The sequence below is a fragment of the Mchenga conophoros genome, linkage group LG14, assembly GCF_057382185.1.
Source record: "Mchenga conophoros isolate Kocher_MC1m ecotype Shallow Benthic linkage group LG14, M_conophoros_male_GT1.1, whole genome shotgun sequence".
Taxonomy (NCBI): Eukaryota; Metazoa; Chordata; class Actinopteri; order Cichliformes; family Cichlidae; genus Mchenga; species Mchenga conophoros.
The window spans coordinates 12,054,519-12,341,123 of record NC_140539.1 but is presented as its reverse complement, the minus strand read 5'-3'; the positions used below and the strand labels follow the sequence as shown (position 1 = coordinate 12,341,123).

General features: G+C 41.0%; 12 protein-coding genes and 2 long non-coding RNA genes across 36 annotated transcripts in view; 9 read left to right on the top strand and 5 right to left on the bottom strand.

Moving 5' to 3' along the window:
- LOC146559389 (von Willebrand factor A domain-containing protein 5A-like) overlaps positions 1 to 20,580 on the bottom strand; it is a 24,343-nt gene extending 3,763 nt beyond the window's left edge. For 2 of the 3 annotated variants that reach the window (XM_085245304.1, XM_085245305.1), the window contains exons 1-19: positions 20,461 to 20,580; positions 18,570 to 18,617; positions 17,790 to 17,992; positions 17,478 to 17,700; positions 16,741 to 16,907; positions 16,543 to 16,657; positions 16,255 to 16,403; positions 16,068 to 16,156; positions 15,834 to 15,978; positions 15,368 to 15,447; positions 15,163 to 15,277; positions 11,857 to 12,015; positions 11,668 to 11,771; positions 5,379 to 5,596; positions 4,684 to 4,710; positions 4,361 to 4,387; positions 3,439 to 3,477; positions 992 to 1,033; positions 228 to 382 (exon numbers count right to left, since the gene is read on the bottom strand). In XM_085245304.1, the coding sequence (XP_085101430.1) occupies positions 228 to 382; positions 992 to 1,033; positions 3,439 to 3,477; positions 4,361 to 4,387; positions 4,684 to 4,710; positions 5,379 to 5,596; positions 11,668 to 11,771; positions 11,857 to 12,015; positions 15,163 to 15,277; positions 15,368 to 15,447; positions 15,834 to 15,978; positions 16,068 to 16,156; positions 16,255 to 16,403; positions 16,543 to 16,657; positions 16,741 to 16,907; positions 17,478 to 17,700; positions 17,790 to 17,992; positions 18,570 to 18,609 (2,097 nt within the window). In that variant the 5' untranslated portion in view covers positions 18,610 to 18,617; positions 20,461 to 20,580. Of the gene's footprint in view, positions 1 to 227; positions 383 to 991; positions 1,034 to 1,918; positions 3,478 to 4,360; positions 4,388 to 4,683; positions 4,711 to 5,378; positions 5,597 to 11,667; positions 11,772 to 11,856; positions 12,016 to 15,162; positions 15,278 to 15,367; positions 15,448 to 15,833; positions 15,979 to 16,067; positions 16,157 to 16,254; positions 16,404 to 16,542; positions 16,658 to 16,740; positions 16,908 to 17,477; positions 17,701 to 17,789; positions 17,993 to 18,569; positions 18,618 to 20,460 lie in introns of those variants that run through there. The other variant, XR_014888329.1, reaches the window with a different exon arrangement.
- A 3,867-nt stretch (positions 20,581 to 24,447) lies between these two features.
- On the top strand, positions 24,448 to 26,280 carry LOC146559388 (uncharacterized). The gene is made up of 2 exons (XM_085244673.1): positions 24,448 to 24,583; positions 25,185 to 26,280. The coding sequence occupies exons 1-2, from the start codon at positions 24,514 to 24,516 to the stop codon at positions 25,826 to 25,828; spliced, it is 714 nt and encodes a 237-aa protein (XP_085100799.1). The 5' UTR covers positions 24,448 to 24,513; the 3' UTR covers positions 25,829 to 26,280.
- Positions 26,281 to 30,255: 3,975 nt separating this feature from the next.
- On the top strand, positions 30,256 to 32,025 carry LOC146559387 (tripartite motif-containing protein 16-like protein). The gene is made up of 2 exons (XM_085245325.1): positions 30,256 to 30,570; positions 30,688 to 32,025. Exons 1-2 carry the CDS (start codon positions 30,256 to 30,258, stop codon positions 31,927 to 31,929), a joined length of 1,557 nt encoding a protein of 518 aa, XP_085101451.1. The 3' UTR covers positions 31,930 to 32,025.
- A 1,567-nt stretch (positions 32,026 to 33,592) lies between these two features.
- On the bottom strand, positions 33,593 to 50,779 carry LOC146559386 (uncharacterized). Its single transcript, XM_085245240.1, has 4 exons — positions 50,476 to 50,779; positions 34,516 to 34,670; positions 33,870 to 33,993; positions 33,593 to 33,763 (listed from the first exon to the last, which is right to left on the bottom strand). Exons 1-4 carry the CDS (start codon positions 50,777 to 50,779, stop codon positions 33,684 to 33,686), a joined length of 663 nt encoding a protein of 220 aa, XP_085101366.1. The 3' UTR covers positions 33,593 to 33,683.
- Positions 50,780 to 68,247: 17,468 nt separating this feature from the next.
- LOC146559385 (von Willebrand factor A domain-containing protein 5A-like) lies at positions 68,248 to 79,720 on the top strand. 6 transcript variants are annotated; one of them, XM_085245309.1, is made up of 22 exons: positions 68,248 to 68,515; positions 69,102 to 69,149; positions 69,275 to 69,477; positions 69,567 to 69,789; positions 70,975 to 71,141; positions 71,225 to 71,339; positions 71,469 to 71,644; positions 71,737 to 71,825; positions 72,490 to 72,634; positions 73,015 to 73,094; positions 73,170 to 73,284; positions 73,397 to 73,555; positions 73,655 to 73,758; positions 73,897 to 74,105; positions 74,226 to 74,279; positions 75,727 to 75,762; positions 76,008 to 76,064; positions 76,423 to 76,464; positions 76,679 to 76,738; positions 78,838 to 79,001; positions 79,172 to 79,295; positions 79,408 to 79,720. In XM_085245309.1, the coding sequence occupies exons 2-22, from the start codon at positions 69,110 to 69,112 to the stop codon at positions 79,485 to 79,487; spliced, it is 2,442 nt and encodes an 813-aa protein (XP_085101435.1). In that variant the 5' UTR covers positions 68,248 to 68,515; positions 69,102 to 69,109; the 3' UTR covers positions 79,488 to 79,720. The 6 variants fall into 6 exon arrangements, with proteins under 6 accessions (XP_085101435.1, XP_085101433.1, XP_085101436.1 ...); XM_085245307.1 differs by having other exon boundaries at positions 76,005 to 76,064; XM_085245310.1 differs by having other exon boundaries at positions 68,249 to 68,515; positions 76,682 to 76,738.
- Positions 79,721 to 88,228: 8,508 nt separating this feature from the next.
- Positions 88,229 to 99,692, top strand: LOC146559384 (von Willebrand factor A domain-containing protein 5A-like). Of its 2 annotated transcripts, none has more exons than XM_085245277.1 (22): positions 88,229 to 88,503; positions 89,087 to 89,134; positions 89,257 to 89,459; positions 89,549 to 89,771; positions 90,960 to 91,126; positions 91,210 to 91,324; positions 91,454 to 91,629; positions 91,722 to 91,810; positions 92,475 to 92,619; positions 92,972 to 93,051; positions 93,127 to 93,241; positions 93,354 to 93,512; positions 93,612 to 93,715; positions 93,854 to 94,062; positions 94,198 to 94,251; positions 95,699 to 95,734; positions 95,980 to 96,036; positions 96,395 to 96,436; positions 96,651 to 96,710; positions 98,810 to 98,973; positions 99,144 to 99,267; positions 99,380 to 99,692. In XM_085245277.1, exons 2-22 carry the CDS (start codon positions 89,095 to 89,097, stop codon positions 99,457 to 99,459), a joined length of 2,442 nt encoding a protein of 813 aa, XP_085101403.1. In that variant the 5' UTR covers positions 88,229 to 88,503; positions 89,087 to 89,094; the 3' UTR covers positions 99,460 to 99,692. The 2 variants fall into 2 exon arrangements, with proteins under 2 accessions (XP_085101403.1, XP_085101404.1); XM_085245278.1 differs by having other exon boundaries at positions 88,230 to 88,503; positions 96,654 to 96,710.
- Positions 99,693 to 103,583: 3,891 nt separating this feature from the next.
- On the top strand, positions 103,584 to 114,800 carry LOC146559383 (von Willebrand factor A domain-containing protein 5A-like). Its single transcript, XM_085245294.1, has 15 exons — positions 103,584 to 103,738; positions 103,822 to 103,998; positions 108,230 to 108,363; positions 108,761 to 108,818; positions 109,190 to 109,392; positions 109,482 to 109,704; positions 110,866 to 111,026; positions 111,099 to 111,213; positions 111,332 to 111,504; positions 111,594 to 111,682; positions 111,775 to 111,919; positions 112,164 to 112,243; positions 112,334 to 112,448; positions 112,574 to 112,732; positions 114,693 to 114,800. Exons 4-15 carry the CDS (start codon positions 108,779 to 108,781, stop codon positions 114,798 to 114,800), a joined length of 1,611 nt encoding a protein of 536 aa, XP_085101420.1. The 5' UTR covers positions 103,584 to 103,738; positions 103,822 to 103,998; positions 108,230 to 108,363; positions 108,761 to 108,778.
- A 786-nt stretch (positions 114,801 to 115,586) lies between these two features.
- Positions 115,587 to 133,392, top strand: LOC146559382 (uncharacterized). Its single transcript, XM_085245239.1, has 27 exons — positions 115,587 to 115,794; positions 117,127 to 117,177; positions 118,513 to 118,560; positions 118,796 to 118,998; positions 119,088 to 119,310; positions 120,472 to 120,632; positions 120,705 to 120,819; positions 120,938 to 121,110; positions 121,200 to 121,288; positions 121,381 to 121,525; positions 121,770 to 121,849; positions 121,940 to 122,054; positions 122,180 to 122,338; positions 124,299 to 124,402; positions 125,180 to 125,400; positions 126,733 to 126,783; positions 128,119 to 128,166; positions 128,402 to 128,604; positions 128,694 to 128,916; positions 130,078 to 130,244; positions 130,317 to 130,431; positions 130,579 to 130,607; positions 130,806 to 130,927; positions 131,014 to 131,158; positions 132,503 to 132,661; positions 132,775 to 132,878; positions 133,173 to 133,392. The coding sequence occupies exons 1-27, from the start codon at positions 115,587 to 115,589 to the stop codon at positions 133,390 to 133,392; spliced, it is 3,681 nt and encodes a 1,226-aa protein (XP_085101365.1).
- Positions 133,393 to 135,055: 1,663 nt separating this feature from the next.
- On the top strand, positions 135,056 to 240,254 carry rap1gap2a (RAP1 GTPase activating protein 2a). 13 transcript variants are annotated; one of them, XM_085245287.1, is made up of 26 exons: positions 135,056 to 135,730; positions 136,170 to 136,315; positions 136,522 to 136,645; positions 164,564 to 164,599; positions 213,896 to 213,980; positions 220,052 to 220,087; positions 224,205 to 224,237; positions 224,900 to 224,932; positions 225,059 to 225,280; positions 225,384 to 225,487; positions 226,808 to 226,886; positions 227,262 to 227,315; positions 228,122 to 228,205; positions 228,316 to 228,416; positions 228,934 to 229,063; positions 230,631 to 230,786; positions 230,882 to 230,953; positions 232,327 to 232,413; positions 232,547 to 232,687; positions 233,683 to 233,832; positions 233,985 to 234,097; positions 234,191 to 234,289; positions 234,393 to 234,513; positions 239,081 to 239,183; positions 239,327 to 239,400; positions 239,745 to 240,254. In XM_085245287.1, exons 3-26 carry the CDS (start codon positions 136,626 to 136,628, stop codon positions 239,751 to 239,753), a joined length of 2,142 nt encoding a protein of 713 aa, XP_085101413.1. In that variant the 5' UTR covers positions 135,056 to 135,730; positions 136,170 to 136,315; positions 136,522 to 136,625; the 3' UTR covers positions 239,754 to 240,254. The 13 variants fall into 13 exon arrangements, with proteins under 13 accessions (XP_085101413.1, XP_085101419.1, XP_085101406.1 ...); XM_085245293.1 differs by lacking the exons at positions 135,056 to 135,730; positions 136,170 to 136,315; positions 136,522 to 136,645 and adding an exon at positions 141,944 to 142,093; XM_085245285.1 differs by lacking the exons at positions 135,056 to 135,730; positions 136,170 to 136,315; positions 136,522 to 136,645 and adding an exon at positions 159,702 to 160,875.
- On the bottom strand, positions 143,895 to 144,287 carry LOC146559381 (uncharacterized). The gene is made up of 2 exons (XR_014888306.1): positions 144,174 to 144,287; positions 143,895 to 143,933 (listed from the first exon to the last, which is right to left on the bottom strand). It is a non-coding gene; the product is annotated as an uncharacterized LOC146559381 (long non-coding RNA).
- On the bottom strand, positions 150,337 to 150,729 carry LOC146559380 (uncharacterized). Its single transcript, XR_014888345.1, has 2 exons — positions 150,616 to 150,729; positions 150,337 to 150,375 (listed from the first exon to the last, which is right to left on the bottom strand). It is a non-coding gene; the product is annotated as an uncharacterized LOC146559380 (long non-coding RNA).
- Positions 240,255 to 243,571: 3,317 nt separating the features above from the next.
- Positions 243,572 to 245,899, bottom strand: LOC146559378 (uncharacterized). Of its 2 annotated transcripts, none has more exons than XM_085245296.1 (5): positions 245,156 to 245,899; positions 244,302 to 244,643; positions 243,961 to 244,206; positions 243,831 to 243,859; positions 243,572 to 243,722 (listed from the first exon to the last, which is right to left on the bottom strand). In XM_085245296.1, exons 1-5 carry the CDS (start codon positions 245,205 to 245,207, stop codon positions 243,615 to 243,617), a joined length of 777 nt encoding a protein of 258 aa, XP_085101422.1. In that variant the 5' UTR covers positions 245,208 to 245,899; the 3' UTR covers positions 243,572 to 243,614. The 2 variants fall into 2 exon arrangements, with proteins under 2 accessions (XP_085101422.1, XP_085101423.1); XM_085245297.1 differs by having other exon boundaries at positions 243,961 to 244,194; positions 245,156 to 245,889.
- Positions 245,900 to 246,908: 1,009 nt separating this feature from the next.
- On the top strand, positions 246,909 to 268,478 carry blmh (bleomycin hydrolase). Its single transcript, XM_085245295.1, has 12 exons — positions 246,909 to 247,073; positions 249,113 to 249,310; positions 252,700 to 252,809; positions 253,487 to 253,628; positions 253,880 to 253,968; positions 254,085 to 254,177; positions 260,844 to 260,999; positions 261,106 to 261,264; positions 261,359 to 261,426; positions 262,184 to 262,301; positions 262,588 to 262,654; positions 268,172 to 268,478. The coding sequence occupies exons 1-12, from the start codon at positions 247,064 to 247,066 to the stop codon at positions 268,318 to 268,320; spliced, it is 1,359 nt and encodes a 452-aa protein (XP_085101421.1). The 5' UTR covers positions 246,909 to 247,063; the 3' UTR covers positions 268,321 to 268,478.
- Positions 268,479 to 272,692: 4,214 nt separating this feature from the next.
- The window catches only part of slc6a4a (solute carrier family 6 member 4a), a 23,249-nt gene continuing 9,336 nt past the window's right edge, over positions 272,693 to 286,605 (top strand). The window contains exons 1-6 of one of the 2 annotated variants that reach the window (XM_085245272.1): positions 272,693 to 272,710; positions 275,072 to 275,158; positions 282,546 to 283,461; positions 284,623 to 284,757; positions 285,216 to 285,438; positions 286,564 to 286,605. The exon at positions 286,564 to 286,605 is cut by the window's right edge and continues 97 nt beyond it. In XM_085245272.1, the coding sequence (XP_085101398.1) occupies positions 282,990 to 283,461; positions 284,623 to 284,757; positions 285,216 to 285,438; positions 286,564 to 286,605 (872 nt within the window). In that variant the 5' untranslated portion in view covers positions 272,693 to 272,710; positions 275,072 to 275,158; positions 282,546 to 282,989. Of the gene's footprint in view, positions 272,711 to 275,071; positions 275,159 to 275,199; positions 280,678 to 282,545; positions 283,462 to 284,622; positions 284,758 to 285,215; positions 285,439 to 286,563 lie in introns of those variants that run through there. The other variant, XM_085245271.1, reaches the window with a different exon arrangement.

Sequence of the window (286,605 nt, the reverse complement as noted above, 5' to 3'; positions counted from 1 at the left end):
ATGTGTTTTCAAACGAAAACGCATTAGTGTGGACGTAGCCTTAGCTTCTGATATGCAGATGTTTATTCTCAGGCTGTGAGGCAGGCCTACATTTAGTTTGACTTCATCTTCTTTGTTTTATGGTGTATTTTTAATTATATCATGTGTTTTTGTTGAAATCATAGAATCAAATCTGTTTTATCTCACATCATCATTTTGTGTTAATATTTAAATTGACAGCAGTGCACCTTTTCAGGCTTTGACTTTTCCACCTCCTCGTTGGTCTGTCCCAGTGCAGCAGCCAGAGCTGGATCAAGCAGCCAGCAGCCAGACGCCTCCTGCAGGGAGACTAACTGCAGCAAAGGGTCTCTGGGTGGCTGCTCAGGCACAGCAGCTGGAAAATCTAAGATGCAATAAAAACAAAACCCGATTATGGTGCTAGATGACAAACAGAACTCTACATGATAACCATAAATTACATCTTAAAACTGTAATAATTACACAAGAGCTCCACAACAAAATCAAATGTTTACAACAGTTCGAACTTATTAAAGAAAACTAAAACTGGCAGCACCATACCATCAGTTACTGTGGTTTTAAAGAATACCATCTGAAGGCAATCAAGCTGATGAAATGAAAGCTTAATATGATGTAAAGTATGTGTTTCACATGTTTTACAGAGAAAATATATGGTTTTATATATTAAATTATTTTAATCTGATTTATTGGAATATAAGACTTAAAGATTATTCAACAGGAGAAAACTGGATCTCAATATCAAAGCAACTGAACTAAACATTGTTATACAGTCTCTTCCACTAAGCCTTAAACTTCCTTCATATCTACCAAGACAATGCATGCTTATTTTTTCTTATTTTATTCTAACCCAGCAAATTATAACTGATGGTGTTACAGACAATAAGAAAATAAGAATTTCCATCAGTTAACCTTTTGAAAAAACACTCCTGTTAATTAAAGCTAAATACATGCTCTCATTTTGTTTTTTACTTACATTTTCTTGACTGGTTTTCTTCTTCCATCATTGGGAATCCATCTGAATTGGTAAACACACACACAAAAAAACGTTTTTGAGTTCATTACAGAGAATTCCTCAGCAATAGTATCTGAATGCATGGATTTCTCAAAAACAGTCATATTCCAAGAAAAAAATCATAACCTTTTCATTTCTGATTTAATACTCATGACCATTGGAGCAAATATAGGTTTGGAGTCTAACTTATTAAAGAAAAATAAAACTGGCAACACCCCAGCATCAGTTAAAGTGGTTTTAATGAATACTATCTGAAGGCAATCAAGCTGATGAAATGAAAGCTTGATACGCTGTAAAGTATGTGTTTCGCATGTTTTACTGGGAAAATGTATGGCCAATAAATACATACATAAATACACATAATCAGATTAATTTAATATGATTTATTGGAATATAAGACTAAAAGATTATTCAACAGGAGAAAACTGGGTCTCAATATCAAAGGAACTGAACTAAACATTCTCCAAAAAGTTGATTCTGTTCATCTGGACGTAACGTTTTGTGGGAGAAACGTTTCGTCACTCATCCAAGTGACTTCTTCAGTCTCAGCTGAGTCACTTGGATGAGTGACGAAACGTTTCTCCCACAAAACGCTACGTCCAGATGAACAGAATCAACTTTTTAAAGATTTACTTCCCTGGATGATTGAGAATGCATCAAGATGAACTAAACATTGTTATACAGTTACTTCCACTAAGCATTAAATTTCCTTCATATCTACTAAGACAATGCATGCTAATTTCTTTTTTCTTACTTTATTCTAACCCAGCAAATTATAACTGATGGTGTCACACCCATTAAGAAAAAAAGAATTTCTTTCAGTTGACCTTTTGAAAAAACACACATGTTAAAACTAAAATACATGCTCTCATTTTTTTTTAAACTTACCTTCCATTACCTTTTGTTTCCTCCCGTTCATGAAGAATCCTTTTTAATTGGTAAACACACTGCAACATTTTTGAGGTAATTACACAGAATGCCTCAGCAATAGTATCTGAATGCATGAATTTCACAAAAACAGTCATATTCCAAGAAAAAAAAAATCATAACCTTTTCACTTCCCGATTTAATACAATGTAAGAAATGTGCACTATTGTGCCCCTCTGCCCTTAGCATACACACTCCATGATAATATTCTTTTGGCTGTCAGAGACACAAACATTCCCCTGACATACATGTTGCTATGGACCACATTACCAGCTCCTACATGTAATAGCTCACATCATTTCCTCTGTGTTTAACAGTCTGTGTATTTACAGAAACTGTACAAAATATCACATTGATGAAAACTGGTTTTGCTGTATTGCTCCATACATATGCATTGCTGTATGCATATGTATGGAGAAAAATGTGTTCAACAAAGGGTCGATCCACAAGCATAAACTGAGCTCCACAAGTGTGCACAATGACACATGAGGACTCACATGTGCATGTTCAGTCCACACACTGAACCACACCTAAAACTATTTTTTTCCAAATGCGTACATCCTAACCTGAATAAATACTGAGTTTAAGTTCAGTGAACAAATCAGATCACTTTGACTTTCAAAAACTGTCTCACTCATACATACACACAGGTATATATGCTCTGAGCATGTTCCTGTGCTGCCATGATTAGTGCCTCTGTGCTGTCTTTCAGATCAGGACATCTGGATGTCGGCCTCTTCCTCTATCTGCCGGTGGTACACACCGTTCAGGGGACTGTCCTTCTACAACAGCCTCTTCCTCCTCTTTCTTGGTTTTCTGCTGCCTGAGGTATTCACTGAGCGCGTGGTCGGTTGTATTGGTGGATATTTGTTGTCTCATTCTGGACTGTGGCACTGACACTCACCAGTCCCCGTCCTCCTTTCTTCCACTTAGCATACAGCCTCAGGGTGCTGATCTTAGGGTGAACCCTCCATGCATGGTCAGGAGTTTCCTTATCTTGATGTCAGTGGCTTCTATCTCTTATTATCCCAGCCGGGTACCTGATCATGGGCAGGGCGTAAGTGATGATAGCCTGGATCTGTTCTTACTGTTCAGCTGACTCCTCAGGACCTGTCTGACCCTCTGCAGGTACTTGGTGGTTTCAGCTTCCCTAGCAGCCTCTCCACAGCTCTTAGGGTCCTGTTGATCTTGTACAGTTCTAGGCATTCCAGGATCCGAGTGTGGGGCTTGGTCAGCCAAGTCTTGCAGTCTCTATCAGTAGCTGGTGTTTTGTGCCTCTGGTATTGATGCCAATTCCTTTTTGTGCCCCGCTTATGTATTGAGCCATGTGCTTATTCATCTTTGCCGCTATGATGCCTGAACAGAAGCTTCCATGTGGTACTGATGCAGGTTATGTCCAGTAGTTGTATGGGCCCGGTCCCTTCTACAAACAGCTACACATTTACATAGATGTACAGATGTGTCATTTAGGTTTTACTTACCTGCTTCAATTTCCTCAAACATCACTGCGGAGTCACACACTATAACGTAAAATAGAGTTAGTGTTCCTTAGCAAATTCTTAAGAAATGTACTAACTTACTGATTTGTTGATATACAAATACAAAACAATAGTATAAAAGTATGTAAATGTACATCACTGTCACCTTTCTAATCAGAATCTTGATTTCTTGTAACAAATATTTTAAAGTCAATGTCATTTATTGCTTTTGGATCGTCTGAACCTGACTCAGATATTCTGCTCTTAAATTTATCATCGTACTCTTTTTATTCACATTCATCTGTCTGACAAAAACAGATTAATATTTCATCTTAACATGTAATGTCTCCACATCATACTACGTTTCTGGCTTCCGAGAGTCTTACAGCAGGTTAGAATATTACTACAATATTTAAACTGTATTTAAATCTACATGTTGATAAACACCACCTATATTTAATCATTCAAGTTCAGACACATTGGATCATTTAAAGGGTCTTTTTCATTATTTTTACTCTTTTGTGCAGTAGAGAAGAAAATGGCTCTTTATGGAAGGAACTACATGATCACATATTTAATATATTACATTTCTAATTATTTAATAATTCAAAAAAGTTAGTTTCACAGGAAGGAATTGCAGCTTGATTATGACGCTAATATGGAAATGTTGGGAAAATTAGACATTTCATTTGCTGTTTAGATCAGTACGTTTATGGCTTCTGAGGTCATTATCATGACCTGCAACTTATCATAAATGGTAGTATAAATACAGCCAATTACAACAACTGGGAAAATAAATACTGCAGCAACTGTGCAGTGAATGTTTGACATTTAACATTTCAAATACAAATATGTTGGTTTCTTTGTTTTTATTTTAGAAATGCACATGTGTGTAGATGTGTGTTGTCACTCAGCTTCTACTTACTAATCGTGGATGAAGCAGCCATCATGACTATGAAAAAAAAAAAGTCAGGTTGAGGGTGAACATATAAGAGAGAAATAAAACCTGGCATTACCACACCGTTGATCTTTAAAATGTATAAATCAACCTTAAACAGGTTGAGGTTATCAGGTGAAGACTTCACTTTGGGACACAGCGCATTACAAAGGCTGTCACAGCAAATACTGCAGCTATTTGCATACAGTATTCAAATGAATTCAAATAAAAATGTGTGTTGGTCTTTTTATTTTTATTCGTCAGAAATGCATATTTGTGTAGATGCATGTTTTTGCTCAGCTTTTACTCACCACAACCAATTGGAGCCAATTCAAACACTACGCAAAAAAATAAAAGAAAAAAAAAAAATATCAGCCTGAATATTATTAGAGAAAAAGAAAAACAAAACACTGTCGATCTTTAAAATGTATAAATCAACCTTAAACAGACTGAGGTTATCAGGTAAGTCTTCACTTTGGGACACAGCCCATTACAAAGGTTATCAAAGCTATTTGCATACAGTATTGTATACTTACCATTTCAAAAAAAGTTAAAAACAGAAATTTTTATATATATATATATATATATATATATATATATATATATATATATATATATATATATATATATATATATATATATATTTTGAAATGCACAGATGTAAAATGATTTTTTTTTAAAGGTCCAGAGATTTAATGTCTTACTTTTTAACATTCATAGGCTGATATGCAAATATAACACAATACAAAAACACTGTTTAAAATATACTGTTTTTTTCTCCTGTCAATATCTTGAATAACTGTACCATATTTTTGCTACTGAATCTCATATTTTGCTTTAACCAACCTTTTTAAAAAAAAATTTGTACAACGTCTGGATCCTGTTAACTGACTCTGATAGTCTGCTCTTCTATTTATCATTGTACTCTTTTCATTCAAGTTCAGCTTTCTTCATCTTCAAACTGTGTTTGAGTATTTTAGTTTAAAAAAAAAAAACAACAACTCACGGGCTGTTGGAATATTTCTGCGCACAAGAGGTCCCTGAATCACTTCGCTGTTGTCTTTGTTGACAGCAATGAAGGCAGTGAACGAACTGCTCACTCCTGATTCGACACTGAGCTGCACCACCTTCTCCTTCACTCCATCTTGCTGTCCTCTGTGCTCTCTCTCCTCCATCTCCAGGGAGCGAATGAGAGTCTGAGCACCCAACCTGTGAACTGTTAGTCTGCAGGCAAGAAGGAAAACACACAGAATCATATGTCATATGTGATCAGAATCAGAATCACAATCAGAATACTTTATTAATCCCGAAGGAAATTAGGGTTACAGCAGGCAGCACGCTAATGGCGCATGCGCACTTACAAAGGAACCTTCTGACCAACTTTACACAAACATCACATTGGGGAGACATGTCAGAAAGGTAGGCTGATAGGAAAAAAACAACGAAAATACATAACATGAGGTAAGAGGAGGAGAAAAAAAACTCCACTCAGACTGAGCTCCTGAGAACAGTTTGATAACAGAAAAAACACCTCAGCACAAAAGCACATGACTATCAATACACCATAGAAACACAAGACAAGCAACAGGGGCGGGTAAAGGGTAAGAGAGAGCCGGTGTAGACAGCGCATCCGGTCCTGCAGCGTGTCTGCGCTGGTCCAGTCGACTGCCATCTTCCCCGGTAGGGCACAAGCATCGAAGGCGTTTGGAAAGGGAGGGGGGATCAGTGTGTGCATATCAGTGTATGTGTGTGTCCAGAGTTCAGCTGAGACAGTGTCCTTCGGCCCGCCAGGCTAAGTAAACAGTCTTCCAGCCAACCCAGGTGGCCTTGTATGGAATGGGGGGGAACAGTCTAAACACAGTCGTTATCAGGGAGTTTTATTCAGCTCCAGCCTTAAGGCCGCAGCTGGCGCCGAAGGGGTCTCCGCATGAAGTGATGGTGGTTTTTACATATATTGCAAATAGCTATGCTTAATACTGATCGAATATAATCAGGTATATTAAATGACTAATAAATTGTCTGTCTATGTATCAAAAGACCCCTCTGAGTGAAAAAAAATCAGGGAACAGTTAACCCTGCCTGGGCTAGGGTTACTGGGCCCCCACCTGTTCTAGCAGGAAGGGGTCATCCCTGACTGCAAACCAGTGCACAAAGCAAGATACATAAGCAAGTTTGATGAGGAAGAACTGGTCTGGCCGGCACAGAGTCCTCAACTCAACCTGATCAATGACCAACCTCACAAATGTCCATTTAAAAGAATGACCAAAATAACCCAAATTATCTGTGTATCTGAGCCTCAGTCTCAGTCTAACTTTGCTTTTTTTTTGTGGGAATGGAGTCTCTGCCTTTGATTCTGACAAGTAACTGCAGCTAAAAAGTCAACACTGTCACTTCATTTGATCATAACAAGTGTAGAAAAGCTCAGACTGCAGCGTAGAAGTTGCTGAAAGGGAGGAAAGCTACAATAAGCTGGAAGTGAGTCAAACATTGATTGGTAGATTGTTAACAATATTGTATGCAATTGTTCAGGACCACTGAGTCACAGGGTTAAAGTCTACTCATTGTGAAAGAATTTCTGCAAGAACACAAAACTTTGCACAGGTGTTATGAGAAGTTTACATACACTCATCAAGGGCATGAATTTGATGGTATTTCTGAGCTTTTAATGGTTTCTTTGGATTCTTGTTGTTCCAGGGTGGAATGATCCAAATTAGCTGGCTTATTCACATAGACTGTAATGTTTCTAATGTACAAAGAAATTATGTCATTCAGTTGTGTTGTGCATATGCATATTTTATATTATAGTTACACTGTGTACTGTGTGTTAGGCACTTTATTGATATAAGGGCAATGGAGTCCAGCACTCCTTCAAAGGCAGATATAGGTAAACAGCACTAAAGAGCTTTACTATTCAAAAGGTGATTAGTGCCAATTTCTGAATATTTATTTTTTAATTTCACAATATGACAAAATAAAGGATGCTTAATACTTTTTAACATGATATTCTTAATAACAAAATTGAAAAAAATTTGGATTTTGTTATTATTTTCCTTGAGTATTTCTTCTTCAGTCACCTTTCTCACTCACTATGTGTTAACAGACCTCTCTGGACAGAATCATACTTGTTATTATTCTCTGTCTCTCTTCCACAGCATGTCTTTATCCTGTCTTCCTCCTCTTACCCCAACCGGTCGCTGCAGATGGCCCCGCCCCTCCCTGAGCCTGGTTCTGCTGGAGGTTTCTTCCTGTTAAAAGGGAGTTTTTCTTTCCCACTGTGGCCAAAGTGCTTGCTCATAGGCGATCATATGAGTGTTAGGTTTTTTTCTGTATGTATTACTATAGAGTCTACCTTACAATATAAAGTGCCTTGAGGCAACGGTTGTTGTGATTTGGGGCTGTATCAACAAAACTGAATTGAATTGAAGAAAATGGTATTTCCTTTCAAATTTCATGTGGCATTGAGCAAACATGACAAGTCATGCCACAAAAATAATCAGTACGTTGTCTCTTCAAAATACAACAAATACTAGAGTGTCCAGAAGGTCAAATGGAATTTTTTTTTTTTTAATGTGTCAGTAAGTGCTGTGTGGCAGGAAGGAGTTGGACCCAAAATGCAGGCTCTCAGACTCAAGGGATGAACTCAAAATCACAGCTTTATTGGCTGGCAAGGAATTAAAAAAAAAAAAAAAAAAAAAACTACACTGGGAAATCTAAGTTCAAGGAAACACAGGGACAGAGTAACACACCGCAATGAGGGACGACGTAACACTGACACAGAGACACACAGGGCTTAAATACACTGGGGAATAACGAGGGAATGAGACACAGAAGAAGAGCAGAGCTGGGGGAAATCAGAACTGACGAGACAAGGAAACAAAGTAGGGCCGTATTCAGGGTCTGCAGCCTTAAAGGCCACATTTTAAGGCCGATTACGTCACAGTGGCGCGCCGAAGGCTGTCCCAATTCAAAGGCTGCTCGAAATGCGTCCTTCATTTCCCTGAATTTTAAGGCTGTGGCAGTGTAGACTTCGTGGCCCAACATATCCCACAATTCATAGTGTGGCAGTCGGTGTGGATAATTTTGCCGCAGACGGCAGAAGCGGAGCGGCCGAAGAGTAAACTGTGAAAAGTAAGTACGGAATATTATGTCACTTATTTATGTGCGAATGTTTAATAATGAGGAACATTAAAACATTACTGTTGGCCACATGTCGCCATTAGCGATGTTTGTACGTTCAGCTTTTACTTGCTTTTAAAGCCTTTAAAATATAATAATACAATAGTCGACCTTAATCTTACAGAGAATGTGATGATTTTATGGATAATTAAAGTCAGTCATATATCCACAATCACAACAAGCTGAAAGTCAGTGATGCTGCTCGGTTTGCAGTCCTGAATATCACGGCACAAGCAGGATTCACTGCAATGTTAATGTTAGCTATGTTATATTGCTGCCTCTGTTCGGTGGTGTCGAGCCAAACGGACTTTAACGTGTGTTTGAACGAGCTGACGGTTCACTCGTTAAGCTGAAAGAAAGATGCTTTAATCACAGGAGTCACACATGTGTCCACTGTACCATCTGGGAACTCTTCTTGTTTAGCACTCGTAATAACACAAACACTAAATCCTCCTTCTCTTGTGCTGTTTTGTAGCAGTGTATACACCTGAGACTGTCACCTGTCTGTCTGCCCTGCACTCTCTCTCTTTGTCTTTCTCTCTGATTGTGTAATAAAAGCATGAACATGTGTTTATAAGTTACACTTGTGTTTGAATCCTGCAGCTTATCACACATTTGATTCCCATGTGTGACAACTGCAAGTGTCCAGAGTGAGGACAGACTGAGGGATCCACTGCTGCACATCATCTGTGAGGCTTTGCAGCCCTGATGATCCACCAGGACAAACTCAGCAGTGTTTGAGGAAGTGAAAATATGTTCTCCTTCATTTCTGTCAACCACACGTTTCCAGCTATCATAGTTGCTAGGCAACCTGGGCAGCGCGACGGAGGCTAGACCGTCCCATTTCACAAGCCTCGCACTTCCGGCCTTAGCGGTCTTTGAGTACGCGGCCCTTGAGGACCGTTGAGGCTGCGTACTTTAAGGCTGCAGACCCTGAATTGGGATACAGCTTAGGATACACTCACATGAGACACAGACCTTCAAAGTAAAACAGGAAGTATAACACTGAGGCGCGAACTTGACATGGTGGAGACAGAACAACTAAGAAACCGAGACATAACCATAAGGCAGAGGACTCTAAGAACCAAAAGACTAGAGATGATAAATAATACACAGAGTGAAATCCTGGAACACAAGAAACTGACTCAAGGGAGCAACAAAATACCAACCATGAGAACATAATTCACAATACAGAGTGACAAAAAACAAAGGAAAATCAAAACATGCCAAGACACAGACCAAGAAACACGGACTTTACACAGAACAGAGGGGGCACAGAGAAACATGAGGGGCAAGGGATCAAAACTAGAAACCATAGAATAAATCACATGAGAACTCGACAAAATACTAAGAAAACTCACAAAGAACTAAAAACGCTGGGTCAGGAGACCCAGGACCCTGACAAAATGTTATTATTTGAAATGGAGTCACTTGGGTCTCACAAATTAAAAATATACATATATTCTATTTTGACAGGACAACCTACTGATATTTTTGTTTTAGCAGTACAGCGTAGTTCAAAAGAGCATTTTTTGTGTAGTATTTAATATTTGAAGTTAAAATTTCACAGTAGTCGTTATACGTGCCCAAAGTTTGTACCATAACATTTTTATGAAAATCATGGATGGTTGAGCAGAAGTCCTGTGTTGATTTCAAACAGAATGACCCATGAGCTGGGTTTGACTTTACTAACTTTTTGAAGTTACTTTTTAACAAGCAGGTAGTAGTTTGTGTAGTACAAGAAAAACTACCCATTAGCTTAAGAAATTCCCGAGCTGTCCTTAAAGTAACACCAAAGCTGGGTCCGCTCCCTAGACCTCAAAGAAAGGCAGAAATCCCACAGAAGGAAGCAGAGGCAGTCAGGACAAAGACAAGCTATGAAAGAGAGAAAGCAAGAGAAGTGCAGTTTGGTGTATAAACACATGGAGAGTGAAAATAAAATCCTCAGTGTATCATGGTAAGCCACCAACAACCCAGTTGCAGCATACCTAAGGGATGGTTTAGGGTCATCTGATACAGCTCCAACGGGAAAGTATTGACGAGTAATGTTAAAAATAGAGATAGTGCCTGAATTTAAATAGTGTTATGAATTAAAGAAAAAAAGAATGCTTGGACACTGCTATCATAATGGACAGGTTTTTGACAGGGCTCCCACAACTATGTCTCCAAACTAACTTCCTTCCAAGCCAAAGACTAGAAAATATGGTGAAGCATATCTTGCCTTTGGCCTCACCTGCACAAGTGCCAAGGTAGGTCTCCCCGGCAGAATTAGTTTCCCCTGCGTCGGGAGCACCCCTGGGCTCTCCAAATCACGGACAAACAGAATCCCACATTCTGGATTTTTAGTTCACAAAAACTTCTTATAATGACTTACTATCCCTGACATTTTGACACTTTATACAGTAAAGTTACAGTGGAATACAAATACTGACAGGCTGATCCTGCCACAATTTGTTCCCCCTGTCCAAATCATGGACAAGATTTTCTTGTAAAATAAAGAGGGGGCCTAGCAAAAGAAAGTTTGGGAACCACTGACGTAACCGCAGTAATCAGGCTGAAGGAGTCCTGACAGTATCTTGCACAGATTTCTTTCTGCTGCTGATGGATTTGCCTCTAAAAGTCAGACAGACTTTGTTTTCTTCTCTAAACAAACACTATGACAGTGTGCAATGTGCAGACAAGTCTGTCATTCTTTACAAAAGCAGGCTCTGAGAACACAAATTAGTTGTTGTTGGTGATGTTCCTGTGTGTGTCAATCTGTCTGTTCTTAGTGTATTTTAGAGTAAAAGTGTCAGATTATTGCACAATAGTGTTTGGACTTGAATTCAAACAATGTCTCCTTGATTTCACACAAACTGCAGACTGAGATTACTCTGTCATGTCTAATATGTTTGTGGTCAGTAATGATATACTATTAGATGTTATGATATCCCTAATCCAAGAAATAATGATTAGGAAAAAGTGAAACATGTTTAAAACTAGACACACAGCATTAGGTTTGGGTATTATTAACTGTTTTCCAGTAAGTAGAGTTAAGTTTCTGAAAATACTGTTTTAAATTCAACACGTGGAAACTCACAATTCAAAACAGAAGTGTTGTTTGTGTTAAACTGCTTTACCCAGCGTCCTCTGCAGGTCTGAGACTGAAGTGCAGCTGGTTCTCAGAGGGATGACCTGCCAGGCTGTACGTCAGCGTCACACAGCCCTCTGCTGCCTCTGAGCTCTGACACAGAATTACAGTGTTAGAAGTCACGTTAATTACTGTCATCAAATACCTAAACAACAACATGAGAGGCTGCTGCTCCTACCTGTCCAGTGAGCTGGGCATAAATCAGTGACCTCTGACCCTGGAAAAGTGTTGTGATTGGTGGAGAGAGGACAGTGACAGACACTTCCTTTGGTAAATCCCATGTGACTGAGATGTCGACCACAGCTGGCTGCAGAGCAAATCGCAGCGACTGCATCACCTGAAAAATAATGAAAACTTTCCAAATATACACAAACAGCTGGAACAGACATTTTACTCACTGCAGGTCTGATCTCCAATATGTATCTGCTGCTGCTGTAATGTTTAACTTGACTTATAATATTATTAATGTATATAACATGTTTGAACATACATACATGCACATAAACAGACACATAATCAACCATACATTCAGACATTTATTCCAACATGCAAACTATGGACCAAAATACAGGGGAAAAGATCAAGGGTAAGGTAACCAATGAATGCTTTCTCTCTTTCATAGCTTGTCTTTGTCCTGACTCCCTTTGTTTCCGATCCCAGTCCCAGTGTCGCCACCTCCAGCTGAAGAAAGGGAGAGATGCTTCCGTTGCAGAGAAATTTTCCAAATCACTTTATGGCGACCTGTCCAATTTGGCCAAAAGACTCCGCCCACTGGTAAATTCGGGCATACGGTTGGGCGAATCCCTCACTTCCACTGAATCTCTGCTTCTCCTTCTGGTCATCCTCATTCTCAACTAGATCACTAGGTCACTTCAAGCCTCAGGAGCTGAGCAGAACCTAATTGATATTAGGTTAGCTAACGAGTTACATCTCCCTTTGATCCTGTTAAATCCTCCCATCCCTGCTACAGCCCTTAATAACCAATTTTTCACTACCATTACCCACCAGACCAAAGCCATCAGTATTATTATCTGAGGCAATAACCAGACCCAGGAGAGGGTTCCTTTACTCTGGGGTGGAGACAAGGAGGCCGCTTCCAGTCCTGCAGCAGCAGGGAAGTTCTCCTGTTCTCCTGGCATCAGCAGTTTGTGACGACCCCATGCGTCACTCTGCCCATTCATATGTGGTGTTGATTCGTGCTGTTCAAAAGTAAATTTAAAACATGGGAGGGGCATGGTGCCAATGACCTGCCCCTGTTCACCTGCCAGACAAAAGCAAGTGTCAGCATGCCCCCCCCCCCCAAAGAACCCTCAATGTCTACGTGTATTTAAAATTGAGAGGTGGGCACCGGTACTAGAAGTGAGGCTGAACAAACACACTGCCTTCTTTGAATCGCCATTTCAAAATTAAAACACTTATTCACAACTGCTCCCATTCTCATCCACCCCGACCACTCAAAGTTGTGTATTGTAGAAGTGGAAGCATCAGACTCTGGTGTTGGAGCAGTCCTCTCACAGTACTCAGGTTCTCAAGGCAAACTACAAGCCTGTGCCTTCTTTTCTCGCAGTCTTTCCCCAGATATTATGATGTAGATGACCGTGAGTTGTTGGCTGTAAAATTGGGCCCAGAAGAATGGAGACACTTACAAGGGGGGCAGAGCATCCTTTTGTGATCTGGATAATCATAAGAACTTAATCTATTTAAGGACAGCCAAGAGACTGAGAGCCCATCAGGCTCGCTGGTCACTATTTTACGCATGTTTTAACGTCGCTGTTTCCTACAATCATATCCCTGCTTCCTCAGGCAAAACTGTAATAATCACCATATTTAACAGTTTTGTTTTTTTTTAAGTTAGCCCACCGTATAGCCTTGAAAAAAAAACTGTCTTCAGTTGCTGAGACAGCTAAATTGTTAACAGATCATGTTTTCCGACTCCATGGTATTCCGGTGGAGATCATGTCTGATCAAGGCCCTTGGTTTACTTCACAGGTGTGGAGGTCATTTTGTTCAGCATTAGGAGGCCGGGTCAGTCTCAGCTCTGGATATCATAGCCAGACCAGCAGCCAAACAGAGCAGATGAAACAGGAGCTGGAGGCTACACTTTGCTGTCTCACGTTCAACAACCCTTCAACCTGGTCATCATATCTCCTCTGAGTGGAGTATGCACACAACTCTCACACTTCATCCGTTACTGGTTTCTCTCTCTTTTGAAATCTCCTTAGGATACCAGCCACTTTGTTCCCAGAAACAGAGATAGAACTGGCAGTTCCCTCAGCGCAGCAGCAGCGATATCAACGTGTCTGGACACGGGCCAGAGAGACATTAGTCTGGAAAGATGAGCGCTAGCGCCGTTAAGCAGACCACCACAGACCACGCACTCCCAGGTAGCTACTTGGGCAGAAGGTATGGCTTGCTGCAAAAGATATTTCCCTAAAGTCACTGTTGCATTCACCCATACAAGGTGGGGCTCCATCATTAGCCCCAAGGTAGTTAAACTGAAGCCACCAGCATCTTGATGCATAATCAATCATCCAGGTAAGTAAATCCCCAAAAGTTGATTCTGTTCATCTGGATGTAGCGTTTTCAGTGGGAGAAATGTTTTGTCACTCAACTAAGTGACTTCTTCAGTCTCAGCTGACTGCAGGTTTCCCCAATCTTATAAACAGAACATTTGCATTATGACTGAAACCAGCCCAGTGAAGGAACATGGGGTGGGAGGTCAGTTCCTTGATCATTAATGCAAACACTCATGAACATTGATCAACAACCACTGATCAATGGCCATGAGCACCATTCACAGAGAGTTGGGGAATGGCTGCAATCACAGCATTGTAAGATGGCAAAAGATGTACCCTTAGGCAATGTTCCCTCTGTGCAATCGCGCACTGCTGGCACAGGCTCCGCACACAGAGAATCTGCGTTGGAGTGTGAGTCAGTAAGTGACCGGTGACTGGCTGCTCCAGCCAATGATGCGATTCACATTCGTATATACGCAGCTAATCAACATCGTTGACAGGCTATGACAACGTTCTTATGTGCCGACACCGGTGTTTTAGCTAGCAAAGCAGCGTGGCTGATGTGCAGGATCTTGGATGTCCGCCGGCCTGGTCGTGGCTGCCAGTCTTGGGTAGACTGGGAAGGGTACTGCACCTCCGAGTAAAAAGACTGCATGTGTGAAATAATGTCAAGGAGATCTGTCGAGAAAATTAGTTTAAACTCAGAGAAGAGAACTGATCAAGAGACTTGGTCCAGTTGAAGACGTGCAGACTTTTTAAGCAGTCACTAGAATACATGGCAGGGAAAACAGGTTGAGGTGGATTAAGGAATCTGCTGATGGTGTCAAACAAAAACCTTTGATTGGATTTATTACCATTAATCAAAACAGCAGAATAAGATTGTGTCTTTTATGAGTTGGTTAAGTATGTTTAGTAAGTCCTTCATATGGTGTCATTATCCTCCTTCATAACTGTGTTTAATGTCTTACTTTTGGTTGCATCCTGTCAGTCCCTGTGATGAACTGAGCATGACCTCCTCCTTCCTTGGCCATCCCATTGATGAGAGCAGAGCTGGCCCCTTCCCCAATCCCAAAAGAGAAACACCTGCAATAAAACAATTGTCTTTGAGCACACAGAGGACATGTTGGACATCCTAAAAACTGTGTAGATATAACTGTGGTTTTGTGGTTTCACCTGTGAGAACCTGAATTCTTCTTCACCTGATCGATCACTTCTTTGGTGTTCCCCACCTCTCCATCAGTAAAGACAAACAGCTAGAGAGGAGAGTTTACACATAAGGACATATCACCAGACCCACAAACACACAGCTTGTTCTGAGAGCTGAGTTAGTTTTCAGAAATAGTAACTGGGCTGTGTTTTATTAGTGCTTTTCTACTCTGCTTGAACACTCAAATCTCTTTATGCAACATGTCTCATTCACCTATTCAAATAAAATGGGTGAATACAGGCCCTTTTTTCTATGGGTTTCTATAAAGCAGTAACATGCACATACTCACTCTACATCATGCACATTGGGATCAAGAACACATTGCCATGCAGCCAGGAATCGAACCACCAATGTTCTTATGAGCAGATTATCTGCTGCACAACCTGACAGACAGGTTGTGCAGCTTTCCTAGTGTCCCACTTTATGTGTTACCTGTCTGGGCTGATTGGGAATGCAGGGCTGGCTGTAAATATGTTTGATGGGCTCCAGGATCTCTGTTCCTCCAAGATCAGCCTCCATCTGCTCAACTTTCTTCAGAGCCTCCTCCATGGTCTGCTGGCTGTACTCCACACTCTTACTGCCATCACATAAACACATGCACCAAAACATCCATTAAGATAGCTTAGCAAAGACAGCAGGGCCTTTGTTGTTGTTGTTGATACTCACAGGAAGATGTGTTCATATCTGGACCCAAAACTGTAAATGTTGAAATAGCAGCCAATTGGTAAGCTCTTCAACAGGAGCAGCAGAGTATCCTGAAGGGAAGAGGGAAAAGATGGTGAGGCCACTGTGTGAGAGGAACATTGTGAAAGAATATCTATCTAATATGAGTGTAAGAACAAATGATGGATACCTTGGCACTGCGGATGCGAGTATTACTCATACTTCCAGATCGATCCATTAAGAACACAAACTCTCCACATGAAGCCGTTGAAGACATCACAGACTGGGGGAACTCAGGGTACAGACTCACCATCACCACTGGATCACCCATCAGAGAGCCTGAGAAATCAGAGACAGAAAAAACTTAAAACAACATCGCCTTTAAGTGTTTATTCAAACATATTGAACTCCTGAGCTGATGAGTAAAGATAATTTGCTAATAAAAATGTATCTAACAACCTCTTCCATTTTCACTCACCCGGCTCAGCAGAGGCCTGTCCTGCCTCCACCACAGCAGTGGGCTGGTGGGCGTCTTTGTAATAAATCAGCAGTTCAACATCTCTGTCAAACTTGTGTCCTGCAGCCAGCTTGACCTGCACACCACAAACACATTCATATTTATTCATCAGTAATAAGCAACAACCACACACAGCAGACACATCAGCACTCTACCTACCGTGGCCTGGGTTTGATCGGTGTTGAGGTACTGCAGACGGTCCAGGGAACAGTTGGACTCTACTTTAGAGATTGGACGAGGAGAGGACACTCGGGCAGAAAAAGACAGACTGTAGGGCACCAGAGAGGCTGGAACAGAAGTCACCTGGACACCTGCACCTTCACTACCTGCACACAGTATCAGGTTAGAAATGCTGTAAACAATAAGGCTGCTCACAAGAAAAAACTTCAGCTGCTAAAAACCTCTGCTTCGAATAAGGATTTCAGTAAAATTAGGTATTTTTAAAAAACAGTTCTATTTCAGCTGTTCGGGAATAACTAGATTATCAGAGTACAAATGATAGAGAACCATGCATCTGTGTGAGCAGCTTTACAATTTAACAGCTGTACTCTGTGTGTTTTGCAAATGTTCCACATACTTGATCAATTCTAATAGCAAACTGTAACATACACAAATCCCCATAACAATTTTATATATTCAAATTTCACTTGCAACATATCAAGCTGACAAGAAAATCTGAAAAGTTACAGTCTGTGGTTACTCAACACATCTGCCTCTGGTTTCTTACAAAGTTTATAATATGAAAAATATCTATATCACTTTTTCTTCTAGAAAATGAAGTTGGATCTTGACTTAATTTTCTGCCATACATTGTATTCTGTCAGTGTTTTCAATGTTTGTTAAAGACCTAATATGGTTTAAACATTTCTGGTCCAAGTATTCTGAAGTTGTCCTACCCTGAGGTTGGTATCGAGGGTTGAGCACAGCAGGCAGACAGAACCTCAGACCATCATCAGCCTGCACAGCCAGCTCAGTGACGTACTCCAACCTGATGGAGGCACTCTCTCCTGGAGGCAGACTGCCCACACTCAGAGAGAATATATCTGGACTCTGATCACTCTCCTCCAATAGGAAGGCCTGCTGACCGGAGCTCAGAGCATCATCATACTCCTCACGAGCCTGAAGCACAGCTGACACATGTCAGTGACATTCACTGCGTTTATTTTGAAGCTCACTTATAATCAGGTTATATTTACTGTCCAGCTCACCTTCTGTTTCTCCTTCACCTCAGCTACAATCTGCGTCTGTCCAATCTGAGCACTGAAATGACAGACAGCAGCATCTCCAGGCAGAGGGAAGACAAAAACAGCCTCTAATAGTTTGTCCTCCTTGTTCTCATAGTTCAGAGTGGAGACCACTGTAGCCACATGGTCCCTCACCTCCAGCTCCACCTCAATGCTCTTCAGAGGAACTGACAGACAAACAGAATTAGAATAACTACATAAACCATACAGATGTTTTGCAAATGGTTGATTCACAGATTGTGTCTTGTGTTATATTTCAGCCACACAAAAGTCAACTATTAACAAGCTGATACTTAAACCTGACTGTTCGATAGTGTCGCAATGTGTATTTATTTTTATTCATATTGATTCATTTATTTATTTATTTTTTATCAATTAATTTTCCTCTTTACTTTTCTACTACAAGGATATACTCTGCATGACCCGTAGCCATATGTAGCAGCAGCCCACTGCCCAGGATGCATATGGTCAACTTTACCAACTTGTACAGAGTGAGCTTGCTGCCATCCTGAACTCTCCACCAGTAAGTGTGGGAGACCCAGACGTTTTTATTATGTATGCTTTGGCCAGTAGAAGATGAAAATGGCCACGAACCTCAATGCAATTCTCATGTTGATAGTTGAGTACAGCCTCAGTCAGGGTGAAACAATTATTATTTGTTACTACAACTGATTAAAGTCTTTACATTTGAATGCTACATGAATGAAAAGAGTCTGCAGAGAAAACTTTATTTCCTGTCAGTACCTGGTTCCCTCTGGAGAGTTAGCAGACCACAGCGGTTCATAATCGTTCCTGTGAAACAAAACATAGCGATATTAATATTAAACACAAGAAATATTTCTCATCTATGCAGCCTGGAACAATGCTCTACTTTATATATTTTATATACATATAAAATTCTGCATTTAAGAAAACGTTTCCTTAAAACAAAAACTTAATATGACATTTAAAGGGTTGTTTTTGTTGTTTTTAGTTTTTTAACAAATGAAACAAAAACATTGGAGTTCATTTTAAAAGCCCTGTATTGCTTTTCTTTTGATTTTTTTTTTGTTATTGCTCATTAATAAGACAAAAGTATTTCTTATCCGATTAATCAACGGTATATTCGATAGAATTATAATCTATAGCTGCAGCATTAGTTGAGTTTGAGCATAACTGTCCTTTAACCTCTCAGGAATTTTGCAGTTGACTGGGGTGAAACTGGGGACAAATGTAGTGTGGGTGCAGGTAACATTTAGGATTTTAATGAATCATGAACGAAGAAGCACATTACCAGCAAAAGTAAAAAGAAAAGTAAATAAAAACTTAACTGGTAAAAACAAGAACTCCAAGAGCTTTATTTCGCTTAATTTCCTATGTGTGTTGGGGGCAACAACAAAGGACACAAAGATGCGCTACCGTAAAGCTTACTGAAAAGGCGCAAGCAATTTAACCGTCGGATAAGAGGCGGCTGACTTCACAGTGGCACACGAACGACGGGGGAGGGGGGGCTCTACTGGTAACATGGCGCTTCTTATGAATACAGCGCAATCCATTCAAACACTTTATCAGGTGACAATGATAAAAGGGTGATTAGAAATAAATCTATAACAGAATATGCGCACACAGAGCGATGAAATAAAAATCTTAATTTAATTTAGCTACTATTATAACGCTGAGTGCACTCTCAGTGTTGCTGTTTATTTCTAATATGGCAGCTGCGCATTAGAGCTCCGAAACTTTAAATATTAAAACATCAAGGGTTACTTTCGCTTAGATGCTTCGGTTTGTCAGCAGATCATATCAAATTATCACCGAAAAATATGAAATTAATTATCAGTTGAGTCAATAACATCGACCAAATAGATTTTTATTTATTGAACTGAAATCCTTAAATGCGTTCTGTGTTTGTATCTGCAAATCCAACAGTGTGAAACAATTCATTCCAATCAATTTAAAACTGCAACTCTGAACATATCCTGCTCCTGACCAACGCAGTAGAGTGCGTTATATAGAGTGCATGCTTTATGGGAGCGGTTTTCTTAAGAGAAAACAAATTCCCCTTGACCCGTTAAATCGTCTAAACGTCAATGACTCGACACGCGTCTTACTAAGATTGCGTCTTCGCTTCTACAAAGATTCGCATTAATGTGAGGAATCTGTGACTAGAAAAATATGGATTATTTTTACACGGAGTGAAATGTTGAAAAACGCCACCAGAAAACCAGTTAAGATGGAAAACCGAGGACTTTTTCCATGCGTTGATAACTTCCAGTCAGAGGATTCACTGTGCAGACGAAAACTTGCATCTTTCTTCTTGTGACAGAGTGACTGTGCACCTGGGCAATAATAGAGAACTACTGCCTTAGGTTCTTAGGTTCTAAAAGTTAACTTAAGGCAGTAGTTCTTTTTCACAAAACACAAAACTATTTGAAATTGTTTTGAAACAGTTTTGAAACTTTTTTTTTACTTTGACCCGAAAGCATTTTTTTTTAAAGGCAATAATGAAAACTGAAACAGAAACCAATGATGTGACATTAGGAATGAACTGACGGACAAACTCATGAAGAACGGGATGGTTAAAATCCACCTGTCAAATATGAATAATATGGCACTCGAGACCCCAAATGAAGAATCATGCGCAATAGAAGCTTACCTGTGTGGACAGGTAGTTGTATCCGGGCAGGTTGACTACAGCTCTTTTTCCTTGTAGTAGTGTTTACACACCCCGTTGCAGAAACAAGTCACTTCTGTCGGATACGTCCCAGGTCCTTGTTCTTCTTCTTCTTCTTCCAGTTTAACGGCAGCTTGCATCCATCGAAGTTGCATTACTGCCACCCTCTGCTGTTACTTAGACTGCACTTAGTTCTTTAAATCCTCTTCAACAATCCCTTTCTTCTCAGAAACCGAAGAACCACTCCTTTCCTTTCATGACATCTTAGCCAGTCAACCACCTTTTCAAACCTGAGTTCCCCCCTAATTCCCAATTCTACCCTCATCATTCTCCTATGGTTATCATACCTTCTGCAGTTAATAAATACATGCTCAATTGTTTCCATAACACCACACCAATTACATTACACAGCCCCGTTAAATGTTTCCCCATCCTAAAAAGAGTGCCATTCAGGAAACAATGCCCTGTTCTTATTCTACACATAACAATCTCCCCCCGCCTATTCATTCCCTTATTTCTTTTAACTTCTACTGTATTTTGCATCCTATACAATTCCATTTCCTTGTTGTCTCAAAAAAACGGTATGTACTGGGTGGGCGGAGCTATAGCTTGTTTGTTTTCTTTTTGTTTACTTGAGAATACCTTCTGTGAGTTTCATTTTTACTTTGCAAAAGCTCTGAAGTGCTGAAAAATCTTACTCAAAATAATTGAGCTTACTCTTCCACGTTATTCTGTAATTTACTGTGCATACCTTTCATTAATCAGCACAAATAAGGTTGTATAGTTGGCTTACAGATCATAGAAATAGTTCAAAAGAAATTTAAAGAAATACTGATTAAACAGCATTTATAACACTCAGCACCGAACTGAAGGCAGTATGGTGTAAGTAGATCTGCTTCTGTTGAAGGTGAAGGCACATTAAGAAAATCCTCAGAGACCCAGAGCTTCTTTCTTCACTCTGCAGCCCAACAGGACATTTCCAGCTTCCACACACTCAGACACACATCTTGCTAAAATAGAAAAGTTATTATGAGAACAAATCAAATAAAAACATACTACAGCATCAAACAGTGTTTGAAAGAATATTTTATTTGTTGTTCTCATGGGTACGACCATTCTGAGCAAGGAGTGTCTGTGTCTAACAGACACTACATATGAGATCTTATATGTAAAAAAAATTTTGCAGCCAACATGAAAATGGTAAATAAAGTTTTGTCTATGGCTTTATTACTGATGCTCATCAGTAAAACTCCCAGGCAGACCCACTATTGTCATCATCAACACATTCCATTTGTTTTGCAGTTTTACAGCAGAACCGTGCTGGAAAACTAGCTGCACAGTTGATGAATGACCTCTTTTTAGTTTCAAAGAGACATGAGGGATACTTCCCAAAGTCTGACCTGCATCGATCCATCCGCTCAGTGTCCATGGTTACCATATTTGCTGCAGAAGTTGCTGTGAATTAAACAGCTGACACTGCGATAATTAACAGGAGATATGAGTGTTTTTGTTTTTAATGATAAAAGAATTTTGTGACTTGGTTAACTGAAGTTAACTTATAGTTAGGAGTATCACAGATAACTCTCATGTGATCTGTGTCCTTGGAAATCTGGACTCATGTGGACTGTTAAGAACTGCACACAATTATACTAAAATAAATAGGCTATTACTGAAATACACATGCTATATTATGAACTATGATATAAATATGGTGGTATTTACATTATTTACACTTCTTCCTTCAATTATTATTTAATAAAGCAGGCAAGGAGTGATTAAATATTATCATGCGCAACTTTTGTTCAGAACCAGTTTTCTTCAGTTAGTCTTCCCAAAAGAGTAACCCCCCGGCAGAGTTTTACAACCAGTTAAAACTGGTGGGGAGAAGCTGCTTGTTTTGCAGGCCCTGAGCTAAGAGGTGGCCATGATGGATATCAAGCACTGGTTATGGGCTTTGCAGCTGCCCCCGCACATTTTATACTGATATGTCTGCAGGTTCCTAAGTAATTAATCAATCAGTAAGACACTAAAGCTTCTATTAATCCCAAATAAAAATCAAACTCATCTCAGGGTGTAGGCCACAGCTGCACCTTATAACCAACCTCTCATTGGAGAGCTAGGGGAAAGTTGAATGTTCATGCTGCGTTCACAGACACCATGCAGAAACAGAACATTTACAAAATCTAACCCACTACACATGCACTGATAACATCATCCCCTAACTTCAGTATTATAACTTCCACAAATATCAGTTGGTTTACACTGAAAAATATCACTGTATGTTTATGTGTATTATTGTGTAGGGTATTGTGTAGGTGAATTGGGTGATGCACAAGCATTCACTGTGCTGGGTGATATGCAACTATAACAAAACATGCATATGCAAGAGAACAGTTTTTGAGTAGCTATCCTCTGTAGTTACCACTACTTTGCTTCTTCCTAGGAGCAAAGCACAGCTATTTAATGTTTTATTTAAATGTAACTTACAAAAGAAAAGGACATTATCATCTGTAAAATTTATAACAAACTGAGCTTATCACAAATATCCTTTCATGACACCAGTGTGTTATTTAACAACCACAACCTTAAAATTTTAATGCCACAGGGGAAAAGGATCCCAAACAAGTTATAAAGTCAGCTTAAACTGCTCTCTTCATTAGAATTACAAACCTCTGACAATCACTTCCTTTTCTCAGAAACGGAATCCAGTTTTGCTGGTACATGTATTTATTTCCTGGTTCCTGTTTAGGAGTATGTTGTAGTTTCAGTTACGAATGCAGATCTTTTGTCACGGAGCAGTCGCAGTGTGCTGTGGAGCAGGCAGGATGGAGGACCCACACACAGGACTCATAACCAAGAGGTTAACTTAAAGTGCAGTCTATTCACTGGGATGACTCATCAGAGAAATAAACATTACTGAAACACAACCAAAATCATAAACACAAAACTAGACTGGACACTGGAACCTAAAACTAAAGAACCCACGGGAACAGAACCAAGAACTAAGAATAATTTCCAAACACAGCACAGGGAGGCCGTGAACGTCAACAACTAGGGGTGGGTATTGATAAGATTTTCACGATTCCGATTCCATTTTCGATTCTGTTTAACGATTCGATTCTTTATCGATTCTCTTATCGATTCTTTTTAAAAAAGGAGAACACTAAGGTCGATTAGCTTAGAACTTTGTTTTATATCTTCTCTTTTAACAAGATAGAAATTTAGGAGTAACATGGCCTTACAAACCCAACAGTGAGATCTTAAGAGATCCAGCCTACGGCTCTTCAATGGGTGTCACAGGGTCCCCAGGGAAAAAAAATGTAAATGTAAAATAATAAAATAAATATTCTTCTGTAGCAATAACAAAGTATATAAATTATAAATTATTCAGTAGCAATTACACAAGAATATCCAGTAATGTCCCTGCCTACAATTAAACAAATTCACTTACCGAAAATCGGGGGCATCTGCTGTGGCAAATGGGTGCAAGCCTTTGACCACAAACTTAGTCACTGCTCGGTGACATTCGTCTATCCTGGCCTGAAAGGAGGCGCTACCGGTAGACTGCAGCGAGAACTGCCAGCATCTGAGCCAGACTCTGTCTGTCTCTCTCATCATGGTCACCTAAATGCACAGTAATGGCCGGTTTTGTAATAAGGCAGATTGCGCTAACATAATATGCACTGTTAGTTGATTATTTACCTGCCGCATTAATGGGAGAGGACGTGCAAACGTTACCGCTGCTGCTGGGTTGAGATTCACGAGTCCGGAGCGGAATTAAAAACATGACGTTAGCTTCATAGCATAAGTGCCTAAGTCATTTTTTGGTCAAATTGAGATTTTTGCCTAACTTTACTCCCCTACCACTGCTGCATCATCCTGTCCGTCTGCCTATGTCATTGGCCAATCACAACACTCATAAGAGTCAAAAAACATACTTGCCTAAGTCATTAATTTGACTTAGGCAGTTTTACCATTGGACTTAGGCAGTTTTGCTACAATCAATTTGACTTAGGCAGTTTTGATGTATGCAAAATGGCTGATAAGAAGAAGAGGTTGACCGCAAGTGAAGCCCTTGCTCTTCTTTTTGATTCATTTACATCTGGTAAAAGTTCATATTTTTTTAGTTTTTTGGTCACTAAATGTATTTTCATTCAATCAAAGAGGTTATGACCATGTTAAAAGAATACTTTTTTGTTGCAAACAAAGTATGATGGCTAGCTAACATTAGCGTTAGTAGTGTAGCATTAGCATAGTAATGTAGTACAAGCTAGCAGCTAGCTAACAGCAGCATGCTACCAGAGTAAATCTTTGGCAATTTCAAAGGCAATTTGAGCATTTTCAGCAAGTTTGCAAATTATATTATGTTTCAAACATTTGCTTTTTATTAGGAGGAGAGTCTAAGGACGGGGGACGCCCTGGGTTCATTGTTAATTGTTAAATTGGACTTTATATTGACTGTGTTCAAATGACTGATACTGGTTGAACTCTATTGCCAGTAATATTCATGTAGCCCTTTGAGGCGACTGTTGTTGTGATTTTGGGCTATACAAAAATAAATTGATTTGATTTGATATTAATAGTACAAATTGATTTTTTTTTTTTTACATAGCAGACATTTTGACTACACAAGTAGATTTAGATGTCATCTTGATTTACCATTTTAAGATACTCCAACAGCATTTTATTTTCTGTTGTATCATCAGGAAAGGAAGTTGATGTGAACTTAGAGGAGTTGGTGGATATAGATGAGGGAGAAGGAGGAAATTATGTTGATATGGGGCAACAGACTGATAAGCAGCCAGAGGAAGGAGAGGAAGATGAAGGAGAGGAAAAGAAAGGGGAAGGAGAGGAAGATGAAGGAGAAGAAAAGGAAGGGGAAGGAGAGGAAAAGGAAGGAGAAGGAGAGGAAGATGAAGGAGAGGAAAAGAAAGGGGAAGGAGACGAAGATGAAGGAGAAGAAAAGGAAGGGGAAGGAGAGGAAAAGGAAGGAGAAGGAGAGGAAGATGAAGGAGAGGAAAAGAAAGGGGAAGGAGACGAAGATGAAGGGGAGGAAGAGGAAGGAGGGGAGGTGGAAGCAGAGGAAGAGGAAGCCAGTCCAACCCCCAGCACTTCTGCTGTTCGTCACAAGCGTCCACTGCCCCATACGTGGAAGAAAAATGTCATCAAAGAAAAGCGTCTGAAGGGAGAGAATTACAAGAATACAATGGGACAGGAGAGACCACCAAAGGCCATGGGCCCACCATGCACATCACAGCACTGCTTCAAGTCAACGAAAAGAAGTTGTGAGCTACTGACTGAAGTTGAGAGAAGAGGAATCTTCAACAATTTCTGGTCCATGCCTTCCTAGGAGACACGCAAGGTGTATATCCAGACTGTTGTTGAAAATGTGCCCATAAAACAGAAGAAAGGTGGTGTTGATTCAAGGAGAACAACATCTCTGCTATACCACCTGCAACTCTCAGATAGATGCAAAATACCTGTGTGCAAAAATCTTTTCTGTTCCACACTTGGTATTGCCCTGAGAACCATTGGATCATGGTTAACTGCAGGCATGAAACCCAACACTCATACCCAGCCCAACCCCAAGATCAACAAGACTGGTCCTCATATGCCAATATCAGATGGAGACCAGGCCTTCCTGAAAGAGTGGCTCTCTGGAATACCTACAGTCCCATCCCATTACTGCCGCCAGGTTCCCTCTTATCAGAACAAGAAGTTCCTGGAGCCAGGAACAGTTTTGAGAGAGCTTCACAAGGAATACCAGAATGCTGCCAATGAGAATGGAAAGCGTGCTGTGAGTGAGACATACTTTCGGAAGGTTTTTGGAGAGCAGGATTACTCTGTGTTCATTCCAAAAAAAGGCCAATGTGACATCTGTGTAAGCGCCAAGGTAGGAAATACAGATGAGGATGCTCTTGCTACACACTTGAGATTGAAGAGTCAGGCTCAAGCTGAAAAGGCTGCAGACAAAAATGAATCCAGTGACACACTTTCAGTGTGGACAATGGACCTTCAACGCGTTCTTCTTTGCCCCCAGACAAAAGCAAGTACAATGTACTACAAAACTAAATTACAGATGCACAACTTTACCTGCTTCAACATGAACAACAGAGATGGGTACTGTTATGCTTGGGAAGAACATGAAGGCTCCCTCAGCAGTGAGGTTTTTGCACATCTGCAGTCCAACCACTTTGAGTCTGTCCTACAGGCCAACAGAAACATTGAGAAAGTCATTGTCTGGAGTGATGGCTGCGGGTATCAGAACCGGTGTGCTACCATCAGCAACGCCTACCTTTACCTGGCCATGAAGCATGGTGTCAGCATTGAGCAGAAATTTCTAGTTGCAGGCCACACACAGATGGAGTGTGACTCCATGCACAGTCTAATTGAACGGCGCATTGTGCAAGACGTTTACACTCCACGAGATTACGTTGTCATCTTTGAGGCTGCACGCATTAATCCATCCCCATACAGGGTGACTCAACTATACCACAATGACTTCATGAAGTTATCTGGCACCTATGTCACCAATATTCGACCCGGCAAAAAAGTTGGGGACCCCACAGTCCATGACCTCCGGGCTTTGCAGTACTTGACTGATGGACGGATCAGGTACAAGCTGGATTTTGAATCTGACTGGGAAGACCTGCCTCGGCGCATCAGCATACCCGACAACAAGCCATTCAAGTGGATCCCACTCTTTCCTGCTCAGTTGCCCATCACCCTGAGGAAATACAGTGACTTACAGTCAATGAAAAATGTACTACCAAAATGTACCACAAGTACTATGATGATCTTCCTCATCAGTAGTATACATAGCCTACCAAATAGTACACACACACACACGCACGCACACACACACACACACACACACACGCACACACACACACCCGCACACGAAGAGAAAGAGAGAGAAGAGAGAGACAAACACACACAGACAGATACAAACACACATAGACACACGCACACCTCTTTTATGAGCCTACAGGCCTCCTCTGCAAATTAATGGGTGGGTGAGGTGAAGTGAGTAAGTCTCCTTACTCTAGCTGCCATTTTGTGATTAAAATTGAAAAGTTACAGTGTGTTATGGTTACATTATAGTATGTCATGTTCATTTTATAGTTTGAAGAAAAACTGCCTAAGTCATAGGCATAATCTGCCTAAGTCACTTTTATTAGACAAAAGAAATGATGTTGGGTTTTGTTCTTTTTCCATACTTTTCCTCACATATACTTAAATGTTCTGTGAAAATATCAATTAAAAATATGCATGTGATATTTAGAAAATTAGTTTTTTCTTGTTTTCCGAAAACACAAAAAAATGACTTAGGCAATTATGCTATCAAGCTAACGATGACATTCATTTAAGGTCATCACGTGTTTTGTGAGCAAATGCTTTTGCATATTCGTAGTGTTTCCTCCCTTAAATGAAACTACTTTGCAAGTATTGCAAGTTGCCCTGTTGTCATCCGTTCTCGTAAAGTATAATCAAACTTTTGAGCGTTTGAGCCGCTTACGCGCCGTGTTTCCTGCCAGGTAAATGACGCTCCGCAACGTGGTGACGTCATTCGGGGCGACTGGAATCGATAAGGGAATCGTTTGCAAAAATGGCAAACAATTCCAAGGAATTGAAACAGTGTGAACCGGTTCTCGATACCCATCCCTATCCACAACCCAACACAGAACAAGGAAAACACAGGGCTTAAATACACACTGGGATAACGAGGGCATGAGACACAGAAGGGGAGCACAGCTGGGAGTAATCTGACATGACGAGAGCGAGGGAAGCAAAACTAAATACATTGAAAGTCTGTGTCTTATGTCAAAGTAAAACAGGAAACAAAACAGACGCCGACATCACTTAGGGATACAGCAGCCATAGAACACAGAACAGAAATCAAAAGACTAGAAAAGGAAAGTGATGACAAAAAATTCAATAATGATGCAAAACTGAAGACACTGGGTCACCAACCCAGTCCAAAACAAAGTCCAAAAGAAAATGTCCACAGAGGGCACAGGAGCACAGAACAGTCCCAAACAGGATAGGTGTCATGAGTTCAAACACATTGATCTGGGGGCCGACCTGCAGGCCTACGGCTCAATAGTTCATCACTGAGCACTTCAGGGGGCTGACCCCGAGGTTGACGGCACAAAAGTCTATGGCACAGCATTTCAGGAGGCCGACCGCAGAACCAGCGGTGGCGACGGAGCAGTTGAGGAGGCTGACCACGCCGGCGAAGAAGTCCAGTCAGCGGCCTGGAAGGTGGCTGCTGACACCGAACCAGATGTGGGCAAGGTCGAGCAGGCTGAGCCAGATGTGGACGAGCTGGTGGCATGGCAACTGCAGGACAAGACGCTGCAGGCGACAGTGTGGAAGTCACAGGAGGTGACACTGCAGGCGGTGGCTAAACGGACTCCCCAGAGCTGTCAGTGGTCACGAGGATGTGCTGGCTGGGTCCTCCAGGACCCCCAGCTAACGAGGCATGATGCTCCGACCGTGGCTCAGGGGTTTGGGAAGTGTATCCTGTAACCGGAAGGTCGCCGGTTCGATCCCCGGGCTCTCTGTCCTGGTCGTTGTGTCCTTGGGCAAGACACTTTACCCTACTGGTGTTGGCCAGAGGGGCCGATGGAGCGATATGGCAGCCTTGCTTCTGTCAGTCTGCCCCAGGGCAGCTGTGGCTACAACCGTAGCTTGCCTCCACCAGTGTGTGAATGTGAGAGTGAATGAATAGTGGCATTGTAAAGCGCTTTGGGTGCCTTGAAAAGCGCTATATAAATCCAATCCATTATTATTATCTCATGGAGTCATCAGTCTCATATCAGAGCAACTGTCAGCAGGAAGGGCTTCTGATATGAAACTGCCAAAATCACGCACGTGGAGCATTACACTGTGGTGGTGCCATGTTACAAGGGAGCAGCTGAAAGTAGTTAGTTCATAAATGGGAGAATTAGTGCCTTCTTCACTATTTTGTAGATGAAGAGTTCCTAAAATATTCAGATGAGCCCATCTGGCAATAACAACCACGCCAAATTCAAAGTCACTTCCCCTTTCTTACTTATTCTGAGCTAAACTATACTATTTCTTCATATTCAATATACCTTAAATGGACTGGTACTTATATATTTCACTTCTATACTCTGTTTTGAGTGCATCTCCTGAGCCACAAGCATTCAGGTTCATTTGTTGCTTAGTAGTGTAGCATTTCACTAATTATTGGAGGAGTTTCAGTTATTAGTCATGATTGAAGAAAGGCTTTACCCATATTCTACAGCCGTTTCTACTATCTGAAATGTGAAGACGGGATAAACTTTAAGTCACTGGATTCATCAATATGAATTTAATAAACACAGCTGTTGTAAAAAAGGAAGGAAATGCCATGCCTTGGAAAGCAAAGTCTTTTCTTTCCAAGCTCCTTAGACTACGATGACCTGGATGACTGAGAACCTTCACAGACTAATACTGGATCACATTTTTTTTGCTGTTTGGAATAGAAAAATTAACATAAACATGCACAGGTGAACACCAAAAATTTATATATTAAAAGGTTATTGCAGGTTAACATGCCAAAGGAGTTCTAAAGAAAGAAGGAAGTCGACTCAGACTGCTCCCTGTCCTGGAATCTTTGATAGTTTGGCAGCTTTTCTTAGAAACAGGTTTCAGTGTTGCTTTTGTGCTGGCTCCTCCCCTTCCACAGACTCAGCTCACAGAATGCTGTGAGTTGAGTTGAGCTGCTTTTGCCCAATATCTGGTGATTCACTGCTGTTGAGAGGAGAAATGGCACAGAGACTAAATCAGTTGGATTCAGAGAAATTCTCTTGTTCAATCTGTTTGGAGCTACTGCATATTCCAGTGACTATTCCCTGTGGACACAGCTACTGCTTGAACTGCATTAAAATCCACTTTGATGATGAGGACAGGAAGCAAATCCACACCTGCCCTCAGTGCAGGAAGACTTTCACACCAAGGCCTATCCTGGAGAAAAACATCTTGTTGGCAGAGCTGGTGGAAGACATGAAGAAAACTGGACCCCAGGCTATTCTGGCTGATCACTGCTATGCTGGACCTGAAGACGTGTCCTGTGATGTCTGTACTGGAATGAAGCTGAAAGCCAGCAAAACCTGTCTGGTCTGTTTAGTTTCTTACTGCAGGAAACACCTACAACCTCACCATGATGTTGCCCAACTAAGTAAGCATACACTTGCTGGGCCATTCAAGAAGCTCCAAGAGAACATCTGTTTTCGCCATAATGAGGTGATGAAGATTTTTTGTCGTACTGATCAGCAGACTGTCTGCTATCTCTGCTTGCTGGATGAACATAAAGGCCATGAAACGGTCCCGGCTGCAACAGAAAGGACAGAGAAACAGAAAGAGCTCGAGGTGAGACGACTAAAAATCCAGCAGAGTATCCAGAACAGAGAGAAAGATGTCAAGCTGCTTCAGCAACAGGTGGAGGCCATCATTAGCTCTGCTGATAAAACAGTGGTGGACAGTGAGAAGATGTTCACTGAACTGATTAGTCTCATTCAGAATAGAAGCTCTGATGTGAAGCAGCAGATCAGATCCAAGCAGGAAACTGAAGTGAATCGAGTCAAAGAGGTTCTGGAAAAACTGGAGAAAGAGATCGCTGAGCTAAAGAGGAAATATGCAGAACTGGAGCAGCTCTCACACACTGAGGATCACAACCAGTTTCTACACACCTACCCCTCACTGTCAACACTCACTGACTCTACACCCTCATCCAGTATAAGCATCTGTCCTCAGAGGTACTTTGAGGATGTGACAGCAGCTCTTTCAGAGGCCAGAGATAAACTACAGGAATTTCTGAGAGAGAAATGGACAAATTCCTCACTAAAAGTCACTGAAAAGGATGCTCTGCTCTCACCACCAGAGCCAAAGACCAGGGCTGGATTCTTAAAATACTCCAGTGAAATCACACTGGATCCAAACACTGTATTTCCACATGTGTTATTATCTGAGGGCAATAGAAAAGCAACAAGGGTGAAACAAAAACAGGCTTATTTTCATCATCCAGATAGATTCAGTGGATGGGAGCAGGTCCTGAGTAGAGAGAGTCTGACTGGGCGTTGCTACTGGGAGGTGGAATGGAGAGGGGGAGGAGTCGGTGTAGCAGTTGCATATAAGAATATCAGAAGAATAGGGAAGTCATATGAATGTTTATTTGGTTTCAATGACAAATCATGGGCATTATGCTGTGACACAAACAGTTATGTATTTTGGCACAACAATGTACAAACTAAGCTCTCAGGTCCTCGGTCCTTCAGAGTAGGGGTCTACCTGGATCACAGTGCAGGCATTATGTCATTCTACAGCATCTCTGAAACCATGACCCTCCTCCACAGAGTCCAGACCACATTCACTCAGCCTCTCTCGGTTGGACTTTGGCTTTGGGTAGATGGAGTCACTGCAGAGTTGATTCGAATCAAATAGAAGGACAAGTTCATTTTGATCCCTGATCATTATGTATACATCTAAATGAGGCTTTTTCTGAAGCATTCAGTGGGCGACAGATCTGAGAATAATTTTGCAGTGATTACAGCTGTACTTATATTTATATAAATATAAATCAGAATTTGTTATTATAGCTAACATGAGTTAATGTGAGTTTAAATTATGCTACTTTTTATATTCAGCATACTTTAAATCATTAATCTGTCTAGTTTAGTCTGGTTAGTGGTTTTATTCTGTGTAACTCTGTGGCTGTCCTAGGCTAAGTGCAAAACATGCATTGGAGCTGTAAAGATTCATCTGTTAGTGAATGATTAGGCATTTTATTGTTTTATCATTTTACTCACAAAAGTAAAATAATGAGTACTCTAAAATGTAAAAAATAATTTTCCTTTTCATATATGATTGTAAACCTAATGTGGCTTCAACTTTTAAAATGTAACCAAAATTTGGATCCTGGAGTTGTTTGAGATTATAATGACAATTATATGGATATACTTTTCTTGCATTTATAGTTACAAATATGTGTGTATGTCTAAATTAATATAATTTTTCACGTAAAAATGTGATGTCACTTCATGATTTAACAATGAAAATGAAATAATACCAAATGATCTAAAAGCTACTTTCAGCTGCCCCTTTATTCACAAACAGTGATCACAGCAGGTAGCTCCCCATGTATGGAGAAGGTCAGGTATATGCTATGATTTCAAAATAAAAAATGATTACAATTAATACAAAGATAACAAGAACAGCAACATTCAAAAGAAAATGAGAGTGTTATATATCGAGGAAAATAAAAGAGGGATGAAATTGCATCATAAGTTTATAAAAAGAACAACTAAAGTACTGACTTTGAAATTGTGATTTACAAATACAAAACTGGTAGTATTTAAAAACATATCTTTTGTCATTTCTTCAGTACTTTGCCATTCATACCTCCCTGAAAGTCCCTGAAGTCAATTAAACTATTGACAAGTCTTTATTAGACCTAACACAGCTTTTCAGTTGGCATTCTTTTTACATTTGACTACAGTTCAACTCCAGCTACAGTCATAAGTAAGCAAACATGAACGAAGACTATGTGCTGCCTTAAGACGTTCAAGGATCAATCAGTGTCGATTACCAGAATGAAAGTGTTTTATGGATAAAATTGTAACTCCTGTGGGAAAAACAGAATGACGTTCTGTATGTTTTCATTTCAATTTGGCCTTAAAATCGTTTTGTTTTTTTAAATAAACAAGATAGACTTTTTGTTTATAAGATGGTGTAAACACTGTAAATAGTTATTTTAAATGTTTAGCTCTATTCACTCCAATTCACTGAGGACCATCTTGAAAATGTCCTGAATTGAAGCCATTTTCAGAACTATAACAGGAAGGGAAAAGACTTCTTAGATTGGTTTTGGTGTTTCTGTGTGAAATCAGTAAAAACATGAACATAATCGCCATCTAGTGGCAGAGAAAGGGAATTAAAACACTTTGTGAATGAGCTGCCACAGCAGTGGTCCAATCTTCTACTGTGTTAGGAGTATTCAGATAATTGTGCACATAACCAAAATATGGTACAAATTTCAAGTACCAATTAAGAACAACAATATATAGCAATTTTCATTTCATAACAAATAAACATGTAAAAGGGGCTGATGATATAAAACAGCTCTGTATCAAAGGCAGTGTGGAGTAAGCAGACCTGCTTCTGTTCACTCTGAAGATGAAGCTACTTTAAGAAAACCCTCAGAGTCCCAGAGCTTCTTTCTTCACGCTGCAACCCAGCAGGACATTTCCAGCATCCACACACTCTGACACACACGGTGCTAAAAACACAAAACAGATATTAAAATAATGATTGTGGGAGGAAAGCTGTAGAATGAAACAGTTTTTTAAAGCTGTTATTTTATCTGTTACAATCATTGCTAGTACCATTGTGAGCACAGAGCCACGAGGCAGCCTTCATAGCCAGAAGCTCCCACTCGTCCTTTGCATCCATCTTGAAACCATGAAGCCAGATCAGAGCCAGAATGGTGGCCCACACTTCACTGCTGGTCTAATTCCCCAAATCAAAATCAATCAAATAAAACAGACAGAACACACATTTTACTTTCTACAACCAGTAATATTACATATGTTTGTGTACTTCTATGTCACACGGGGTCACCAAGGTGGGCAGCTCTGCATATTTGATTTGGCAGATTATTACACTGGATGCTCTTCCTGATGAAATCCCAAACTGTGATGTCATAAATGCTCTAAAATAATGTGCTGACATGTTTTTACAACAACTGATGAGGAAAATAATTTCTGCTGCCGTGTGGTTTCTGGATAATATCAGACGCTGGTGCAGCTCAGTGGGAGGTTAGGAGTGTGATTACCACCAGTGTTTTAGCTTCTGATATGCAGATGTTTATTCTCAGGCTGTGAGGCAGGCCTACGTTTAGTTTGACTTCATTTTATTTGTTTTATGGTGTGTTTTTAATTATATCATGTGTTTTTGTTCAAATTATAGAATCAAATCTGTTTTATCTCACATCATCATTTTGTGTTAATATTTAAATTGACAGCAGTGCACCTTTTCAGGCTTTGACTTTTCCACCTCCTCGTTGGTCTGTCCCAGTGCAGCAGCCAGAGCTGGATCAAGCAGCCAGCAGCCAGACGCCTCCTGCAGGGAGACTAACTGCAGCAAAGGGTCTCTGGGTGGCTGCTCAGGCACAGCAGCTGGAAAATCTAAGATGCAATAAAAACAAAACCCGATTATGGTGCTAGATGACAAACAGAACTCTACATGATAACTCAGTGCATAAAACACCACACTGTAAACTATGCAACAGATAAATATTATGTTTTTCACTTGAAAATTACATCTTAAAAATGTAATCATTACATAAGAGCTCCACATCAAACATCAAATGTTTACAACTGTCTGAACTCACTAATAAAGATAAAAACTGTCAACACCACACCATCAGCTACCGTGGTCTTAATGAATACCATCTGAAAGTAATCAAACTGATGAGATGAAAGCTTGATACGATGTAAACTATGCATTTCACATACTATACTGTGAAAATATATCAACAATATATTAAATTCAGGGGCTTAAAACAGTGTTTAAATCCTTGTTTTCATTTGATCTACTGGAATATAAGACTAATAGATTATTCTATAGGAGAAAACTGGAAAACTCATCATCTAAGCAACTGAACTAAACATTGTACAGTCACTTCCACTTAGCGTTAAATTCCCTTCATGTCTACCAATATAAGAAAAATAGAAATGAATAAGTTCTTAGTATTTTATTGTAACCCAGCAAATTGTAAATGATGGTTTGACAAATATTAAGAAAGTCCCTGAGCCCCCACTCTCGTGTGAGCGCTCTGTGACTGCCCTTGCTGCAAGTAAAACTGTGTGTTTCCACTCTCTGACTCTCTACTGAAGAAGTGTCTTTAGAATACATCTCTTGACAGACACATATTAAGAAAATAAAAATTTCCATCAGCTGACTTTAGACAAAAACTACATGTTAATTAAAATTAAATACATGATCTCAAGTTGTTACATTTCCTTCGTGCTTTTGCTGCCATCATTGTTCTTGGGTCTGCATCTGAAATTGTTAAACCATAAAAAAGTTTTTTGAGGTAATTACAGATAATTCCTTAAGATATAGTATCTAAATGCACAGATTTGTCAAAAATAGTCATATTAACCCTTGTATGGTGTTCGGGTCTGTGAGACCCGTGTTCAGTTTTTTTCTAAAGAAAAATTAAACAATTAATTATTTTTTCACGTGTAAATGTGTTGTGTCTTTCCACTCACTCCACTTGATTATAACTGATTTATTTATAACATTTTATATAAAAGAAAAACGAGAAGCACATTAATTCATAAATGTGATCTAACAAAGGTAAAGGGAAAAAATTAACCATGTTTGCTGTTCATATGTCTTGTAATTGGGATGAAGTAAACATCTGTTGAGTAATTTAACATAAAATTGTTTGATAGTGTTAATTTGGAAAGCCAAAACTCTAGCGGGTCCACCAGACCCATGAACACTGGCTGAGTAACAAAAATACGAACACCACACAAGGGTTAACTTACTCATGGCCATTGGAGCAAATATAGGTTTGGAGTCTAACTTATTAAAGAAAAATAAAACTGGCAACACCCCAGCATCAGTTAAAGTGGTTTTAATGAATACTATCTGAAGGCAATCAAGCTGATGAAATGAAAGCTTGATACGCTGTAAAGTATGTGTTTCGCATGTTTTACTGGGAAAATGTATGGCCAATAAATACATACATAAATACACATAATCAGATTAATTTAATATGATTTATTGGAATATAAGACTAAAAGATTATTCAACAGGAGAAAACTGGGTCTCAATATCAAAGGAACTGAACTAAACATTCTCCAAAAAGTTGATTCTGTTCATCTGGACGTAACGTTTTGTGGGAGAAACGTTTCGTCACTCATCCAAGTGACTTCTTCAGTCTCAGCTGAGTCACTTGGATGAGTGACGAAACGTTTCTCCCACAAAACGCTACGTCCAGATGAACAGAATCAACTTTTTAAAGATTTACTTCCCTGGATGATTGAGAATGCATCAAGATGAACTAAACATTGTTATACAGTTACTTCCACTAAGCATTAAATTTCCTTCATATCTACTAAGACAATGCATACTTATTTTTTTTTCTTACTTTATTCTAACCCAGCAAATTATAACTGATGGTGTCACACCCATTAAGAAAAAAAGAATTTCTTTCAGTTGACCTTTTGAAAAAACACACATGTTAAAACTAAAATACATGCTCTCATTTTTTTTTAAACTTACCTTCCATTACCTTTTGTTTCCTCCCGTTCATTAAGAATCCTTTTTAATTGGTAAACACAAAGCAACATTTTTGAGGTAATTACACAGAATGCCTCAGCAATAGTATCTGAATGCATGAATTTCACAAAAACAGTCATATTCTAAGAAAAAAATCATAACCTTTTCACTTCCTGATTTAATACAATGTAAGAAATGTGCACTATTGTGCCCCTCTGCCCTTAGCATACACACTCCATGATAATATTCTTTTGGCTGTCAGAGACACAAACATTCCCCTGACATACATGTTGCTATGGACCACACTACCAGCTCCTACATGTAATAGCTCACATCATTTCCTCTGTGTTTAACAGATCACAGAAATGGCCAAATTACAAGTACAAAATATGGATTCTCACATTCATGAAAGTTGATTTTTATTTTAGGGTAACCCTAACCCTTTCCCCCCCCCAAATGTACAGATACACACATCTACACATTAACATAGACTGTGCAGATGTGTTATTTAGGTTTTACTTACCCTTTAATTTACACTCTATAATGTAAAAAATAAAGAAAGAATTAAACAAACAAAAAATAGAGTCAGTACATTTATCAGAATTTGTTAAAGAACACTTAATTACTGATGTGTTAAAATACAAATAGAAAACAAATAGTATAAAAGTATTTAAATGTACATCACTGTCACCTTTCTAATCCAAATCTTGATTTCTTGTAACAAATACTTTAAAGTCAATGTCATTTTTTGCTTTTGGATCATCTGAACCACACTCAGATATTCTGCTCTTAAACGTATCATTGTACTTCACATTCATCTCTTTATCTTTAAGGAAAGCAAATAACCATGAAAAAAAAACATTAATCTTATGATGTAATTTCTTCACATCATACTAAGTTTCTGGAGTCTTACAGCAGGTTAGACTATTACTACAATATTTAAACTATATTTAAATCTACATGTTGATAAACACCACCTATATTTAATCATTCAAGTTTGGACACATTGACTCATTAAAGGGTCTTTTTCATTGTTTTTACTCTTTTGTGCAGTTAAGAAGAAAACAGCTCTTTATTGAAGGAGCTACATATAGATATACGACCTTCTATGAATTGTAATAGAATCACATATTTAATATATTACATTTCTAATTATTTAATAATTCAAAAAAATTCACAGGAAGGAATTGTTTGCATGCCTTTAGTGGCTGACTAAGGACACAGCCAGTTACAGCAACTATCAAACAGCAAACAAATACTGCAGCAAATGTGCAGTAAATGTTCGACATTTAACATTTCAAATCAGCTCAAATACTAATATGTTTGTTTCTTTGTTTTGATTATCAGAAATGCACATGTGTGTAGATGTGTGTTGTCACTCAGCTTCTACTTACCTGGATCACCACGTAATGCTATGTAAAAAAAAAAAAAAAAAATCCGGTTTAAAGTTTACAACAAGCTGAACAAATTAGAGAAAAATAACAACTGGCATTACCACAACCTCCATCTTTTAACTTTATAAATGAACCTTAAACAGGTTGAGGTTTTCAGGTAAAAAGCTCCACTTTGGGACACAGCCCATTACAAAGGCTATTAAAGCAAATACTGCAGCTATTTGCATTTAACATTTCAAATTAGTTCAAATACAAATGTGTTGGTTTCTTTATTTTTATTCTACAGAAATGCACGTGTGTGTGTGTGTGTGTGTGTGTAGATGCTTGTTGTTGCTCAGCTTTAACTTACCCCACCCAAGTGGAGCCAAACTTGGCACTATGCAAAAAAAAGAAAAAAAAAAAAACAAGAAAAAAACAAAACAGGCGGAACATATTAGAGAAAAATGAAAACGCCACATCCAGCTTTAAAATGTATTAATCAACCTCAAACAGGCTGAGGTTATCAGGTAAAAGTCTTCGCTTTGGGACAAAGCCCATTACAAAGGCTATCAAAGCTATATACAGTATTGAGCTCCTATGTAAACGATAAAAAAACAAAACGGCCCTGGATATGCAAATACAACACAAATAGTACAAACACCTATAAATATACACAATGTTTATCTGTTTAGTCTGATTGTTCCATTTTCATGTCATAACCAGAGATGGACAGTAACAAGTTACTGTAATCTGAATACTTTTTTCAAGTAACGAGTAAAGTAAGGGATTACTAATGCAAAAAAGGTAATTCGATTACTGATACTTTCCCGTAAGCACGCTGCTTTACTCAAACCGTGATTTTTTTTTTGTGAGTGTCTCATGACAATGACGTAAGCGAGTGTGACATTCGTGAGAACAGCTGTGTGCAGATCAACAAGGGATAATATATCAAGTGCGGGAGAGAGTATGAGCATGCAGTGCTTAAAATGTGAAAGTACTGACCTTACTTTGAGTTTGATTCCCATGCAGTGATTCCGTTCACTGCATGGGAAGAAACCTAATCTTCTTTTTACAGCGAAAAAACCCCTAAACTTCCAAGCAAGCAACGAGTATGCTACCACAGAATGGGAAATTCACAGAGAAAGTCTCCGATTCTTCAATTGACATGACCGCTGCGACACACCTGCACCAGGGCAAACTTCCGCCTGCCCCACTCCTGCTATACAGGTGAAAATAAGAGCAACAGGATCGCTAGTCCTTGATTTTACTCATTTTCTGCTGTGTTTTACTTGCATCTATTGAAAGAGTGAGTGTAAACACAAAAAACCTTATTTTATGTGCTGGAATGTGCAGAAAATAGGTTTAAATGTTAAACAAATTTCTTCCAGTCAGAGAATGTTGCATGTAATTTAACTTTTGCTTGATGCATAAAGTTAAAAGATTAAAACTCATAAAACAAGTTTTTTTTTGTTTTTGTTTTTTTTTAAAAGAGTTTTCCATTTGATTACATTTTATATGATGGATTATGCAGAAAAAGTAGAATTGGGCTGAAAGATCTATTGCTTTATCACCTATTCAGGTTGTAAATCATGTTTTTTTAAAAGTAACTAATTACTTTTGAAAATAGGTAATCAGTAAAGTAACAGGATTACTTTTTGGGGGAAGTAATGAGTAATTAGTTGCTGATTACCTTTTTCAAGTAACTTGACCAAAACTGGTCATAACTTTCCTGACATGTCTGCCAGTAAAATTTCCTCACCTGCATCCTGTTATCTGATTGGTCCCTGCTTTATGTATACATCATGCTTAAAACTCTAGTTTATGTAATTATCAATTTCTAATGTGTTCCCTAGTGTTTTTTCTTTCCACGTGGCCATTATGCATTAAGCACTGTCTGCCACAAAACCACTCAGCCTCGGATCATAATAAAAAAAAAAAATCTCCCCACAGGATCAGATAACAAAAATAAATAAACTGGTAAAAATAACTAAATAATTCTAATATTAATGCAGTGCCTCACATGTAGTATTATAAGTAGTATTTAAAGTGTAAAAGATGTTCACCAATATTCAGAAACTTAAACTCCCATGGAGTCCAGATGAAACATACAGGGAGTGCAGAATTATTAGGCAAATGAGTATTTTGTCCACATCATCCTCTTCATGCATGTTGTCTTACTCCAAGCTGTATAGGCTCCAAAGCCTACTACCAATTAAGCATATTAGGTGATGTGCATCTCTGTAATGAGAAGGGGTGTGGTCTAATGACATCAACACCCTATATCAGGTGTGCATAATTATTAGGCAACGTCCTTTCCTTTGGCAAAATGGGTCAAAAGAAGGACTTGACAGGCTCAGAAAACTCAAAAATAGTGAAATATCTTGCAGAGGGATGCAGCAGTCTCAAAATTGCAAAGCTTCTGAAGCGTGATCATCGAACAATCAAGCGTTTCATTCAAAATAGTCAACAGGGTCGCAAGAAGCGTGTGGAAAAACCAAGGCGCAAAATAACTGCCCATGAACTGAGAAAAGTCAAGCGTGCAGCTGCCAAGATGCCACTTGCCACCAGTTTGGCCATATTTCAGAGCTGCAACATCACTGGAGTGCCCAAAAGCAAAGCACAAGGTGTGCAATACTCAGAGACATGGCCAAGGTAAGAAAGGCTGAAAGACGACCACCACTGAACAAGACACACAAGCTGAAACGTCAAGACTGGGCCAAGAAATATCTCAAGAGTGATTTTTTTTTTTAAGGTTTTATGGACTGATGAAATGAGAATGAGTCTTGATGGGCCAGATGGATGGGCCCGTGGCTGGATTGGTAAAGGGCAGAGAGCTCCAGTCCGACTCAGACGCCAGCAAGGTGGAGGTGGAGTACTGGTTTGGGCTGGTATCATCAAAGATGAGCTTGTGGGGCCTTTTCGGGTTGAGGATGGAGTCAAGCTCAACTCCCAGTCCTACTGCCAGTTTCTGTAAGACACCTTCTTCAAGCAGTGGTACAGGAAGAAGTCTGCATCCTTCAAGAAAAACATGATTTTCATGCAGGACAATGCTCCATCACACGCGTCCAAGTACTCCACAGCGTGGCTGGCAAGAAAGGGTATAAAAGAAGAACAACTAATGACATGGCCTCCTTGTTCACCTGATCTGAACCCCATTGAGAACCTGTGGTCCATCATCAAATGTGAGATTTACAAGGAGGGAAAACAGTACACCTCTCTGAACAGTGTCTGGGAGGCTGTGGTTGCTGCTGCACGCAATGTTGATGGTGAACAGATCAAAACACTGACAGAATCCATGGATGGCAGGCTTTTGAGTGTCCTTGCAAAGAAAGGTGGCTATATTGGTCGCTGATTTGTTTTTGTTTTGTTTTTGAATGTCAGAAATGTATATTTGTGAATGTGGAGATGTTATATTGGTTTCACTGGTAAAAATAAATAATTGAAATGGGTATATACAGTGGGGCAAAAAAGTATTTAGTCAGCCACCGATTGTGCAAGTTCCCCCACCTAAAATGATGACAGAGGTCAGTAATTTGCACCAGAGGTACACTTCAACTGTGAGAGACAGAATGTGAAAAAAAAATCCATGAATCCACATGGTAGGATTTGTAAAGAATTTATTCGTAAATCAGGGTGGAAAATAAGTATTTGGTCAATAACAAAAATACAACTCAATACTTTGTAACATAACATTTGTTGGCAATAACAGAGGTCAAACGTTTACTATAGGTCTTTACCAGGTTTGCACACACAGTAGCTGGTATTTTGGCCCATTCCTCCATGCAGATCTTCTCGAGAGCAGTGATGTTTTGGGGCTGTCGCCGAGCAACACGGACTTTCAACTCCCGCCACAGATTTTCTATGGGGTTGAGGTCTGGAGACTGGCTAGGCCACTCCAGGACTTTCAAATGCTTCTTACGGAGCCACTCCTTTGTTGCCAGGGCGGTGTGTTTTGGATCATTGTCATGTTGGAAGACCCAGCCTCGTTTCATCTTCAAAGTTCTCACTGATGGAAGGAGGTTTTGGCTCAAAATCTCACGATACATGGCCCCATTCATTCTGTCCTTAACACGGATCAGTCGTCCTGTCCCCTTGGCAGAAAAACAGCCCCATAGCATGGATAGCGTAGTCTGTCCAACCTGAGCACTGAAATGACAGACAGCAGCATCTCCAGGCAGAGGGAAGACAAAAACAGCCTCTAATGGTTTGTCCTCCTTGTTCTCGTAGTTCAGAGTGGAGACCACTGTAGCCACATGGTCCCTCACCTCCAGCTCCACCTCAATGCTCTTCAGAGGAACTGACAGAGAAACAAAATCATCCAAGCTAGTAAATGCTAATTCAAGTCAAAATCTGCTCTTCCTCGTGTTCATTCATGTCTCCATGCATCTTTAAGGAACGTTTTGATGTGTATGAGCATAAATGTTTTGATGTTTATCTGACTCTTACCTGCTTCCTTCTGGGAATTTAGCAGACCACAGGATCTATTCATTGTATTCTATACAAAAGACAACCACCACAGAGATTTAATTTAAATAACTGTTAAAAATAAATCATTAAACTAATGTTTCTGTGATTTTGGTACCAGAATTCAAATATGATTAAGGTGGATGAATCTAATCTGGCCTTTCCCCAAATGTCCTTACATATAATTCGGATTAATGATGCACTTAGAGTTTAATAGTAAAAGTGAAAACAACAACAACAACAACACATGGATCATGGGAAAGCACATTTATCGGCTGAATGATTTTACAAGCTGAAAATTATTCTAATCAATTTTTAACCTGGGCAGCACGGTGGCACGGTGGTTAGCACTGTTGCCGCACAGCAAGAAGGTCCTGAGTTCAATTCCAACATCAGGCCGGGGTCTTTCTGTGTGGAGTTTGCATGTTCTCCCCGTGTTTGCGTGGGTTCTCTCCGGGTACTCCGGCTTCCTCCCACCGTCCAAAGACATGCAGCTTGAGGGGATAGGTTAATTGGAAACTCCAAATTGCCATTGTGTGAATTTTCGAATGGTTGTCTGTCCCTGTGTGTTGGCCCTGCGACAGACTGGCGACCTGTCCAGGGTGTACCCCGCCTCTCGCCCTATGACAGCTGGGATAGGCTCCAGCGTCCCCCGTGACCCTGAAAAGGATAAGCGGAAGCAGATGGATGGATGGAATTTTTAACCTACACCACAATTGTCAAGAAAGTAATGTACAACACAAAACAGGAAACTATGAGGGAGCATTTTTCATAAAACACTCACAGAATGCTTTACAGAATATAAAACAATAGATCAGAATCAGAAATAAAAAAGAAAAAAAATAAAACAAACAGAAATGGCAAAAGGTTTGAACAAACTAAATAAAATAGCAGGTAGGAAAGTTTGAGATCAATATCTAAATGGTACAGTGCCTTGTATAGAGGATGGGAGTAAAGCATTCTTGTCTCTTTCAGTGTTTTTGAGACCCAGAATTATAGGTCTCAAATGAACTGAGATGACAGAATGATGTCTTTTTCAAGGTCTGACCGCATAAATCTCTGTTTTCTTTTCTTGTTATTGTTTTAATATAACCAGCAAGTTGCATTACAAAGCCCAGAAAGTGACATTTCTACATATGTTTGTATGTATGCGTTTCAAGGTTGCACTGTGTGCAGGGTTCCTGCACTCATCTTGCAACCACAGACTGTGAAAGAACAAAGTTACTCTTCCAGCTCAAAGTGTTTGAAAGAAATTGGGTGGTGGCTTTCTTGTGTACCTCCTGTGGTTGGAAAGAAGCATCGACATTTGTTTCTCATGAACACTTTAAAATGTGTGAAACCGCACTTTGTTCTTTGCAGCCAAACCTGTTCTTGTTACTAATTTGGTATCACTGTGTTGAACTGGGTCACACTATGCACTTTATTGTGCATAGTGTGACCCAAATTGTGGTATTTGACAGCAACGTTCCTCGTGGCCAACTTCGTGATGCCTTTGGTTCCCTTACCAGCTCCCTTTCTGACATTGTTAGCAATCTGGGCGTGTTGTTTGACAGCTCGTTCAAACTCGATAAACAAGTGTCTGCTGTAGTTAGATCTAGTTTCTACCAACTCCGTCTCATCTCTAAGGCTAGGCAGTATGTTCCGCATAAGGACCTGGAAAAGCTCATGCACGCCTTTGTGACCTCAAGGCTGGATTACTGCAACTCACTTTATTTTGGTCTTCATTCAAAATTCTGCAGCACGCATTCTGACCAGAACTGGGAAGTTTGCCTGTATCACTCCTGTTCTAGCTGACCTGCATTGGCTACTCATAAAATACCACATCCAATTTAAAATACTACTGCTTACATTTAAAATTACCAACAACACAGCACCGAGCTACCTTAAGGAACTCCTTAAATCATATGTTCCTGCCAGAGCATTAAGATCATCTACTGGGTTACTCTTGGTGCAGCCTAGATCTCGGCTGAAGTCTAGAGGTGACCGGGCGTTTGCCCTGGCTGCACCAGAGTTGTGGAATAACCTTCCGATTGTGATGCGGCCGTCTGATTCCATCTAATCTTTTAAATCACGGTTAAAAACCTATTTGTTTAATCTCGCCTTTCCTGCTTGTTAATGCTCGCACCTGACTTTTAGACTTACTCTATTTTTTCTTATGTTTTTATTTTGATATGCATTTTATATTACCCCTGTGTATTAGTGGCATTGACCTGTGAGTATATTTGATACTTTGCTAAGGCCTTATAATACTCGTGTTACTTCTCTGTCTCTTATGTTAAGCACTTTGGTATACCGCTGGTTTTTAAATGTGCTCTATAAATAAAGATTGTTGTTGTTGTTGTTGTAGACAAGTCCTAAAACTAGGCCTTCATATTTTTTGATTTTTAACAGTGCACTGAGATTTTTTGTTCGGCAATTTTCTTTTTTTCAAGCAGGCCTGCAATATCTGGATTGAAAGCACTACACAACATGTTGAACAATCGCAAGTGAGCTTCTCCAAAATTTAAATGGGCTCAGGAGAAAGCCCCTTATTTGGGACAATCAGAAAACAAGTCCCTGTCAAAAAGGATTCAGTGAGGTAATCCAGTCTAAATTTTCTTTTCTCCTTTTTTGAAATGACGTCATTGCTGGCAGTAGAAACTTATTGCATCACAAGAGGTTCTACTGTCAGCAAATAAAAAATGGGGACTGACTGGACTGACAAAAGCTTAACTGACTTGACACCAGTATGCAAGATTGCACCTCCACCCAGACAGTGACAAAAGGGTGGATGTATGTATGTTTCTTTTTACAGGAGTAGAAAGGTGACAGCAACAGGTTGCATGGGCTTTTGGGCCGTGCTGACTTAACCTTTTAATTGCCACTTTCTGTGTCTTTGTGAATTTACCAGCAGTGTGTTATTCATGACCTTGTATTGTTTACAGTGCAGAGGTCACTGTGAGAAAGTGTGCATACAGATGCGCTGCGCTAACATCTACATCACTTTTTCAACAGCAGAGGGTTAATCGTGGGATCTAATCACATGATTTACAGCAGGACATACCACTTGCTAATGTTTTTTTCTTACAACAGGGCCTGGAGTGAAGCTACTCCAGGGGAGAAGCCCTGGAATTTTTAAGAGACAATGCACAACTTTATTGTGCATGTCACATGTCCCTGTGTATGAGCCCTTAGTGCGCAGGGTGCCACCAGCCACCCGCACAGTGCAGAGATGGTCAGAGGAGAGCGAGGAGGCTCTTAAGGACTGTTTTGAGTCGACTGTGTGGGAGGTGATCTGTGACGACCATGGAGAGGACATCGACAGCCTTACTACATGCATTACTGACTATATTAATTTCTGTGTGGATAACACCGTACCTACCAGGACTGTACAGTGTTTCTCCAACAACAAACCTTGGATTACCCCAGAAATTAAAGCTGTCCTCAAGCAGAAGAGGAGGGCCTTCAAATCCAAAGACAAAGAGGAGTTGAAAAGGGTGCAGAGAGAGTTGAGGGGACTGATAAGGAATGGGAAGGACAGCTACAGGCAGAAGATGGAGAACCAGCTTCAGCAAAACAACGTTGGTGAAGTCTGGAGAGGCCTCAGAACCATCTCGGGCCACAAACAGCAGAACTCTCTGCCTGGGAGGGATGTGAGATGGGCAAATGAACTGAATCATTTCTTCAACAGATTTGATTCAACCATGAGACAGTCTGCAACATCGGCTGCAGACTCACCCACCCCCACTGCGGCTGTTCCACCTCAGACACTTCACACCTCCTCTATTCACCCTGCTCACTCCTCCCCACCCCCAACAACAGCATCCAATACACACTCAACACAAGGCTCCAGCCTGTCTCTCTCAACCACCCAGGTTAGGAGGGAACTGAGGAGGATTAATGGCAAGAAGGCAGCGGGCCCAGATGGCATCAGCTCGAGGGTCGTCAGGTCCTGCGCGGACCAACTGTGTGGGGTGATGGAGCACCTCTTCAACCTGAGCCTGAGGTTGGGAAGAGTCCCACAGCTCTGGAAAACCTCCTGTGTTGTACCAGTGCCAAAGACTTCACGCCCCAAGGACCTCAACAGCTACAGGCCGGTGGCTCTGACATCCCACCTGATGAAGGCCCTGGAGCGGTTGGTCCTGGCTCAGCTTCGGCGCCTAACAAGCTCATCACTGGACCCACTTCAGTTTGCCTACCAGCCTGGCATTGGAGCGGATGATGCCGTCATTCACCTCCTACATCGTTCCCTCGCTCACCTGGAGACCGCTGGAAGCACTGTGAGAATCATGTTCTTTGATTTCTCCAGTGCCTTCAACACTATTCTTCCCTCGGTTCTGAAGGACAAGCTGGAGAACTCTGGAGTGGACCATCACCTCACTACCTGGATTTTGGACTACCTCACCGACCGACCACAGTATGTGAGGACTCAGGGCTGTGTGTCGGACAGGGTCGTCTGCAGTACGGGGGCCCCACAGGGAACGGTTCTGGCTCCGTTCCTCTTCACCATCTACACTGCAGACTTCTCCCACAATTCCACCCAGTGCTTCCTGCAGAAGTTCTCTGATGACTCTGCAATAGTCGGCCTCATCACTGATGGGGACGACAAGGAGTACAGAGGACTGACTCAAGACTTTGTGGACTGGTGCCAGCTGAACTACCTCCAGATCAATGCCAGTAAAACCAAGGAGCTGGTGGTAGACTTCCGCAGGCACAAGCATTCTCCACTGCAACCACTGAACATCCAGGGTATGGACATTGAGGCTGTGGACAGTTACAGGTACCTTGGTGTTCATCTAAACAACAGACTGGACTGGACTCATAACTCAGACGCCCTCTACAGGAAAGGGCAGAGCAGGCTGTACCTGCTGCGGAGACTCAGGTCGTTTGGGGTGGAGGGCCCACTCCTGAAGACCTTCTATGACTCTGTGGTGGCTTCTGCTATCTTTTATGGTGTGGTCTGCTGGGGCGGCAGCATCTCTGCTGGGGACAGGAAGAGACTGAACAGGGTGATCCGAAGGGCCAGCTCTGTTCTAGGATGCCCTCTGGACCCAGTGGAGGTGGTGAGTGACAGGAGAATGGCGGCTAAGCTGTCATCCCTGTTGGACAACGTCTCCCACCCCATGCAGCAGACTGTGACAGCACTGAGCAGCTCCTTCAGTGGGAGACTGCGGCACCCACGGTGTGGGACGGAGAGATTTCGCAGGTCTTTCCTCCCCACTGCTGTCAGACTCCACAACAAAGACTTTAACTGAACAAATACACACATCCACACATGTGCAATAACACTAAGTGCAATAATCTTTTCTGGCATCGTTGTATTTTTACTCAGTTGTATATAGCATTCGTATTCTATTTTTATAATATTGTATATTTTTATTCTATTTTATTCTACTGTATATAGTATATTATTTTATTCTATTCTGTACAGCTGTGTACTGTATTTATTCTTATTGTATTCTAATTTTTGCGTCATAACTTTTGCACTGTCCACTTCCTGCTGTGACAAAACAAATTTCCCACATGTGGGACTAATAAAGGTTATCTTATCTTATCTTATCTTAATTGTGCCAAGCTGACAGAAGGCAAAAGAGGGTTGTCCGGGGAAGTTTTCATTTTTAAATTGCAGAGACTGTGACCTGAGGGATATGGAAGGATTGACTGAGGTGCAGATGCAGACCATGACTGGGAGAGAAGTAGTGATGGTAAATTTGATTCTTTTTACTGAATCGAGTTTTAATGAGTCACTCACCAAAGTGAATCGGGTTTTTTGAGTCATTTGATTCACTGAGTCAGTTGACCAGAGAGTGCAAAAAATTTACATTTTCACTCAAACTTAATTTGTTTCTCTTTTCATGTAAATCCTACTGCTAAGATGAATGATTCTAAAAAAAACAACTATTTTATAAAGCAAAAACATTTCTAAAATTAAGCAATTTCCTATCAAAATTGCTTAATAAACATTTATTTTGTTTATTTTTATTTTATTAGTATTTTCCTTAAATGTGTTAAATATATATTTTCTCATCTAAATGTCCACTGAGCTGTGAGCCAGGGGGCGGTAATGCGGTTGCCAACCAAGAAGAAGAAGCTGTGAGCCAGGAGGGAGGGGGTGAGTGAGTGAGTGAGTGAGTGATTCGTTCGCTCGCCCTATGATTCAGCACAGGAGGGAGGGGGTGAGCGAGTCCTGAGTGATTCGCTTACGCTTAAGATTCAGCACAGGAGGGAGGGGGTTAGTGAGTGAGTGAGTGAGTGAGTGATTCGTTCGCTCTATGATTCAGCACAGGAGGGAGGGGGTGAGTAGCTCAAATGTGCTGTTAGCATGTTAGCAGAGTGATGCTACTGTGAACCGAGGAGCTATTTTCTTGATGTGAGCTTCTACTCAGGGTTTTTTCTTCCAGTTCAGAGCAGAAATGCTTTTGTTAAGAAACTGGCTGTTGTCCCCCCCCCCCACAATTTTAATTATAAGCTAGATATATTTCTACTAAGCGAATTAGTTTGCTAACAGAAACAGGGATGAGTCAGTGAGTCAGTTGGGCTTGTGAATCATGATTCACGAGTCAGTAAAGTGATTCTCGAGTATTGAACGATTTGTTCACGAATCGAACATCGCTAGAGAGAAGGCTTCAAGAGGACCATTGAGAAGCAGGAACCATCTCCAGGACAGCAGACAAACGACAGTGGGCTGCACCACTGGGCTTCCAAAGGATTGTCACGAGGAGATTTCGCACAGCAAAATCTTAAATAAAATGAAAGAGATTTCGACGTTGACGGTGAGGAAGACAACTAAAGTGTACGACTTGCTCTGCCTTAAATCTACAGCCGCGTTGGAACAGAAATTGAGGGATGAAGAGAGCGTGCTAAGCTCCAAAGGTGACAGCGCAGAGGGAGATCAGCGCTGGAATTATAACTCTGTAAATGGCACAGACACCAGGAGCCATGACCGTGACTGGGAATGACCACCTAATGCTGTTTCACTTTGCCATGCAAAGTACTTTGACACTCTGGAGAAGACCTTTCCTCTGTATCATTGTTGTTGCCATTTGCATGTGAGAGCTTAGATTGTGGGGAAGATTAAAGATGAACAAAGGGTGGTGGGAGAACAGTGAAGTGAGGATACACAGTGTGAAACTCCTTTAAGTGTACAATAATGTTGATGTGATATACACAATGTCAGGAAAGAAATTCTGGTATTAATGTGATTCTTGATTTAAGAATCAAAGGGGGGGATTGTATAGGAATTTATTTTAGTTATGTATTAATCACATTATCTTATTGTATAATGCCTTGGTGCCACTGGATTTAAACATGTCTGACACCCATACAGTAAGACAAATGGTGGGGGTGTAGTAAGGAAGTTGGGGGGAGCAGACACTCCACACGAAGAGTCTTTTGTCTCTTCGAGGACTCTGGAAGGTAGCAAGGGAGTGTGAACCTTAAGGTATGAAACAGCTGTGTACTGCCTTTTGTTCCTGGAGAAGGTATTTAACTGAGAGCCGGGCCTCGGGGGCTTGGGTCCTGGTTGGTGTGTTGCCGCGACAGAACACTCCCCGAAGGGCATGATCGGGCCAATTGGCCTCAGCGGCTGCGGTACGGAAGTCAATAATAAACTCTGCGACACTCTGGCTCCCCTGCTGTAACCCAAGCAACCTTTCATCAGAACTGCCCTCAGATTCTGGATGAGTAAAGGTCCTTTTAAACTCACACAGAAAATCATCATACAAGCAGGTTGGGAGCGAATGAGCCGACAGGTAAGCCTCAGCCCATAACAGTGCATTGCCCTGAAGCTTAGTCACCAGATATGCTACCCGAGCTGAATTGCTAGCAAAAGAATGGGGAGAATGCGTGAACGCGAGAGAACATTTTAGTAGAAAGGCAGTACAGCGACCCTGCTCCCCGGAGTACAGCTCTGGTTCTGGGAATGCAACATCGCGAAAAACGGAGCCTGAAGGGGTTGGAGCTGGGGAAGACTGGGGAGGTTCTGCCACGGGTGCAGGAGACGCAGAGGACGGGCATGGAGTAGAGGAAACAGCTGACTGAATTTCCTGCATGGAAGCTAAGATCTTAGCCTGAGTCTCGCCTATGGCTTGGCACCGGGTGTCGAGGGCCTGCAACGCTTGCTCATGAGCCCCTAAAATGGCTCCCTGCTTGGAGACTGCTGCACGTACTGGGTCTGCGGAGTCCATTTTCTGGCCAGTTGGTACTGTCACGGGGCCGAGTGGCCTGTACTGAACAAGACTCAGGTGCAGAAACCCAGAGCAGAGACAGCAGATGATGTAACAATTTATTAGGCTTAAGTGCAAAAAAGAAAACGTAGCAAAGACAAAAAAAAAAAAACAATAAGACGTGGAGTCAAAGGAGCTTGCAAAGAAAAGCGTCTGGACTTCTTTAAGTTGCTTGAAGACGTTTCACCTCTCATCCGAGAAGCTTCTTCAGTTCTAAGGTCAAATGGTGGAGAGTCCCAGATATAAACCTAGTGGGAGAAACCCCCCACAGAGGGACAAAGGACCCCCTGATGATCCTCTAATCGCCTGAGCCAAGGTGTGAAACTGGGCGTGGGTCCCAATCAGCCAGAGTTTCGGGTGAGCTCATTGTGAAACCTGGCCCCACCTTATCATGCGAACAGTCACACTGAAGAGAGAAGATAGAGGAGTTAGGGAGGTAGTGGAGGCAGCTCTGAAGTGGCCAGTTGTAAGAGTAGCAATTCTTACTTGCAGTAGGGGACATGGAGTGTTGAGAGGGGGGTGATGAGAACCCAGGGGGAGGCTGAGTGGAGTGGAAAGGCTGGCCTGAGATCCGGGGCTTCAGATGGAGTGTGATGGCAGGAGGGCAGGCAGGTGAGGCACAGAGAGATTTTCAGAATGATTGCTTGGTATCCTGAGCCCAGCGGTGGCGCGTGAGCCAAGGTGAATACAGCAAATGTGTTGATGATGAACTGGCAGTGACTGAACATCAACGTGTGGTTTAAATCCCTCTGGCTTGATTGCCTGCAATAGGCTCCAGGTGTGCAGGAGCTGGACTTGGCCCTGCCCAGGGGCGGATCCCAGGTCAGTTCAGGAGCCTTATGGAAATTCCAGCCACCCACCGCAGACCATGACAGTGTGTTTCTTTTGTCCTGCTCCCCTCTCCCTTAACCAATTGTGGCAAATGGCTGCCCCTTCCTGAGTCTTGATCTCCCAGAGGTTTCTTCCTGTTAAAAGGGAGTTTTTATTTCCCACTGTTGCCAGGTACTTGCTCAAAGAGGATCATTCAATTGTTGGGGTTTTTTTTCTGTATTACTTAGTGTATTTACCTTACAATATAAAGCACCTTGAGGTGACTGTTGTGTTGATTTGGCGCTATATAATTAAAACTGAATTACATCTCTGAAGAAATGTTACATGCATGTTTTGTTGCCTTTTTAAAGTGATGGGGGAATAATTGTAATGGGCTAATAAAAAGGGACAGACGTGCTCTGTGTAAAGATCAACCCTTTGACCACCATTCACTGCATCATTAATTGCTTTAACTTATAGTCCATAATGCTGTAAAAACAAAAGAAGGAAAAGCTGAGTCATTTTCACATTTTTATTGAGGTTTGAATTCAGAAAGTCTGTTGCTGATCTCAGTAAATGTAACAGGATGTTGTCATGATTCGAGTTTTGAGGAGAAGACAAACGACTGCATAGTCTCAGTAGATGTCAGAATAGTGATCTTTATTACACACTTCTAAGACAGAAGCATGGGAAGACAAGCGTACAGCCACAGATCTCCAAAGAGTGGACCGTTCCCCATCCTTATATAACCCATGATGACATCACACAGTTAGACCTTACTGGAAATGATAACAGTCTCCCCATAGTCCAAAGTTCTCCTTATACAAACATCAGATGATACTTTAGAGAAAAACAAGTGTGTGACATGTCATGTTGTGCAGTTCTGTGAGCCTGTGTGTCCAACTAGAGAATGTCCTGACATGACCTCCCTGTGTAAATAAGGGTGAACGTGCGTGTTTACATAACTCTCTATGTGCATGTTCTGATGTAGGCCTGCAAATGAATTAGAACAAGGTCCTGCTGGACCCTCCAGTTATGGACGGTGAATACAATGCTGTGGATACCATTTGAGACTTGATTACAATGATGATAACCTGCATACATTAATCTTTACTCAGATTACCATAGATATAAAACAAAGATTATACTGTCATCAGATTCCACAATGGTAAATGATTAATGATTGATATTTCTAATTATAACTGTGATCATAAGAATACAAAATAAAATATCTCCTGGTCACAATGTCTCCGAAAATTTACAGTTGTGGATAAAACAGGGTGATGTGTTATTGTCAGGTTTGAGTGAATAACAGGACCCAAATGCAGGACTTCCTGAGAAGCCACAGGCAGTTTATTTACTTCACTTACTATTTATATCAGTTTGGCCAGCAGTCACGTATAGGTTCAAACAAAATGGCACGAGGCTGCAAAAATATTTATCATCTAGTAATTAATTAGATTATATATTAATGAAAGCATGAGTGTACCCACCAAAACACACCAAAGAACCCAACCCCTGTAACAGCAACTGGCTTCTTTTTATTCTCTATCATTCAGGTGAGCATCTGGAATAGCCCAAGTCTGGGGGAAGCAAACCAAATGAGAAACAAAACATCCACATATGCAAACATCAAACCACAATATAACACATGGAAGACATTTATATTTTGTACAAAGTCCTATGAATAATTCAACATGTGTGTACTAGAAAATGCACAGATACATAAATAACAATCTTCTTGTGGGACATGTGTGTGTGAGAGAGACACAGAGAGAGTTGCGTGTAAGAGTGTACGTCACCCCCAAATTTCACAAACAAAACACAAGAAGCACACGTCCAAAATACATTAACGCTTCAAAACAAAACTAGACCGGATCTTAACAAGTCCATGAAAAGTTCAGGGGGTCGACCCGGAGGTCGACAGAACAAGAGCCAAAACAATTCAGGAGGCCGGCCACACGGAAGGCAGTTGCGGCAACAAAGCAGGTCCGGAGGCCGGCTGCGAGGCCAGCTGCAGTGACAGAGCAGGTCTGGAGGCCGGCCACGAGGTCAGCGGCGGCGACGACCTAGTTCAGGAGGCCGACCTCGACGCCCATGATGCCCAACTAGAGGCCTGGAAAGCAGGGGTTCTCCTGAACCCCCAGCTAACGTAGCTTGATGCTGGCCAGGCTCTCCAGAACCCCCAGCTGACAAAGCTTGATGCTGGCTGGGTTCTCCTGAACCCCCAGCTAAAACAGAAAATGCCTGGACGGGCCTCCTGGGCCCTCCAGCGGAGACAGGCAACTGAACGGGTCCCTCGGACCCTTCAGCAGAGATGGACGGCTGAAACAGTTCTCCAGAACTGCCAGCGGAGACTGACAGTGACGTGGGAGCCGCGACGTGCTGGATTGGCTCACTCGAGCTTCCAGCAGGGCGTGATTCAGGACCAGAAGTAATTGAGACCCCTGGCTGAGGGTGTAGATGAGTGGCTGACTGGATGAAAGCACTGGAGCCTGAACTGATGACAAAGCTAATGATTGCGCTACCAACTGAGCTACTGACTGAGCTATGGACTTTAACAAAGGTTGTAGAAAGTGTGGTTGTGGTAATGACTGAGCTACAGGTAGCGGGGCTGATTGTGGTGGAAGTGAAGACTGAGCTAAGGACTGCAATAAAGGTTGTAGTGATGGTGGTTTTGATGGTGACTGAGCTAATCCTCCTGAGCCTCCTGAACATGAGAAAAACTGCTGGACGGGCTCACCTGAGCCTCCAGTGGACACAGGAATGGGTGCCGGCACCAGCTGAACACCAGCCCCTCCCACCCGAGGAACTGAAACGGGTGGAGGGGAACGCTGGGCCCAAGCAGCCCTGGGAGCAGGAACAGGAGGAGAGAGAAGCTCAGGAACAGTCTCAAAATGCACAATATTGCCAACTGGGTCTGGGCATATAGTCTTTGGAAAGTGGGCAACCTCAGAAACATCCAACTGGGACACAGAACAGTCCCTAGAAGGAGCCACAATCTTAATAGATTGTAGCAAGGGGCAACTAGAGTCCTTAAGTGTCCTTGGGGAACAGACAGCCTCTTCCTTCAGAGAGCTTAAGTTACAGCCTGCAATATCCGTCCCTATCAACTGCCTGTGCCCCTGCTGAAAAGTACATGGCTGAAAGGCTGGCTTAGAAACATTAACTACCTCCCTTTCAGCTGACTTGGAAACAGAACTTGCAGTCTCCGGAAATTTCACAGCAGTCTGAATATTTCTTCCCTCAGATTTAAGGAGAGTAGTCTTGGTCATTTTAACACTGGGTTCAGATTGTACAGAATGAAAACAGGTTCTTAAATCCTCAGAGCAGGAGTTCACAGGGGTTGGATTTATTGTTTGTTACGTTCATGAGTTCAGGAGGAGCATGAGAAAAACAGTCTTTGTTGCTCACCACTGCTGATTGTCCAGACAGGGCTCTAGACTAACTTTTTGCCATGGGCGCACCGAGGCGCACCAGCACAAAAATTAGGCGCACTCAGATTTTTCAACCGCATCGCTTAACACCGCAGTTTTACATGTGCACTTTTTTGGGGGGGAATTGCAGTCCATACAGATAATATTCATTTCTAAATTATAAACTAACAATCTTGTGCTTAAAGTGCTTTGTCAATATTGTAGAAAATGTTAAACTTAATCATCATCTCGGCCTCCTCTGACAACCTATTTGCTGTTGCATGCTGCTGAAAGGCAGTGGGGAGAGGGGACACTTGGGCAGTGCATTTATTGCAGCATATAATGTGTTTTCTGGATACACTGTGCTTTTGCAGCATTCAAAGATTGATGGCACCGTGTCAGAGCACTGGCTATGAATTTCAGACGGATCAGGCTTTAACTTAACAAAAAAGTTATCAATAGTTATTTTCATCTTTTCTTATTACCCACGGCTACATCCACTTCTGTCGGGCCTAGGCTGCTCACTAGGGCTGGGTATCATCACTGATTTCTATAATCCATTCGATTCCAGTTCTCAAAGTCCTGATTCGATTCAATTTAGCCTCAGACAGTCAGAAATATTATAATTCTGATCATTTATCAGTACGGATACATGTCAGACTTCATCAGAATTGTGAACATCACAGCAGATGCCTTTGTGTCAAAGTAACTGAGAATAAAACACAGAAAAACATGAAGGAGATTTTTCTGGCCTGGCTTTTTATAGCAGATAATCTTAAAAATATTCTGCAATATTCTGCAATTTTGCATAATTTCAAAAAGTTTAAATTACTTCAGTATTGAACAACAGAAAAAAATTGCCTTTCTTGTCCAAGGTCATTTAAGTGAAAAAAAGAAAAGAAAAAGACAGCGGCCGACAGTGCTGTAAACAACTGTAGACTGGTGGGTAATAAGCAAATGAATAATGCAGAAAACAGAGATTTGAGACGGGAAACTGTTCTTGAAGTACAGAGAGAGATAGAGAGAGAGCAAGCTGTGCATTAGGTGTGATTTTTATTGTGGTGGAAGCAAAACAGCAAAACTCAGAGTGAATTCATGATGACAATGTGAAGCGCAGTTTGCTGCTTCTTTTGCTGCTGGCTCGGTGAATTTGGTTGGAGAGAGACAAAACCTGCAGCTCAGCTAGCACAAAAAGACGTAAATACAGAGCAGACCCGATGCATCAGAATCGCTGAGCTCCGACAGCGTGTCCGTCTACAGGCCATCGGGTGAGAAAGCCGAGAAAGACAAAGCTGATTCTGATGCGTCAGGTCCGCTCTGTGTTTACGTCTTTGTGTGGAATCCGTGTACCTGCTCTCATTTGCTGTTTGGTGGTTGTTGAAATAGTTTTGTGAGCTTTAATCTGAGAATCTGGCGTTTCTGGCAAAACACAGTTATATTTAAAAGTCAATTCAGGATTTATCTGCTGCAACCGGTTGGGGTGAGAGAAGGAAGACAGGATAAAGACATGCTGTGGGAGACAGAGATTAATAACAGATATGATTCAATGCAGAGAGGTCTATTAATACATAGTGAGTGAGAAAGGTGACTGAAGAAGAAATACTCAATGCATCATGGGAATCCCCGGCAGCCTACGTCTATTGCAGCATAAGGAGAATTCAGAGTCACCTGGTCCAGCCCTAACTTTATGCTTTAGCAAAAAGGAAAGTTTTAAGCCTAATCTTGAAAGTAGAGATAGTGTCTGTCTCCCTAATCCAAACTGGAAGCTGGTTCCACAGAAGAGGGGCCTGAAAACTGAAGGCTCTGCCTCCCATTCTACTTTTAAATACTCTAGGAACAACAAGTAGGCCTGCAGTGCAAGAGTGGAGTGCTCTAATAGGGTGATATGGTACTACAAGGTCATTAAGATAAGATGGGGCCTGATTATTTAAGACCTTGTATGTGAGGAGCAGGATTTTGAATTCAGTTCTGGATTTAACAGGAAGCCAATGAAGGGAAGCCAAAACAGGAGAAATCTGCTCTCTCTTTCTAGTCCCTGTCAGTACTCTTGCTGCAGCAGTTTGGATTAGCTGAAGGCTTTTCAGCGAGTTTTTTGGACATCCTGATAATAACTAATTGCAGTTGTCCAGCCTGGAAGTAATAAATGCATGAACTAGTTTTTCAGCGTCACTCTGAGACAGGATATTTCTAACTTTAGAGATATTGCGCAAATGCCGCTTTGCCGTAGCCACAGTCGCCCCGCAAATGAGACACACGCATGAATCTTTCACAGTGATAAAAAAGAACTCTTCCTCCCATTCACTGTGAAAATGATATATTTTCTTTCTTTTTTCCGCCATGTTTTCCTCATCTCTTCACCTTTGCTGGTGTTCACGGCAACTGTTTCCGTGGAGACCAGCTAGCGTTGATCTAATATTTAATAATAAACATTTTATATATATATATATATATATATATATTATCTCTAACAAATTGACCCCAATGCAATTGTGATTTTAAAAAAAATAGCAAGAAAAAATAAAAATAGATGCAGCTAACTGGTAAGTTGTTATGGTGAGCTATTTTTAGAACAGGCCCGCGGGCGACTCATGTAGTCCTTGCGGGCGACCTGGTGCCCGCGGGCACCGTGTTGGTGACCCCTGACCTACAGCATGCTCTAATCGCTCTAATAGGATGTTATGGTCAAAAGTATTGAACCACCAACGTTCTGCCCCCACTGCTTTCCAACATAAAATGACTATGGATTTCTATTCTTTTAAAGAAACTGAAAATAAATACATATATTAATGAAACATGTCCCATAACACGTGTTTTACACAGAATAATATTAATGTGGCCATTCCCACTCTGGGATCCCACAGTAACACCAGCATAGAAGAAATGGCTTTGATTTTGCCACCCTATTTGATTTCCATGCCACCCTCTTTCTGTAGACAGGATGTGTGAAACAGGAGTGTATGAACACCTTTACAAAGGTTCAAAGAGGGACACTCCCACTGTATCCCCCCAAAGAGGGACACTCCCACTGGGTTTAAATCTGGGACTCTCCGCCATTTGACCTTAGAACTGAAGAAGCTTCTCGGATGAGAGGTGAAACGTCTTCAAGCAACTTAAAGGAGTACAGACACTTTTCTTTGCAAGCTCCTTTGACTACAATGACCTGGATGACTAAGAACCTTCACAGACATAGGTCGTGTCCAAATTCATGGGCTGCATCCTCCTGAGGACCCGGCCTTCGCGGTCTACGTGGGCCGGGTCCTCAGAAGGTCGGGTAGGCCCGAAGTAAACGGCAGTGGAATTGGACGGTCTAGCCTTCTGATTAGCGTCACCGCTGTCTCTGTGAAGTTTAATAAACTCAGCCGTCTGCTCCTTGCTATCTAAAATATAACGACACTGGCGTAAATTCTCGACTGTCTCATACTTCTGTTTAATCAGTTTCCTGTTTGATGTTTAGTCAGCTGTGTAAAAACCAAGGAGGAACACACCCGGGGGATTGATAAAGTTTTATTTTATCTAATCTAATCTAATAACTTTAATCTCAGCCAAACCGATTTACTCACGAACAAACAAAACACTGAAAAAAGCCCAACAATAACATTTTTAGGTTGTCTAAGTGACTTATATATTACGTTTAACCCGAGCAGCGAAAGTCTGCGGTGATCTGAAAATGATGTGCCGGGAGTTGTGCCGTTCTCGGCCGCATCAGTAACACTCGAGCTCCCGGCTAGCTATCGAGCTGGTGGGTAGCAGACGTCTCCGAAAACGTCGAAGCACTTTTGCAAATATGCGATATCTTGATAAACCGAGCAGATATTTGATGTTTACACAGCTACTTTCTCGCCTGAAAATATGTTAAAAGTTTATTTTGTGACCCAGAAAGATTAGTATGAGTAATTTTAAAACTTAGTAGCGGCCGCCATTGTTGGAAACTGGAGTTTGGCTGGGCCGCGCTATGAATTCTGGGATATGGTAGGCCATGAAGGACACACCTGACCCATCCTTCAAATTCGGGGAAAAGGAGGAGGCATTTGTAGGCTGCATTCGGAGGAGTCTACGAATTTGGACAGCCTTCGGTGCGTCGCTGTGACGTAATCGGTCTACAAATGCGTCCTCAGGAGGATGCAGCCCATGAATTTGGACACGACAATATTCTCTCCTGTGCTATCCGGTTGTTCAGTCTGACGTCACTAGCCGTGTCTGGGTCTAAACTCCGCTGCAATAAAAGTGATTTGATTTGATTTGATTTGATTTGATATATCAAACGATCACTATGGCATTACTGAGAGTTGAAAAACTGTCTAAAGTCTTTCATCTTTAATAAAATGATCAGCGTTCTGCTCTACCAGGTGTAACAATTGAGTTTAACATCCAGGCATCCATGAAAACGGAATTTATGACATTTAACGGAGTTAGAAGTTAGCAGGGAGTTAGCTCGCTAGCTTCTATCTAAATACAATATAGCATGTCCTGACTGCGGGGTTTTGGAAACAAATTAAAACGTACAGCTCTGTTATCACTTCCAGCATAAATGAAGACAGAAAACTAAACAGCAGTGACGTTTGTAGGGTTACTGAAGTTGGGCTAGCTGGTATATAATGATGTGCTACGTGACCGCTAGCGACACAGCTATGTTAGCATAATATAAACAAGCTAACTTTTTTCCCACTCGATAAAAGTTACCGTGAGTGTTCTCGGTGGTCAGGAAAAAATGTAATTGCATGGCAGGATGCTGTAAAAGGACCAAACTTCAGCCAGGAGAACAACTGAGATAATCCATCCACAATACGAGGTTCGTCATTCATATACTGCTGCATGGGCTGGGCTGTAGTTACATCCTAAGGTTTTAAAAACTGAGCTTAAATAAATGATTAGTGGTAATTGTAGCTGCCCACTTGGAATTACCACTCGTGACGCAGAGAGCTTCGACTGATGCAACTTTATTCTCTCCTCTTTAAACCACCGACAATATGGCACCGTGAAAACTATAAAGATGCACAAACAAATACCATTAAACATTTACGTAAAAAGTGCAGAAATGTTCACATTTTACCATAGAAAATTATTTTGATTAACTCAAATAGTGACATTGACATAAATCAATAGTTTTTAAACTACTTATGTTACAGCATTTAATAAAATGAATTAACAACAACCATTCTGTCTCTTAAATACATAAACAATCATTTGCAATCATTAACCAACCTCTTTCTGCTTCCAAGGGTGCTAATCATGCTGAATCAGCTAGCCAACCTCCTCCATGCACATCTCTTAGCCAGTCTTTCCACACCACAAACAAATGACATGCATACACAATAAAAACGAATTCAACCACATTGAGTAAACTTTCAAAGTTATAGCATGTGACAGATAAATAAAACACATAGTTTTGCATGAGTACCCTCAAAAACAAACGCTTTTACTCACTCTGAAGCAACATGTTTGCGTTGCCTCACCGAGAACAGAACAGGAAGTCTGACACAATAAAAGAGGAAGTGCTAAGGTACTCTTCAAAATAAAAGTGCAAAGTAAAGTGGCTTTGCCGGCATTTACACTCCCACCAAATCCTGATACAATGAACGAACAAATTCACAAAGCAAGTGAATTGTACAGGATTTCTTATACTAATAAATGACTGAATTGAACTATCAGAGTTATACAGGTAAGTATACTTAATGGATTAAGGTAGTGTATAAACACAACTAGTATTGCCTTAACATATTTTGTTTTATTTAATTCTCAAGGAGTAGTACTAGTTTTTGGATTGGTCTCTCAATTACTGAAGGTTTAGAAGGGGCATCTTGCTTTCTTTGAGGCTTTCTCTCCCCAACTCGTACTTTGACTCAAGCCATCATGGTCTTGAAAGGTCTCCACAACTCGACCTAGCTGCCAATGGTTTCGTGGGAGGTTGTCGTCCTTGATAACAACGATATCATTGACCTTGAGGTTACGCCGAGGTAAGTGCCATTTTTGCCTTGTTGATATGTTGAGCAGATACTCTCTTTTCCAGCGGCCCCAGAACTGTTCAATAAGATATTGGACTCTTCTCCATCTTTTTGTAGCATACACATCTTCCTTCACGAACACTCCGGGGGTGGAAGAGCAACCTTTGTTTTCATCATGATGAGATGATTCGGCGTTAAAGGTTCCAGTGCATGAGGATCATTGATTCCATCAACTGATAATGGGCGACTGTTGACAATAGCCATGGCTTCATATAGCAGCGTTCTGAGGGAGGCATCATCAAGCCAACCTGGGCACTGTGCGAAGGTAGCATTCAACACATTCCTAACCGTTCTTATTTGCCTTTCCCAGACACCTCCTGCATGGCTGGCAGAAGGGGCGTTGAAGACAAATTCGCACTGTTTTTCAGATAAGAAGGTCTCCAATTGCTTGGCGTCGCATTGCTTAAGTGCTTCCTTGAATTCGTTCCTAGCACCAACAAAGTTGGAACCTTGGTCGCAAGGCTTGGTTGTAATTGTTGGACAGCTCCTCTAAGGCTGATGAAGCATCTCAATGCATTGATGAAAGAGTCTGTTGACAAATCTTCAAGCATCTCAATATGGACAGCTCTTGAATACAGACACGTGAAAATCAGACCATATCTTTTGTGCTCTTTGCGTGCTGTCTTCACAATGAACGGGCCAAAGCAGTCCATGCCGCTAAATGTGAAGGGTGCTGAGGCTTCAAGACGTTCTTTAGGGAGTTCAGCCATTCGTTGGCTCTCTGTAGGTCGTCGAAGTTTCCTGCAAAGCACACAGGTGTGTATCATTTTGGCCACCAGCTTGCTCCCACCAATGACCCAGAATCCATTTGCTCTAAGCTCCATTTGTGTCTGGCTTCGACCTTGATGGCATGTCTTAGCATGGTAGTGGGACACAATGAGCTTGGTTATATGACTGTTGCTTGGTAAGATGAGTGGGTGCTTCACTTTGTGGCAAAGAGACGACCACTTTAATCTCCCACCAACACGCAAGAGTCCATCAGACCAGATGGGGTCAAGACTGAAGAGAGAGCTTGAGTTTAGAAGGTCCCTTTTGGCTTGAAGCGTTTTTATTTCATGAGGGAAGGCGTGCTGCTGTAAGATCTTTATCACTGCTTCAGCAGCCTTCTCACGCTCCTCGATCGTTGCATGTTCAGTATGCCTTTGTTGAGACCTCAGTCTTTTGATTCTTGCAACCACCTTTATGAGTTTTGTCCAAGATGAAAACTGATTCAGGCGATCGAGAATATCATTGAAGGTACTGACGTCAGTTGCGAGCACCTGAATTGTCTTGACTTCGGGATCACCAACAAGTAACTCAGCTGGAGTGCTGGGTGTTAGACGTAACTCACGTTCCCAGGGAAACTTTGGTCCTTGCAGCCAGTTTGTAGAGTGGATGTCTGAAACATGAAGCCCTCTGGATGCATGATCTGCTGGGTTTTCTGAGGTGTCCACATAATACCATTGATTGGGATTGCTGTTGTCTCTAATGAGTTGAACACGGTTTGCAACAAATATGTGGAACCTGCGAGCGTCATTGTTGATGTAACCAAGGACCACTTGGGAATCGGTCCAGAAGAATTCATCATCAATTTTCATGTCAAGCTCAGCCTTTAAGCTCAGCGGTGGTTTACTTTTGCAGAAACCACCGCCGCTGCGAGTTCAAGCCTCGGGATTCTTGTGACCTTTGAGGGTGCCACCCTTGCTTTTCCCATCACAAGGCTGCAGTGAACCTCATCCTTGTCATTTTTATATCTCAGGTAAGAACATGCACCATATCCTACGCAGCTGGCGTCCGAAAAATGGTGTAGCTCTACTCTGACAATATTTTGGAAGTCGTGTGGGTGGTAACATCTTGGAATTGAGATCTCATTCAACTTGAAAAGACCATTTATCCATTTCTCCCACCGTGGCTTCACATCTTCTGGGAGTGGGTCGTCCCATCCAATGCCTCTGTGACAAAGCTCTTGTAGGATATGTTTTCCACTTAGGCTGAATGGAGCGATAAATCCAAGTGGATCGTAGAGTGAGGCAATGACAGACAAACAACCACGGCGGGTTGAAGACTGATCTTTCAGGCTGGTGTTGAAGCTGAAGGTGTCTTCCTTTATCGACCACTGAATGCCAAGAGCACGTTCTGAAGGGGATGGGTCAAACCCATGAGGTTCAATGGTTGCTGCTCTTTCAGAAGGGTCTAAGTTGGAGAGAGCAGCTTCTTCATTTGAGTTGAATTTGTGAAGGCGCAGGCCTCCTTTTCTGCACAACTCTTGTGACTGAATGATCAGTTCTTTGGCTTCCTCAACTGATGAAACGCTGGCTAATCCATCATCAACGTAGAAGTTTTTCTCCACAAAGGCTGATGCTAGAGGATAGTCGGTTTGATGTTGTCGTGCAAGATGCTTTAAACCGAAATTGGCGCATCCTGGAGATGATGCAGCTCCAAACAGATGAACTGCCATTCTGTACTCCTGAGGTTCTTTCTCCAAATCACCTTCTTTCCACCAGAGGAATTTCAGATAGTTTCTGGATTCAGGGGTGACAACGAATTGATAGAACATTCTTTCAATGTCGCAGATTACGGCCACGGCTTCTTTCCGAAATCTGCAAAGCACTCCAACCAGAGGGTTGATGAGATCAGGTCCAGTTAATAGGGTATCATTTAGAGAGACACCATGGGATTTGGCCAAACAATCAAAAACAACTCTTAGTTTGTCCGGCTTCCTGGGGTGATAGATTCCATGATGTGGCAGGTACCACTCGGTCTGCCCCTGAGATGCTATAGGAGCAGGCTCTGCATCACCCCTGTTGATGGTTTCTTCCATGAATGTTCGGTACTGATTGTAGTATTGTTTGTTGGCCTTTAGTTTTTTCTTGAGACACTGTAGACGTACTGTGGCTAACCTCTTGTTGTTTGGCAGGTTGGGTGGGCTGTTCCCTTTGAAAGGGAGAGGCATTTCGTAATGTCCGTCTTCCCTTTGTGTGATGTGATTACTGAGGAACTGTATGAAATGGACATCTTCTTGGGACACATATTTGTTCTCATAGGTTCTCTCAGCAAAATCTGATTCCAGGGCTTTTAGAACATCTGTCGCTGATGGAACAGGCAACTCTTTTACTGTGAGCCGATGCACAAAGCTCTGGTTTCCTTGTCTGTCTAGGTGGGGATTTGATGAGCCAATTATACTCCATCCTAGTTCTGACCTTTGTGCGAAGGGTTCATGCTTGTCACCTATGATGACTTCAAGAGGAGCCAGCGCAGATGGACAGTCATATCCAATCAGGAGCCCTACATCACAATCTTGGAGAGGCGGCAACTTATTTGCCAAGCTTCTGAGATGAGGCCACAGTAATGCTGTTTCCTTCGTTGGGATGTACGACTTATCAACTGGGATAAAGTCGCGGCTATAAGCCTGTTGTAGTTGGATACAACTCTCAGAGTGGAGTCCTCTAACTTGTAAACTATGAACACTCTTACTCGAGATGACTGTGTCAATAGCCGTCATTGTACTGAGTTTCAGTTTTACTGGTTGGACATCCACATTCAGCTTATCAAGTATGTCGTCCAAGACAAATGTTGAGTCACTTTGTGTGTCTAACAATGCATAGGTGAGTATTTCTCTGTGTGGCTCTTGTACAGAAGACACAAAGACTGGGACAATACTTGAGGTAGCCGAAATGCGTTGTGTTGATGTATGAGACATGACCTTGTGTGTTTCCTGGCTTGCAGGTTCTTCTGTGGGAGCGGAACTATTTGTTACTGCTTCTGCAGGGCTTTGCTTCCTGTTTTCGTGCAGGCAGGTTGGATGACGACGTTCACAAATGTTGCACGTGTGTCGCCTTTTGCAATCTTTGGTGATATGACCTTTTCTTAAACATCCAAAGCAGAGCTGGTTTTCATGGATGAATGCCTTTTTATCTTCAACACTCTTAGCTGCGAAGATGAGACACTTTGAGATTCCATGAGTTTCACTTTTACAAACAGAACAAGGTGATTTTGGTTTACTAATGTTTGTGTCTTGTTTCTCTTGAGCGGAACTCTTTGGTTGCCTGTTTGTGTTGAAGACTTTGGCTCTCTTTGGGATTCGATCATCTACAGGTCTGAAATTCATAAACAGTGGAGAAGCTATCGGTTTGCAAGCTATCCGTGCTTCTCTACTCAGGAAGTCTGTGAAGCATGCAAGATTTGGATAGGTGCCAGATTCGTCAAGTTCATCTACAACAATTCGACTCCACTTGCGCACGATCCATTCTGGCAGTTTTTTGAGCAATTTGTGATTTTCTTCACAATCGTTTAGGATAGCTAGTCCTTTGACATGTGGGATTGCTTCAGAGCATCCTTTGAGGAAATCGCCAAACTCTCATAGTGCTAGTGGGTCATTTGCGCTGATTTTTGGCCATCTCGTGAGTTTATCACGAAATGCTTTCTGTATAATGAATGGGTTCCCATATCTGTCCTCTAAGACTTTCCATGCTCCCTTGTATGCATTTTCTGAATCTTGGTAAAAGAAACCTACCGCTTTGCGTGCTTCTCCTGCGAGATAATTTTTCAGATAAAACATCTTCTCGCTTGCTGGAAGGGGTTTTCGGTCAATCAGATTAATGAATGACATTTTCCAATCGGTAAACTGCAAAGGGTGCCCACTGAATGTGGCAGGCTCAGGGACTGGCAAGCGATTCATACTTAATGAGCTAGCGATTGCTTGTGCTAAGCTGACAGACTCCTGGGTCATTGTCATTTCTGGAATTGCTTTGTGGGGTTGGAATGATGCGGCATTTGGATTCAGCTGAGGTTCAATTTGCCTTCTGTAGCAAGCAGAGCTAATTTTACTATCAATTTCCCCATTGTGGTTCTCAAACCCTTCAAGGCTGTTGTACGCTTTCACGCGAGCTATTGCTATAGCAACTTCTTTGTCTGCTTGTAACTGCTGTAGTTTTGCTCTTTCTTGTTCCAACTGTTGTTGCATTTCCACCTCTTTTAGTTTAATTTCTGACAACATTTTTGCCTCTTTGAGTTTCCATTCACTTTCTAACTTGTGAAGATGTGCTTGCTGTGCTTGAATTTCTTCCATAGCCTTTGATTGCTCCAGCTTGGCAGCAAGTTCTGCTTCTGCATCTACTCTACTGTTGCGGGTACAGGATGAGCCAGAGTGACGGCTCAATTGCTCTGACAACTCTATAGAGCTTGCAGTTTCCGTTATGCTGTCGCCAAAAACAGACCTATATTCGTTCTTGCTTAACACTTCTCTTACTCTTTCTTTCTCAAGATGGTTATTATATTCCTCATGAACAGTCTTTAGACGGTCACTTATGAGGTTACATACCTCCTTTGTTAGTGTAACACAGGCGTCCATTTTGTTGACAATGTCAGGTGTGGTGTTACTGTTACGCAGGATAGGTTCATACTGTGAACTTACAGCGTCGTGCTTTGCTTCAATATTTTGCTGCAGTTTATTGAGGTCTTCTGCTGAGCAGAGGGATTTTAGTTTTGTTCTAGTTTCCCTTGCTACGAGCTTCCAAGAGTTATAAGTCTTGTTGAATGATTTTTCACGCTTTCTGATATCATGCTTTTGGATCTCTAGGCCTTTCTCTGTTAATTTTCTCTCACGTGAGCTAGATTTGCATGGTGCGTTTGTAGGGTTGCCTGTTTCTTCTTCTGATGAGCTGGATTCGCATGGTGTCCTTGTGGGGTTGTCTGTTTGCTCTTCTGGTAGTGACATTTTGTTTCCGTAGCTGCCTTAAGTTGATTGTAGCTTTGATTGCCTTACTGCCTGACTATACTTTAAAGCTGTAGTTAATCTTTACCACAGAGTAACGCTGTGTCAAACATTTACTGATTATGGACATTCAAAGGTATGTTTAGCGTAAGACAGCAACAACAAATGTTCATAAATTAGCTAATGAGCTTCACCTTTTAAACCTTTTCATAAACAGACATCCTGTGAATTATTATTCCACAAAAAACACATTTCGCTCACCAAGAAACATTAACCAGATTCAGGAATATTATGTGTTGGCAGTCCATGAATTAATTTGGCCTCGTAACATTATATAAAGACTTTCTAGTTATGCGTTAAGCTTGTGCATGTGTGTAAGCAGTCCCATGTTTCTTCTTGGTAGTCAATGTCTCTTTTAGTATCTGGAGTCTTGAGCTTTAGTATGCTGTTCTTTCTAACCTTGCGAGTGGAATCAGCTGGCTGGTAACAGGTTGGTAGCTGGATCTCTGATGAAATGGTGTCAGGATCTCTGCAGGGATGGCAGGTCTCTTGCAGTCAAAGAGTTTTCACTGTAGCTGCCCACTTGGAATTACCACTCGTGACGCAGAGAGCTTCGACTGATGCAACTTTATTCTCTCCTCTTTAAATCACCGACAATATGGCACCGTGAAAACTATAAAGATGCACAAACAAATACCATTAAACATTTACGTAAAAAGTGCAGAAATGTTCACATTTTACCATAGAAAATTATTTTGATTAACTCAAATAGTGACATTGACATAAATCAATAGTTTTTAAACTACTTATGTTACAGCATTTAATAAAATGAATTAACAACAACCATTCTGTCTCTTAAATACATAAACAATCATTTGCAATCATTAACCAACCTCTTTCTGCTTCCAAGGGTGCTAATCATGCTGAATCAGCTAGCCAACCTCCTCCATGCACATCTCTTAGCCAGTCTTTCCACACCACAAACAAATGACATGCATACACAATAAAAATGAATTCAACCACATTGAGTAAACTTTCAAAGTTATAGCATGTGACAGATAAATAAAACACATAGTTTTGCATGAGTACCCTCAAAAACAAACGCTTTTACTCACTCTGAAGCAACATGTTTGCGTCGCCTCACCGAGAACAGAACAGGAAGTCTGACACAATAAAAGAGGAAGTGCTAAGGTACTCTTCAAAATAAAAGTGCAAAGTAAAGTGGCTTTGCCGGCATTTACAGTAATAAAAGCCGAGGGAGGTCAACAGTGATCACTGACTGTTTTAGGAGCTTTTTGAGATCAAATAGAAGAAAATACATAACATTAAACGTGTTAACAACACAAAAGCCATATTAAACGCAGACTACTTTAGACCCGGAAGTAGGATTCGTCACATCATCACTGAACAACCGGATTGCCGCCCCTCCCCCCTCTTCCCAGCGCAAAGCACAAGGGTCGCATGCGGAGGGAAGTGGAAATAAGTGCCATAGAGAGGGTGAGAGAAGGAAGAAAAAAAACAGGACTCCCAATAAGGACCCGGCTCGCGTCGTTCACTTCAAAGAATCGGCTCTTATAGCCGTTTCGTTCGCGACCGACACATCACTACGCCACTGGGTGCTCTCGTACAAGAAAATCGAGCATACCCGGTAGCAGTCTTGTTTCAGTTAGGTCAGTGTTGTTAGCGAAAACATTACGTGTTTTAACACCATTCTTCACGTATTTAGAGGAGGGGGCTGCAGTAAAACTGTACCGGAAACATCAGTACATTCTTTGAGGTAAGTCTGTCCGTTATTACAGCAGCTGGACTGACAGGAAAACCTGAAAGCTTATCGCTGTCATGTGGGTGCTGTCACACAGAATCATGCACGGTTTATGTGTGTCTACAGTCATGCAGTGGAGAAAGTCCACAGGATTATACAACAGACGGCATGTTTAATGTGAAAGTGAAAGTCACGGTCAGAGGGACGCTTGGCTGGTTATAATAATAAACAAGACTGCAACAAAACCCGAGGCCTCTACAAAAAAACTCTGATTAATGTGTCAGCGAGCTGTTCCCGACAGTGACTCTCCTTTTAGCTGCTTACATCACCAAAGCAACTTGTACTCAAAACATAAATCGGTCAGGAGCAATTTGTGTTACGAGTTTCGGTTAAAAATCGACCAGAAGCGCCATGTTTACAGTGATTCCTTTATTTGATGAAGGTTTATTTTAGGCACAGAGCCTAAAAAAGAAAGTAGTTAACGGAGAACGTTTATTCCCACGGTCGACATACCCGTTATCTCAGACTGCGGCTATATGTTTTGAATGTTCCGTATTTGTAAAGTGTAAAAGTTTCAGTATTAAGTGTTCTTGTTTTACAGGTAAGATAATGGATTGCTGTGGTCTGCTAACTCTTCAGAAGGAACCAGGTACTGATGGAAAAGAAGTTAATTAAAACAACTTCAAATGTAGATTTTGTTGTTGTTGTTGTAATGGCACATAATAATACCCTGATGTATGGTTTGTATTTATTTTAATATTATTTTTCTATCAGTTCCTCTGAAGAGCATTGAGGTGGAGCTGGAGGTGAGGGACCATGTGGCTACAGTGGTCTCCACTCTGAACTACGAGAACAAGGAGGACAAACCATTAGAGGCTGTTTTTGTCTTCCCTCTGCCTGGAGATGCTGCTGTCTGTCATTTCAGCGCTCAGATTGGACAGACGCAGATTGTAGCTGAGGTGAAGGAGAAACAGAAGGTGAGCTGGACAGTAAATATAACCTGATTATAAGTGAGCTTCAAAATAAACGCAGTGAATGTCACTGACATGTGTCACCTGTGCTTCAGGCTCGTGAGGAGTATGATGATGCTCTGAGCTCCGGTCAGCAGGCCTTCCTATTGGAGGAGAGTGATCAGAGTCCAGATATATTCTCTCTGCGTGTGGGCAGCCTGCCTCCAGGAGAGAGCGCCTCCATCAGGTTGGAGTACGTCACTGAGCTGGCTGTGCAGGCTGATGATAGTCTGAGGTTCTGTCTGCCTGGTGTGCTCAACCCTCGATACCAACCTCAGGGTAGGACAACTTCAGAATACTTGGACCAGAAATGCTTAAACTATATCAGTCAAAGTCTTGAACCACCTTCCAACCTTCACACCACTGACAGAACACACAAAAAAACCATCTTCCAACTTTGCCAGTCACTGTAAGGTGTGAACACAGAACCAGATATGAAACTGTTGCCACATACAGGAAAACACATACAGTGCGAAAAATCTGGAAGATAATTAGGTCAAGTTTCAACTTGATTTTCTGCAAGAAAAAGGATTCACTTCTCATCACATTGTGATTACCAAATATAAAAAGCTGTGAAAAAGAAATGTTCCAGTCCAGTGAAAAGCTTTAGTGCATCCTCAGAGAAATTACAAAAAGCCCAAAAGCTGTATCTCAGATTCTACAGGCCTCAGGTAGCATATCAAATGTTAGATTTCGAGGTATTAGAATAAGACTGAACAAGTGTGGCTTATTTTTTAGGGGTTGCAGGAGAAAACTTCTTTTCTCAAAAAGACATTGGCAGCATGTTTTCAAAGTTGCACCTGAACCAATCACAAGACTTCTTGAAAGATGACAAACAAACCCAAAACTGGAGATATTTGACTGATTGACCATCACAGTCAGAGAAAACCAAACCAATCAGCACAAACACCTCATAAAACCTTGTTGGAACTGGTGTGTTTAGTTTTGACAGGACTGCATTTGTCAGATTATAATTTTTTTTGGAAGTAGGTTGATGCAGTGTGCAAACACAGACTCTCCCTCTCGTCATGATTTTATATCAGTAAATGGTTTTAACTGAGTGTGTTTATATGGAGTTTCCCTTATTTTTTCCAAAAGTTAGATAGTAAACAGGTTTATATACTTAACACTATTTAATTCTCGCTGACATGAAATTTTATATCACCCTAACAGATTTTTTGTTTTTTCTGAAGAAGGAATAGGCAAAAAATGATGTTTGTGTTTTGTTACCGATATGGTTCATTATTCCATCCGTAGGTCATAAAAGTCAAGTTATTCCTTTTCTGTCACTTTTTCATTGTTTTGAATTAAAACAGCTGTAAAGTAGTTTTGTTTTTCCTGAGCAAAATGCTTTCCTCATTTTATCTGTACTACCATGTGAACCAGAGAGTCTTTACAGCCTAAATTATTTGATTGTATTATACCTCATTAATTACAGCATATTTTACCTGATGCTGTGTGCAGGTAGTGAAGGTGCAGGTGTCCAGGTGACTTCTGTTCCAGCCTCTCTGGTGCCCTACAGTCTGTCTTTTTCTGCCCGAGTGTCCTCTCCTCGTCCAGTCTCTAAAGTAGAGTCCAACTGCTCCCTGGACCCTCTGCAGTACCTCAACACTGATCAAACCCAGGCCACGGTAGGTAGAGTGCTGATGTGTCTGCTGTGTGTGGTTGTTACTTGTTACTGATGAATAAATATGAATGTGTTTGTGGTGTGCAGGTCAAGCTGGCTGCAGGACACAAGTTTGACAGAGATGTTGAACTGCTGATTTATTACAAAGACGCCCACCAGCCCACTGCTGTGGTGGAGGCAGGACAGGCCTCTGCTGAGCCGGGTGAGAGCAAATGAGAGAAGTCATTAGTTTGCAAATAAAAATTGTTCTTCTTCAACCTAAAAGTTAATTGTGTTGGAGCTATTATGAAATGTAAACTTGACATTTTTCTGTCCTTTTCATGTGTTTCAGGCTCTCTGATGGGTGATCCAGTGGTGATGGTGAGTCTGTACCCTGAGTTCCCCCAGTCTGTGATGTCTTCAAAGGCTTCATGTGGAGAGTTTGTGTTCTTAGTGGATCGATCTGGAAGTATGGACTGTGCTACAAATAACACTGAGCAGCAGGAAACTCGGATCAGCAGTGCCAAGGTATTTATGATGTGGTGTTAGTGTTACAAAATATTTCCTTAAATTGTTCCTCTCACACAGTGGCCTCACCATCTTTTCTCTCTTCCCTGAAGGACACTCTGCTGCTCCTGTTGAAGAGCTTACCAATGGGCTGCTATTTCAACATTTACAGTTTTGGGTCCAGTTATGAACACATCTTCCCGTCAGTTGTATTCATATGATCTCAGTGATATCACTTTTCTGTCACTTTTTACTGTAAATGTGTCATGCGTTGTAGTAGGACTCAGGCGCAGAGCAGAGTTCAGTGGAAACAACGTTTATTTAAGTCACCAGGTGCAGATATATACAGTGAGGTGATAGTGGGGGTCCTGGGTCCAAAAGGGAAGTCCGGGAAGGGAATCACATACACGCTAGCTCCTCTTCTTTACAAAGGTTCAAACAACGGGTTGGTCACAGGTCCGGGGAAACTGTGCACAGGAGAGAGTGAGGTTACGCAGAGATCACAGCAAGTTCACAGAGCTTAAAGATACAAGGCTGAGGTTCACTGACTTGTCTAGCACAATCATCCAGCGATAAGGCTGTCTGCGTCCTGGCCTTAAGAGTCCAACCCATAATTAGAGCCTGACGAGAAGCAGGTTTGTGTGCCAAGGGCGGGAGCCTGCAGTGAGCTCCTCCCTGACGGGAAGGAGAGAGGAGAATGTAAACAAAAACACATGTGGCCTTGTGGAGCCGGCCGGGCAGACATGGGGACCATGACAAAATGTGTGATAAGATATCTTCCCTGCTGTTAGTCAACATGTTGCCTTTGGATGATTCTGCAAAACTCCAGGTTATGTTTGATCTCACTTGTGTGTTTGTCATGGCAGTAAGAGTGTAGAGTATGGTGAGAAGACCATGGAGGAGGCTCTGAAGAAAGTTGAGCAGATGAAGGCTGATCTTGGAGGAACAGAAATCCTGGAGCCCCTCAAACATATTTACAGCCAGCCCTGCATTCCCACTCAGCCTAGACAGGTAACACACACACACACACACACACACACACACACACACACACACACACACACACACACACACACACACACACACACACACACACCTTGATGTCATCCTTTTGTCCTTCCTTTTTTCTCATTCATTACTCCAACATGTACGGTAAGTTGACCATGAACCAAGCCCTGTATCAGTCGTAACATATCTCATATAATCTGCTAATTATACATGAGTTGATCTGTTGAGTGGTTCCTACTGTTCCTCTCACTCTTGCTTAAAGCTTCTTCTTTTCTTTTTTTTACTGGTTAAAACAGTTTACTGACCGCATACTTGATTACATATCAGAGAGTTGTGTTTCAGGCCGTGTAGATGAAAAACTGTGTGTAAACTCTCCTCTCCAGCTGTTTGTCTTTACTGATGGAGAGGTGGGGAACACCAAAGAAGTGATCGATCTGGTGAAGAAGAATTCAGGCTCCCACAGGTAAAACAAGAAAAAGATGATGACATGTGCTGTGTACCAAACCTGTGTGTTTTAAAAACAGATGTTGTATTGCAGGTGTTTCTCTTTTGGGATTGGGGAAGGGGCCAGCTCTGCTCTCATCAATGGGATGGCCAAGGAAGGAGGAGGTCACGCTCAGTTCATCACAGGGACTGACAGGATGCAACCAAAAGTAAGACAATGACTCATAACAATTACAGTAAAAAAAAAAAATGTGTTTTTAGTTTGTTTTATTTGTTTTTAGTTTGGATGGAAGATATGATTTTGGTTTTTATACTCATCAGGTGATGCAGTCGCTGCGATTTGCTCTGCAGCCAGCTGTGGAAGATGTTTCTGTTACATGGGATTTACCAAAGGGATCAACTGTCACCGTCCTCTCTCCACCAATCACAACCATTTTCCAGGGTAAAAGGTCACTGATTTATGCACAGCTTACTGGACAGGTAGGAACAGCATCTTCTCACAGTGAACAATCTCTGTGTTTATGCTTGTCATGTTTTGAAATAAAATGAAATTGGTTTGACACTGTAATTCTGTGTCAGAGCTCAGAGGCAGCAGAGGGCTGTGTGACGGTGAAGTACAGCCTGGCAGGTCATCCCTCTGAGAACCAGCTGCACTTCAGTCTCAGACCTGCAGAGGACACTGGGTAAATGAGCTGTTAATCCACTGGTACAATTATATACTGTATTTACTTTACAAAAGCTTACTTTTTATGTCTGTATGATCTAAAAAATATTGGTCATTGTGACCATGTCACCATACCAATATTTTCTCTTGTCTGTAGCTTAATAGTCCACAGGTTAGCTGCTCGGACTCTTATTTGCTTGCTAGAGATGGAAGCAGAAAACAATGAGGAAAAAGAAGAAGTAAAGAAGAAGGTGGTGCAGCTGAGTGTCCAATCAGGAGTGAGCAGTTCTTTCACTGCTTTCATTGCTGTCAATAAAGACAACAACAAGGAGATTCAAGGACCTCTTCTGCACCGAGATATTCCAAGTAACAAGAATAATTAGCAATCCTATCTACTTCATATTGTTCTTGGGGCATTCTTATCTTATCTTATCTTATCTTATCTTATCTTATCTTATCTTATCTTATCTTATCTTATCTTATTAGTGGCTGGTCTAATGGGATTTGCTGCTACCCCTTGCTGTCTAAGATCTTCACTTGGTGAGTACAAGGTTTGTTACCTTTGCAAACACAGTGTGAGTACTTCTACAAACACAGGTGTGTGTTTGTGTGTGTGTGAAAAAGAATAATTAGTTATAAGAACAAATTGGAGACTATTAAATACATATGACTCAAACCACTTCAATGCACTTTTTTAAATACCTTTTGTATACAATAATACAAACAAAATGAGAGAACTTCGACAATCATACGACCCCTATGAGCAAGCGCTTTGGTGACTGGGAGGAAAAACTCCCTTTTAAAAGTAAAAGTGCGCACGCACACGCTGACACACAAAATATATAAAGAATTCACCTATTGCCCCTGCGGAGAGTCTGTCCTTCAAGCTCACATCCTCTTCCAGAGGCCTGGGAGCTTGAAAGTAACGTATTTTTCAGACCATTAGGCGAACTGGATTATAAGATGCATTAAGCACTGAAGTTTGGTCCGTTTTCAGCGTCCTGTCATTTGACTGCATTTGTCCCTAACCCTCACTTTAACTTTTATCAAGTAGACAAAAGTTAGTGTTCATCCTCCAGCTTCACTGTGTTTATGTTATGCTAACATAGCTGTGTCGCTAGCAATCACTTAGCACATCATTATCTACCAGCTAGCCCAACTTCAGTAACCGTACAAAAGTTATTGCTGTTTAGTTTTCTGTCTTCATTTATGTTGGAACTGATAGCAAAGCTGTACGTTTTAATTTTTTCAGAAATTTCATGAATTCTGTTTTCATGGATGCCTGGGTGTTAAACTTAATTGTTACACCTGGAAAAGCAGCAACGCTGATCATTTTATTAAGAATGAAAGCGTTCAGGCAGTTTTTAGCTCTCAGTGATGCTGCAATCTTCGTTTGACTTTGGGACCTGAAGCGGACAGAGTTTTGGACCCAGATTACTCCGCGAGGCTCCTGAGTAGGCAGCCGTAATACTCCGACAATCCATCAAGCAGTGCGGCTTTGTAGGTTACCAATGTCGCACGAAGACATTTTTGACTGATTTTTGAGCCGTGTACAATCAGTTCAAGGTCGGTAAGCACAACCAGAATTCATACATAAGGCACACTGCCGATTTTTGAGAGAAATTAAAAGATTTTAAGTGCGCGTTAGATTGCGGAAAATACGGTAAAGTTCACTGGATGAAGCGTTTTCAGTGGGAGTAATGTTTGATCACTCATCCAAGTGACTTCTTCAGTCTGGGGTGGGTTTTTGTTTTCTGGTAGTTAGTTTTGGGATTGCTGACACACACCGAGTTAGTCTGAGTTATATAACGTCAGATGATTTGCTCATGCTGACAAATTCTCGTCAGACAAGTAAAATGAGATCCCACATCAGTTAAGCGTTTACTAAATTTTGCATGCAATGAAAGAAAAATGTTTACTTGTGTTTTCATTGGGAGTAGAATTATAAGTGTGTGTGCTCACTGTTGCATTTCCTTTGAAAAAGCAGATCTCGATTACTATTGTGCAATGGATGACTCTGAAGGTATTTGTTTTGACTTCTTTGCTTTAAATGGACACACTTGAATATGTACTGATTCTTTTCCAAGTGTAATTTTGATTTTTCTACTATTAATTTTAACTTTCAAAATTTTAAAATACAGAGGTTTACATTTTGTTAAGTGTTGAGCATGCTACTACATTCAGTGTGCAATGAGGGGAAAAATGTATTGATTTTGATTACAACTTCAAGTGTGTGTGCTCAGTGTTGAATTTCCTTTGAAAAAGCAGATTGTGAGGAGTATTATGGAAACCCTCTAGAATTCGAAGACACGTCCTGTTACAGAGGTATCTGTTTTGACTTCTTTGCTTTAGATAGACACGTTTATCTTTAGTTGGACATCAAAAGTCATCTAGACCTTAATATCTTTAAGTCATTCCTGTAGTTTAATTAGTTTGTGTATTTTTTTGTGTGACTTCTTTGCTTTAAATGGACACACTTGAATATGTACTGATTCTTTTCCAAGTGTAATTTCGATTTTTCTACTATTAATTTTAACTTTCAAAATTTTAATAAAGAAGCATTTACATTTAGTTTTAATTAAATGTTAAGCATGCTACTGCATTTAGTCTGCAATGAAGGTAAATGTTTTAATTTTGATTACAACTTCAAGTGTGTGTGCTCAGTGTTGCATTTCCTTTGAAGAAGGAGGTGTCGAGCACTACTGTGCAATGGATGACTCTGAAGGTATTTGTTTTGACTTCTTTGCTTTAAATGGATAAGTATAATTTTGATTTTTCTACTATTAATTTTAACTTTCAAAATTTTAAAATACAGAGGTTTACATTTTGTTAAGTGTTGAACATGCTACTACATTCAGTGTGCAATGAGGGTAAAAATGTATTAATTTTGATTACAACTTCAAGTGTGTGTGCTCAGTGTTGAATTTCCTTTGAAAAAGCAGATTCTGATGTGGATTATGTAAACCTTCCAGAATTCGAAGACGAGTGCTATTACGGAGGTATCTGTTTTGACTTCTTTGTTTTAGATAGACACGTTTATCTTTAGTTGGACATCAAAAGTCATCTAGACCTTAATATCTTTAAGACATTCCTGTAGTTTAATTCGTTTTAATTCGTTTTGTATCATCTGGTTTCATGGGCTGAGAGTCATCTGCAAAGCAATGCAAAAGAGTTCAGTGTTTTCTAATAATACTGCCTAAACAGGTGTAACATAAGAAGTATTGGTCCTAGTACAGAACCTGGTGAAATTTATAAAATACCTTTTGTATACAGTAATACAAAAAAGAGAGAAATCCAACAATCATATGACCCCCTATGAGCAAGCGCTTTGGTGACTGTGGGAAGGAAAAACTCCCTCCTGGCTGTGACAGGTTGGGATGAGGGTAGGAAGACAGGACAAAGACACACTGTGGAAGAGAGCCAGAGAGGAAGAATAATGCAGAGAGGTGTATAAACACATAGGGAGTGAAGAAGGTGACTGAAGAAGAATTACTCAATGCACCATGGGAATCTCCCGGCAGTCTAGGCATAATGCAGCATAAATAAGGAAGGAATTAGGGTCACCTGATCCAGCCCTATCTATATGCTTTATCAAGAATAATAGGGCTGGGTATCGTCACTGATTTCTAGAATCGATTCAATTCCGATTCACAAGGTCCCGAATCGATACGATCCACAATTTGATTCGATTCAATTCAATTCGATTTGAATCTGGGAAATTTTGACAGTCAGAAATATTATAATTCAGATCAGTAGATTTACATATTTTTGTATCTATAAAAAGGAAGCTGACACACGCAAGACTTTATCAAAGGTGTGAGCGTCACAGCAGATGCCTTTGTGTCAAAGTAGCTGAACATAAAACACAGAAAAACATGATGGTGATTTTCCTGGCCTGGGATTTTATGAACATATTCTGCAGTACATCAAAAACAAAAGAAAACCATTAATCAACATATAAACGTTACCTCTGACGTTACAGCAGTTTTATTAGAGACACGGCTAAGCGTTTTGCATTTTGCACAATTTTAGAAAGTTTAAATTTGTTCAGTATTGAACGGCAGAAATTAGGTTTTCTCTTCGGAAGTATGTAAAAGGAAAAAAAACCAGCGACCCAGTGCGCTGTAAACAACAGTAGACTTGTGCGTAACAAGCAAGCGAATGATGCAGAAAACAGATTTTTAGACGGGAAACAGTTCTTGAAGAGAGAGAGAGAGAGAGAGAGAGCTGTGCATGAAGTGTGGTGGAAGCAAAACAGCAAAAGTCAGAGGAAATTCATGACGATGTTTTTGTGAAGCTTAGTTTGGATCTTCTTTTGCTGCTGGTTCGGTCAATATTGTTTGGAGAGAGATAAAACTAACAGCTTTAGAATCAGCACAAAAAGGGCGTAAACACAAAGCGCGGACCCGCCGAAACATCAGAATCAGCGAGCTGTCGGCTTTCAGCCCCGACCGTGTCCGTGCCGTCAGGTGAGAAAGGCGACATCTCACTGATTCTGATCCGCGGGTCCACGCTGTGTGTTTACGTCTTTGTGCAGAATCCGTGTTCCTGCTCTCATTTACTGTCTTAGCTGTTTGGTGGTTGTTGAAATTTTGAGGTTTCACCAGAGATTCTGGCATTTCGGGCAAAATAAATTTATATTAAAAAATCGATTCAGGATTTTAATGAATCGATTTCACGTTATCCAAGCCAGAATCAATTTTAATCGATAAATCGATTATAAAAACCCACCCCTAGTTTTTAACATAGTCTTAAAAGTACAGAGGGTGTCTGTCACCCAAATCCAAACTGGGAGCTGGTTCCACAGGAGTTAAACACAAGAACAGCTCAGTCAGAGAGCGGCTGATACGATACTATAAAGTCTTTAATATAAGGTGGAGCTCGATTATTCAACACCTTGTATGTGAGGAAAAAAAGATTGCAACATGTGGATGCTAACCGAATCAATGGAACTATTTTCTTAATTAACTAAACTCTTTTTCTAAAATATTGCTCTGTTAATTCCCCCCAATTAAGATGATTTTATTAACTAAATAGAAGGAGAGTGATCAGCATAAAAAACTTTATGAATGTACTTGTATTTAAATTTCCCCTTTAGCACTGCCGGATGAAGAATTTCCACCTGCTAAGAAGCCACCCAGAGACCCTTTGCTACAGTTAGTCTCCCTCCAGAAGGCGTCTGGCTGCTGGCTGCTTGATCCAGCTCTGGCTGCTGCACTGGGAAAGACCAACGAGGAGGTGGAAAAGTCAAAGCCTGAAAAGGTGGGCTATTAAATAAATAATAACACAGTAATAGTGGGTGTTTGTAACGTATTCATTAAAATGATTTCAAAATTGAATTTTCAAAATTACACACTCATGTTAACGAACATCTGCATGCTGCCTCACTTAATTTAATATTTAACTACATGACTTCTGATTCTATACGCTAGGCCAGCAGTGAAGTGTGGGCCACCATTCTGGCTCTGATCTGGCTTCATGGTTTCAAGATGGATGCAAAGGATGAGTGGGAGCTTCTGGCTGCAAAGGCTGTGTCATGGCTCAGTGCGCAAAAAGGTAGTAAACACAAAAATAAGCATTCAGTTTGTGATGGCTATACTGAGTTGCTACAGTCGTTAAGATTAATGCTAACTGGTTATTTTGTTTTGTGTGTTCCTTTTTTTTCCAGCACCGTCTGTGACAGAGTGTGTGGAAGCCGGAAATAAATTGTTGGGCTGCAGTGTGCAAAAAACTACCCTTGGCCTCTGAGTTTTTTATAAACTAACAACTTCTTTATGATTCATACACAGAAGCAGATTTACTTCATACTTCATCCACATTAATCTTTGCATCGTCCAACTTTATTATCTAATGTGCCTTATTTTATGCTGCATGTGTCCAAAGTCAGCTTTGTAAGAGTACCAGAGATTATTGCTTTTCTATTCTAACTTTAATGTTGCTGTTTGCTTGAAAGCATCAAATATTAAACAAATAACAACACACATGAGTTTGGACCCATCATTCCTTCTAATGAGTCACCATGAAAAAAATAAATAATTAAATTTTAAAATATTTAAAAAGACCAACACACCTGGCCAGTTCTGTCTTTCAACACATTTTTTAATCATGGTTGAGGAAAATATGCAGCTTAAATTCAAAGTCATAGTGAAGCAAAATTCTTCCTTATTCCAATGCATATCTTTCACTTTTTAATTCATGTCATGTAAGTAAACAGCTGGACATAATTTCCACTAACAAATGAGACCTCATCATCAGCCATGTCTCACAGCGAGTGAAATCAAGGCCAGCAGAGGGAATGCATAGCTAGATTTGTTCTGCAGTCATGAGCCATCCATCACATACTCTTAATACAACCACAAACAAACTATAACTTGTTCATCTGAGTAATGGCGGCTACAACAAAGCTATTTTCAAACCTCCATGTTTTACATTTTGAAACCAGGAACCTTTGCCCAGAAGGTAGAAACTGAAACTCACTATGCAACAGGTGTGAGCCATCAAGACAAATCAAACCAGCAAACTGCTGTAACGGTCTGGTGTACAGGGATGCTCGGCTCAGCTGAACACCAGCCCCTCCCACCCGAGGAACTGAAACGGGTGGAGGGGAACGCTGGGCCCGAGCAGCCCTGGGAGCAGGAACAGGAGGAGAGAGAAGCTCAGGAACAGTCTCAAAATGCACAATATTACCAACTGGGTCTGGGCATATAGTCTTTGGAAAGTGGGCAACCTCAGAAACATCCAACTGGGACACAGAACAGTCCCTAGAAGGAGCCACAATCTTAATAGATTGTAGCAAGGGGCAACTAGAGTCCTTAAGTGTCCTTGGGGAACAGACAGCCTCTTCCTTCAGAGAGCTTAAGTTACAGCCTGCAATATCCGTCCCTATCAACTGCCTGTGCCCCTGCTGAAAAGTACATGGCTGAAAGGCTGGCTTAGAAACATTAACCACCTCCCTTTGAGCTGACTTGGAAACAGAACTTGCAGTCTCCGGAAATTTCACAGCAGTCTGAATATTTCTTCCCTCAGATTTAAGGAGAGTAGTCTTGGTCATTTTAACACTGGGTTCAGATTGTACAGAATGAAAACAGGTTCTTAAATCCTCAGAGCAGGAGTTCACAGGGGTTGGATTTATTGTTTGTTACGTTCATGAGTTCAGGAGGAGCATGAGAAAAACAGTCTTTGTTGCTCACCACTGCTGATTGTCCAGACAGGGCTCTAGACTAACTTTTTGCCATGGGCGCACCGAGGCGCACCAGCACAAAAATTAGGCGCACTCAGATTTTTCAACCGCATCGCTTAACACCGCAGTTTTACATGTGCACTTTTTTGGGGGGGAATTGCAGTCCATACAGATAATATTCATTTCTAAATTATAAACTAACAATCTTGTGCTTAAAGTGCTTTGTCAATATTGTAGAAAATGTTAAACTTAATCATCATCTCGGCCTCCTCTGACGACCTATTTGCTGTTGCATGCTGCTGAAAGGCAGTGGGGAGAGGGGACACTTGGGCAGTGCATTTATTGCAGCATATAATGTGTTTTCTGGATACACTGTGCTTTTGCAGCATTCAAAGATTGATGGCACTGTGTCAGAGCACTGGCTATGAATTTCAGACGGATCAGGCTTTAACTTAACAAAAAAAGTTATCAATAGTTATTTTCATCTTTTCTTATTACCCACGGCTACATCCACTTCTGTCGGGCCTAGGCTGCTCACTAGGGCTGGGTATCATCACTGATTTCTATAATCCATTCGATTCCAGTTCTCAAAGTCCTGATTTGATTCAATTTAGCCTCAGACAGTCAGAAATATTATAATTCTGATCATTTATCAGTACGGATACATGTCAGACTTCATCAGAATTGTGAACATCACAGCAGATGCCTTTGTGTCAAAGTAACTGAGAATAAACACAGAAAAACATGAAGGAGATTTTTCTGGCCTTATAGCAGATAATCTTAAAAATATTCTGCAATATTCTGCAATTTTGCATAATTTCAAAAAGTTTAAATTACTTCAGTATTGAACAACAGAAAAAAATTGCCTTTCTTGTCCAAGGTCATTTAAGTGAAAAAAAGAAAAGAAAAAGACAGCGGCCGACAGCGCTGTAAACAACTGTAGACTGGTGGGTAATAAGCAAATGAATAATGCAGAAAACAGAGATTTGAGACGGGAAACTGTTCTTGAAGTACAGGGAGAGAGAGAGAGCAAGCTGTGCATTAGGTGTGATTTTTATCATGGTGGAAGCAAAACAGCAAAACTCAGAGTGAATTCATGATGACAATGTGAAGCGCAGTTTGCTGCTTCTTTTGCTGCTGGCTCGGTGAATTTGGTTGGAGAGAGACAAAACCTGCAGCTCAGCTAGCGCAAAAAGACGTAAACACAGAGCAGACCTGACGCATCAGAATCGCTGAGCTCCGACAGCGTGTCCGTCTACAGGCCGTCGGGTGAGAAAGCCGAGAAAGACAAAGCTGATTCTGATGCGTCGGGTCCGCTCTGTGTTTACGTCTTTGTGTGGAATCCGTGTACCTGCTCTCATTTGCTGTTTGGTGGTTGTTGAAATAGTTTTGTGAGCTTTAATCTGAGAATCTGGCGTTTCTGGCAAAACACAGTTATATTTAAAAGTCAATTCAGGATTTATCTGCTGCAACCGGTTGGGGTGAGAGAAGGAAGACAGGATAAAGACATGCTGTGGGAGACAGAGATTAATAACAGATATGATTCAATGCAGAGAGGTCTATTAACACATAGAGAGTGAGAAAGGTGACTGGAAAGGAAAAACTCCAATGCATCATGGGAATCCCCGGCAGCCTACGTCTATTGCAGCATAACTAAGGGAGAATTCAGAGTCACCTGGTCCAGCCCTAACTATATGCTTTAGCAAAAAGGAAAGTTTTAAGCCTAATCTTGAAAGTAGAGATAGTGTCTGTCTCCCTAATCCAAACTGGAAGCTGGTTCCACAGAAGAGGGGCCTGAAAACTGAAGGCTCTGCCTCCCATTCTACTTTTAAATACTCTAGGAACAACAAGTAGGCCTGCAGAGCGAGAGCGAAGTGCTCTAATAGGGTGATATGGTACTACAAGGTCATTATGATAAGATGGGGCCTGATTATTTAAGACCTTGTATGTGAGGAGCACATACAAGGTCAGTTCTGGATTTAACAGGAAGCCAATGAAGGGAAGCCAAAACAGGAGAAATCTGCTCTCTCTTTCTAGTCCCTGTCAGTACTCTTGCTGCAGCAGTTTGGATTAGCTGAAGGCTTTTCAGCGAGTTTTTTGGACATCCTGATAATAACGAATTGCAGTTGTCCAGCCTGGAAGTAATAAATGCATGAACTAGTTTTTCAGCGTCACTCTGAGACAGGATATTTCTAACTTTAGAGATGTTGCACAAATGCCGCTTTGCCGTAGCCACAGTCGCCCCGCAAATGAGACACACGCATGAATTTTTTCACAGTGGTAAAAAAGAACTCTTCCTCCCATTCACTGTGAAAATGATATATTTTCTTTCTTTTTTCCGCCATGTTTTCCTCATCTTTTCACCTTTGCTGGTCTTCACAACAACTGTTTCCGTGGAGACCAGCTAGCGTTGATCTAATATTTAATAATAAACATTTTATATATATATATATATATATATATATATATATATATATATAATCTCTGACAAATTGACCCCAATGCAATTTTGATTTTAAAAAAAATAGCAAGAAAAAATAAAAATAGATGCAGCTATCTGGCAAGTTGTTATGGTGAGCTATTTTTAGAACAGGCCCGCGGGCGACTCATGTAGTCCTTGCAGGCGACCTGGTGCCCGCAGGCACCGTGTTGGTGACCCCTGACCTACAGCATGTTCTAATCGCTCTAATAGGATTTATGGTCAACAGTATCGAACCACCAACGTTCTGCCCCCACTGCTTTCCAACATAAAATGACTATGGATTTCTATTCTTTTAAAGAAACTGAAAATAAATACATATATTAATGAAACAAGTCCCATAACACGTGTTTTACACAGAATATCCCACTCTGGGATCCCACAGTAACACCAGCATAGAAGAAATGGCTTTGATTTTGCCACCCTATTTGATTTCCATGCCACCCTCTTTCTGTAGACAGGATGTGTGAAACAGGAGTGTATGAACACACACACACAGTGTTGAAAGTGCTATGTTGGGTGGGTGTATCGGGGAGTGCGAGTGTACAGAATGAGTATGACTGTATGAAAACTAGAGTGCTGTTAAAATGTTTTGACTGTGGTGCACTTTTTTTCCTGCAACATTTTCTCCCTCTGCTGTTCACTAAAGCTGAGAACAACTCTAAAGGTAATTCGCTGTGGTGCTCCTTCAAACCAACAGATCAAACAACAGAACAAACTCTTATAACCTTCCCTGACCTCATATAGACAGATATTTATCAGGAAAGAAAATTTAAAGCAAGCCAATAGGTACCTGTCTTATCTGTTGAAATGTGCAAAAATATTACAGTTTCTTTTGTTATTTAAAAAAAAAAACTCCATCAGTTACACATATTGATGTTAACTATTCTCCCAGAGTCGGGGGTGGGGGGGGGGGGGGGTGGGGGTGGGGGGGTGTAATTTATGAAGGTAGTTCAAAAAGACTTTATCACCTCAACTGTATTGGTAAAATAATGCATACCAATAATCAATACTGTCAGTAGATTCTTTCCAGCTTTTGATCAGCACCATGGACAGCAACCACAGTCAGAGGTCAGGGGAATGGACACATTTACTCACACCATCGTCTTCCACTAGGATGCCACGAGCCCTAAACAGATTTAATCTTGGTAACATAACAGAAAGACAATTGTAATGTTGATAAGCATGAAAGAGAAGAGAGAAGCCCATTAGACGCAGGTCCTCACAGATAGAATGAAAGGGAGTGATAATACACACACACACACACACACACACACACACACACACACACACACACACTAGGAGTGAAGATTTCAACATACAAGTGGTAACAAAGTTTCGCTCCTTTACAAAAAAAAAACCACTCACTCTTTTGTTCAGCAAAACATTGGCAATCTTCCTCTTTTGAGCATCTGTTCTTTCTCCTTTGACTCACTAAACAAAATTTAAAATGCAGCTGTGCTAACTAGCTCCTAGCTGATAAACAAATTGCTTCATAGATGATACCAGCAGTCAAATATGTCAAGTACACTGTCAAGAGGACACATCCTCCAAAGTAAAGAAGTATTTGTACTTTGTTAATTCCCACCTCTGGTAACATGTTTCTCTCAATCACAACACTTACATTATCTAAAATTAAATAAATAAACAGATAATAGTAATAATAAGAAGAAGAAGATGAAGAAGAAGAATATTCAAACTCGTTTTTTCTGGGTTTTAATGATAAGATACTAATAATATACCCATCGTGGAAAAAAAAAGACTGATCGGATTAAAGGGGTGTGACTTGAATGAAAACTGTGATGATGGTTACAGATTGACAGAAACTGTAACATAAAGCTCCTCACACCTGTGCTCTCAGTAGCGGTCCTAGCTTGTTTGGTGCCCTGGGTGTACAATCCCTCTGCCTTTTTTCTAAACTGAGGACCTGATGGCTTTGACCTTTTCTTGTCCATCTTCTATCAGTAATTTTGGACTCCAGTATCAACACTGAACCCCACAACATAGACTAACAGACTAATAGACCCACACCTTGTATAGTTTTTTTCTTTCACACGACCCAGGAAAATAATTAATACATAATGGGCTTGGATTGACAATGTTATGAATGAAATGTTCACTATTTGGAAGCAGCCTCCCCTTTCCACAGGTTGTGTGTGAGACTTCAGCACAGAAGCAGCAGCAAGCATGCGCACCGAGGGCTCTCGCGCTCACTTTTCGAGTATAAGTGTGGGATAGAATTTAGAAAACACATCGGTGCAAATTACAAGTCTATATCATGATGTCTTCAGTTTTTGTGTTTGTTGTAGGCTGTCAACATTAACAGGCTAACGCTGTCATCACGATTAAATTTTTTTTTTAACGCAATCAACCCATCTGGAGCGCAGAATGGACAAATTTTGGACAAACTGCCCAAAATCCGTTGCCAGAGACATTTCAGGGATTTTGAGTCATTGTGTGCCAGTTGACAGCCCTAGTTTGTTGGGTTGTTTTTATTTTGTTTTATTTTGGGAGCTGGCTATTAGATGCCGCTCCAGTCAGCCAGAGAATGCCTCGCCGCCCCGCCCCCCTCCTCCCTGTGTGGCAAGCAGCAGGCACGAGTGTGCCAGCAACTTTTTTTGCCGATGCATGATGCCGCCCACTCTGGAAAACCGCCAATGTTGCGCATACCTAAAAACGCCTCTGTAGTGATGGAATTTCTGTCTCTTTTTAGAGAACCGGCTCTTTTGGCTCCCAACCGACTCTTCAGATTGTTTTGTTGCTTTAATTAATTTATTATTACAATATAAAATTATACACAAAAGGAATTACTAATGTAAAAAAAAAACAACGTGGTTTTATCTGTATATGTTTATATATAAATATGCCCCTAGAGACAAAGCACGTACAAACTCCAAAGCATGTACAAACTCCAAAACTCCATTTACTAGGTAACAAAAGCTCAACACTGCCCCTAACATCCTGTTGTGTTTTGGAGTTTGTACGTGCTTCGGAGCTTTTACGTGTTTTGGAGTTTGAACGTGCTTCGGCGTTTGTATGTGTTTTGGATTTTGTTTGATTTTGCTTTGTCTGTAGGGGCCAACGTAAATAAACTTTTATTTATTTATTTCACATAAAATGTAATAAATAAATCATATAATACAAAAACCAACTATTTACATTTCAACTTTTAACTATTTACATTTTCAGCTGTTTCCTTTTAAACAAATTTAAAATGAAACAACACAAAACACTGCAAACCACAACACAATTAAATATAAATTAAAATATGAAAACAAAAAGAAGATGCACATTATCTGTCATATAGGCCTGCATGAATAAACTTTTTGAATCCTTTATCATCTGCAACTGAAAATAGTTGTGGATGATCACTATACCTTTCTAATGTGACGTTGTTGTCCCTGGCTCTCTTTCTCTCCTGTGGTCAAAGGAGCTTGCAAAGAAACGCGTCTGAACTTCTTTAAGTTGCTTGAAGACGTCTCACCTCTCATCCGAGAAGCTTCTTCAGTTCTAAGGTCAAATGGTAGAGAGTCTCAGATTTAAACCCAGTGGAGTATCCCCCCAAAGAGGGACACTCCCACTGTATCCCCCCAAAGAGGGACACTCCCACTGGGTTTAAATCTGGGACTCTCCGCCATTTGACCTTAGAACTGAAGAAGCTTCTCGGATGAGAGGTGAAACGTCTTCAAGCAACATAAAGGAGTCCAGACGCTTTTCTTTGCAAGCTCCTTTGACTACAATGACCTGGATGACTGAGAACCTTCACAGACATAGGTCGTGTCCAAATTCATGGGCTGCATCCTCCTGAGGACCCGGCCTTCACGGTCTACGTGGGCCGGGTCCTCAGAAGGTCGGGTAGGCCGGAAGTAAATGGCAGTGGAATTGGACGGTCTAGCCTTCTGATTAGCGTCACCGCTGTCTCTGTGAAGTTTAATAAACTCAGCCGTCTGCTCCTTGCTATCTAAAATATAACAGGACACTGGCGTAAATTCTCGACTGTCTCATACTTCTGTTTAATCAGTTTTCTGTTTGACGTTTAGTCAGCTGTGTAAAAACCAAGGAGGAACCCACCCGGGGGATTGATAAAGTTTTATTTTATCTAATCTAATCTAATAACTTTAATCTCAGCCAAACCGATTTACTCACGAACAAACAAAACACTGAAAAAAGCCCAATAATAATATTTTTAGGTTGTCTAAGTGACTTATATATTACGTTTAACCCGAGCAGCGAAAGTCCGCGGTGATCTGAAAATGATGTGCCGGGAGTTGTGCCGTTCTCGGCCGCATCAGTAACACTCGAGCTCCCGGCTAGCTATCGAGCTGGTGGGTAGCAGACATCTCCGAAAACGTCGAAGCACTTTTGCAAATATGCGATATCTGATAAACCGAGCAGATATTTGATGTTTACAGAGCTACTTTCTCGCCTGAAAATATGTTAAAAGTTTATTTTGTGACCCAGAAAGATTAGTATGAGTAATTTTAAAACTTAGTAGCGGCCGCCATTGTTGGAAACTGGAGTTTGGCTGGGCCGCGCTATGAATTCTGGGATATGGTAGGCCACGAAGGACACACCCGACCCATCCTTCAAATTCAGGGAAAAGGAGGACGCATTTGTCGGCTGCATTCGGAGGAGTCTACGAATTTGGACAGCCTTTGGCGCGTCACTGTGACGGTATCGGTCTACAAATGCGTCCTCAGGAGGATGCAGCCCATAAATTTGGACAATATTCTCTCCTGTGCTATTGCCGCCCCTCCCCCCTCTTCCCAGCGCAAAGCACAAGGGTCGCATGCGGAGGGAAGTGGAAAAAAGTGCCAGAGAGCGGGTGAGAGAAGGAAGAAAAAAAACAGGACTCCCAATAAGGATCCGGCTCGCGTCGTTCACTTCAAAGAATCGGCTCTTATAGCCGTTTCGTTCGCGACCGACACATCACTACGCCACTGGGTGCTCTCGTACAAGAAAATCGAGCATACCCGGTGGCAGTCTTGTTTCAGTTAGGTCAGTGTTGTTAGCGAAAACATTACGTGTTTTAACACCATTCTTCACGTATTTAGAGGAGGGGGCTGCAGTAAAACTGTACCGGAAACATCAGTACATTCTTTGAGGTAAGTCTGTCCGTTATTTAAGCAGCTGGACTGACAGGAAAACCTGAAAGCTTATCGCTGTCATGTGGGTGCTGTCACACAGAATCATGCACGGTTTATGTGTGTCTACAGTCATGCAGTGGAGAAAGTCCACAGGATTATACAACAGACAACAGTTTAATGTGAAAGTGAAAGTCACAGTCAGAGGGACGCTTGGCTGGTTATAATAATAAACAAGACTGCAACAAAACCCGAGGCCTGTACAAAAACTCTGATTAATGCGTCAGCGAGCTGTTCCCGACAGTGACTCTCCTTTTAGCTGCTTACATCACCAAAGTAACTTGTACTCAAAACATAAATCGGTCAGGAGCAATTTGTGTTACGAGTTTCGGTTAAAAATCGACCAGAAGCGCCATGTTTACAGTGATTCCTTTATTTGATGAAGGTTTATTTTAGGCACAGAGCCTAAAAAAGAAAGTAGTTAACGGAGAACGTTTATTCCCACGGTCGACATACCCGTTCTCTCTGACTGCGGCTATATGTTTTGAATGTTCCGTATTTGTAAAGTGTAAAAGTTTCAGTATTAAGTGTTCTTGTTTTACAGGTAAGATAATGGATTGCTGTGGTCTGCTAACTCTTCAGAAGGAACCAGGTACTGATGGAAAAGAAGTTAATTAAAACAACTTCAAATGTAGATTTTGTTGTTGTTGTAATGGCACATAATAATACCCTGATGTATGGTTTGTATTTATTCTAATATTATTTTTCTATCAGTTCCTCTGAAGAGCATTGAGGTGGAGCTGGAGGTGAGGGACCATGTGGCTACAGTGGTCTCCACTCTGAACTACGAGAACAAGGAGGACAAACCATTAGAGGCTGTTTTTGTCTTCCCTCTGCCTGGAGATGCTGCTGTCTGTCATTTCAGCGCTCAGATTGGACAGACGCAGATTGTAGCTGAGGTGAAGGAGAAACAGAAGGTGAGCTGGACAGTAAATATAACCTGATTATAAGTGAGCTTCAAAATAAACACAGTGAATGTCACTGACATGTGTCACCTGTGCTTCAGGCTCGTGAGGAGTATGATGATGCTCTGAGCTCCGGTCAGCAGGCCTTCCTATTGGAGGAGAGTGATCAGAGTCCAGATATATTCTCTCTGCGTGTGGGCAGTCTGCCTCCAGGAGAGAGCGCCTCCATCAGGTTGGAGTACGTCACTGAGCTGGCTGTGCAGGCTGACGATGGTCTGAGGTTCTGTCTGCCTGGTGTGCTCAACCCTCGATACCAACCTCAGGGTAGGACAACTTCAGAATACTTGGACCAGAAATGCTTCAACTATATCAGTGAAAGTCTTGAACCACCTTCCAACCTTCACACCACTGACAGAACACAAAAAAAACCATCTTCCAACTTTGCCAGTTACTGTAAGGTGTGAACACAGAACCAGATATGAAACTGTTGCCACATACAGGAAAACACATACAGTGCGAAAAATCTGGAAGATAATTAGGTCAAGTTTCAACTTGATTTTCTGCAAGAAAAAGGATTCACTTCTCATCACATTGTGATTACCAAATATAAAAAGCTGTGAAAAAGAAATGTTCCAGTCCAGTGAAAAGCTTTAGTGCATCCTCAGAGAAATTACAAAAAGCCCAAAAGCTGTATCTCAGATTCTACAGGCCTCAGCTAGCATATCAAATGTTAGATTTCGAGGTATTAGAATAAGACTGAACAAGTGTGGCTTAGTTTTTAGGGGTTGCAGGAGAAAACTTCTTTTCTCAAAAAGACATTGGCAGCATGTTTTCAAAGTTGCACCTGAACCAATCACAAGACTTCTTGAAAGATGACAAACAAACCCAAAACTGGAGATATTTGACTGATTGACCATCACAGTCAGAGAAAACCAAACCAATCAGCACAAACACCTCATAAAACCTTGTTGGAACTGGTGTGTTTAGTTTTGACAGGACTGCATTTGTCAGATTATAATTTTTTTTGGAAGTAGGTTGATGCAGTGTGCAAACACAGACTCTCCCTCTCGTCATGATTTTATATCAGTAAATGGTTTTAACTGAGTGTGTTTATATGGAGTTTCCCTTATTTTTTCCAAAAGTTAGATAGTAAACAGGTTTATATACTTAACACTATTTAATTCTCGCTGACATTAAATTTTATATCACCCTAACAGATTTTTTGTTTTTTCTGAAGAAGGAATAGGCAAAAAATGATGTTTGTGTTTTGTTACCGATATGGTTCATTATTCCATCCGTAGGTCATAAAAGTCAAGTTATTCCTTTTCTGTCACTTTTTCATTGTTTTGAATTAAAACAGCTGTAAAGTAGTTTTGTTTATATTGAGCAAAATGCTTATTTTCCTCATTTTATCTGTACTACCATGTGAACCAGAGAGTCTTTACAGCCTAAATTATTTGATTGTATTATACCTCATTAATTACAGCATATTTTACCTGATGCTGTGTGCAGGTAGTGAAGGTGCAGGTGTCCAGGTGACTTCTGTTCCAGCCTCTCTGGTGCCCTACAGTCTGTCTTTTTCTGCCCGAGTGTCCTCTCCTCGTCCAGTCTCTAAAGTAGAGTCCAACTGCTCCCTGGACCCTCTGCAGTACCTCAACACTGATCAAACCCAGGCCACGGTAGGTAGAGTGCTGATGTGTCTGCTGTGTGTGGTTGTTACTTGTTACTGATGAATAAATATGAATGTGTTTGTGGTGTGCAGGTCAAGCTGGCTGCAGGACACAAGTTTGACAGAGATGTTGAACTGCTGATTTATTACAAAGACGCCCACCAGCCCACTGCTGTGGTGGAGGCAGGACAGGCCTCTGCTGAGCCGGGTGAGAGCAAATGAGAGAAGTCATTAGTTTGCAAATAAAAATTGTTCTTCTTCAACCTAAAAGTTAATTGTGTTGGAGCTATTATGAAATGTAAACTTGACATTTTTCTGTCCTTTTCATGTGTTTCAGGCTCTCTGATGGGTGATCCAGTGGTGATGGTGAGTCTGTACCCTGAGTTCCCCCAGTCTGTGATGTCTTCAAAGGCTTCATGTGGAGAGTTTGTGTTCTTAGTGGATCGATCTGGAAGTATGGACTGTGCTACGAATAACACTGAGCAGCAGGAAACTCGGATCAGCAGTGCCAAGGTATTTATGATGTGGTGTTAGTGTTACAAAATATTTCCTTAAATTGTTCCTCTCACACAGTGGCCTCACCATCTTTTCTCTCTTCCCTGAAGGACACTCTGCTGCTCCTGTTGAAGAGCTTACCAATGGGCTGCTATTTCAACATTTACAGTTTTGGGTCCAGTTATGAACACATCTTCCCGTCAGTTGTATTCATATGATCTCAGTGATATCACTTTTCTGTCACTTTTTACTGTAAATGTGTCATGCGTTGTAGTAGGACTCAGGCGCAGAGCAGAGTTCAGTGGAAACAACGTTTATTTAAGTCACCAGGTGCAGATATATACAGTGAGGTGATAGTGGGGGTCCTGGGTCCAAAAGGGAAGTCCGGGAAGGGAATCACATACACGCTAGCTCCTCTTCTTTACAAAGGTTCAAACAACGGGTTGGTCACAGGTCCGGGGAAACTGTGCACAGGAGAGAGTGAGGTTACGCAGAGATCACAGCAAGTTCACAGAGCTTAAAGATACAAGGCTGAGGTTCACTGACTTGTCTAGCACAATCATCCAGCGATAAGGCTGTCTGCGTCCTGGCCTTAAGAGTCCAACCCATAATTAGAGCCTGACGAGAAGCAGGTTTGTGTGCCAAGGGCGGGAGCCTGCAGTGAGCTCCTCCCTGACGGGAAGGAGAGAGGAGAATGTAAACAAAAACACATGTGGCCTTGTGGAGCCGGCCGGGCAGACATGGGGACCATGACAAAATGTGTGATAAGATATCTTCCCTGCTGTTAGTCAACATGTTGCCTTTGGATGATTCTGCAAAACTCCAGGTTATGTTTGATCTCACTTGTGTGTTTCTCATGGCAGTAAGAGTGTAGAGTATGGTGAGAAGACCATGGAGGAGGCTCTGAAGAAAGTTGAGCAGATGGAGGCTGATCTTGGAGGAACAGAAATCCTGGAGCCCCTCAAACATATTTACAGCCAGCCCTGCATTCCCACTCAGCCTAGACAGGTAACACACACACACACACACACACACACACACACACACACACACACACACACACACACACACACCTTGATGTCATCCTTTTGTCCTTCCTTTTTTCTCATTCATTACTCCAACATGTAAGTTGACCATGAACCAAGCCCTGTATCAGTCGTAACATATCTCATATAATCTGCTAATTATACATGAGTTGATCTGTTGAGTGGTTCCTACTGTTCCTCTCACTCTTGCTTAAAGCTTCTTCTCTTTTTTTTACTGGTTAAAACAGTTTACTGACCGCATACTTGATTACATATCAGAGAGTTGTGTTTCAGGCCGTGTAGATGAAAAACTGTGTGTAAACTCTCCTCTCCAGCTGTTTGTCTTTACTGATGGAGAGGTGGGGAACACCAAAGAAGTGATCGATCTGGTGAAGAAGAATTCAGGCTCCCACAGGTAAAACAAGAAAAAGATGATGACATGTGCTGTGTACCAAACCTGTATGTTTTAAAAACAGATGTTGTATTGCAGGTGTTTCTCTTTTGGGATTGGGGAAGGGGCCAGCTCTGCTCTCATCAATGGGATGGCCAAGGAAGGAGGAGGTCACGCTCAGTTCATCACAGGGACTGACAGGATGCAACCAAAAGTAAGACAATGACTCATAACAATTACAGTAAAAAAAAAAAATGTGTTTTTAGTTTGTTTTATTTGTTTTTAGTTTGGATGGAAGATATGATTTTGGTTTTTATACTCATCAGGTGATGCAGTCGCTGCGATTTGCTCTGCAGCCAGCTGTGGAAGATGTTTCTGTTACATGGGATTTACCAAAGGGATCAACTGTCACCGTCCTCTCTCCACCAATCACAACCATTTTCCAGGGTAAAAGGTCACTGATTTATGCACAGCTTACTGGACAGGTAGGAACAGCATCTTCTCACAGTGAACAATCTCTGTGTTTATGCTTGTCATGTTTTGAAATAAAATGAAATTGGTTTGACACTGTAATTCTGTGTCAGAGCTCAGAGGCAGCAGAGGGCTGTGTGACGGTGAAGTACAGCCTGGCAGGTCATCCCTCTGAGAACCAGCTGCACTTCAGTCTCAGACCTGCAGAGGACACTGGGTAAATGAGCTGTTAATCCACTGGTACAATTACATACTGTATTTACTTTACAAAAGCTTACTTTTTATGTCTGTATGATCTAAAAAATATTGGTCATTGTGACCATGTCACCATACCAATATTTTCTCTTGTCTGTAGCTTAATAGTCCACAGGTTAGCTGCTCGGACTCTTATTTGCTTGCTAGAGATGGAAGCAGAAAACAATGAGGAAAAAGAAGAAGTAAAGAAGAAGGTGGTGCAGCTGAGTGTCCAATCAGGAGTGAGCAGTTCTTTCACTGCTTTCATTGCTGTCAATAAAGACAACAACAAGGAGATTCAAGGACCTCTTCTGCACCGAGATATTCCAAGTAACAAGAATAATTAGCAATCCTATCTACTTCATATTGTTCTTGGGGCATTCTTATCTTATCTTATCTTATCTTATCTTATCTTATCTTATCTTATCTTATCTTATCTTATCTTATCTTATCTTATCTTATTAGTGGCTGGTCTAATGGGATTTGCTGCTACCCCTTGCTGTCTAAGATCTTCACTTGGTGAGTACAAGGTTTGTTACCTTTGCAAACACAGTGTGAGTACTTCTACAAACACAGGTGTGTGTTTGTGTGTGTGTGAAAAAGAATAATTAGTTATAAGAACAAATTGGAGACTATTAAATACATATGACTCAAACCACTTCAATGCACTTTTTTAAATACCTTTTGTATACAATAATACAAACAAAATGAGAGAACTTCGACAATCATACGACCCCTATGAGCAAGCGCTTTGGTGACTGGGAGGAAAAACTCCCTTTTAAAAGTAAAAGTGCGCACGCACACGCTGACACACAAAATATATAAAGAATTCACCTATTGCCCCTGCGGAGAGTCTGTCCTTCAAGCTCACATCCTCTTCCAGAGGCCTGGGAGCTTGAAAGTAACGTATTTTTCAGACCATTAGGCGAACTGGATTATAAGATGCATTAAGCACTGAAGTTTGGTCCGTTTTCAGCGTCCTGTCATTTGACTGCATTTGTCCCTAACCCTCACTTTAACTTTTATCAAGTAGACAAAAGTTAGTGTTCATCCTCCAGCTTCACTGTGTTTATGTTATGCTAACATAGCTGTGTCGCTAGCAATCACTTAGCACATCATTATCTACCAGCTAGCCCAACTTCAGTAACCGTACAAAAGTTATTGCTGTTTAGTTTTCTGTCTTCATTTATGTTAGAACTGATAGCAAAGCTGTACGTTTTAATTTTTTCAGAAATTTCATGAATTCTGTTTTCATGGATGCCTGGGTGTTAAACTTAATTGTTACACCTGGAAAAGCAGCAACGCTGATCATTTTATTAAGAATGAAAGCGTTCAGGCAGTTTTTAGCTCTCAGTGATGCTGCAATCTTCGTTTGACTTTGGGACCTGAAGCGGACAGAGTTTTGGACCCAGATTACTCCGCGAGGCTCCTGAGTAGGCAGCCGTAATACTCCGACAATCCATCAAGCAGTGCGGCTTTGTAGGTTACCAATGTCGCACGAAGACATTTTTGACTGATTTTTGAGCCGTGTACAATCAGTTCAAGGTCGGTAAGCACAACCAGAATTCATACATAAGGCACACTGCCGATTTTTGAGAGAAATTAAAAGATTTTAAGTGCGCGTTAGATTGCGGAAAATACGGTAAAGTTCACTGGATGAAGCGTTTTCAGTGGGAGTAATGTTTGATCACTCATCCAAGTGACTTCTTCAGTCTGGGGTGGGTTTTTGTTTTCTGGTAGTTAGTTTTGGGATTGCTGACACACACCGAGTTAGTCTGAGTTATATAACGTCAGATGATTTGCTCATGCTGACAAATTCTCGTCAGACAAGTAAAATGAGATCCCACATCAGTTAAGCGTTTACTAAATTTTGCATGCAATGAAAGAAAAATGTTTACTTGTGTTTTCATTGGGAGTAGAATTATAAGTGTGTGTGCTCACTGTTGCATTTCCTTTGAAAAAGCAGGTCTCGATTACTATTGTGCAATGGATGACTCTGAAGGTATTTGTTTTGACTTCTTTGCTTTAAATGGACACACTTGAATATGTACTGATTCTTTTCCAAGTGTAATTTTGATTTTTCTACTATTAATTTTAACTTTCAAAATTTTAAAATACAGAGGTTTACATTTTGTTAAGTGTTGAGCATGCTACTACATTCAGTGTGCAATGAGGGGAAAAATGTATTGATTTTGATTACAACTTCAAGTGTGTGTGCTCAGTGTTGAATTTCCTTTGAAAAAGCAGATTGTGAGGAGTATTATGGAAACCCTCTAGAATTCGAAGACACGTCCTGTTACAGAGGTATCTGTTTTGACTTCTTTGCTTTAGATAGACACGTTTATCTTTAGTTGGACATCAAAAGTCATCTAGACCTTAATATCTTTAAGTCATTCCTGTAGTTTAATTAGTTTGTGTATTTTTTTGTGTGACTTCTTTGCTTTAAATGGACACACTTGAATATGTACTGATTCTTTTCCAAGTGTAATTTCGATTTTTCTACTATTAATTTTAACTTTCAAAATTTTAATAAAGAAGCATTTACATTTAGTTTTAATTAAATGTTAAGCATGCTACTGCATTTAGTCTGCAATGAAGGTAAATGTTTTAATTTTGATTACAACTTCAAGTGTGTGTGCTCAGTGTTGCATTTCCTTTGAAGAAGGAGGTGTCGAGCACTACTGTGCAATGGATGACTCTGAAGGTATTTGTTTTGACTTCTTTGCTTTAAATGGATAAGTATAATTTTGATTTTTCTACTATTAATATTAACTTTCAAAATTTTAAAATACAGAGGTTTACATTTTGTTAAGTGTTGAACATGCTACTACATTCAGTGTGCAATGAGGGTAAAAATGTATTAATTTTGATTACAACTTCAAGTGTGTGTGCTCAGTGTTGAATTTCCTTTGAAAAAGCAGATTCTGATGTGGATTATGTAAACCTTCCAGAATTCGAAGACGAGTGCTATTACGGAGGTATCTGTTTTGACTTCTTTGTTTTAGATAGACACGTTTATCTTTAGTTGGACATCAAAAGTCATCTAGACCTTAATATCTTTAAGACATTCCTGTAGTTTAATTCGTTTTAATTCGTTTTGTATCATCTGGTTTCATGGGCTGAGAGTCATCTGCAAAGCAATGCAAAAGAGTTCAGTGTTTTCTAATAATACTGCCTAAACAGGTGTAACATAAGAAGTATTGGTCCTAGTACAGAACCTGGTGAAATTTATAAAATACCTTTTGTATACAGTAATACAAAAAAGAGAGAAATCCAACAATCATATGACCCCCTATGAGCAAGCGCTTTGGTGACTGTGGGAAGGAAAAACTCCCTCCTGGCTGTGACAGGTTGGGATGAGGGTAGGAAGACAGGACAAAGACACACTGTGGAAGAGAGCCAGAGAGGAAGAATAATGCAGAGAGGTGTATAAACACATAGGGAGTGAAGAAGGTGACTGAAGAAGAATTACTCAATGCACCATGGGAATCTCCCGGCAGTCTAGGCATAATGCAGCATAAATAAGGAAGGAATTAGGGTCACCTGATCCAGCCCTATCTATATGCTTTATCAAGAATAATAGGGCTGGGTATCGTCACTGATTTCTAGAATCGATTCAATTCCGATTCACAAGGTCCCGAATCGATACGATCCACAATTTGATTCGATTCAATTCAATTCGATTTGAATCTGGGAAATTTTGACAGTCAGAAATATTATAATTCAGATCAGTAGATTTACATATTTTTGTATCTATAAAAAGGAAGCTGACACACGCAAGACTTTATCAAAGGTGTGAGCGTCACAGCAGATGCCTTTGTGTCAAAGTAGCTGAACATAAAACACAGAAAAACATGATGGTGATTTTCCTGGCCTGGGATTTTATGAACATATTCTGCAGTACATCAAAAACAAAAGAAAACCATTAATCAACATATAAACGTTACCTCTGACGTTACAGCAGTTTTATTAGAGACACGGCTAAGCGTTTTGCATTTTGCACAATTTTAGAAAGTTTAAATTTGTTCAGTATTGAACGGCAGAAATTAGGTTTTCTCTTCGGAAGTATGTAAAAGGAAAAAAAACCAGCGACCCAGTGCGCTGTAAACAACAGTAGACTTGTGCGTAACAAGCAAGCGAATGATGCAGAAAACAGATTTTTAGACGGGAAACAGTTCTTGAAGAGAGAGAGAGAGAGAGAGAGAGCTGTGCATGAAGTGTGGTGGAAGCAAAACAGCAAAAGTCAGAGGAAATTCATGACGATGTTTTTGTGAAGCTTAGTTTGGATCTTCTTTTGCTGCTGGTTCGGTCAATATTGTTTGGAGAGAGATAAAACTAACAGCTTTAGAATCAGCACAAAAAGGGCGTAAACACAAAGCGCGGACCCGCCGAAACATCAGAATCAGCGAGCTGTCGGCTTTCAGCCCCGACCGTGTCCGTGCCGTCAGGTGAGAAAGGCGACATCTCACTGATTCTGATCCGCGGGTCCACGCTGTGTGTTTACGTCTTTGTGCAGAATCCGTGTTCCTGCTCTCATTTACTGTCTTAGCTGTTTGGTGGTTGTTGAAATTTTCAGGTTTCACCAGAGATTCTGGCATTTCGGGCAAAATAAATTTATATTAAAAAATCGATTCAGGATTTTAATGAATCGATTTCACGTTATCCAAGCCAGAATCAATTTTAATCGATAAATCGATTATAAAAACCCACCCCTAGTTTTTAACATAGTCTTAAAAGTACAGAGGGTGTCTGTCACCCAAATCCAAACTGGGAGCTGGTTCCACAGGAGTTAAACACAAGAACAGCTCAGTCAGAGAGCGGCTGATACGATACTATAAAGTCTTTAATATAAGGTGGAGCTCGATTATTCAACACCTTGTATGTGAGGAAAAAAAGATTGCAACATGTGGATGCTAACCGAATCAATGGAACTATTTTCTTAATTAACTAAACTCTTTTTCTAAAATATTGCTCTGTTAATTCCCCCCAATTAAGATGATTTTATTAACTAAATAGAAGGAGAGTGATCAGCATAAAAAACTTTATGAATGTACTTGTATTTAAATTTCCCCTTTAGCACTGCCGGATGAAGAATTTCCACCTGCTAAGAAGCCACCCAGAGACCCTTTGCTACAGTTAGTCTCCCTCCAGAAGGCGTCTGGCTGCTGGCTGCTTGATCCAGCTCTGGCTGCTGCACTGGGAAAGACCAACGAGGAGGTGGAAAAGTCAAAGCCTGAAAAGGTGGGCTATTAAATAAATAATAACACAGTAATAGTGGGTGTTTGTAACGTATTCATTAAAATGATTTCAAAAGTGAATTTTCAAAATTACACACTCATGTTAACGAACATCTGCATGCTGCCTCACTTAATTTAATATTTAACTACATGACTTCTGATTCTATACGCTAGGCCAGCAGTGAAGTGTGGGCCACCATTCTGGCTCTGATCTGGCTTCATGGTTTCAAGATGGATGCAAAGGACGAGTGGGAGCTTCTGGCTGCAAAGGCTGTGTCATGGCTCAGTGCGCAAAAAGGTAGTAAACACAAAAATAAGCATTCAGTTTGTGATGGCTATACTGAGTTGCTACAGTCGTTAAGATTAATGCTAACTGGTTATTTTGTTTTGTGTGTTCCTTTTTTTTCCAGCACCGTCTGTGACAGAGTGTGTGGAAGCCGGAAATATATTGTTGGGTTGCAGTGTGCAAAAAACTGCCCTTGGCCTCTGAGTTTTTTATAAACTAACAACTTCTTTATGATTCATACACAGAAGCAGATTTACTTCATACTTCATCCACATTGATCTTTGCATCGTCCAACTTTATTATCTAATGTGCCTTATTTTATGCTGCATGTGTCCAAAGTCAGCTTTGTAAGAGTACCAGAGATTATTGCTTTTCTATTCTAACTTTAATGTTACTGTTTGCTTGAAAGCATCAAATATTAAACAAATAACAACACACATGAGTTTGGACCCATCATTCCTTCTAATGAGTCACCATGAAAAAAATAAATAATTAAATTTTAAAATATTTAAAAAGACCAACACACCTGGCCAGTTCTGTCTTTCAACACATTTTTTAATCATGGTTGAGGAAAATATGCAGCTTAAATTCAAAGTCATAGTGAAGCAAAATTCTTCCTTATTCCAATGCATATCTTTCACTTTTTAATTCATGTCATGTAAGTAAACAGCTGGACATAATTTCCACTAACAAATGAGACCTCATCATCAGCCATGTCTCACAGCGAGTGAAATCAAGGCCAGCAGAGGGAATGCATAGCTAGATTTGTTCTGCAGTCATGAGCCATCCATCACATACTCTTAATACAACCACAAACAAACTATAACTTGTTCATCTGAGTAATGGCGGCTACAACAAAGCTATTTTCAAACCTCCATGTTTTACATTTTGAAACCAGGAACCTTTGCCCAGAAGGTAGAAACTGAAACTCACTATGCAACAGGTGTGAGCCATCAAGACAAATCAAACCAGCAAACTGCTGTAACGGTCTGGTGTACAGGGATGCTCTGCTCAGCTGTGGATCAGCCTGCTCAACCACTTAACAATTTGATCGAGTGAGTTTCTGTTTTTTACATTTAAGTATCCAACCAATGACCTTAAATAAAGATCAAACGGATTCAATGAAAGCGCACTAAAATAAACTCATCATGGTTGTATCAATGTGGAAATGAGATCAGAACATGGTTTCTTAACGGAGGGCTGCAGGCCTGGACTGGGACAAAAAAATCAGCCCTGATATTTTAGGTCCAGGCGTTACCATGTTCAGTCCAAAGTGAAAAAAACAAAAAACAGATGTGACACGTGTAATGTGATCATCAGAGAATATGATTTTTATAAAACATTTATTATTATTTTATAAAGTTTTTCTTACACTGTGCTTAGCTCCTTGATGAATGTGTAATCACATGTCTTTGATAAATAAAATATTTAATCTTGGATTTGTGTAATTTGTAGCTATTGAATAAAAGTTAGTCATGTATCCACTGATAAAAACAGATGGCTGAAAGAAATGTTTGATGTAAAAAGGAAACACAGTGTTGTGCTGTTGAACTGTGAGTTTCTAAATTACCAATGTTTAAATGCCGAGAGGAGACTAGCAGCCCTGAGTCTGCATGTAAAACATTAAACTCCATAGCAGTGATACCTGTTCTTACACAGGTATGCCTATTCTTTCTTATGGGACTTTACTGTCCCAATGAAACAAGAAGATCTTGTTTTAAAGTACATTTTTTGCCATCCCGTAATCTCAAGAATGTTTATGTTAGATTCTGTTTTTAATCAGGTTGTGATCTTAGAGTCAATCTCATAGCACTCGGCCTGTGCTTCAAGGATTCTGATAGTTAGTATGACTCCGGGGTTTTGACTCATTTAAGTCGGTGTTTTGCTGGGAGGAGAGAATAGAGGCATGTAAGACTGCAAGTCTGCTTCTTGATCCCAACTCTGGATAGTCATGTTTTTAATATGTGTTTAATAAATTTTATTTAGAAATAAATTTCTAGAAATGACAGCTGCTCCATCTAAGGAATGTTGTCTCTCCTAACAAGACCGGGTTTCCTCTGGAAAGTTTCCCAATTATCTATGAAGCCCACATCGTTTTTTGGACACCACTCAGACAGCCAGCAAGGAGAACATGCGGCTAAATATGTCACTCCTGGTCTGACTGGGGAGGGGACCGGTGAAAACTACAGACTCCAATATTGTTTCCAAAGTTACACACCGATTCAATATTCATTTTGGTGACCTCCAATTGACGTAACTGGGTATCATTACTGCCGATGTGAATTATAATTGTACTGAATTTATGTCACGATCCTGGGTCTTATGACCCAGTGTTTTGAGTTTAGTTTATTTGGATGTTTATATAATTAAGCTCATGAGTTTTTCTAGTTCTTTGTTATTAGATTCCCCTTGTGTCTTCCAACCCCTGTTAAGTCTCCCTTGCCCTTCAGTGTTTCTAGTTTTGCTTCCCTTTCCGTCCAACCTGATTACTTCCAGCTGTGCTCTCCTTCTGTCTCTCATTCCCTCGTTATCCCTCAGTGTATTTAAGCCCTGTGTTTCTCTTTGTCAGTGTCGTAGTCCCCCTCACGGCTGTGTTTCCTTGTGTGTCAGTTTATCCATGTCCCAGTTTAATTTAGTTTAGTTTACCATGCCATTCTGCAATAAAGCAGCTTTTTGAATTTAATTTTGTTGTTGTGAGTTTTGCGTTTGGGTCCTTCTCCTGCCTGTACACAGCTGAAACATGACAATTTACGTTTACCCTTAGCCAGCAGTTTTAAATTTTCCTCAATGTCACCTTCTCCGGCCCCTGGAAGATAATTGACCATGGTTGCTGGTGTCTCTAACTTCTAATGTCTCAGAACAGAATCGCCAATTAAAGAAGTATAAAAGTTACGTTTCCTCAGTTAGAATACACAATTTAATCAATTGGTAATGGAGTAATGCTTAGTTAAAAAGCTGAGTTAAATAAATGTGTGGTGAATAATTGTTTAAATTATGTATCTTCAGTTGCTGCAACTCTGTTATTAGTACATTCAAATGATGATGAATTACCATCACCAACTGGTAGAATATGGAGATGAAGCTCATCAGCTATTATTTGAAATAAAAACTCACAAAGTTTTGATTTTAAACAGAAAAAAAGAATCACTGCTTAACCTTCAATGTTTTTAGGTTTTTACTTCCCATCTCTGCTGATATCAGATATCTGATGTCCACAAAATAATAATATAAAAAGAACATCTGACATCAAGTCAGTATCTGATTGGTGCTCTTATAAAAACCTTTCCCTAAATATTAAAAAACCAAAAGTAGTCATTGCTTTCAGGCGACAGAGAGGGGCGCTCAGGCCACTGGAATCTGGAGGTGAGGAGGATGAGGGGGTGCTTGCTTTATATTTCTGGGAGTTGCCATCAATGAGGTCCTTAAATGGACAACGAATGGTGCTCCTATTATAAAACAGGCACAACAGGGACTTTATTTCCTCAGAATACTGAAGAAGCCCCACCTGTCTGCAAATCTATTAGAGCATTTCTACTCTCAATATAAAGCATCCTGCTCAGCAGCAGACAGCGAAACTCTCTAGAGGGTGATAAAAACTGCTCAGGACTTCACTGGCCAGCCTCTGCCGCCTCTGGAGGACATCCACTGGTCTCTTCCCTCTGCCCCCCTCTAGGCAAATGGCACAGGTTACTGAATTCACCCACTGTACCGACTTCCACAGTCGCTAGAGGCCGGGGATGAAGCCTGCCTATTTGCCTGACGCGCTGTCAACTTTACGCAATAATGCGAGAGGTGGAATTGTTTGTTTGTTTATTAAAGTGCTTTGAGAGTTTACAGAGTAATGTCATCGGCTCCTGATTCAGACTCTTACAACGTCACAGGCTCTAATGTAACAAGGCGAAACATGTTGTGCAGCGGTCAACAAAAAGTACGGCTACCCAGCCCTCCTCTCTGTCAAAATCAAAACCAGTGAATGACAGACTGACAACGCCCATTTATGTCACCGCTAGCACCCACGTGACTCCCATAACAACCAAACAAATAAAAACCCAGTGATCATCAAAATTACAGGCTGTAATCAGCTGATCTGTTGCTCTTTGTGGATGCACACAACTGAATTCAACAAGATGTAAGCAGATATTTCATAAGTTGTCCTAACTGTTTTTCATCTCTATACACTGACAGTACACTGTTTATGGTGTCTTTAGATTAGACAATATACAGTTGGAATTCAAGGAATGAACGTCAGCATCATCAGCTTAATGTCATGGTCGGACGGTCCTGCTTGTGTGTGTGTCTCCCTCTCCTCCCCTCCCCCCCTACTCCAGGTCTGGCCACGCCTCCGGGAGAGAATGGCCGACCCCTGACCGGGAAGCGTCTCCGCTCGGCTGCAAACACACCACCCAGCTGCTGCTAATCTTTCCTCGCTTGGGCTGAGGTATTTACCAGACGGCAGTCGACGCTGGATTGTACTTGAAGCTTGGTAGTTTAGTGTGCTCGCAATTCTGTGACTTAGCATAGTCAGGCTAGCCTTCTCATCAGATGTTGTTGTTGCTCGTCCATCAGGTGGAGAAGTACAGAGCGGAGAAAAGGGCTCGCTGGTTTTATCACTCGGGAGGAGAAACACACACGGAAGGAGCACACACGGATTTTCACTGAAGAGTAGTGATTAGTGGTGGGCAGATCGATCCAAATATTGATTATATCGATACCAAGTTGGCATCGGTATCGAATCAATACTAGGCTGGTGAGATCGATTCTTTACTTTTAAGTTCCGCTCTTGTTTGTAATGCTGTGCTTTTGGCAAAGGTCGCTGGACTTGCTGCTCCTGTGTCAGCGCAGAGCAGACGCACTTTGCTCCCTCTTGTGTTGACATGTTGCGCTGTCACTTGACGTGACTTAGACAAGTTGGGGGTTGTTAAGTTGTTTACATATTATTTATATTTTTATCAGCTGTTATTGTTGTTGAGAATTTTAATTGTAAATTTTGTATTATAGTTTCCCAGCAGTACTTGTTTTGATTTGTTTACTGGTTTGCACAATTTATTGTAAATTTTTTATTAAAAAAATAAAAATAAAATGAGTAAACCGCCACGGCAGACCTGATGGCTTTTTCATGCTTCACAGCATGATTTATTCTTACAATAATCACATGGCTGCTGTAACAGTACATTCTGCTCCAGCTCTCCTGCTGCCAGCTGTACACATCACAATCAACAACAACACAGAACACAGCACAGGTTTTAAGCCGGCGAGGCATGATTGTAGATGCCGTGCAAGTGAGTCCATCTCAGAACGTACCCCGCCATATACCCCCTTTGCCCCTGAGACAGAGCCTAACCTACTCGCCCCCTCCGCGAGCAGGCGAGGGAATCGGCCCGGACCATCGGCGCCCCAGGTAGCCACCCATGTGGCAAACAGCAGCGGGGCAGCAGGCATGGAAGTGAGCCGGGGCTCACAGGCAGCTGAGCAGGTGGTCGGCGCGCAGTACCACACAGCGTGCCGGCCTCTGTTGGAAGAGAGGCTGGACCGGACAGCACGCTGCCCTCGGATGTGGCAGGACCCCCCCCCCCCCCGCACCTCCGTCTCCAGCTTGGCAGGTCCCGCCAGCCTCCAGCTCACCCCGAACCGGTCCTTCCCGTGCGCTGTCCACCGTTACAATAATCACACGATTTCTCTAACAGTACATTAGTACAACGGCTGCAGCTCGCCAGCTGTACACATCACTAACAACAATACAAGCAGAGCACAGGTTTTAAGCCAGCCACACAGTGGAAAGAAACTATAACATTCGGATTGTCTACATTCAGAGGAACTACTTCCTCTTCCGCCTTTCATAGTCATGTGCAAAATATGGCTGTATAAATGTCTCGCAGCCCCTTGGCGTGCGCACTCACAACAATGGCTGAGCGTAATTGTGCGGACGTATTTTACCTCCACAAACAGCTGAGATGTGGTTTGCGATACATGTGGCAAAAAAAGTGCTCCAAGAGTGAGGTGTTGTGGCCATACTAGGGAGGCATTCAAAAGGGCTGTTGGGGGGTGATAAATACATTTTACAGGGTTTATTGATCGGATAAAATACGTTAAATGTCACCATTATTATTGGCCGGCCCGGAAACAGCGGGGGTGTCCAAATTCAGAGGCTGCTTCCACCTGAGGACCCGACCTTGGCGGTCTAAAGAAAGTAGTAGGGTAGTACGTCACAAGCTCCCTCGGTGGAGTGAAACTCTGCCGTCTGCTCCTGGCTATCTAATATATAACCGGGCACTGACGTAAACTCTTCTGTTTAATTATTGTTTGATGTTTATTCAGCTGTGTGAAAACCCTGAAGGAACCCTCCCGAGGGATTAATGAAGTTAAATTTAATTTAATCTAATCTAATAACTTTAATCTCAGCCAAACCGATTTAGTCACGAACAAATAAAACACTGAAAAAGCCAAACAATAACATTTTGAAGTTATCAAAGTGACTTATATATCATGTTTAACCCGAGTAGTGAAAGACCGTATCAGTATCATCGATACCACCCTGAATATTACTTGGTATCGGATCGGAAAGGAAATCAGTGGTATCGCACATCACTAACTCATGTGCACCACCTTCGGGAATTGGGAGAAAATCACCTTTGGACAATTGCCCTTCTTTGTTTAAGACTGTATTTGAGCACTGTAAATAAACGCACTGTCTGCTTTGTATCCAGAGTTCTGCGCTTGAGTCCATGCTTTCCATTAGCCGTGACACTTAAATTCAAATTCAGTTCTGCTACAGTTAATATAACCCTTTGACCACGAGGACCTTTTGAGGTCTAATCAGGACATTTTCACACGCATCTTAGTAAATAAGTTACCGTGTTCTGGAGTTGATATAGAAGCCCTCATAACAATTATTGTTATTAGATTGGACAAAATCCAAGATAAATTAAAGCTTATCCATGAAATTCTTGATGTCTGCTGTACAATCATTCGATCCTCGAAAAAGAAATGTGCAAACAAATCATAAAAGGTCGCAAATTATCATGACGTTCATGTCTGTGATAAGTGTATGCAGCTTTATGATGTTTTTGTGTTTTTTCTGTTTAATTTGATTTCCTTTAATTTGTTGATTTACGCTACCGGTGATGTGTGGGCCACTATTCTGGCTCTGATCCGGCTTCATGGCTTCAAGAGCTTCTGGCTGTGAAGGCTGCCTCATGGGTCCGTGCTCAGAATGGTAGAAACCATGATAATAGCTGATAAAGTGTGTTTATTTTAACAATATGCCATGGCTACGATCAGCTGTTTTTCCACATGCTTTCTTGTAATAACTGTGTTTTTAGCACTGTGTGTGACAGAGTGTGTTGAAGCTGGAAAAGTCCTGTTGGGTTACAGCATCAAAAGAGAAACTCTGGGGCTCTGAGGGTTTGGTTTACTGACTTCATACTAGGGCTGGGAGATATGGCATGAAATCCATATCGTGATATAATTTGAAGCACGTGTGGTAACGATATATATATCCCGATATATTATTTTCTTCTGTATAACGTATTTTCCACACTATAAGGCACACTTAAAATCCTTTAATTTTCTCAAAAATCGAGTGTGCCTTATGTATGAATTCTGGTTGTGCTTACTGACCTGGAACCGATTTGGGCGTGCAGAAATCTGTTCAAAAATGTTTTGATGGATTGTCAGAGCATTACGGCTGCCGTAGTGAGGAGCTTCGCGGAGTAATCTGGGTCCAAAACTCCGTCCCTTCAGGTCCCAAAGTCAAACGAACATTGAGAGTTAAAAATGGTCTAAATTCTTTCATCTTTAATAAAATCATCAGCGTTGTTGCTTTACTAGGTGTAACAATTAAGTTTAACAACCAGGCATCCATGAAAACAGAAGTTATTAAATTTAACGGAGTTAGAAGTTAACAGGAAGTTAGCTTGCTAGTTTCCACCTAAACATGACACACCATGTTCTGACTGAGAGATTTTTTAAACTAATTAAAACATATAGCTCTGCTACCACTTCTGACATAAATGAAGACAGAAAACTAAACATCAGTGGCGTTTGCAGGGTTACTGAAGTTGGACTACCTGGTATATAATGTTGTGCTACGTGATTGCTAGCGACACAGCTATGTTAGCATAACATTAGCACAGTGAAGCTGGATGATGAACGCCAACTTTTTTTCTACTCGATAAAAGTTAACGTGAGGGATTCTGGTGGTTAGGGACAAATACAATCACAAAGCAGGATGCTATACACGGGGCAAACGTCAGTCAGGAGAACAACTGAGATTATTCATCCACAATACAAGGTAGTTATTAATGTACTGCAACAATATGGGAATAGAACAGCTACGAGAGAATTCAACATTAATGAATCAATGTTACGGAGGTGAAGCAGAGTTTTTGGCTTTCCCAATATTTCAAAAATGCTTCATCTCTTTGCTATGACTGTCTCCCGGCTTAATTTGCAGATGATAATGGTTGTAGCCGCTGTGACGCTTTCGACCAAAACAGGCGCAGCTTGATGACATCATCAATATGCGCTATGGCGATACAGCGGTATAGTCAAAATCTCTACCGTTGGCCAAATTTATATCGTTTGTATCTTATATCGTTTATATCGCCCACCTCTACTTCATACTGCTTTAAATTTAGTGTTGTGCCATAAAATCCATCCTGATTTAATTACTTTTTAATTTCATGTTTTTGGTTTCTGATTTTTGTGTTTATTGTAAACTGGTATTTGGTAATTGTAACAAATTAGGGTTTTTCATGCAGTGCATAAAAAACTTCGTGGAAAACACAGTGACTTTTTCTAACACCGCACTGTGTTGCTGTTATGTGGCTGTTGCTTCCTCTCTGCTCACTGACGTTAATTGATATTAACTGCGCTGGTGAGCAGCAGCTGGTAGATGCACTTGATTGCTTCGGCTGGCTGCTGAAGCCTCGCCCACCTGACTGTCCCAGCCCTCAGAACTGTGTTTTTTCCACAGCTGTCTGCAGAGCACAAGTGGACATCTCTGTCTTCGGCTGGACCTTTTACTGCGACTGTTTTAGAAACGAGCGCGTTTACGTCACAAACAGCAGGAGGAAAGTATTTGCTGGACCAACGTCAGTGTTTTAAGAGGTAGGAATTTATTCCATGTGTTTTATGAAGGTTAAGATGACGCATCAGAATCTTTGATCGAAATTAGCCTTCTTCATAGATCGTAGTGTCTCCACATGGTGGGTCTTTTCCATTTTATTGCCCGTCAGAGTAATATCTGAAAAAAAAAAGAGAGATTTTATTTGCCCACACAACAACAAAAATATCTTTCAAAGTTTTTTTCAAGTTATAATATTTCCATTTATATCTTTAAGGATGATTGCTTTTCTTTGTTTTTATTCTGATATTTTGAAAATGACCTCAGGTTAAGTCTTTCAGATATATCTTAATCACTTTATGTTGTATTCAGGCTGGCTATATTTTAATGAAAGTTACGTGTCAGTATAACGATCATGTTCAAATTAAACCTCTGATTTAGCTGTGAATAGGTACAAAGATGGTGTTCTGTGGTCTACGCAGTGTCCAGATGGAACCAGGTAAAACATCACTTAATAAATACAATTTCATAGGAGATTTGGGGGGGGGACGGCTGTAGCTCAGGAGGTAGAGCAGGTTGCTTACCAATTTGGAGGTTCGACCCCCGTCTGTTGCAGTCTGCATGCCAAATATCCTTGGGCCATGTACCAACCCCAAGTTGCTTTCTGATGCATCTATTGGCGCATGATTGCCTGTGCACTTCCATAGAAAGAGTATAGAAAAAAGTGCTTGTGCAAATGGGTGAATGAGACAAGTTGTGTAAAGTGCTTTGAGATAGAGTAGAAAAGTGCTGTATAAGAACCAGTCCATTTAACTGGTTTGACCAAGTTAAGATGTGTTGTAAATTTGGATGTTTCTGTTTGACTGTCAGTTCCTCTGAAGAGCATTGAGGTGGAGCTGGAGGTGAGGGACCATGTGGCTACAGTGGTCTCCACTCTGAACTATGAGAACAAGGAGGACAAACCATTAGAGGCTGTTTTTGTCTTCCCTCTGCCTGGAGATGCTGCTGTCTGTCATTTCAGTGCTCAGATTGGACAGATGCAGATTGTAGCTGAGGTGAAGGAGAAACAGAAGGTGAGCTGGACAGTAAATATAACCTGATTATAAGTGAGCTTCAAAATAAACACAGTGAATGTCACTGACATGCATCACCTGTGCTTCAGGCTCGTGAATTGTATGATGATGCTCTGAGCTCCGGTCAGCAGGTCTGCCTATTGGCAGAGAGTGATGAGAGTCCAGATATATTCTCTCTGTGTGTGGGCAGCCTGCCTCCAGGAGAGAGCGCCTCCATCAGGTTGGAGTACGTCACTGAGCTGGCTGTGCAGGCTGATGATGGTCTGAGGTTCTGTCTGCCTGCTGTGCTCAACCCTCGATACCAACCTCAGGGTAGGACAACTGTAGCTTTTCTTTTGATCCTGCTTGCCTTTTGTGTTGTTCTCTGTCAAGATAACCTTTGTTGCCACTGATTTTCAGTCCACCTCTTGTGTAAATTTGTATGCCTCGAACCCTTTCTCCCTTTTATAAGAATGGCTTCTTGATAGCCACCCTCCTTTTGAGAGCGTTTCTGATGAAGCTTCAATGAACAGTAAATGGATCAACTAAAGACCCAGATCCATCCCTCGGGTCCTGTTAGCTGTTCGCTGGATCTTTTTCCTATTTCTTAAGGACATGACTTTCAAATCATTATGTGCTGTAGATAGTTTGTTAGGCCTGGCACTTCTTCACCTGTCTAGTTTCCACAATGTTTTAAGGACACACTGCACAGCTTACCCAGATATGTCAAGTTTTTATCTAATAGCACTTTGGCAATCATCTTATTGGTGCCAAAATATTATTTTATAAATGTCAAAGTGTTATTTTTTTACTTTTTCATGGTTTCAGCTAAAGAAATGGGAACAACTGATGTGTACTTGCAACAGGCTGCCTAAAGATACAGTTTAAAATTGTGTCCACTTTGCTAAGTTGTCTGTTATGTGTAGACACAACACTGGTTCCTCCCTTGAGTTAGGTGCCTTTTTCATGGGCACCCAACATAATATGTACACAAGCTTTTATTACTGCACCTTCTCATACCTGGGTTTACGTCCCCCTTATGTAAATGTGTATATGAGGGAGATTTACAGAGAACATTAAAAGTCAACATCCAAATATATGGCCCTGCAGATGATACTTAGCTTTATCTATTGTTGAAGCCAGATGGCAAACAACAATTGAACTAAATTATGCTGAAAAACTAGTTCATGCATTTATTACTGCAGCGAGAGTACTGACTGGGCCTAGAAAAAGAGAACATATTTATCCCATACTGGCTTCTCCTAATTGGTTCACTGTCAAATCCAGAATCAAATTTATAATTCTTTTACTCTCATGTGACTTTTGTTTCACTGTGATTTGGTACTATACAAATAAAACTGAAGTGAAATGTATTAAAATCAAATAACAATAGAAAGAAAACCAGAACATGAGGTTCAATTAATTTTTCTGTGAACCTTGAAGTTGATACTGTAACAAAAGATTTACTTCTAATCAGTCTGATACTGTGTGCAGGTGGTGCAGGTTTCCAGGTAACTTCTGTTCCAGCCTCTCTGGAGCCCTACAGTCTGTCTTTTTCTGCCCGAGTGTCCTCTCCTCGTCCAATCTCTAAAGTAGAGTCCAACTGTTCCCTGGACCCTCTGCAGTACCTCAACACCGATCAAACCCAGGCCACGGTAGGTAGAGTGCTGATGTGTCTGTGTTACTTCTTACTGATGAATAAATATGAATGTGTTTGTGGTGTGCAGGTCAAGCTGGCTGCAGGACACAAGTTTGACAGAGATGTTGAACTGCTGATTTATTACAAAAACGCCCACCAGCCCACTGCTGTGGTGGAGGCAGGACAGGCCTCTGCTGAGCCGGGTGAGTGAAAGTTTTTAGTTTGCAAATACACATTTCATTATCCTTACTTTTTAACAAACAGTTTGTGTTGGAATAAAAAGCATTTATGTAATTTTCTTTTTCTGTCTCTCATTTTCAGGCTCTCTGATGGGTGATCCAGTGGTGATGGTGAGTCTGTACCCTGAGTTCCCCCAGTCTGTGATGTCTTCAATGGCTCCATGTGGAGAGTTTGTGTTCTTAGTGGATCGATCTGGAAGTATGGGATTTAGGAACCACGGATTTCCTCGCCAGACTCGCATCCACGGTGCCAAGGTATTCATAATAAGTTTACTCTGAAATCTTTAATTTCATGATGTGCCTCTCACACAGTGGCCTCACCATCTTTTCCCTCTTCCCTTAAGGACACTCTACTGCTGCTGTTGAAGAGTTTACCAATTGGCTGCTATTTCAACATTTACAGTTTCGGGTCCAAATATGAACACATCTTCCCGTGAGTCTCTGCCTCACATCAGTCAGCCCAACAAAAGTCTGTTTTTGATACGAAGTACATGTACTTGTGTATTGGTGTTTGTGTAATGACAGTAAGAGTGTGGAGTACAGCCAGAAGACCATGGAGGAGGCTCTGAAGAAAATAAAGAAGATGAAGGCTAATCTTGGAGGAACAAAGATCCTGAAGCCCCTCAAATATATTTACAGCCAGGCCTGCATTCCCAATCAGCCCAGACAGGTAACACAGACATATACACTGACATTACACTGACTATTAATGCACTTTTTTTTAAAACGCCCAGCTTGAACAGTTATACAAAGTTAGTGTAGTGTCCAGGAAACAGTTCTGCTCTTTTGTTTGCTTGTTTATTGTGTATTACCATGAAAGTATTTTTGTTTTTGAAACTTAACTCAGCTCTCAGAACTAGTTGTGTGTTTCTGGGTCTGATGTTATGTCCTTATGTGCCAACTCTCCTCTCCAGCTGTTTGTCTTTACTGATGGACAGGTGGGAAACACCAAAGAAGTGATCGATCTGGTGAAGAAGAATTCAGATTCTCACAGGTGAAACTACAAAAAAACTGTTATATCTACACAATTACCAGAATGTCCAACATGTCCTCTGTGTACACAACAAAAGCTGGTGTATTGCAGGTGTTTCTCTTTTGGGATTGGGGAAGGGGCCAGCTCTGCTCTCATCAATGGGATGGCCAAGGAAGGAGGAGGTCACGCTCAGTTCATCACAGGGACTGACAGGATGCAACCAAAAGTAAGACAATAAGTCATAATAATTGTCATCATAAAAAGACAACATGATGTTATTATTAGGACAGAATGATTAAAAAAAAACCCCATAAATGTATTTTTTTTTTTTCTAATTCTTGTTGTTGTCAGGTGATGCAGTCGCTACGATTTGCTCTGCAGCCAGCTGTGGTCGACATCTCAGTCACATGGGATTTACCAAAGGAAGTGTCTGTCACTGTCCTCTCTCCACCAATCACAACACTTTTCCAGGGTCAGAGGTCACTGATTTATGCCCAGCTCACTGGACAGGTAGGAGCAGCAGCCTCTCATTAGGGGTGCAACGATACTCGTATCGATATTGAACCGTTCGATACAGTGCTTTCGGTTCGGTAAGCATATGTATCGAACAATACAAAATTTTTAATTTATTTTATCAACTTTCCTTCTGACGATGCTGTCTGTGTTGAGCGCTCAGTGAATCTGCACTCGACTGCTCCGCCTAGGCTGCACTGTCGAGTGCAGATTCACTGAGCGCAGGGCAAGCTAGCCAGACAGAGGTTAAGCTCTCGTTGCAACATGGCAAATTGAACCTCCCCCACCCTCATTCAGATCTGGCGTTTGGAACTATTTTGGTTTTCATGTGAAGTATGACCCTGAAGACAGTATGTTGGATGTGCCAGGCAATGCTCAATTACATGGGTGGGAACTACTGCGTTAGCGCAGTTAGCTCGTTAACGTGTTGGCCGTCCAGCCCCACACACGGGGCGATCCGCGGTAGCTCGTTAACGGAGATTTGCCGTGTTGTGGCGTTAACTTCATTTCAGATTAACACTGACAACACTAGTGTGAACACAATGAATATGACTGCACATTTCCTTCCGACATCATCCTAGTGCAAAGACAAGTGGAAGCAGACAAAAACAACAAGCACGCATGCTACAGACTTTACCCGAGTCATTTAGACAGCCGTTAGCACATGATTCTCCTTATGGGACCTGATATCTTTAATATGCTGCTGAGAATATAGCCCAGAAGAAGCATATAGTATAGCTTTTATTTTGGAAAGAGCCATTTCTCTGTAATAAACTCTCTTTTCCAAAGATGAGTGATTCCTCAATCAGATACAGGGCTTGCAATATCGCTAGCCCGACGTCCCGGAGCTAGCGATTTTTCCAGTCGGGCTACCAAAATCTATCTCTGCCCTGCCCGTCGGCCTATCGTAGGAAGGAAAAATATATGTCAATGCTTTTGCATTCTTTCGGAAATGTAGCTGGGTAATTATGTCATTGGCATCGGTGAGCCACTGTCAATATGTGACATATTGAAATCGCGTTTGAATTTGCGCTTGTTTTTTGCTTTCACTTTGCAATCGCGCGAACTGTGTATAGAGAGCGACAGTACTGATTGGTGAGTGATGATAATTTGCGCACCAATTCCTCTGACATCGTCTTATTAATTGTTAGCTTACTATGCAAACATGACAAGTGAAATCTCCCGCAGCAAGCTTAAACATGTGAGAGGTTGATCGCGCAGAGAATCGCTGACCGTTATGTGTGTGTGTGTAAAAGCAGCAGGATATATATTTTAGTTCTGCTGAGCCAAATAAGACAGGTCAGGGTGAAGAAGTGACAGCCAAAGAAAAGCTTACCACAAAACTGTAAAGTTATGACAAATCAGACTATAAGGCAAAAAGAAAGTGCAGCTTTATGGTTTCATGGACAAAAGAATTTCTGTGGCTGCAATATGACGAGCTAAATAACCAGGGCTGCACATAAGTGGTCTGCAGGTGCGCATTCGCTGTCAAAATAAAAAACGTGCACAAGATAAGAAGTTGCAATGCGTGTTTGCGTACATAAGATTTTCTGGAGGAGGACAGACGTTTGTTTAGAACTCTTAAAGATGTCGAAGAAGCTCCTTTAAGCAATTACTGTGATGTTCCTCCACCTCCAATGAAATGTCAGGAGTCCGAACTACAAAAGAAGCACATATTCTCGGAAAAGTAGTTGCAGGAGGTGAGCTGGCTTCAAACAAATGATGAACGCACAAAGAAGTGGTGCAGAATGTGCTGTGAAAATTTAATAAATGACAAATTAAAAAGGCATGAACATTTTTTTTTTTTTTGTATCGAAAAAAATATCGAACCGTGACACCAAAGTATCGAACCGAACCGTGAATTTTGTGTATCGTTGCACCCCTACCTCTCATGTTGTTGTTTAGGTATTTGATGACAGTAATTAACGTGACTTCTAACACTGTAATTCTGTGTCAGAGCTCAGAGGCAGCAGAGGGCTGTGTGACGCTGAAGTACAGCCTGGCAGGTCATCCCTCTGAGAACCAGCTGCACTTCAGTCTCAGACCTGCAGAGGACACTGGGTAAATGAGTTCATATCTAGTGTCAGAATTAGATATGAAAACAGAATAAAGCATTATGCATATGTCAACGTGACTGCATTTGCTTTTAACTCAGAACACAAGAGCACCTAACTACTACATGTATTTTTGTAGGATAAAGAAAAAAAGTTAATTTCATGTCAGATTTCTATGGAAGCCCGTTTCCGCCACTAAAAAAAAAAAAAAAAGGATCCATAACTCAAAATTTCGAGTTATTTTCTCGAAATTTCGAGTTATTTTCTCGAAATTTTGAGTTAGCGCTGCCAATCAGTAATCTACGTGAATGACGTCATTTCCATGTTACCCGGAAGCTGAAGCCCTCAGCTACAAATGCTGCAGCTAAGCTACCGGTATTACATCCAGTCGTGAATGCACAGATTGCTGAGTGTTTTCAGCCTGGCTTCACAAATGATGAAATCCCTGTGTTATTAGCTGAATCACATGGTGTTACTATCAGCAAACATACTTTAATTTGTTGGGATCCGTTTTTGAGTGCGCGGTCCTGCGCCATATGCTTCCGGGTAACAAGAAAGCGACCTCATTCACGTATATTTTTGATTGGCAGAGCTAACTCGAAATTTCGAGTTATGGATACTAGCTTTTTTTTTTTTTTTTTTTTTTTTTAGTGGCGGAAACGGGCTTCCATAGATTTCTGTTCATTAATAAGTTGCATTAAATATATCATTTTTGAATTTATTTTGGCAAGATGAAAGTGTAAGAAGAATCCCAGCTGTACTTCTTCTTTCTCCCTGTTTGCAGATTAACAGTCCACATGTTGGCTGCTCGAACTCTGATTCGCTCCCTCGAGATGGAAGCAAGAGACGACAAAGGAGAGCGTGATGAGGAAATGAAGAAGAAGGTGGAGGAGTTGAGTATCCAGTCAGGAGTGAGCAGTGCCTTTACTGCCTTTATTGCTGTTAGTAAAAGCAGTGGTGAGGCGATACAAGGACCCCTGATAAGCATAGAATGTCGAGCAAACCGTGAGTATTCACATTTATATTTTCTGTATTCTGAAACACTGAATGTTGTTTTGCTTGTCCTTTCAAGCCCTACTTTATTAACACAACATGAGCTCAGAAGGATGTACTGTGAAACATGATTATTAGCACCATATTTTGACCTCTGAGTTGGAGTTTTCATTGCCAGGAAGGTAGATTTCTTTTTACCTTGTTCATTCACAGTGGTAACTTATGCCGAACACTTAATTGGTCTTGAGCAAGTTATATTGAGAGTTTCAGTTCAAAATCACTCTTTAAAATATGCAAAATGTAGGCCTCTACTTACGAGATGAGTTTTACACATGTAGTCTGCAGAGCTGTATCTTACTAACACAGCTGAAGGAAGGTATGCATGAAGTCACAGCAGCACAAAATGTGCAGTGCATGCACATGGCCCCAGTAGTGCTCGCTGGAAGCAACAATAAGGTTGCCAAAGTCTTGTGAGAGCTCATTTGTTTTACCCATCACGAGATGTTTCTTGTGTGACACATTGGTAATGAGACACCTTTCCAGAGGCCATCAGTTGGGACTGAAGCAACTGATATTAATTTGCACTAAGTGTCAGAACTGCTTTTTAATTACTGATAGATATTCTTCTTTCCATGCCCTTTTGCTCTTCCCTTTCTTCATGCGTTTTTCCCCTGTGTCATTTCTCATTTTTACACAGAATTTATTGATAAGTTTGGCTTGATTTCTTAGTATTTTTGGATTGGATGAGTTGTTAATGATTTTTGGTTAGAGCTTCATATCAGTAGCACCTTTAAAAATACATTAACTTGGAAAATTGGTGACATGTTTAATACTTATTTTAGCCACTGTGTGTATGTGAGAGAAAAAGACTCTTCACCACCACCTGGTGGTTGCAGGAAATTATGAGCAATTATTTTGTGGAAAAGTAAAATAGAATCAAAGGCTTTACACTGCTGCGTCTCCATTTCAGACCCATTAGTTACATTTGTAAGTGTGAAAATATGACGATATACTATAGAAAGTTCAAATGGTTATTTTCGGTGACTTAGTGGAAAACGGATAAAACATCTGAGGTACTGCAGACATCAAATAAGGATATACTGAAATGAATACGTTTCATGATTTGGATAATGCAAAAAATGAAATTCAGGGATTTTTTTTACATTTTGAAACATATTATTTTGTATTTTGCATCTTTTTCCCGATTTTAACTCTCTTTTACAAAATTGTTATGGCTTTATGATTGAATTAAGATTTATTTTTTTTTGCTACAGCTTGTCTGTAAATACACTTCAAAGACACTGTTTTTAAATCATGATTATAACTTTGTCTTGTGTCACACAGTTTTATTCCTTCGCCAATACAGTTTTTCAGATTCCTGTGAGATCAGTAAAGGTAAGTAGTTTTACTGGAGCATGTGCAAACATAAACTGAAAAATAGTGTATAAGACAAAACAGAGTTCGTGCCACCTTTATTCTTCAGCGGAGCCTGAACTCCCTTAGAAGCTTTCTTGTAATTTCTTTATTTATTTAAAATTCAGGAATAGTTCTCCGCCTGGCTTGACTAACCAACAAGCAAATAGCATTCCTGGGAAAATGGTCGGGTACTAGGATTTATTTCTACAAGCATTCTGGAAAACTATTGCTTAATGCCACAAAGTCAGTCTTCTTTAAAGCCAATTTTTCAATTAGTCATTTTTTTAACCAATAAATTGGCACTTTTGAAGTTCCTCCACGGGTATAGCGGTTAAAACATATTCTCGGCGAGAAAGTGGTTGCTTGTTTAATTCCAGACAGACATAAATTCTACATTTGGGTTTCATCAGGAAGGACATTTGCAGAATAAGCCCTTAAGGAAAGGTAGTAGCTGGAATAAGATTTTAGTTAGCACTGTTTTTGGATTGTGTGTTTCTTTGAGTTTCTGTCTTAGTTTTTGCTATTTTCCATAGATTTTATTAATGACAGGTAGTATTTTGTTACTTCCCTGTCTTCTCTGCATTTAGTCTAACTTTAAAAAAAAATTGATCATCTTTAAGTTTCAACACTTTCTTGTCACTTGTCAGTAATTTTGATCATTTTTATGAATTATGGGATAGTATTACTACCTTTCATTTAATTGATTGTAGTCCAATGTTTCCTCCAATATACCAGCTTCTGTCTTCCATACGGAAGGCAGTATAGTATGGAATTCCCTGTTTATCCAGCCTCATAAACCCCACCCTTGAGATTTTGTTGCTTTTTTTATTCTAAAACCTGACCTTTTAAAACCTACTGAGAATATTTTGACCAGTCATTGAATTTAACCAAAATTCTGATACTAAGTAAAATTGAAAATAATAATAATTTTGATATATTTTCCAACCATAAAATGGAAGAAATTGTGCTACTCTTTGAACTAGATAAATACAAGTTTTTATTTATTTATAGACTGTGACTCAGAGGGGACTGTGCAGGGACTGTCTACAAAGTGCAAGGTTGAAAAGAGAGAGAGATATTTTAATCTAACTAATACAATAGGTTTTTTTTTTTTTTTTTAAATAACTTCCTGCTCTTCTGTAGGTTATATCACAAACTTTAGTTCAGGTGTTTTGTAAAAAGACCTGAGATTGCATCCTTTAGCCGTGTCATATTCACTTTCTGTATTCATTCTCTCAGTTTGCCTTTGTATGACATTAATGTGTAAATGTATCAGTTCCAGTAAACTAAAATCTATGATTTGTCTGTATATAGGTACAAATACAGGATCCTGTGGTCTGATAACTGCCCAGAAGGACCCAGGTAAAAAAAAAAAAAAAAACATCCGCTCCTGCATCTCTGATGGCATGAAGGTGGATTCAGTTGCATCAGAAAACAAAAAATACTATAAAGGCCCAGAATTGTTGAAACACTAAAGAAGTTAGAAAAGTAGGGAAAAAAAGTGGAAGAAGTATTGACTTAGACCCTACCTCTTTCATAATTCATTCATAATGTACCATCTGTAAGTTTGGATGTTTTGATTCTGTTTGTCTGTCAGTTCCTCCGAAGAGCATTGAGGTGGAGCTGGAGGTGAGGGACCATGTGGCTACAGTGGTCTCCACTCTGAACTATGAGAACAAGGAGGACAAACCATTAGAGGCTGTTTTTGTCTTCCCTCTGCCTGGAGATGCTGCTGTCTGTCATTTCAGTGCTCAGATTGGACAGACGCAGATTGTAGCTGAGGTGAAGGAGAAACAGAAGGTGAGCTGGACAGTAAATATAACCTGATTATAAGTGAGCTTCAAAATAAACGCAGTGAATGTCACTGACATGTGTCACCTGTGCTTCAGGCTCGTGAGGAGTATGATGATGCTCTGAGCTCCGGTCAGCAGGCCTTCCTATTGGAGGAGAGTGATGAGAGTCCAGATATATTCTCTCTGCGTGTGGGCAGTCTGCCTCCAGGAGAGAGCGCCTCCATCAGGTTGGAGTACGTCACTGAGCTGGCTGTGCAGGCTGATGATGGTCTGAGGTTCTGTCTGCCTGCTGTGCTCAACCCTCGATACCAACCTCAGGGTAGGACAACTGTAGCTTTTCTTTTGATCCTGCTTGCCTTTTGTGTTGTTCTCTGTCAAGATAACCTTTGTTGCCACTGATTTTCAGTCCACCTCTTGTGTAAATTCGTATGCCTCGAACCCTTTTTCCCTTTTATAAGAATGGCTTCTTGATAGCCACCCTCCTTTTGAGAGCGTTTCTGATGAAGCTTCAATGAACAGTAAATGGATCAACTAAAGACCCAGATCCATCCCTCGGGTCCTGTTAGCTGTTCGCTGGATCTTTTTCCTATTTCTTAAGGACATGACTTTCAAATCATTATGTGCTGTAGATGGTTTGTTAGGCCTGGCACTTCTTCACCTGTCTAGTTTCCACAATGTTTTAAGGACACACTGCACAGCTTACCCAGATATGTCAAGTTTTTATCTAATAGCACTTTGGCAATCATCTTATTGGTGCCAAAATATTATTTTATAAATGTCAAAGTGTTATTTTTTTACTTTTTCATGGTTTCAGCTAAAGAAATGGGAACAACTGATGTGTACTTGCAACAGGCTGCCTAAAGATACAGTTTAAAATTGTGTCCACTTTGCTAAGTTGTCTGTTATGTGTAGACACAACACTGGTTCCTCCCTTGAGTTGGGTGCCCATGAAAAAGGCACCTAACATAATATGTACACAAGCTTTTATTACTGCACCTTCTCATACCTGGGTTTACGTCCCCCTTATGTAAATGTGTATATGAGGGAGATTTACAGAGAACATTAAAAGTCAACATCCAAATATATGGCCCTGCAGATGATACTTAGCTTTATCTATTGTTGAAGCCAGATGGCAAACAACAATTGAACTAAATTATGCTGAAAAACTAGTTCATGCATTTATTACTGCAGCGAGAGTACTGACTGGGCCTAGAAAAAGAGAACATATTTATCCCATACTGGCTTCTCCTAATTGGTTCACTGTCAAATCCAGAATCAAATTTATAATTCTTTTACTCTCATGTGACTTTTGTTTCACTGTGATTTGGTACTATACAAATAAAACTGAAGTGAAATGTATTAAAATCAAATAACAATAGAAAGAAAACCAGAACATGAGGTTCAATTAATTTTTCTGTGAACCTTGAAGTTGATACTGTAACAAAAGATTTACTTCTAATCAGTCTGATACTGTGTGCAGGTGGTGCAGGTTTCCAGGTAACTTCTGTTCCAGCCTCTCTGGAGCCCTACAGTCTGTCTTTTTCTGCCCGAGTGTCCTCTCCTCGTCCAATCTCTAAAGTAGAGTCCAACTGTTCCCTGGACCCTCTGCAGTACCTCAACACCGATCAAACCCAGGCCACGGTAGGTAGAGTGCTGATGTGTCTGTGTTACTTCTTACTGATGAATAAATATGAATGTGTTTGTGGTGTGCAGGTCAAGCTGGCTGCAGGACACAAGTTTGACAGAGATGTTGAACTGCTGATTTATTACAAAAACGCCCACCAGCCCACTGCTGTGGTGGAGGCAGGACAGGCCTCTGCTGAGCCGGGTGAGTGAAAGTTTTTAGTTTGCAAATACACATTTCATTATCCTTACTTTTTAACAAACAGTTTGTGTTGGAATAAAAAGCATTTATGTAATTTTCTTTTTCTGTCTCTCATTTTCAGGCTCTCTGATGGGTGATCCAGTGGTGATGGTGAGTCTGTACCCTGAGTTCCCCCAGTCTGTGATGTCTTCAATGGCTCCATGTGGAGAGTTTGTGTTCTTAGTGGATCGATCTGGAAGTATGGGATTTAGGAACCACGGATTTCCTCGCCAGACTCGCATCCACGGTGCCAAGGTATTCATAATAAGTTTACTCTGAAATCTTTAATTTCATGATGTGCCTCTCACACAGTGGCCTCACCATCTTTTCCCTCTTCCCTTAAGGACACTCTACTGCTGCTGTTGAAGAGTTTACCAATTGGCTGCTATTTCAACATTTACAGTTTCGGGTCCAAATATGAACACATCTTCCCGTGAGTCTCTGCCTCACATCAGTCAGCCCAACAAAAGTCTGTTTTTGATACGAAGTACATGTACTTGTGTATTGGTGTTTGTGTAATGACAGTAAGAGTGTGGAGTACAGCCAGAAGACCATGGAGGAGGCTCTGAAGAAAATAAAGAAGATGAAGGCTAATCTTGGAGGAACAAAGATCCTGAAGCCCCTCAAATATATTTACAGCCAGGCCTGCATTCCCAATCAGCCCAGACAGGTAACACAGACATATACACTGACATTACACTGACTATTAATGCACTTTTTTTTAAAACGCCCAGCTTGAACAGTTATACAAAGTTAGTGTAGTGTCCAGGAAACAGTTCTGCTCTTTTGTTTGCTTGTTTATTGTGTATTACCATGAAAGTATTTTTGTTTTTGAAACTTAACTCAGCTCTCAGAACTAGTTGTGTGTTTCTGGGTCTGATGTTATGTCCTTATGTGCCAACTCTCCTCTCCAGCTGTTTGTCTTTACTGATGGACAGGTGGGAAACACCAAAGAAGTGATCGATCTGGTGAAGAAGAATTCAGATTCTCACAGGTGAAACTACAAAAAAACTGTTATATCTACACAATTACCAGAATGTCCAACATGTCCTCTGTGTACACAACAAAAGCTGGTGTATTGCAGGTGTTTCTCTTTTGGGATTGGGGAAGGGGCCAGCTCTGCTCTCATCAATGGGATGGCCAAGGAAGGAGGAGGTCACGCTCAGTTCATCACAGGGACTGACAGGATGCAACCAAAAGTAAGACAATAAGTCATAATAATTGTCATCATAAAAAGACAACATGATGTTATTATTAGGACAGAATGATTAAAAAAAAACCCCATAAATGTATTTTTTTTTTTTCTAATTCTTGTTGTTGTCAGGTGATGCAGTCGCTACGATTTGCTCTGCAGCCAGCTGTGGTCGACATCTCAGTCACATGGGATTTACCAAAGGAAGTGTCTGTCACTGTCCTCTCTCCACCAATCACAACACTTTTCCAGGGTCAGAGGTCACTGATTTATGCCCAGCTCACTGGACAGGTAGGAGCAGCAGCCTCTCATTAGGGGTGCAACGATACTCGTATCGATATTGAACCGTTCGATACAGTGCTTTCGGTTCGGTAAGCATATGTATCGAACAATACAAAATTTTTAATTTATTTTATCAACTTTCCTTCTGACGATGCTGTCTGTGTTGAGCGCTCAGTGAATCTGCACTCGACTGCTCCGCCTAGGCTGCACTGTCGAGTGCAGATTCACTGAGCGCAGGGCAAGCTAGCCAGACAGAGGTTAAGCTCTCGTTGCAACATGGCAAATTGAACCTCCCCCACCCTCATTCAGATCTGGCGTTTGGAACTATTTTGGTTTTCATGTGAAGTATGACCCTGAAGACAGTATGTTGGATGTGCCAGGCAATGCTCAATTACATGGGTGGGAACTACTGCGTTAGCGCAGTTAGCTCGTTAACGTGTTGGCCGTCCAGCCCCACACACGGGGCGATCCGCGGTAGCTCGTTAACGGAGATTTGCCGTGTTGTGGCGTTAACTTCATTTCAGATTAACACTGACAACACTAGTGTGAACACAATGAATATGACTGCACATTTCCTTCCGACATCATCCTAGTGCAAAGACAAGTGGAAGCAGACAAAAACAACAAGCACGCATGCTACAGACTTTACCCGAGTCATTTAGACAGCCGTTAGCACATGATTCTCCTTATGGGACCTGATATCTTTAATATGCTGCTGAGAATATAGCCCAGAAGAAGCATATAGTATAGCTTTTATTTTGGAAAGAGCCATTTCTCTGTAATAAACTCTCTTTTCCAAAGATGAGTGATTCCTCAATCAGATACAGGGCTTGCAATATCGCTAGCCCGACGTCCCGGAGCTAGCGATTTTTCCAGTCGGGCTACCAAAATCTATCTCTGCCCTGCCCGTCGGCCTATCGTAGGAAGGAAAAATATATGTCAATGCTTTTGCATTCTTTCGGAAATGTAGCTGGGTAATTATGTCATTGGCATCGGTGAGCCACTGTCAATATGTGACATATTGAAATCGCGTTTGAATTTGCGCTTGTTTTTTGCTTTCACTTTGCAATCGCGCGAACTGTGTATAGAGAGCGACAGTACTGATTGGTGAGTGATGATAATTTGCGCACCAATTCCTCTGACATCGTCTTATTAATTGTTAGCTTACTATGCAAACATGACAAGTGAAATCTCCCGCAGCAAGCTTAAACATGTGAGAGGTTGATCGCGCAGAGAATCGCTGACCGTTATGTGTGTGTGTGTAAAAGCAGCAGGATATATATTTTAGTTCTGCTGAGCCAAATAAGACAGGTCAGGGTGAAGAAGTGACAGCCAAAGAAAAGCTTACCACAAAACTGTAAAGTTATGACAAATCAGACTATAAGGCAAAAAGAAAGTGCAGCTTTATGGTTTCATGGACAAAAGAATTTCTGTGGCTGCAATATGACGAGCTAAATAACCAGGGCTGCACATAAGTGGTCTGCAGGTGCGCATTCGCTGTCAAAATAAAAAACGTGCACAAGATAAGAAGTTGCAATGCGTGTTTGCGTACATAAGATTTTCTGGAGGAGGACAGACGTTTGTTTAGAACTCTTAAAGATGTCGAAGAAGCTCCTTTAAGCAATTACTGTGATGTTCCTCCACCTCCAATGAAATGTCAGGAGTCCGAACTACAAAAGAAGCACATATTCTCGGAAAAGTAGTTGCAGGAGGTGAGCTGGCTTCAAACAAATGATGAACGCACAAAGAAGTGGTGCAGAATGTGCTGTGAAAATTTAATAAATGACAAATTAAAAAGGCATGAACATTTTTTTTTTTTTTGTATCGAAAAAAATATCGAACCGTGACACCAAAGTATCGAACCGAACCGTGAATTTTGTGTATCGTTGCACCCCTACCTCTCATGTTGTTGTTTAGGTATTTGATGACAGTAATTAACGTGACTTCTAACACTGTAATTCTGTGTCAGAGCTCAGAGGCAGCAGAGGGCTGTGTGACGCTGAAGTACAGCCTGGCAGGTCATCCCTCTGAGAACCAGCTGCACTTCAGTCTCAGACCTGCAGAGGACACTGGGTAAATGAGTTCATATCTAGTGTCAGAATTAGATATGAAAACAGAATAAAGCATTATGCATATGTCAACGTGACTGCATTTGCTTTTAACTCAGAACACAAGAGCACCTAACTACTACATGTATTTTTGTAGGATAAAGAAAAAAAGTTAATTTCATGTCAGATTTCTATGGAAGCCCGTTTCCGCCACTAAAAAAAAAAAAAAAAGGATCCATAACTCAAAATTTCGAGTTATTTTCTCGAAATTTCGAGTTATTTTCTCGAAATTTTGAGTTAGCGCTGCCAATCAGTAATCTACGTGAATGACGTCATTTCCATGTTACCCGGAAGCTGAAGCCCTCAGCTACAAATGCTGCAGCTAAGCTACCGGTATTACATCCAGTCGTGAATGCACAGATTGCTGAGTGTTTTCAGCCTGGCTTCACAAATGATGAAATCCCTGTGTTATTAGCTGAATCACATGGTGTTACTATCAGCAAACATACTTTAATTTGTTGGGATCCGTTTTTGAGTGCGCGGTCCTGCGCCATATGCTTCCGGGTAACAAGAAAGCGACCTCATTCACGTATATTTTTGATTGGCAGAGCTAACTCGAAATTTCGAGTTATGGATACTAGCTTTTTTTTTTTTTTTTTTTTTTTTTAGTGGCGGAAACGGGCTTCCATAGATTTCTGTTCATTAATAAGTTGCATTAAATATATCATTTTTGAATTTATTTTGGCAAGATGAAAGTGTAAGAAGAATCCCAGCTGTACTTCTTCTTTCTCCCTGTTTGCAGATTAACAGTCCACATGTTGGCTGCTCGAACTCTGATTCGCTCCCTCGAGATGGAAGCAAGAGACGACAAAGGAGAGCGTGATGAGGAAATGAAGAAGAAGGTGGAGGAGTTGAGTATCCAGTCAGGAGTGAGCAGTGCCTTTACTGCCTTTATTGCTGTTAGTAAAAGCAGTGGTGAGGCGATACAAGGACCCCTGATAAGCATAGAATGTCGAGCAAACCGTGAGTATTCACATTTATATTTTCTGTATTCTGAAACACTGAATGTTGTTTTGCTTGTCCTTTCAAGCCCTACTTTATTAACACAACATGAGCTCAGAAGGATGTACTGTGAAACATGATTATTAGCACCATATTTTGACCTCTGAGTTGGAGTTTTCATTGCCAGGAAGGTAGATTTCTTTTTACCTTGTTCATTCACAGTGGTAACTTATGCCGAACACTTAATTGGTCTTGAGCAAGTTATATTGAGAGTTTCAGTTCAAAATCACTCTTTAAAATATGCAAAATGTAGGCCTCTACTTACGAGATGAGTTTTACACATGTAGTCTGCAGAGCTGTATCTTACTAACACAGCTGAAGGAAGGTATGCATGAAGTCACAGCAGCACAAAATGTGCAGTGCATGCACATGGCCCCAGTAGTGCTCGCTGGAAGCAACAATAAGGTTGCCAAAGTCTTGTGAGAGCTCATTTGTTTTACCCATCACGAGATGTTTCTTGTGTGACACATTGGTAATGAGACACCTTTCCAGAGGCCATCAGTTGGGACTGAAGCAACTGATATTAATTTGCACTAAGTGTCAGAACTGCTTTTTAATTACTGATAGATATTCTTCTTTCCATGCCCTTTTGCTCTTCCCTTTCTTCATGCGTTTTTCCCCTGTGTCATTTCTCATTTTTACACAGAATTTATTGATAAGTTTGGCTTGATTTCTTAGTATTTTTGGATTGGATGAGTTGTTAATGATTTTTGGTTAGAGCTTCATATCAGTAGCACCTTTAAAAATACATTAACTTGGAAAATTGGTGACATGTTTAATACTTATTTTAGCCACTGTGTGTATGTGAGAGAAAAAGACTCTTCACCACCACCTGGTGGTTGCAGGAAATTATGAGCAATTATTTTGTGGAAAAGTAAAATAGAATCAAAGGCTTTACACTGCTGCGTCTCCATTTCAGACCCATTAGTTACATTTGTAAGTGTGAAAATATGACGATATACTATAGAAAGTTCAAATGGTTATTTTCGGTGACTTAGTGGAAAACGGATAAAACATCTGAGGTACTGCAGACATCAAATAAGGATATACTGAAATGAATACGTTTCATGATTTGGATAATGCAAAAAATGAAATTCAGGGATTTTTTTTACATTTTGAAACATATTATTTTGTATTTTGCATCTTTTTCCCGATTTTAACTCTCTTTTACAAAATTGTTATGGCTTTATGATTGAATTAAGATTTATTTTTTTTTGCTACAGCTTGTCTGTAAATACACTTCAAAGACACTGTTTTTAAATCATGATTATAACTTTGTCTTGTGTCACACAGTTTTATTCCTTCGCCAATACAGTTTTTCAGATTCCTGTGAGATCAGTAAAGGTAAGTAGTTTTACTGGAGCATGTGCAAACATAAACTGAAAAATAGTGTATAAGACAAAACAGAGTTCGTGCCACCTTTATTCTTCAGCGGAGCCTGAACTCCCTTAGAAGCTTTCTTGTAATTTCTTTATTTATTTAAAATTCAGGAATAGTTCTCCGCCTGGCTTGACTAACCAACAAGCAAATAGCATTCCTGGGAAAATGGTCGGGTACTAGGATTTATTTCTACAAGCATTCTGGAAAACTATTGCTTAATGCCACAAAGTCAGTCTTCTTTAAAGCCAATTTTTCAATTAGTCATTTTTTTAACCAATAAATTGGCACTTTTGAAGTTCCTCCACGGGTATAGCGGTTAAAACATATTCTCGGCGAGAAAGTGGTTGCTTGTTTAATTCCAGACAGACATAAATTCTACATTTGGGTTTCATCAGGAAGGACATTTGCAGAATAAGCCCTTAAGGAAAGGTAGTAGCTGGAATAAGATTTTAGTTAGCACTGTTTTTGGATTGTGTGTTTCTTTGAGTTTCTGTCTTAGTTTTTGCTATTTTCCATAGATTTTATTAATGACAGGTAGTATTTTGTTACTTCCCTGTCTTCTCTGCATTTAGTCTAACTTTAAAAAAAAATTGATCATCTTTAAGTTTCAACACTTTCTTGTCACTTGTCAGTAATTTTGATCATTTTTATGAATTATGGGATAGTATTACTACCTTTCATTTAATTGATTGTAGTCCAATGTTTCCTCCAATATACCAGCTTCTGTCTTCCATACGGAAGGCAGTATAGTATGGAATTCCCTGTTTATCCAGCCTCATAAACCCCACCCTTGAGATTTTGTTGCTTTTTTTATTCTAAAACCTGACCTTTTAAAACCTACTGAGAATATTTTGACCAGTCATTGAATTTAACCAAAATTCTGATACTAAGTAAAATTGAAAATAATAATAATTTTGATATATTTTCCAACCATAAAATGGAAGAAATTGTGCTACTCTTTGAACTAGATAAATACAAGTTTTTATTTATTTATAGACTGTGACTCAGAGGGGACTGTGCAGGGACTGTCTACAAAGTGCAAGGTTGAAAAGAGAGAGAGATATTTTAATCTAACTAATACAATAGGTTTTTTTTTTTTTTTTTAAATAACTTCCTGCTCTTCTGTAGGTTATATCACAAACTTTAGTTCAGGTGTTTTGTAAAAAGACCTGAGATTGCATCCTTTAGCCGTGTCATATTCACTTTCTGTATTCATTCTCTCAGTTTGCCTTTGTATGACATTAATGTGTAAATGTATCAGTTCCAGTAAACTAAAATCTATGATTTGTCTGTATATAGGTACAAATACAGGATCCTGTGGTCTGATAACTGCCCAGAAGGACCCAGGTAAAAAAAAAAAAAAAAACATCCGCTCCTGCATCTCTGATGGCATGAAGGTGGATTCAGTTGCATCAGAAAACAAAAAATACTATAAAGGCCCAGAATTGTTGAAACACTAAAGAAGTTAGAAAAGTAGGGAAAAAAAGTGGAAGAAGTATTGACTTAGACCCTACCTCTTTCATAATTCATTCATAATGTACCATCTGTAAGTTTGGATGTTTTGATTCTGTTTGTCTGTCAGTTCCTCCGAAGAGCATTGAGGTGGAGCTGGAGGTGAGGGACCATGTGGCTACAGTGGTCTCCACTCTGAACTATGAGAACAAGGAGGACAAACCATTAGAGGCTGTTTTTGTCTTCCCTCTGCCTGGAGATGCTGCTGTCTGTCATTTCAGTGCTCAGATTGGACAGACGCAGATTGTAGCTGAGGTGAAGGAGAAACAGAAGGTGAGCTGGACAGTAAATATAACCTGATTATAAGTGAGCTTCAAAATAAACGCAGTGAATGTCACTGACATGTGTCACCTGTGCTTCAGGCTCGTGAGGAGTATGATGATGCTCTGAGCTCCGGTCAGCAGGCCTTCCTATTGGAGGAGAGTGATGAGAGTCCAGATATATTCTCTCTGCGTGTGGGCAGTCTGCCTCCAGGAGAGAGCGCCTCCATCAGGTTGGAGTACGTCACTGAGCTGGCTGTGCAGGCTGATGATGGTCTGAGGTTCTGTCTGCCTGCTGTGCTCAACCCTCGATACCAACCTCAGGGTAGGACAACTGTAGCTTTTCTTTTGATCCTGCTTGCCTTTTGTGTTGTTCTCTGTCAAGATAACCTTTGTTGCCACTGATTTTCAGTCCACCTCTTGTGTAAATTCGTATGCCTCGAACCCTTTTTCCCTTTTATAAGAATGGCTTCTTGATAGCCACCCTCCTTTTGAGAGCGTTTCTGATGAAGCTTCAATGAACAGTAAATGGATCAACTAAAGACCCAGATCCATCCCTCGGGTCCTGTTAGCTGTTCGCTGGATCTTTTTCCTATTTCTTAAGGACATGACTTTCAAATCATTATGTGCTGTAGATGGTTTGTTAGGCCTGGCACTTCTTCACCTGTCTAGTTTCCACAATGTTTTAAGGACACACTGCACAGCTTACCCAGATATGTCAAGTTTTTATCTAATAGCACTTTGGCAATCATCTTATTGGTGCCAAAATATTATTTTATAAATGTCAAAGTGTTATTTTTTTACTTTTTCATGGTTTCAGCTAAAGAAATGGGAACAACTGATGTGTACTTGCAACAGGCTGCCTAAAGATACAGTTTAAAATTGTGTCCACTTTGCTAAGTTGTCTGTTATGTGTAGACACAACACTGGTTCCTCCCTTGAGTTGGGTGCCCATGAAAAAGGCACCTAACATAATATGTACACAAGCTTTTATTACTGCACCTTCTCATACCTGGGTTTACGTCCCCCTTATGTAAATGTGTATATGAGGGAGATTTACAGAGAACATTAAAAGTCAACATCCAAATATATGGCCCTGCAGATGATACTTAGCTTTATCTATTGTTGAAGCCAGATGGCAAACAACAATTGAACTAAATTATGCTGAAAAACTAGTTCATGCATTTATTACTGCAGCGAGAGTACTGACTGGGCCTAGAAAAAGAGAACATATTTATCCCATACTGGCTTCTCCTAATTGGTTCACTGTCAAATCCAGAATCAAATTTATAATTCTTTTACTCTCATGTGACTTTTGTTTCACTGTGATTTGGTACTATACAAATAAAACTGAAGTGAAATGTATTAAAATCAAATAACAATAGAAAGAAAACCAGAACATGAGGTTCAATTAATTTTTCTGTGAACCTTGAAGTTGATACTGTAACAAAAGATTTACTTCTAATCAGTCTGATACTGTGTGCAGGTAGTGAAGGTGCAGGTTTCCAGGTAACTTCTGTTCCAGCCTCTCTGGAGCCCTACAGTCTGTCTTTTTCTGCCCGAGTGTCCTCTCCTCGTCCAATCTCTAAAGTAGAGTCCAACTGCTCCCTGGACCCTCTGCAGTACCTCAACACTGATCAAACCCAGGCCACGGTAGGTAGAGTGCTGATGTGTCTGTGTTACTTGTTACTGATGAATAAATATGAATGTGTTTGTGGTGTGCAGGTCAAGCTGGCTGCAGGACACAAGTTTGACAGAGATGTTGAACTGCTGATTTATTACAAAGACGCCCACCAGCCCACTGCTGTGGTGGAGGCAGGACAGGCCTCTGCTGAGCCGGGTGAGTTGTTGGTTTGCACATTTTTATTTGCAAACTAACAACTGATGATTAAAAACGTGTCCTCTTTCTTCCGGTGGGAGATAACAGTGTTTAAATATATTGTAAAATATAAAGTTTACATTCTTTTCCCCTTTTCATGTGTTTCAGGCTCTCTGATGGGTGATCCAATGGTGATGGTGAGTCTGTACCCTGAGTTCCCCCAGTCTGTGATGTCTTCAACGGCTTCATGTGGAGAGTTTGTGTTCTTAATGGATCGATCTGGAAGTATGGGATTTAGGATCAAAAGAAGGAGTCTTCAGACTTGCATCCACAGTGCAAAGGTAGTCATAATGTGTGACTCATGAAGTCTTTAATCTCTAGTGTCCCTCTCACAGTGGCTTTCTCCATCTTTTTCGTCTTCTCTGAAGGACACTCTGCTCCTCCTGTTGAAGAGTTTACCAATGGGCTGCTATTTCAACATTTACAGTTTTGGGTCCAGATATGAACACATCTTCCCGTGAGTAACTCCTTCACCCAACAGAAGTCTTCTTGTTTTTGCTAAGAAATACACGTGCTTGTGTATTGGTGTTTGTGTAATGACAGTAAGAGTGTGGAGTACAGCCGGCAGACCATGGAGGAGGCTCTGAAGAAAGTAAAGAAGATGAAGGCTGATCTTGGAGAAACAGAGATCCTGGAGCCCCTCAAACATATTTACAGCCAGCCCTGCATTCTCAATCAGCCTAGACAGGTAACACACACACACGCACACACGCACACACGAGATTTAGGAGCTCACCCCAATCTTAATTACAACTAATAGTTGCATAAAGGTACTCTTGGAACATATATTTACCTAAAAATCTAAAGAGATAAGCTATGGTGACTTACTTCCTTTCCCTGTATTGGGCCTGTACAACTTCACATGACTGTTTTACCTTACCAACAAATACAGAAACAGATGGATGGGTGTTTTTGTTCTTTTTGAACTATTTTCACATTTGGCTGAATAAGGTACACAAATTTAGTGTAGTGGCCCAACAAACTGGAGAGTATAAGGACATCTGCATAGAGCCGCACATTTACTTTCTGATAAGAAAATATATGTCACACCATCCTAAATGGATCGCCATTGTTACACAAGCAGTATGTAATTTGGATTGACACACAATTTGCAGTAATACCGTATTACCACGTAATTCTAGATACTGTTTTTAAAAGCTTGTCAGGACCATTATTGTTCAGGTAACTGGTCTTCATACTAACTGTGCATTGTTTGTTACTCCTAAACCATTTGTGTTTCTAAAACAAAGAACCAAAAATGGCTCTAAACACAAACTGTTTTACTGTTTTACATCTGTTTTATGGTGAAACTCTTCTTTCTAGCTGTTTGTCTTAACTCGCGGATGGGTGAAGAACGACAAAGAAGTGATAGATCTGGTGAAGAAGAATTCAAGTTCTCACAGGTGAAAACACAAAACATAACTACAAAATTGTGCAAAAGTCTTGATCCATCCCTCTTTTCTTAGTATTTTGCTTTTAAGGAGGCAGATTTTCTTTTCTTTTCTTTTTTTTTTTTTTGTTGTTTTTTTTTTGCCATATTTAAGGTGGTCTTGGGGAATAGTCTTTCTAAAGGTCTTTAATTTGAACATGGTTGTGGCTGTTTTTGTTTAAGCCACATGACATTGACTTATGAGTCATTCAAGCATAAAAAGGCACTTGACTTAATATTTTATGAAATATAACAAAATGAGGGACGGCTTAAGGCTTTTGCGTGGTACCAGATATCTGCAGAATTCCCAGAATGTGCTAAAAGTTGTCTCTGTATCTAATGGAAACTGTTGTATTGCAGGTGTTTCTCTTTTGGGACAGGAGAAAACACCAGCTATATTTTCATTAATAAGATATCCAAGGAAGGAGGAGGTCACGCTCAGTTCATCACTGCGACTGACAAGATACAACCAAAAGTAAGACATTAAACACAATCAAAGTCAAATTAAACAAAACCACAGCAAATACTTATTTAATCAGAGAGTGTGATTCCAGTCATTTAAAAAAAACAGCTCCTAACTCTTTGTTTTGAATTATTATTCAGGTGATGCAATCACTGCAATTTGCTCTGCAGCCATCTGTGATTGACATCTCAGTCACATGGGATTTACCAAAGGAAGTGTCTGTCACTGTCCTCACTCCACCAATCACATCCATTCTCCAGGGTCAGAGGTCACTGATTTATGCCCAGCTCACTGGACAGGTAGGAGCAGCATCTTCTCACAGTGAAAGATGTCTGTTGTGTTTTGAAATCTGATTAACAGTGATGTTCATGTGAAGATGTAGTTGGTTTCTAACACTGTAATTCTGTGTCAGAGCTCAGAGGCAGCAGAGGGCTGTGTGACGGTGAAGTACAGCCTGGCAGGTCATCCCTCTGAGAACCAGCTGCACTTCAGTCTCAGACCTGCAGAGGACACTGGGTAAATGAGCTGTTAGTCTGGTGGTACAATTAGTAGTATTAGCTTATACATTTGGTCAGGAGCAGTTATAAATTTTTTATTAGAGTAGAAATAAGTTCAGATTCAAAACTAATGATTCAATAGATTTGTGCATTCAATTTTAGCATGCACAGATTATACTAAGATTTGTTTGTATGCATTGTTTGTGGATGGAGCTAGCTGTGAGTATGTCATTGTTGTCATGTTATTAAACATTATTAGGATGATAGTGTAAGAAGAATCCCAACTGTACTTCTTCCTTCGCCCTGTTTGCAGATTAACAGTCCACATGTTGGCTGCTCGAACTCTGATTCGCTCCCTCGAGATGGAAGCAAGAGACAACAAAGGAGAGCGTGATGAGGAAATGAAGAAGAAGGTGGAGGAGTTGAGTATTCAGTCAGGAGTGAGCAGTGCCTTTACTGCCTTTATTGCTGTTAGTAAAAGCAGTGGTGAGGCGATACAAGGACCCCTGATACCACCACCCAGTGAGTGTTAGCACTGATATTTGATTTATTCTGAAATAGTGAATGTTCAAAGTTCTGCTGAGGTTTTTTTCTTTCAAGTCCTACTTTGTGAGCACAGGGCTGTACTAAGAAGTGTCATTAATGGCTCAGCAAAATATGTTGACATTTGAGTTTTCAGTGTCATGAAGATGGCTCGCTTTTTATCTGATTACATCACCAACTTGTGCTTAACACCTGCCCTGTCTAGAGCGAGTTACATCGTCTTAAAGCACAGAATTTTTGCCTGATTCTTTCACAACCCCGAAGTTGGGACGCTCTTTAAATTGTAAATAAACACAGAGACCAATTATATACAATTTAGAAAACATATCAAATGTTAATAAGAAAGAGGTAACTAAATAAAACAATAATAATAATTAAGTATTTTGGAATTTGATATCAGCTACACATCACAAAAAATTGAGACGGGGGAAACAAAACGCTGCAAAAATACATTTAAAAAGAAACAGCTGCAGGAATATTTTGCAACGACTTAGGTTAACTAGCAACAGGCCAGTAACATGTTTTAAACATTTATGTTCAGCACATCTAGTCTAATGTCCTATATAAATAAAATTGCCATTATCATTAGTGTCTAGAAATTGCTAGAAGACAAAGAATTTTTATTAAATTATCGGTATTATTTTTTTTGTTATATTTTAGTGGTATTATTGCTTTTGTTGCCCTTTTGCATCTTTCTCCCTTTATTGTGACTTTATTTTATCTCGTTCTGTCCTCTTCTGGTGTTTGCGCTTCTGTTTGAAGCACTTTTTTAAAATGATGATGATAAAGATGATGATTGTTTTGTGTGACACAGCTTTAAAACAGTGTAATTTGGTGGATTCCTGTGAGAGTCAGCCAAGCATCAGTAAGGGTAAGTACTGTTACTTTTTGACACACACACACACACACACACACACTTGCAACGACCTTGAGATTTTCCACAAATTTCACTCGATAGATTTTTTTTATTTTATTTTTTTTTACCTTTTCTGAGAAGTGCCACAAATTTCCAGCTACACCCACATTGTAAGAGTCTCAAACGGTAAAGGCAAACATTCTGTGTACATGTTCAGTTTCTTAAAGCAGGATTGATGGTCCTGCAAATGTGTCTATTCCTGTACATATTAGTGTTTGAGAGGGCGAGGGGTTTCTCTCCAGACCCTTCTCACACTGTCCACCAATATCTTGACGGCACATTGCTGGAAGAAAATGATGTAATCTTGTACTGAATACTGATTGGTTGATAAGTGGGCTGGAATAAAGATGGGAGAGACAGTTGAGTTTGCTGGAAACAGGAGAACTGTGAAAAAACTAATTTTAAAGTTAAAAAATTACGGCTGGCTGATGGACAAAAACAGAACAAGCAAGAGTGGCACACAGACCGGTTGTACCGCACACTTTGTGCGTTGCCTCCATTTGGAAACAGAGCTTACTGCAGGCAGATGGGCAGTCCCTGATGTGGAGCAGACAGTGCATACGTTACCTCTGCTGGACATAAATCCCACTTAACATATAACTGATCCTTAGCCAAGCTCCATCAATGTAATGTTAAGGATGTAAAGTAACAGAAATTTTATGGTTTTTATCTCTGCAGGGATCTCTGTAACGGAGAAACTGAGATCAGGTAAAGGATTTACTCTTCCGAGATATTGAATCTCTGTGTACACACACACACACTTTCCAAGCTGAGTTCTGTGTATCCGGGTCTGAATTGGAATTTGTTATTCATGCCTTTTATTTAATTAAGGTTATTATAATTGTTCACTTCTCCTAAGTTCCTCTCTGGAACATCAGCAGATCGTTCAGGATGCCGCTGTGAGGCTTCTTACTAAGTATTCACACTTTATTGCATCAACTTCAGATTGCACTTTAAGATTCTGGTTTTGACTTTTAGAGCTTTTTAGAGCTCTGCATTGACAAGCACCAGCATAAATCAATGAAATTTCCCAAAAGATGGAAAATAAGCCAAAAGCTAACCCAAACAAACCACACATATGCATACTGGGAATAGGAGAGGTCTAATTTTAACATCAACCCAACAAGTGTGCGTCCTCTGAGGATCTGTCTCTCACATCCTGCCCACTCATCACACTTACATTCTTGTCATTAAAGCTACCCTACCTTCCAAAAAAGAAAATTATTGTTATTACCAAAATTATTCACACATGTAAACTTCCAAAAGGTTATTTTAGACTTTTTTCTTTTGACTGAACTAAAAGTGAATCACACATTTTTCACATAGAAGTAAAAATACATCTTCATGGTTTGCCTGAAATTTTTCCCCATCAACAGCCTTCGGCTGCATTAACTGCTCACCTCAGAGGAAGGGTAAGTCAACAAGTGACACGTTTACTTTTTTTTTTCTCTTATTTTTGCTAGTACACATGTCAAAAACTCTATGAAATACAAGACACATACATGTGTCTGTCTGTAACAATAACCTACAGTATGTGCACTTATTTTGTGCTTTTAATGTTTTCTTGAACTGTTCTTTTTCTGGAGTTGCATGATTTTGTACAGAATACATCTTTAGTGCCTTAAAAACTAAGACATGGGTCCACAGGTTTTTAATCTAATCCACGCAGGGTCAAAATTATGCATGCGGGTCCATATTTATACACATCTGCCACTAATATTTAATGTGCATGTTGCACCTTGACTACACACTCTTTGTAGCCATCAACAAGCTTCTGGCATATTTCTGCTGCTCTTCTTGGCCAGGCCCAAAATTACCATGATATTCATGTATGTAACTTTCTTATCACAGCCACAGAGTCTGAGCTGTCAGTCAAAGACCCTTTGCTGCAGCTGGTTTCCCTGCTGGAAGCCTCTGGATGCTGGTTATTGAAGCCAGCTTTGGCCTCTGTGCTGGGGAAGACCAGCAAGGAGGTGGCAAACCTGAAATCTGCATCGGTGGGTAATCCTCACGTATTCAGTCATAGATGTTTAAGCAGCAGTGCATTAGTAGTATTACACAGCAGCAAAAGTCTGGCAGACAAAAATAATGTATTTATTAATTTATTTAATTTTTACTCCTTTACTCCAGCTAATCATATCTAAGTGTAAGGGCAATAGCCTGCAATCTCAACATATGCACTGCTTTTAATTTGTGGAGTTAGGCCAGCAGTGAAGTGTGGGCCACCATTCTGGCTCTGATCTGGCTTCATGGTTTCAAGATGGATGCAAAGGACGAGTGGGAGCTTCTGGCTATGAAGGCTGCCTCATGGCTCCGTGCTCAGAATGGTAATAAGACTAATAAATATTGAACTGCTGTTTTCTTTTTTGTGTTTTTGTTTTACAGTGTGTTCTGTTTGTGCTTAATCACTTTATTTTCAGCGACGTGTGTGACAGAGTGTGTGGAGGCCGGTAATGCGCTGCTGGGTTGCAGAGTAACGAAAGATGCTTTGGGGCTCTGAAGTTGCTCCTCCTTCAGAATTCAACTTTATGTATTGCATATTATCAGTGTTCACTAGAACCACAGACGGTAACATTTCAATGAGCAGCAGGGGGTGACTCCTCTGGTTGCCGAAAGAAGTCTTTGTATGCCTACGGGTAAACATCTTTGTTGTTTGCGGTATAAGTTTACACTTTCATAGAGGGGTTTGTCTTTCTGAATGCGGCATGATGTTCATTCACTAAATTCTGTTCCTGATTAGAATCAAAAAGGAGAAAATCACCTTGTGATGTGCCGTGTTTCTGCCAGTGGTGGAAACACTCAGCTCGATGCTTCACAACAGAACAACTAATCCCTAATGTAATGGTTGCTACAGTTTATGCATACAAACCAAAACATTCTGCACAATTGGTTTTTATTTTATTTTCTCCAATTGTCCCTGAGAGGCATGTGAATGAGTGATCAGCTATATCTCATCTATTCAGTTCAGTTTTATTTCTATAGCGCCAAATCACAACAGCAGTCATCTCAAAGCACTTTACATTGTGGGGTAAACGCCCTACAATAATACAGAGAAAACAGTCTTTGAGATGCTTTGTGCTTTCTGTGACACTCGCCTGCGATGCTTAGCTGAACCAATTATCAGTTCATGCACTTAAATATAAGGGCAACACTAATTGTTAGAGCATGTTAGCTTTTCCTGTGTTGATATAGTAATAAAGATAAATGTCTGATCTCTAATTGATGGCTTCTCTGGACGTGTTGATGTCTGTTGTATTTATCTTATCTTTCATTATTCTGTGGTTGTTCATCAGTGTGCGCATGTGAATTTGTAACTGAGTTTACTGTGCATTTGATAAAGATCCTCAACCTAAATGTAGTCTTTTTTTTTTCTCTCATTGATAAACCTGTAACCTGTATGCCAATCAAGGAACCACATCTGCATTTTAGCGAGGCTAGAACATGTTTTAAGTGCTGTGTGGATTCACAGCTGGTGGAAGCTATTTTGCATATGCAGGTTAAGGCATACCTGACTACTATTACACTTTTAATCACCATTTTATCATCATCATGATCAATCAATCACATCTCTGACTGGAGTAGGCGACGCTCACAGGGATCGTTTTGTGTAGCACAAGATTTTTATATAGGCGCAAACCAAGGCTGAAGCAGAAAAGCTTAACAGAGCTAGTTGATAAGCACTGTCGTGACACCTGTTATCTACAGGTGGGATTTTAGGTTTTGTTAAGCCAGCTACCACAAACAAAGCCTGGATGGTGCAACATATTTATAAATTTCCCCAATAGTATATCCTCAGGGTTAAATCACAACTCTTGCTCAGTGTTCTCTGGGATGGGCTCCAGCGTCCTCACAAGAAAACCGATGGGCGGATATAGCCAATTAAATACATCTACAACATCTTTAATACTCAAATATTGGCAAATATTGTTTTCTATTTTTATTTTTCCTACTATAGAGGCTTGTTTTTTCTGATGTCTGTTCTTTGTCCTAATATGTGTGGCTGGGAAGGGACTGTATGTTATCCCCCTGTCATTTATAATGAGTATTATCCACATTACTCCAGTCACTGAACTGAGATGATACTCCATGTTGTTTTACGTTATCATCTAGACAACCTGGTTTTACCTGAAAAGCTTAACATTTTAATGACTTAAACCCTATTTTAAATGTGTCTTTGAAAACTGTGCCTGCTTCTTTAGTTATTATACTGAATACTGAATATAATGTACAAAGATATAATACTACAATACAAATAATACTTGTATTCTGGTTCTTAATTTGAATACCATGAAGACAAAAGAGCAGGAGCTTATCTTCTTCTTACACATCTTGTTTCTGTCCCACTTCACTCTTCCTCTCTTTGCATGTAACCTAATTTATGGCTGTATGACCTTTAGGATTAACATGCTCTTTTAATGCACTAGACCTTTGTGCTGCTTGTGATGACAGGTGCTCCTGTCTCCTATTTACAGGACTCAAACCCAGGCATTAATCTGGTATTACACATTACAAGGTCTTAAAGAGATCACTTTCAGTGACAAGATGATATTATCTGGCTTTGTCCAGAAACCCCCCAAAATCTGACATGGAATAGTTTCTGCATATCCTCAAGCAAGTGTATTGTGAGCTGTAGTAGAAAAAGATTTGTCCAAGTGAAAAGAATAAGAAAATTATAGAGCGAATATGATTGGGTTAGCTTTGTTTTGTAAAAAAAAAATACATTTTAAAAATACGAGGCTTTCAAATGAAAGTGTTCCTATGCTGTCATTTCCCAAATTGCTGTAAATGTATTCATTCATTCTCAGCCATTTGCTTAACATGTTTCAATGGATTAAAATAAAATATAAATGCACCATATTGGATGGGCTATGGAAAAATGTGTGCTGATGGGGTAAACCAGAGGTAAAGAACCCGCTGCACCAAAAATCTATTGTGATTGTTTTGATTGCAAGAGGATCATCACAGTTTCCTCTAGTTTCTTGCACAAATTGTCCCAAAATAGTAGCTCAGTGGTCATACAGCTTCAGAAAGTGTGACGGTTTCAAAAACAAGTTATACCTCAGCCCTGCAGCCAACATGTTTAACAAGGTGCAACTCTTACTTTGAAGGCCAAAGATCTCAACTTCAGTTTGTGTTGCTCCTTTTACATTTGCACTACAGCTTGGAGAGCAGCTAGCCAGTGTTTGCAGACGAGTTTTCCACTTTAATTTAAACTACTCGCCCCAATATGCTAGCGGTAAATAAGCAATCACAAAGGGCGGTGGTTAGTCACAGGTCTCTGGACCTTTGTGACTGGGGCTTTAGCAATCATTTTCTGTTTTTGTTATAAAGGACGTATTAATTTAAATCAAGTGGTTACATTGAGCAAGAGCTTTCAGCTTCCACTTGCAACCTGTGAGGTAAGCTGTAAAAGCTTTGGCCACTGTTGTAGTATTATTGCACTATTGCCTGCTGTCAGGTAATACTAATTTTTACTTCTAACAAGTGGCTGATGGTCATTGACTGTGTGACTGTAATCTTATTCACTTGTTCCATGATTGTCACATGTTCAAACTGGCACGGACAGGCAAGTTAAAGTCACGTGGTTGGCGGTCACGTGTCTCAGAGAGACAAAGACAGAGAGAGTGTCAGCAGCATATATATGTCTGACTATATAATTGGACAAGAAGCTCCTGGCATGTGCCATAAGCTCACCCTGACAAGACTCAGACATTTTGCTTGTTAGCAAAGCTCACAAAGACAGATTTAGGCCTTTGGGGGTGGGGGGACTTGTTACTGTGGCAGACAGCATGCAACACTGATACCCGCTGTCATATACCAACAGCAGCCAAAGCTCTTCCATCTTCCATCACAGAACATTTTCCCTCATGCATGTATGTAATGGCAGTAAAGTGAACCATGCAGTAACGCCATGTTCCATGTTAAACTTAAGAGAGCTGAAATTAGTTTGTTTATATTTCCCACCATTTAAAAAAAAAAAAAAAAAGAGGAACAAACAGCATCACTGCAACTACTTTCTGTTTGCATAATGCGCACAGTGTTGGTTACAGTGGGCCATAACAGCTAATCTTATCACAACCTTTGGCAGACCTCCAGCCAACACTTTCTAAACTGGTTTCCAAGGCAACCCCAACGAGCAGGACCAATTAGAACTGACAAAGGATCCGCAAGCATTAAACTGCCTGGAGATTAAAGGGAGAGACGGCAAACTCAACAAATGATAGGTGGGGTATGTCTTTATGATGTGTGTGGTGGGTAATAGGGGAGCACAGTGACTTCAGAAGCACCTGTAGGCTCACTTGTGTCTGCTTCAGTCTTTCCATTGGGGGGAGCTGTGGGGGTGAATTTAATTAAACCAATTTCAATCCTTCCTTCTCCCTATTTGGTTTCTTTCTCTGTAGGACTGCTGGGTGTTCATGTGTCAGTAGGGCTGCAGGCAGGAAACCAGATCAATAAGAAATACTTTAGAGAGATCAGTGTGTGGTTATTTTTTTTTGCTTTTTTTGCTTTTTTGTTTAGGGCCATCAGTCGAACACTGTGGCCTCTGAGCTGCACATCAATCACAAACCATGCTGTTTGTGCAGGGAGGTTTGTGTGTGTTTGAGATTGATTTGACAGCCTTTGTACTTCAGCAGGGGATCAACTTTACTGAATAACTGACACCCATGGTCGCCTGGTGTTGGTAGGTTGTTGGATTTCTGTGTCTATTGGGGTTCAAATGCGTGTCACACTTCTAAATCGATGACCTTTCCTTTAAACCCTTTTAGTGCGCGCCTGTTTAAGAGTTTTATTCACGGAAACAGTAACCATGTGTTCGAAATCGAAAGTAAGTGTTTAATGTAAAAATGTCAGCTCAGTGCACTCACAGACCGTGTGAGAATCATTGACATCAGCCCGACACTCCCTGGTTTGTGATGTCCCTTTAAAATAAATTGAAATCTTATCTTAGCATTTTTTCTATTGCCACATTGGTTTGTAAAACCAAAGTAAGGGATGGATGTGACTGACCACACGCACAATGTGTCCACTAGTCAATCATGTTATCACAGTCTGGCGGAGGACTGTATGTATTGTGTAGCGTGGACCCAAAACGCAGACACGAAGGAACTTGGACCAAAACTTGACTATCAACAAAAAGCGAGCCGTTTAATATGGCTGATAAGAAAGTACAAAAACAAAAGGCAGATGCACACAAGAAAGATCCTAACTAGAACTAAACTGGGAAAACTAAATGCTAAACACAAAAGGTAAAGAACAAAACCTTGAACATTGCAAAAAAAAACCCTAAACATGGAAAATCCTGGAAACAATTCATATCCTTTTCCAACAATTATTTCTTTGATCCTGTGGTCCATCCTTTCTGCCTTTGCCAAAACAAACATTTGCCTTAATTTTATTTTCAGCTCGAGTTTCTCTTCCGCTTTTTTGTTTATTTATATATTTTTGTACCTTTTCTTAATAAGATTGGAGGAGATTGGGTGTAGTCCTCTCCATGGTAACGCTGTTTCCCATTCTTGCACTTACTGTCGCTGTCTCTCATCACATAATTCTGCCCTACCCTGTGCTTTATCGCTGCGCCCTCTCCCTATATGCGCTCTCCCCTTACCCTCCCCTTCTCTCTCTCTCTCGCTCCTTGTCTCCCTTTCTCTCTCACATATGCACACACACATACACTCAACCTCTCCTCTGGTCCACTGGTCTCCTGCTAATGCTGCACCGTCCACTGACTGCGAGATGTTCAGTCCAGCTTGTAAAGGCTCTGCAGGGGAGCCGAGGTAAGGCTTTCACCCTCGTCTCTTCTGGAGCTGAGATGTTACTGCTGCTGTTGTTGGCTGCTGACAACTGCTGAGAGCCAAATGCCTGATGGGAAGAGCATTAGTGTGTGCGTGTTTGTGTGTGTGCTGATTTGTGTGAGAACTCACCAGCTGGAGTAACGGGCTTTTTGTTTGTTTTTAGGTTAGGTCTGGCACTTGTGATCTGCATACACGCACACAGCAAAGGGAAGTGATCTTACTTCCTTTGATATTCATTTATTTGTGGTCTTTTTTATGTCTTCTTAAACTTAGGAGTATGTTGTTGTCTGCATGCATGCAGGGAGTCCGCTGAGAAAGAGCCTTTGGAAATCTGATGGCACGCAGATATTCTTCCCTCCAATGCAGCAACAGTGCTGCAATGTCTTTTTATGGTGGTGCACTCTCTGGCGGTTTATGACACCATGTTGTGTTTATGTGTGTGTGTGTGTGTGTTTGGGGGATGGTGAGTGGGGTATGAAGTTCTGCATATGTGAGTGGGTGGACAAGAACAGTGCTTCTTAATATTTTCATAAATTCATCTCACTAACATTCATGCCACAGGAGGAAATCCAAGGCAAGCGATAGACGCTCAGTCATTCAAACACTCTTTTATGAGTAGAAGAAGAGGAAATAGGAGCACCTGAATCATTTCTGAGATGTTACTTTCTGACCTGTGTGTCAGCCAACAGGTACGAGTCTTAATGTACTCATGAATTTTCCAACAATGTGCTGGTGGGAACTCATTTGTGCTCATGTGTGTATACACATGAGCACAAATGAGTCCGAGTGTAATATGGAAATGTGATACCTGCTGAATGCAGTGCTAAAGGAGAAATGCAATAATAATATTAAAACCATTACTCTTTGTCCCTAAGAAGCACTGCTTGTTTATAACATTAGGCTCTCAAAACCTTTCAAGACATCTCACAAGCATTGTGCTGTAATAGTAAGGAAGGAGTAGATATGCAAGCGTCATCTGATGAAGAAATGTGACGCATTTCTGTTGTTCCTGCAGGATACTTTGTGAGGTTCAAGATATTATGTGCCTTTTGCGTGCTGCTCAGATGGAGGGGGTGGGGGGGTCCTCTGGTGAGATGCTCTGTCCTGCTAGATTTCACTATCACCATGATGGCACTCTGGGAAAAAAGTTATGGCAGTTAAATGTGTCAGATGTGGACTTACAGTAGATGAGGGTTTTTTTCCATGATGTTTTGCTGCTGAAGGGTATGTCTTTAAAAAAAATTTTTTTTTTTAAATTTCACATCCCTGAGTGAAAGCAGAGACACCAGTGCCCAACACACAAAAGCTCCTTGGTTCGAGAGGGCACAAATCCCTGCCATGGTTTTGTCGGGAAAGGCGTCTGGTGTAAAAAAAAAAAAAAATCTGCCAAAACTAATGTGTGGATCCATCTGCTGTGGGGACCCCTTGTGAATAAGGGAACAGCTGAAAGACGCTTTGGCAGCAGTGACACCGTCACAGTGTTGCTTTGGCCAAACAGTAATCCAAACCTTATTTTTTTTAAAAAACACAGAAGAGAAAAGCAGCAAATATTTTATTTCTTCACGTTTTTGTTTATTTAATGATTACAGTTCTACTTCTGTGTACACTTTAATCTGTACTCATTTAGTGTACTACCTTCTGATCCAAGTTGGGTGGCCAAGATTCATACCCCCAGCTCCTCTGACTGGATAAACAGTTAAGACGATTGTAAATGGCCTCGCTAGAAGTCTGACTAGCTATCCACACAGCTAAACATGAACCCAGGAACTCCAGACAATAGATGAGATCTTGAGAAGTTTACTGGTTCTTTCATTTTGTGAAACTGTAACAATAAAACATATGTGGAAATGTACATTAATAATCTGTACTGTTAACAACAACATGTGCCAATGATCTAACAATGCATTCGAAGAGCTAACATGACGATTAGCACCGTTAATTAGCATATGAACTGGCGATCTCATTTACATATGAATAGCACATAGAAAACTTGCTAACTGTGGTCCATCACACATAAAGACAGCACTTTGAATGCCTCGTTGCTTTACCATTGAGTACTTACAGACAATGCTTTAACAAACACCCAAAGAAGGACACGAATGTGGAGCAGCCATCTTGAAGCAGCATCGCAAGCAAACATGAACTTCCTGTCTAACTCTTCTTCTACTGTCACAAAATATCGACTTAAAGGGACCGCAGGGCGGCGCACTTAATTTCATGTTTTAAATGTTAGTAACTAAGCAGTAACATAACACTCCCCGCCTGGGATTATAACAATCCTACATTAAACTGTCAGTCACTAAACTTTTCGGGGGACAGCAGCAAAACCACTTCTGTTACAGGACGACAGAAAGTCTTCTTATCGCCTGAGTGCGAAGTAGTTACTTCGACTTTCCGGACAAGTCCATCGTTCCCTGGGAAAGTCTTGGTTATGATACACATGGGCCAATCGCCCCTCTTCACCTGAATGTCTTTGAGCAGAACGATGTCTCCTTCCTTGAGACTTTGTTTCTTGTCCTGCCATTTGTGTCGCAACTGAAGAGTATGAAGGTATTCCCGTCTCCATTTGGACCAGAACATGTCAGCAAGACCTTGTACTCTTCTCCATTGTTCTTTCAGAAATATCCCCTTTCCAAAGTCACCAGGGGGTGGCGCTGCTGAGTCTGGTTTCATCGTGAGCAGCATCGACGGCGTGAGGATGAGGGGTGACTCAGGATCGGTGGACACAGGAATCAGGGGGCGAGCATTCATGATGGCACAGACTTCTGCCATGAATGTTGACAACAGTTCATGTGTTAGTAGTGTTCTTTTGCAGTCCTGTAACATAGAGTCGAGGATACGCCTCGCAATCCCAATCATCCGCTCCCAGGCACCGCCCATATGGGATGCATGAGGTGGGTTGAAGATCCATGAACAGTTTTGTTTGCTTAAGTAGCCTTCGACATCCTTGACTGACATGTTCGATCCGTCCATTTTCAGTTCCCGAGAGGCGCCGATAAAGTTCGTACCGCAATCCGATCTTAGTTGTCTTGCTGGGCCTCTGATTGCAAAAAGTCGCCTTAAAGCATTTATAAAGCTGTCTGTGCTCATTGATTCGATCAACTCGATATGGACTGCTCTTGTTGACAGACATGAGAACATCACGGCCCACCTTTTAGAGCTAGCTTGTCCTCCTCTCGTGCGCCGGGTTACAATGTCCCATGGCCCGAACACGTCTACACCCACATATGTGAAGGGGGGTGCAACTTGCATTCGTTCAGATGGTAAGTTTCCCATTTGCTGACATTCCGCTTTTCCTCTCAATTTCTTGCATGTGACACACTTAAAAAGCACTGTGCTGATAGCCCTTTTGGCTCCTACCATCCAGAATCCTGCAGCTCTAATGGCACCTTCCGTGAAATGTCTTCCTTGGTGTTTCACAGTCTCGTGATAGTGCCGTATTAAGAGCGTTCCCAAGTGGTGTCGGGCAGGGATGATGAGAGGGTGAGTGGTGTCGATAACCAGTTCAGATTGTATGATTCGGCCTCCAACTCTTAAGAGTCCATTGCTATCTAGAATAGGATGCAGTTTCCAAAGACTGCTTGAGGGGGGAATAGGGATCCCTTCCTGAATACACTTAATTTCCTTTTCGTAGCACTCACTCTGAACGCTCTTTATGATACAGACCTTCGCATTTTCCAATTCTTCCACTGTGGGTTGACAGAGATGCCAACCACGACAGCTGGATGCTTGGTTGGATCGACCAAAGGAACGAGCAATGTGGGTCAAGCGGGCAACTGCTCTGAGGAGAGGACTGTAGTTGGAAAACCTCTCAAGATGGGATGAACTTACTGTTGACCTTGCGATTTGTGTCAGATTTGTTGTCACCAGCGGACGTATTTCTGTATCAAGAGTGGGATCCACAAGGTCAAACGTGACTGGAGATTGCGACTGTGCGGACGGTTTGAGGAGAAAGGCTGGCCCTTTAAACCATGTTGTGCTGCTCAGTTGCGCTGCTGCAACGGAGCGGGACCCATGATCTGCTGGGTTGAGTTTGGATGGAACGTGCCTCCACTGGTTGGAGCATGTTGATTGGAGGATGCGTTGGACCCTGTTATGCACGTACACATAAAACCTTCGTGACTGATTGTGGATGTAGCCTAGCACGACTTTACTGTCAGTGTAGTACTCAATGTCGTCAAACATGATGTCTATTTCTGCTACTATCAGCTCCGCAACTTCAACTGCAAGCACTGCAGCACATAACTCTAGTCTTGGAATTGTGAGGCCGGCTTGAGGAGCTAGCTTTGTTTTTCCAAACACAAAGCCGATTTCTGTTTTGTTCGAAGTAGACAGTTTGATGTAAGCGACAGCTGCAATGGCTTTCACGGATGCATCAGCGAATACACAAAGTGTTTTGGTTTGGGCACCAGATGTAGAGAGAGAAGTGTAGGGGCGTGGTATTTGGAGATCTTCTAAATCTTGAAGTGAGTCCTTCCAATTGCTCCACTCTGCCTTCATGTTGTCTGGGAGTGCTGCATCCCAGTCGTCCGTCAAGCTGGTAAGTTCTCTAAGAATCAGTCTGCCTTGAATTGTGATTGGAGCGAGAAACCCCAGAGGGTCGTAGAGACTGTTGACAGTAGAGAGGACACCTCTACGTGTGAAGGCCTTTTGCTCATTGTCAACTTTGAATGTGAAGGTGTCTGTGTCAACATTCCACAGCAGCCCCAAACTGCGTTGCACTGGCGAGTCTTGAGCACACAGGTCTAAGTTTCCAATGTTTTTTGCCCTGTCCTCTGGTGGGAAAGCTTCTAGGACTGTAGGGCGGTTGGAGATTACTTTGTGTAGTCTGAGGTTTGAAGAAGCAAGAGCCCGTTGAGCTTGTTGGAGAACTTGTATGGCCTTTTCTTCAGTAGGAAATGACTTGAGAGCGTCATCGACATAGAAATCTCGCTCAATGAATGTCCGCACCTCAATCCCAAAATCTAGCTCACCAGTCGCTGCTGCTTTCTTCAACCCATATATGGCGACAGAGGGGGAGGGACTGTTCCCAAAAATGTGCACTCGCATGCGATACTCTATAACTTCAGATGACATGTCGTTATCTTTGTACCACAAGAAGCGGAGAAAGTCTCTGTGGCTCTCTTTGACAACAAAACAGTGGAACATATGTTCAATGTCCGCCGTTATGGCCACCTGCTCCTTTTTGAATCTTATGAGCACCCCAACAAGACTGTTGTTGAGGTCGGGGCCTGTTAGCAACACGTCGTTGAGAGAGACTCCTTCATGTGGGGAGCTTGAGTCGAACACGACCCTAATTTTGGCGGGTTTCTTTGGATGGTAAACCCCAAACAAAGGGAGGTACCAGCATTCCTGGTTCTGACTGAGAGCTGGTGCCACTTCAGCATGTCCTCTGGTAAGCATGTTCTCCATAAACTCCAGAAAGTGTGTTTTCATTTCAGGTCGTTTTTCAAGAGTGCGCCGGAGTGACATAAGGCGATCGTAGGCTAGTTGTCTGTTGTTCGGGAGCCGTTGTCGAGGCGATCGAAAAGGCAGAGGACCAACCCAGCTATTGTCGCTGCCCTGATAGAACTCTGAGTCCATTATTTGGAGAAACTGCATATCCTCAACTGATGGTGCAAGTTTGTGATCATCCGCTGTTCGTGTGAAGACCTGCTGACCAATGCTGTCCACATTACATCCTGACACAGGAAGGCTTGGGAGGCTGTGACTGCGCTCAGGAGCTTTGGTAAATGTCTCTTTAACAGTTATTTGACCGTTGCATGGCTGAAAATGGCTTGCACGGCCATTCTCCAGTATGAAAGTCTTATAGCTGTTCACGTGTGGGGGTCTGTGCACTCCATCGAGACAGATGTCACCTACCACGACCCAACCCATGTCGAGTCTCTGAGCAAATGGGGCGTCGTCTGGGCCGTTTATCTGCTCCCGGACTTTGTGGACTCGAAGCATGTCTCGTCCCAGCAGTAGTAGTATGTCAGCATTTGGGTCTAATGGCGGGATCAAGTTGGCAATCTGTCGTAGATGGGCGTGGTGTTGGGCAGCTTCTGGAGTTGGTATCTCAGAGCGGTTATCTGGAATTTCGTTACATTCGAGGAGTGTTGGCAGAGGAAGACTTGCCTTTCCATTCACTGACTCTACTATAAAGCCAGAAGCACTTCTCCCTGATACTCCTGTGAGTCCAGCACACGTCTTTAACATGTACGGGCGACTCTCTCCTTGGACCTGAAAAACATCAAAGAACTGGGAACGTGCCAGCGATCGATTGCTCTGATCGTCCAAGATTGCATACATTTTCTTTGTTTGATCTCTGTGTCCAGCAGGGTATACATTCACTAGTGTGATTTTTGAACATTCTCTGGCGCTCACTCCTTCCCCACACACCTCAGTACACCGAGACGTGACTTCTTGGGTGTCTGCTTTGTCTCTCTCCCCGCCTTGCTGTGGGGAAGGGGGCGATTTAGACTCCCATGGTGCTGGACCTGGGTGGAGGGCAGAAATGTGATTTTTGCTGTCACACTCAGTGCACGTGGTTTCTGATTCACAGTTCTTGGCTAAATGGTCAGTAGATGAGCAGCAGCGAAAGCAGACGTTTAATTTTTTGAGGATCTGTTTGCGCTCTTCCAAGGGTTTCTCTCTGAACCCTCTGCACCTTTTCAGAGGATGAGGCTTGCTGTGAATTGGGCACTGTTTATTTGGATTCACAGCATACTTAGACTTTTCTGCATCTGCCTTGTCCTGTACTTGAGTTTTGTGAACAGATATGGGTCCTTTGGAGAACCTTTCGTGTATGTGTCTTCGTTCTGATGTTATGGGTTGGTTAGGGCTGTGGACGCTGAAGCTAGGGTCAGTTCGTGTTCTGGCTTCAGTGCGAATGAAGTTGACAAACACAGTAAAGGGGGGAAAGCTGACGCCATAATCGTGCTTGTACCTTGAACCAATATTCATCCACCTTTCTTGTAGATTGTACGGCAATTTTTCGACTATCGCTTGGATCCCTCTTGATGTGTCTAAGTAGGTCAAGCCAGGTAAGTAACCGTCCAACTTGGCTGTCTCTAGCTCTAACATTAGGTCGGCAAGATCACGGAGTCTATAAGGCTCTTTAAGTGTGATTTTAGGGAAGCTGTCGACCTTTTGAAAGAGAGCTTGCTCTACAGCTTCTGGGGAGCCATATATTTCTTCAAGTCTGTCCCAAGCCATAGCTAAACCAACTTCAGGGCATCTGATATTGACAGCTCTCATTTGTTTGGCTTGTTTAGCTGAATCTTTACCAAGGTAGCGCACCAGCAAATCCAGCTCTTCTCCTGGTGAAAGGTCTAACCCTGCTATTGCGGTTTTGAAAGATGATTTCCATGCCCAGTAACTCATGGGTTGGTCATCAAAGCTGGTAAGGCCTGTAGTAATGAGCTGGCTGTGGGCTAGATATTTGGCGAGGTCGTAAGTGTGTTGGCTCGGGGCATGTTCATTGCCGTGAGTATAACTGGATTTATATGGTGTCTGAACAAGAGGTGTAAACTCTTTGTAGTTGGTGGATGGGGGCTTGTACAGTTCGTTATGAGTAGCAGCACAGTTTGCTTTGTTTCCTTCTTTTATAGCAATTTCTTGAAAGGCGGGTGTAGGGTCTTTGTATTCAGTTTTTACTGGGGCTGTTGATTCTGCTGCATTGATAGCTGTTTGTTCCAAAACATACTGCGCAGTGCGTTTTTCTTTGCTCTCAGATAGGGGTGGCCCATAAGCTACACTGCGTGTTTCGAAGCCTAATTCAAGTAGACCAGCTTCTAAAGAATTAGCTTCTGCTATGGCAGCTTCCTTCTCTTGTTCCGCTCTCAGCGCGTCAAGAGTAGCTTGTAAGCATGCTTGCTCGACTTTAATTTCTATTTCTTTCTTTGTATATGAGGCTCTTGTTTGGGCAGCTTCAGCCTTTGCTCTTGCTCTGAGCAGTTCAATGCTAGCTGACGAACCTGCTCTTGATGGTGGTTTGTGGGAACGGACTGACCCTGTCTCGGCTTTGGAGGATTTACTTTCAGACATTTTGGATTTGTTGTATTTTGATTGTGTCCGCCCGTATACTTTACTTAGCTTATAGGATGGTTGTAGCTCCACGCGGTGGCTTCTGTAGCTATGATGTTTGCTGTGGTGCTGTCTTTTCACTGTAAATGGCCTCGCTAGAAGTCTGACTAGCTATCCACACAGCTAAACATGAACCCAGGAACTCCAGACAATAGATGAGATCTTGAGAAGTTTACTGGTTCTTTCATTTTGTGAAACTGTAACAATAAAACATATGTGGAAATGTACATTAATAATCTGTACTGTTAACAACAACATGTGCCAATGATCTAACAATGCATTCGAAGAGCTAACATGACGATTAGCACCGTTAATTAGCATATGAACTGGCGATCTCATTTACATATGAATAGCACATAGAAAACTTGCTAACTGTGGTCCATCACACATAAAGACAGCACTTTGAATGCCTCGTTGCTTTACCATTGAGTACTTACAGACAATGCTTTAACAAACACCCAAAGAAGGACACGAATGTGGAGCAGCCATCTTGAAGCAGCATCGCAAGCAAACATGAACTTCCTGTCTAACTCTTCTTCTACTGTCACAAAATATCGACTTAAAGGGACCGCAGGGCGGCGCACTTACTAACATTTAAAACATGAAATTAACTAAGCAGTAACATAACAACGATGGATGGATGGATGGATGGATGGATGGATGGCCCAAATCTACAGTTACTGTATGAAGATTTGGGCCATGAAGAATTATAGGACCACTGGGTAATGCATTTTTGTCATGTGCCTTCAGCTGAACCCCTCCACCCCCAGCCCACTCCAGTTATGAATGGTCAGTGATGGCAGACTTTGGGATATTAATAGCTCTGGAGCTTCAGAATCGTCACATCAACCAAAAAGAGACTCTTGACACAGCAGTCCCAGACTAAAGCGCTTTACAAATCACAGTTCTGCTGTGTCAAGTGGACGACTGGTCCTGCTGGCAGCATTTCACGCAATCTGCTGATGATTCAGTTCAAAATGCATGATGGCTAATCTGTACCTCTCAGGTGGAGTGAATCCAGGATTTGTCCCATTTTCTTAGAGCAAACACACCCTGCACACGGTGCATGCAGACGAGCTTACAGTGAGTCAGTGTCAGTCCTTTGCATTTAGGAGTTTTTTTTAACCTTCTTTTAAAACAGTGTTCAGTGTGAATAGTTACTGCGTTTTGTTCATCTGTTTTAATCCCACTGGATTTAAAAGGGTTTATTTATCATGTTGCCTGTCTCATATCTTTTGTCCCCGTATTATCTTGAGCAGTCCACTTGACGGCTGTTAAAAATCAACCAACACCACTCAGAGACTTTCTTCTATCCTCACATAACTCCTGTCCTATTGTCTCTCATCTCCTCCTTCCTCTGCCCGTCATCATCACATCTATGAATCCCTCAATCTATCAACATTTCACATTCCTCTCTCCCTTTCTCCCTTCTCTCTTTTTTCCCAAAAGCTTTGGAAATACCAAGATTTCTGCACTGATTACTCACCATGTGTACGGATCTTCACCCGGGTCACAGCCATCGATAGTCTCACTAAACCAGGGGTGGGCAACTCCAGGCCTCGAGTGCCAGTGTCCTGCAGGTTTTAGATGTCCTTGATCCAACACAGCTGATTTAAATGGCTAAATTACCTCTTCAACATGTCTTGAAGTTCTCCAGAGGCCTGGTAATGACCTTATCATTTGATTCAGGTGTGTTGACCCAGTGTGAGATCTAAAACCTGCAGGATACCGGCACTCGAGGCCTGGAGTTGCCTACCCCTGCACTAAACTAACACATATTCATCCCCATTTTTTTTTATTAGAACACTTGAGTAATAACCCTCATTGCAACCTGTAAGAAGTCAACTTGAATTCTTGAACTGAATAATTGATAGACCCTTGTTTAGCAGCACAGTATATAGTTTCCTGTGGCGGTTTTTTGAGATTTGCCAATTTTTTCACCCTTTCTTCCAAGATGTTCCTAAGTTTCATTTACTTTTTTGGTTTTTTTATATCTCTTTTAACCATTTGGTGGTGTCCTCTTTGTGTGTTTAGGGGAATTTTTCCTTACTGACCACAATACATTTAACCCCCAACCATGATGATCCCTCCACCACGCTTCACATTGTTCACATTGCCCTTTCCCCTCAAACGTGGTGCATACATTCTCACCAAAAAGATCACATTTTGGCTCATCAGCATTTTCCAGAGAGGTCTTTAGCACACATCTGATATTCTCTATGTTTTGTTTTGTTTTGTTTTCCACTGAAGAGTAGTTTTTGCTTAGTTGTCTTTCCATTAGCACTATTTTTATCGAGCGTTTTAAACGAGTTACATTGATAAGAGTTTTCACCTTCTGTAATATTTGTAGGATGTGTTCCTCAGCAGAGTAACAACAGTCCAGGGTTCCTTCCATTTGTACACATTTTGTTCACTTTTTGTTCTTTTTTTGTTCTAGAAATCCTTTTGTAGCTTTTTCCAACTTTGTGCATTGTTGTAATGCATCATCTACCCAGACTCAGACATTAACCAGACTTTGTGTGCATTTATTTATAGCGAGGGGCGATCTCATCTCCCTAGCTTTTAGAGAAGTTGTTAGCACAAAGATTCCCTTTTATTAGCATGAGTTCAAATTCAAGTCCAGCTATGTTATTTTTTTTAATAGAAAATGGTTTTATAAAATTGAGGCTTAGATGAAGATCAGACCGAAGTTGATCAAAAAACTTGTGATTCCAAAAAGTGTTTCGAGACTGAATTTTGCACCTTCGCTCCACTCGAACTCAGTTGTATTTTACTATTTTTCCATCGTGCTTTGGTTACAGTTGAGAATTATTTAGCCCTCAGTAAAGAACGATTACATTCTTCCTGTTTATTCCCTTACCTTCTTTGCTGATGAGATCAGCGCACACTTTAATACAGAAACACATGAGTCATCAGCTGCAGATGGGATTTGCGTTAAACTTCCTCAGCCTGTGTTTGTATTTGTGTGTTCCCATTTAGTGGAAAATGAAATGCTGTGAGGAAATTGCCATGTTCTCACAGCACACCTGATTAAATTGCTTTTTTGTAGGCTGAGCAATTGCACTTGCCCCTGGTTGGTGTCTGGTTGCGTTTGCAGAGCCTTGTGTGTTTGGCATCAGGGACAGAAACGGGAAGTATGTGAATAAGTGGATTTTCTTTTTTCTGGTCAATGTTGCCGAATAATGGGATTAAAGAAAGGAATGATAGCACTGTGTCACCCGTGGGTGGAGGAGGCGCAGCACGTGCGCACATGTCACAGCTTATTAATTTGAGCGCATGAATGTGTGCATGTGTCGAAATTTATGAATGCATGAATGTGCGCCTGTGTGCACATGCGATGCCTGCTGTTTATGGATGTGCGCTCTCATCTCTCAGTGTGGGTGAATTGGAAGAGTGGGTGGATGGGTGGGCTCGCTGTCATTTTTACTAAAATCCACTAACAAAGCGATGAACCATGGGGGGCAAAAATGGGAAAATAAAAATAGAATAGAAGAAAAAAGGAAGGTTTATTGCGCAGAGACCGACTCAAGAAGGAAATGAAAAATATATCTACCTTCTGCATATTTCTTCAATAACAGTTCATATTGAGGGGGTTCCTAATGATCAAATAAAGTTTGTTAGATTTTTATCATATATTCAATAAAGTATGTTATCTTGGGTTCTAAATAAATTCTGTTAGGTAATAAAGTGCATTGAGTTCTATTACTCACCTCATCTGTTTTAGGCAAACACACATCTCCACAGAGGATCCAAAATGTGGAATAATGTTTCAGTCCCATCAAACAATATTTAGTACCTCAGTCACTAGTGCTATTCATTTCACAGTGCTTAGTTCAAAATAAAATAGCATAAGAATAATTTTAATAAGACTTTTATGTACACTGAGTTGGACCCCATTTCACCTTCAGAAATCCCTTAATTCTTTATAGATTTAAGAAGTTGCTGGAAAATTCTCTAGAGGTTTTGGTTCATATTGACGTAATAGCATCATATAGTTTCTGCCCATTTCTGCAGATCTGTCAGCTGAATATTCATAATCCAAACCTGTTTCACCATATCCCAAAGATCCTCTGTTGAATTGAGCCCTGGTGTCTGTATTGGCCCATTTAAGTACAGTGAGCTCATTATCATGTTCCAGAAACCAGTTTGAAGTGGTTTGAGCTTTGGGGCTACACTGTGACTGTAAAGGGACAAACATGGTCAGCAGCAATACTAAAGTGTGCCAAGAAACTATCCCCCACCATTAAAAGCCTAGTTATAGTTGTAGAAGAAAATCCCAGTAGATCAACACTTCCTGAAATACTGAGACCAGCTTGTCTGTCACAAACAGCGATTCAGCATTCAGAGTGACTTAAAATCATCTTTCTTAATGACAGTTTGAACATAAGCCTTGATCATGGCAACATGCATATATTCACTGAGTTTCCACCATGTGTTTGGCTGATTAGATGTTTGCATCAATGAGCAGTTGAACAGGTATACCTACAGTAATAAAGTGGCCGGTGAGTTTAAATGTGTTTTTAAAGCTCGCTAAAACCTTTAAAGGACATCAGCCGAATACAGAAACTCATCACTAGAAAACAGCTGTGCAGTACCAGCTGTGTGCATGTGATATTCAAAGACCAATATCCTATGAAAGAAATCCTATGACACATTCATATATTCTCTGGTAGTCGATCAATAGGCAGCTTTGGTTCTTCTGTGCTCTGTGTGCGTTCTAACAGATGGTGATTAATGTGAATGAGGCAGGAGCCATTAAGCAGAGCATCAGCTCTGTTACTAAATCAGCAACCCTCTGGTAAAACCTCATAAGACTAAGTAACCTATTAGTGGCACAGAATGGGAGGCCGGTTGGGAGGAGGAAGAGAGAGGTAGACGAAGAAAAGCGAAAGGTCTCTCGTGTCTGTCTGTGTATCTCCCCCTTGGGAATCTATCTAATGACTAAATACCTCATTACATGGCTGTGAGAGAGATGAAAGAGAGGAGAAGCGACACAGAAGGAATAAAGATGGAAATGTTGCGTCTCTTGTGCTGTCCCGCTGCCACCAGCTGCCGGGAAGAATTGCTACTGAGAAAGACACGAGGTACTAAAGTGAAATAAACAAAACTCAATTGATGGAAGAGAGAGAGAAAAAACAGAAATTGAATTTATAAAGTCTGAGATAAAAAAATTATGAGACATAAATATGCATTACTTTCACACATACAACACAAACATACTCAGTGACCACTGTGCTGTTTATGTTACAGTTTTTCTGACTGCTACAAATCCAAATGCCGTTTTCTGAATCCAGTGCTGGGTCGTTAATTAATTTATCGCCCTTTTGGCAATTTACACAATTACAATCACTGCTAACACAAAACAAAACAACATTGTTCACACTTGTATACATTTTTTTGAGAATAACAGCATAAGCATAGGTGACACCATAGACTGTATATAAAAGATGGTTGTACCTGCTGAAATGTTACCCATCGGTTTTGCAGCCTCAGCATTAGTGTTTTGGTCAGTACCATGTTATTTGTCATTTATTTATTAATTTGGGAGCCAGATGTGACAACAATTAGGTGATGGGGAAGTACTGTCAGCTAACGCTAGCAACTTTGGTTAGCAAACTATATAAATAAACTGTACAGCTTCAAAGCAAAGACACAAAAATCTGCTACTTAATAAAAGGCTAGAAATTTGCTAACTGAACATGACTAAGAAGTCTAGTTCGATGACTCGAATTGGTAGATGAAGCCTGTAAATCAAAGTAACCACATCACTATCCAGACTGATTGATGAGTTATTTAAAAGTCACCGCCTGTTGCTGGTGTTATGAAGAGTGAAGTTACAATGCTGTGAAAAAACACTTACCTCTTTCATGATTTCTTAGATTTTTGCATATTTTTTGTATTTGAGTAAATACAAAATGATGATACATGATTTCATTTTCTTAAGGAAGCAATGAGTAGCTTCCCCCTTAAGCCTGATAACTGGTTGTACCACCCTTGGCAGCATGAACTACAAATTAAGTGTTTGTGGAGAAATGTTGGTGCTAATTCAGCCACACTGCAGGGTTTTCAAGCATGAACAGCCTGTTTAAGGTCATGCCAAAGCATCCCAATCAGATCTAAGCCCAGACTTTGACCAGGCCACTCCAAAACCTTCATTTTGTTTATTTTGAGTCATTCAAAGGTGGACTTGTTGGTGTGTTTCAAATCATTGCATAGAACATATGCCTATAGATCATTATAATTTCATGTACCAGGTTGTAAATATAAAGGTTTTTTTAGTACTATAAAGTTAGACGTTTTGAAGTCTTGTGGTCTACGGGATTGATGCATTAGTACCATGTTTTTAACTGGCTACAAACATCTGAGAGGCAGAGAAAACTCGTTACAGTGAAAGGAGAGATTTTTTTCTTCTTATTCCTTTCAAAATCCAAAATGTCCCACACACATTTTTACTGACTGGTGTTTGTAATGAATACTTATACTTAAGTCTTATATATACAGAAAAGGGATGTTTTGATGGGATTATTTTGGTTTTGCCAGCAAAGGGGTTTTATATTGTCTTGTATTGAAACAGTCCTATGAGAAGAAAATATTGTATGAAAATTTTTTTTTTGCAAACAGTTATGAGATAATGGATGCTTTCAAGAAATGGGTGCTTGAAACTGTGAAAACCAAAAAACATGTATGAAGTAAAGACGGTCTTCCTTTCCCCAAAATACATTTTATTGCAGCAGTAAAGTTCAGTTTTAAAATATGTCAATTTACAGGATTGCCGTAGCTTTAAAGGATTAATCATATTGATGCTAGGTTCAGCATCAAGTGTTCTTTCTTTATTATTTCTCACCTTGCTATCGACAACTAACACACAACATTGTAAATGCAAAAAAACAAAACAAAACACACACCCTCTTATTTGTCATGCAAAAAGCTCTGCTTTTTAGGTTGTTTCATCAGCATCATGTTAACAGAAGAGTGTTAGGAAGATGCTGTGAACAGCAAACCTGTGCTGGAATAGTGTTGTGACATTAGACACTGATAAAGGATATTTATAAGATTGCAAATGATTCATGGCCTGTTACACAGATGGCCCACTGGTCTAGCTACACAGTCAGATCAGGCTTTACAGTTTCATGAGCAACAAAGAAAATGCAGGATGTGTTATACCTATGTATATTAAGCTAGTCTTTTATATGGCACAAAGTCCTGCTAGAAACAAGTCTTGCAACTTGGCAGCTATCTTGGAAAAAATCCCGAACATTTGAAGATTTGAGAGCTGAAGTCCTTGCTATAGAAATGAATGGAGATGGTAGGAGTCATCTCTTCAATGTCAGGGTCATAAATTGCATTTATATTAAACTGCCAACAAAATCTAAGTTTAAAAAAACGTACACAAAAAACAAAACAATAAATCTCTCCTTTTTCCAAAGGTTTAAATCACTTTTTACCACTGAACCATATTTCTACTGTGCATATCCAAAGTTTTACAACAATACATTACATTACAATCCATTTAAAGTGGTGTAGTTTATCATAATCTGATTTATATTTTCCAAACATTATATACACTTGATGTGTGTGTATGTGCTTCCTAGGAGGCAAAAGGAGTTCTCCAGGCCTTAGCTAAGTTTTAATTAATACATTGATAATTTATATATTTCTGAGCAAAATATAAAAACGAGGGATGGCTCAAGACTTCAGTACAGTGCTGTACATACAAATTTTGTACATAATCATTTCATGTAGCAACCACTAACATTAATTTCAAATATTTTTTATATGTTTTTATATTTTCATCATGGGAGCATTGAGCAAATGCCATGCTAGTTCATGTTTCTCTACCTGATTATTGCAGCAACAAGGAGATATGCCGCCATACAGCTGATACAGTCGTGAACCTTCACTCTGCAGTCATCAGTGCATAAGTGTGATTGGCTAATGTTTCCCATTTTAGCTACCGATGTCACACAGGGATGGGACAATCGCCATCCTTAGCATGCCTCATGTCTCAGGTAGACCACAATTGTCTGAGTGCTATGTCTTCTCTATATAGGAAAATGTCTCTGGCACAACACAGTGCCATCGTCAGTCTTTATTGCTCACACACTGCGTACAATAAAAGAGTTTGAACAAATTAATGGAGTTTAACAGTTACCATGCACTTGGTGTTGTTTGTCAGTTGCGAACACTGTGGCGACCTGATGACATCAGCCAACTGGTTACTGTCGGGTGATGTCACCCAGCCCACTTACAAACATCTGTGGTGTTGTGAATGCACATTTCAGATCTCAAGGATAAAATGAGTGTGTTGCAGAGGAAATATGAGTGTCATAAATATCAGAATTCCACAGTTTTTATAAAACTGAACTTGCAGTTTGCTCTTTCTCAGGCTAACGTTAAACTGGGCACGGTGAAATACCTACAGAATAGACAGATATTGAGTCATCGGGTATTAGATTTAACAAATGAAGCTGTGCGACACTAAACAAAGAGAAGATGATCCTCTGACTTAAATCTGCCAGCAAGTAGTCATACATGCAGCACACATGCAGTTACTTTAGCTCCAGATGACGCTTTATTAAAGCTATTTTTACCAAGAGAAACATGCTTATATTTTTGTGATCCTGTTTGCAGGGTGTGTACTTCACACAACCGCAAAATTGTGTCATCACTATAGTGACAGCTTTTCATGTTCATGTTGTAGTTTTGGCCAAGCAGTTAAGACCTGCAGCAAAGGTCTTGTCACTGGCTTGTACTTTATTTTTTACTTGTCCCTATTTTATCTTTTGTTCTTTAGGTTTTCCGATCATTCAGTAATCTTATTTTCTAACCTGCTATGGCATCATTCTTTTATTTACATATTTTAGGACTATCAATAGAAATGGGGGGAAATTTTAAATTGGTGTTAAAAGTTGTTAGTTTGCATTTGTTCAGGAGGGTTGATTTATCCTGTTTCATCCACAAAAATGTTTTGAAAGTAACATCTGGCTCCTCGGCTGCTGCGTCACCAGCTGCTGTCTAACTGCTCCCCTGTGCTGTTAGGTGCCCACTCATTTATACAGAACATGGATTCCTGATGTGTCATAAAACTTTGTGTGTGTGTGTGTAGCATAAAGACATGCCTCTGTTTTTTGTGCGACACAGTAATTTGCAGCATTTATTGAGCTTGATCTTTCATGATACTGGATACAAAAGACCAAAATTTTCAGAACCTTTAAGGTTTGAGAATCAAAGTATTTTTTCTTTGTCAGTCTGATATTTGCATTTTCTTCTTGCTGCTGTTGTGTTCATGGTTTCTTACATCTCTAAACCACTAGAGGGAGAGTGACTGACAATCTTAAAAGAGACTGAAAGCATGCTGATAATTGAGAATTTAATTGTGAAAGCATTAAGCCATCACATTCAACAGACTTCTAAAGTGCTTGTTTGGTTTCTTGTTCTCACTGGATATGTTATGAAGTGACTGGAAATGAAAGTAGCTCTCGTGGTCTGCATAACAGAGTTCACTCATCAGAATTAGAATGGCCATATTCTAGTCTATTACTACTATTATATTATAATATTAAAATGGCCCAAGGTTAACTTTCCTTAAAAATAGCTGGTAAAAATGTTGTTTAAGTAGCTGCTTTTGATTTTACACTGCTAGTATATTTAACAGCCTGGACCTCTGCAGATCACAAACACACTGCACATTGAAATTGAACTGTTGAAAAACTGAGGGCTTGTAAATTCTGAGAGTGTCAACTCTGGAGTGAGAAGAAAGGGCGTCAGGAAGGACACTCCCTTTGGCCACAACATGAGAGGTTTCGCTGCAGTCTTTCTGCACAACTGTTGGGCTCTTTTTTTCTTTCCTTCAGAGAAGTGTCAATGCTATGTAGTGCAACAAAAATAATCCAGTTTGACTCCTCTGTTGAGCAACTGGCATATTTTCCATTCAACACAGATTCCTCTGATACACTTCTAATAGATTAGAAATAGGAATGACGCAATAGAAATATAGCTTTTTGCAGCGTTAACCTGAAGTTTCCACAATCCACATCAAAATGCTCGATCAACTTATCAACTTTGCTTATTCAGGGACATTTTTGCATGTGTGAGGGTAAACAAAAAAAGGGGGCAGTGCAGGCAGTTATTGCATTTCCTGTTGGACAGCATGTAAGCAAGAATACAACGTACATGTGTTTTGGTTGTGGTTACTGAGATAGAGCTCGATGCATGTGTAGCCCTTTACACGTGTGTTTGTGTGGGAAACAAACCAGTGGTTGTGGCCCCTCCTCATTTGGCTCCTCCCCTACCCTGCTGAAATATGTGTACCTGTATCTCTCAGTGTGTCAGATTTGAGCGCGGGTTTGACAGACTGTGAACCGATGTTTCAGGAAAGTTGTTGACGGGTCAAGTGGCAAATTGGACAACAGCAGCTGTGGAGAGGCAGGTGAAAAAGAGCAGGGAGAGAGAAGGGAAGGCAAACAGAGGGGGAGAGGGTGAGAGAGGGAGTGAGACAGAGAGCCTGGGTCAGACAGAGACAGACAAAGTGCAAGTATACAGAGAGTGTGTGTGTATATATATATACACACTCCCATAGAGGAAGACTGTCAGCAGAGCACACAGTTCCCAGAGGAGAGAGGCAAAAGAGACTGCTGAGAAGGTCAGACTGACAAAATGCTGAGGAGGAGAAGTGTGTCATTTGGTGGATTTGGATGGTATGTATGCGTTTTCATTCAATGCTCACGTGTGTTTAGGAAAGTTTGCATTGTGCATGTCCATGCTCATATTTGTGCCCATTTACATGCAGTTCTACACTGTGTTTGAATCATTCCCATTGTGCTTTATAATCAGCTGTAGAGTGTGCCAGTTGTTGTTACTGTACAGTGTGCGAATGGGTGGAGTAGAAATGTAAACTTTTTTTATGAAAAGGAAGGATGGGTGGAGGGCTTAGCCTGCTCCTCTGTGTCACACCTCTAACACTTTGTCCTCTGTTTGTCTGTGTTTGTGCGTGTGTGTGTGTGTGTGTGTGTGTGTGTGTGTGTGTGTGTGTGTGTATGATCATTTACAGTTTCACTCTGTGTTGTCTCTGTTGAGGGAGGGATTATATTCAACAGCCGACTTTGTTTCTGCCTGCTGGCAGTTGTGGTTGTTGTTGCTGCTGTGCTGGTAAAGGGACGCAGCTTGTTCTGGTAATGCTCTCCTACTGTATTGGCAGAGGGAAGTTCCCATGATGCAGCGTTAAAGAAGCTGCCAGCAAGCCCATTTAGCACTGAATGCTGTGACACACTCGGATGGAGTGTTTTTGTGCGTTTGGCTCCCTTGCTGCTAGTCATTCTGACACTGAAGCACATCTTCAGAGCACTTAACCTTCCCAGCTGGGCTGATGCAGCATAGGCCAGACAGGCTGCGATAACCTCGAACAGACAGAGCTGAGGAGCAGCAGCAGCAGCAGCTTTGCGTGCAATATGTTGTGTTTTGCAGAAAAAAAAAGCTGGACAAAAAAAAAAAAAAGATTTCAGGTACACTAATTTTTAAAAAGAATGTCACAAGTCAATGGTGATTGCGAGAAAATAGAATTAAGTGGTCAGAAGGTTTAGATAAACCACAACTGCTTTAGTTTTGACTGATAATTGGTTACGGGTCCAAGTGCAATTCAAGTACAGTGCAGTCTCATGTACACTATGATAATTCCTCTGCTAGTTAAAATATCCTCTAATGTCTCTCTGTGATACTTCTCTGTTAGAGATCCAGTCTTTTTAATCCTTGGGAAAAAAAATATTTCCCTAAAAGAAAAGTTGTATCAGCATTTTCTTAAATTCTTAAACCAAACAATAATTCCACGTGTTAAAGCTCATGGAATAATGTCTCTAATTTTCTTCTTTTGAATGCTCAGTGTGAGATGAAAGGATATGTTAAGGGGGATTATTTTTCTTTTCTTTTGGATTGCTGTTAGAAATGTACAAGATTGTGTTTTGTATGCTGCTAAGATTAGGCAGGTGTGACGGGAAAATACACTTCTCACAGGTCTGATGATAATGAACTTGCAGCATCCGGTGAAATTCTTGTACATTGTCAGCTGTAAACAAAGAACATCAGCATATAAGTATTTAGATATTGTACAAATTGATTCTTCCGAGAAGTTGAACCCTCTTCATTTTGGGTGTGAGCTTAAATGTAACCGCATCCAGATGCAAACTGACAACATACTACTGTAAAGTTCCTTAAAATGCTGTTTACAGTGTTTTGCTTTTGAGCAGTTTCAAAATCTTAGTCACATTAGGTTTACCTTCTATCTGTAGTATTTAATTATCAGTTCATCTAGTCACAAATTTGAACATTTTTTGGTTCATCACAGACGCAGATATAGATAAATGGAAGCTGTTTGAACATCTGCTAATCAGCACATTAGTAAATGTAAAATCAAATGTAGAGGTGAGGAGGACGCTGAGCTTACTGTTACCAAACAATGGTGACCATCTGTGACTTTCTTTGGATAAGAAAAATGTACTCACTGGCCACTTTGTTAGGTACACATATTCAACTGCTTGTTAGCATAAATAGCTAAGCAGCCAATCCCATGGCAGTAACTAAGTGCGTTTAGACATGTATACGTGGACATGATGATTGAGCATCAGAATGAGGAAGGTGAGGTGATTTAAGTCAGTTCTATGGGCCTTGCTAATGTAAAGTTCACAGGAGATTGGTCAAATTGCTTTAAGCTAATAGGAATGCAACAATCACTCAAATAACTACTATTAACAAACATAGTATGCAGAAGAGCATACTTCGCTCAGGCTCACTAAAACGGGATGATGTAAGATTGAAAAAAAAAACAACCAATCGATCTAATGATTATTTTTTGTGGATGCAGGGTCTGAATTTTTCCTAAACAACATGAAAGCATGGATCACTCCTCCCTTGTATCAGCATATACGCCTGGTAGTGGCGCTGTAACAGTGTGGGGGATATATTCTTGCCACACTTTGATCCTCTTAGTACCATCTGTGCATGCAACAGCCTACCTGAGTAGCCTGAGCAGCCTACCTGCTGACCTTTATGACCACAGTGTACCCACTGTATCTTCTGTTGGCTATTTCCAGCAGAATAACACACTATGTCACAAAACTCAAACTGTATCAAACCGGTTTCTTGAACATGAGAATACTCACTGTACTCAAATGACCTCCACAGTCACCAGATCTCAATCCGAGCTCAATGGAGCATTTTTGGAATGTGGTGCAACAGGAGATTCACATCATGGATATGTAGCTAGCAAATCTGCAGCAACTGTGTGATGATGTCATGTCTGTATGGACCAAAAATTGTGACGGGTGTTTCAAGCACCTTGTTAAATATGTACCACAAAAAGAAATTCTGGAGGCCAGAGGAGGTCTAAACCCAACGCTAGCAAGCTACACCTAATAAAGTGGCTGGTGAGCATATATAGTGGTCTGGTGATGAGATTTTGCTCTCATAATATGTTTTAACAAACATATATTATCATTTCCCCTTACCTGTAATAAATTGTATGATTTGGTGGATTATTGAGCCATAATATAGATGGTGTGTATTTTCAGCTGCTGCTCTGTTACAGTATGACTGAGGGTAATTCATCTGTCACAGCACAGTCATAAAGTCCAATAGTTGTTTTAGGAACATGATGAACTAACTGCAGCTAAATAAGAAGCTTTCTGTTCTGACATTTGAATATCAGCTTTTTTGTTGCATGACGGTGAAACATCACAAGAGCTTACAGTATTTATCTCTGATCTGATGCTGCTGTAATGCTGCACTGTTATTGATATCAAATAAGTGGTAAAACATTCAAATGATATTTAAAATGTCTCTGCTAGGCACTGCGTAGATTGCGGTAAGGCATGCATTTGCTGATAAGAACACACAAAATAAACCTTAAGTTAAGACTCTTGACATATTTATAGTTTCCTTTATGGAAAAGCCTCAAATGACTCGCACGAGAACAGCAGCACCAAAAATGAAATGTTGTGAATTGTTTGTAGTGTGGCCAGTGTGCAGTGAAGCACTGAGACGTCGATCAGTTTGCAGAGAGGTAACTTCGTTAAACGAGGCTGTCTGTCATAGGCTCTGGTCTATGCCAGTTGCTTACACTCACACTGCCGCAGCTATTAAGGCAAATAGAAGCAACCACAATTTTAATGACCCTTTCTTTTTTTAAAGCCACAGAAGCACAGGGGCCCCGTGGAGACATAAATCTCACTCCTAACCGTCTTTATCTGCCTGCCTTCCTGTGCTTATGTCCTTAGTAAATTAGGAGCAATTAGACTAAAGAATTGAATTGCTGCTTGGAGCAATTTGTATCAGAGACATGATCAATAATAATTTCCTCTTTATGTGTGTGTCTGCCTTCTCTTGCTTCTTTTCCAGGATTGACAAGTCCACTCTGTCTGCACTGAAAGCACGGTAAGTGTTTTTTTGTTGTTGTTCTTGTTATTTTTAGAGGTTTTAGAGGGAGGATGACATAAAGCAAAGGGCCTGGGCCGCCCTGGTGTGGTCTATTCCTTTGACAGCCTACATGAGCACTCTGGGTCATTTTGGAAATCTTATTCTCTCTTCTGAACCCAATCGCCCAATCACCACAACTTCCAGATAATATTCAGAAATGTGTCCGTCAAGCACAAAGCCATGTTTTCTGCAAACACGCTGAGACTGAGCTGAAGACCTTTAAAACATTGGATAAACATATTGTCCATCACACTGATGGACTTTAAAGTCTCAGCAGAGCTATGAATCTTTTTTTTAGACACATAAAAATTCAGTATACACCTCTTTACACAAATCTCCAACTCCCGGTCCGAGTGACAGATTTTCTATATTGATTCCTGTCATTCACTCTCATTTACTTTCTCTTCACTGCCAGCTTGCACCTGTTGGCAGGTCATACCCGTACAAGGAGGAAGTTTCTCATGCAGATACCTGTACTGCCAAGTACTCGAGTGAGTTCTAGGTAAATTCTGTGGTTGCACTGTGGCTCCCAGGTGTGACTGCAGTTTTTGAATACTATGTACTGGCATAAGCAGCGTTCTCTGGGTTTTTCCATAAGGGTTTGTTTGGGCTGTACGATCTAAAAATAAGTAATTAAATCCAGCTTATAGCTCATTGCACAACGAATACAGACATTTGAGACACATGCTAGAATTATTAAAGGCATTATATTAACCTTTATTAAAGCCTTTAAGATAAATTTAAGATGTATTAAGGTTTTTTGAGATTCTTCAAGCACACTGGTGAAGGATGATACTAGGAAGAACCACTGCCTTTAAGAGGCATGGTAATTAATTGGCTGCCACCATCGTCCATCTACTGAGGGACTGAGATGTTCTCTGTGTGGATTTGGATTGCTGAATGTGGGTTGTAGCATTTAAATGTGGTCTAAATCTCACCAGGTGCATGAAATTTCTTTGCATGTACTGTAACAGACCTTTATTTTTCTCTAACAAGGACCTATCATGCAGCTCTCTGACCATTTGCTTTGTTTTTGTGTGGCTGAGTTGAGCTAAGATGGTGTTGTTAACTCTTAGATTGGATGTCTTAATTTTATTAATAAGAACTGACAGCATTCAACAAACAGTTATTAATTCCGGTTCATGTTTCACACCTCTGCAAGGAGAAGACAGAAGCTGTCTCCTGTGGATTTAAATGTGGGCAGTGACTTTGCAAATTTAGAGGAACAATGTTGTGAAAATTACACAGTGCTGTGAACTTTTGAGGTGTAGAATTACTGCTTCTGCTTTTACCTTTTTTCATTCGGGGCATGGGCAGAGAATGTGATGATGTGAATGCCATTTGCACAGTTGTGTACTTTATTCATGTGGCAATCTTTGAGGGTATGTGAAGCTTCTCTGTGTTGAAACAAACCACCAGCAAGCCTTGCTACAGGAAGTTGCCTTAGTGAGGACAGATGATGGGTTTTTGTGTGTGTCAACTCTATCTTTATCTATACCCCAAAGCCATCATATTTAAGCACATACACCATTTCTCTTTACCAAAGGAACCACACACTCTACTTTTCTTACCAACGTCTCTCTCTTTTCTCCATAGGTGCCGTGATGGCACCATCTGTTTAATCATGCCAGATGGATAGCCTTAGAGAACTGAGCATATTTTAGATATCTAAGCATGACTTTTGTTATTCTTGGTGGTGGCCAGACCTTGTCTGCATAGTCAGACATGACAAAATAAAACCCCTCCATGTCATGCTAATGATTCTGCATCTTCAAAGAAAAACGAACAAAGCATGTTGGAATCGCAGAATCGAGGATTAGAAGTTTGGATTTAACAAAATATCTGCAACACGCTGATTTGAACTGGAAACAAGTAGCCTGATAGCAGTGGCACATAGATATTTTTTCTATTCATGTTTTTCTCTGTTTTACAAACCCGAGTTCTGGGTTTATATGAACTTATGTGAAAAAAATTATTATTAGGATGCATTATAAGAATGTAAAAGGTTTGCATGAACAGTACTTGAAATGGTGGAATAGGGCTCCAGATGCTGCTATGGTAAAACCTTAATCATTTTGTTGTTCTAAACAGGAAAGTGAAAGCAGGTTAGCGCGTAACATGTAAAGTAGGGCTCCTCTTTTATCTGTTCTCTCACATACAAACAGCTGTGCACACTTTCAGTGTCTCCTGCATGGCCAGGTGTCATTAGATCATCTACTCTGTAGTGGGTCTGAATATCAATGAGTGAGTCGTGACTTCTGCTGGAGCTCCTGGTCTGCCCGAATGATGAATAAAACCAACCTGTGTGCGTGTGTGTTTGATCCAGGCGTTAGATGTAAGAAAACAGTGCAGAAGCAGGAACTGTAGGACTGGAAATAAAGGAGAAGACAGTCTGTACAAAAGACATTATGCAGTATCTCGATGATTTGTTGATGGGGACGGAGGTGTAGATGAATTGATGCAAGTGAGTTCATTACTCATGTGATCCTGGTGAATCATATCATTACAGGTCACAAGAAATGTGAGAGTTACTAGCATCCATCTACCTATTATCTTCCACTTATTCAATGCAGGTTGCCGGGCAGGGCTGGACATTATCCCAGCTGTCATAGGGCAAACGATGGGGTGCTGCCTCGACAGGTCACCAGGTCTGATCCACTGTTGCTGTTTTAATGCAAACAGCATCTTCCTGAAATTCCCCTTTAATTTATACTTTGAGGACGTGGACATTATTCATACATTGAATTCCTAATTCATGACTTTCAGGATATTCCTGAAAGTTGGTTTGCAAAACTTCTGTAATTAAAAAAATGAAAATGAAAAACCAAACCACATGCAGCGATATACAGTACAGGAGAGTAAAGCCACAAGGGGGGAGGAGAGAAAACAAGAGAATGGAGGCCAAAGGAGCAAAAACATCAGTTGGATTGCACACTTCAAAGTTTGCAGCAGGTGTGAGGGCTTTATTTTGTTCTCCTCTCCCCTTTCCGTCCCATCTGCCCTTGGTTCAGAGTGTGCTATTTATTCCTCTGTTGCTCAAGCTCTTTCTCCCCATGTCTCATCTCTCCTCTGTCATTAATCCCGGTCTCCCTCTGCCTCTTCTTTGCTCACGGATGCTACAAAGGATCTCTCCTCCTTCACCGTACAGCCGTCACCTCATTAATACCTGTATAATCAAGCCAGTGTTTGTGTGTGCGTGTGTGTGCACGCATGTGTGTGTGTGTGTGTGTGTGTGTGTGAGGGAGAGCAAACACATGCATCTGTTTTGTCTTCAAGTGGTGCTGAGGGTGAGTGAATATCACAAGTGGACAAACAGGGATAATAGAGGAGAGAGAGGACGAAAAGGGGGCAAGGTTGCACCTGATCGGCTTCTTAATACTGTGTGACGATGCCGCGCAAGCTGTGGTGAGTAAGCAGTCTTTTTCTCTCGTGGGTCTATTTTTCCTTATTACATTCTTAAATCAGATTTTTTTTCTTATATTAGCTCGCACTTTGTTGCGTAACACCTGAGATCTTATGAAACCAGTGGAGTAGTTTCTCCTCCTTCCGAGAAGTTATTAAAGTCTGAAAAGCAGATTTCTGATTCGATTGCTATGAATAAGTTCATATTGCTTTTTTTGTCCGCTTAAGGTGCTCTGAGGTATCTGTTGGCCTAGTGAGAGCATCTCTCTTGTGTTGTCAGAGTATCTAATGGGGATCTAAACAGGAAATAGTGCACACACGGTGAAAACAAGCAGCTCTTGCCGTGTCTGCGAGTCTACTCAACTTCACATGGGTTGAAGTAAAGTAGCGTGGACTGCACTGAATCTAGTTTAAAGGGGAAGTTGATAAAAGCAGCACAGATCAGAGTGTATTGGAGCAGACTGTAATAAAACAGTGTCACTTCAGGATATTTGACGCAGCAGTCATAGAGCTGTTCATCGCATGATACGGATCAGATGATTGCTTTGGTCTGCATGAGGTGGATACCCAGGATGTGAAATCAGTCTAAAGGATTGATCTTTCTGTGTCTATTAGTGAAGCTCTGTGTCACAGTCATGGCTCCCGGCTTTCTCCTGTAAGACGCTTCAGCAACAGACGCTTCCACAGTGCAGTAAACCAAAACAAATGACTTGGATATCTTGTTTAACGTGGTTAACCACAGATTGTTTTATTGGCTTGTTTTGTTTTTTTCCTTAACAGCCGGCTGTCTGCTCGGCTTCTACTGTTGTTAGCATGCATGCGTGTGTTTGCGCAGAGGTCACAGCCACTTGCTGCTAATTATACATTGTTATATGTTATTTCCATTCATTCTCTGCTCCGTCTAAGTGGAGCAGCTGCTTGAATCCGAAAGCGCCTCCCAGCTCAGATGGATGGCTTATAGTGGATGGGATATGGATAAAGCTGTGATGTTCTCCAAGACTGTAACTAAACTGCACTTGTACATTTTTTAATATAATGTAGTTATTTTGCAAATATGAAAAAAGTTTACTTTATTGTCCACCCGGATTATTGTCCAGACTGAGAGGCAGTTTTAGTGGCACAATGAAGGCCGACGGGCTCAAGAGAGAAGAGGAAATATGAAAGAGGTCTTTTCAAAAGAGGGGACACGATAAAATGAAAAAAGCCCCTTCCCTTGTCGTTGTCTAACCTAGTTTTTTGGGGCCAGGTGTAAATGTTATCTGGTGGCCAGCATCATGGAAAAGAGCAAATGGGCTGCTGCTGCCGCTGCTGCTATTTCTGGAGCCTGGCATTTAATCTATCTCTCGGTGTACCTTCTATATTGCGGGGAACGACGGTGAGTTGTGGCTACCGAACAAACAGGAGACTGAATGTCCGCTGGTATTATATTTACTTTAGGTGACGGCTTATTAAAGCTCGAGGCTTTGCTCGGCAGCACGAAGAGAAGAAGCAGTGATTAGTCACAGGGAGGCTGTATACAGCCTTAATGAGCTGTCAACTTTATTGTGTTTTTCCTTATTGGAAGTCCTTGTTGATGCAGTGTACACAGATACAGTCTGCTACATAATTTAATATAAGCCTGCAATCACTGGCAGGGGGGGAAAAAGCAAAGAGCACGAATGAAGGACAGAAGTTCACTCAGTTAATATCTAATGCACAGCTGCCCACAGTGACTGTGACCTTCAGCTGGGGTTAATCTGGGAACCAGAGTTCAATATACGCAAGCTGACTGAGGTCAGGTGGTTCAGTTTCAGTTCGCTTCTTTTGGCAGCGCAGCTTCGGGCCTTGCCTGTGTGTTTTGTTTCCCTCTGCCTCAGACCGTGTGAAAAAAGGTTAGAGAAAGCAACCACACAGTTGCGGATGCATTAGCAGCAGTATGATGTGGGAAGTGGTCGGACTCCACCCGTTCTCGTGCACTCAACAAAGGATGTCGCACTTCCTCTCATATCACACCTCCGGTTTCAGTGAAGCTACGCCATACGAAACCATTTACACGCTTTTTATGTGTGCCATCTAATTTTTCTAATGAAAATAACTGACAGCATCCACTTCTATTAAAAATCATTTAGATTTGATTGTTAAAAGTTTTGCTTGGCGTCCTACTCTTTTATATACTTACCCACCTATTTAGAGATCTTGATATCTTTGTGCAGAAATGTGGACCAAGATTCATTCTCTCCTGTGGCCACAAGAGGGAGCCGAGTCCATGTGTTTGTCACAAACTGACTCCTACAGCAGTGAGCAAAAATCTGTGCACTGCAATGAAAGCAGCTGAAGTGAAGTAAAAGATCCACTGGGTGGAACAGTTTCTCTATTAGATCAGTGCCGATGGCCGTCCCACCTGTTAACGTGTACCTGTTGAAAGTACTACTCGAAATGATATAAGAATAAATTATGTAGGTAAACCAATAAAGGCAATGCAAGCTAACCCACTAAAGTCATACTTAACAAATTGGTGTTTTTATTTTGCTTCTGCTTAAATATTTAGACGTATAAATTTATGTAACACATTATCAACATTAAAAAGGCACAATTCTGCATGATGGTCTCATCAGTTAAATTTCTCCTGATATAAACATGAAGTCCAGCAGGCTCATATCTGTACCACTGCAAGACAAAACCACAGCCATATTGTCTTCAACAGCCTATAGGGAGCCGTGGCTGTTGCCATGGCAGCAAGAACTGATGATCAGCTGATGGTCCAGCATGGCTCATTACCATGGTGACGAGCCTGGGTTGTCTCACCTTGCGACCGGACTTCATCGGCAACACATAAGAATACAACCTGCAGAAAGATGCCGTGACTTGTAATACGAGCGATCACCTACACTCGAAGTTTTGTTTTATTCATGAATTTGCTTATTGTTATTAAAAGTTAATAAAATGCTGGAGGTTTATGTATATTTCCAGTCCCATGGCATATTGTATTTGAGTCACCTCAATACATGTTTTTTTTTTGTTACAATAGACACTTTTTGATTTTTAAATGATGTAAAAAAGTACAAGTAATCGGTATATGAAACATCTTGTGTTTTACTGACCCAATGTCCTATTTTAGTTTTTTCTTCCCAAGCTCTAGTTTCCTTATATTTACACTTAATCTGCATTTGCTAAAATAAGCGCTTCATCACATTCGCCTGCTGTCTTACACATGGTTTAAGGCGGTATCAGTGAGAAACGATACACACAGTGAACATATGGAAACAGGACGTGTTAGCTGCTCTTAGCTACAGCAGCAGCAGGGAGGGGAGTAGTGTGGGTTCCCTGAAACACAATCACACCCCTGTGTAGTAGTACTGAGTTACTCTCAAAGTGGTCAACACTAGACTGCACCTCTGAGACGATCATTAAATCACCAGAGCGGCATTCATCAGATGTTGCGTTTCTGGTTACTGGGGCAATCTAAGTCAAGCACTTAGTCCCCTTTAAGTTCTTTATTAAGTCACCAGCAACAGAAATCTCTCTCTCTCTCTCTCTCTGACTCTGTTACATCACCCTTCACTATATTTACCAGCTGATTGCTGGATGTTTTTTTCTCCTTCCTGCTGTTAAGTGCCAGGTTTTAAGTATTCTAAGAACAGTGAGAGGGAACTATTAAGAAATCAGCAAAAAATGAAGAAACCAAAGCTGAAATATTTGTAAATTGTGGGGATATGTACAGTACATATAGCCATGTGAGCTATTCTTAATCCCAATGAGCTGGTCATGTTATAGCATATTTACATACACTAATCATAACTACACAAAAAACATAGCCAACTTCTTTCTGTTTGTTCTTCGTGTGCTCTTGTTTTACTTTCTATAATGGCTGACAGCAAATGAAACTCTAGCCTGAAGGCTTTACTGACACAGGTTTTCTTTTGATTATTAACAAGCAAGGAGTAAAAACAAATTGCTGTCTGCTTGTTTTCCTCTGTCCTCTCTCGCTGTCTCTTAAATGTTTTGTCACCGCATGTGCTCTGCTGCTTGTTAAAGCGACAGTTTTGTTACTCTAAAGTCCCCCAGACAGCCAGCTGCCTCTTTGCTTTTGACAAATATTTACTTCTTGCCTTCTCCCTGATAGTACACGCGCGCGCACACACACACACACGCACACACACACACACACACACACACACACACACACACACACACACACACACACACACACACACACAAAGTAGCTGATAGCGCACCATCTGGCCTGAGTGCGGGCTGTTAAGGGCTCATAAAAGTAGACCCTCACCTATTTAGAGCCATAAGGGCTCCCCGGGCAGGTACACAGCACACACACAGACGCACACATACACACACACATTTCTTCTGCATACATGTGCCCACGCACATTCACATTCAATATTCACATCCACTGGGGATGTAGGAGGTGAGACAGGTAGGAGGTGAGAGCATCAAAGGATGTACCTGGTCCTGTTCTGAGAATGTCTTCATAACTACTGGCCTCGCTGACTTGCTTTGAGGATAAACAGAGATTGATTCAGCAAACTTCCAAACTGACCTTACAGTTACATCTGAGTCAGTCCTGATACAGATGCACAGCTGCTAGCTTTGTGCGTGCTTGTTTTTTTCATCACATGAAAGTGACTTAAAATTATCACTAATTATGTAATGTGAGGCTCATACCTCATTTTTACCTCACAACCAGTGGTTGTCAGATGACTTTAGAGCGGTCTCTAGGCCTGTGTATCTTAATCTTACAAGATTTTACCAACAAGTTTGCGTTATGTTGTTAGCAGTGACATTAAGAGATGTTTCTTCATTCAGAGTAAAATGAGATCTTTGAGCAATATTGAGAGATTTGTTACACAACAAGAATTAATGTTTAGAGAAAAACTAACACATATGTGACTTTGGTAGTTTTTCGCAACCAAAAATTGCTAGCCAAAAAACTCAGACTGCTCTAAACGAACAGTTTCAGACAGTTTTTCCTATTCTTTGTTATAATATAGTAGTTATTTGCTTTTTTGCAAATGACAACCCCTCCCTTATTTAGGTCTCTTCCTGTTAGTTGGGAGTTCTTCCTTCCCACTGTTGCCAAGTGTTGCTCATCGTAAGAAAGTCGATTAAAAGGCGGTTTCCTTAAACCAGCGTTTCCCAACCTTTTGAACCACGGCACATTATTCATATAAGAACAATCACACGACACACCACCAAACAAAAATGTCACAAAAACCATATTGATAATTTTTCCCCGCACACCAGCTATAGCAGAATTGGCTCGGTTTGTCCCCAGTATACCCTTTTTCCTTTCTTCTGACCACTGCTCATGCTAGGGCCTTCATCTGGGTCGGAATTTTCTCCAGGACCCAGGTCAGATTGATTACATTTTCTTTTCAAATATCTATCTATTGCTGTTACGCACTGCATCGTCTCAGAGCATGAGTATTGTGTATTTTATTCTTCATCTTCTCTTTTACTGGCAGTTGGCAACCCATTTAATTAGAGCAGGTAGTTCTACTCCCCTCTAGTGGAAGAGAATGTAATTGTTCTTGCCGTTACTCACTCACTCGCTCAGAGTACTAATCAGGTGGAACCAGCTAATCTTCCACGGCACACCTGATCATTTCTCACAGCACACCTATGTGCCTTAAACAGAGAAAGTTAGATACAGCAAGGGGCTTCACCAAGACCCAGTGCAAGCTAAATATACAATATACTCCATGTAAGTACTGTAAGTACTACTTTAAGTATGTTAGGAAAAAGTGACCTGCTGTAAATCAAATAATTTGAATAGTCGTTAATAACATACATTTTTGAGGAAACCAATAAAAACTTACAAGAATATGTCCACATTTTTAAGTGATAGGTGTTGGTATGTGTTATGTACTCTCTCGCTCTGTCTTGTTTCTCCAGGAGTCATTGGCTGGCACCGTTGCCATTAGAAACAAACTCAGAATAATTTTTTTTCTTTTTTAGGATTTTGTCTGTTGTCGATTTTTGTACACAAACACTTAAGACCTACATACTGGCAAATTACAGTCCATCTCCTCAGTCTTTCAAAGCAAGCAGAGTGATGCTGTGGAAAGCGTAGAAAATGAAAAAGGGAATAAGCGAAAGGATGGAGATGGACTTTGGGTTGTCTGGAGGAGTGAAAGATGGATCAAGGGCGATAAAGAGAGCAAGGAGACAATAATAGAGCAGGGGAGACAGATCCTTTCTGAGACCGAACAAATAGAAAAGAGAGGAGAAAGTTCGACCTTCCTTCCTTCCTTCCTTCCTTCCTTCCTTCCTTCCTGGCACAGCTGTCCACCCTGCATAGAGGAGATGCTCTTAACATCTGAACGAGTAAAGACTGAAGAGAAAAGTAATAAGAACTGAAGGATGGAGGGACTGAAAAACAAGATAGCTTCTCTCTCGGGAACAATGAGCTGTGAACAGTGAAAAAGGAAAGCGCAGAAATAACAAAGAGGAAAAAATGAAGGAGCAGTGGGGCTGTGAAAGATCCAGTTTTTTCCCCTCTCTGTCTCCTAAAGTTCGACCTCTGTTAGTAAAAGTCTGTGTGCGAGAAGCTGCACGTGTCAGTTGCTTCTCTCTGCCCCTGTGAGGTCATCCGCGAGCGTCCATATGAAAGCTCTTGACAGATGGTTCAGCGCTTGGGCGCTGATGTTCATGTGATTCAGAAGCTTATTTAGAGGATTTAGTGAAACTGTTAACTTTTTATTTTTCAGTGTAAGACCATCTCTTAATCTTCCATGAGTATCAGTGACTCATCATGGTGGCTCAGCGTGAGGTTTGCATATTCTCTCTTTCCTTCTGCGGGTTTCCTCTGGGAGCTCAGGTTTTTAGCACCAAATAGGGGAGGTTATGTTCTCCTTTCAAATGCCCTTCACCAAGCCACTGGCTTTTATTCAGCTCTACGTTTTATATGCAGACGCATAAAAAACGAGCACACCCAACTTCCCTCCAACCGTGTCCATTTTGTACATACATCAGAGGCAGGGAACACGACCCTGTCAGAGCCGAGCTCAAATGCAATTGTCTTTCAAAGGAATAATTCATCTCCATATGAGCAACCTGCTGATACCCTCAGCTTAGCCTTGCTTGTTCGGCCCACACATTGTTAGGTAATGGCTTGTGTTGATAGATCTTTGCAATTTACCTCAGGTCACTACAAAATCACATCACGTGCACCAAGTGACAGCTATTTGTGCAACATGACTGGGAGAAAACATTTAAAGCAAGCAGATGGTGAAACCATTAAAACGGTTTATCAAGTCTTACCCTCTTTTGGTACTGTGCTATATCGATCCCGTTTTCTATTCTCACATGGTAATAATAATAATCCTATTTTTGAAATAATAGATTCTTGTAGCTGTTGTAGCTGCAGCAAAATGTCAGTAGACTATGCCTCTATTGACAAATGCTATTAATAGTGAGGTATAAAGCAGTTCTTTTCAGGATGGAAAAGCTAGAATCAGTGCAATAAACACGCACAGAATCATTATTTTTCTTCTGCCTTGCCACTTCAGGAACATTGTGGAGTTTATCCCAGTTATAATAGCTATCATAAGGTAAAAGGTGGGATACACCTTGGACAGGTTGCCAGTCTCTCATATGGCTAGCACAGAGAGCCAGACAATCATATCAGTAGTTTTGGACCAAGTATCTTTTGGCTGTGAGCAGCCGTTCTAACCCCTGCACCAGTGCACCAATATGCCTAAATATGTTTTTGTAGAGAAAATGAAAAAAAAAAAGCCTCGAAAAATGGGGATCGTGTATAAAAATGGCTGTAATTTCCAAACAGTTAACAGAAAATTCTGTAAAACCCTTTGAATTAATGCTGAAAGTCTTCAACTCGATTGCTTGAGTTAAAATCCGCAAAGTGTTGTTGTACAGATGCAAAATTTGTGTCTTTGTCCAATAACTTATGCACTCACTAAATGTTTATTGTAAAAAGGCTTCAATAATGGATGATAAATGGTGACCACTTTAACTGACAGGCTGATGGCGACACAGACGGCTATAGCCGGCAGCAGCTTGTCGGGCTTCATCTCAGCTAATTGGAGTCACTGACCTCGATCTCGCAAAGGTGTTTGTGGTCTTGGCGCCTTTGGAGCAATTATATTGGAATTATATGGTTCCTATGCAGTTAATTATATTAAAGGCTATCAAAGAAGTCTGTGCTGCTGTTTTGATGATAGAATTTCTGGTATCTTATTAGTATGTTACTTAGCACTAATTAGCATGTGTGTGTGAGGCAGCCGGTGTTTGAAATACATGCTTTTATTGGGCTTAAAGCTTTCCTTTTTGATAACACTTACAGTTAGGCCTGGATCAGGCATCTCTTAGTGATCCTGCTATAGTTGGGAGATATCCCATGATGCAATTTGTCTCTATTTCACCCCTTTTTATTGTCATTGCATTTATAAGCCTTTTGCCATAGTTTGTGTTTCAGTTTATATTTCTCTCAGGCTGGTTTTGCTAGACGGTTCTTCCTGTTAAAAGGGAGTTCTTCCTTCCCACAGTTGCCAAGTGCTGCCCGTAGGGTGTTGCCTGATTGTTTAAGTTCACTCTTCAGTACTGTAAGATGCTGAGTGGTGCTGGTGGCACCACAGTGGGTTTGTCCATCTTTTATACACAATCTGCACCCTCATAGTGAGGGAGAAGGAGCATAGGTTACAGACAGTGAGATTATAACAGAGGAAGAGCGAACAAAAGTTTCTGAAGCTTCAGATAATAAAAGGAAAGCCTGTGTTCAGAAGAAAGATGACAGTCATAAAATGGAAGGTGGGAACAAACAGATTACCTTTGGTGTGGCTTTTTCCTTTTAGAGGGATACATTATGCGTTATCATCTCCTGCGTTGGTGCAATTACTCTTACTGCTAGAAGGGGAAAGACAGACAAGATCTGCACTGCGGGTTTCACATATAGTGCAAGTGCAGAATACAGTGACAAACTGTATTACACATTGTTTGTGACTGCATTTGTTTCTCTCTCACTTTTCTTCCTTGATGAGTTCTTCCTCTCGTGCCCCTTCAATGTCTATTTCCCAAGGTGCATATCTAAACGCATGCATGTGTATTTCTGTGTATTTCGCGTGGGGCAACCAGCTGTCAGCCGAAATCCCATTCAACCAAGCAAACTGAGAAAGCAGGAAATTGATTTACCTCTCTGATGTTACGCATGACATTATGGTCCCAGGGGACATGGAGAGAAACAAAGGGATAAAAGAGTTCCACAAACCTCGACTGAGCAGTGCTTTATAGAGGAGATGAACAGAGGAAAGAGAGGGCGTAATTAAACTAAAGATGCTCGTTTTTTTCCTGTTGTGTCACATGATGCAGCATCTTCGAAATTCTTGCATTTGCCCACCTATGTTTTCACACCTATCAGAAATCCATTTGCTGTCATCCCAGCGATTACGTTTCAAAAATGCACGTAGTTTATGCGTATGCAAGAGAGAAGAAAACATCACCCGAAGCCAAATTACAGACACATCGCAAGCAGAGATAAACAATCAAGCTTCAAATAGCCCAGAGTGTGTGAAAATAATTGTCTGATGACATTTCTGTTTTGGTGAAATGACAGCACAGAGCAGAGAGCTAGTCAAGGCCAGTGTGCTTGGTGATTAACAAAGGACTGTCTGTGATTTGAGACTGTAATCAGCGCTCACAAAGGGACAGATATATCTCTTATTCAGCACGGCCCTGCATCACTCATCCTATTTCTCTCCTCCGACTCTGTTCTCTCACTTGCATTTTCTCTCTGCCCTCTGCTCATTTATCTTCTTGTTTGCAGTCTGTCTTTGATTTCCTTCCTCAATCTTGTTTCCTCATGTGTTTTTAGGCCTTTTTTCACGCATTCTTCTCAGTGTTGGATTTTCTTTTACTCTTCCTGCCACAGTTTATTTTGTATTTGTTTCTCTAGGTTTTGTCTGCAGCATCTGTGTCTCAGTGATGATTTGAATGAGTCTTTTGTCATTTTTTGGAGCGAGAAACAGAAGCAGAAGCAGCCTGGCGGCTATAACATACTCCAGTATGTTACAGCTGGAGTAGGGAGGACATGTAGGCATGCACTTTGTCCTGGCCAAACAAGTTGTAATCCACAACTGGCATGAGGTGCTGACAATTTCTAATAATCTGGAGAGAGTCGTCCCCTCGGCCCTGTGCGGGGTGTTCTCTGCCTGTCTCTCTTGATGCACGCTCTTTGGCTCTAGCACCCGTGACCCTAAAATGGATAAGTGGTTTAGAAAATGAATAGATAGGAGGATAGATGCAATCACATCCTCTCCATCCTCCCTAACCTCCAAATTTTTATAAGACTGTGCAGATGCAGGGTGGTGTTTCTCTACACAGCTGTTACTGATTCACTTATGTCGAATCAGTGATTTTCCATGAAGAGATGTGTGACTGCATGATAAAGTCTGAGGTCCAGGGTCAATTTGGCATGAAATTGTTTTTTCTTCTTCTTTTTTTAAAATTTCCCCTCAAACAAAAGCTTTTCCAGTTTTTCTTGGTGTCCTTAAAAACTTGACTTGAGTCCTAAATAATCTCTGTAACTTTGAAAATCCATTACTAGGCAGCAAGTACTTCTTAAATCTATTTGTTAGGAGGCATTCACTCCAAAAAATTAAAATTAAAAATATCCCATCCATCCATCCATCCATCCATCCTCTTCCACTTATCCTTGTTAGAGTCACAGCCCACATAGCAAAATTGGTATGGCCCAGATCTGGCCCACACAATGTGCTTACACATGGCCCACATACCGCAAAGAATGATGGCCCTTTGGTGGCCCAGACACACTGGTGGTCCTGTGCTGGCCCATGTGTGGATTACCTCTGGCAAACTTGATCTGGCCACCAAAGGGCCGTCATTTTTTGCAGTATGTGGGCCATGTGTAAGTTGTGTGCAGCCATAGGCCAGTTGTAGACACACTGCTGGCCCTGTGTTGGCCCAGAACAGTTTCAGCTCTGACCCCAGACGTCAGCCTAATGGGTACCTTAGTCAAGCCATCTAATAACAACATGTGCCGAAACATAATAGTGCAAAAATAACATGGCGAAACTCTGTTCAGACAGTGAATGGACTGATTCTTAAATAACACTTTACTACTCTTCCAGATTACTCAGAGTGCTCTATACAACATGCCGCATTCACACTTTCTCTAAACTGAGTGCTCCCTAACTACATTCATACACATTCACACTCTTGACATGCAGACTGGAGGAGCCAGGGATCGAACCACTAACCTTCCGATCAGTAGGTGACCTGCTCCACCTCCTGAGCTACAGCCACCCGCTGGCAAAGATGAGTAAACCATCACTAGGTTTAGGATAAAGTGTACACTCACAAACCTGTCAAACCTGTATTTGAAACATTGGCTACCATAGCAGTATAGTATTGCAACATGGCATTTGGGTCTTCTAACTAAAATAGGAAAATATGAACATAAATGATGCCATCATTGCCAGACCTGGCCCATACACCCTGCCATGACACTGGTCAGTCAGAAGGGCCAGCTTGATGCCGGATCTGGGCCAGACCTGTTTTCTGTGGACCTGGGTCAAATATATCAAACTACCATCGAGCCAGATATGGCATGCCATCACATAGACAGTGCCATCTATGCCAGGCTTGGCCCATATCTGGATGGCATATGTCTTATCATGCCAGAAGTCAGCCAGCAGTGCCAGCTTGATCCGGGCCAGACCTGCTCGCTATGTGGGAGGGGGGCTGGAGCCTATCCCAGCTACCATAGGGCGAGAGGTGGGCTACACCCTGGACATGTTGCCAGTCTATCGCAAGGCTAACACATAGAGACAGACAGCCATTTGCACTCACATTCACACCTATGGGCAATTTAGAATGACCAATTAACCTAACATAAATATCCCAGTATAAATTTTAATTGAAAGCGGACGTTACTGCCATGATCTTTTTTTCTGGATAACCCTCAATCCTCAGTATGCTTCTTCACTTTTATCCATTAATAATGTGCCAGGTTTGGATTCTGCTCTGCTCGGAGTGTAACAGTGACATTTTTCTTGTCTCTGTATGATCACCTTCACTTTGGGGATGACAGTAATCGAGAGTGGAGCCCAGGTTTGCTGCTTCATCCCGTATAAATTCTCCTCTCCTGCCTGGTGCTGACAGAATCCAGCCATGATGCTGTCCATGCTCTGGCTAGGTTATCCGTGTCACAGCCTATCTGCAGACCAGACCAATAGTCCTCATGATGGATCATCCATCAGCCGCCACTTTGGACGCTGTGGGGACAAGAGGGCAGTTTGAAATAGCTGTCTGGGCTGTTGTCCTGCAGTATGAATGATTGTATATGTGTCTAAGTGTGTTTGTGTGTGTGTGTGTGTGTGTGTGTGTGTAGGGGGACCTTGAAAATGTCTTCTCTTCTTTATTCTGCTCTGAATCGCACAGAACTATTCACAGGTTCTGCTGCTACTTTTTCACACAAGACACACACGCACGCGCTCATGCACACACACACATACGCACACTCAAAGACAGCTTTATCGCTATTTCCTCTTTAGTTTATTACCCTTATTTCCCACAGGTAGGTGCCAGGGGAAGTATACCGCTGTTTGTGTGTGTCGACAATCACCCTCTGACAAAGTTGCGCAGTGCAAACAATCCTGTCATTATCAGCAATGTAGAAACACTCTTTACAACAGTGCTGGATATCTGTGTGTCACCAGTCTTGTCGACATGTCTGCTGCACATATTAATGTTCAGTTTGAGATGAAATTACAATCAGGATGGGACCAAAACACGATTGAGTCATCCCATTCGAATTCAGCAAAACTAACAAGTCAGTACACTGAGAGCAGTCAAGCTTAAATTAAAGCAATAACACAACAATTTCTTGCAAATTGCCTTTGCTTCAGTCTATTTCCCACTGAAATAGGGCAACTGTAATGTTTTCCAGTTACTTGATGAAAGCTTCGACAGTTATTGCTTTAAACACCTTACGGTTAATGAGTGTTGTTTTGTTTTAGCAGAATATGCCACAAGTAAGACCTTTGCATTGTGCTTTGTTTGCAGACACTTTAAAATAGAGCCTACAGCAATTTATTATGTACACTTTTGTGGTACTGCTGTACTGTACTGTACTATTACAGATTGTAACAACACTAATGATATCAGCATGGGAACATTATGGGAACAGTGTATAATGTAGGAATATTGTATATAACCTTCTGCTCAGCAATCTCGTAATCCAAAGATTTACATGTTGATTGCTGATCGGAAAATTCTTTCTTTATGTGTAAAGCATACAGACTTTCTTTCTCTGAAATGTTATATATATATGTGTAATTAACATTATTTGCATGCCATTATCAGCTCATATTAGCCATTTGCCAATCTACAGTTATTGTAATTTATAACTGCCATTAAATTACATTACAAAAAATCACCCTTCAACTATGTCATGATGTTGCATAGTGTCCAACTGCTGACGACACACATATTTAACACACCAAAAAATGTAACCAGGTAAATAATTGGCTTTCATACAGCAAATGTTAAGGAATCTGCCTCTGTTTAGTCCAGCGATGTCAAACGTATCATTAGTCACATACAGCTGATTATGGTCTTAAGTGGTCTGGAGCAGTGAATCTCCTCTGCCGGTGAGTGTAAAGAAGTTTAACTACACATTAATCCCTGATATATTTTAATATAAGGAAAAATTGCCATTTCAACAGTAGATCTAGCTTTTCCACATGATAAAAAAAAGTTCTTTTTTACTGTGAACCCACTGTAAAACTCATACACTTCATTTTTAAAGTAGATGGTAAAAAAACAGGAACTTTCTGCTATTTATTTGTTTATCTAGTACTTATTTTACTTTAGTGTTGTATGATTTGCCATGGGAGAGATCTTTATCAGTAGGAAAAGGTGTAAAACCTATCAAACTAAAGTTAAAAGTCTCAAATTTATGTCCTCTTTTGCTTGCTCCGAAAATGTCCAGTGAGTCAGATCTGAATGTTTAGCGGGCCGATTTTGTATGTTTACAGTACATTGGCGTAACATGTTTTTACTTCACCAAATATTCCCATTGGTGTTAAAGATCAGTTGGGCTTTAATAAAATAGTGACTTGGGTATCAATCACCAATGCTGAATTTCAAACCATTGGTAAACTAGTCTTCATGCATTTCCCTTTGAACTTCTTTCTGCAGTGATGAGTCAAAATATTACAGGCCAGACATTATATGATAATGGCCTTTCCACAGTAAAAGGTTCATAACAGGCTACAAATAAAAGCAACATTTAAACACAGAAAGACATAGTTATTTCTTGCACATTGCCTCCCTGATCACTCACCTAAAACACGAGATGGCTACACCAACTCCAGTTGGGATAAAATGCAGTTCTTCCACAGTTAGACAGGATGCAAAGCACTTGATTGAAGCATAAAATGTAATGCTCCAAGGTTTTACATTTTTTAAAGTAATATAATTAGATATTTGCATCATTTTGCGGCTATGGGTGTTTGACTCGCCTCGGTCTGGTACAGACATATAAAGCAACAACTTGTACAGTGTAAAAACAGCTAACAGCAATGATCTCATATTCTCTCTGCCGTTTTTAGAGGTTTGTGTGTGTGTGTGTGTGTGTGTGTGTGTGTGTGTGTGTGTGTGTGTGTGTGTTTGCACGCGCTGACCATCATACAGTAGACTTTCTATCTCCACCTTCTCTCTCCCTCTTTTCTCCTCCTTCTCCATCTGTCGCCCCGTGACAAACACATGGTGTCTTATTTGGTCAACTCAGCAAGGCCCCCAGCTCTGTGGGCTAGTTGCAAATACACGTGCACACACACACACAAAGAAGCACACACGTGCTGGCTCTCCACCATCTCTCATGCATTGTTGTGCATGAGAGATGGCATAGAGGCATAGAGCCTGCCTCACAAAAATGAGGCAGGCTCTATGAAGAGGTTTATGCGTCACTGGGGCACATCATTTCTAAGCGTGGAGGTCAAAGGAAAAAAAAAAGACAAAACAGAATGATAACCCTTAGTAATGGTATTTTAGGGAGCAGACTGTGGTTCATTCAGTTGAAGCTGTCAGCAGGTTCATACTGTGCGCCCTGAAATTGTGCCAGAGTATTAATATAGCCCACTGAGACGTGAAGAAACGAGACAACAGAGCAAAGGAAGAGAAGACTGGAAGAGAAGAAGGCATAAATACTGTTAATTGTGGGCAGAGAAGGTGAAATAGACCTACAAGGATAAAACTTGGCCCTGGCTTTTTATGAACATCATATTTTGGTTCCAGTCTATCACCTTCCACTGCTGCGCAGACATCTGTGTGGGATGTAAAACACCTTTGTGAACAACAGAAGTTCTTGTCTTTGAAGAGATTCAAAGGCAAGGAGACTGCTTAAAAGGCATGGGAGTCAAAGCTTTTCCTTGAGATCTTCACAAAGCGATAATCAAATCACTTCCTCTCTGAATAGAACTTGCAGCATTTTAACACTTTTTTGATAAGTTAATTTTTAAATTCTTCTGGTGAAGCTTCCAAGCCCCTATAATTCATTCTAAATATCTGAACTTAAATTGGGAATTAAAAACAAAAACAAAAACGCAAAAATAAAAAAATCATCAGTTGACATTAGCAGTTATAGATTTAGTAACATAAACAGATTGTGCGTGCTGGAACTCTTGGTGAGTGTTAAGCCGATAATGGCATGTACAGTGATAGCAGCGTGTAAGAGTTGCACATGCCTGAGTCAGCTAGGGGCAGGGTAATCACAGTAGCGACTGTACAGTGTGGTTGTGTGACATGATGATGTGCTTGTGGAGCGATACAGTCATCATGCTGCCATGCGTGCTCCCGTCAGTCGGCTTGTGTTCTACTGTTTCATCCAAACAGCTTTTAATGCATGCGTTAAGTGCACTTTGAACAGCACTTGAAATGCAGAGTGCGTGTATGCACCTGGGCACCAAAGGTCTGCTGAAGAGCTATCCAGATGTTAGGACAAATAACTCTTCATTACTGAGAGAAACAAAGAATAAATCAAAGTGACGGGCAATGCGTCACTGCTGGCGTATGAAAACTCCACGAACACAACAACCAACTGATCTGATCAGGGTTGGACAGAACATAAACGAAGACGGTCTGAAACCCCTGTGTTATTTGGGCCCTAATAAAAAAGGGAAAAAGTGTGTTCGTGATCGGCAGTGGCGGCACAGAGGACCACGCCCATCTTATGCAGCCTATTTCATTAACCTGCATATATAATTTTCTGTTATATATACATATTACAAAGTTTGAAAACATGATAAGTGCTCAGTTCACTTATAATAGTCTAGTTAAAATTCTCATTTCTTCTTGTAGTGTCGTAAACACCAGCACCGAGTTGGAGTTTATTGCCTCTTTCATACATTTTCTGTTTTGTGTCCCATTATAAAAGACACTTGTTTTCCTTTGTCTTTCCATTTGCCAGTTTAAGTCGCATTAACCACTCGAGCTTTCTGCATTGCTTAACGCCATGTATAGCACTGTATGCGGGTGCACGTTTGGTTGCGTCTGTCTGTGTCTGTGCGTGACACTGTTAATTTATGTGTTTGATAACAGCATTTTCCCTCCCTGTGTGAAGTAATAACTCATCTCTGCTCCGTTGTCTGCGAAGTACAGACAGCAGGCTGTAGTAAACTTATCTTAAAGTAATAATCCAACACGTTCTGTGGTTTATTTCGCTGCTGTGTAGCTGATATGACACAACAGTGATTCATGAAGCTTTCACGTTTAGAAACAGCTGTCAAACTGGTCTGGGAAAATCCTTTATCAGCAGTTGATGATTCATTTTATGTTGCCTGCAGAGGAAATGGGTAGTTTGCATGAGAGGCTACAGCTGCCAGACAAATACGAAAGCCACCCAGAGACACTTAGATTTTATTAACAGAAACCCAAGACAAAAGGAGCAAATTAACCGGACAGAGCAAGGCAAGTGTGCTGAGAGAAACACAACGTCTCTGTCAGCTTGCTGTCTCCTTTTTTTTTTTTCCTGTTCTGTGGCTTGAAGGCTCCCCAGATTTAAGTTTCTCAACATTTTGTGTGGCAATATTTTATCCATACAAGCCCATATGGAAAAAAAATAGAAAAAACGTATAAAACACTTGCATCAGATTTGGCCTACTTCATATAGTGAATCATATAAGGCTTATATGATTTACTCATGAAAGTGGTCACTTTCATATATTGTTTTAATAAGTATCCAAAACATATAAGTTTAATTTATATAATTTTTCAAGGGATCTTATATCTGTTTTCACTCTTGTATGCTTTTCATACAAGTTTCACACAAGACAGATACAAACTTTATAAGATTTATATATCTTTTCCATATGGGAGGACACCAAATATTGCTATTTTATTAGATACATTAAAATAATTGGGGAATATTGCAAACAAGAAGGCTCGTCTCATGCATCCTGAGATATTGTTAGCCAAGCAAGGGTGAGGGTGTTGCACATTCATGACCACTCGATTGCAAACCGACTGCACAGGTCATGAGCAGTTATGCATGGTGTTCTTTTAAGTAAACTTTAATCAAATAGAATAAAAAGTGTTTTCATTAAGGACTATGTTTAGTGCAGTACTAATGCATATTTAAGCTTTAGTAAATCTTTACAGCAGCAGCACAGTGTGTGTGTTTATCATAATAATGGAACATAGCTGTGGTGTGCTTCATTCATGTATAACGGATTATGACAACAATGGAGCTGAAGAATGGGATAAAAATAGGCTTGACTGAATGGGCACTTTTGTTACTAAGATTTAGTCATTGTTAGATTTTGTCATTTAAAGAGATTTGTTGACAGTTTGAATGTCAGGATATTGCAATACTAAGAATTTCATTCCAGTGAGTTCACACTGAGAGTCCACACTAGAGCTTCTAATTTTAGCTGTTTAGTAAATACAAGAGGATGACAATGACCTGACGGCAAGCACCCCGGTGTCAGTGAGAAATGATATGTGAGCAGAACAGAATGAGGAATCTAATTCTATAAATCAGTTGACTGTTTTGTGAGCACGTTTATTGGAAACACCTTCACAAATCAAGTGGACCTATTGAGGTCAGCTAAAAATAATCTTCATTTATTGTTAGGGATGGGTATCGAAAACCGGTTCTTGTTGAGAACCGGTTCCCAGTGTTTCAATTTCTTGGAATTGTTTGCCATTTTTGCAAACATTCCGTTGCGGAGCGTCATTTACCTGGTAGGAAACACGGTGGCTCAGACGCTCAAAAGTTTGATTATACTTTACGAGAACGGATGACAACAGGGCAACTTGCAATACTTGCAAAGTAGATATTTCATTTAAGGGAGGAAACACTACGAATATGCAAAAGCATTTGCTCACAAAACACGTGATAACCTTAAATGAATGTCGTGTTTTTAATTCCGCTCCGGACTCGTGAATCTCAACCCAGCAGCAGCGGTAACGTTTGCACGTCCTCTCCCGTTAATGCGGCAGGTAAATAATCAACTAACAGTGCATATTATGTTAGCGCGATCTGCCTTATTACAAAACCTGCCATTACTGTGCATTTAGGTGACCATGATGAGAGAGACAGACAGAGTCTGGCTCAGATGCTGGCAGTTCTCGCTGCAGTCTACCGGTAGCGCCTCCTTTCAGGCCAGGATAGACGAATGTCACCGAGCAGTGACTAAGTTTGTGGTCAAAGGCTTGCACCTATTTGCCACAGCAGATGCCCCCAATTTTCGGTAAGTGAATGTGTTTAATTGTAGGCAGGGACATTACTGGATATTCTTGTGTAATTGCTACTGAATAATTTATAATTTATATACTTTGTTATTGCTACAGAAGAATATTTATTTTATTATTTTACATTTACAATTTTTTTTCCTGGGGACCCTGTGACACCCCATTGAAGAGCCGTAGGCTGGATCTCTTAAGATCTCACTGTTGGGTTTGTAAGGCCATGTTACTCCTAAATTTCTATCTTGTTCAAAGAGAAGATATAAAACAAAGTTCTAAGCTAATCGACCTTAGTGTTCTCCTTTTTTAAAAGAATCAAGAAGGGAATCAATAAAGAATCGAATCGTTAAACAGAATCGAAAATGGAATCGGAATTGTGAAAATCTTATCAATACCCACCCCTATTTATTGTATACTGGGTGTTGTTTCAGTCCCTTTAAAACTATTTTAGCTTCTCTTCGCCAGACCAACAGTGGGGTCGGGCACTGTTGGTTGGTATAGAGTGAAAGCAGGTGGTGTTTGGAAGACAAGAACGAAAAGAATATTGAGTCCCAATAAGCATTTTGATGTTAAATAACCACCAGCTGGTGGTCTTTTCTCCATGTCTAGCCATAGTTGAAAACTGTTACATCTCAAATGCCCTCATTACACTTTCTCACAAGATAATGTATTGTTTTCTACTTTCTCATTATTCATTAAAGTCATATTTTTAAGTTTTTTGCTAAAAATAATGAAAAGATGAAAAAAAAAACCTCACACACATCAGTGGTGCTTCAAACTTGTGACCTCATATGTCTGGGTCAAATACTTTATCCTACTGACGTACCTGCTTTTACATTGAGTGATGGCATTCTTGAGTTTGTTGAAGGGCTGACATTGTGGCCAGAAAGGGAACTTGTAACAGTCCAATGCATTAAGTTGCACGTGGAACAGAAGTAGATGTTTTAAATCATAAACAACTTAAAAAAAACAGGCTCTGTAATGCTGGTCTGTGGAGAAGACGTCACTGTGGATGTCTGTTCACAGCCGTGTGCTAACAATATTAGTTTTTGTTATTTAAAAGAACAAATATAAATTAATTTAATTCCTCTCTTGTAATAATCTTGATACAATGTTAACAGTTGTCACCAGTGAAATGACACCAGGGATTCAGCCATGTTTCACGCAGCGAAGCTAAGTGGAATGATTTTGTCCTCCATCCTTTTTATTAATTTATTATTCAATAAGGTGCACGGGCAGCTGGAGTACAATGGGCGTTCAAATACACTGCAATTAGAAAAAGCTTCCAAGAGCACACAACAAAACACACATTACCTAGCATCTTTTTCTCTCTCACAACATTGAAGAATCCTCTGATTATTTTAATTGGGGGTTGTTGTGTTTTTTCTTTTTCATTTTGCTTGTGTTTTGTGTGCTTTTGCAGTTTTTTTGTTGCTGGTATTTTCTTAAGTTGTAGTGCATTAGACCTCTCTGGAGCATACCCTAGATGTCACTGAGTCAGAGATGGGCTACACCCTGAACCTGTTGCCAGTCTATTGCAGGGCTAAAACAGAGAAACAACCAATCACACTCAAATTCACACCTAAAGCCAGTTTAAAGTCAGCAATTAAGCTAAAATGCATGCTGGATGGAACCCATTCAAGCAAAGGAAAAATATGAAAACTGCACACAGAGAGGGCCCCAGCTGCCCAGTGCTTTCAGATCTTCACTTCTTCTTGCTGTGAGGCAACAGTTTACCCTTATGCTGCCCTCAGTACAATTTCTCCAGGGGGGAATGAACAAACAAAATATTTTGCTGATGCTGTCCTGTCGTCTAATAAGAAAAAAGCCCGCTTTAAGATTTGTGTTCATCTATTTGTATTCAAATGTTATGTCATGTCCGTAACTTGTGTGCACAGTTCTGTTTCCATCGGCATATGTCACCATAATAATAGTGCACTCTAGTTCTTTGATATAAAAAAAAAAATCTTTGGTCCAAATACTGAATTGTGGAAAGCATTATCATGAGGGAGCGCACACACGCAGAGAGGAGATAAAAGGAAGGTGTGATATGAAGTGAGACTAAATGGCAGTGACTAAAAGCCATGAATGAGAGGCTTAGATTCTGAGATGATGCAGGAAATCGGTTACAGATTACTGATTATCTAAAGTGAACATCACCAGTGATCATTTATCCTGCTGCAATGACCACATTTTAATTATTTACTGTAAAATTGAATGTGCTTTTTAAGAAGTGTGTGTGTGTGCGTGTGTGTGTGCGTATGTGTGCAGTGTTATCAGTTTAAAGGTTTAAATAGATTTCAATTCTTGAATTCTCCAAATATTTCTTTATTAGAGTTGGTAACTGTAATATTATAATCGATTAAAGTTTACTGTGCAGGATAGTTCAGTAAAAGAAATGGGAGTGAGGGAAGGGGGAGGGGAAAGAGGGATTTGTGTGGAAGGAAAAAAAGGAAGAAAAAAAAGGGTTAATGGAAAATAACACCAACAAGAGGGAAAGTGAGAGAGAGAGTGATAGTGTGATAGATACTGAAGAGATGAGAGCTACAGGAAGAGAAGCGGTGCTGTTGCTAAGGCGAGAAGTCCCCTAAACAGTGACAAAAATGGGGGGAGCAGGCTTCAGACCACCAGCACCTCCTGCATGAAAACGGACTCAGTGAAAATTTGGGGGCACTAAAATAAAATTTAAAAATTAAAAAAAAGAGGAAATTGTAGGACAGAAAAATTAGATCAAGCAGTTGATAAATGAAACCAGACAATACATGCAGAGCAGATGCATCCATTAGCTGTGCCCACTTACCCTAATAGGGGGCTGGAGCCAGTCCCAGCTGACACAGGTCAGAAAGCAGGGATCACATTTTGGACAGGTCATTAGTATGTGTATATATAGAGAGTCACCAATTAACCTGTCTTTGGGCTGTGGAAAGAAACCAGGGCACATGGAAGAAACCCAAGCAGGCACGGGCTCAGACTGAAAAAAATCTTTGTTTAATTTCATTACAGCGAATCTGAGCGTCAGTAAAACGACACCACCACATTAAAAGAAGAGTTCCTTTCAGCAAGGCCAACCCTTTATTTTGTCTCCGCGCTTTGCCTTTCCGCCAAGTTTCACAAAAGTTTGATTGGGAAACGGACAGAAGTGAAAACATGCCTCAGCTCTCGGCTTTTGTGGGAATTATGGTGATGCTTGGCAATACAAAGACACATTCAATAGCAATCAAAGCAGCTTAAAAAGCCTTAACTACTATATATAAATGCTCAACACCCTGCTTTGTTTTGTGAAAGGGTTTGACAGTCGTTGCAGAACCTGGATCTATCCGCTTATCTCTGAAATACGCAGCATAATCAGAGCTGGCATCTTTTTTTAAAATCCCATCAAATAAATTCTCCATATTTTCTCTACATGAGGTTGTGGATGACCTTAAAGATAGTGAGTCACGGCGTTTCTCTGGATTTACTCATTTCACTTATATGACAACGTGACAGACATCCCAGAGTTAAGCTCTTATTTATGGCACGTTTGGCATTTCCATTTCAGCTCCGGCGTTTCTTCATAAACAGCAGACACCTCTGCCTGGCCCAGACAGGCAGGAGTCACTACATGGTGGAGATGAATCTGCCAAGATACTATTTCATGCATGACATGCATGATATGGACAGCAAAAAGTGATATACCAATATGGTGTGGAACAGAGCGTGTTGGAACAGGGGATTTAACTGAAAAGGAAAGTAGAGGGAGAAAACAACATCTGTGTGTGTGTGTGTGTGTGTGTGTGTGTGTGTGTGTGTGTGTGTGTGTGTGTGTGTGTGTGTGTGTGTGTGGATAAACTAGTTACTCAGCAGCTGTGAAGGTCATTTTCTGCAGTAACCTTCTAGTTGGGTCAAGCATTTTGTTTTAAGTGTGTGTACGTGTGTGTTTGGCCTTGTGGGTGCAGCCTATTAGACGAGCTGCCACGGTATAGTTTTGTTTATTACAAAAGGCATTTTAGAGTTGAGTGTGTGTTTGTATGTGTGTGTGTCCTGCAATAGAATGAGCAGCAAAGTGAGATGACGTTGCTGGACTGGCATCTGTTTGTCTGTGGGACACTTGAGGAGCTGTGAAGTGACAGGAAAGGCTGCCTGGCACCATTAAGAGACGCACGCAAGCATGTGTGCAAGTTTCTGGGTGTGTAGTAAGCAAACACCCAGAGCAAGGGTTTGTAACTTTACATGTAGATGTTTACATTGATTTTCTTGTGCTGTTTCAAAACCATCATGTTGTTTCATTGCAGAGCCCCAACAAGGCTTCTGTTTTACATCCAAAATTAAAATTTGTTGATTTTATGACAATTTTCTTGTGCCCCTAAAAGGGAATAAGAATTTCATTTATTGTGGGGAGAAGGAGCAAAACACATTAGGTTTGATACAGAAACGGTTAACTGAATGAACTGCCCATGAAAGATATGTAAACTGTATATACTGTCAGTGTATACAGATAATGTAAGTATAAAAGATAGGCTACTGTGACAAGAAGAGCATTTCTCCCATCTCGTTTGCCAAGAACTGAATGTGGAATGGAGGGGCGGGTCTGACTGAAACCGCATACTCATTGGCTAATGACTTATGATTGACAACATTGTGCCACAGATAATCCTCTGTTTTTGAACATGGTATGACAACGATTTACAAAACAGACTTAATATTTTTTTTTATTCAGTGTGACTCACAGTCAGTGACTGAGTCCATGAAGCCATAAGGCAGAGGTTCCCAAAGTGTGGGGCCCGCCCCATAGGGGGGGTGCAAAGCCATTGCAGGGGGGGGGGCGCGGTATGAAAAGAAAAAAAAGAACGCTGCTAGCATAATGGCCAGGTTATTGACAGGGCTGCCACACAAACGCAAAGCAGGAGATGAAGCATTGCCAAATATGTTTCCAAACCAACTTCCTTCCAAGCCAAATACTAGAAAATATGGTGAAGCATCTTCCCTTTGACTTCACCTGCACAAGTGCCAAGGTAGGTCTCCCCTGCATAATTGGTTTTCCCTGCATCAAGAGCACGTGCTGGGCTCTCCAAGTCACTGACAAACAGTATCCCACATTCTTGATTTTGAACATTTTGGAGACGTTAGCTCTTTATACAGTAAAGTTACAGTAATAATAATGGATTAGATTTATATAGCGCTTTTCAAGGCACCCAAAGCGCTTCCACTATTTTAAATATAATTCCACTATTCATTCACACACTGGTGGAGGCAAGCTACAGTTGTAGCCACAGCTGCTCTGGGGCGGACTGACAGAAGCGAGGTTGCCATATTGCGCCATCGGCCCCTCTGGCCAACACCAGTAGGCGGTAGGGTAAAGTGTCTTGCCGAAGGACACAACGACCAGGACAGAGAGGCCGGGGATCGAACCGGTGACCTTCCCGTTACAGATGCGCTTCCCAACCCCCTGTTCCATGGTCGCCCACAGTGGGATGCAAATAATATCAGGCTGATCCTGCCACAATTTGTTCACTCGGTTCAAATCACGGACAAACAGTATCCCACAGTTGTTTATGTCTTTGAACCCATTTTGTACAGAGAAGCATTTTTTTTAAATGTATTGACAGCAATGTTGAATATTATTACATGAAAAAAACAACTACACGTAAAATAATCACACCGTGACGCCTCTGCCTTTGTAAATGGAGGGACAGTAGCTGCGTCCGTGTATGTAAGCATGTAAAACCTGAAGATAGTCAGATTAACAGTATTTTGTCTCTATCTGCCATTCTGCAATTCATCTCATGTAAACAATAACGTGGCGCACAGTGTGACATAAAAAAGGCACAAACCTTTGATGAACTCTGTATTCTTTGTCCACACGTAAATGCAAAAAAGGAGTTTCCGGTGATTCAAAACTCCGTTTACATGTGGACAAAAGGCCCAAACGCATAGAAACAGCTGCGTTTTCAAAAATACCCATGTAGGTGTGCACGTAGCGTAAAAGAGTTAGTAGTGTATTTTATTACTACCTGTAATTTATTGCAATGTACTTGTATCTGCTTAATTGTTTACTAAATGATTGAGGTGTGAAATAAACTGGGGGGCTGTTTAGGTGGTGGGGGGCGAAACAAAGGGGGGCCTAGCAAAAAAAGTTAGGGAACCACTGTAATAAGGTATGTGTGAGAGAGATCAAGATCAAGACTTCTTTTGAACGGCAACTCTTTTTGCCGCCATAGCTATCGCCACCTGGTGGCATTCAGATAGAGTGCAAGTTTTAAGTCACGTTTACGTATATATATTTATATATACATTTTTAAAAAGGGTGTAACCATCTTTATCTCTGCTGTAAAAAGGAGCATTCTAGCATTGGAGCTAGTGGGGAGGCACTTGATTTTAATGCAAGTCTCAAATGGCCATTCAGGAAGTTGTACAGTAGCTATTGGCTTTCAGCAACGGCTGGTTGCCTCTTTAAACAAAACAAAACAAACAAACAAAAAAAGATACTCAACAAAATTATTTTCCAAACTGTGATGATCGTGGTTATTGCCTTGCAAGAAACACATACCATTCGGAATAGTAAAAGGAAAATCAAAAACAATTAACGTCATAATGAGTTGCTGCTGGAAACACAGAGTTAAAACACAAACTATCCACCCTCACGCTCAGAGAATGGCAGTTATACCTCAGCGTATGGCTCGGGAACAATGTCGCACCTGTGGATGAGGGCGTGTGTGCTCGACAAAAGGAAGAAAATGGGGCTGAAAGGGTGCGATAGCGGGTGTGTGTGTTTGTAAGTGAATAGATACAGGTGTCTCATTTCCTCTTCTTGATGACGCACAATAGGGAAAAGGCCGAGCGCCTACATGTATGTGCGCATGTACCGCATGTGTTTTTAACAGTGTGTCTCTCGGGGATGTTTGACAGTCCGGTTGAGGTGTGGGCTTGTTTGTGCGGCACCACATGGGAGCTGGGAAAATCCTCAGGTGTCTTTGTGCATTGGAGTCATGATCGCAGATTGTGTCAATCAAAAGCGCTGAACTACGGTTTTTGGCAGCAAATTTCTGAAATGACCTTAACTCAAATCAAATCAAATCTACCCGGTCTTTCCTCGGATGGGTGTGAAGGGGTGGGGAGGCTGCGGCCTCAGGGGTCCTCGGGCAGGTCCTCTGGCAGCTGTCTGGTTGCTATGGCACTGATCTCACTCTCACAAACACACACACACACAGGAAAAGCAATGTATGAAGAGAAAAGGGGCTGAGGGGAGGGCTTCAGTTTAACTGCCGTGTTTATTGCTGCTATTCCCTGGCTGATGTCAAACAATTACTGAAGCATCTTATCTGCTCAAACCTCTTTGCTTTTTTCTTCTTTGTTTCTTGCATTTCTCTAATTGCCTTTGTGTAAGAGGAGCCTGGGACAGTCTATTTCAGCTACACAACAACATTCATCTTTTTAATATTATCGCCACTCTGACCCAGACATGCTGCAGCAGATGTGCAGTATGAATTGTTTTTCTGCTGCATCAGGCTGCGGCTTGTGTGCCTACGTCCTTGTCTGTCTACAAAGTTTTATCTACGCTGCTGTGTGAACACGTGACTGTGCCATTAAGCCCACAGTATTTGTTTTGAGGAATGAAAACAGAAAACGTAATTACCTCATTATTTCCTTATATTTGTTGTTTCACTTCAACTTAAAATACTCCTGCTTTCACGTCTCTGCTTTTAGATTTGTGTCTAAACACAGTCATGAATGATGGAACTAAAGGGAGAGCGATTAACCGGCAAAGTTCATGGAAGTAAAACAGGTAAAAACGTCCTTTTGAAAAGGAATTAATAAGCTACTGAAAGTGATACAGCTACTCAAACATTCACTCACTCGCTGTCAGTCAGCTGGTTAGTTCATAGAGGAAGAAGAACAGGTGGCCAAAGATGGAAAGGGAACATTTTGGATCGATATATTCTGGGAAGATGACTGATTTGGTGGTGTTTACTGAAGTGAGACAACTGAGAGGGAACTGGCTCTGGCTAAAGCCGGGGAGAACAGCGGAGTAAGTGTTCACTGGAAGGATGGCAGGCGAGCGTGCAGTTTTTTAGTTCTCCAAGAGGTGTATTGGAGAAAATAGATAGCAGAAAAGCTTAACTGGAGGCAAAGAACAAGAAATGCAGTGTGAAAAATATGTGTTATGTATTTCCACATGAGTGCAAGGGGAAAAAAGCATGTAGAATTTCTTAAAATTGCCCTTTTTTTCTTTCATGAGGTCTCAATGAATCTCCCCTTCATTTTCTTGAGACTACATTTCAATTTGGATGCCCTTGGCAACAGCACAGCAGGCAATAGGGTGATAAGGCTGTTTGAATTGAGATTTCACACTGAGACAAAGAGTTAGTGACTGAGTGTGTACTCAGGGGTGGGTGGGTGGCTGTGGGAGTACATGCCTGTGTCTAGAAAGGAAATCATAAAATCAAGCACAAAATAGGACAAGGTCAGGAAGATTGATATAAAATTATTAACAAGGTAGAAACAAGGACAGGGAGCGATAGAGAGAGGAATACAGTGGAGGAGGAGGAGGAAAAGGAGGAGAGAAGGCGGTACCTTGTGTTCCCCAGCCTATCAGATTGTGGAAGGTGGGGCCTGGATGACAGGAAGGAGGGAGCAGAGGAGCAGCAGACAGAGAAGGAGAAGAAGAAGAGCACGTTAGAGAAAGAAGGGAGAGGTGGGAAGGTAGAGGTAGGCAGACGGGGAGATGCGGTGCTACAGTGAGCGTGTCCGTGAGCCTGCAAGTCTTCATCCTATCACCAGCGACCACAGTCTGCTATGGAGCTGTGATGTACAGATTCACTGCAGGAGCAGGGAATGCAGATAGGAGTTCACCTTGAGCTGGAGTCCGGCAGTGCCACTCTGGACCTTTGGGATTACAAAAAAACATTTGCTGAAGAAGAACAGCTGAGGTTTCATCAGACTTGACAGGCTGCCAGATTCTTTAACTTTGGGATTACTGGTCCAGACTCCCAGCAGAAGGTCTCACTGCAGAGACAGAGGCCAGAATTCAAACAGGTTCTCATTTTGGAGACTCACCTTCTGTCCGCAAGCCGGACATCATACAGAAGAGGCTGTCGCATCCATTGATCAAACTGGATCCCCGCAAAGCCACCACCAAGCAGGTCCTGCACGCCAGGAAGCCTGAAGGCAGCCTGACCTTGGACCAGCTATCACCCGAACCCCTGCTGGCACCACCAGAAACGTCCGGCATGTCTCAGACCGGAGGACGGCTTCACAACAAAAAAGCTGGCATCCGGGCCGCCGTGATCCTCATCGGACTTCTTCACAAGTCTCGCAAAGTCAAGGAGAAGGAGCGGGAGAGAGAGGAAAGCGAAGGGTGGGTGAAGTTTGTACATTAAGCAAGGGTGGCGTGCTGGGTAGGTAATTCTGTGGACAGGCGGGCAGTCCGCAGTGCAGTGTCAAGCTGGGTTTGTGTGGGAAAACTTTATTAAGTCTGTAATGTCTTTGTTATTCCAGAGCCACAGGGCACTTTGAGCTCTGTATGGTTGAGTGCAGTTTTATTATAGGTTCATTTTGTCAAGTGTGTCCTTGTGTGTGAGTGTGTTTTTAGCGTCTTGTTGACTGTGCTCACGCTTGTATCTGGGTCAGTTTGAATGACGGGAAGGAGAGAGAAAGGTTGTGAGGAGTTTAGGTGAACGGAGGTGTGCTTGGAGTGCTTTTCAAGAGGGGCTCCGAGAATAAAAGCTTCCCTGCAAAGGGAGAGGAACATGGACAAAAGGAGGTTGAGGTCTGGATATAGAAAGACTCTCTATATCCAGACCTTAGGAGTTACTGCTGTACACACACAAGCATTAGTGGGCACTTGTTGATGTCTGTTATATATCTGTCTCAATGCTTTAGCATGGGGGCAGCATAAGCACACATTTTTAGGCTGACAGGCTGAGGAGTTCAGTAGGTAAGCTGCACCACAATTTCATGCTTTCCTTTAAGAAAGGCTTTTGAAACCCTGCTTCCTTAAAAAAACGCCCATCCAAAAGCATCCCCATGTGTGTGGAGGGGGTTTCCCCACATGCTGTGTTGAAGACTGATCATCTTACTGCTAACACTACCTCGGTTGAGTGCAGTCAGTAAGACCCCTGAGAATGTTCCACCTGCTAACAAAAAGTGTTTGAGGTTGTCTGGGTCGAGACCGCCCCCACCCCGGCAGAGGGGAGCTAACATCAGCAGCCGTGCTCCCGCAGTTTAACTGGAATCTGAAGAGATGGCTGGAGATTGGAGTTCGCCTGTTCAATATTGTCTTGGTGCAAGGTGTGTGTGTGTGTGTGTGTGTGTGTGTGTGTGTGTGTGTGTGTGTGTGTGTGTGTGTGTGTGTGTGTGTGTGTGTGTGTAAAGATCAGATATGCAGCACAAGATGCACTTTGCTATTTTGTTGTAATGGTCTGGCCCAAAATAGGCTGTATTAAAATAGACTGTACTCTGCAAATGCTTCAAAAGTTTATGTGACCTCTCTCTCCCGCTCTCTCTCACTCACTGTAATTTAGTTTAACATTAAGTATAAAATTAACTCTGAGCAGCAAGACTGGATTAGCAAAAATGCAAATCTGGCCTCAGAAATCCTGGACACAGAAATTGTAATGTTATCTAGACTATTATCTAATAATGATATGATAAGTGGTGGGGTTCCTATACACAATGACTCCAACAGTTATATTTTTGCCCCAAGGGATCTTTCATTGATCAGTCCAGCCATGCCTGGAGTAATGATTGCCTGCACTGTTACACAGATATACACAGGCAAGCGCACAAATACACTTTTGTTTTCATTTGTTTTTGCACATTTCTCATGTGCTTCCAAAATGATTTATGATTTTGATTCTGTGTTGGGTTTTTCTTTTGCCCTTTAGCCAAATGAAAACAGTAAAACCATATCTGGACAGTGGAAATAGCCGCAAGCCACAACACAGTCCCACTGCTAGTACTTCCATTACTGTGACTGTGTCACATAATGATCTAGGCACAATTGCCAACAATTTTTAAGGTGTCTTATTCCAAGTGTTGGTTATTACGTGCATGATTGCATCCATTCAGACTTCTCATACTACTATTTCTCTCAGCTGTACTTGAGCCATTGTAATTTCAGTGGCCTTAAAGCAAGGATGTTCTAACTATTAATACAAGGAAAAGTGAAAATATAAAAAAGGTGACTGATTACTGTTATTAGAGCTGAACATTTCTAACTACATAATAATAGGTGAGATTGCTTAGGCTGCTGGAAAAGAGTAACTTATTGGGGATTTTTTTACATTTACACTGCTTCACTCTTCAGCAAAGAATTAAAAGTACATATATATATTTGATCCAGTTTTCTAATTTTCATTAATACAACACATATGAAAAGAGCTTGTGCTCTATGCCTGTCTCCAAAGCATTTCTTTATTTCTGCTCTTATAGAGTCATTCTCTGTACTTGGTCCCCATTAAGCTGAACAGCATGAGTTCTGCTGCTTGTATTTGAATATTTATTTTACTGGCGATACATTAATGTCCTTTACAGCTCATTTATCGCTAGCTGCACACCTGCTTTGTATTTGTGTGTACATGTTTGTGTACGCACTGTCCGTCCCAGTGAACCCTCATATGCATCATCATTCAAGCTATTGAAAACACTTATAATACAAACTGATGTGCAGTTCTGGTGAAATTTCCCCAGTGCTCCAGTCTGTTCGTATGTGTCTGTGTGTCTGTGTTAGTATGAGCAACAGCATCATGCGTGATGCTAGAGTGCTTATTTAGGCCTAATCCATAATCACAGTATGCGGCTTCCTGTTCAAACTGTGTTGCCCCCTCTAACACAATTGAAAATATATACACTGTGCCTGTCTATATGTTGATATATTTACTCAAAATGCTTTTTCTGATGATTAAAAATGCATGCAGAGGTTCACTGTGTATAACTTATTCACTGATAATCAATAATTACTACTGTCTATAACTACAAGTATGTCTTTCCTGCAGATATTTTTCTCTTGGGGTTTTCTAAAGGTGCAAAGGAAAACTTTATTTTGCATCTACTATTCAAATCTTTCAAGGATGTTAAAAATTCTCTTGCATATTTCAGTTTACAAGGTTAGCCTGACTCATCACAGTAACCTTAGCATCTTCCTGTCATTTGTGCTTCTTTATTAGCACTTTATCTGGCAAATCTGTTTTATTTTCATCTGTAAGTAAATTAAAGCAAGTCTCTTAAAAGTTGTTACCTGTAAAATCATTATTACTGTGGGAAAAATCTTCATGTATGGTCAAATGTATTGGGCCACACCTCTTAATCTTTCAATTCAAGCGTTTGTAGTCCCACTGCCACAGGTGTGTAAAATCACACTCTTAGCTATGTGGCCTGCTTTTACAAATAAGTATTTTCATGAAATGTCTTTCCTCCTACTCTACATATTCCACAATCAACTGGAAGTGATTAAAAGTGGTTTTCAGAAATATACTTAAATATGCTTACATACATATCTAATAATACTCTTAGTATTATTACAAAGGTGACGTCTGGGAACAACAGCAACTCTGTCATGAAATGCCAGAACATGTAAAGTTACACTGCAGGTTCACCGAGTGCCTAAAAGTCTGCAACGCTCTGCTGATTGACTAACTGCAGAGCTCCAAACTTTCTCTGGCATTAACATCAGCAGAAGAACTGTGTACCAGGAGCTTCATGTATGGATTTGCATGGCCAAGCAGTTCCTATAGGAGTAATGTGTAATGTGTTGTTTATATAGTGTACAGGTATCATTGATTTTGACATACTGTACTACACTAACAGTAACAGCAAATTAACACTGTCAGATTTGATTTCAACACTATTAAAGTGTCTACATGGGTCCACACCAGAGCGTGTTAATTTAACTCTTTTTGGAGTGTTAACTCTGATTTAGTGTTAAATACTAAATCTGTCTAAAGCTGACAATGTAACACTTATTAACACTAAGTGTTAAGAGTTTATATATCAACTCTGATAGAGTATTTTATTTTAACTATATATGAGTTATTTTCTAATCATTCTAAAAATTGTAATTTTTACTTTTCTGAACTTTTAGAAATTCCTTGGGAAACAAACATTTATTAAAAAGAGGCAATGTTTTTCTGAAAAACATTTATTTTTGAACTGTGCACCACAATTTCAAAACATTTTCTAAAACATGTAACAATATGGAACAATGTACATGCTCTCGCTTTCATTAGAATATTGTTTATCAAAGGGTCTGACGTAGGTAAGCTGGTCAAAGCAAATAACGGCAATACAATATGCACGTCCTCCATTCATCACTTTGTTTAACTTTAACGTACTCCTGCACTCCCCCATATTCCACCTCTGCAAGCAGGTGGAAATTCAAAAATTAAATGAGTTATGCAGTAATTAATTGCACAAATAGTCTGGTAAACAATTGCAACACTGTAAAAAAAAGAATAATTTTGAGCCTAACTTGTGTAAAGTATTTTCCCAAAATACAATCCTAGATACGAATCCATTGCCCATATTTAAACACAGTATTCTACCCAGAACACGTTTGTTAAAATGGTGCTCTCTTAAACAACTGAAGAACACAGACAATAGTTAATGCCGAAATAAATTTAAAACCTGTCTTTTTAATTTTTACCTAAATCATATGCTCAAAACTCTGAAGGGATCTAAATGTTAGCCTAGAACCCAGTCAGCACATCTACTACTGCCGTTTGCTAGATAGTTTTCAGGCTTCATGTAGCGCCATAATTTTATGCCAACAGTTCACAGACTAAAAATTGTTTTAGGTGTATTTGAGTTAGCAAAAAATTGGACTGAATATTCATATGCAAGCTTTTTTTTAAGGCTATAGTATTTGCCCGCAAACAATAAATTCCAGCGAGCTAAAACAGATGCTATCTCCGAGCAACGTGGCTAATGCCTTACACACTTTTGTCTCAACTCAAAGGAGCCACAGAAGTAAAAAGCTAATAATAATGACTAAAACAATCTCAGAAAAAAATGACTTACCAAGTGTGGCAAACAACTCTGGAGAGCAACATGCTCTGAAATGGCTTTGCTTCAGCTTTGGTTGGAACCTGTGATGCTGGGGGCGGAGCCTGTGAATTTACACTATAAGTGTCATAACCCCTTTAGGGGGTCAAGAGTTAACATTTCCATTGTAACACCTCCAGAGTTGATATTGAAACACTAATTTTTAACACTTGATTTTAACTAATATTATTTTCAGAGTTACATTAAAATAGTCTGACTCTACTTTGAGTAAAATTAACTCTACTTTTGCGTGAAGTCTGCTAACACCAAAACATTTAACACTTTTGAATTTGCTGTGAATTCGCTGAGAACGTCAAGTCTAGTGAGGTGATCGAGAGCACCTTCCGAGCCCTCAGCGCTGAAAACAAACCCTACGTCACTAAAGAGGAGCTCTACCAGAACCTGACTAAAGAGCAGGCAGACTACTGTCTGTCACACATGAAGCCCTACCTCGACAGCAAGGGCCGCGAGCTGCCGTCAGCTTTCGACTTTGTCGAATTCACTCGCTCGCTCTTTGTCAACTGATCCTTTCCCTTAAAATCCAGAGAAGTTAGAGGGTTGCCTTTGATTTTATGTACATTAGTAATATACAGTTTTTAATATGTGAGAATTAATGTTGTTTTTGGTAGATTTTGATGCCAAGCTCGTGGTTTCCTGTTTGTTTCCACCTCCCTTGGAAAGTTATGCCAAAAAGCTGCAGTTTCCTGTTTAGTCTTCTGCACAAAGTTATATTGTACTATTAATATTTTCATCTGATTCTAAACAAGAAAGCAAATACGCATACTTCTCAAAATGTCAGGCTACTCCTTTGTCTACGAAAAGGGTAATACATGCACATTGATTCCAACACAATTATTAAAAATGACAATTCAGCCCCAGTTGGATCGTTCTCATGTCAAAATGTCAGGCTGGTAAGCTCCTTAAACAACAGGTATGGATAACCATCTAATCTGCACAGGGTCTTAAACAACTGAGAGAAATTCAACAATAAAAGCCTAGTCAATCATTACTCTAGTCTTATCATTCCTCATAAACCTTCATCTGCATCTCAGATTCCTTCTAGTTTAAACTGTTGATTCAGCCAGCATATCAGAGTGGCTGGAAACACTCTCCCTCAAAAATCCAGTCTCTTTACAGATCCTCACAAGGTTTTTCTCACCTTACATATATTATTTATAATAACAACTGTCACAGGAATGATGAGGACAGACACACAACAAAATGTGCTGATGAGTCGGTTATTAGTCAGCCCACAAGGACTGGGTGGAATAAGATTGCCGGCCTGTGGAGGAGGATTTTGTGTCGTGGCGCAACAAGTTCTACATTCTGTCCAATCTTGCAGAAAGTAAGGACACGAGTACTGATTCCACTCAGCTGTCTTCTGCGAAGCAGCTGAAACAGTCACTATACTTAGGCCTTGGTGTTGGAAGGAATTGTTTTAAGATCACCAAGGTTTCTCAAACAGCAACCCTTCATTCTTTTATCCTTCAACGGTTTGACGTGTACTTCTTTACAGGGACAGCCAAGACCAGACTGTTTTTTAGCATAATAAAAGGCAGTAGGTAGGGTCAGTCAAGGACACTTAGAACAAGTAGGTCCATAAATTAACTATGAAAGTCTTTCCTTCAGATTCATTCTCGAGAGAAGCTGGGAGGGGGTAGGGGTGTCATTTTCAGGATGAGCACGAACATTTTAAACATTTTCATATACATTTACCTCCTGACCTCTAAGTCTAGGAGGTTTCACATGTGCCAGATTTGTGTTTTAAAATGGTTTTATTGCCGTTGCTTCTGTTGCCATCGCCACTGTTTTTAATAATTTGTTATGGTCTTGCAGTTTTCTGTGATTATCCCAGATGTACGACTTGTTTCGGTGTATTAAACCCTTGTATTTCCCTTTGGACTCAGAAGGTTTAATTTGATTTGAAGTATCTCAACACTTGTTGTCCCTTAAGAGAAAATCTCATCAAACACTGCTGAGTGGCCGGGATCCTTCTGTTTGAGGGTCCTTGATATGGACAGCAAAAACTAACTTAAGAGCTGTGTCTCTTTGAAGAGCATGATACACTTTAAAATGGCTATGTTGCTGTTTAACAAGCATCCTGTATTGTCTCATCAAGTCTAGCTGTGTCCTGCAGGGCCATGTGGTGGTTGAAGATTTTTATGATAGAGCAAAATAAATCATGCTATCAGTTGGTAACAGATTACAAACATCATGAAAAACCTTCCTGGTTTCCCAGTGAAAACCCAGTTTGCAAACCAGTAAGCCAGAAGAAAAAAATTAGAGATACCCCTACACAAAACACAAGACATCTCAAAAACCAGATGACGCAGAAGGATTTTTTACACCTAAAGGTCACATTAAATGTTTCCAAAACTCCTGTATTTCCTGTTGCTCCACCTGGCAAGCTTCCTCTTTTTGTGCAACACTTATAAAGTATACAATAATAAAGTAGGATTACTCCCTTAAAAAAACAAAAAATGTAGTTTTTGAAAAAACAAAAACATTTTCAGAGAAGGATACACAAGAGCAGGTAGCCAGTTACCAATTTTGCTCACTGAAATCTCTACATGGCAGCTACTATTAGCCCTTACACTCCCTGACTACTTTTCTAGATAAACCCATACCTGATCAGCCAATCACGGGGCAGCAACTCAGTCTATTTAAGTATATAGACGTGTTCAGAGGAGAATGGCCCGCTCCATACTCATAGGGGGGAAACAGCAATTGAGATAACCACTCATTACAACTAAGGTATGCAGAAGAGCATATTTTCTGAATCTCTGCATAATAACATGCTGAACCTCGAAGCAGACGAGCTACAGCAGCAGAAGACCACAGTGGATGGGACTCCTGTCAGCTAAGAACAGGAAATTGAGGTTACAGTTACTGTAGGAGCTCAACAAAGTTGGACGAAAGCAAATTTGAAAAATATTACCTGGTCTGATAATTGCAAATTTATGCTGCAAGATTTGGACAGTAAGGTCAGAATTTGGCAATCACAACATTCAGGTGCCTGCATGTTGTGATTGCCTACAGTGTAGGCCCTACACTGTAGGCAGATCTTAATCCAGTGGAGCACCATTGGTTGTGTAGGAACCTGAGATTTACATAATGTATTTGCAGCCATAAAATCTGCAATAACTGCCTGATGCTGTCATATCAGTATGGATCCCACTCTGTGAGGAATGTTTCCAGCAGCTTGTTGAATCTGTGTCATGAAAACGTAGCACAGTTCTAAAGCCAAAATGTGGTCCAGTAGGGTCCTAACACGTGTAACAGATGGTGAGGGTAGCTAACTAGTCAAGCTAACTCTCAGTATTAACCGTCTTTTTTTCTACAACTTGATGAATTTATTGTTCTATGAAAATAGACTTGAAACAAAAGTAAAAGCCCCTTAGAATTAATGGAAACATTTGCTCTTTTAGTGCACTGAAGAACAAGGAAATTAGGGCTAACAATCTGACCTTATATTTTCTGTCTTTTTCAACCTAACATTACTTCATTTTATTCTGTGCACATACACAAAAGACTCTTGTTACACAGGTTTAAAGTATATGTTCTGCAAATTTAGTTAGGCTTTAAAATATTCATTTGCTCCAGGTTTCTAGCTCCAGGTGTTTAGCTCAATTCCATTTTTCAATTTAATTCCATTTCATTTATATAGCCCCAAATAACCACAGTCACCTCAAGGTCCTTTGTATTGTAAACTAATGTAAGGTTCTCCTTCCAGTGAGACCTACTGGAACCATTAAAATTCATTCCTTGCAGTTCTGCTCATAGGGTTTTGTAAAAGTAAATGAAAACAAATGGCCATGCAGTTTGTTTAAATGTTCAGTTTTGCTCCTATAATGAGAAACCTTATTTTCCTAGCTAAAGTTGTTCGAATGATGTCATGCATTTAAAATGTTCAGTGAGATTTCTTTGTTTTCTTTTTTTTTTATTATGACTTTGCAGAAAAGAAAATCTGAGACTTCTTATAGGTGTTCAGCGTAGCCAGTGGGAGATTTTAAACATTTTTGCTAACAGAAAGAAATCCTCATTAAGAGATTAAGTGCAGTTACTGTTTAAAACTACAGTCTCTCATGCTGCTTTTCTTGACAACCTTACAAAGTTTTTCCTTCTGCCTCAGCTCCTTCCCTCTGCTCGCTGTCAAACTCTCCTCCTCCCGCTGTTTAACATTTCCGCTTTTATTCACTGACTCACTCGTGTTTCCATTCGTCCTTCTCGCAGTGTTTTTCTTCGCTATCCGCAAATTAATCCCCTTTTTAAACAGCGTTTAACTCTTCTTTGTGAATACCAGCTGAGTGGCTTTCTGTTTTTTTGGGAGGGGTTGCATTCAACAAGCTGATTTTTGTTAAAAATAATGTTTAGGACCATTGTGCTCAACTAATGACACTACACAAAGACTAATTAGCTCTAAGGAGGTATACCTAAACTTTGCCATTATTATACATTAGTGTGAGATTTTTTGGGGTGAATGAAAAAAGCAATATGCTTCATATTGCTTGAACAAATTGTGTGAACATATACTGTGTGTGTATGACAGACAACCTTGTCTTTGAGTGTAATGGATGAGACGCTATTGTCTCTAACAAGTACCCAGGGACCCACCCAAGACAGCCCTATTTACCCAGCTCTGCACAGGGGATTGAGAGAGCTATTTTTAGTCTGCAGATTCATTTATTCTCGCTCTCCATACCTCGCTCTTTGGCCTTCTCTCTTTCAGCGATCTGTCTGGTATTCATTCATTCTGCGTCTCTGCCTCTCTGTCTTCATATCTTTCCATTTTTCTCCAGGACCTTTCTTCTCTGGTGTGGTTATCAACTACTCTGACGTGGTGGTGTTAGCGGAGAAGAGACATATTCAATGTCATCCGACAGATGCTTAACTCAGGTTTTTTTTTTTACTCAAGTCAGTGACACTGGGTGAGATTGGGCAATGATAAAGAGGAAGTGCCCCCCCACATCACAAAATAAATAGGATAAGGCAGGATTTGAGGCATTTCGATTGATATGACATTGATAGCGATTGATACCAGGTACCTGTGTTTTTCACTGCAATGCAGTGCTGTGCAAGAGAACAAATAATCATAATATTAATTTTAAAAAAACTCTTGCTTCCTTAAATCAAAAGTTTTGATAACAAACCTCATGCAGATCATCTGAATAATAAAAAGAAAAGAAGTCTCATTAATGCACTTCCTGTGCCTCAGATGAATGCACTGATACATGTATGTGACAGAAGTGTGATTAAAATGACAAAAATTAAAAAGAATAAAAGACAGACAGGTGAATCTTTCTAGGGATGCATCGTTAGATAACACCAGGGGATGTACCAGTGCTGCAAAAATAAAAGCAATTACAAAGAGCACTGACAGGACACCTTCTCTGAACCCATGTGGAATGACATTTCATTCAGCGAGGGAGTTTGCATTACATATTCTTACTGAAATTGTGCTGATATTCAGGTGTTTGCTGGATCGAATGGCCACAGGCTAATGAACTCACAAAATACGTCATCACCTCACAGACCGGTGACTATGAGCATTGCTGGGATATCCAAACAAAGTGTAATTAACTGCACGAAGCACGGCCGAAGAAAAAGAAGCAAACGCGTTTCAGCCCGTGGCCTTTATCAGTGTCACTCTGCTGCTGGGAGGTAAATACACATAAATGTCTAACGGTGCAGTGAGCCAGAGAACAACACTGACATTTCAGAGGCTAAAGCTACAATATGTAACCTTTTTACTGGCGTGTAGTGTTTTCTTTTGGTGTTAAGATGGTTAATTCCGTGTCGAGCAACAAAGCGTGCTTGTGTGTCTGACACACTGGTTTATTGCACATCTTTTATCTTAGAAGTCAGAGTTCTCGTCACTACCTCTGGCTTCAGCATATTAAATGGCACAGTTACAGTCAGTCAGAAGACGTTTTGGTTGTTTTTTTTTTCCAGGGTAGCAGACTTATGGCGGCATATTAAACACAATTTTCCTTGACAGGACGATCATAATTTCCCAGGGTGAGAGTCAGCAGCCTTCGAGAGGGCAAGACCTTCACTGGCATGTGTTTAATCTGATGCTTGGGTTAAATGCAGAAATAATTAGGAGAGAGAACCAAAGAGTCAAGTTAAAAAGGAGAAAGATGAGCAGAAGCCAAGGAGAGTCTTGGAGAATGAAGACCATAGCTTGATAAAAGCTTTGAAAGAGTATCTCTGAAAGCATAGGTGGTATAAATGGAAGATGGCTGAAAGCTCTTACAGATTAATTTCACTTCAAGGTTGACATTTTTTCTCTATCATCCACTTCATATATACCCTGTTCTTTAATGTGTGAAAACTACAACAAAATATTTGCTTAAAAAAGTTGTATATTATAGTTACCAACCACTTTGTTAGATAAACCTGTTCAACTGCACATTAATGTATGTACGGTCGGCAAGGTCTGTCATCTCGGTTGTGGGCAAAAGACCTGCAACTGACAAATAACTTTGTTAGAGAAATAGTCTGCTTCAAACTGATACAAAGGCAACAGTAAATCAAATAGCTACTCTTTACAAGACCATGGCGATGCCATTCCTGTCACCTACGAGCAGAAAACTGAGGCTACAATTACACTAAGAGCTCAAGAAAGTTGGAGAACAGCAGATTAGAAAAGGGTTACCTGGTTTGATGAATCACAATTTATGCCCTATCCACATAAACCATCTCTATCGTTTACACAAAATGATCTAAAAGGAGAAAATATCCAGTGGGCAATGAAAGTGCCTTGCTGATATCAGAGGTCAGAGGACAATGGCTAGACTGTTGACTGTACTCAAATAATGGTTACACCCAGTGTACGCAGAAGAGCTTTTTTGAATGTACAACGTATCAAACCTACAGCTGCAGAAGGCCACACCCGGTGCCACTCCTGTCACCCAAGAACAGAAAACTAAGGCTACAATTCGCACAGACACATTAAAGTTGGAGAATAATAATAAAACATTGCTTGGTCTAATGACTCATAATTTCTGCTGGGATGTTCAGATGGTAGGGCCAGAATTTGGTATATACAACATGAAAGCATGGATCCATCCTTCTTTGTACGACCGGTTCAGGCTGGTGGTGGATCTGATTGTGTGAGGGATATTTACCTGACACACTTTGGACCTGTTAGTACTAACTGAACATTGTTTAAATTCCACAGCCTATCTGGGTATTGTTGATGACCATACCAGATCATCTTTTTATAACCACAGTGTACCCATCATCTGATGGCTGCTTCCAACAGTATGATGCACAATGTCACAAAGCTGAAATCATGTCAAACTGGTTTCTTGAACATTACAATGAGTTCTCTTTACTAAAATAACCCGCAGAGCCACCAGATCTCAGTTCAATAGATCACCTTTGGGATGTGGTTGACTGGGAGATTTGCATAAAGGATGGATCTCAAAAGAATCTTTCCAGCACTATGAAGAGTTAAGGCACCTATGAAGGCCAAACAGATCCAACCCTATACCAGCAAGGTGTACCCAATAAATTGGCTGGTGTATGTAAACTGTCACTATGGTTTAGTCTATGAAATGCAAAGGCAACTGTCTCTACTTTTACAGCAAACTGTCTTTCCTTTAGAGCCAGAGAGCTTCCAGCTTGTGTGTTTGAATATTTTAGTGCCGTTGGGTGAGAGTTCCAGTCTGTCACAAAAACAAGTTGTGAGGGTGATAATGACAGAGTGCATCTTCAGGTGTGTGTTTGCTGTTAAAACAGGGTCTGGAGAGTGTCACACATACACATAGAGGCACACGCGAACACCGAATCCATTTACTTTCTTGTACTCTATCAGCAGAACGGCTAAATGAAAAGGTTATTTACTTCCGCTGCTCCCTCCAGTGCACCAACTCTGTAGATGAAGGAGCCATTATTTTTGAACAAATTTATCTGTTGATTTAGAAATGCAGCAGCGTTTCTTTTTTTGGGATACAAGACATGCCGCTCCCTCCTCCCCTCCTTTCACCCCCCTCTCGCTATCTGTCTCCCCCTCTTATTGATTTTTTTTTTCAAGATGGCGCTGGAGTGACGGCAGCCTTTCCAAGTATTAATAAAGTTCTATCTTATCTTATAATGAGAGTGTTTCAGGTTGTCTGGCTGGACGGTCTAATCTCCTGCCGGCTGCCAAATTTGTATCTATTCATGTCGCAGTAAGACAGAGAGGGCGAGGCATGATGTTCCCGCAGGAAGCAGCCGGTGACTTGGGCTGCAGTTGCCTCATAATTACTTCTCTCCTGACCTCTACACATATCCGTGCATATCTGGGATGCCTGAAGTCTTCATGGCAAACAGCTGACTAAGCCGTGCATCCATTTCTTAAATCTATATGTGGAGTAGACTTTTGGGACAGCTAATATGGGAAACTAGATTAAACACACAATGGAAAACGTAAGAGTTTTCATCCATACATGCACCCTTTTTCAAGGCTACACTTAGCTTGTTTGCAAATCTAAATTCTAGGCTCCATTCATAAAATACCATCATGGCTTCTTTAGGATCCATTCATGACTTCCTTACTTAACTACAGAGTATATGAGTCAAAAGGAATCACGTTGTCTGTATGTCACCTGTCAATATCAGCCAACATAAGTACTGATCAGGGCTGGAGCTGCCAGGTCTAATATGTGACATTGCAGCAGATTGTGCTGTGTGGTGTAATTCCTTATTACAGGGTTAGGCCTACTCCAATATACATGGTTGATGGATTCTTGTGTACCCTGCCCCCCCCCCCCCCCCCCCTCTATAATCAACCATCTTTCTTCCTTTTTTGTGTCCAATTACAGTTGTATTAACCCCATTACACGAACCATCAGTCATGTAATTGTCCAATCAGCACGAAGATCAGGCTCCTTATCAGGTTTCCTAACAAATATTAAGACCAACTGGAAACAGTACAGATTCATGAGCCCTTGGGAGAGGGCTCCATACCAGAGACCTGCACTTCACCCTCTTCCCGGTCCTTCTGTGTCTGTCCGCTGTTCTTTATTTTTATCATCTCAGCTCTCTCCATCGTCCTGATTTCCTCTTTTCATTTCCTTATCTCCTTACTAGGATCAGTCAGTCATGTAAAGATGTTGTCCCCCCTTTTTTTTGTTCCCCAAACACTCTTTTGTGTCCTGGATAGCTCTCCCGTTGACCCGCTTTCCAAATCTAATCTCGAGGGTTTAATCAATAACGGAGATGTATTAAAGCCTTTTTTCTTTTATGGGCCTTTCATTCAGCCTCTGTCACAAACACACACACATGCACACACACACACACACATGCACGCGTCACTGACATCGTCATTAGATAAACATGATGACTGTGTAGATGTAATTACTGTTGAATTAGCCATAATTAGCACCAGCTAAATCCAAGAAGGATTATAGGCACGCACTGCTGTACAAGAATGGTACAGCTTGTACTAGTTTTGATGTAAATGTAGAGCACAGCATGTCCTATTTTTCTTTGCGAGTTTACAACCTCTTAATCTTAGCTCCAGGTGACAGAGGGCCGAGTTAAGTTACAGTGCACCTAATTCATCCAACAATCACCTTTTTTTGTTTTGCAGTTTAAACAACCACTTTATTGTTGTGGATAGATGAATGGCTATTTCACATGTGACTATCCAGTTCTTGGAAGAGTACCCAGACCTCACAGACCCACACAGCTGTTCCTCCCCAGCAGTATTAAAAGAATCTAACAGTGTGGCAGTCACTGCCCATTTGCTCACTCAGAAATGAATGCTGCACATTATCCATGCTAGCTCAGAGCCAGAGGAATGAATGCAATTTGACCCTGTGATCTCACCTATAACAGCCTGTGTGCTTACTTGATAATGTTGTTTCCCTTTCCTTAAACGTTTATCCAAGTGATAGGCAGGAACCTGTCCTAGCTGATACAGGGTGAAAGGTGAGATACACCAAAGCAGGTCAGCGGTCTTTCACAAGGCTAACACAAAGAGACCACACACTGTCACGCTGCCGATTTAGAACCGCCAGTTAATCCAACATGTATATTTTAGACGGTGCGAGGAAGAAGCACAGCCGCACATGCAAACCTATGCAAAGAAAATTCACATTCTAAGTACCAGCAACACTGCTTGCAGAGCCTTGTGAGCTACCTAACAGGCCCGCATTTTGTTTTTTTAACCACACTGTAGTTTTTACTCTTTCTTTTTCTTACCAGACAATTATTCAGGTATTTAGTTTTTCTTTGACCACAGTTCTTGTTAATTAAAAAAGTGCCTATTCCCAGAATTCTCATCTTGTGTTCATCTTTGCATCTGAGTCACAAAGTTGAATACACAGCAATATTTCCAAAACCTACCAGGGCCTTTAAAAAGTGCCCTAGTTTCTGAAGGAATAACTAGAAATCTCAAAGATTCTTCTTTCAGATTTCCATCCATTGCTTGATAAAGATTACAAGATTACATGTTAAATAAAAGTTTCAGTTTTACTGTTTTCCTCATGACAAAGTCAGAGGCTCCGGAGCAGACTTGACAGCTGATAACTGGTGCCAATGCATAATGCTTCCTTTTCTTATATATCTCCATTTTTATCATTTTGTAATTTCTTCCAGTGCCACTGGAGTCTGTGGCAGCCCACAGAACTGTATAAAAAGCCACATTGACTGGGGACTATGAGGACCTCAGTTCTTTTCACCAGGCTTTATATCTGTCTCTTGGACCAAATGTTAAACTTTTATATTTGTTGAATCAAGTCAAGTTCAAAGACTCCAAATATCAGTTTTAAATTGTACGTATCATCTGGCATATTAGGCTAGGAAGGGGAATTCTCATACCTAGCCTTATCATTTTATTAACGCATTCACTTTCTCAGGCAAGAAGTGAACTCATATCTCCGAAACTCTTTAACATATCTAAATATAGTTTTATAGGAGCCGCAAAAAATGACCACTAGAGGGCAGTGCACTGATCAAGAACCAGCTCCCAGTTGAAGGAGACAGACAACCTCTCTACTTTTAAGATTAGGCCTAAACCTTTCCTTTTTGATAGAGCATATTGTTAGGGCTGGATCGAGTGACCATGAATCCTCCTTTAGTTACACTAGGCATAGGCTCCTGGCACTTCCCATGATGCACTGAGTGTGTCTTCTTCACTCACCTCTTTACAATATAAAGTCATCACTGACGCGTCCAGTGCCGCCTCCTCTCCCCCTGCCTCCATGCACACACGATTCCTTCTCATATTTCCTTCTCTGAGCCACTAGTGTTAACATACATAATCCACCTTAATTTAATTAACTTTAATTGGCTCTAATGAACTTAAACAGAAAGGGAGATCAAAGACAAGGTTCACCCGTTCGCAGTGAGTGCAGATAGGAGGTGTTGTCATAACAACACAATACATATCTACCACTGGAGGAAATTACTAAATGATACCTCCTTGATGGGCACTTTGTGGTCGCAGGCTGACCCTCACTTTGATGATTTGTCAGGAAGCCAACGTTCCTAAAAATAACAAGCAAGCTATTATGTGGTGAGATGTAATTTTAATGTATTATCCAGACTTTCATTCACAAACTCTGACCTTCACACCTCTATTGCTGGTATTAGGTCTAGCTTATAGGGTGGAGCTCTCCTCTAAGGAGTCTGCTGAACAACTGTGTGTTATTCTGTTTTCATAGAGGCTGATTTTAATAGCGCCTTCCTAGAGTATGACACGCCACATTTTCATCCAAACTTTCTATTCACACGTTGTCCCACGCACAGATATTCTCTATGACCTTCCTAATTTATTTCTTTGCTTCCTTCTTTCTGCTGTCCCAATGTGTCCTCTCCCTTCCTGGGCGGTAGCTATCTGATGTGATGCAATCACAGTTTTATTGCCTCAAAGACACAGCCCAGGCTGCAAGGACAACAGCTTCACATCTTTCCCTGCTTTTCTTGCGGACACAAATTCCCTCCATCCCTGCGCACAGGTGTAAATGTAAGGGACAGAAAGATAGGTGCCACTGTGCTGTAGAGACACACAGCAGGGGTTTACACAGAGACCTTAGTCTGGACAAGCTTTTCCTTTTCACAGGTCAGTGGGGGAAAAAGGCAACAGTGTCCTTCCCTGCTCTAGGGTAAAGAGAACAAAGAGAGAGAACAATGAACAATGTCTAAGAAAATGATGGGTGTTTTTTATTTTTTTAAGTCCTTATAAACTCCTCCAGTCTGTATTTCCTTACGACTGACATTCACACATCATCTGCCGACTGTAAGCTAACATACTACATACGCAGGGTGAACACAGCGCTGCGTTGTGTGATCACCGTGCCTGTGGAAAGAATTGGGCTTTTCATGTGTCCTGAAGAACAAGTAGGGCTATGTCTGGGTGTGTCCCAAAATATGGCTAATGGAGATGTGGCTGTGATTTTGCATCTTTTCTTTTTTTTTTGTAATGTGAGCCTCATAAAAAAATGTGTGTCATCTGCCAACATCAAGGTGCACTGCTGGTTTAACTACAGAAAAGAAAGGAGTAGGACTATTTCTCCATTACATGACCACTTGACACTGCTGCATGAAAGGATGGAGGAGCTACGATAGCTCCATCTAACGAACAAAAGGGAGGGGGCATAGTCATTTCACGTTAAAAAAAAAAGCTAGACATATGCATTTATTGTGTTCCATTGTCTTTTTTGGACTCTAATCTCTCTCCAGAGGAAATAGAGGTAGAAATCGAACTGTGTGGAAAGCGGCTATGCTCACCGCTACACCACCAACTTGATCTTGATCTTAAATTCAACATGAGAGATGTTCATCTCAAACCGTCACGACTGAAGCTGCTGCTAATCCTCCAGCTGTCCATCAGTGACAGCTCAGTCTTGAACGTCTGGGATCATTAATGTGTGCTCGTGTGATACACAGAAACACATGAATCATCACGTAGTCTTCCAGCCCCAGATGACTTTTTTTTTCAGGTTCTGTGTGACAGAGAACTTTGAAATATTGCGTATTTCAAACAGTTTAGCTTGAAAATTGTTTATTACTACTATTATATCATGGTGGACGGTGTTTAAACAGCAGAAACACCTTTAAATGTGTTCCAGAAAAACAAAAAAGATTTAGTATTTATTCTTCGTTTTTTCTTCTTCTCTCCAGGAAACAGGAGCTGCTGAACATCTCCAACGTCCCTTTGGGAGAATGTCCCCCATCACCACCCCGCACTGCACCGCCCAGCATGAAGGTATGAGCAGCTAGACACACCTACGCATGTTTGCTAATGGTGGGATATGATATTTGTCTACATGTGTTAAATCAGCTGACTGCGATTGTCCTCAGTGTGAAATCCCTTTAACAAGCATGCAATTCAGAGACAGTGACAAACACCACTGTCACAAAAGTTCAAGAGAACATATTTGTGGACGTAAATAAAGCACGGTGTTAGTTCGGGCAGGCCAAAGCCAAGCGAAGCTACAATCCCGGCAAATCAGCTGATCTCAGTGCCAGTCCCCATCAGCTCATGGCTCAGCTGATTCTGGCTCTCTCTTGCAAATTATTGCAGATGAAAATAGCAGTTTTCCTACCGTTGTCCTGGCTAAATGTCAGGCGAATACAGGCTATTATGCTTTTACAACATCTGCTATCTATGCCACAAATTAAAACCTATAATTTTTTAAAGATTCAAATCAGGTTCATTATTTATATCTATTATTATATATTATATCTATTATTGCTCTCAGAGAACACAAACATGCTGATGTCATTGTGTGAACTCAGTCGCATGCCCATTTTGCTGTGACGGTTCCTCCAGGCGTGGAGTACTGTAATCCTTCTTTTTCCAATGTCTGCTTGCCATTAAAAAAAGGGATTACGTCTGGAGGCAAGCGGAATAAGAGCCTGAGATACAATGAATGCTCATCTGTGCCGCTAAATCTTGGCTTTATATTTTGTCTCGAAATTTTACAGGAAAGTGAAGGATGCGTTCTACAAGACATCCAGTAAAAGGAAATGTCTATTCATTTGAGTGTGCACTTTACCTTGGCTCCTGTTACTTTGACTGGCACTTGGAAATTTCCGTATATGACAGCACGAAGCGGTTTTCGAGGACCTGATCTCACTTTTCTTCCATGCTTGTCATTGTTTTGAGCTTCCTTTTGCAGATAAAACGTTTTGTTGTTAAAAATGAATTGTGATGTAAATTGAATCATGGTCTACTACAGTGGGACCCCATTGGGACCACAGTGGGAACCAAAGTGAAAAACAAAAATATGAGAACGTAGCTAAACTACAGATCTTGTAGATGATCATCTTCCTCAGGTGCTGTTACACTGACTCATGTGGTGTGAGGTATGATGTTGTCAGACACTCTCTCTGCACTACTCTCACACTAAAGCTGAAGATCTTTCTTTCTTTTTCCTTCAGCATGACAAAAAGAAAGAATACATTCTGTATGGAGGGAGATTAGCATGGTGAGGAAGTAGCTGATGGCTCCTGGTCAGGATAGCAACCTCAAAGCAAGCCATCATTACTGAGTCCTCTGAATGGGAGTTTGTCCACGGTGAGAGAGGAATGATTGAACTGAATTATGCTCTCAGAGGAATCATATGTGAGAGAAATTATGGAAGAAATATAACTCAAGACAGGAGGCATCAATTACCTTCTTGATGTGTGGCTGATTTCTTGTAATTATCAAACAGCAGCCTCCAATTTTGCTGTGAGCTAGAGTGGCCTAATGGCGAGATACTCATCATCAGTCACACTGGCAGTGAACGTATGAAACATATAATTTTTTATAATTGCAGTTTACGGCAAATCTGTGCCTTTTGTGTAGAAACATTTGTCTCCTTTCTCAGATCGCAAAGCACATGTTGATAAAATCCGTTTTGTCAGCACCGTGTCGGCGCTAATCCTGCTTTTATCCATTTTTGTTTTTTAATTGTTAGATAGGTGCTCTCGTAAGAAGCTCTTTACGTGGTTAGGAAAAGCGTTTAAGGTTATAGGCGTCAGAGGACAGCTCACGAGCAAACGTGTTAAGGCAGCAGCGGCGGGAAAACTGTGTTTGCTCAAGTGATGCGTTTAAGTGCAAATCGGAGGTACTTCTGGTTTGTTGAGTATTTCCATTTCTGCTGCTTTACAGTCAAAAGCCACTCACAAGCTTATATAACGTGTGTGATGTGAGTATTTTGAAATTCAGATCCAAAATGCTGAATGTTATAAACAAATAACCCCTTCTTGATCATCTGTAAATATAATATTATTCTGACATACATGCACACCAGCCACTTCATTAGGTAAATCTTGCCATTCTTTTTGACTTCTGAACTCCCTTAAACCGTGGAGGCACAGATTCAACGGTGTGCTGCACATCCGTGAAGTGAATCTCCCATTAAACCACATCCCAAAGCTGCTCTGGTGGATTGAGATTCGGTGACTGTCTAGGTCGTTTGAGAACAGTGAACTCCTTGTTTTAGTTTTGTGACATGTTCTCTTATCCTGCTTGGAGCAGCCATCAAAACATGGGCACACTGTGGTCAGCAACAATGCTCAGACAGGCTGTTGTGTTCAAACCATGCTGGAGCTAAGGAGACCAGAGTATGCCAAGGAACAAGTGGTTATCTGAGTTTTTCTTGCTTTCCTATCAGCTGAAAGCAGTCGGACCCATTCTGCTCTGAACTCTGACGTTAACGAGGCATTTTCATCCAGAGAACCACCGCTCACTTGGCATTTTCTCTTTTTTCATACCATTCTCTGTAAACCCCAGAGATGGTTGTGTGGGAAAATCCCAGCAGATCAGCATTTTCTGAAATACCCAGATCAGCCTGTCTGGCACCAACAACCATTACCTTTCTTTCTCCGTCTGATGCTCAGTTTGAACTTAAGCAGGCCATTTTGACCACAAATACATGCCTAAGTGCATGTGGTTGCTGCCATCTCGTTGGCCGATTAGATATTTGCTATAACAAGACAAAACGTTCTCACTCCCAAAGCGTAACATATTACCCTATGTGACAAATAGCCGGGAAGTTACGCTTTCGGCCACCCAACACATTCCTATGTTACGCATTCGGAAACAGGAGGAATCATGAGAACCATTTGGACTGAATCTACACATGTACATTTATTTAGTTTCTCCTCATGAATTGCTTTGCAAAACACTATCTAACACGATTAAGGTTGTGGTAAAGGTTAGGGTTAGGGTTAGGACTGGAATACACTGCTGGAGCGTCATTCTATTGGATTCCATCCACAATCAGGCGCATATCATAGGGACACGGCAGGTTACCTTTCGCCCCTGGGACGCCTCGGGATGTGACAAATCGTCGGCATGTTACGCGTCGGGAATGAGAATGCTCTGAACAAGAAGTTGAACAGGTATACCTAACAAAGTGGCCCATGATCAATTTATAAGTTAGCATACTAAGTAGTTATGTATTTGGTGGTTTAACTCTAATTTATCCACACCATTGTACAGCAGTAGACTGGCTTAGGGAGTGTATGCTAAAACAGAGACTGTATAGTTTGTGCCTGGAATTTCTTCCTTACAGGTGATCTAATGTTTGTATTTGTACAATACTTTATTCAGGCACTTCCTTTTTGACATTAATAATGTGTATGGATGCTGATAGTCAACAGTCTTCAAAGAGAGCAACACCAAACTTGGCAATACCTTGGATGACTTACAGTGTGTGTGTGTGTATGTACTTGTTTAGGCATCTTTGAGAGGACAGAAAATTGGCATGTCACTATACTTGTGAGGACCAACAGTCTTATAAGGACAAAATGCCTGTCCATACAAGTTTTAAGGCATTTTTGAGGCTCAAAATAAGGTTTTAGTGTCAGATTTACAATTGTGTTATTGTTAGGTTTAGGGTAAGGCTAAGCGTGTGTGTGTGTGTGTGTGTGTGTGTGTGTGTGTGTGTGTGTGTGTGTGTGTGTGTGTGTCAGACACATAAACAAGGGCATGACCTGTTTTGCTTTGACAAACAATTCAGTTTGCTGCCTTACTTGATTTTCCTGTTTAAGCTTTAGTGGCCATGTTTGAAGGCAAAACAGACATTATAAATGTGTGGGAGAGGGAAGAGCTCTTCTAAAATGTAGAAGGAAGGGTAAGAATAAGAGGAAGGCAGGGACACTTAAAGACTCAAATGTTTTGGTTGCCCTTCTCAAGGTAAGTCTGCACTGGTTACCATGCAAGTCCCAGCAGTTTGATGTGTAATGGGGAGTTTTTTCAACTTGGCGCGCAAGTTTATGATGAATGAATGTAGGTTAGTAAGTTTCTACTCATACCAACTTATCATTTCAAAATCAAAGCAAGTGAACTTTAACTGAAGCTATCAGACATGTGTTCAAACTTTACTGTTATTGCCGCTAAGTTAATCAGTTACCTCGTCTTGCAGCTAATATTTGTTTATATTGTGACTTCAGAAATAGGCGTATGTCACATCGAGTCAAACTTCAGGTCCTCAAGTCACTGCAGGAGAAACAACCGCAGAGGCGCTTAGTGTTATGAGTGAGGTAGCGGCATCCTCTGCACCCTCTTAAACTTTCTACAGTTTTGTGCCTTCTTAATAGCTGCTTTACACCCACGTGTGCAACATTTTGCAACCAGAGAGCTAAAATATCACATTTACACATGTGTGTCAGTTCAGCTGCGTGCCATTGGGCCACAAGTGTGACAAAGCCGAGCAATGCTGAGGGGGGTTTTTTTGGGGAGGGGGTTAACAACGCGTTCTCAACTCTCAACGGTTGGATTTCATGTACACCTGATAGCTGAGAGGTCAGGGCTTTTAGTTTCGGTCCATCCCTTCACCCAAAAAGGCTGTGCATCTAATTAATGACTATTCAAATAGAAATGCCATGCAAATGCTGCAGATGTAATGTTCTGATATTTGGAAAAGAATAAAAATATATTTATGAGAGAAAGCAGAAGAAGAATGTGAGCAAGTTCAGTTCCTGTTTACTTTTTTTGTGCTTTGTCATCATTTCTGTCAGTGTCTGGGTGGTTGTGTTCATGATTAGCGTGAGTATGTGTGAATTCTAGCTACCAGTGAGTCTGCCAGTCATTGAGTCAGTCAGGCAGACTGACAGGCTGATCGTGGCAGCCTCCACAGGTTGCCATGGGAAATAAGATATCCAGATGTCACCGGGCTAACACAGAAAGAGTGAACGAGTGCGAGCAGGAGAGAAAAGGCAAGAAAAACTAAGAGAGAAAAAGGCTAATAAAAGAAAAGAGGAAATGACTGAGTAATAAGAGAGTATAGGGGACAGATTAGGAGAATGACACACTGAGATTAGAGAGCAACGGTGAGAAAAGGGAAGTAGGCATGTAGAGATATGTTTTAGACTGACAGTGGAACAGAAAGGCAGATATGGCTTCCTTGTCTTTGGACTTGTCTGGACACCATTGGAGGCTCAACATGCTGTCTGCACTCCCAAGAGCCCATTGGGACGCTGCAAAGGTGATCTGCTACAGCGTGTCTTTTTAGCTGCCCTGGGCACTGCTCAATGTAGCAAAAACTCCTTCACATGTGCCAGCATGACTCTAGCTGTCAAATATAATTAAAGTAGGCATTACACGACTTTGTTTGTTTTTGCAGAAGCAGTTTAAAAAGGAAGCACAACACTGCAGTTATAGAGTTGATGATGAGAGGCGCTCAACTTCTGTCTGTGTTTAAACCAGTTTTTTTTAATGGCAAGGTTAATTTGGGGTCAGAGATCAGTATCTCCTGTGATGTGAGTCAAAGCGCTGATGCGCTCACACACACTTGTTACCTAAAACTGTCCATGCATTGCTTTGCACGCTATATATGTGTCAAAATCTGAGCATAAGGCCATTATCACCCTTGCAGCTTGTTAATGTGGCAAGGCGGAGACCCCGTGGGAACAGGGCGGTGTGTGTGTGTGTGTGTGTGTGTGTGTGTGAATGCACTTAAGGAAGCTGGTTTGTGTGTTATGTAGTATGTGTTGCTCTTTGAGGAAGTGGTTTTTTATCAGTGTGTGAGCGCGTGTGGGTGTGAAAGACTGACCCAGCCCTCTGTGACGCTGCAGAGCTGATCCCGTGGAGGGGAGGGAGCGGCACAATCTACTCTTGCAGATGAATGTTATCAGTGTGAGGGCTTTAAATGCAGACGTTTAGGTTGAGCATTGAGTGTCAAAACACTTGTGTGAGGTGTAAATTGAAGCCAGCCAAAGGGCGATGATTGAACTGCTGCCGGCTAAATGGTGTCAGTAGCTTGTCGCCCTCTGACAGTCAGAGTTTAACTCTCTTTCAGCTTGTTTTAGGTACTTTGTAATCTATTTCTGTCTCTGTTCCAGTCTGCAGAGTTCTTCGACATGCTGGAAAAGATGCAGGTATGACGAAATTTTCATTCCTCTGAATGCCATTTCCTTCTCTGCTGCTGTCCCTCTATCATTTCCTTATTTCAGTATCCCTATTTCCTCCATTCTTTCCCTATCTTCAGCCAGCACTACTGAGCTATAGTAGAGAGGTTTTTTTTTGCCATAAAAAGGTTCCTCCTATCACCTTGTTTTTCTTTGACCAAAATCAGCTTTAACATATACTTGAATAGGGCTCACGCTGATGATTTAATCACTGAAAGTCGGCGCTGCGTGTGTCTTAGATTGGATAATAGGCATGCAGGCGGCAGTGAACATCCACACAAAGATCTGGACTGGCATGACTATTTTCTCCTTCTCTGTGTGGAATACATTGATTTTATTTTTGTTCTGAACAAAGGCTGTCTCTCTCTGTGTGTTCGACCACTTTGTGCCCTCCACAGGGCCCTAAGGGTGCAGGCTTTGAGTTGTCTGACGACAGATGGGGTTGGGCGAGGGGGGTTAAAAAGGGTGAGGAGGAAGAGAAGTAAGATAGGAAAGAAAACATACCAAAAAGGGAGCATATGACCATAGGAAGATTCAGACAGAGATAATTGCTCATGCGGGTTTATTATTAGATGTCCAAGACGTGAATTATTAGGTGGTCATACTGGGAACCGTTAATAGGTTAAAAATAGAAAGCCCCATACTTTTAAGTCATTAGACTTTCTTCGCTCAGGATCCAAGAGGCAGAGGTGGGACCAAGTCATTGTTTTGCAAGTCTCAAGTAAGTCTCAAGTCTTTATCCTCAAGTCTCAAGTCAAGTCTCAAGTAATGTCAGGCAAGTCAGAGTCGAGTCTCAAGTCACTGGTGTAAAAGTCCGAGTCAAGTCACAAGTCTGAAATTTTGAATTTCAAGTCCTTTCGAGTCATTAAAAAAAACGAAAAAAAGCATGTTGCAGTTATGCTAAATGTAAATATTAGACCATGTAATTTTTAAATCTGTGTTTTTCTCAACACATGACAAAATAGTGAACTTAGAAAATATACACAAATTGTGAAATTGCACCTCTTTAGAATGCAGCTCAATTAAACCTAGCTCCAAGAATAATTTTCACCGACAGTTCTGAGATAAGCTGCATGTTATTCTTGGATGCGGTTGTAGGACCAGCTTTAAAATCGCATGACAAAAATATCATACACATTAAAAAAAAACTGCATCACCAACGTAGCCTGGACAACATTTGCTAGTTAGATGAAGTCAGCTATCTCATCGTAGCATATTTATATGCATATTTATAATTATACGGTTCTTGGAGTGAGTGCACACACTCATGAAGTTTAGTAACTTCCGGTCACTGCAACAAGCCCAGGTACAGTTTACCGACGGATGGGTACAGGACCTTGAAATGCACCGTGTAGAACGAAAGACCATCGTACGTATCATAAGTTTACCAGTCTCACAAATCGTCTTCATAAATACACATTCGTTAACCGTTTATTAATAGGACCTTTGAGCTCAACGGTAATTAATTAGTAGTGGAAATAATTTCTGGTACGCATCACAGAAATGTAGCAGTGACAATAATACTGTATGCTGTAATCGTACTGGACAATTAGTGATACAAAAAACCTGTTTTATCCTGTGAATAAAAGTATATGTTTTTGTCAATGTACCATAATAACAGAGGCGAAACGCAATATTGTGTCAGGACAATTCACTATTTATGCACAATAAATAAAGGAGCATAGCGCGACAATTTCTGTTCAGCGCCAGACTTGCTTGTAACCTATATCACCAATTATGTTATGAAAGTGACGTATTAACTACAACAGCAGACTGACCTTTGTGGAAATGCTTGGAGCAGACTAACCTGTGAGCTGGAGTGTTCTGGGACGTTATATTTGATCTTTGAATGGCTGCAATCCAGGCCACCCGTCGCCTGTTTGTCACTTCGGAAACATGGCTGAACAATTTCTCTTAAACGTCGTAATCCGATAACAACCGATCTCTTTACCCGTCGGCTTCCCGTGGCTGTCATGCGACCGGCTATTGCAGTTAATAATACAACAGCTTCTTGACATTTTTGTGTTTCTTTTTATCGCTGTGTAACTGATTTTAATTGAAAGCCTGCGTGCGCTAGTACCGCTTGCCACGAGTTCCCAGAATCCTTTGCGGTTCTACCCGTGAATGACGTCACATTTTCAATCTCTATATAATATGCATGTTAAATTTTATATTTGGGGTGAAATATCAAGTCTTTTCAAGTAAACCGGTTCAAGTCCAATTCAAGTCCCAAGTCATTGGTGTAAAAGTCCAAGTCAAGTCACAAGTCTTAGAACATTTTTTCAAGTCAAGTCTAAAGTCATAAAATTAATGACTCGAGTCTGACTCGAGTCCAAGTCATGTGACTCGAGTCCACACCTCTGCCAAGAGGTGTGAACTGACCTGCAGCTGAAAGTTAAGGAATGCCAGTTTTATCCAGTGACCCCTGAATGCACCATATTAAATACCAGAAAAGCTCCCTCCAACAAAATTATAACATTTCCATTTGTTTCTTTTAAACTTTCTTTGAGACTGCTGATGATTTGTGTTTATTTTTTTCCTTCTATTGTCAACGAATCCTTTAAAAAGACCAAAACAAACAATTCTTTGCATCCAAAGCCTGAAATATGATATTCCCCCACACTGTGGGACTCTACTGGCGCTCAAAAACTCAATGAGCATTGACTGACTTGTCGGCCTCTGTAGTTCATTTTAGGTCAGTCTCATGTGCGCAGCCTTTTCTGATTATTGCAGTGAGTATTATTCACTGTACCACATACGAATTGATCCACTGTTGAAAATATTCTTTACAGTATCAGTAACAGCAAGTAAGACTGCCGTGTGGTCTATTTACAGTTAGAGAAACACAGCATCGTGTAAGAGACTGAGTCAAAAACAATGTAAAATAGCATCTGTGTTTAGAATAGAAGTAAACAGAAATAGCTAAGAGGAGACAAGGTGTGAGATGGTAAGTCAGCGTGAGGGAGAACCTGATTGAGGACATCACTGGAGTTATTTAGAAAGTGTAACTAGAGGATGACGACCCCCTAAGCAGCCTGATGATCAAAGAGTCACACACGTATGCAGAGTGAAACTGGCAGCTCGTCGGTCTTTGCTGAAGCTCAGCTTGCATTGACCTTCTCGTCTGGGCTCTGAACGTTTGGAATCAGGCTTTCAAAGTGTGTTCCTGATGATGAAGGTCACTTTTTTCTTTTTTTTTGCTCCCCATCTCTGGTCCACTCCCTCCTTTCCTGTTCTTTTGTCAGCTTCACCAATTTTCACCCCTCTCTCTGCTTCCTCTGCCTTTGGCTTTTCTGTATGACCAAAAATCGAAGCCTCTGAAGACTCTTTCTGATCAGTGTCGTACTGTTGACACTGACTCCCTGCTGACTGCAACAGCTGCTCCATCAGTATGCACTCAGACAGACATAAACCACTACAGATTAGACTTAGAAGTGTGTGCAAACACTTGTATGTGTGTGTGTGTCGGGGTTGCATTTGCACTCTTCAAATGAATTCTGCCTGACTCTTGGTATGATTGGTGGCAGTATAAGCGATGGCGGTGGCGTGGTGGTGGTGTGTATGCTAAGAGCTGTGAATCTGCACACATGCATTTATTTCCTCACTCTTATTCTCAGTCATGTAGATGAGCTGTTCCACTGGGCCTGTAGCATAATTGGCCAATTTACTGTGTGTACTAGATTGGCTTTTCGTAGCTGCATATATTTGCACTGCGCTGCATACTATGAAAAAAAAGGCTTCGGCCTGCGCCTCAGCGTTTCTGTGTTCCAACAAATGATAATAACAAGTGAAGAAAGGAACACTTAGTGTGTGGAAGCTGGATTCAGAGAGGGGATGACTAAGTGACTGTATTACCTGTGTGCGCTCGTGCATGTGTGTGTGTTTGTGTTTGCAAGAGAGTATATTAGCACGTATGACTCACTCTGTTTTCACCTGTCAGCAGATGAGACAGTCTGAAGTCTGAAAACAAGAATGTTTCTGCACCCTTTTGGAACATTGCACAAATAAACTGAACTTGTATTTTTTTAAATTCTTTTTTGACCTCTTGTGCTTTTCCACTCTTATGCTGCGATTGGACTTTAATAAGGTCCCTAAAGCTGAAGAGACCAAAAAATGGAAGGTGTGACTCGATACACACTTGTTGATATCTTCTCTGTGGGTCTCATTAGTGTGTCTGTGTGTGTCACCATTTATTCTGCATGCTGTGCTTCATTGCTGCACTGCTTTGCTCTGTGGTCGGACTCCTCGCCGCGAAGGAATTCTGAACACCCCGTGAATGTTTTTCAGACTTTTCTCAGGGCTTTCAAAGTGCAAAAATCCATAACCCCCTGATCAGATTGATTATAAGTTGAATGAACTCCAGCTGTCAATTGATCCTCTCCGGCCTGCCAGAGTTGCTGGCTCCTGCTGCCACAGAATATAAATGACTGGCTGCCCGGAGCCCTGCACCACCAACAATGCAGACAGGCCTCAGCAGTATTTTAGAGGTCACACTGGAGCTGGGCTAGCAGTGCCAAAGGCACACAGCTCTAAAATCTCAGGGGCCACTGAATCAAACACACTCCCTCGCTGATGTTTGCTGATGACTTTGCATTTTGCGTTGCATCATCGCCCCGACGTTTATTTAGTATCGTGAGCTGCGCTCCCCTTTCGCACCTGTGTTTGTGGATGTGCTTGGATCTGTTTCACCGTCGCAAAAGTCAGTGAAGTTCATACAAGTTAAAAGTGTTACTGATGGTGTGTGCATATGTGTATGTATGTCTGTCCTCTTTTCTTTTACAGGATGACTATATCCCCTACCCACGGATAGAAGATGTGAGTCATTTCTAGCTCATCTTTCACTCAGCCATAATGCAAAACATTTGCAACCTTTGGCAAAACATGAAAAGCACACACTTTTTTAGTTGGTTATGTTTTATGTTGGTTTATGTTACACGCAAGGTCCTAGAGAAAGGTGGTCCATACCCCCAGGTAATCCTGCCCCAGTTCGGGGGTTATTGGATTGAAGATGTGGAGGCACCGGCAGGAACTCCATCTTCCTCAGAATCTAGTTTCTGTGAGGAGGAAGACAGAGGAGAGGGCATGAGCCCCGGTGGGGGGCACAGCTACCGTCTGGAGTGCAACAGCACAGCCCGTGCCTACCGCAAACACTTCCTGGGCAAGGTTAGTGCAGTCATGTCAGTTTGTACCAAGCAGTGCGAGTCTTTAAAGTCTAAACTGCACCTTTCTCCCTCGCTTACCTCCTTCTCTGTATCCATACACCCAGGAGCACATGAACTACTATTGCACCGGCAGCAGCATAGGCAACCTCATCATGTCCCTGAAACACGAAGAGGCTGAGGGACAGGAGTTCCTGCGCATCATGCTCAGGTACAATCAGGCAAAGGCAGCAACAGTAGCTTCACTTCACATATTATAAGTTCAGGATTTAAAGTCTGATGTGGTTTTCCTTCATGTTCCTGTTAGTGATGGGCTAAACCAAAAATACCTGCCATAGCGTGATAATAAGAGCGAAAGGAGGATGAATGAAAACCTGTCCTGGCCTAGTGCCAGTTCAGATTCTTCTAAAACAAATGTTGTGGCAAAAATCAATCCATCCACACGACCCAAATGCCATTCTCAAACATTTGCGCTACATTTTTGTGACATTTCTGTCTGAACCACAGTCAAGCTCCAATTAATTATTCGACAAACCTAAAACCCCAAAGAAACACAAACACTGTTGGCATGGCTAAAACACACTAATAACCCAGGCCTCCATTCTGTTTTATTGCAGCTCTGTGCACTCCATGTTTGCCAAATTTCATATGATTTTGTTGCTCTGTGATGAATGTTTTTTGCTATTATCACAGTTGGTGACATTTTGATTAACGGGCGAGCAAAACAAATAGCATAATGCTTTGTTGTTACGTAGCCATTGTGGGTGTTGCACAGAGAACTGTAGCCAGGTGATTGCTAATCTTCTCTATGACAGATGACTGTGATAATGCTAGTGTTATGAGCAGCACTGCTACATTTAGAGTCAATGAGCCCAGTGACTTTTTTTTTTTTTCAATTTGAAATTGGTTAAAATGATTAGTTCACATTTCCTCATATTCTTCCTTAAATTTCACCGGGACAGTGAACTACATGGACACTAGGAGTTAACTAGAAATCTCTTTGATGGAACAAATTCTTGAACGGTCCTATAAGTCCTTTTACATTCAGCCCATTTTGAGTGGGCGGGGCCAGTAAAATTCCCATTTCTGTCAGTGTAAGAACTTTAACTGCCCATTTAATCCCCATTGGGTTTAAAGTGCAACAAACAATTGTGTAAAATAAGAGAAAAAGTTACGCAGCTCCCTGCCCAGACTGTACTGTAATTATAAAATAAAGTTTTTGTTCATTCACATTTTGCATTTTTTTTTAACTGTGGGACCACTGTAAAAAATTGACATGTTAATTGTTTGGTTTTTTTTTATCTATCACAAAATTACTTTAGTGTCCTATGAAATGCCATAGATGAGTTCTTAATCAGTAGGAAAACTTATGAAAACACAGTTAAAAGTCCAAAATGTATGCCCTCCAATACATTTTCCAAAGCCATCCAATGGGCCGGATCAGAGTCTTTGCCAGCCCGATTTTAGTCCACGGGCCTTATGTTTGACATCCCTTCTCTATGTGGATGACCAATTTATATTCTTCTTGCAGGTCGAGGACCAAAACAGTTCACGATAGGATCTCTTTAGCAGGGATCAACCAGCTGCCCAGCGTACCACAGATTGCCAAGGTAAGATAGAGCTCACAGGTACACCAGGTTTAAAGGCAGACAGTCTCCATGCACATATAGCAACATCAAAACATAATGGCACATATTCAGGGAGGTATGGTGAACACCTGAGCGTGAGGGAGAAGGAAAGACTTTCGTAATCACATGTATTATTTCAGAATAGCACTTCTCACAAGTAATAACTGGACAAAAATTGCATTAAAGAAGTCAAGGTAACAGGAAAAAATGTTGAAGTGGAATTGTTCCCTTCCTGTTATATTTCTTTTTGCTCTCTGACATGTGACTGATTATTATTATCTCTAAGACATTTTCTGGTACATTGGATTAGTGCTCCTTTACAGTGATCCTTCTTCTCTATGTTTTTTCATCTGTTAGGTCTTTTGTGATGATGCCACAGGGCTGAAGTTCAACCCCGTCCTGTACCCACGGGTGAGTTCATCCTCAGTTCCTGCACTGCAACCATCATCACACCCAGTGTGACCTGAGCTCCTCCGTCCAAGGCAAATATTCATTCAAGCTGAAACGAGGTAGCTTTACCAGTCCCTTACGTCTCCTGAGACACAAAGGGGGGCAGTATAGCTGAAAGGACATTTAATTATAGCTGCCACAACTTTACACCAACGTTCATAAATAACTTTTCATGAATTTTCATATCTATAAATATTTGATGGCTTTTATTTAAAGCCCGTGGCTTTTGTAGACATTTGAGCTTTAATTATTTTTTGCCAGCATCACCTGCCTGTCCCTACACATTGGATTTCATTAACTTTTCAACCTCCTAAAATTTTATCCACAAAAACACGTCCTTCTTGTCACATTTTACCCCCTACTTCCTGCCTCTCTAACATCTGCCCTGCGCAGTAAGCATATTAGTCAAGAAACGATTGATGATACCGCAACTCTCTAAAATGAATTTGATGGATCTGTTCCTCCTCCTCCTCCTCCTCCTCCTGTGAGCCTGATGGAGGAGTGTGATGGAGCATGCTTTCAGCCTGTGCCTCAGGGAAGGAAAAAAACCATCTGTGTCTCCGTATGCAAGAGACAGCAACAGGATCACTGCCCTCGCTGGGGGCCGCTATACAGTTTGTTGCATGACAGCCTTACATAACATGGACCCAATAAAACCGGCCCTGGAGACGTGTTATAGAGAAGGAAAACACTTCTTTTTTTAAAAGTGTACAACTTATAATCATAGGAAGAAAGTACGACTTTTCCTCTGTTTTGTTTACGTACAGGGATCCCAGTTAATAGTGGCTTACGATGAACATGAGGTGAACAACACGTTCAAATTCGGAGTCATCTACCAGAAGTTTGGACAGGTGAGCTATTTTAATTATCTTCCGCTTACTTTACATGTACCCTTTTATCTCATCTATCTTTCTCTTGTCTGTCCTTCACTTTATGTGCACGTATGTGTTTTCCTCCTCAGACATCAGAAGAGGAGCTATTTGGAAACAATGAGGAGACGCCAGCTTTCAAGGAGTTTCTCAGTATCTTAGGAGACACGGTTGAACTGCAAGATTTTAAAGGGTGAGGGTAGTAAAATGCAGTTCACTGGCATAAAACTTGTAGAATAATGTGAGAGAAAGTGGCAGGAAGAAAGGATTCAGTCAAATTTAAATGCAAAGAAACGAGTGAGTCTAAAAGAAGGAACCTTGGGCTTATTACAGTGAAGAACATGGCGAGCTTTAATTACTGTAACCTTGGAGCAATTTGTCCTGCTGTTTCGGACTCAGCATGCAACGTGGGTAAACTGCTTAGTGCAACAGATTTGTGCAAAGAAAGTGCCACATGGACAGGTAATCAGAGCTTTGTTTATTGTAAGGTAGGGGGGTGGGGGGTGCCGCAAGCTTTCTCCTATAGGGTTACACTTGTTGCTTTTACATAAGGAGACTATAAATTGTAGCTGACACATCACATTTGAATGACACTGGAGCCAGTTAGGCTTAAAATGTGATGACGGGATGTGTAAAATGCATGAAACAGAACCTTGTAAGTGAAGGCTGGAGGCTGCACAGAGAACATGAGCGCTCTGATCCTGTGACAGGTTCCGTGGTGGGCTGGACGTGTCCCATGGACAGACGGGGTCTGAATCTGTCTACACCGTCTTCAGACAGAGGGAGATTATGTTCCACGTGTCAACTAAGCTTCCCTTCACCGAGGGTGATGTTCAGCAGGTACCACGGCTTAATTCTGTCTTTATTATTGTTATACTGAATGCATGTGTGGATTTAGCTGCCAAATGGGGCACTTGAGCCCAGAAATATCAATATTAAATTGCTTTTATTCAAAGGCACTGAATTCAGATTTGATCCCTTGTTGGAAGAATGGTTGAGTTAAATGCACTAGATCATCTCACAGCTATTAAAGAGGACTTTAAATTGAGCACATTCTTGCTTTTATGCCTCTGGTGCTGATGGTGTATCTGAGATTCAGGTGTTGGTGTTGTTCCTGGATCATCATATGATTAATGTTGATCCAGGTTTACTATTGCAAGTGATCAATCACATAGTTATTATGTTTTAGTCCTGCGACACAGAAAAGAACCTGCGGATGTCCACTCAGGAAAAAATCCAACAAAGGGAGCGTTTCGAGCCATCGTTGGGTTGGGGGTTAGGATTCAATCGTGGTTAGGGTTAAAGGATCATCTGGTGCTGATCTGAAGTTAATACTTGAACAAAGTTGACCTTTCTTGTGTCATCTATATCTTTCAGCTGGTTTCAAAAACTAAATAAAATGTTCTTTGGCTTCTTATGAAAAAACAAAGAAAAAAATAAAGGCGGATCAGTTACAAAACTTTTAAAATCCATTCATAAAAGGAGTAAAAGAGCGACTAGGTGGCCTAAAATGCTGTAGGCGTGCATTAAATCACTTATTAGCAAATCGTCACCCCAGTATAGTATATACCATATAATAGCTTAAATGCTACAGAGACTTTTGCTTTTAGTGTCTGCAGTGAGCTCTCAGTTTTGTGCTGAATCTCATTTTTCTGCAAACATGTTCTATTCTAAAGTTTTCAGTGTACAGGAAGTAGAAGGGAAAAAAATATGAGTAGCCAAAGATGAACAGCTTCATCAACGAGTGACCTTCAGTGTTCTTCAGACTCTGACAGCAGCATCCGCACTAAATTACAGTGGGGGCATGACTTGGGTACACACATAACTGCATGTATTCTAAGACACATGTCAAATCTTGTCTGGCACTTGGTGGACGAGGTGTGAAAATAGCAGATGCACAACCAAAATCTGCACACAGTGTTAAACCACTGACCTTTCTGGCCTTTCTATCATGCAAATGTATTATTTTAATGAACTCTAAACAATAAAATCTCCCCTCTGTTTCAGAGGAGAATTTTCATGAAGACTTTATGGACTTGCTATCAATGTAGCACGCTCCTCTTATTCTAATCCAGCACTGAGATAAGGCTGATGGGCCTTGCACTGGCAGTTATTAAATCTTGTGTTAATATCTTTTCTTTTTAAACCTTCATTGTAGTCTTAAAGTGCTCGGTGACAATGAGCTTTGCCATCCTAATAAAAAACTAAATTGCTCTTATATAAGCCATCGCTGAGGGTTTGATGTGAAGTCTCTAAAATCCTCCCGAGAACCATATGACCCCTTCTTGAATTCAGGGGCTCATGCAGTGTAGAACTAGAAGCCATATCCCGAGCTCTTATTTTGAAAGTGTTCAAAAATAAACACATAGCAAAAACTGGTGACCCGAGGTAATTATTTCCTCCTCAGCTCCAAAGAAAAAGGCACATAGGAAACGACATTGTCGCCGCAGTCTTCCAAGAAGAGCCCACACCGTTTGTTCCGGACATGATCGCCTCCAACTTCCTGCACGCCTACGTCCTGGTGCAGGCAGAGAACCCCTGCACAGAGCACACGACATACAAGGTACAAACAGGAAAATACTTCCTCTCCTTCCGTGTGTGCTGTAGTGGGCCGGTGGCCACAGTAACATGTGGCTGTTACTTGTTTTATGCTGACAGGTGTCTGTTACGGCGAGGGAAGATGTACCTTCATTTGGACCTCCCCTTCCAAACCCAGCCATCTTCAAGAAGGTGAGCGGCAGATGTGATCTCAGTATGAAAAGAAGCGCCACCAAGGCAGCTCGCTGTCTGGGCAGTATTTACTTTTAAGGGAATAATATTATATTTTCTATATATTGACTTTGTTTTCTTTGTTTTTTAAGAGGTTTGAGTGCAGTAAAAATCAGATAAGGGTCACAGGGCAGTAGATAATGGATAATAGGTACGATTTGCAAATAACTTGTCATAATGAATTAGAGCTTATTATATTATATATAATATTATACTACAGTATATTTCTAACTAAGCATGTCATTTGTTTTCACTTGAGACAAAGGGAAATGTGAGGTCAGAGGTCAAATGTGGCCACATTATATTTAAAAAATGATATTTAGAATTCCCCATATACTAGAATCATTTACCAAATGTTGCTAATACAAACAAAGGATGTATTTTGCAAATATAAGCACAGTTTTAAAGGTAAAAGTCATTTTATGAATGTTTGGCCTTATTTGACCATAAAGAAGAGGTCAAACGGTACTTTCTATATCATTGCAGGACACACAAAAAATAGTTTTAAGGCTTTTTGTCATTTTTTGGTCAATAAATCATTGTAGACCTTGGTGGACTTCAAGGTCTCTACACCCCCAGTTTTTATCAGAGTTCCTTGAAAACCTTTTGAGCTGTTTACAGACAGAATAACACACACACACGCAAACACTACCAAAAACACACCAGGCAGAGTCAACTTTTTGACCTTGACTCCAATGACTTGTGCTGACGAAAAGCTAAAGTTCACTGAAATGAACTGATATCCTTCGCTGGCAGCCAGTCACTCAATATGAAGAAGAAGAGTAGTGCTTTTGGCAGGAAATGATACGCTGACCTGCAGCACGGATTGCCTTTCAGTAAAAGGTATCTGCAGCATGTGAAAATACACTTTTTAGATTTCCAGCAGAGAGTTGGTTAGGAGATTGATGCCAATCTTAAAGTAGGTAAGAAGCTGTAGACTTCCTGTTCATGGAGAAAATGTCCAAAGGTTATATAATAAGAAAATACAGTCACAGGTATTCAGTATCTCTACAAAGTTATTGCTTAGTGAAGGATGAAAGATTTATTTCAGGATTATGTCACAAAAGCAAAAGTCCAATGCAGAAAAAAATTAGAGACACTGGTTTCAGCATTCAGTCGATAATAAAGCTGCTCACTGCAGAATAAGAGGATGAAAAGGGGGAATTTGAGGCAGATGGGATTTTTAAATCATTTACGCTCATGATCACCACAGCACAATGAGCTGAGGCACTGTTGTCTGTATATCGTTAAGGTCACCTTTTCCTTTCCTCATTGTCACCCTCCCCATTCCTTGTTGCTCATCAACTTCCCTCCTCGCCTCTGTCGCTCTCTAGGGCCCAGAGTTTCGAGACTTCCTGCTGACAAAGCTGATCAATGCTGAAAACGCCTGCTACAAATCTGACAAATTCGCCAAACTGGAGGTGACACACGCGCGCACAGCTACACCAAAACACCGCAGCATGCCTTCGTTCCGCTCTGCCGATTCATCCCTAATCATTTTCCCGATGCGTTCCTGCTTGTGTGTGTGTGTGTGTGTGTGTGAACCGATTTCAGGGGCGAACACGAGCCGCGCTGCTGGACAATCTCCACGACGAGCTGCACAGACAGAGTCAAAGCGCGCTTGGTCTGGGCCAGGTCGGAGAGGAGGACAAGCTTGAGAACGGGGGACACGGAGGCCTGCTGGAGTCCTTCAAGGTGAACATGAGCCTAGACAAAAAGTACATCGTTCAATCCTTTCTCAGCTCTGTGACATTTATTTAATCACCGTCATTACAGCACAAGAGTGCCAGGTTTGCTCGCTGTAGGTCAGCGAAATGTCACAGGTCTGCAAGATGACTTGAGGCGTTAAACCATTGTTATCACAGACGCTCCTGGATTTCTCAGTGCTCGAGAATTTTGACCTTATACTCACAGTGTGTGTGTGTGTGTGTGTATTCAGTGTGAGCATGTGAACATGCAAAACGCTGCGGCGCTAAATCTGTATGAGACTGTGCCTTTCTCTTTATGAATTTCTCCTCTGCTTCCTCTCACCAGCCACCTAAATCTCTCTAGCCCATCACACCGCCATTGCACGTGCTCACTGAAGGCTGGAGTGTCTTTAAAAGGACCGTCTTGAATGTGTGTCTCTGTTTGTCGCCACGAAAATGTGTAACCAATGTAATCATTTGATTCTATCGCTCTTCGCAGGCGTTGTGGACGGCGGCTTTGCAGTTTGTGCAGTCGGTCCCAGGGGGCGCTCTTATTGTTGCTGTCGTGGCGGTTGCTGTGTATTACCTTTCTGTGTCACTGTAAATGCACGTGGGGGAATTATATGATGATAAATAAAGACGATCTCATATGATGTTGTTTGTGTGTGTGTGAATTTGAGCTGGTCATAGCTGAGGCAGATAGCAAAGGTGGGAAAAGTATCGACATTTGATTTGAATGTTACCGACCGGAAGTTATCATAAACTCCTTTTACATCAATGAACCAATGATATAAATAATGAGTGTAACACAGTTACAGTACTCTTTCTTCTCTAACTCACTTTCTCTTCTTCTTGGACAACTGCGCCCCCTTGTGGTCACCTTCTTGACACTGCCTCCCCCCAACTTCATTATTTCACACAGTTTCCATTACTTGCTTCTACTCCTTAACCTCCTCCTCTCCCTCATCATGAGCTCATCTCTCTTTTCTCCTGCTTCTCCAGAGAGCCATGCGGGTCAGAAGCCACTCCATGGAGACTATGGTAGGGTCTCACCGTCACAGAAGCCCCGGTGTAGGAGGTGGTGTTCCAGCCAGCCTCAGTGGTGGAGGTCTGCCGCAGAGCACCAGCGAATGCACAAAGAGCACCTTCACTGTGAGTTCACTTCAGCAAGATGTGACTTGAGCTAAAAGCTTTGGTTCTTGTTCATTTACTCATCCATATTTAATGTTGGAGGATTTTTGGGGAACATTTTTAAAGTGCTGCAATACTAAGAGAAGCCAAATTCTTTATTCTGTTATCCGCAGCCTCCTGTACTGTCAGCCAAGTCTCCCCTGAAGAGCCCTGTGAAACGGCGCTCGGGTCTCTTCCCCCGTCTCCACTCCAGCACAGAAACTTCTTCAGACAAACACACGCGTGGGTAGGTTAAAGGTCCCTGCATTCAGAAGTTATTACTGTTACAGTCTTTTTAAACAGCTACCTTTTGACTTACGGATTTGCTTTTTGTATGCAGCGACCAAAAGTTTGCAGAGAGCTGCCTGCTGTCCCAGGACGTGAAATCAGAGACATCATCCAATCCGAGCTCACCTGAGATCTGTCCCAACAAAGAAAGGTGAGACCCAAGCTGATTTTATCTAAAGAATACTTTAACAATACTGCTTAATGTTTGCTTTTTCACGTCAGTATAAATTTTACTCACGGTTGCTCCTCAACAGGCCGTTTGTCAAGCTGAAGGAGTGCGGCGGCGGCAGGCAGAACATTTCTCGTTCTTCTTCCAGCACCAGCAGCTTCAGCAGCACCACGGGAGAAACAGAAGCTCTGGAAGAACTGGAGACGGTGAGCCCAAACTTTTATTCATTCATTTGAAAAGAAGGAACGAACGAAAGAAAATGTGTTGTGCTGTTGAGAGTTACATTTTTAAAGTATAAGAACATTGAAGAGATGGTGCAGAAAGCTGCATCTGGTCTGAAGGAAAAATCGCACAAACTTGGAAGAGTTGGTCGGATTTGTGCAAGATGCATTAGGTGGCAATGGACAAATACAAACATACAGATGGTTACACCCTCGTGCAGCAAAGAGGATGCATGTTGAAGCACAAGACACAATAAGACAGCTGATCAAGTTGTTTTGCTAAGTCATCTACACAAGGCAGAGGAAGAATAGCAGCCTACGACATCATCTCAAAATAGTATTTCAAGTTTAATCTCGAAATTTTGACTTATTTTTTTTTCTTAATGTGGCCCTAATATTCTGTCGTATCTGTACGGAGTCAGAACCAAAGGTTTGAAGTTGTTGGTGGTGTCAGTGTCGTGGATGAAATAGTCTATAATTACTAAGAACTGCTTCGTAGTAAGCGCATGTCAATTATGATGATTGCAGCTCTACTTGATCGCCTTGTATCAGATAAAACCGCTTCAAGGTGTTATTTTATGTTACCTGAGAAATGCTGTGAGATTGTTCCTCAGTGTTTGGCAGGAGATCAGCTTGCACAGATGATCCCTACGCAGTAGAAACTCTCAGAGAGAGATAGAGACACGGCTTAAATGCCAGAGAAAACTGTTAAAGTAATCGTTAAGTGCCTGATGCAGCAGTAAAGTACACCAGCGGGCATCACAAGGGAGAATCTGATAGGCTGGATGGGAAGAAAAACGCAGTCTTTATTAGCTAATAGAGAGACTTGAAGCAGCAGATTAAAACTATTTGTAAAGTTTGTAGGGCTCAGTTCTTGTTTTTTTGTTATTTTACTTTTTTAAGTCCATTAGTTTTTACAACCTTTGGAACTATGTGAATTAGCATTTGTAGAGTCTTTATGCTACATTTAGCTCGTTAGCTAGCATACTAGCTAGCTAGCACACACACACACACGCACACATACATATACACTCAACAAAAATATAAACGCAACACCTTTGTTTTTGCTCCCATTCCCCATGGGATGGACATAGAGACTTAAAATTCATTCCAGATACACAATATAACCATCCCTCCCAAACAGTGGTCACAAATCAGTCCAAATGTGTGGTAGTGGGCACATCTGCTATATTGAGATAATCCATCCCACCTCACAGGTGTGCCACATCAGGATGCTGATCTGACATCATGAGTAGTGCACAGGTGTACCTCAGACTGCCCACAACAAAAGGCCACCCTGGAATGTGCAGTTTTGTCTCACAGCAAAATGCCACAGACGCCACAAGCAATGAGGGAGCGTGCAATTGGCATGCTGACAGCAGGAATGTCAACCAGATCTGTCGCCCGTGCATTGAATGTTCATTTCTCAACCATAAGCCGTCTCCACAGGCGTTTCAGAGAATATGGCAGCACATCCAACCGGCCTCACAACCGCAGACCTCGTGTAACCACACCAGCCCAGGACCTCCACATCCAGCAGGTTCACCTCCAAGATCGTCTGAGACCAGCCGCCCAGACAGCTGCTGGAACAATTGGTTTGCACAACCAAACAATTTCTGCACAAACTGTCAGAAACCGTCTCAGGGACGCTCAACTGCATGCCCGTCGTCCTCATCGGGGTCTTGACCTGACTCCAGCTCGTCGCCGTAACAGACTTGTGTGGGCAAATGCTCACATTCGATGGCGTCTGGCACGTTGGAGAGGTGTGCGCTTCACGGATGAATCATGGTTCACATTGTTCAGGGCAGATGGCAGCTGAGAATGTCCCAGTTCTTGCATGGCCAGCATACTCACCGGACATGTCACTCATTGAGCATGTTCGGGATGTGCTTGACCGGCGTATACGACAGCGTGTACCAGTTCCCACGAATATCCAACAACCTCGCACAGCCATTGAAGTGGAGTGGACCAACATTCCACAGGCCACAATTGACAATCTGATAGACTCCATGCGACGATGTGTTGCACTGCATGAGGCAAATGGTGGTCACACCAGATACTGACCGGTTCTGGGACCCCAGACCCCCAATAGCGCAAAAAACTGCACATTCCAGGGTGGCCTTTTGTTGTGGGCAGTCTGAGGTACACCTGTGCACTACTCATGATGTCAGATCAGCATCCTGATGTGGCACACCTGTGAGGTGGGATGGATTATCTCAATATGGCAGATGTGCCCACTACCACACATTTGGACTGATTTGTGACCACTGTTTGGGAGGGATGGTTATATTGTGTATCTGGAATGAATTTTAGGTCTCTACGTCCATCCCATGGGGAATGGGAGCAGTAACAAAGGTGTTGCGTTTATATTTTTGTTGAGTGTATATATATATATAGATATATATATTAGAGATGGACCGATCCGATATTACGTATCGGTATCGGTCCGATACTGACCTAAATTACTGGATCGGATATCGGAGAAAAATAAAAAATGTAATCCGATCCATTAAATATCACGAAAGCACCTCACAAAACTTGCAACACGCCGTAACTCACCTCAGAACGTTAGCACGTCGGAGCAGTATGCATCACGTGATAGAGCGGCTGTGGCATGCGGGACCTGTCGGTGGTCTGGATAGCATTTGGAGCTTCGCTAGCAACCCGGCATTTCATCTCCGACAAAGTTATCCCCGAGAGAAGTAAAGCAAGTGTGTAAGTCCATCTCTGAATGTTTGTAAAGCATTCCTGTGTTAAGCTTAACAAACGACTGCCTCTTCTTGCTGCTACTTCAATCATGAAACTGCTTAACGATCAGCTGATCGGCTTTTCTGTCGGGAGTACGTCTCTCTTGTTTGCTTTTGGCCCACTTTGCACCAGAAAGAGGAAACCAGCGGTTGAACAACAGCAGCATGTTTAAGCTTGATAAGCTGTTGTTAGAATTTATTTAATATTACTTTCTACACCAGGATCTTTTTCTACGTAGCTGACGGCTGGTAACTGTGCAGGGGCGGATCTAGCAAAGTTTAGCCAGGGGGGCCGATAGGGCATTAACAGGGAAAAGGGGGCACAAAGACACACTTTTCTTTCTTATTCTCATTTAAAATGTCTAGCTTTTAATAAATAATTATCTGACACCCAAAGTTTTAATTTGATGCAAAATGAATAGAAGTCCATTACTGTATATAGTAACTATTAAGTCTAATATATATATATATATATATACCCTAGTAAGCTATAGTACTTTTTCCTTTGTGAAGGTACCATCTGTGCAGTCTGCAATTTTGTTGAAGAAAGATGTTGAATCTATTTAATATTTCTTGAAAAATAATTGATTTCTGTGCATTTTTTTTTCCACACTGCATCAAATTAAGGTTGATTACGTCGATTAAGCATCATGAGGTGGAGCGTGAGGGGTGGTTCCCCATTTTTTATTTATTTATTTATTTTTGTTGTTGCTGGGAGTTGGAACCCTATTAGTTAGGTTGCTTAATATATATGCTAAGTACTCTTTAAAATACCAGAATAGGGAGGATGGTGTAGGTTTAAGTTTATTAGATTGATCAGTATTGCTGAACTATGAAATATTTTTTTTGGATACAGGTATAACAGAATAGCTTTAGTGTAGTTGTTGTTTTAAACTTGAGTATGAACTTATACAAAATGCAGCAAGATATTTAAAAAACAGTTTTGTTGATTAAAAAACACCATATCGGATTCATATCGGTATCGGCAGATATCCAAATTTATGATATCGGTATCGGTATCGGACATAAAAAAGTGGTATCGTGCCATCTCTAATATATATAGATATAGATATATATAGATATATAGATATAGATATAGATATATATAGATATAGATATATATAGATATATAGATATAGATATATATAGATATAGATATATATATATTTCAAAACCTTTACCCCTAAAAAACTTCTAGGAGAGCTATTATGCTAATCTACTTTGAAAGCGCTCTGAGTGCTCAGATAGAATAGAAAAGCGCTATATAAGAACAAGTCCATTTACCATGTTAACCTATGCACTGTCTCTCTAAAGCATTTTTTTCTGCTTTGGTGTGTTTATGATGTCTGCGAGAGTCGTGCTCACCTCAGTTTGTGTTTTTCTTGCGTCTGTGTGGGTTCTCTCCAACTACTCCACCCAAAAGCGTGTAGCTACTGGGGTTAGGTTGATGATTCTAAACTGACTGAAGGTGTGAATTGTTGTCTGTGTTAGCTAGCAAAACTATTTTTAACTATGAAGAATGCAGATTGACTCTAGTAGAATGTGGGAATCAAAATATTGAGTTAGAAATAAACTTAAGACACTACATCACCTATTTTAATCTAACCCATTTTATGATCATTTCTCCCTCCAAGCCAGCTCTACCCAACTCCTTGCAATGTTTCCCACTTTGCTGAGGGCCAAGTTAAATTCAACTTCAGCAAAATTCTGCTCCCTCGTTTCAGAGAACCTCTTTTAGCCCCCCACCCCCGTACGTCTGTGTCCATATTTAACTTTCGTCCTCCCGCTTTCTCTCCTTCCCTCAGGCCAGCCATCCACCCATAGCTTCTTCCTCTGCCTTCAGCCCCGCACTCAACATAGAAAGCCAAGGGTCCTGCACCCCTGTCATCATGTGCCGCAGTCCAACAGGTAAGCCTAAATTCACGACGCATTTGTGGACTAGCTTTTAGTCCAGTTTGAACAGAATGATACGCCAGAGGTGGATGAGTTCATTTTCTAATGAGCATTTCCTTTGTTTCCTTTCCGTCTCCTCCCTTTTTTTCCTTCCACAGATGGAAAAACTAAGACTTCACCGAGGTCAAACTTGAAGTTCCGCTTTGACAAAATGAGCCACTCATCCACGACTGTAAGTCTGATACTTGAACACTGCCTTGTTAAGGTTTTTCAGTAGGATATTTCCAACTTTTTGAGACAGAAGCTCCATAAAACTTTTAAAGAGAGAAAGTTCGACATTGAAATTAAGATAATTATGGCAGAACGCTGGCAGCGATGCCAAAAAGTCCCCTGGTGTGTGTGTGTCTGTCTGTTTTTTAACACTTTGTCTATCTTATAGACATCTCATTATCTCTGGAACTCTGTAATGTGACTGAAACACTCAAGCTGATGTTGGGTAATAAACCCGGACTGAAAGACGTGTGCTGAACGCTCTCTCCTCTTTTGTTTTTTTTTGTTCCCTCTTTTCTCTTTCAGTCTGAGTAGCTTTGAGTGGAACGGAAAAACCCCAACCTTGCACAATGAAGGGACAGCGCCTGCTGACAGAGCTGCAAAAAAATAAAACAACGACAACAAAATAAAAAAGTCACAACAACAACCACAAAATCACTGTAGAACTACTTCCCAATGCCAAGGATAACCTGAGAAGGTTACCGAGTCCCCCGCACACTAGAATCTAACTGAAACTACTGTGAGTATATAGGGAGGAGAAGCAGCTGACATTTTGGCTTTTGTTTCTAACCAGTCTTTAGCTACAGATTAGTCGATGCTCGCTGCACCGTTGCTCATCCACCTTTCATGAGGGTCTTTGGCGTGGCTGTGATACTGTGAGTTCAAGCCGAGCTCGGCTTTTTTTCCTCAAGCGTCTTGTTTGATAGAGAGAAACACGATGACCTCCTAGAAGAATTGTGACACGAGTTTATGGCCGAACTGTTAACCTTTATCTCACTGACTGTTGAGTGCCCAGTGGAGGAAGAAAAAAAGAAATCATTAGCCATCAGGATGTATTTGCCTTCGCCCTTGAACAGACGAAAACTGCGCACAGAAGACTCGCAGTAGCAAGACCTCGGAGGCGCCGCGGCTTGGAGTCTTCTCCACTGTGCTCTCTGAGCTTGTTCTTTGCATAATGTAAATGCTTTTTTCAGAGAACAAGTTTTGATTTCGCCGAGGCTTTTTGCAATCCCGCTAGCTGCTGCATTGTGTCTACTGCACTATAAACGTGACGTGTCTCCTCCTAGGACAGCATTTCTGTATCCGTAGGGGCAACTTCATAGACTTGAACTCAAGAGCAGGGTGGGGGGCGGGGTGGGGAGGGGCACTGCCAACACATTTTGCCACAAGCTTCTTTTAGCCAAAGCTGCGCCTTACAATCTATCACACACATAGAAAAAGCCCTTTTCGCCGCTGACACGTTCTTTCTCAGCCTCCGTCTCGTCTCTGTGCGTCTCACTATGTGAGAGGACGGGGATCTGGTTACAGCACAGTTGTGGGTAGCCGAGCTACACCCACATTTGCTCAAAATAGATGTTGCACTCAGTGAAAACATTTCACCTTCTGATACCTCCCATTGAAACTCGCTAGCTCGGTGTATCGGCGTGTACGTACGGCAGCTCTTTAGGACATCTCCAGGGTTTTTCCCAGGATGTGAGCTGATGAGGATGACTTGAAAAATATGAAGTTCAGGTTATAACGAACCACCTATGAAGTTACAAAAAACACTTTGAATGTAAACTATGAGCCTTTAAAAAAAGGACTTAGCTGTTGCAAAAATATAAGTAAAAACTGCAAAGTTGGTGCTCGCAGGCACAGAAGGACCACGGGTCTAATCTTCAACTGACATTAGCCTGGAAAAGAAGCATAAAAACACACACATTCGCTTCCAGTGTGACCAAAAACAATCAAGCTGGTGTGTGTTAATGTCGGTGTAATCTTACTGTGTAGGGAACAGTTCCTGTAGTTTAGGCTGGCCTAAGAGTGTAAAAGGTTTAATAGCTAGTTTCACCCAAATTACAAACGCCCTCTGTGATTTACATGTAGGTCACCTTTTAACTTGCCAGGAAGCTGTTCTAACTTGAGTAGTACCTTTCTAATTTATCAAGACTAGAGGCAGGCGTGTTGCCAAACACACGCTGCCCTCGGTCGGTGATTACCTCGAGTAAGGGAAGCAGGGATAGAAATCCTCTGGGGAAGTTCAGATGTCATATAGTTTGTAGCAGGTGTCGCCTAAAAAAAAAAAGCCCTGCAGCCTTTCCTTTGTTAATACGCTTAAGTTATTAAACTTTTTTTGCATCGATGTCATGTAAAAATTGTTACTGCAGAGTACGCTAATTAATGGTGAAATGATTAAAGGAAATGTATTAAGTTAAAAGATGTCTAAACATGTATATGTATATTTGGTTATGTAATGTGCCATTGAGAATTTATTCTAAAATAAAATGTTGTATTTTGTGTCATATTTGTGTTGTTTCAGGTTTTCTGTTGTTTTGTGTTTTTTTAATGCAATCTCTCCACACGGGTGCTTTTCTTGTCTATACTTTAATGTGTAATATATTTGAACATGTGAGGGAAGTTTGTTTCACATTTTGTTGAAACTGCAGCGCCATCACATTATTCTGACAGCAGTTAATGTGGTCACATTTTTAACAATACAAACCAGAAGATCTGTGAAATCGTCTCACAGAGCAGAGTCTGCTTACTGTAGCGCCTCAGGGTGGTACAGCTGGGCGATGCAGTATCTCCTTATTATATGTAACATTACATGAAAGTGATCCTTTTTTAAAGTGGCTCTTTTTCTGGTTCCTACCTAAAGTAGTCCCATACAGTCCTGTGGAAAAGTAAGTCCACACTGTTATTAAATAGCTTCCAAAATAAACTTTAGCAGCTGTTTTTAGTCTCTTACATCCTTTTGGATGAATTGTGGCCCACTCTTCTTTACAATGTTTCTTCAGTTCATTGAGGTTTGTTTATGCACAGCTCTCTTAAGATCCCGTCGCAGCATATCAGTCGGGTTGAGGTCTGGACTTTGACCAGGTCGTTGCAACACATCAATTTTTCTCTTTCTCAGCTGTTCTGTTGTAGATTTGCTGCTTTGCTTGGAATTATTGTCCTGCTGCATGACCCAGGTGCAGCACAACTTTAGCTGTCATATTGATGTCCTCACATTTGACTCTACAATATTTTGGTATTCAGGAGAGTTAACGATTGACTTACTGACTCCAAGGTTCCCAGGTCCTGTATCTGCAAAACAAGCCAAAAACATCACCCCTCCACCACCGTGCTTGAGCTAGTATGAGGTGTTTGTGCTGATATGCTGTGTTTGGTCTTTCCTAAACATGGTGCGGTACATTACAGCCAAACAGCTGCACTTTGGTCTCATCTGTCCAAAGAACATTGTTCCAGAAGTCCTCAGATTTATTCAGATGCAATTTCATAAACCTAAGTCGTGCTGCTATGTTCTTTTTAGAGAGAATACGTTTTCTTGTCTTAAAACATCCAAAAAAGCCATGCTCATCTGTTTTTGTTCATTTTTATCCACATCTAACCCAACCCGCTGATTCTGTTATGTAGATCTTCCCGGCAGCAGCAATTGCTTCTTTAAGAACATTGCTGATGTCTTCCCTCCTTGGCAAAGTGTTCACACACACCTGAATGCTCCAGATCTCCAAACTGCCCAAACCTCGGCTCTCATCGAGGCGTTCACACCTGGTCATCAGTTTATCAGATGCATTTGATCAACTGCACCTGGCTGCTACTTACTCTTTTAATTCCTATGGAAGCAGCAAAGGTCTTAGTTTTTCATAGGACTGCACAGAGTCCCGAGAAAACCTTACAGGACTATACATGTGTTTTGGTTTTTTAGAAGGAAGCTGCATCTATGGTGAGAGGCTCCTGCTCAGTATGACAGTATGGTAGGAGATAATAAGCACAGGCGTTTCCCTCTCTCCTCCTGTCCTGTGTTACTAGCTAGCTGCTGGCTTGTTTCGGTCAGGTGATGTGGCTGGCGGTTGTAATTTGGCAGGAAGAGTAGTTCCTACATGAAACTGCTCAGTACAGGGAGATTCATCTGTAACTAGCACCTCACACCCTCCCCCCACAAAAAAGTCTAGATGGAAAAATAGCAAATATGGGCCAGAGGGAAAAACTTGTGTTTGATTCTGTGGTAAACTGTCACTTTAAAGACTTCACGAAATGCAGAGTATCAAGCTTGTATCAAAGATGCAGTTTGCATCAAAACAAAAACAAAAAAACACGAGAAGTGGCAGCTACCACGTTCAGTGTTTCGTAAAGACATATATATGAAAGGATATAACTTTATGATTTAATTCATAAAAATAATGCATAACTCCATTAGTGGTTGTCAAATCTCAGGGATGAGTAGACAGTTGCAGAATGGGCAGGCTGTCTCGTGGCTCCCTGCTGCTTCAGTGCACCTTCTGAAATCACTGCATACATCACCTGTAGCATTGTGAAAAGTAAGGGGGGGGGGGCACAGTTTAGGAGATGCAAGCCTGTCAGTGAGTTCCCAATGTTCAGGGACTGTATTGAAACAGTACGTTCACTTACTTCTGGCTTCCTCTTGACTTTAGGTGGAACTGCAAAAAACAAAAAAAAGAAGAAAAGACAGCATGGTAAAAATTGCCGTTCTGAGTATTGCCTCATAACAGGTTAACAAAAGGAAACACACAGGATATACCTTTGGGAGGGGGTGTTTTGCATTTCTGTGGTACCGGGCATCGAGGTGGAGGTTGTGGAGCCGAGATGGTTTGTTGGGCTGCATATGGAACTTCATATATGACCTCTGCCCTGGGAAGTGGCTGTGGTTTGACCTCTGAGCTCAGACAGCGAGCCAATTCCAGGATGATGGGAAGGCAGAGTAATGCACAAGCACAGATCAAAACCCTGTGCAGGAGTTTCCTTGGAGAGGGACCTGTGACGAGAGCTATATGATGAGGAGGATACATGACAAGCAGTAAGACCTGCTGGCCAAAATGCAGATGCACTGTGATGCACTTCATTATATGTCATTCTCTGTACCTGCAGTAATGTTCACGTGCGTGCGATGTCCATTTTCATTTATACCTATATCCCAAACAACCATGCATCCATAGGAACCTTCATCCGACTGGTTGACACTCTGGATGTTTAAGAATAGCTTTGTCTGACTGGCTGAAATTGTCTTGTTGGTCAAATGGTGTCTCTCGCTTTCCTTCACAGGCTTCCTAACATCATATGTTGAATTTTCCCACATCCAGGCACCGGTCCAGTTGTTTCCACAGTGCTGAACTACACAGGACAATGACAAGATGCCCCCTTCTGGCACATAATACATCTCGCGTTTTGCCAAAATACTAAGCTGGCATTCTTCAGCACAGAGACCTAAAAGAAGGAATTTAGATTTAAGTCACTGTAGCGGAACATGAATGTGTAGCCAAGGAAACTCGTGCAGTTTGGTGCTCCTTTGTCCCAATCTGGTTAGATTATAACCACTAAAACACATTAATAATCAGCGAACATAAACACACACGCACATGTTTTTGTTTAACTTGGTACATCTGCTAATTTCCATATGCAGTGAAACACACGTCATTCAGAATAAAATACGCATATGGCGGCCACATTTAAAAGGCACGGAGCTTAACAAACATGTCAAAGAACTAGACGCACGCAGTGCGCTTTGGCATGACCGTGATTACCACAGCTTTTAAGGCAAACACATGGCAAATGGCATCTTATTATAGAATACTGAAGATGGAGAGTTCACACGAGTGCTTTAACAAAACAACCCCCCCAGAAGAAAACAACAAAAAAAACAAAACTTAAGGCAAGAAGAGAGACTTTCTTTTATGTAATGAGAACTTTGGTCAGAGTTTCAAAAGGAGATCACTTACCAGAATGGAAGACATAGACGAAGCTGATGACACCGAGGAGATAGGTATACATGTCTGACTGTAAAGATGTGTCTAACGGTGTTTTTGTCTGCCGTTCATCACTTCCCCTAAGAGAGTTTGTGCTTACATTTTACGGCTGATTCTTAAATGCTGCCACACTTTCTGGAAATCAGAGTGGGCTCACGGTATTTCACTTTCTTTTACTCAGTAATTATGTTGTATTTCCTTTCTCCTGCTGTTGTTCCAATCCGGTCAGAGATGAAGGAAGTGAACACTTACCCACACATGCAGGCACAAGCACACACACGCAAAACTGAAATACGGGAAGCAGTGATCTCATGAACAGGAATATAAAATTTCCTGCAGGAAAGGGGCTGGCTTCAGAGAACTATAACATGAAGAGACAAAAGAGAACAGAAACCAGCAAATCCTTCTCCTTCTCATTTCTGTGCAGGTCTTGATTAACATTTTAGTCCAGAGACCTTGATTAAGGCATAGATGGCTGATTATGTGGTTATTTGGAGTTTACAGATCTCTGACAGCTGAAGCTGAATAGCTCACTAGCTCGGTGGTTTTCAAACTTTGGCATCTCCCACTTCAGAAGCCAAACAAGCACTACTCCTACTAGAAATAAATAATTAAAAAAGAAAACATTGAATATTTTACAGAAATTAACGGTTTGGGTAGCGTATAATTGATGTATATGATAGAAAGGGGTTAATAGTGTAAGACAAGCTTGCAGAAATAACTTTTCCACAAATACACTATATTCTGTCACCACGGGTGGGCTTCACAGGTGGCACCAAATATTAGGAACGACCCACTTGCATTGGCTGCATAGTTTACCGCTGTTACTATGGCGAAAGTGCTTGTGTTCTCTTTATTTCAGAAAATAGCCTGGGGAAAGTTTTTTACGATTACGTTTCTGTTGTACTATTAACGCGCAGGTAGGGATTTTCCACTCGGAGTACAACTGCAAGCCCATTCTCAGCGTACAACAAATCTTCAAAGTAAACGCTTTGGTTACCTTTGAAGGGAATATACTCGCATGTAAGCGATTAAAGCACATACAGTCCCCATTTCCTGCTAAGTCCTATGTGACGCTTGTGTCGCTAAAAAAGTGCTGCACGTGATCTTATTTTGAAAACCGGACGTTTCGTATGCGGTAAATCTTTCAGTTTTAACTTTTGGGAGCGCTTGTTTATCTTCCGCAGTGCTGTGCAGGAAATACAGAGGAAGTGAGAAGGATGCTTCCTTTTGGAAAGAAACTAAAAAAAAAAAAAAAACTACAGACGCCAGTAGTGAGCGTTATTACTTTAGTTTAATTTTGCCTGCATTTATAGCTGAGGTTATTATTCATGCGATTTAGCTGAGAAACCCACAGAGGCTGAAAATGCTGGCTAAAGTTGAGTATATCTAATGTTGTCCCTTTCTCTGTAACATGATTTGCATACATGGGCAAAAAGTGTTCACACTGAACAATTACTCCTTTGTAAGCTACTAGAAGGAAATGTTGACTAATTAGGAAAACAGTGTAAAAATATTTGTTTTATTTCCTTACTTTGTTACAGATAACAGCTTTTTAATTTTAAGCTAAATTTTGAGTAGAACTACACTAAACTAAGTTAGATTTTATATTCTTGAATAAATAAAGAGTAAAATGCGTGCAGTAGAGATGTAAATGTGAGCAGGGAAAGGGACTGTGCCCTTATAAAGTATGTGAATCGTCTTCATGAGCTAATGTTGTCTGCAGTTTTCAAACCCCGCCCAGCCGCCACGTCAAAGACTTAGCCTGGAGTCCATAAACGAGCGCACCCCGTGGTCACACTGACAGACTGTCGGTGAGATAAACAAAGAGCCGGCGACTTTCCTGGACAACAGTTGACGCTCCTCAAGCTTCTCGGCAACATGGAAACTGGTAGGTTGAATGTCACTGTGTCCCCTCTCAGTGTTTGTGGCTGCCTGGATGAGTGGAGCTTGCATTTGGTTGCAGGAGAATGACAGCTGACCGAGCTAACCCGTTAGCATTCACTGCGTTAGCATGCCAGCCTGCTAGCACGACTTTATGCCGTCCATCCCTCTGTGAGCTAGGTTGACAGTTCACCCCCCGACGGGTTATGGGGTTGTCAGCACGGTGCCAACATCACAATCTTAAATACATTAATCTTGCTCCTCTGCTCAGGCGTCAGGAACTCTTTCCAGGAACGGGATTTATTAGCCAGAGAGTAGCTAGCTCGTCTTGGAAATGCCACAGTGACTCTTTAAAGTCGTGGCCATTCATGGAAGTGAGAGTTCTGTTTGGGGAACCCTGCTTTTTACCAGAAAAGAGAATAGTTTCATTTATTTTTCAGTAGATCTCAATAACCACCCCAATCAGCCGAGGAATACTCCCTACTTTGTTTTACAACTCTTTTTATGCTCATGGGCAAAGGTTGACTTTTGAACTTGAACCTAAGGTCTGTGTTAGCCAGCTGCCCTGATTTACACAGCAACATTTAACAATAAAAAATACGTTGAAATTAAACAAATTAAAAACATTAAGAATTTCAATATTGTCTTTTTTTTTTTATTGTGAAGCTGACAGCAACAATGACCACCTCCTAAGCCTGTTTCCTTTTTTTAAAAGTCTGTATTCCAGCTCTATGGAGCAGTGATAATAAAGTGCTTGGCTAATGTAAAGCCAGCTGTAAGAGCACTGGTGTGTAAATTTGCAAGTCACCCTGGCTGCCTGTGCTTGGCCCCTTTCCATAGAAAGCCACCCTGATCTCTGTCCTCACCATTCATGCACTCAGTTGTTGGCTAAAAGCCTGGCCAACTAACTTTGTTTGGGCTGAGTCTTTCCCGTTTCTTCACACACACGTGCACACACTCCTATCAGATATCTATTTAAATAAGATGCTGGCTTTTACTATTACATGCTGACCCTTTGACACATGTCCTCCTCATCTATCCATACTGATCAGTGTCATAACTTTTAGCTGTTGTGGCTTAAGGAAAACCGTGTTGCGCTGACACATGACTGAGGCCGCACTCCCAGAATACTCTTTGCCTTAGGCTGGCTTCTACATTTTTTTTTTCTCCCATTTTTCTTTTTTTGATAACGCAGCAGCTAATGAGATTTGACACTGTCCTAATCTGCAATGGTCAGTGCATTTGAGCTTTGTGTTGATGGAAAATAACAGAATGCAGCTGAGCAAGAGATTTGAACTCGAGGCAGCATGCATGACTAGGCAATGTCCCTCTCAATGTTTAATTGCTCTATGCTGTTATTTGACGGAATAAAACACACACACACACTAGTGCCAGTTTGATTCTGTATGTGTGCACACGCACACCCCTTCTTACCCACATCCAGTGGGACTGGACGGGCTTTCCAGTGCATTCCTCTCACAGATGGAGCCAGATGAGTGATCCTAGCAGCCAGCTCTGACCAGCCCTCAGCTCCCTGGGGCAACTTGTAGTAGTGCTACTACAAAGCTTTCTTCATTTTAGTCCTCTTTTGCTGGTACTGCCTCTCCATGTACCCAGAATATTCTTTATTCTTTATCAGAGGGCTAATCTTAATCGTATAGGGTACCTTTTATAGATTTCAATGTAACCTCTGTGTGGACTGTGGAAAAAAGAAGTGAAGCACCAGGCGGTTATGTTCAATAAAGCATATGGTCTTAGTTTATGACTATCGATCTGGTATTAGAGGCATCTTTCTGACATCTGAGTGCATGAGTACTCAAAAGATAGCTCTTAAGTGGGAAGTGTGCATGTTTAAACCGCACAGTTGAGTCATGGGAATTGGAGCGGTAGGAAATTCCACTTTTGGATGCAGACAATCTGTCTGAATGTCTAGCCATATTAGCTTTTCTATAATGTGCTAACTTTAGTTGTCCTCCCTCTCCATCCCTTCCTATTTTTTTCCTCTTCCCCATCACACTCCCTGTTTCCCACTTCTTGTTCCTAAAGGTTTGAGTCAAGAGAAGGTAGCAACCTTTGTTAAGCGGATGCGGTCTGAGCCGCGTTATCTGCTGGCCCAGAATGTGTCAACCTGCATCGACCCGTTGGAGGTTTGTCTTCACCGGCAGACTGTACAGGATACTGTGCACATCTTCCAGCACTCTATCCCCACAGAGGGCAAGCCCATCACCAACCAGAAAAACTCAGGTAGGACATGATGTAATACAGTTGCATACACATGTACTCTGCACAAGATGCATGTTTAAAGTGTTTGTATTAGCAGGGCTGAATGGCTTGGGTAAGGTGTTCCTGAAATGCCATGTTTCAGGGGGGACTGGCCATCGCCCAAAAGGATTCAAGTTTCCAGCCACGTGCCCTTCACAGTGCCAGGTCGATGCCAAAAGTGATTTTTGAAATTAGGGTTGTTCAGAAATCAGTTTTGATTTATATCATTAAGGAACTCATTAGCCTGGAAAGCTTTAGAGTGTTTGCTGAAGAACCCCGTCCTCATAGCAAAAAATGGCGGGAGTTATGAGGTGCTAACTACGGCACCCCTGTGCCACCCATGTGCCATTTATCCAAAACTAGTCAATGATCAGCCAGGGGCCGCCTGATGCTTTATGCTCTTCTTTATGTGTCGGGGTGCCACTTATTGTCTGTTTCATTTAGAAATCATTCCCATTTTTAGTTTTCATTGTCATCTTTGAATCCGCCGCCAGTCATAGATGCTCAAAATGTTTACACCTTGTTTGATGGTGATAAATAAACTTCTATGTGCAAAATATTTAGCAGTAACTTAAAACAGTTTGTTTTATGTGTTTATTTTTAATATCAAGAACGACGTGGATCATTTCTACATTTGCATTTGGGTGTATTATTCTGTACCTGTCAGTCAACCCAAACAGCTGCTTAATAGAGCAGGGCGATATGGCCAAAAATATTTATCACGATATATATTTGAAAATTTGCAATAACGATATAACTGACGATATAATTGATGCGAGACAAAATACAACTCCACAACATTACTAGCGCAAAAAGACAACCTTCCATTTATTTTCACTTAAACAAGAAGCTGGTTTTTATGTACATTAAAGCTTTATAAAAATTTAACAGTGCAAATGCAAATTCCTTGCTGAAAGTTTAACCAAAAGGCATTTCCAGTAGAAATGGGCTGACATATCCTGAGCATAACCATGTATAATATCCACTGAAGTTAAAAAGAGGTGCTTTGCAACATTAAACTGCAGTGTGCAGTACGCATTTTTCGGACCATGAGGTGCACGGGATTGATTATAAGGCACATTAAGCGAAACAAAGCAGTCAGATAAATCAAACTTTATTAAACTCATTCTTCTTGCTTCCTCCACTTCTGTACCATTGATTCCTTAATGTTGAATTCTCTGGCAGCTGCTCTGTTCCCATGTTGTTGCAGTATATTAATGACTAACCTCGTATTGTGGATGGATTATCTCAGTTGTTCTCCTGACTGAAGTTTGGTCCGTTTACAGCATCCTGCCATGCGATTGCATTTGTCTCTAACCATGAGGAACCTTCACGTTAACTTTTATAAGTGGAAAAGTGTTAGTGTTCGTCCTCCAGCTTCACTGTTTATGTTATGCTAAGATAGCTGTGTCGCTAGCGATCACGTAGCACATCCTTATATACCAGCTAGCCCAACTTCAGTAACCCTACAAACGTCACTGCTGTTTAGTTTCCTGTCTTCATTTATGTTGGAAGTGATAGCAGAGCTGTACGTTTGATTTTTTTCAGAAATCTCTCAGTCAGAACATGCTATATCATGCTTAGGTAACTAGCGAAACTAGCGAGCTAACTTCCGCTAGCTTGCTGCTAACTTCTAACTCCGTTAAATGTAATACATTTTGTTTTCATGGATGCCTGGAAGTTAAACTTCATAGTTACACCTGGTAAAGCAGCAATGCTGATCGTTTTATTAAAGATGAAAGAATTTAGACAGTTTTTAACTCTCAGTGCAGCGTTCGTTTGACCTGAAGAGGGGGGTTTAGGACCCAGATTACTCCCAGATTTAAGAGCATCTTAGTCCGACAAATACGACAATAACGACGGCCGCTTGCATGTTCTGCAAAAAAAAATGTGCTTTGTCGTGTATCTGACGGACAAACACCAAACCAGTTCCACATCACTGAAGTTGTACCATTTTTACAAACCAATTCTGGTTCATCTGTTTCACTCAACAATCGGCCATGTGCGTATGAAAACAAAGGCACTGCGCATGCGCGTTTTACTTATATTCTATCGCGATATTTCATTTTCCTATCATTGTCTAACATTATACCGGTATTACCGTGAACGGTATAATATGGCCCAGCCCTACTGCTTAACACACTGAATTTAGTAATGTTGTATATTTGTCCTCACAGCAACATTTTACAGTTCAAACCGTTGACAGTTGGCGCACACCGGTTAGTGATGTCATTTCTGAAGCAAATAACACTTTATTTTTCCTAACATATAATTTGATTGCAGTTGTACATGACAAACGATGAATAGACATGGCTGGATATTTGATTAATTATTGCCAGGAGTGGGAATCACAGTCTTAACTCAAGATATGACAGTAATACGTAGCCGATGATAATAATAATGCTATGATTACACAGTGATTCTGTAATAGTCAAAACATTACAGCTGATTCTTTACGGTATCGGTGTATTGTGACACAATTATCTGTGATATTTACTCAGATAAAAAACAGATTTTCTATGGCAACCTCTAAAGGGGGCAGATGAAAGAAGAGGGTTTGACCTGTCGTTTAGCTGGACTGGAAGCAGCATTACTTTTTATTTCCTTATATTGTCAGAGGGAGTGTGTAATGTGGAATATATACTGTATATTAATCATTGCTGTGGTTTCTCTGCATGTATGTAAAGTACGCCACACTCCCTCTTTCAGAGCTTCTGTCATAATTTATAGTTTTTGCATGAAATGTAAAATTTGCATTGTGTTTACATATTTTTCTCACTGAAATAACAAGTTTATTTTCCCCTTTTTAGCATGTTTCACTTGCACAGTTTGGCATTAACCTCTGGTGGGTCAGCTGACACATCTTTGGGTTGGCTTGTTCTACTATGTGGATTTCAGCACCTCACAGCCTTCATGAGAGATCCAGCTGGAATGACTCATGTGTTGGTGGGGATGGTGTGGGCTACCAAAGTTAGTCTTGCCTCAAAAATAGATTAAATAAGAAAGAAATTAAAGCCACATTAAAAGAGAAGGCTGCTGTTTAGAAACGGATGAAGCCGTGTATCAGCCCCTGTTGACAGCCATTGCTGCCCTTTAATTTCAGCATTCAGCAAATTGAAAACCTTAAATTTCCACCCAGTTATTAATTAATGAACCACCCAATCGGTCTCAGCTGCAGAAATCCTGGTCCACTACAGCCCTGTTATTCATTGAAGGGAAGGGATCTAATTAAACAAGCGATCCTAGTCTTTCAGGGTTTTTGTGATACTTGTTATCATCACAAGCGCACAAGGATGGCTTTATATTGCTGTTTGCGCATTAAGCCTTTACTAACCTGCATATTTCTAAATCTGTTTTCTCTTAATCACTAGGGAGATGTTGGATCTTCTCGTGCCTCAACGTCATGCGACTGCCCTTCATGAAAAAGTTTAACATAGAAGAGTTTGAGTTTAGTCAGTCCTATCTATTTTTCTGGGACAAGGTAAGACACACAGTAACACCACATATTGGTTATGGTTGTGGGCTTTTTCACTCCTTTACTATTATTATTATTTTGGTACATTTCGGTGATGTAACATTCTGGTAAATGGATGGTTTTTGTTGTTTTGGAATTGGGACACTGCGTGTGCATGCATGTGCCACTGGTGTGGTGTTATTATGCTGCACCTTTTCTACTATACAGTCATTGTCCCACCTAAAACCCCCTTTTGTGCGTTGTTGTCAGTGCTCCACCCGGACCAACGTCACGGTGACTCCTTGTTGATTTTTTTTTTTTTTTAAATGCCGTCATCTCTCTCTTTTAAACTGTGTGTATTTTTAGCAGGCCCATCATAAACACACCCCTTCTTTGTGGCAGGTGCCAGATATGGGAGCTTCAGCTACTGTGGTATTAGTAGTAAACAAAGAAACAGTAAAACTCTCCTTAAGTTATCAGCTATTGCATTAGATTTTTAACTAATTTCAATAAAGTCTTAAATGAAAACTAATTTTAACAAATTACAGTTGATGACAGTAGCTCTTTAAATATGTAATAAGTCTAATGATAGCTGAACGATGCCTCTCTGGTACCTTTTTTTTTCTTCTTCTTTGGTTTTGTTTCAAGTCTCATGTGGTCGACTGTCTACTTTGACAGTCTCTGTTTTTGTTGTTATCTCTCAGATCGAGCGTTGTTACTACTTCCTTCAAGCCTGTGTGGAGACGGCACAGAGGAAGGAGCCAGTGGATGGACGCCTGGTCCAGTTTCTTCTCTCCAATCCAACAAATGATGGAGGGCAGTGGGACATGCTGGTCAATCTCATTGGTTAGTTCTTATCATTGCACAGTGGTTCATGTTAAGTTCATTGAATAACCTGTTCAATGAACTTAACATTGAATAGGTTAAAAATAATATATTAATTTTAATATATAAAATTAACTAGAATAGTGATCCCCAGTTAATTTCATACTGGAAAGTGAGCTTCATTGGATTTAAAATCTCTGGCCTGTTATTGTCTTAAAAATAATATTATTTTTATTATTTAATTAAGTTTTTTAATGTTGTGCTGTCTACAGAGAAGTATGGCGTCATTCCAAAGAAATGCTTCCCAGAGTCACACAGCTCAGAGGCCTCACGCAGAATGAATGACATCCTCAATCATAAGGTACTTTTGCACACTTCCTTCAGTTCAAAGCAAACGGAGCTCACATATGTGTCCAGCTAGAAGTCTCATAATGCCAATGAGCCCATCCTGACTGTTTACCTCATGATGTGTTGCAGCTGAGAGAATACTGCCTAAGACTGAGGAACATGGTGGCCAGCGATGCCAGTAAAGGCGAACTGTCTGAAGCTATGGACAGCATGATAGAGGAGGTGAGACTGAAATCGCATGTGCAGTTTCTTTGTTTGCTTGTGTTTTTCTCAGGGCTCTGCAAACTTTTATAGGATCACAGTTTGTGCTTGAACGAAGGAACTTCTGAATAAACGTGGGACCTCTAGAGCCAGGCAACTGCTCTAGAGGTCCCACGTTTATTCAGAAGTTCCTTCGTTCCTCAAAGTGTGCTACTTCCCAAAAATTCAGGAACTCTAAGGGCTGAGTTCACCTGGCTGAATGCCCAGGCTCTTTGCTAGGTGGCAGCGTCATATACCCTCTCAGCTACCCCAATACCTCCAAAAATAATTTTTCAGGTAAAAATAAAAAATACAAATGGTTAACCAATAGAAGAGTGTGTGAAAAGCCATTGTGAGTTCTCAGGTACATTTTACTGACGAGTTGTGTGTAAGCTCCGGTTCCAGTCTACAGCTCTAATTTTTTCTTTTCACTCAGTGTTATTTCTTCTTATTAATTGATCAAGCTTCATTCATCAGCAGATTTAAAGACATGGGTTTGAGGGGGTTCTCATCTTTAGTTGATCAGAGTTGTGACAGGTGGACAGATTTGATGGCTGCAGCAGTGGAAATAAAAGCAGAAGGGTGTAAAAGAGAGCAGAAGTTGGTAGTTCTGTTGTAGTTTTAGAAACGGGAAGTAAGACCTGCAGAGACACAGAAGTGTCGAAAGCGAATGGAAAATGTGCAGCTCTTGTAACATTGTTCCACTTTTACCAGAAGAGGGAGCTGTCAAATAATACATAACTGAGATGCTCAGAGCAGGCTATATGTATTCAGTGTGTCTATGAACAATTATTGTTAGATTAAACATTACCTGGTGATGTGTTCAATTTCTATATGAAGTTGTCAGCAACTTTTAATTTATTACAAAGCAATAGTTCCAGTTTGTGACATCTAGTATGTAGGTATCAAAATTTCCCAAGTCCAATAAGAGAATTTGAGATTTTTAAATTCCAATGATAAATAATTGGTTTTATAGAAATGCATTTATAATATCCCAGCGCTATAGTTAAACATCAGTGCACGTTGCAGAGACATGCATTTGCAGACAAGGTAAAGGGAGAACACAATACTCTGTCAGCGGTCCCCAACCCCCGGGCCTCGGACCGGTACCGGTCCGTGAGTCGTTTGGTACCGGGCCGCGAGAGTTGAGGCTCAGGTGTGAAATGTATGGTTTTTAATCGGTTTTCAGCGTTATTTTGTTATCGTTTTTATCGTTAACTCGGTTTTCCTGGGTCTTTTCACGTGTGTTATGAATAAATCTTCTAATTTTACTAATTTTATTTTGTTGTATTTATCCGCGACACTTTAAAGGCCGGTTCGTGAAAATATTGTCGGGCATAAACCGGTCCGTGGCGCCAAAAAGGTTGGGGACCGCTGCTGTATGTTTAAAAAAAGTAAACAAAAACAAATGCATTTCTGTTGGCTCCAGGCTCATAACACTGACAACATCTTGTTTATAAATGATTAAGGAAAGGTTTCCTTTAAATAGAACCAGACAAATGTTGGCATTTGTCTGCCGATGCATGATGACTTTTGTTTTTCTTACAGTGCTCATTCACGTTTGACTTTTTGTAAAGGCAGTAAATGCATCTTGGGCCTTTTTTTTTTTTTTTTTTTTTCTCTCTAATGTGCAGACAGTGCTTTGACCTACATTTTGTGTTTGTGTCCATTCACCTGCACACTACCTCTCATGTGACAAAGTTGCTGATAGTGATCTTGTTTATGGAACAGTCCGACGTCTAATGCTGGACAGTGATGCTGGTTTACCTCAAAGAGACAATACAATAAAAGGTGTGCAGGCACATGTAAACAAACACATGCAACACGTCATGAGCATAACACGTGTTTAAGGGGGACTACATGTGGTACACAGTGTGCTTGCGTGTGTGCTTTCTGAACACTGGGCAAGTTGCACTATGTAGGTGTGAAGCTTTATTCACGGCTCTTGTGTATGTGGGTGGGTCAATCGATCAATCAGTCAAGCTTCCGTTGAGACAATTGGGTCCGGTTAAGCAGCTTTTGTTGTCAGCTGTTAGGTCGTTTTGTGCTGCTGGCTGTTTGCTTGTTTAAACAGTCGCTCGGTGGATGCTCAGCCATCAACACAAAGACATGTACATCCACCAACACATGCTGTGCAAGAGTAAAGATGGAGGACCGGGTGGGAGGACAGAGGTTTGTCAGCATGTTTGTATGTACACCTGGAAGTGTTTTGTTTTGTGAGGCACCGCACTCATTTCTTTTTATTTATTTTTTACAAAATGGAACCAAATTATTCTGATCGCAGTTCATAATGGGATGCTCCCAGCAAATGCAATAAGGGAATAAATGTTAAATTTCTTTAAACTTTTATTCTGTGAATGGGGTTATACCATAGTTTCTGTATTTGATCATAAGTCTTCTCCATGGTTTGCTGAGATTAGTAATGAGTTTTGCTTTCACCATCATAACAGACATTTGTTTGGATGGTTTACTTGAAGTGTTGAGGTGTCTTTTTATTTATTTATTGCTTATCAGACGAAATTGTATAATGATTCTTATATCTATCCATCCATCCACGTGTCCAGTTCATTGATTATGTTTAAACGATTAGTCAACTAATAACTTTTAACGTCATTGGGTCAGCACATGGGTTAGCACTCGCAGAAAGAAGGTCCTGGGTTCGTATCCGCCACCTGGCTGAGGCCTTTCTGTATGTAGGTATGAGGGCATGCTGTCCATGGGTTCTCTCAGAGTACTCTGGCTTGTCCTACAGTCCATTCACCATTAGCCCTGGGACAGATTGGCACCCTGTCAAGGGTCTACCCTGCCTCTGCCTCGTGACAGCTGGGATTGGCCTCATCCCCATGTTGCTGTAGCTTTAACAACATTCCTAAATAGTAACTCTGTAAATTAGGATCAAGATGTCAAACCTTCAATGACAGACATTTTACCAGAGGCTTTGCAGCCAGTTCACAATACCACCATCCAAGCCAATAGTGAGCCCAAGTTCATGCAGGACAGGCAGGCTTTGAGAAACCTGTGTTTAAGATTAAAAATTCACTGTTTATTTCATCTCGTTTAAAACCAAAACAGTGTTTGTGGACACAAGAACCCTGTGTACCTCCAGACTTCTGTCTGAAAACACAGTGTTACTGCTGCATGTTCATGTGGATTTACATCCATGTGTGCACACGTGTTTCTCAGGATTAAAGTGCCAGTCCTACTTGGGTGCATGTGGAAGTGATGCTGTCCACCCGCCAAACGTGGCAGCTACGCTTGTGCCCTGGTCTTCATCACCAAGCCCCACACACAGTCCCGTGACAGAAACCCTGGGTCGCTGCTTCTGCTTCCACTTACTGTACCTGGGGTGTGCTTGATTTGAATGAATCTCTTTGCGTGTGAAGAATCAAGTCTTGTGTGTGCGTGTTAACACTGCTCAGGCACATTGACTCAAACCACATAACATTTATTTAAGAACCTTGGCAAAAGAGCCTTAACCCACTTCATAATGCACCTGCAGAAACGGCGTTCAAATCACCACTGTGCGCTGACAGTTTGTCGTTATTGCTGCTAGGATTCCTGTGTCCATACATGCGTTGTTGAGGCAGCCTTCTTCTTTCATGCTCTCTCAGATGTGCATCGGGGTTTCTCTTCTGTCACTTGTGTGGACAAGTAGACAGTACAAAGGCACAATCACTGGAAACTATACATGCACATGCAGCACTTCACACACATGAAACATACACAGATGGTATTCCTCACGCCACCACCGTACCCTTTCCATGCTCCATTGCGTCATGGAATCAGAAACACCATGTGCGGCTCTGCTCTTGGCTCTGAATACAGAGAGAGATTCTTAAGACAAGTCTAATTTACGAGACAGCCATCAACTCGCAGAGGAACCCTCTTACCACAGCTCACACACCCTGCGCTGCAGGCTGTTGGCTCAGTTGATTTGTTGTTCGATGTGGGTGGGTTCCTACATATGTCTTTGTTACCGGCTGCAGTCGTTGCAGCCTCAGAATAGCCACTTTAGAGTTGTCCACCCACATTTCTTGAATTTTTTTTTTTCATGCACAATTGCAGGAATTTAACAATGCCCACATGTGTTGCATGTTTACAAAACATGGAAGTTTAATCAAAACCTCACTCATTTTTATCCAAACTGTTTGCATGGTGTCATTTGCTTACACTCACAAGTCCAGCTTCTAGACAATGGTTATAAATTTATGTCAGAGTAACAACGAGGTGCATGGTTTTCCTCAATTCGGCAAATTGTGCCAATCCAAGAACATTTTCAACCATCAAATGTATGTTTTAACCCTTTACTCCATAAAGATGACTTTTGACGCCCTCCTCTGTATTGTTAACAAAGAGATTTGACACTTGGATGTAAATGTATATCCATAAAGACATGGTTTCTATTCAATGACCATTAGAATAGGGATACGGATTAGCACCAGTAAAGCTGATCACTCTCACTAATTTCTGATGCACACTCATTCATTTTGTTCTGAAAGCAGGCCTGATATGACAGAAACCGCTCAGTTTGTTTTTAAAGCAGAAACAAGGATTGCAAGTTAAAGCTGTTGCTATAGCATGTTACAAATGTGGAAGTATTGACGGCTAAATTAATTTTTTGTGGTTTTTGTACCAACTTTTGTGAATTATTCTTAAACTGCAATGATATTAAATGTGTAAATTGCTTTTTAATCACTTCTTTCAGCTTTTGTGTACGTTTTACTAATTCGAGCCAACTCGGGCCAGTGTCTTCAACACTGGAGCGCAGATGCTATCAAGCATTAGCCAGGGTTAGCCCCAATAGCGTGCATTCGGCTCATTGTTTGTACCAAGACATGCAAACTCACTATGTCACAGAATGGAGACAGACCTGAGGTGGGTCTTCCGCTACAGACTGAGCTGAAAAGAAAGCCGCATGTTGACAAACTCCATCATAATCACTTACAACAGCTGGTTCCTGAAACCTGTTAACAGTTCAGATGTTTAGAATATTAAGATATGAATGACATGGCTGTTGAAGTTAGAATCTAAACACGGATGGAGCCCTGCAGATTTTTATGAACAACGCATGTTGGGTTTAGGAAAGAATCGAGGGGCTTTGGCTCGGATCATTGTAAACTGTCTCAAAATAGGAATTTACAAATCTTTAGACAGTTTAACTCACTGAAGTGGTTTCTGAGAGTCAAATTAGAAAAAGCTTGCAACTTGGAGTTGTGGAAATTAATTTCAAACCTACTCTGACATTATCAAATCAGACACATTACATTGAGATGTGAAAGAGAGAGCCCAATATTTTGCAAACTTGCTATTCTGTATCCCCCCCACCTGTCCCTCTTTCCCCATCACTCATGCATGTCAGTCACTGAGGCAGCAGGTGTTTCTATATTGATCCTGTTCTCATGTCATTGTCGCTGTTTATTCTCTTGACTAAGGTCTCCTCTCCTCACAGTCGCTTTACTTACATTGCCAGGTCCGATGAGAATGTACAAGGCTGGTGTTAAGGGCGACACTTGCTGTATGTGTCAGGGCATCAGAAAGAAGAAAACTGTAAAGCAAGTGGAAATGTTTCAATTTGTCAGGAGAGATTAAATGCAGGAACCGGAGGAAAAGGGAGTAGAGCCCGACGGGTGTTTTTTAAGACCTAGCGAGTGGATGGACACCCTGGTGTGTCCTCCTGCCCACAGAGCAGTCTAAATAAAGTGGCTGAATTGGGTAGTTCGGAGGTGTGGGGAGCTTAAGCAGATGCTTTTGTTGACTCAGCGCAAGTGTGTATTTTTGTGTGCGTCTGTATTTTTGTGACTTTACACATTTCTGTAACAAAGAGGGGATTGGTTTGTTTGTTTAAGACTGGCCTGAATTTATGCCTTTTTTCCACTATGTGACCATTTCTGGAGTGGGGCTCCTACATTCTACTTTATATAATGGGATATTTAAAATGTGTGTAAAGGTCAGGAAAGCGCTGCCACAGGAGCTAGGTTTCCTTTAGTCCTTTAACACACACACTGAAGCGATACATTGCCAAGGCAATGTGCCACTGTCTAGTGGCCCTCTTTTTATCTGCGGCGAATAATGGTCTCGATACAATGATTAATTTCTCAGTCCCGTATTAATCATATTTCATAGGAAAAGTATGTGCTCAGTCTTGGGAAAAGAACAGAGGATGGGAGTATTGAAAAGCTTAAGGGGGAAATTCCAGAGATAGCTATATCAGGGGTTAGGAGGGCCAGATTGACAGACGGCCCAGTCCAAACAACCTGATTTAGCCCACAAGAACTCACTCTGAACTTCTGCACTGAAGGAAGACGCACATGGCGGAAGGGCAAAGGGGTGTGTGTGCTGCAAATGGAAAAGAATGGAAGCGCAGCAGTGGGAAAATGCAGGGATAATTGGAAGAGGTCTTGGTACTCATCAAGGGTATGCAGGGATGGACAACAGATGTTTGCAAATTAGGAATATTGAATATACAGGCTCAAGTGAAAGCGGTGGCTCCCTCCGTCTCTGTAGTTGAGGTGAATTGGTAGGAATCTCTGCTTGCCTTATTAAAATGTAGAGTTTGCTGAAATGTGCCATGTTTGCTTTAAACTGTCTACAAATGCTAAATAGACTTTAAAGCCAAACCTTTATCTAAACTGTCTTTGTGCTGTGCAGGTTTTCCGAGTGGCCAGTGTTTGTCTAGGCAGCCCTCCTGAGACCATCTGTTGGGAGTACAGGGACAAGGATAAGAACTTCAATCGCATGGGACCGCTCACTCCTCAGGAGTTCTACAGGAAGCATGTGAAACCCCTATACAACATTCAGGACAAAGTAAGTGACCCCCTTGGACACCACAGATGGAGAGCCTGTAGATTTCTGTGGTCTTTGTGTAGCTGTAGAAACTCTGATCTTGTGTGGTTATTTCCTCTATCCCCAGGTCTGCCTTGTAAATGACCCTCGACCCCAGAATCCTTATGGAAAGCTGTACAGTGTCGAGTTCTTGGGTAACATGGTTGGTGGTCGCAGCACTCTGTACAACAACCAGCCCATCCAGCTACTGAAAAAAGCTGCAGCTGAGTCCATAAAGGATGGAGAGGTACGTTGGCACAAGTGGGCACAACTCCAGGCACAGATGTGTGCACAACTGTGATTATTGTTTTGGTTTTTTTTTTTCTTTCCACCCATCTTAGGCTGTGTGGTTCGGTTGTGACGTTGGGAAACATTTCCACAGCAAGCTGGGCATTAATGACATGAATGTGTGAGTATAACTGAAGGATGTCCAGTGTACAGTATATGAACAAATCTCCAACAAGTGTTGAAGTAGGGATTTATCTTAAGATAAACTTTGGCATACCAAACAAAGAAACTGGATTTTTCTCCCTTCTCTTACACTTAAGGATTAGAGGAACAGCGGGAAAATCTGTTTTGCTCACTTGACTGTGGTAAAGGTATCTTTAAAAAGCCTTAACAACAAAGGGAACTATTTTTATCTGTGCCACATCTTCATTTGACTGGACCAGACAACATCTGCCTTTTTGAGGTGTCCGTCTCCCCACGCAGGAAAAGTGCCCATCTTTGCCCTTCGGGTGCAGCAGCAGCAGCATCTGTGTCTGAGTTCCTGGCGCCAGGCTTAAATTTGCCCGCTGAACCAAACCAGCATGGTGCCGAATGTCTGGTTTCATCTCCACTGAAGCTCATCTTTCACACAGATCTCTTCTTGTAACAGTACATTATAACTGGAATGAGGCTGAGGCTTAATGTGGCCTCATTTCTAGACAGACATGCTCAAAGTGGAAATGAAACAGCGGGCTGCCTTTTTAGCTGCAAAATCCCAGCTTATGAAGGCAGCGTGTTTTGTGGCTTTTTATGGTCATTACATCTCTTCCCACTGTTCCTGTCAGAAACAGATTTTATTATTGTTAAAACATGACAAATCACAAATGCAGTAAACCATTTCTTGTCATAAGTGTGTAGAGGAGCTGGAGTTATCACATGATTTTGTGCATTTCATACAGGTTCAACCATGAGCTTGTGTTTGGGGTTTCAGTGAAGAACCTTTCAAAGGCAGAGAGACTGATATATGGCGACTCTCTCATGACCCATGCAATGATTCTCACCGCTGTCACAGACAAGGTACACTCACACAATCATGCAGTACAGATATGTGACTGTTTGGTACACTCGTGTGTACATGCAGTACTTATACAAACTGTCCAGCGAGAACACACACACTCAGAATTTCCCAAGGTTTATTGTATGAAAGTCTTGCCGTGTGTTTACGCTGCTTTAATCCGCTGCAGTTTTTTTTGTAGTGCTGTCAATTCCCCCCTTTTTAAGTAACCCCAGCTGTCAGGACACTTTCTTTCCTCTTGTCTCACTGTTATCTCCCATTGTCTCTTGTTCTCCTTCTGTCTCTCAGGATGGAAAAGAAGGCTATGAAAAGTGGAGGGTGGAAAACTCCTGGGGTGACGACCGTGGCAACAAAGGTAACACGAAACCCTCTTGCTGCAGAGCAGAAGCCTGATTTCTTTGATGTGACGCTGATTGTCAGATGTCAGCCTCTGGTCGGGTGATTAAACTGTCATCTTCCTGTTTGTGTTCCTTAAATTAAAAACAGGGTCTTGAACTTGTAATTGGTTATGTTCCTCTTCACCACAACAGAAACGCAGGGGGCCTTTATTTTAAAAAAAAATAAAAAAATAATAAGAGTTATGAAATTTACAGATCTTAAGTTTGACACAGATTATGCATGCTTATTCAAAAAAGGAATTTCTGCTATTGGCTTCTGTCTCATAATTGTGTGCAAATATCTGCACTTCTGCAGGGCAGGTTATAGCAGAGGAAATAAGGAATGTTAGATAAAGCAACACAGCTCACAGGCAACAGTTTAATCTTTCTTTTTGGACTCGAGTCAGGAATGTCAGGCCCTTTGTTGGTCAGCGCTGAATATTTAGGGGCCAAACTATCAGCTAAAGCTAGCTTGACTGTATGTGTGCTTCTCAGGCACAGCTATCAAAAATAGTAATTTCCCAAACATAGGAAATTTCTCATTATTGTCTCAGTATCTACTAATATTAAGTAACGCATAAAATACAGAATTTGACTCGCCAAATGTGGAGAACAGTCTCCTTGGACAGACTTACTATGCTCAAACATCCAGCAGGCTGACTTATCTGTCAGATAATTTTTTTTTTACATAAATCTCCAAACACCAGCATAATTTTAATGCATTTTAATATACAGTGCCATGTATAACTAATGTCCATTAGTCTTAGGGGGGCTGTGACCTATCCCAGCTGTCGTAGGGTGAGAGGCAGGGTACACCCTGGACAGGTTGCCAGTCTGTTGCAGGGATACCAGATAGACACAGACTACGTCCACAGTAGCCCGGACAGATTTGAAAACGGCCCGCATCCACACTAGCACATGACTAAAATGCGTTAGAAAGTCTCCGTGGGCCAATTTAGTTACCAGTTAACATAACGCCACTAACTGCATGTCTTTGCACTGTGTGAGGAAGCCAGAGTGCCCATGCAAAACATGGGGAGAACATGCAAACTCCACACAGAAAGACGCTGGCCTAGTGGTGGAATTGAACTCAGGACTTTCTTGCTGTGAGGCAACAGTGCTGAATACAGGCCCAGCAGTTAGGCATCCAATTGGAAATGGGATGGAATATCCATACCAGCACATGTGATTATAAAGCACATTTTATTGTGCTTTATAAAGTTATTAGAGCTAAAGGTAAACGTTAAAAATAGCTTCTATGCGTCTCTCTAAGGTCTGAAATGTTTCAAAGTGTGTTTTGGTCCTCAGCTGTTGACATGGAGACCTTTTGATTGTCTAACACACCAGAAGCGTACAAAGAATTTCAACTTTTGAACCACGGTTTATTTTTTAGTGGTCTAGTTGTTTTTTGTTTTATTTTTAAACCACATATTAGATTTAATTTTGATAACCTGAGTCAGTCATGGAAAACTGTAGGGTGTCTGTCATTAAGTAGGTTTGGCTTCCTTTATGCAACAGCCCTCCCAACACAACAGGTCCTCCACACCACTGCCCCAGATGACTGTTGCTATGCCCACTATTTTATTTATTTATTTTCCTAATCTTCCTCTGATCTTCTCTGCCTTACCGCCCTGTTACTGAGCTTAGGCTTCCACTCCAAATGATGGGAGAGTATTTAAGGTCAGTGGTGGATCGTCTCATGACACACACACACAGACATACAGTACAAGATGTACACATAACGAGACGCACACTTACTCTCAATATTTGCTTGAACCCACAAACCTTAGTGACTGTTGAGAAAACATGTGAAAACCCCTCAGTCAAATGAAGTGTTTTTCATGCATATCTTATTCCATAAACACCAGCAGATGAGGGGAGGCCAGGGCCCCCAGCCCCTCCACAGCCAAATTAATAAAGTTTTTCTTGTGAAAAGAAAAGTCTGAGAAGTGGAGTTCACTGGGTAATCTGGAGGCTATGTTTGTTTGACAAAAGCTGAGGGGAGAAAAGAAGGGAAGTAGATGTGGAGGCAATTTGGGGAAAATGACAAAGAACTGAAGAAATTAAAGAATAGTGAACAAAAGAAGGAAGCCAAGAAAGAAAGTGCTCGTAAGATTTATAAGACTTGATGTCTCCCTTTAGTCTTTTAATATTTCTTCTAACCATAAAAGGATCTCTCAGGAGAGTTTTAACTTTCCGTTTCCTCCATCTTTAATCCTTCAAACAGACGTTGTTATGACTCTGCTCACTTTACAACTCGAACTTTTTACACCGTTTAAGAGTAATATTTTGTCTCAATCGCTGAGAGTTTAATATGGGTTTAAGGATTCTGTAGATTTGTTATTTTCACCCAAACGGTTATCTGCTCTTTCGTCCTGTAAAGGAAACTAACATTTTAAATTTATAAAACTGCTTTTTACACTATGAAAGAGCCCAAGTGTTTAAATAAATAAACAAATAAATATAATTTTAATATCCATTGATCCATTTATTCTTTTCCACTTGATCATTAATTTATGCTGCAAACCTACAGAAGCTGAAATGACCTTGTTGAGTCTACACAAGTGGCTGACTCCACTGCACACATTTATACTCGTGCACTGCTCTGCAATTTCACCACCAAAGTTTCTCTCTTTTGAGTCGACCCATAGAAATATGCATTGGAAGAAATGACAGTTCTGAATGGTCGGTCATTGCAGGCTGTGCCGTCGTGGCTTGTATGGCTACAAGTAATATGGGTACAGCTGCAGTGTGATTACTCAGGTGGTGAACTCGTGATGGTCAGAAAGTCGAGTGTAGAAGGCTGTACATTTGTGACCCTCAAGTAGGTTTTTCTACAGCAGCTATTTTAAGTGTTGTAAATGTCATTGGCAGACGTTCACATGATTATTAATCTAATAAGTAACAAGTGTTTACCCACTGTGTCAGGTTAAAAAGTTGTAAATGTTCAAAAATGTGGCAGCTAGCAGGACAAAATGCAGCATTAGTCATGCTGATAAGGAAAACGGCTAGCTGTTTGGTTTGGTTTTTAAAAAATAAACCATGAAATGAAAGCGAATACACGGTGTATATAGTGTTAGTCATGCTTTTAGGCATTTTGCAGTTTATTTCAGTAGTTAGATTTTGCAAAACGGGATAAAAATGGCTATTTTCAAATGTCTAAATCATTGTCACATCACCTTTTCTCTTTTGCAATATGGATTAAAATCACAGATCCTCTGGACCAGATTGCGTACTTCAGAATAGCTGAATAGGTGGCTCGCTTACACTATACCCATCTGGTCTGAGACAGGACACTCAGCCTATCCCAAAAAACAAATAACACCCAACATTCACACACACACTATGCCACCCAACACGCGGGTTCCAGGAAGCTCACATCAATACACACATGGTTACTGCAGTGAGAACCAGGCAGTATGCCATGTGAGATTTGCGTACTTGGAAGAACACGGATACACAGCACACACGCCACCCCGATACATTGTTTTGAACTGTGCACGTTCTTGCGGTTACCCTGACGTCTTTGATAAGTCAACTTGACAGTTGGAGGGATGCTCAATTCCGAACACACGAGAAAGGGTGGGGGGGAAGGAAAAAAGGAAGAGCTGGAGCAAAAAGGTGGTATGAGGAAGGGGGGGGAAAGAAAAGTAAATGAACTTTGAGTTCAGTGTTTCCAGTTCTAATCCAGCTTCCCATATGGGCCAGTTCAGCGCTAGGTCTGAGCTGCTCTGGTTTCACCGAGCTTCTAGCCTCTTTTATTTATGCGGAAGACGCACACAGACATCTTTGATTTTAATTAATCGTTTCAGTATGGGGCTAGATTCTCATCCAGAAAGTGATCAGGTTATTCCAGCATCCTTTCAGTGTAAGCTCAAGGTAAACTCACAGGAATCTGAACTCATTCATGTTGACCTTGTACGGCTGCACACAGGGACACAGGGAGAGGGAAGCAGACATTGTTTGGTTTTATCAGGGTGTGCATGCAGAGCTGATAGCTAAAGTGCAGAATGCATGCCGTACTGAAGGGTGGGATAGTGTGAACTATAACGGGCGGGGGTCCTTCGTGTCTGCAAAAAGCTCTTTTGCCTGTTGAACAATAGTTTAAAACTAAAGAGCACTTAGCAGGATTTCAAACATGCATGCATCAACAAAGTGTGCTGGACCATTCTGTTGAATTCTTCTTCCTCTCTACTCCTCCCCTTGCAATGAAAGAAGCATAACCGCATTATCGCTAGATTAATAAAATAAGCTTTGTATGAGTCTGTGTAGTGCTGTCTACCTGTGAGAATTATTTGGAAATAAGTGGACCCCCGAAAAAGCTAGTATTTGAAGAATTTTACAGCAGCTACTTTATACTAAAACATTTGGTGTGTTCCCATATTCATAAAAATCTTTTTAAAGTCTATATCAGATTGTGATATTGGCACAAGAGATGTTGATAAATAATGCTAACTGGCCTCATTTCCTGAGTTCTGCTAAACAATTTCCATTATCATGCAAGTTTTCCATTTCAATGAGAGAGTAGGCTTCTTATCCAGCTCGGTCTGGGTGTAGCTGCTGCTGCTATTGACAGATGTTGGGAGCTGGATGAACGTGCCATTGTAAAGCTTTCTGATGTGTTCAGCCGGCGCCTTTGGTGCTAAACACAAGAGCTGAAGGAACATTCTACCACGCACGAGTTGGCCTATTATTTTTATGATATTCCTTTATGGAAAAAAAACATTTTTCATTGTTTGTGTTTTGGCCGAATTCTTCATTTTCTATTAAATCGATATACTGAAAGATAAATGTTTCAACATGGGACTGGACTCAGAAGGACTGAAGATTCTGGACGGCAAAATTGTTAATTTAACTGTGGAAATGATCTCATCATCAAATGTATAAGAGACGATAGACAATAATGGGAAGCAGTTGTACATCTTTGTTTTTTTTAAAGCATAAAAATCTAGATTTCAAAGAAAACTGATTCTAAAGAATTGCATAGCATCTTAATAACGATGACCAAAATCGATAGGCCTCACTTCTGTATTTAAAAACCTAGACGGGATTCATGCCAGTGATCAAAATCAGTCCTGAGATGTGTTTTCATGCTTGTGTTGAGATACTTTGGTTTTCTAAAATACATTATGTGTGTGGGTTTTTGTTTGTTTGTTTGTTTGTTGCTTTTCAGACACCTGTTTCTACCACAAAATATGCAAACCTTCTAGTGAATTTCAAACCTGAAGTTTGGGTGCTGTGACTCTCGTTGTCTGGTTTCACAGACAATTTTGCCATTTTAAACAGTTAAAGCCTTTTTCTATGTGAAAATTGTTTAGGTCTAGGGTTTAACTTTACCTATTATATTGATCTAATTCTTGACCAGAACCCAACGGACATTTGTTCCTTGTTTTGGTAATTTATTGAAAAGAGTCAGTCTTCTGCTGAGTACTTGAATCACAAGGAGAATCCAAGCAGCTGACCTGATGTCTTCTTGTCTCCCTCTGTCTCTGTAGGTTACCTGATAATGACGGATGACTGGTTCTCTGAGTATGTTTACGAGGTGGTGGTAGACAAGAGGTTCCTGACCGATGATGTCCTGGAAGTGATGCAACAGGATCCCATCGTACTTCCTGCCTGGGACCCGATGGGATCCCTGGCATAGCTAGAGAAATCTAGGTTTTAGCCCCACCCTCTGGTCAATTTGACTCCGCCCTATTCCTCAGCTGCTTTTACCTCTCCAACATTTCCCCAACACCTCCTTCTAAAACGGCCTGTACTTCTAGAAAAAATAATAAAGATTTTGTTTTCTTTTTTACCAGACTGCCTTTGTCTTTTGTCTATTTTTTCTTTCTTTCTCAGACTGCTGGAGGTTTATTCTGTTGCTTACACACTGCATGTATCTGCAATCTCAGCTCTGGACTTAATTAGTTGATTAGCTGCTGACAAATATTGTACATGGCCGTTAAGTTGTTTGAATGTTTTTAATTGAAGTTTATGTATTCCATTTTTGTGTGCATGTGTTTCACCAGGACAAAACAGCAGTTCATAGTTAAGTGCTGGAAGTAACACACTAGTAACGCAATCATATCATAACCTCCCGTCCCTGCAATCAGCACAGTGTAAACCAGCCCCTGAATAGCAAACAGCAGTCCAGATTTTTTTTGGACAGCGACGCAGTTTTCAGATGCAGTTGAAGTTTGAGAGACTGAACAAAAATGTTGTATTAACCCTTTGAGAAGTACAGCCAACTCGATGTGAAATTCCTTTTTTTTTTTTTTTTTTTTTTTTTTTTTTAAGGGACAGAGAATTAACTGATAACCAAAAATGTTAATTTGTAACACTTGGAAAATCCTTTGCCGGAAGAAAAACCCACGGACATACCAAAAGAGCAGGTGTCCTCCTTTGCCATGCTTCACCAGGGCTTTGCTGCAGCCATCTGTAGAGGTGGGTAGATCAACGTCAACACCAGTATTGGTATTGACGACAATACAAGCAGGACAGACAATAGGAACCATGCTTTGTTTCTAAGTTCAAGATGTAGCCCACTGATTTGTGTTAAATAAATTAATTGTAGGAATGAAGAAACGTACCTCCAAACATGCACTGTGAAAAATGTCTGAAATGTTTTGTATTGACTGTCACGTCTATTTTATTTATAGCCTACAGCACATTTAAACAAAGTCAACACAAAGTGCTTTAGAGGTGCATTTACGTTCCAGGTCTCCAAAAAACCCAGTTCAAAAATGCAATTAAATTTGAAAGCTGCATTTTGTTGTGTTAACTAATTATAGTGGAAAATAAAAATCCCAGTTATCCAGGAGTCATTAAAAGGTGCACAATAGCTACATTGATGATTAGTCATCTCATAAATCATGAAACGCCGTCCTCTCCCAAATAACCTGCTTTTATAAGTTAATAGCGTCTGTGTCTGGCCCTGTGTTTACTTGCCAGCTGAATGATAGGAAGATTTGCAGTATCGCACATCACTAGCTGTCTGCAGTTTGGGGTTTGTTTGTTTTTTTGTTGGGGATTTTCTCCTTTTTTTGTTTTGCACAAAAAGCACTTTTGCTGATCTTTAGCCGCCTCCTTTCTTTTCCTTTTTTTTCCCTCTCCGCCAAGCTGGTGCTGGTTGAGCTTAGTTCTATGTGTCAAAACAGTGCTGTTCCACAGCTTTTCTGCAGGTTTGTTTCCTTTTGTTGCAATGCCTGTTGTGCCCTTTTTCTTCTTGAGGCTGATAGTTGATTTGCACTTTGTGCTGAACCATCTGTACCTGCTCTCATAAAATCTACCCTTTATGGCCAAACCTCCTTATTTGTTTATACATATATATCCAATTCACCAGTGTAGTTTATCCTTTAAAAAATGGTGGATTTGTTCCTGCTATCTTGTTTTGCTTTTTGCAGCCTAAGGGTGGTGTGTTTCACTTCCACGTTGACCACATGTTGTGGGTTTACAGAATCGGCTTTTAAATGCCACACTGGAAATCAACTCTAGACTTTGTACTACGTTTAATTTAATAAGAAATGACAAAAGAATAGCCAGTCCCAGTCCAAAAAATAGCTTTTGAGTTGATTGTCTGACTGCCTTTGGTCCCTTTAAAGGAGGCTGAAATATATTAAAGAGCTGTCCTTTCAAAAACTTACCTTCAATTTTACATGAGTAGCTTCAAACTGAAGCTCAGTGACTTAGTTACATAAAGAGCATAAATACAAACTTGAGTATGTGGTAGTTAACAGCTGAAACAACCAAAAATGTCTGCATCCAAATAAATATGGACCCAGCTGTGACTGTGAATGTGTAATAATGATTTCCTATCATACCTTCTGTCTGTATCCACCCTGACTGCATATACATGTAAAAGTAAAAAAGCTAAGTTAGCAAAATGTATACTTATTCCCACACAGGATACTTGGGTTAAAGATCCACATAAAAATCCAGCCACTTCCTCTGTGCTCTCTGCTCTTCCTGCTTTAAAACACTCCTGTCAAGGTAAGGAGGACCTCTGACCTCCCAGCAGTTGGTGTGTCACAGGGGTTACTACTTGTCATCCTCAGCAGTGTGGCTAAAGCTAAAAAACAAATCAACATCAATACCCTCCTGGTTCCTGAAAGACTCTTTTGGGTGTTTTTGAAAGAGAAGATTCTGAAATGAATTTCATTATGCAAAGCAGTTTTTGTTAACATCTGCATCATACTGTTAGCGTGATGGTTATCCTCATCCAAGCAGAAAACTGAATTCAGAGTGCACTTCCTGAAGGAGATGTAGTAAAACAAATGTGTAATTTACACTGATTTGAGTCACCGTTTAAGTGGCACTGTAGAAAAACACCAGGCTCTAAGGAGCTTTATACACTTTGTGAGGAGAAGGGAAGATCTATAGCAATCCAAACCTTACTGAATATCGGGCTCCTAAAATCAGAGCTTCAAAATAACATTTAACATGTTTTTCTTGTTTTTTATAAGATACCAAACACTTTCTATGATCCAGAATGTATATTTACTTGTATTTAGTTCTTGAAGTTCCAATGCAGAGGCATGCTGGATATTACTCTATATCTGCAGTTCTCAGACACTGGGCGATAATGTCTTATTTAGAAAACTGGTAATTGGGATGTGGTAATTGTGAAAAGTTTGCATCTGGATCAGGGTGATTTCATCCAGGATGAAAAAAACCCCCAAACTGCAGATAAGTAAGACGCATTAGCTAGTCTTAGATTGCACAATGTAGGATTTCCTAATCTAGATCACTGATAAACCAAACTGTTTGAACAACGGGTCCAAGGAAAAACTGCTGGGATGGAGAACACAGACTGACTGAAGGTGCGTAACTGGTACATGAGTGTATTTACTGTGATGCATGTCTGGTTCGGATGAAGCCTTTTATTTTTGCTGCAGGGTCAATAACTCTAGCTGTTGCCACTTCTGCATTTTTCCCTGTCACACTGCACTGCTCACTGGAGACAAATGAGCAGAAGAATAACAATCCTTGAAATATTCACACAAAGGTTAAGCGTGAACTGTTACTCCTACATCCTCCCACTGATCAGTTTACATTTCTTTAATTTATTTTCACTTCTAATAGTTTTATTCCACCCACCCCTTGCCCCCCGCCCTGTCCTGTGTCTGGCACTCCATTTTTCTGGCCTTCACCTGCAGATTATATTTCTTTATAACTATTTCACTTCTACTTACCCCCCTCAGTTTTCTTCCATCTGTCTCAGTCATTTCTGCCAGATGCCTGCAGGTTGACTTGACCCCCACCCAACACACACACACACACACACACACACACACACACACACACACCACCATTAAGTCAGATGTGAATTATGGCAACATCTGAGTAGTTTTTGAAATCTGTACACTACAGGAGCTAGATATATCATGTAGGATTTAACCGCTGCCTGTTTATAACAGTCAGCGAATGGCCCAGCACATTTTTCCCTAGAAATCACCCCTCAGAGGAATGGCATTTTATCTGGGTTTAATTTAGAGAGGTGTGTAAATCTTAGCTGGTAAATCTCCTGGTTTCACAATATGTTCACGAGGGGAGGGCAGAGTAATTATTATTATAGCGATTCGTCTCTGTGTTTCACAGAACTGAAGCTGGGAAGACAGAACTGGCATTAGAAATCATTATTTTCTATCAGTCAGTGTCTGGATTACATTTCCAATGACATTTTCTGGCCTACGACACATTTATACATGCAGCGGGCCTACATTACATTATTGCAGTACCCTATGCAGAGGTATTTGAATGCAGAACTGATTTTTCGTGAGAAAGAAGAAGTGGTTAAGTGTGACAGTAGACAATAGACCCCCTTGTATCAAAGTGTTTTGTTTTTTTTTTTATTTTGTTTTAAAGTGAAGCATTTTTCATTGGTTAATCTGGGCGTCGGGACATCAAACAGCCTATCACGAATCAGCAGGCTTCAAGGTTCAACAGGTAACTTGTTTTATCTCCTGGAGAAGAGTACTGTAGCTTTTGATGGGAGATAGTGATAGTAAAAGATTTCAACACTCAGCACAACAGTTTTATGAAGACAAATTAAGGTTTGTGTAATTTTCAATGTAGACTTTGCGTTTATAATAGTGGGTTATCATCCAAAGGCGGATTTTTTTTTATTATCTTATAGCTTATATTGTCACACCTATGCTAACGAGCTAGCTGTTATTGTTCTTGTGTGAACTAGTCAAATGACCGCAGTAAATTAAGCGCTAAAACTGTTGTTTATTGTTGCGACACATAAACCAGCTGAGTATTTCAGAGGGGTCACAAGAGGGTTCGTTTGCAAACTTGGCCATTGCTTTCAACTTTTGAACTCAGTGTTAGTTATTTCCTCCTTTCATGTATTACAGCGAAAGTGTTACTGTTGTCGAGTTGGGTGGATTTTATTAGCAGGAAACGCACTGTAGATATCTCTGACGTCATAGCTTGTTGATAAGTAACACACCTGTGTGTCTCAGTGGTGGATCTATTCCCTACTCCAGCGTGTTGAAGTATCCTTGGGCAAAATAGTGAAGCCCAGAAGCAGCATCGGATATGTTTGCTCAAGCGCTTAGATATAGAGAAAAAATGCTGGTATGAGAGTGCGTGATAGGCTACAACATCCTTTGAATGCTCAGAGAAGAAACGCTCCAACTCTAAGTACCAGTCCATTTACCTTTAACAGTAAATGCACGATTACTTAGACACACTGCTCAAAAAAGTGAAAGGAACACATAGAGTCTGAATGTGGGAAAGAAATCATGCTGGTTATCTATACTGATATCAACTGGGTAATGTTTTAGGCATGAGAGCATGTCTCATCATTTATTGGAAATGAAAATTATCGCCCTACAGAGAGCTGAATTCAAAGACACCCTGAAAATCAAAGTGAAAAAATGGCAGGCTAGTCCTTTGCACCAGTGTAGGGTCTGACAATGACTCCAGGAAAAACACCCCAGTGTGTAATGGCAGTCAGAGTGCATACAAGTACTATAAGACTGGTATTTGTATAGTTTTTGTAGAAAAACTCTTTTTATATAAGCATCAGAATATTTACTATTAATGGTAAATGGACCTGCCCGAGTACTTTCAATACAGAGTGGTGTATTCCACTTACTATTAGTGTTAAATGGACTGGTATGTACATAAAACCAGTCCTTCAGACGTACCAGTAAGTACTATAAGACATGTACTTAAATGGTTAAGCAGAAAAGCTTTAACTATATTAGTACCAGTCAATTTACCATAAACAGTATATGATAAATGGAATGAATTAAATAAACCAGCGAGTTTGTGTGAAGTGAAGTGAGGAGCTGCTTTTATCCTAAAAGCTGTAGTTCATGTCAGGACATTTCTCTTTTTGTTTGCTCTACATTTTCTACAGTGTCTTCTAGGTTTCTTTGTAAAGACATGAGCTAAGAGCCTACCTCTAAACAAGTAATCTAAGGATTTTTTTTAACTTTCTGTTTTTGCGCTGTTGAGGTTAATGGCCATTTGATGTCAGTGCTTTCCTCTTTTGCAACCTTTTGCCTCTCTCGAAAGTTTTCTTCTCGTACGGTGTGTTACAAAGCAAGCCTGTGAACTTATGAACCTGTGCAGCCAGGCTTAAAAGTCCTGACATCAAAATTAGTCTTATGATAGTTTCCACATACAGCCGTTTGTGTCTGACAGGAAGAATTAGCCCATCGCTGAACCATACAGGAATGGTCATCGCACAACCGGTCTCATTACTGCCTCGCATTTCTTCAACAGTGTGCGTGTTTGCACGCCTGTGTGTGGTTTGCATGCCGTGAGGATTAACCTAGAACTTCAGCTGATGCTGATTGGAATGACGTTCAACACCGGCCTTTAACAAGAAGGAGAGTTTGTGTGTGTGAGAGTTGGTGAGGCAGAAGGAACGAGGACACAGTGATTATAATTTAATATCAACATGTCTGTGACTGTTTTCCCTCTCTGCTCAGGATGCCTCCTTTTATCTCTTTCATTTCATGTCTGTCACACACAATAAAGGCCATGTAGACTGACTGTACTACTGTACCTGGCACTGGTCCATTTGGCAGGATAGGTTGCAGGTGGCCATAAATGGGTTAGTTAGACCAGGGCACAGACAGCCTGGGACATTAAAAAAATCTCTCTCTCACACTCACTTCATAATGTTGGTGTTTCATCATGTTGCTTTTTTTTTTCTTTTTACATATGCAGCATAATTAATGTACACGTGCTCCTCTCTCATTCCTCTTTGACCCTTATAAATATGCACCAAGGAGTGCTGGATTAGGGTCAAGTATCCTTTTCTAAATCTCAGCGTGTGTGTTTGGGTGTGAGCGGACATTTGCATGCTCGAGTGTTTGTGTCTTAAATCCAGGTGGAGCAGAACGCGGCCCGCTGTAAGCCCAGGCATGTGTGATTTGTGTGATTGGGTTTAGACGGCGTTGGTCGGCGGCGACGTCTTGGGGGTCCAGATGACCGGATGCTCCACGGGCAACGCGCGCTGTCCTGCTAACAATATCAAGGTAAGACTACTCTGCCTGGACTCCTCACCAGCAGGTTCATCATATGCGATTTACTGCAATCAGTCCTCAGCTGTAAATTCATATCCAGCGAGTGTGTGAGATCTTTACATAGGCCTGGTGCATGTGTGTAACTGTTCAGCAACACCAGGAGGGATTTAGGAGATGAGGTGTTTTTTGTATTTTTATGTAAGCGTTGGATGGGAGTAGTTTAATTTCCTTTTGGGGCCTCTGATATCAAGGGTTCATCCTCATCTCTGTTATTAATCTCTTTTATGTGGATTTGTACTTTTCGAAGCTGCCAGATTTGTGACAAACTTTCAGTTTTTGGAGTAATGAATATGGAAGTAATTATCAGTAATGGGTTCATATTTCAACGAAAAGTGCGATGCACGCCAAATCAAAGCTTCTCGATGATTTTTAGCACCTCTTGCATTCTTCTCTATTTTATGCTCTCAATCTTCGTGGCAGGTGTTTTGTAATACAGAATAAAGAATGATGTGGCTGTAACCTCTCCGATGGTAATGTGTGGCGTTGTTCAACAGGTCAGCTCTCGCTGCTCCCTCGAGGACATTAAGCTGCTCAGTTTTGAGAAAATCCCCAAATAATTAACACAAACATCAACTGCCCACAGATTATAACTGCCAAGTTTTAGTTGAATCTCACTGTTGTGGTTTCAAGGGAAATAGGAATAAGTGCTGCTTGCAGATTGCTGGGTTTCAACATCCTTTCATAGCAGTAAAGAATATCTAGGGTGGATAGCCTTTAGCCTAATAATCGCTAATCAAATAAATAATGAGGCGGTCGTTTTTTTTCAGCCTTCCTGGAAAATATCTGCAACATCTCAAAGATGCTGTGTTCAATGTCACCAGGACATTTCTAAGGAGAGTCTTATTATGAACTGAACTTCATTTATTTAACCCATTGTACAAATATATATATTTCACCATCATAAACCAGAAAATAATGAGAATATATTTTTTGTCTCTTTTAGTTCCATTGCTAGCATTTATGCCCCAGACTGTTTCAGACTGTATTTTCGTGTTTATTTTAATAGTATAACTTCATAATGCTTGTAGCAGAATTTGCTGTTATTACCTAGCTGGTAATCTGTCCTTGGACACCTGTAGGACTGCCTTTTGTTTTAATGGCTGTGCCGCTTAACCAAGGGGAGCTTATGTCACCACTTGAGGTCGAAGTAAGAGGTCAAGCTCCTAAGCTGTGCTGGCAAAGTGTTTATTTGGCAGGAAGTGTTGGTCGTCTAGTAGTCAATAGAGCCTTTGTTTCCTAGTGGCAACATTTATCTTTATCTTATAAACATGATATTATTATTTATTATCTTACTTCATTCATTCTTTAAACACAGTTCTTTAAAACACACAAAAAACCCTTACACATTTAAAGTTTAGACATGGGTCATAGCATTTGAAAGCCTCTGTGTGTCACTGTAAGACATTGTTTCCACTGACGTATCAATGTCATTAAATTGCTGTATTAATTGATGCTTTTGGCACAGCTGACTAAAAGTATAGTTGATGTCTTGACCTGATCGTATTGTCAGCAAGCACTTCGTTTTCATCGTAGCACAGCAACAAGTATTTAGATGGACTGTTATTGGCCAAAATTTAGGTTGAGCAGTCCGACTACATTTCTGTGTTTTGAAACTTGTATTAGAGCTTATGAGGAGGGTTAGGAGTATTAAGTTAAAAGCACATATATGTATAATCGCTCTGTGATTTCAAGAGAGAGCACAATAATAAGGTTATGATTTTCTTATGAAAATGTGTCTGCTGTTGAAAAAGCTGCAGTTCTGTCCGTTTTTATATTTGAAGAGGTGTCACTGAAGGGCTAAATCCAAATTTCTCACTCGCTGTACCAGTGTTCTTTGTGCTTGTGTCTGACGTATTCTGCTTAACGCGTAATCTCTCGGCTCCTAGATTACCACTTGTTACTTTATTGGATGACTTGGATTGCGATTTCCAAATTAAACTCAAACACAGAGGAGGTCAGAGGTTCAGACCAGGATAGAAAATGTGTTGATGCAGCCAAAAAGCAGACAAATCAAGCCAGGGGGTTGTGAATTAAACTGGTTTCTTTGTTTTGTAATAAGAAGAAGAAGTACAACAAAAATGAAAGCAAAGCCCAGTCACCCCTATAAACACTGAAACCTTAAAGGAAGGAAAGCCACTTAATTTGTGTTTGCACATCTGCTTATCAGGTCGCACATCAATCTGGAAAATAAAAAACCTGTTTTTCTCCTGGGAGTATGATTACAAAAGGTCCCACATTCTAGTTAAATTGTTTGTGCAGCACTGAAGGTTTTTGCCTCCCATTCCTGCCTGCACTGTTTATTTTTCAGTTAGCCAGGACTGAAGTTGGTGTGATGTCAGGAACCTATGAGAAACTATGGCTACTCTCACAGAGCTTAAAAAAAACATAAAACGGTACAAACAAAAGGACTTCATTAAGATTCATGAATTATTTTTTAGTGTTTTTGTCTCTTATTCAATGGAAAAATAATGTTGAAAAAGCAAATTTCTTCAAAGCCCAAATAATAAGTTTCTCTGACATTTTCTTTCTCATCTTTTTGTCTTATCTTTTTTATTTTTACAAACTTAAACTATTCTTTTTGGTTAAGTAAACACCAAATCGAAAGTATAATTTCCCCCCTTTCTTTCTGTGCTATCGTCTACTTTTACCCTTTATTACTGCAACATCTTCTGTCAGGAAGTAACAGGCTTTGTTATGCATATTAATACTGAGCTGTGCTATGTTATTTTCATTATGTACAGCTATCAGATTGTGTTTTATTTGCCTTCATGTCAAATCTGCAAAACTGTGACACCACGTGTTCAGTGGGTTTCTGGGTTGATGCAAGACAAATGTTACGAATAACTGTCCTAAATATAATATTTATTTTAACCCGTGTCTCTCAACTTAGATTATTTTGGAAGATCTTTTATTGTGCCAAATATACTACGAAGAGATAATGCTTAAAATATGCACTATAACTGACAGATGGATAATATACATCAATATTTAAGCTAGGTTGATATACAGCAGGGTATTGGCTTCTCACAAATCAGTGAGTAGCACATTGGTCCTAAGTTCAAATCTCCTGCCTGCTTTATCTGCCTGTTGCTGTGTGGGTTCTCTTCACAGTCCAAAGACATGCACATTAGGTTGATTGGTGACTCTGAATTGGCCATATGTGGATGGTTGTCTGTCTGTGATAGACTGGTGACCTGTCCGGGCTGCTTTCTGCCTTTTGTCCTATGATAGCTGGGATGGGCTCCAGCCCAACCTGATGTGAGCCAGATAGTGGCACTAGTCCACAGTGCAAAAATATAGTCAAAGGTAATTTTGTCTTTACCTAGCTATTCATTTCTAATAAATTAAGTTAGTCAGAAAAACTGGCTGTTGGGTCCAATCTGATTGTTCATTTCTGTCAGGTATGTTCCGTTCAGATTAAAAGCTGGAAGGTTGGCTAATAGTGTTGACTGTGTTCTACAGTCTAGAGTCCAAAATTATTCAGGAAACCCCCTGAGAGTTGCCAAAGCATACTGCACATTATTTTTACTCAAACATTCCTGTCGTCTAAGGTCCAGACTATAGGCTGTTAGAAGCTGGCACAGAGCCCAAAAGCTTTGAGTTGTTTTAGAGTAAGAGATACTCTGAGACCCTCTTTGGGATTCTTGGGGAAAAAATCAAAAAACAAAACCTACTTATTAACTTACATATGGTTCACCAGGAGTGGAGACTTTGCTTTATCATATAATTATTTATTTAACACTTAAATAACACATATTGCTCAACCTCAGCTGTGTGAGTGCAGATATGGTTTATACAGCATGGGTGTGCGTGAGAAAGTGTTTGTGCATGCTTGTGCTTGTGTCTGTCTGCACTGCGTGTGAACATGACAGTGGTGGTAATGTTTAACCAAGATGGGACTTTTAATGCATTTCTTACAATCCCAACTTTTATTTTATTTAATATCAAAAATAAAAGCATATTTAAAAATTTGTTAAAGATAAATAAGTTCTCAGATGGTTTCATTCAAATAACAGAGAAACAACAAACTAAAATATTCATTATTTCTGACGATAACATAACTTTGTTTTTTTTTTATTCTTTACTTAATCATCTTATAAGCCCTCAGATTTATGTGCCCCCGTCCACCCACACACCACCCAGGCAGGCTGGAAATGCACTTACATGTTGACATAACAGTATTGCAGAGCCAATATTTTTTTATTTTATATATAAGATGTGTTACTGAACACCGGTTGTTATGGGGTCTGCTAGTTTCTGTTTCTCACAACCTAACTTGATATGTAAAGCAGCTTTAATGAGAGTATTTAATACTTTTGAACTGTTGCTCAAGTAAACAAAAATGCTTAAGTTGCAGCAACAACCTGGGGGAGTATAGGTACAGAGAACACAGTTGGACTACCACAGCCTTGCACCAAGTACAGTAAGCAAGATGATTCAGCTGCTCAGAGACTCGGAGCAGCAAGCAGTGTTTAAGTGAAGCTTTTAATTCCAAAGATTGCTAATGCACTTTAAACACACAGAAGTCAGCTTGTGAATGAATCAAATATAGCATTCGACGGAAAGACAGTATCTTGTAAAATGTATATGAGATCAACTGTGCAGTCAAATTGGTTGGAAAACCTGTATGTATGCAACCGGGGTCAGAGCAGCAAAGACTGCATTTCTGCAGAGCAGGTGCACGTTAGAAACTTTAGTAAAAAACTAGAAGACATTTTAGATTGACAAAATCTAAAAGTAAAAGTGGAAAGAGGGGGAGTAAAAGCACTGCAGCACAGCAGTGCTTTACCAGTGTAGTGTGGTGGTGGTGGTGGTGGTGTGTGTGTGTGTGTGTGTGTGTGTGTGTGTGTGTGTGTGTGTGTGTTTGCAAGTAAGACGTACCCTGACACAGAGCCCCACAATGCCAGAAGAACTACTCGAGGGTAGGACTTCCCCTGTCTGCACAGTGTGGCTGTGTTTGTGCTTTAATGACAGTTCTGCCATGACCATACCATGTTGGATCTGTGCTCCAGTTCATCATTTCTGTTTGTACTATCAGTGTATCAAAGCAAAAACTTGATACTGTGATGTGCAGGTCTGTGCTCGCCTAATGATTCTTTATTATCTTCTGTCTGATTGCATGCATCCATGTATCCATCTGTGCATACATCTGCACGGCTGTGCTTCTCTGAACCAGGCATGTGTGGAAGTGTGTGTGTGTGTGTGTGTGTGGAAGTGTGGTTGGTTGTGGAGTGAGTGAGAGAGAGGGACAACAAGGGAGGGAGAGAGAAAGAGAGAGAGAAAAATGAGAGAGGTTTGAGAGCTCAATGGGCAAACGCGGTGTCCTGATGTGCTAGGGCACGCTGTTTCTCTAGCAAGTTTTTGCCATTCCACGGGATTCTTTAAGTTTTGGGTAGAAGTTCTTGCTGCCGCTCTTCACATACGATTCAAGCGCCACATGTTCTTCTTGACCTCTTCTGTTGTCTCTAAAGGTAACGTATGCATGCGGGTTGAGTACAACCTACAACTTTAGATTTTTGGTTTGATTTGTAGTGCTTTTACTTCAAAAGTTAGTAAGATTGCTGCAGAGAGTGTTTTTGGTTTTAATTTGGGTTGTTTTATAATGTCTCATTAGTATTTTTCTCACATCTCGTATTCTTTCAGTCTATCGTTGCTGAAATCTTGATGTTGTCATCTTACCGTCTCTTTCTTTATTAAAAATGACGGCAAGAGATTAAATAATTTCCTGTTGAGATCAGTGAATTTAAAGTTTGCACCACTGTATCAGTCTGTAGTGTTGATTTGTCTTTAACAATGGGTCTTCATGTATTTTTCATTATTATTTGTTTTTTTTTGGGGGGGGGGGGGATTCCCTGGTGATGAAGTTTGTCTGCACATAGAGTCCAGACAATAGCATTATATTGAGACCTTTCCCATTGTTTTCCTTCACTTATTGTGAGATTGTGTGACAGCTGATACATTTTGTTGTCTTTATGAGGTAAGTGTAGCTGAGGAGAATTTTTTATTTTTTTTGTCTCATTTTATTCTCACGTCTTTGATGTCATGGTAGGTCAAAAACAGAGTTTCCATCACGTTTTTTTAAATCGAGCAACACGCAGTACTTCTTTAACACTGGTGAGGATTCACATGGAAGTTATTGTGATGAAAAAATTTGGGGCTTTTTCGCTAGAAATTAAAAGTGTGGTTTGCAAGAGGAGAAGAAAAAAGTTTGAGTGGAGAGGAAGCGATCCATTGTTTCTTTTTGTGCTCGAGTCCATGTAGTTGACGGCGTCCTTTGTTGTGTGGTAGTCAGATGTCGGTGAGGAATGAATGTCGTGCCGTGTACAACTGCTGGACACTCGTTGTTCATTAAGGTAATGGCATTCCATGTAAATTGTGTCTTCCCACATTTTACAGTTCATTACTAATTGGGCTAACACTATAAACAAACGAATCCACTTTTGAACAGATGTCATAGTTTGACCCATCGCTCATGTGAAAGCATCTTGGATTATTCGAATCGGAATTTAATTTCTATTGCAAAACAAAAAAAAGAACAAAAAAAAACAGCTTTAGGAAATGTGAGCTTTATGATGTGGTTTATGATGAATTCATAGAACTGTTTGCGCCTTGAGATTGAATTACATGTTTAGTTTTATTTGCCCGAGTTCTGTTTTGCATGAGTAAATTAAAAAAAATAGAATTTGCATTCGAAAAAAGATAAAAAGTTGGTTCTCATGCTGCGCAAGTCTTGTTTTTCAGCTTAACCTTTATTTTCTTGTAAAACTGCTAAACATATTTCAGCGCCACAGCAACCAAAGAACAACCTGTTGAGCTTTGCCCAGTGTTTGATGTTGCTATGAAAATTAGAGAGCATCTTTTCTAGCGCATGTCCACAGATGCTCTTTTGTTTTTCTTTTTTTTCTTCCCCCTTTTTTTGTGTGCATTTCCTGCCTTCAAATGTGCTGCTGGCGCTGGTATTTAGATTCTCTAATTTCTTCCCAGTTTACTTTGGTCAGATAAGCATCAAAACACGTTATGCAACTGATAGCGTAAAATGAGAAACAGAAGTATAAGGCTCCGGTAAGTGAATCGACATGTCGCAGCAGAAACCCCTCAGTTTCCTCTGTTCCTAGGATTTATCCTCTTATTCATTATCATGTAAAACAAGACTCTGTCCTGTTTTGTTTTGGGGTTTGTTTGTTTTTTACAGCCATTTTCATTTTTATTGTCTCATCCAGAAAAAGCAAACTGCCCTGAGGACTGCTCTGTTTTTATTTAGGTTTACTGCAAAGTAATTAAAAAAAGATCAGCTCTTATCCTGTGATTTACCCGTGTGTTTCCCCTCTGTGTGTTGCAGTTTGCACCATCACTGTGGGCCTCAGAGGACGAGCTGTTTGTGGAATAGATCCAAGATTCTTGTAACTTTTCTGCTAGCCACATCCTGTTCAAACACATCTCTCTCCTCTCGTATACCCTCCTCTGTCTGTCCTGCAGCCCGCTCTTATTCCCTCTTGCTCAACAGACCCTTACACATTTCAGTCCTCTCCCCACATACACACCCCCTCAATCTGGCCCCTTTCTCTTCTTTTAGCTTTCATTTCCCGTTCCTTATCTCCTTTACCTGCATGAGAAGGACAGTCTTCCCCAGTCTTGTCCCAAACTCTCACTACACCCCTCTCCTGATGCTTCTTTTCCACTAATGGGCACCATATCAGAGAGCAGCACCACATTCCCTTCATTGTCACTGAGAACCTCTCTCCACCCCTAACTACCTTGCCAACACGAATATCAACACAATCCAATGGAGACAAAAGATATGATGATGACGAGCATGCTGACAATGGACAAAGGGGAGAATGAGGGAGAGAGGGACAAGGAGAGAGAGGACATGGGGGGAGAAGATGATGGGACACAGCGTGAAAATGGCAGACTTATGCTTGCTGATGGGCTTGCAGACAGAGGTCCCAAGAGCATGACATCTGGCTCTGGCCAGCAGGTGTCCAATGGCTTCACAACATCCACCCCTCAGAGCCCCAGGGAGAGCCCAGGAACTGCAGCTTGCGCTGCGGGTACAGCCTCAGGACCCGGAGGCGGTACTGGATCCTCAGCACCTCTGGGAGGCCTAAGGACTCTGATGGTCCAGCAAACAAGCTTGGACAGGCCCAGAGAAACCTGGAGCAAGAAGATGGACTTCCTTCTGTCTGTGATTGGCTACGCCGTGGACCTGGGAAATGTCTGGCGCTTCCCATACATCTGCTACCAAAACGGAGGAGGTGAGGAAGCAAAACATGTTTGGAGGGGAGAAACGTGTCGAAGGGGGAAGAATGAGACATAAAGTGTGGTGGAATGGAGAGAGAGATGACACGTCAGATCCCAAGCTAAAGCAAACAGGATTTGAAGGATTAGACAGAAGAAAAGGCTCTTTCATACTCACTGCTGTGTATTCTGTAATTCACATTATGTGTTTTATATGTGACAGCTGAAGTCGGTCGACTGCTCTCGAGCTTTGCCGTTATTAAAGACTGAGTTAGATTAGGATGATTTGTGGTACTTCCCAATAAATGCTTTAATAGCTTACAAGGAGTGCCCCAATTAACAAAGTTGTGTATGGATAAATGCTTTGATGTAGCTTATTTCTTGCGCAATCGGAGGTACAAAAAGGTATGTCTTCACAAAGTCCACGCTTGTGTCTGCCCTGCTCTTTCTCTAGCCGATCCTGGCGGCAAACACAACCTCTTTTTATTGAATTTGCAATAATAAAGCCTTTGCAATTTCCTGTGTTCTGTGTGTGAGTGTGTGTGCCTCACAGAGCGAGGCAGAGATGAAGACTCGGGACACACTTGATAGAGGCAACAGTATTAATTGTGTTTTTTTCAGTGTCTTTCTCCTTGCTTAATAACCTGTCTCGCAGGCAGCTGCTCAATCAGCCCTTATCTTTGCTTTCATCTCACAAAGAGGCACAAGCACCGTCCCGTCCACACACACAAATGCAACACGTGCACATGGAAATAAGTTTACAATCAGATAGCAAGAAGGAAAGAGCGATGTGTTATCAAACACCCCGCAAAAGCCGAAGAGTCGGAGATCTGGCTGCCGTCCTGATGTTCTTCTGCTCATCTGTGTTAGGCCTTTAATTTTATTACTTTCATATTTTAGAACAAAGCCAACATCAACGTCGAGATCCTTTATGATAGGATTTTAGCAAAAATAACTCCAGAAAGCATAATAAATACAGCAGTGTTGTTTTTGAATAGATTGAGCTATATAAATAATAAGCTTTGGCACCTGTTAGGATTTTTACAGTGTTCTTAAATGGTGTGTGAAAGAGCTCAGTTTCTCTTGAGTGTAGTTGGCTTCTTACTGTTTTCCCACAACATGTGTTCATTGTCACGCATTTATTCTCCCTCCCAAATTTCTCCAACGTCTCTGTCCAGGTGCCTTTTTGCTGCCCTACCTGTTGATGGCAGTGTTCGGAGGGGTGCCTCTGTTTTACATGGAGCTAGCGCTCGGTCAGTTTCATCGCAGTGGCTGCATCTCCATCTGGAAACACATCTGTCCCATCTTCAAAGGTAACAGCGAGGGGTGTACAGAGAGAGAACCGATTATAGGGAGAAAGTCAAAAGCAACAGCTTGGACGAAACGTGGAAGAAGATAACTTTAGAGGGACAGAAAAGTTAGAGGTAGGAAAACAAAAAAAAAAGACGAAGAAGGAGTTTCAAATCATCCAAGTCCAAGAGACAGCTCATTTAACCTCCCTGCCCCCCCACCCTTGAAGAGCATCCCTAGTTTCCTGTACCTCTAGTGAGATGTTCTGACTCTCTGTTATGGAAATTGTCACATTTTAATGCCAAATGCCAGATGCTCAGAAATTTGATAGTATGTAAACTGTCGTTGTTTGGAAATGTCACACACTCACCCAAAGGGAACCTGAATTAGCTTGAAAAAATAACCCACTGATGTCTGTGAGTGATGTAAGCAGTGAGTGATCTGGTGTTACTTATGTATTTATTTGCTTCAACTCACCCAGGGATAGGCTTTGCCATCTGTATCATAGCCCTCTACGTAGCCTTCTACTACAACACCATCATGGCCTGGGCCTTGTACTACCTACTGTCATCTTTCCGGCCCACTTTGCCTTGGTCCACCTGCACCAACCCCTGGAATACAGCCAACTGTAACCGCTACATGTCCTCAGACCACAACGTGTCCTGGTCCAACACCTCTACGTCCCCTGCCGAGGAGTTCTATACGTAAGTGCATGTAAGTCAGATGTAGTGGCATAGGGGGAGCTCTACGCAGGAGGGAGACGTCAGGTGAAGAAAGGGAGGATGACTTCAATTCCAGGGTTGGTTCTGGTGTGTGGGACAGATTCCCCACCATCATCCCCTAAAAACCCACTTCCCTTACTGGTGGTGAAAACAGTGCAGGGAGACTTCATTAGTATTTCGGAGTACGAATGACTGATTGGAGATTCTTTATGAGTGCATAAGTAATACAGAAGTATGAACCGCTCCTTTAGGAGCAGGTGAGAGAGTTTTTTAAGTACTGGATTATGGAAAAATATAAAGTATCAGAGAAAAGTAATGCTTGGTATTAGCCAGTAATAAAATATAAGTCCTCCAAGAGTTAACCAGGTTTTAATGTGCTGTTTTTGCAGCGATTAAGTCAGGGTCTTTTGAAAAACAATGTCCCTGTTATTCTTGACTGTTCTGGGTCTGTGCAGTCAACGGGCTCAGTCTTATCAGCACAGCGTCCGACTGCTGAGACAGATTCAGGGTTGACGCAGAGTTGACTTTTCCTAACGCAGGTTTAAAAGTAACAGATTCCACAACTCAGTCTGGCGCCAGAATTTCCTGTTTTTTTAGCACAATTCATGTCTCAGTTTTTTCATTTGAGCTCCTGGTGCTTAACCTGTGCCCACACACTGACCTTACAGTTTGTTTCTGACTTCTTCTTTTTTTAGCTTTTAAGAAAGTTGCGATAAAGTTTGTCTAAACCCTTTTGAATAGTAATAGTCTTGTCATACGTACTGATGGTTTTCTTTCTTTTCTCGCTGGTCCGCTCATATCACATTTCCTTCTTTCCGTGCTCTTTCCTTTTCCTCCGCTTTCCTTAATGTTCCAACATTCCCTTGTCTCCAATCCCATATTGTTTTTGTCTTTTATCCATTACTTCTGCATAATATGCCCTTCCCTTCCTGCTTGCTCTCCTCCTCTTCCACTTCCTACACTTCTTCACCTCAACTCAGTTACTTTTTAGCTCCTGTCCTCTCGTGTCGATTCATCTGCATAAAATGTCTTCCTTGTCTCTCCTCTTTGCATTTCATTCAACCTCAACTTTCAACACAAACGCCCTTTCTTGTTTTCTCCTTCCAGCCGGCAGGTGTTGCAGGTCCATCTCTCCCCAGGTCTGCACGA

Bases quoted from the DNA above. Each gene is read 5' to 3' on its own strand.
- LOC146559382 (XM_085245239.1), top strand. From the start codon at position 115,587: ATGTTGGCTGCTCGAACTCTGATTCGCTCCCTCGAGATGGAAGCAAGA. The intron at 121,526-121,769 runs GTAACACAGACA...TCTCCTCTCCAG, and splicing joins TTCCCAATCAGCCCAGACAG to CTGTTTGTCTTTACTGATGG. The intron at 131,159-132,502 runs GTAACACACACA...ATTATTATTCAG, and splicing joins TTCTCAATCAGCCTAGACAG to GTGATGCAATCACTGCAATT.
- blmh (XM_085245295.1), top strand. The intron at 254,178-260,843 runs GTGAGACTGAAA...TGTGCTGTGCAG, and splicing joins TGGACAGCATGATAGAGGAG to GTTTTCCGAGTGGCCAGTGT. The intron at 262,302-262,587 runs GTACACTCACAC...TCTGTCTCTCAG, and splicing joins TCACCGCTGTCACAGACAAG to GATGGAAAAGAAGGCTATGA.
- LOC146559387 (XM_085245325.1), top strand. From the start codon at position 30,256: ATGGCACAGAGACTAAATCAGTTGGATTCAGAGAAATTCTCTTGTTCA. The intron at 30,571-30,687 runs ACTGGAATGAAG...ACACTTGCTGGG, and splicing joins ACGTGTCCTGTGATGTCTGT to CCATTCAAGAAGCTCCAAGA.
- LOC146559378 (XM_085245296.1), bottom strand. From the start codon at position 245,207: ATGTATACCTATCTCCTCGGTGTCATCAGCTTCGTCTATGTCTTCCAT. The intron at 244,644-245,155 runs GTAAGTGATCTC...TCCTTCTTTTAG, and splicing joins CGTCTATGTCTTCCATTCTG to GTCTCTGTGCTGAAGAATGC. The intron at 243,723-243,830 runs GTAAGTGAACGT...ACAATGCTACAG, and splicing joins AAGTCAAGAGGAAGCCAGAA to GTGATGTATGCAGTGATTTC.
- rap1gap2a (XM_085245293.1), top strand. From the start codon at position 141,975: ATGCACACACACATACACTCAACCTCTCCTCTGGTCCACTGGTCTCCT. The intron at 142,094-164,563 runs GTAAGGCTTTCA...CTTCTTTTCCAG, and splicing joins GGCTCTGCAGGGGAGCCGAG to GATTGACAAGTCCACTCTGT. The intron at 230,954-232,326 runs GTGAGCGGCAGA...GTCGCTCTCTAG, and splicing joins ACCCAGCCATCTTCAAGAAG to GGCCCAGAGTTTCGAGACTT.
- LOC146559383 (XM_085245294.1), top strand. From the start codon at position 108,779: ATGGTGTTCTGTGGTCTACGCAGTGTCCAGATGGAACCAG. The intron at 111,214-111,331 runs GTGAGTGAAAGT...TCTCATTTTCAG, and splicing joins ACAGGCCTCTGCTGAGCCGG to GCTCTCTGATGGGTGATCCA. The intron at 112,733-114,692 runs GTAGGAGCAGCA...ATTCTGTGTCAG, and splicing joins ATGCCCAGCTCACTGGACAG to AGCTCAGAGGCAGCAGAGGG.
- LOC146559386 (XM_085245240.1), bottom strand. From the start codon at position 50,779: ATGGACTCCGCAGACCCAGTACGTGCAGCAGTCTCCAAGCAGGGAGCC. The intron at 34,671-50,475 runs GTACTGCCTTTC...ATTGCATCTTAG, and splicing joins CTCCGGGGAGCAGGGTCGCT to ATTTTCCAGCTGCTGTGCCT. The intron at 33,764-33,869 runs GTACTAGCAATG...TTGTGTTTTTAG, and splicing joins GTGGCTCTGTGCTCACAATG to CACCGTGTGTGTCAGAGTGT.
- LOC146559385 (XM_085245307.1), top strand. From the start codon at position 69,110: ATGGATTGCTGTGGTCTGCTAACTCTTCAGAAGGAACCAG. The intron at 69,150-69,274 runs GTACTGATGGAA...TTTTTCTATCAG, and splicing joins AACTCTTCAGAAGGAACCAG to TTCCTCTGAAGAGCATTGAG. The intron at 74,280-75,726 runs GTGAGTACAAGG...TTGAAAAAGCAG, and splicing joins CTGTCTAAGATCTTCACTTG to ATCTCGATTACTATTGTGCA.
- LOC146559384 (XM_085245277.1), top strand. From the start codon at position 89,095: ATGGATTGCTGTGGTCTGCTAACTCTTCAGAAGGAACCAG. The intron at 91,325-91,453 runs GTGAGAGCAAAT...CATGTGTTTCAG, and splicing joins ACAGGCCTCTGCTGAGCCGG to GCTCTCTGATGGGTGATCCA. The intron at 94,252-95,698 runs GTGAGTACAAGG...TTGAAAAAGCAG, and splicing joins CTGTCTAAGATCTTCACTTG to GTCTCGATTACTATTGTGCA.
- LOC146559388 (XM_085244673.1), top strand. From the start codon at position 24,514: ATGGCTGATAAGAAGAAGAGGTTGACCGCAAGTGAAGCCCTTGCTCTT. The intron at 24,584-25,184 runs GTAAAAGTTCAT...TTGTATCATCAG, and splicing joins TTTTGATTCATTTACATCTG to GAAAGGAAGTTGATGTGAAC.